Source organism: Lepisosteus oculatus, chromosome 7 (assembly GCF_040954835.1).
Source record: "Lepisosteus oculatus isolate fLepOcu1 chromosome 7, fLepOcu1.hap2, whole genome shotgun sequence".
Lineage (NCBI taxonomy): Eukaryota > Metazoa > Chordata > Actinopteri > Semionotiformes > Lepisosteidae > Lepisosteus > Lepisosteus oculatus.
In genome coordinates this window covers 12,272,917-12,542,094 of record NC_090702.1, presented here as the reverse complement: position 1 = coordinate 12,542,094, position 269,178 = coordinate 12,272,917, and the positions used below count along the sequence as shown (strand labels likewise).

Here is a 269,178-nt window from a genome sequence, read left to right as displayed (position 1 = left end):
ACAGTCAACAGCTAACACGTCAAGCAAAACAGCCACGGAAAAAGCTTTGAATGGCCGAGGTTCATTAAAATGACTCAATGCAGCTCTTCAAATGGGAAGTGAACAGAGTGTGCAGCCCAACCCCCACTCAGTCTCAAATTCACTGTCAGTAAAGAAGGCTCACCCCATGCCCCGTGTTAACACCCCTTACTGTACAGGGATGTTGGACTGCAGCTGCACAAATCACTGACCTTAACAGGAAATCTAATCCCCCCATTACTGGGCATAAACAAGACAGCTATAAACAAGACAGGACTTCTTGGTAACAAGGGTGAACAGTCTGCCATAAAGTCTGCCTAATCTACACTAATTAACACAGTGGTTTAGAATTATGACACATTTACAAATTGTAAAACACAGATATCAAACAATAGACACAGAACGTGACCAAAATTAAAAACAATGTAATCATGATTGTTTTTAATATGGAAAACTCAGAACACTGTCAAAATAAAAACATTAGAAAGTTAGTATCAGGCCTGACCTCCCTGAGTATTAAAACACAATCCTCGCACTGTTGACACACACACCTGATCAGCTTCTGAAAAGGCTGCTGTGGGATGTTCCACTTCTCCTCCTGTGCTGCTAGCTGGCAAAGACTGGCCAGTTAAGGCATCATCTCCAATTGATGATATTAGAAAGTCACTCATATAAATGTTCTATTGGACTAACAGAAGGAGATTTTACTTAGACTTTTTGTAACAGCTGAAAGTTTCAAGATACCTATAAAGGTTACTTCAAATATGCTACTTTATTGAGTGCATTGAAACAATAAGATTGTAATAAGCACATGACAGGATCAGTAAAGACTTAGTTGAATTCAGTTGGAATTAAAAACCAGAAGCACAGGGTTTCCAAAGTAAGACAAGGAAAGTCTGTCATTTTAAATGCCTTTATGCCTTTTGCATAATACGGAAAAGATACAGGGGGAATATTTGAATTTGTTTACCTAGTGTTAACATAAACCCACCCATTAACAGTACTGTTTTAGTTTAGTTCTAATTATTGTTTACATAACTTTCCATCAGTAAACTCACACTCACTGTCACATTTTAATGGATGAGTAACACATTCGCAATTTTCCAGTCCATGGGTATTACCCTGTCTTGACCAGCTGTTGTAAGTGTTGTGTCAATGGCCCATGAAAAGAATCGCTTGTTTCCTTGAGTGCAATTGGTAGAATAATATCAGGCCCTGGAGATTTGTTCATCTTAAGTGTTTCTAGTACCCAAAACACTTCAGCCCCACCTATTGTAAGACTATTGAATATAGAATTTTTCTCCTTCTGCTGCCTCGGTTACATTACTGATTTCTTCACTGACGAACACATAAAAGAAATACTTATTACATCAGCCATTTCCCTTTCATTACTAAACAATTCTCATTATTATCCTGGATATGTTTTACTTTATTTGCTGTTGTTTTGTTGTTGCAATTCTGAATTCCTTTCTGTCTCTCACTTGGCTTTATTTATATCCTTTATACCCCTGCTTGCAATTCATTATATATATATATTTTTTTTTAAAGGCACTAAAGTTTTCCTGAATAATTTCCTGAAACCATCTTGTACTACACAATATTTAACAACCAATATGAATATATTTATTTTTGCAATTACCAGAGCAATGGCTGATTACCTGGAATGTTCACATATTTTCTGAATTTTGTCCTGAATAAATCCTACGCTGACAGCCCCACCAGTGCCTGGTGACATTCTGTGCCCTACTTTCTCTGTAGTAAATGGCTTGTACCTTCTGCTTCACTTGTCAGCAGCAAACGTGCAGCGGAAGAGGCAACAAGGGAGTCTGTTTTATTGGAAGCTGAATAATTCAAAACAAAAAATGGACTGAAGTAGGAGCCATGAAACTCAACTTGTGTTCTTAGATCCTTAATTAATTTTAAAGATGATGCAGCTTTGTGGTTTACCTGTCAATACGTTTCAGGATGTTGTATGTTCTCCCCGTGTTTGTATGGGTTTCCTCCCACACTCCAAAGACATACTTTTTTTTCTAACATCACTTTATTAACCCTGTACAATGTGTTGCATTAGGAATGATCTTTTCACATACCCCAGCTTGCTCTCCATGAGACACACAGACAGGGAGAGAGCCTGGGGTCAGAGCACAGGGTCAGCCACTGTACAGCACCCCTGGAGCAGTTGGGGTTAAGGGCCTTGCTCAGGAGCCCAACAGAGTAGGACTCTTCCAGCTGCAGGATTTGAACCAGCAACCTTCTAGCCATAGGTGCAGATCCTAAGCCACAGAGCCAGGTTAAACTGCTTGAGAGAAAACCGACCCTGGTGCGAGTGTGTGCATGTCAGTGTCTGTCCTACGATGGACTGGCACCCCATCCAGGTGTTTCCTGTTTTGTGTAGCGGAGCTGGCTGTAGCACTGTGATGTCACCGCCCTCCCTGCGCATAACAGGGGACTCAGCCACCTGGGCTGGGGGAGGTCTACTTTAGCTCAGCCGGCTGGTTCTCTGTTGCGTGACGCCAGAGCCCCGGATTCGCGCCCAGGTAGTAAGGGACAAACCGGCAAGGTGGAGCGACGAGGGCACGGGCACGAGCCCGCGCAGAACCACGACGGTCACATTTGCACCAGATGCTTGATGGGATATTCTCTGGCTCCCCTGTTACCCTGAACTGGATGAAGCATTTAGAAAGTGGATGGAAGGATAGAACACAGGAATAAAATCCCTTGCATAAATGATTCAAAACTAAAGTGATTCAGAGCCTTTAACAAGTCATTGATGTATGAAACACTTTTAAAACCTGACCTAAGATGAAGTCATTTTAATTATTTGAAAAAAGAGTCATTTCTAAACAGAAATCATTAGAGTCCAGACACGCTGGACTCTGGACGCACAAATAGAAACATCTTTATTCTCAGTTGTGACCAGTACGTCTATTCTATCATACTCAAGTGGTCATTTGCAAGGTAAAGTCACAAACAGATAATTCAAAATCTCACTCAAATTTAGAGCCTGTGTTATTCGACACCCATCTTGATAATGTTAGTCTTTTTCTTGTATTTTTGAAAACATTGCTTTGGATTATCATGAATGTGTATTTCTAACATTTTATTTAAAATTTATTTCGTAACGACAGCTTGCAATGATATATTTTGCAGTTGGAGAGCTATCAAATTTCACTTACTTCCTCCTATGCAGCGTGGCCCTGTACAGCGTGAGTTTAACTTCTGTCTTCAGATGGGGTGGAATCTTATTCACGCACAGCAGGGAGCAGATTGTACCTGATGATGGGATTAGTGCCTGTCCTCTGGATGGATATAAGCTGGAAGGAAACAAGTAGAAACCTTTTCCTTTTTCCATTTCAGATGATGGCACTCTTTTTTATGGGGTTCTGAAAACAGAGTCTGCAGATGTGTACTTTCAACTGGGTTACTTAACAGCAAGGCCCCTTAGACAGGATACTCAAGTAAGAACAAGGCCTGTTAATACCCAATGCATTCTTACAACACTTGACAAAACACAACTCCTCCCCCACCTTATAAATGACCCCCACCAGGCCTGACCCCTACAGACAATCCTTAATCTCCACAGGCTCCCATCCAATTCTATCTGCAAGTTAATACTACTGATCTAAGATAAGAAGAAGAGACTTGATACACTGGAGGGAACTTTTAACTGCAGGGAAACAAAGACTTCTGCTACTCAGCAATTACAGTATTTTTATTGTATACACACATGATTTGGGATCACACGTTATGTCTCTCATGAACCCACAAATTGGGAAAGATTCCCGTAGACTGACATTTAATCAACTCACCTACCCATCTTTTGATGAAGCCATTCATCTCTTGACACACAACTACAACCCCAGAGCCACTTACAGGAGGTTCAAGCTGACTGGATGAATGACACATCCCTCAATGACATCATCTCACGGTGCGACAGGGAGCGCTACAGGAGGTCATTCTTGCCTTCTGCCATAAGACTGTACAACGCATCCACCTTGCGTCTTGGCAGAGGCAACATCGACAGTGACTTGTTTCTGGACTAAACGCATCTACACATCTACTGCTACATCTGTTCTCTTTCTTTTTCTTTTTCCCGTTTACAACCATTTTTTTGTGCAATATATGCCAGGGACCTGTGCAATACATTTATATTTATATCTATGTTACATCTATATTTATATTCATATGTGTGATACGATTTTCTGTGTACTGTTCTGTTCTAGTTTGTTCTGTGTGTCCAGACTGAGAGTAACTCTTGTATTGTATTGTATGTATTGTACTATTATTATAGAATTTGTTACACTGTGGCTGTGTTGTGTGTGTTAAGCTGCTGTTGCACTGCAATTTCCCTCAAGGGATCAATAAAGAATCTATCTTTAGCCCGCAAGCACCTGGGAAATCGCAGGGGTCACTGTTTCACCTAGTGTGGAGAGCAGGCTGATCCCACTCTGGATTACATGACCCACCACCAAACTCATCATGTCTGAATTACAGCACTTAACCTTCCAGTTTAACTACTCCAGAGCTGCTAGTTAATTTCTAACATTTCTACACAGAACCTGCTAGTATAAACTGCTGGTAAAACAATTATTTGCTAAATATAATACTGATATGTTTTATACATATTGTAACACACACCTGAAGAAGTACCCACAGCCAAAGTGTTGTGCCTCTTTTCTTTTCCATTCTACGTGTAATGCTTGTTTCTTTGCAGCCTACACATGCTACAGTACATACTCAACCTTCTTGTAACATTAGCCTGTTTCCAGAATATATTTGTTCATTTAAGTGTTATTTTTTTTAAAAGGGCATCAACTGAAGTTGAAGTGTTTAATTACAGTGTTGCACAAATGGCAGTAGCCTCACTACAGGAAAAAAAAACAATAAGATGTACAGTATATGCACTGATCTGTTCACAAAGAAAAAAAAAGATTGGACAGCATGCTGTTATCCACGTTATGTACAACTAAATTGAAACATTGAAAAATCAGTGTTGAGCACAAGTGGAAATGAGACAGTTTCAAAATTTCACGTAGCCAGACAAGACCAAGAAACTAGGTGCAAGCCTACAGCTGACTTTCTCACTGTGAAGCACCCAAACCATTCTCACCTGCACACATTCGTGTGTGGGATCTGATCAGCATCCCTACCAAGCAGGCGATTGATTTTTGCTATCATATGCACCAGTTTGAGTGCAGATATAACAGGAAAGGTATTAAATGAGAAATAAAATAAATTAAAGTTAGTATTGAGGCATGGACCCCGACCAAAACACAACGAAAACGCTTAACCATAAAAAAATAAAAATAATGTGCGAATTATGTGACGATTGGTGTAACGATTACGCGTCCAGTGAATGAACTTATTTGGTAACAGCCCGAGCAGTGCAATGTTTCTGGTGTTTTTTTAACGTTACATTGGTATATACGGTCTCTATGAGCAGAAAGACGACAAAAACTCACCTTTTAGAGAGATATTCTTGATTTCTGTCAGCTTGTATAAAGTCAAACGTTGCACACATGCACACAAGTACAGTGCAGTACTGTATGTTCTCCTTTCTCTGCTCTTTCTGTCCTACCCAGATCAGTTTCGTAAGAGCTCCGTTTGAATTTCGTGTTCAGCTCCTTATTGGGAAAACGCACTCCATGCTTGAAAGAAAAAGTCAGTTACAGACCAAAAGTATTCTCGATTCAGTTTGAAAAATAATTCAATCGCTGCATATTAACTAACATCGGGTGCGTTTGTCTCCAGATAAATGGCTACAGTACTTTGTAACGTTTCTAAAAACAATAGGCGAAAACTTCAAAGGAATTCACAGCGCAATAATTTGTAAATGAAGCAAACTTTTAAATGATCGATTTAAATAATTTCATTTTTTGATAACTCGATTTCCACTTTAACCCTCCTGAGCTGCTTTCTATCAATAATATGCAAGCGAATAATACAATTTCCTTTAAACCTAACACCTGCTATTAAATATTACCGAATGCTAAAATAAACATGTGAATACAGTATTGTACGACGCTAATGACGATGTGTATAATGTATATGTGCTGTGTGAACGGTAATGTAGATCAAGGAGGTATGAAACAAGGTTTCTTGTCTTCTTTGTAGAAACTGTAGGACGAGATTCACTAATTAAAGAGCTAAATATATTCAACATCTCTGGTGCGGGGCTCTTCCTAATACTGTACTTGCAGAATTCTGAAAAGAAAATGATAATCCTTTTAGAGGTGCCGAGAGATTTTATGGCAAAGCACTGAACTCAAAGTTTACAATGATATGGTTTTTTGGTACTTGTGTGAGACCAGAGTTCTGTAGAATATTTGCATAGATGTGTTAATAATTTGTTCAGGAGTGTTAAGATATGCTATTCACAACAACAGGAAGATATTTTAGAATCACACACATCGCACACATTTAGTATTTTCAGCTTATGTTTATAAATCTGAACTGTAATAATATTTTTGATGTTCAGTGCAGCCAGTTTTTCATCCAAGTGATGTTTTAGGAAATCTCCAAATGGCTGCATATGACTGCTTTCTTCCCTTATGGAACTCCAGAGGAAAGGATAATTTAGATTATTCAAACCAAGACAACATTCTTCTGAGAGGAAGCCATCAAAACTGGAGGGAACATGCAAATTCCTCACAGACAAGTACCTGAAAACAGATCGGAACCTAGGACCCATTAATGCACCAGTTCTGACCACTGTAATAACGCTAATAACATCCTTGCCACCTCTACATAAAGGCATATAAAATATGGCAGGAGAGAAGTGTTTTTTAGACCTAATAACATCTGACCTTCATGGACATGATTACAACATTACTGGATACTGTTAATATCCACAAAAAGGGAAAGTACCTTGTTCTTTACAACTGGCTTTTCATAATAGACATCTTAAAAGATAATGTTTCTTTTTCTTTGTAATTGCTGTTGAAAAAAGTATTAAAACGTGAAAGAATCAATTTTATTATTCTTAAAACCATTAGAATTTATGAAAAAAATGGAAAAAATTAGAATAAAAGTTTGAAAACAAATGATAAATTATAAAATTAATTTTTTATTTATCCGTATAGCAGGTATTTATGCATGTAAAGTATTTTAAATACTAGAACATAGGTGGCGTAATCCTGCCTTGAGTGTACATCTTCAGTCTCGGAAGGAGTACTTGATTGAATACAAGGATGCAAAGGAATCGGCTAAGTTAAGATAATTCCCCAAATCATTGAGAATAATCTAATCAATAGTTCAGGAGGGTAGCTGCATCAGCATGCGTAGGCTGCAAAGGAACAAGTAATAGGTTTATTCCATGCTGAAAAAAAGAAAGAACACAACGTTTCGGCCGTGAAGCCTTCTTCAAGCCTTTTTTCAGCATGGAATAAACCTATTACTTGTTCCTTTGTAATCTAAACAATTCTTGATACCTGTTCTCCACCAATCAATCGATTGGTGAAGCCTAACAGCCCCACCTGCCTTATCCCGGCTTTGCAACACTTCTTTGCAGTTTTTTTTACAATGCCAGTAAACAATATCTGGTGTCACATTTCTCTCCTCCACACTTGCCACTACTACACTGCTTCCCAGCATGTCTCTTTTTACTGGCTCTGGACAACCTAAATCTAGTTTTTATCCTATATGTAACTTGCCTTTTTTGTGAAAATTTTAGAACACGATGTTGCAATACAATTTAACAATCACATCATTACAAACAGTCTTTTTGAACCCTTCTAATCTTGTTTCATACAGTTACACAGCACAGAAATTGTCTTTAGTGAAGTTATTAACAATTTTCTTTAGCAGATTCCAGTTCTCTATCCTATTTCTCCTTGACACTGTTAATCATGCCATTTCACTCTTGTAACGAACAGTTCTTTCCTGACCCTCTGCGGACGACACAATGCAGAATCGTGAGGAAACACTAGGAAAAAAATCATGCAGGAATACAGGGATTAAAAACGGGGGGGGGGGGGCGTGTCCAAAGTGCGCTGGTGCACGGGGGAGGTGTGGCCGAGGCAAACAATCCAAAAGTAATCCAGAGAGGGAATACAAAAACACAAGAATAAGTCCATAGCCAGGCGATCCATCCAACAAGGAATTAAAAACATGAACCGGCGGACAGGGAACGGGACCAGGCGCTTCCCGGTCCCGGACTCGCACGATACGGAAATCAGATTCAGAGCCCAGATGAACGTCAGCGCCTGGCTTTTAAGGTGGACTGGGAACACGGGTCAGGTGCACAGAATTAAATTCAAAGTGAAAGAGCCAGAGCGTCCTTAAGAAGGAGGGACTACAATCGTGACAACTCTCCTGTCATGAGACTGGATTTGGAGGTCACTTCACTCTTAAATGGTTCAATTCCTATCTGACTCATTGCTGACACTTGATTTCTCTTGGGTGTTTTACAGTAGTTCCCAAGTAGGATTGTTAAGTCTGTTGAACAAACTCAATATGTTCAGAATTAGGCAGCTAGAATCCAGACCAGGTTGCCTGCAAGTGATCACATTACGCCTGTCTTGGGTTCCTTGCACTGGCTTCCTATCAGGTTTTGAGTCAACATCAATATCCTAATGGTCACCAATAAGGCTTTACATGGCTTGGCAACTCATTACATAATTTTGGCATCCAACTCGTCTTCTACATGTGCCTCAAGCTCATTTATTTTCTATGGGTGACAGGGCCTTCTCCTACGATGCCCCAAAGCTCTGGAATTATATCCCCAAGGATATCAGATAGTCACCTACCCTGAGTGTATTTGAATCAAATCAAAACCTTTCTTTTCAAGGATTTTTCTTAAGTTCGTTGTGTGTGCTTTTTTGTCTAACATCTGCTGCCCTTCTAAATACTACTACTACTACTACTACTACTAATACTACTACTACTACTACTACTACTAATAATAATAATAATATAATGATTATTATTATTGTTCTTATTATTATTAGAATAATTTACTCTGGTGAACAATGGAGAGACCTCTTCTTTCAGGACACGACGCAGAATGGTGAATTAAAATGGGATAAGGCTCCCTCCTAGTGGTAGATTGTATGATGACACCTGAAATCTGAAATAAACAGGGAATTACTCTTAAAGTTGATTATCTGTTAATAAATGGAGCAACGTCAATAAAAAAATGTTTTAACATAGTGTAACACCAAGTGTTATGATGCTTCTAATTTAATTGATAATGGCCAGATAGTAAAACATTATACGTAGTGGGCAGTCTCATTTATTATACAGTACATGTACAGTCTAATGCAGTATTTTGCCTCTGGGAATGAGTTAAGTCTTATTTTAGCCTCACTTCTTAAAGTAACAAAAGTTAAATGCTAAATTAGTTAAATATTTTTGTTTCTTCAGTATTTTCTAGATAATGTAGTTCAGAGTAAATCTCCAGGTTATGAACTTATGCCTGTGCTCTTCTTTTGTCTTATATTTGTTTCTTAGAATTCACAGGGAATCATATTTTGTGCTGCTATGCTTTGGCAAAGTGTACATCAAGCTTTTCAAGTACATTTCCTTTCAGCTCTTCTATCACACAGTTAAGGAGGAGGATAGGACTGGTTCTCTGATTTAATCTCATTTTATATTCATTTCATTTTCTAACGTCTGTATGAACCACAAAGTGAATCACAAAAATACAATAAAAGTCAGCATTTCTTTTATCTTTTTGTTTAGCCAACGTGACTAGAGTATTTCAGGGCAACTGAAACTATTTCTGAAATTCAGTCTGAGAAGGAGAATGAGTGAAAGTTCATATGAAAAATATTAATCTTCTCAAAAGAATATAAATTTTTTTTTTTTATATTTTTAAGAAGTATTTCACCCTTCTTAACATCACAGCCCTAAATAGAGTATTCTGGAACTCTTCTGAGCAGTAGTGAGAGGTCTTCTGGATTTTACTCCATCCAAGTTCTTCAATACTTTGCTGAACCACTTTTGTTTGCTAAAAGAAACACTTTAAACTTTGTTAGCAGATTTTGCATGGACAATACTTTTAGCAGACCTATAGATGTGGAGAACTGTATCCCTCCCGGATCAGGATTGCCCACTGGTGCTTTAGGCTTTGAGTTGATTTAAATATAATTAGAATAGTAGAGATTCAATGCAGCAGTGTGGTTATTACACAGAAACCAATCTTAAATTAAACCTTAAAACTAATTAAAACTTAATTAAAACTTAAATTCCAGTGCTTTGATAGACTACAGTATTAACAAATTCAAGTTATTTTCCCCTCTACACAAAGGTTTAAATAACAATATTACAAGAAAACTACAAGGGGCTCTGAAGGTTTAGTTCCCAAGTCAACTTTCTACTCACTTTCTTTGTCATGGTGAGTGCACTACATGTAAGCTAAGGGAAATGAGAATAATGCCTACTAAGTCTGTATTTGATTAGCCAAACGAGAGTTAGAGAATGAGGCATTTTGCCAGGCAGCTGAACTGTGGGCGTAATAATTTGTTGTTTCTACAACATATGAGATGCAATTCCAGAGCAAGACTGGATATGAATGAAACCTGCACATTTTCAGGTTAATCATTTAAAATTTAAAAGTAGTTTTTTTATATATTGTATGTGCGTCAGGCCACCATGTTGTTTTTTTAAGCAGAACCCCAATATTTATGGCTTATGTTTCACTGTTTATCCGTCTATTATGAAGCTGCTGTCCATACCTTTGAACAAAAGTTTAAAAAAGAAGCAGAAGAAGAAAAGAAAACTATTTTCTATATTGCCTATTGGCTATAGGCAAAGTTTGGAAGTGAAAAACGCCTTGCAACCCCAATTGGCTTTCCCATTTTGACAGTCTAATTAACCCAACCCATGATACCATGGCCTCTTCTTACTGCATTTCAGTGTTCATTTTTTGTGCAGTGGTGTGGTGAACTCTCAGAATACAGAAAATCAGTTTTGTTTACTGCAGCTGTTTTAAAGAAATCTTACATGTCTTTTACCACACAAAACTTCACTTGGAGTGACTTATGACTTACAAACCTCCTCCAAACCTGTTAGATTTCACAACGCGCTGGTACTACCGCAGCACGACAGTTGCAGAATACTTTCTTCTTGCTTTTATAGTTAACTTGTCATAGCTGTGGTCACAAATATCATCGTTTCAGCACCATCGTCAAAAATGCCCCGGAATGTGGCCATCTTGTTGTTGTCTTCTTGGATCGCTGACTTGCACAGTGAAATTTCATGTAGACTGTTAACCCTACTTACTGCAACTCAGTCCCAGGGTGCAGGTGATCGTTCTGGCTTGTATGCGCCCAGTGAGAACTACCTGGCTCACTGAGGTTGCGTATGCTTAGAGTGTGAAAAATAAACCCATCGAAGGTATTCCGGATATAAATGGCATTACTTGTCGTAGATCAATAAAAATGCATATTTAAAATGAAGTTTTCGGCGTTAACAGTGTAAGCTATCGAGTGCACTATCATTTGGTCCATGTTTTACCAAAAAAGATCCATGTGCACGCCGTTTTAGATATCACGGGTTTCGGTTAAATTGTATTCATGGAGAAGTTTAAATTTAGAGCTGTTTTTTTTCTTCTACAGCAAAAAAAAAATATTCTGTAGTATTTTTTATTACTTTGTAATTTCCTTTTACGTGTCCGTACTGCTCTTAAAGTTGGCTTGTGGAAATCGGCTCCACTCCATTATTTAGAAGTTACCATTGCAACCCAGAATGAGGGGCGTGACCCAAGAAAGCACTAGTTTTCATCTCAGCTGTTTCCGTTCCCATTTTTTCTCCAGCAGGACGGAGGCTGAAAACATTAGAAATGCTTTCCGCTAGTTTAAGAGACTGCAAGGTAAGCAGCTCTGAAAATAACGCACTCTTTCAATTATATATTTATTATATTAGTAATATCCTTGTGAAATCACTATTTGATTCTCCCACCTGTTTTTTTCTAATCGAAATTAGATAAAAGTGCGCACGACTTTGTTAATCGAGAGCCGATATAAAGGTGAACACGATTTTTTTTGTTCTTTCACTAATGTACGATAGCTATAAAGTCTCTACGAAGTAACGTTTTGCTCTTTTTAATGTAACATCTTTGTTATCGATTCACGTTTTCGTATTACTTAAGTGTTTAGATGCCAGGGGTCAAAAGTCAGTAAGGCTCCAAACAACAACCTGACTTTTGCCATACTCCAACTGATACTTCAGGTCAGAGTTCACCCACTGCTATTAATCACATCCAATTAATCGACAGCACGTTTGGACTTTTATACTCTTTACGTTTTACATTAAACTGGTGAACCTTGTGACAACTTGGGAATTTGTTTTCGAAAATGTGATTTATTACATCTTCATACATCCAGGCTAGCACGCTGATGAGATATACTACAATTTGAATTGTAGGGAGGTCTTTAAAAAGTCCTTAAAACAAGCCAGAATAAATTGTTCTTGTAACAAATCAGAGGCCAAGTGAGTTCTAGAACAAGAGTCATGCAGCGAGCCATTTTTTTTTACAAAGAGAACATTTTTATTGGTGTAATCTCACTTTTCTTGCTGTGTAAACAAAGGTGAATCTACATCCTGTGATAATGAAATGAAACATTAACTTGTTCTTTTTAGGCATGGCAGTCTGAGGGTCTTCCTCTTTCCACTACCAGCAATGAAGCCTGTAAATTCTATGATGCCACACTTTCACAGGTACAGCACCAAAGTGTAGTTAAAACATTTCTTTTGCAGTAGCCTGGATTTAGGTGATGAAAATACTTTGCATATCCTTCAATGTTATTTATGTGCAGCACAAATGTAATTGTTTAGATTGTCATTTTATATTCGGCATGTTGTATGAACTCTGTGTGACACTGCTCACTGTTTTCTCCAATTTGTACATTCAGAGCAGCCAGATTCTCAGTTTTGGTGAACACACTGAAATAAGAATTGCAGGCCTCTTTTTGGGCATTTTTGGTGTCTGATCATTTAAACTCTTCCTCAGTTGCACACGGCTAATGAGCCAGGTTCATGAAACGGGCTGTGGTGGGTTACTTTAGCATAACTTTGTTTTGATTTCTAACCCTCAGTATGTGGGATGGCGCAATGACCAGACTCTCGGAGGAATAGAAGGATGCCTTTCAAAGATACATGCAGCTGACCCAAACTTTGGTATGTAGGGCAATGGGCAATTGATGAAGTTTTTTTTTTAACTTTCAGCTTGACAATAAGCTAGAATTTACAGAACATACAGGGTTTAAGGTTTAGCCTTATTGAGTTTAAAAGACCTTTCTGACCTACAGTGATCCCTTGGTCAGAGGTGTGCTTGAAATATCAAGATGATCAAAGGTTGTATATATTTGAAGAAGGCTGTATTTCTTTTATTGCAGTATTAAAATCCTTACCTCCAATAGTAGTCATTGGGATTCCTTTCCCAGGGCCAATTACTCTTTGCTTTTTGTGGAAAGTGGGTTTTTATGGGATGTTTTGGTGTTTTATGGGAGGCCAGATGCAACAGGAATGAGAGAAGAGAATCCCCTGAGTCTGAGAGCTGAAGCAAGTGGACGAGTGAAGCACGTCTGGGATAATAGCATAATGAAACCCGTTGAGGCTGAGTAAGGGCCTGTGTGTAGCTGGAGAAGTAATGAAATGATGTGACTTCACTAGCTTAAGTGTAAAAAAAAAATTCTGCTCTTAAGAGAGTTGTTACCTCGATACTTTTGGCTTGGGGGTCTCTTTAAGTGGAGTTTCTTTCTCCCTGCCACACAGTGATGGGTCATGTGATTGGAACCGGCCTGGAGCTGATTGGCACTGGACGGTCAGTCCTGCTGGATGAAAAACTGGCGAGTGCTGTCAGGAAGATGGTGGAGCTTTCAAAGTCCCAGCCCCTCACAGAAAGGGAACGGCTTCATGTGTCTGCAGTGGAAATGTTTTCAAAAGGGTCAGTAAGGGTTTATCTAATGCTCAAGTACTCGTTATTAATGTTATAAGGAAATTTGTGTGGCTTTTCTCTGGGTGCTCTGCTAGGTTAGTTGGCCTCTGGGAAGATTGGCCCTGGTGTGAGTTTGTGGGTGTGTCTGTCTGTGCCCTGAGATGGACTGGCATCCTGTCCAGGGTGTCCATGGCGCTGTTGCTTGCCAAAACAGGCTCTGGCTCCCCTCCTACCCTGTATTGGATGGAGCAGTTAGAAAATAGATGGATGGATAAATTACAAAAAATATTAATCTTCACACATTTAAAAAAAAAATTAGGTGGGTAGCTGCATCAGCATGCATAGGCTGCAAAAGAACAAGTAATAGGTTTATTCCATAATGAAATGAGAAGAGAGAAAACACAACGTTTCGGCCGTGGAGCCTTCTTCAGGTGTTTCTACCCACCTGAACTACTTCAACCTACATCTGCTACGACCCACTATGCCTTCCTCCAAATCTTTTTCTAGATCTCTTCGGCATTCCTTCTCTTCCTCCCTGGGTCACTTGCCCCAGTCTCTTACTAAACCAGCATTCCGTCTCTTCACAGCGATCTGCTCTAGACCAGGCTTTCTAACCACCTTCTATCCCTTTACAGATGTCTCGACATAATATCATTCCTAAAGGATTTCGCCTGAAATTTAATACTTTTTCTTTTGACTCTGATACCACCCAGAGTAACACTCAGAAACAATTAAAATTGTATTCTTTAAAAGCAGATCTTTTTTATTGACTCCTGTAAAGGCATTGAAAACCGTTCTTGGGCAAACCTTTTAAAAGAAAACCCATGAAATCGTATGCACAGACAAATGCAAGGTCATGTCCTTGTGACATGATCATGTTACGTGATTATGATATGAGAGAGATAAGCTAGGGAGATTAAAGAACACTTTATACTGCAAAAAGTGTTACAAATAGTGTTGTCAGCATTGCAGTTCAGCTCGATGGAAGTTGGAGATTAGTTTCAGAAAACTGGACTACTAACAAAGACGGAGATTGTTTCTGCTGATTTGTTTTTAAATTTAATTATAAAAAGGCCGTCAGACTGCAAAGCAATTTTTCCAGTCCTGATTGAATCTGAATCTTTCATTAATGGGTTATGGATTTCCTGGTCGTACTAAAAGAAAGGCATTCTTCAGAAATACATGCCTCAAATATGTTAAGGGGACTTTGGTGGGAAACCAGAATTGAATATTACTATAGGTAAATCTTATATGATTGATTACTGATGCCATTACTTTTCAGATTTTTTAATTTAAATGTTTTTAGTTTTTTTTTTTAAATGCAGGCTGGAATCAGGGTTTTAGCTGTTGCATAGAAAATAGGAGGTTAAATATTAGTGTGAAAAACTTCAGTTGTCTAAGAATGTAGACAACTTAAGTTGAAGAAGTTAGATCACATACATTTCAGGCTTTTACTGATAAGAGTAGAACAGGTTAAAGCACAGTTATATCACACATACTGTAAGTGCAGTTAAGGAAATGAATGCGAAACGTTTCAGTTTGTCTTTGAAAAAAAGTTGGAATGGAACAATGAGACATTTGACTTAGAACTTGCATACATAAAATATTATAACTTTTCAAGTGGTCAGGAAAGGGGTATTTTCTAATTAAATGGAAAATAAATCAGTTAAAAACATCCTGTACCTAAAAACCTTTATTGTTCTTGTTTCACACTTCTAACTTTGACTGATAAAACCCTAGAAAATACCATACGTCAAAGACGTCAACAGTGAGCAGAATTTTGGAATGTACACAAAGCTTGTGAATTACAACATAAAGTTATTCTCTTACTAATAATTAAAAACAGCCTATGAGTGCTTATGTTCCTTGTGTGCTGTTATAATCAAAAAGTGATGAAAAAGTAAAGAAGCCTGGTAAGATTGTGAAGTGGGAGGAAACAGTGAGAAGATTGAATAAAACTAGGCTCACCTTCTAATTGAAGGCAAGTTGTCTGGGAAATGGGTCCCCAAGTGGCTTGCACAATAGAGGTGATGTTTTAGAGTGCACTTATTTTTGTTTTCATTTATGTAAATCCCAATCCCACAGGGGAAAGCAACACAGAAGAAGTTACAGAACAGAATAGACACGTCTACCCAAGATACACTCAGAAACACAGAGTGAAACATTCTTAGACAAGAAATCTCTACTGAGCTACTGTATGTCCAAGGCTTTGAGTGTAGCAGAGCCCTCTCTAAGTGCTGTTAGTCTTGAAATTTCTCGTTGAAGTGCAGGTAATGTCATAAACCAGTAGTGATGGTAATTGTCCAAGCAGAGCCCACAATTGGCCAAGTGCTGCTGGATTTGACTTGAACTGGCTATGGTACACTGGTGTGATGTGCTCCACTGATACCTGTGGCTTTCCAGGCATGATGAGGTTTGTAGTGCAGACATTTGTTGATTCAATACTGCATGGGATTTGAAGTGGCAATTCCATAGAGTTTCTTTTTAAAAATCGTGGAAAAAAATCAAGCTTCCATTAACTACTGACAATTTTACTAATTTAAGTCAATAGTAATATTACCATACATATTTAGTTCTGAAAATAGTTCTGGTTCAAGAACCATGGTTAGAAAACAGTATTGCTTTCTTGTCTGAAAATATTTTTTTAAACAATTTTATATTGACTTTTTGAAGTCCTAAAGGTCCTTTTGAAAAATGTTTCCTGATGTTAAATTAAATTTCACAATACACAGCTGCTGGTGTTCCTTACCAGAACTTGATCATGTAACATCCTGTAAGCGCAGCACAGAGCTGTACTCTTGGGGCTTCAGAGGAATTATCAAAAAAACAATTCTGGTCTTTTTAACAACACAAAGTAAAAAAAAAAACATTGCAGGATTTGAAAAAAAGCACATACGTTTTTTAAAAAATATTAAATTCCTCAGAGATGCAGTGTTGAAAAAAATAAAATAATAAAGCATGTGGATTCTGTATTTTAAATGCTTTGGATTTAATCATTTTGATTAATTATTTATTAATGATTGACCATGATCCACTGAAGTGGATTTGACAGTTGCATAAACATTAGTGATTAGCTGATTGGGTACAGGTTATTTAGTCAACACTAAAAAAGAAAATATTAAAGAAATACAAAAAAGAACCAATTATTTCTGCTTAACAAGAAAAATATCATCCATATATTGGAGGCTAGACTAAATCAGATCACTGTCATTTAGGGCTACAACAATGAATATTTTGATAATCAATTATTCAGGCAAAACGATTCAACAATACAACTTCAGACACTGTGGTGCCTCCGGGGGAAAGGTTTATGTAACTGAGAAAAGTACTCACACCTTCACACTTCTCTTCTTTAATTTTCGTGGAGTTTTTCTCCATTTCCCCAGTTCATTCATCTTCCAAGGCAGTCCACAACCCGTTCTGTCAATCCTTTTTCAGTCCAATTTCCAAAGTCCGTAAAGTATCACAAATCAACTTCGTATCCAAATCACATACGGTAAACCAAAATCCTTTATTTCTTCCGTTAATCTGTTATCCTTCAATCTGTACCAACACCAGCCTAATTCCACTATCTCCTCCAAAACAGATTCACCTACTGGCTTCCGCGCTGGTTCACTGTTTCCAGGGCATATATATTTTGTTTCCTGATGAGACACACCTGTGTCTCGTTGTTTTTCGGAATAAGCCCTTTCCATCTGCGGGTCAGCTGGTTTCTCTTGGCGGCCATCTTGCTCAGGTCTAAGTCAAGTATATTGAGCAGATCGTTCCTGAAATACCTGTCCTGGATGACCCTTCCCCTTGTCATCTTACAACACATACACACCTCAACTTTTTGTTGTACCCGCTTCATTCTGACAAACTACTCTGACCGTTCCAACTATGGGTAGCTCATCCTGAGGGGGTGGCGCAGTTTGTCAGAACACCGCTCATGCCACCGAACGCAATGCATTTACTCAAGCATGCACGTTGTACTGCCATGGAATGCTAAATCCACCTTGCATATTCTGCCTGTTACGGTTTTATCTTTTGTTTTAAGAAAATGTTCAAACACATTGCTTCTTTTTGCACTTTCTGCTTATATACACTTTCCGCTAATACCTTCTGCTAATAATAGGCTGGCACTGTGCTGGGGATGAGCCTTGACCCCATTGAGGTGGTGGCTGAGAGGAGAATGCTGACCAAGCTCACAGCCATCATGAACAACACCTCTCATCCGCTTCATGGGACTGTTACTGGGCAGCGGAGCACATTTAGCAATAGACTGCTCCAGCTACGGTGTTCAAGGGAACGTTTCCGCAGGTCTTTCCTCCCGGCGGCTGTCAGGGTGTATAACGCTGCCCTAGGTTAGGACTGTTAGCCCTTCATTTGCTCCTCTATAGACAGCATGTTTACTCCATTGTACTTTTTGGACAATCAGTCTGTATAAACCTATGCACATTTTGCACATATTTTATTGTTTTTACAGTGACTGTGATCAGCACATTTTGCACACATCTATGTATTTATTTATTTTTATTTATCTTGTTTGTCTTTTGTTTTATAACTATTCTGATGTCTGTTTTGCTTGTCTTGGGCTGGACTGCTGTAACACATCAATTTCCCTACGGGATTAATAAAGTATTATCTATCTATTGCTTTTTCATCTTCAACCTGTTCTATTGTGACGGCGCTATAGCAGCATTGTTGCCCTCTTCAGGTTAAGTCATTAACTCGCTGGAGGTTGGAGGCCGGTTTGAAAATATAAACGAAAAATCGACAACCGAAATATTTCTCGACCATTTTTTATTGTCTACAATATCGAATAATCTTTTCAGCCCTACTGTCATTTTCTGCCTGGCAATTTCTAACCCAACGAGATTATTGCCACAGTACGTCAATGACAGGCCATGATCTTGGCAAACATGAGTAACAATGTCTTGCCAAGATCGACACATAGTCATGCTCTGTCTTCGTGATCATGTTGGCCTTGACAGTTCCACTGCATCAGAAACATCAGGTCACAACACCCCACACATCAGCAGTTCAACTGAGGGGAGGAATCTAAACAGTCCTCATTTGCAGATCAGGTGACTCATCTTCAGTGTTCACTGGCATGGTGGTCACAGGTTAGTGGCTTGTGACTTTCCCAATAGACCCCCTGTGGGTCAACTCTTTGAAAAAACTTAATGACAAAAATTAATCAGCATAAGATATTTACCCATTATGTTAGTGCACCTACTACAAAAAATAACATTTTCATGGTGAGAATTGTAATTTAACTGTTACTGGAATGTTTTGCACAAAGTGATGCATTTCTTTAGATCAATTCAGTATAAATCATCTCACATAGTTAATTACAACAAAATAACATTGCACAGTTCTATTTTCTGGTAAGACAAAAATGTTTTTCTTTACACCTCGGTAGCTTAGGTCCACATCTGTTTCAGAAAGAATACGAGATGCTCGTGCAAGCCAGGCAGTTTTGCAGGTTATATATTTTTTAATACTTTCTACATTTGACTGTTAGGGGGAATTGCAATGCACTGCGAATGCTTGTTAACTAGAAGTTGTGTCTCAGCTCTTTCCCTAAAGCCTGTCTCTTCTGGGAGGAGATACTTATGGATCATCCTACGGATATGCTGGCGCTCAAGTTTGGCCACGACACCTACTTCTACATGGGCCACCAGGCTCAGATGAGAGACTCTGTGGCCCGAGTTCTTCCACATTGGAAGCCTCACATGCCGCACTACAGGTAGAGTCAGAGTGAGTACTGTTTCACAGGAGAGTCCTGTGTGGCACAGGACCGAAGAGAAAACAAAATTGTCCTTTAGAGCTTTTCATTTTGAGAAATATAATGTTCTTTATCATTTATTATAAGGCATCCTACAGAGCTGCAGAGGAAAATAAAAGGCCATACAGATCCTGTGTATACTGTCCTCCAATTTCATACCACTTAGATAAAAACATCAGCTGAAGGGCTTAGCACAATACTGTAGATGGAGAAATTGAGCTGAAGATGTCTGAAAAGGAACTTCTGCAACTCTAATTGACTCCAGCAAAATATACTGTACCAAGAGCCTGATAAGTAATAAAAGTGGCTGTTGTGTCCCAGAATTACAGTTCAGACCTCTCCCTGGTGTATTTGGTAAAATCATGTTTTGGGATCACTTTAAATATGATAGCATTTTGTCACTGATACCACAGCCTTTATTCTGTCTTCTGCAGTCCTAATTGTGTTAGGACCATATGGTGTGCTGTGCTGATATTTGTACTGGAGTTATTGTACTAGGAAAATCATTATAACGTGACCTTTTTCTCTCTTAATAAACACATCTGCTCACTAAACCAGTAGCTCCTATCATCTGGATTTTCCATTTTGTTTTTGACTTGTGATGTGCCTTGTGTGTTCTGTGTGGTTCTGTCTTGTTTAATTTGCATGCTAACAACCTAAGTACAAACCTCTATTATAGATACACTGGAGAAGCCATCTAAAATATATACACAGTTATATGAGTTCTTAAAACTATTTAAATCCTATAAATACAGTTTCCCAAAATGCTTTAATTCTAAACTGAAGGCTTTTGTTCCATTGGATTTCCTAGTCATTCAGCAATAGTAAAACAAAAAATATGGGATACCAGGATAGTATATACTCTACTAGAGAAATCATCTACCGTGAAACCCCCAGAATATGCTGTTTTCTGTCTCCGGTCTAGAGCATGTTTCTAATTTATAGTTTAGCCTAACAGTTTTAAAAGTGGACCGGTATGATGTGACTTAAATATTCTGTCTTCCAGACAAGCCAAACGGATTAACAAAATACATTTTCAATGTTAGCTGTTTAATAATATAAATTTAGTTAAATTAAGTAATATAAATTTCATTTGTAGATTTATTTGGAATGCTTGAGCAGCTGTATTTTATGGGCAGAATATTGGTGACTGACTTTGCTCTAAAACCTTTTTGTGTTTTATTAGTGATGTCTGTGTATAAGGCAGGTATGGATATATTACATGAGATAATGACATGTAAGTGTATATTGAAAGACATACCTTAAATATGCCACAAATTAAAAAAAATGTGTTCTGTATTTAATTAGGTGTATTTTTTCCTTTTATCAGCTATCTAAAAGGCATTTATTCTTTTGGACTGATGGAAACAAAACGTTACGACGAGGCAGAAAAGGTTGCAAAAGAGGTACTGTAATTTAAAAAAAAATGTATTCCTCTATATAAAGTTCAGATAATCTTTTGCACCTACCCTGCACCATGAGAAAGTCATGCTTAAGAGCAACACTGTTAAGTTGTGAATACTATGGTTCTAAGGGAAACAAAACTGTGGTATTTGGCAAGCAAGGACTTATGTCTTTATTATCCTTACTGTAAAATAGCAAGTTTTATTGAGTTGTAAGCTTTTCCCCCCTTTTTTATGTAGGGGCAAAGCAGGCAGATGTGTAAGAAAGCTCATTTCAGTGTAAAGAACGTCATCTTTATTTCAGTTTTGTAGCTGAAGCATTTTAAATACCTTTGAATAATAGCAAGGTTTTTTTTGTTGTCTTTAAAGTGGATTATGTGGGAAATGGAAAGTACTTTATTCAAATTAATTTCTGTTTACTAAAACCTATTCCATATGTTTTACTATTTATACCATAGATTATTCAGTTATCCCATAGTTACACTAAATAATAAAAAATCCAAACCCATCAATTTCAGTAGTAATCACTGAAATAAAATGATTGCATTATGATTGATTTGAATTTGGAAGTAATTGTAGTGGCACCAATTGTACCAAAATTTAAAAAGGAACACAGTTTACAGTGTGAAGAGAGGTATGTAATGGATAAAAGCACTCTACAGAGAGAAGGTAAACCTGCTTGAAAAGACTCCTCCTATTACCTCAGGGCCTGGCTCTGAATCCGGGGGACGGCTGGGCTGTGCACACTGTTGCCCACGTCCATGAGATGAAAGCTGAGGTGCAGAAAGGGCTGAAGTTCATGGAGCAACGAGAGAACTACTGGAAGGTGAAACATGAATAATATTTCCAAGTATGCCTTTGCAACTGTCAGTAGGTCAGACTGGGCTGCTTATACCCTCAGAAATGTGTGAATGTTCTGTTAATCAAACTTCATGGTTGTGTATAGATAATATAGTATATGCAATTGTATTAGTAGTAGTAAAAGCAGTGGTAGTAGTAATCCTTGCAGATATCTTGTCCCTTAACCTCCTATCACAATGCTAACAATGTACAGTAACCAAGAAATGGGCTGCAGTACATGTTGACAGGGAAGTTGTTTCATTTAAATTAAAATTCTTTATTCGAGAATAATGTAGTTTAAAGGGCTTGTTTTATATATAATTTCTGTATAACAAAGTTACGTTTACACATAAAGAGTAATGTAATAAAACGCAAATACGTATGCAAATATTTCTTCTGAATCAAACAAAAATAACTTAATTTTATTACAAAGTTAAAGGGGAATTGTAACACTATTTTTATATCTCGCGGTTAGAAGGAATCGGCATTGATGAGAGCATTTAAAACCACAACAAAACTAAAATGTACACAGTAACTTGTAAAACCTCCAATTTACATCACAAAATAGATTAAATTCACAGGTATGCGCAGCGCCATATTCTGGGATTCAGAATGAGGTAACAAAACTAACGGTGATGTGAAGCGGCTTTATTACTTTGTAAACTAACAGGCTTGTGAATTCAGGACAGTTCTGCCTACAAATAGTACTTGTTAACATGCAGATCACATTGGAACATTTCTACTTTGAAATGTCTGCTGCACATTTTGTACTTATTCGCTCATACTGTATGTCACATTATATTAGTCTAACAGTGACTAGTGAACAGGAAGGGCTGTATCACATCACTCTTACTCTCATCTGTGGTGAGACCAGTGGTTTGTGACAACAATGGCGACCGTTCAATAGATCCACAAAGTTCACAATTTTGTGTCTAATTTGACACTTGTACATTTTTTCTATGTTGTCAATGAATTTATTTTGTTACAGAGATTTGATAACCGGTGAAGAATTTGGTACTGACATTCCCTATTAATATACGAGTTTGTGCTTTTTTAAAGTGTTTACATCTGATGTTCAAAAGGTGTGCAAGCATTCCTTAGATGTTCTGCACAAAACAGAAGTACTTAAACTGTTGATGGCATCTGTTAATATTCTTGCTGAAAACCCATTTTTATTCCCTTCAGGAATGTGATATGCTTGCTTGTCATAATTACTGGCACTGGGCCTTGTATTTCATTGAAAAGGTAAGATTTCCTGGATTTCTGGACTTCTTTCCAGCTTAACAATGTACATTACTTTGAAGACTAGCAGTATGGAAGTACACAGAAATAAAGGTTGGAGTTGCAAATTTGGATCTACAGCAGGGTATGTTACTGAAGTGGCGTCTCGAACCGAAGATGGTCCATTGCCTTGCTCACTAGCCTCCTCCATCACATCCTGTCTCTCCAGGCATCTACATCAATTTCTGCCTTGTCAGCATCTTCTTTCACTGAGTCAAGCCATCTTATTCTAGGTCTTCCTCATGGTCTCTTTCCCTCAATATTCTCTTCTACTACTTCTGTTATTAGGTCTTGATCTCTTCTCATTAAATGGCCATACCACCCTAGTCTTCTTCCTTTGACAGTAGCAACAATATCAGGGTCCTTATAAAGCTCTCTTAATTCTGTTTTTCCTTCTTCTCCATTCTCCATTTTCTTCAATGGTCTTAAAAATCTGTCTTAAGACACTGTTTTCAAAACTCATGAGTTTACTCTCCATTTTTTAGATCAGGGTCCAAAGCTCTGCACCAAACACTACTACTGGGTGGATTATTGTCTTGTATATCTTTTTTTGTTGTTGTTTGTGACAGCAGTTTTGACTTAATCATTTTCCCCATAGCAAATCTCAATCTATTTCCAGCCTGAATCCTTGCTGGAATTTCTTCCTCTTTACTATTTTCCTCTTGAACCACTCCTCCCAAATAGTTAGAAAATTAAGAAAGAAAGAGCCATAAGGAAAGTTGCAGAAATGGAAACAAGAATTAAGTCAGGCAGAAAGATCAATATTTTAGCCTATGCAGATCATGTAGTGCTCATAAGTCAAAGCAAAGAGGAATTGAGAGACATGACAAGGGTTTTAGTGAAGGAGGCCAAAGGAGTGGGTCTAGAGATCAATATTGATCAAACTAAATACCTCCCTGTAAGTAGATGAGGAAATACAGCAGGATAACATATATACATAATAACATATAGATCTTTTTCATGGAAAGAATGTTTACCATCAAGCATTGCTGTGTATGTCTAGCAATTTATATCTAATTGTTTGATCCAACGGTCAAGTTTTCTGTTCTCACAAGCTACAGAACATTTTTATATAACTAAAATTCTAAGTATATTCTTAAGAACTTGGGAGTATAGATTTTTGTAGTATCTGTTATAATAAACACAATATGACCAATACTACATATCTCGCTACTATACAGATCAAGGCATGTTGTGTTATTGTGCAAAGCTGAACTATCTTTAGATTTATGAATGGGGTGTATCAAATTCAGTATTGCTCAGTGTCACATGAGATAACCTGTGGTATCTCAAAACAAAGGCAACACAATAAACACTATACTGTACCTCATATCAGGGTAGAGCCAAACGTAAAATTGTTTTTTTTGTTAATCTATTGTGTTGCCCTGGTAAGTTTGATGAGCTATAGTTGCAGTTATCATTAATAAAATACTTAGGCAGAATGTTTTAAATTAAGAATCAATCAAACTATTTCAAACTTTCAAAACAAAAATACTAAGGTTAACGCTTTCCACGCATGTAATAATATATTGGTATTTGTTCAAACTGAGTGCTGTCCATAATAGAGGAGCAATTAGCAGGCAAATATGTACTTTGATTCAGCTACTGTATATTAGCACTAATGCACTACCATTAGAACCCCAGCCTTGGAAATGGGAAGGTCTGAATCATAATGTCCATACATAGAATTTAATTCTGTACTGCAGAAAAGAAACTGTCTTTACCAACCCACTCAGGATATCCAACAGCACAGTTTCTTAATCTGTACCAAATTATTTTTATGTTTTATTACCTGACGATGGCTCAGCAATTAAAGATGAAGTCACCTTTGTTTCATTGCCATATTCAGTTAATGTTTATCTTCTTATGCAGGGAGAATATGAAGATGCTCTGACAATATATGATAACCATGTAAGTTTTCTACAGCTGTACTTTATTTTTGTCACTGAGAGAGAACAAAAGGGCATGGTGGAAAAGTTCTAAGAGAACCTCCATTGTGCCAGATGGATGCAATTTATTAATTAACATTCACAAATTAAAGCAGCATTCAAAAGAGATGCGGACCGCTTAAGGTTTTTGAAAACACAAATGTTGTGCTGTGATCTGATTTTAACTGTGTATACAATATATTGCAATTTTTCTTCATATCACATTTATTTTAAATACTATTTCCACATTCTCTGGTGGTCCCTGTCTTTTTTTGGATGCCAAGGTGTTATGTTAAGTGTGATTTTGCTGTATGATTTCTAATGGAGGTTTCCATTCAAACTCTGCATGAAATACAATGAAATCTTGTCAGCACTGTTTGTTATTCTGAAAAGTACCTAGCAATTACTAGAGAATGCACACGGATGTTCAAGAAATGAAAGATTGTTTTATCATATTTACAGAGATTCCTGGGAACAGTGAATCTAGTATATATGTCCTGTCTGCATCAGCTGTCTTTCAGAATGGTACACTATGCAATATAGAGTGATTGATGTGAAATATCTTTTCAAATTATTTTAAACCAAAAAGAGTGCACAATCTTTTACATTATTCTTCAACCTTTAAAATGTAGCTTATTTCTAATAAATGTTACAAATTGTAAGTCCTTTAACCTGCACCTATGATAAAGGACATTTAAAACTGTTTTGCCATTACCAGGAGTGAAATCACTTTAATACAGTGGTAGCAAAAGTAAGCCAAGGTAACTCTAATAAAGTGATGTAAATGCTCTCTTGCTACAGATTGCTCGGCGATGCTTGTCTTCGGGAGCAATGCTTGATACAGTGGACTCATGTTCAATGCTTTACAGGCTCCAAATGGAGGGTAATAGTTTGGAACCTTTTCTTGTGTGAAATGAATTGGATGTGGGAGCTGCATTTGACCTAAAATTTTTCCCGAGTTGGGGAGAGTAACACAATACAACATCAAGCACTTCTACACACGGCCACTACTTAATTAGGCTAAAAGTAACCACAGGCAGAATAGTTGTGCTAGTTGATATTCTGAATTTTAGAAGGGAGATTTCCTCTGTCTCTATCAGGAGTGGAGTTTGTAGAAAGTGGTTCTGAAATGTAAAAGAGCACAGTAGTATCAGATACAGCCAGAGCAAGCTGCATGTTGTTCTGTGTCTTTTTCGATATGACCTGTTTTTTTTTCAATAGATATCAATAGTCAATAAATACAGTTGGCCCATATTCGCAAAACTTTTACATCATGTGAAGACAAGCACCCTAAAAAGCAGGAAGAAACTCCTTAAATTACAAAAGTAAAAATAAGCATTTAAATTAAGCAACCTATATATATATATTGAATAATTCAACATCTTTGTATTATTTCCTCCCCCCATAAAACAAGTAAGTAGTAGGTTAATATGGCATTAAACATAGTGGGTGGGAGTGTTTTCCTGTTATCCTTTCTTTTGTTTTTGTAATGAAAACTAATAAAAAATGAAAGTATGTTTTACTGTGAATGTGCTAAGTTCTAGAAATAGAGTACATTCTCAATATGTACAAGAAGCTATTCCACAGATAATTCTTTGTGTTAAACGAATTTAGTAATTTTCTTTAATATTATTCTGTGACTTTTCCACCCCATATGAATTTGGAACAAATTACAAAACGTCTTCGCCTACAGAAAGTATGTTAAAACAGCCCCTTGGGCATTCAGTATCTACTGCATTTATATTGTTCTAAATCTGCTCTAGAGAGGCTCAGAAAAGTCACAGGACTTGTGTTTCTAGGTGTGATGGTGGGAGACAGGTGGAAGGAACTTCTGAACATCACCAGGCCTCATAGCGAGGATCACGTGCTGCAGTTCAATGACCTCCACTTCCTCATGACGTCTCTGGGAGCTAAAGATGAGTCGACAACTCGTCGTCTGGTGGAATCCTTACGGGAACTTGCAAAGTAAGCATTTTTCTGTATCGATATGTCTACATTTATACCTGTATATGTACACTACGCATATGTGACATTATGCAAAGGAGTGCACCCCAAAATCTAAACCTTGCTCGTACTGTATCTTGGTAGTGGTGTACAGTGTGCAGTCACAGCATGTTTTTTTTTCATTTTTGTCTATCTGCTTATGAAAACTTATGAAAAGACTTATGAAAGTCTGTTTATGTATTCTGAACTTTACAGTAAAAGAGAGAAGAATTTTCTAGTTAACTGGTTATTAACCTTGTCACTGTTCTCATCGCAAAGTCAAACTCTTGAGGTATTATGACAAGAGCAATCGTAATACATTTGGATTATTTTAATATTGAAAAGTGTAAGGTTTCAGAATAAACCCTGCACCTTAAGATACATTTTTCAGTGGGTCTCCTCTTGATATCAAATGATGGAACAAATTTATGACTCCAGCCATGATGACCTTTGTTACCATTTGAAAAATAAAGTGCTTGTAATATGAGCAAGATTCCACATAAGACAATTCTCATAACATAAGTAAGAAACATTACTGTAATATTTTTCAATTTGTATGAATTTGTATGCCCTGAAGAAATGCACTGGATGGCCTAAAGTTAACTTTTCAAAAGTCAAAATGTATGTACTCTGTAATGATTGCATTCACATTTTGTGGAAACAGTGTTTTGTAGTGATCTAAAAAAGTGGTTTCTGTCCTGCAAATAGTCTGCATCATCCATCATTTCAATGAAGCCTCTCTGAATAGCTCCCTGAACGTCAGCCTTCATTAAACGCCTGACAGTAACAGTAATATGTTATGACATAAAGAGGCTTCAGATATCACATCGCATTGGGAAAATGGTTTAAATGGATTGTTAAACAGGTTTTATGCATTTTTAGTCCTTCATTGTTTAATGTTAATTTAAATGAACTCTATGCAAAATGATTTAGATTTAGATTATAAATTCCTTTTATAAATTACTGGAATACAATTTGCCCTGGACTGAAATTAATTACTGGCAGCTGGTATAAAAATGGGAGAATAGAATTATAATTATGGAATACTCAACAAGTTTAGCAAAGAAACTGTCTAACTTACTATAATTATTTTTAAAAATTCAGAAAGCATTCAATTTATAGTTGCATTTTGTGTGGATGGTTTAAACTTCATATAGTTGCTTTCTGGGATTTGGCTTTTTGAATGAAATGTAATTGTTGGACAGGGCTGAGCCTTGAATGAGCAAAATCAAAACATAACTGTGAAGAAAAATAAATATCTCTTGGTGATATTAAACACAGTTTTTGAAAAAACACAATGACATTGCTGTTCTTCTTAAATAGGCGAAGAGCAAACTGAGGATAATCACCCACCAGACCCACAGTACTAGTTCAGTCATTGATGCATTTGTGGTCACGCTTTCCTCTTCTGTCTAGATCTCCTGGAGAAAACTACCAGCACCAGATGGCTCAGGACATGGGTCTGCCCATGTGTGAGGCTCTCGTTGAGTTTGACAAAGGAAACTATAGCCGAGCAGTGGAGCTATTGCTTCCTATTCGATACTCCTTTGACAAGATAGGAGGAAGTGATGCGCAGGTAATTCAATAAAAAATAAAATGTCAGGATTTTCTTGCATGCGCTGCAGGCAGACCTCATGTTTGAACTCACTCTGTGTACCTTTCAGTATACAGAGTGAAAAAGAGTTACTGCAGGGTTTATACACCTGCCATCTTTGCTCACAGCAGTAACACTTGAACAGCAGGTAGAACTGCAGGTGAACTAGACCTCGCAGTAGTTTTTATGCTGGAATCTTTTGCATATATTAAATAATGTTAATGCAATGAAATAGCATTTCGACTAGGTTGGCAGAAATGACTAATGAGGTGTTTAATATGCAAATAGTATTCGGTAAAGATAATTTCACTGAATGTGTTTTAATATTGGTGATTATAAAAAGCAGACTGTAGGGAGGGCAGTCTGGGACTGGAATTGGAAAGGAGAGAGAGATGATATGATGTGCAGACTAACAAAGAGAAGCAACAGGAAGAGAATGCATGGTTGTGCGTCCTAGAATAGCTATCCAGCGGTGATTTTCAATCTTGATCATTTTTAACATTTATATGAAGTTTCTTTTGCCAAAGTTTTTAATTAGTTTTTGCATGCTGCGGTTCGTTTTAGCCATGTTTTTGAATACTTCAAAGTCGCATCTAAAATTATATCTACAGTATATAGAATTATTTACATTCAAGGAGCTGATAAGCATGGACATCATTTTGTGTTTTTTTCTTTCTTTAAAACATTTTTATTTGCTACTGGGCATTAACCTCTCCAGCTGCCTTTGACACGTGACATCACACAGACCAGGAGGATCACTCCTGTGGAATGAACCTTATACTTCACCTTTTTCTTCCACCATCTCTGATAAATTACTAGACACACGTCTTATCTATGAGAGTAACTGGGCCCCTCTGACACTGACTCAGAGCTCAATCCACATTCCGTCAGTGAGGTGGCACTGCATAGTTTGTTAACTATATGAATTTCTTAAGTCTCACAATTTTACTGGACAACAATACATTACAGATCATTCTCCAGCCAGCTGCTGGCCACAATTTATTGCATCATTAATTTTCAAAATAGAAATAAGGTAAGTACAAGAGAGTACTGTCTTTCATAATACATTAGTACAGCCCAATTGTTCTCAGAATTTCTGAAATTGGCCAATACATAAACCACAATGATAACAATTCAGCATTCGGGACTCTTCAGTAGCTGCCTGTGTCAGGTGAAGTAGGAAAGCTTTGAGGTGTATGTCCATGTCTCTGTGTATAGATGCAGCTCAGGTTATAAATTTCAATTTTAGGTATACTGCTAGAAAAGTATATCATAAAACCACTTCACCCTGACATCTAGTTATCTTGGAATATAAACAGAATATATTATCTTGGTGACTGACCTGACTCCTTTCAATATTTAGGGATGCTCGCATTCTCTACCAGTTCTGCAAACCCATTTTTAATTTGTGAAAAAGTCCATTCAGCATGTTCTGAGAGAGCAATATATGAGAGAACTCTGTAAAAAGACAAACATGCTTATTAATACCTCACCGAGGTTGCTGAATGGTTCTCACTTAACAACAACTCTTTTTTGTAGCGAGATGTCTTCTGTCAACTGCTAATTCATGCAACAATGAAATCGGAGAATAAAAGGCATCAGAAACTCGCCAGGTCAGTGCAAAACCATTTACATTATATGACATTTAAATTTAAAAAAATGTTTTAAAATATTTGCAAATATGATTTGAACAAATGCATATTTTGAACACTGTATTGCTATAGTTTGATTTATGATGAATATATCCAGAAGAACAAAAAAAAACACTTCGAAACACCCTATGTCAGAATGCATTGAGCACTTTAAACCACGAATTAATACTCAATAAAAAAAGTGACTCTGTCTTTTCAGTCTGGCATATGCGGGGTTACTTAATAGTGAGATTGAACTACCATTCGCAGTATATAGAAAAGACAGTTCTAACTTGTGACTTTGATTGATGTGCTAGCTCAGAAAGCTGTTTTGTATAAATAAACTATTCAATTAAAACAGCAAATTCCTAGTGTATTATTTTGGTGCAATCCTGGAAATTCATTACAGAGGAAAGGATTAGTCTTTATTAAATCATGTCTCAACAACGTTCTGTTATGTAAACTGCCGATACTGTATTACTAATGTATTACTAAACTCCTCACAAAATTATTCAGATAGGCAACCAGAATAACTGATTTCCCAAAAATAGTTATCACACAGTATATATTCTGTCCCAACGTAATGCAACGTAATTGCATACTGTATAAATGTTTTCAGTCTTTAACAGGGTGAGCTCTTTATTATTAAAAGCAGTCACCACAATCGCACGAAAGCAAGTCCCTTTCTATGGCAGATATTTGGTTTTAGCAAGTCATTGTGATACAGCACATCAAGACCCAGAGTTGTCCCTTCATCATAAAAAGTGTTGCATGCCATTGGTCTTTAATTTGGGCTTTAAGTAGTAATGGGGGTGATATCTTTTCATTTTTAGGTGCCTGCTCATGGAACGAGATGCTTCAAGGCCTAACTCCCCTCTAACAGACAGACTGATTAAGAAAGCCATGACTGTGCATAATTTAGATTAACTTGACTGAAAAGGCTACTTAATGTTTTGTAACTGTAAGACCAATTATATCAAATCCAGCGACCCTGTCAGCAGGTTAAAAGTTCATACTACATCAGTAGTATAGTGTCGCTAATCATGCTGAATACTTTAAACTGTACAGGATAATTTTCCAGTATTAAATTTGTTTAACCAGCTTTTCAATTTATTTTTTTACCTAACCATCCTTTATACCAAATCATTAAATTGTGATGTTTTATTCATAATAAAAATGCTAAATAACATGTTTGAATAGAAGTGTTTTAGCATTGAGTGTATCATACCACTGAATAACTGCACAAGAATGTTTAAGTGACAAGCAGAAGGCTAAAAATTCTCCTCGGGGACTTATAGCACAGATTTGGCAGCAAATGTCCTGTCAATCAAAGAAAGAAACAGCACTTTCTTTTCAGGAATATCTGTTCTCAGAAAAAGAGGAAAAAACATCAGTGAACTTTAAAAATATGTATAAAGTTAATACATTTCTGTACAATATAACAAACCACCAGAGATGGTAATTGGTTTATAATATGTGGTAGCAACAACAGTGCACAAGCAAACATTAGAGCATTACAATAGACAATATTAATCAACATAAACCAAGAATAGGTATGACTAAGATGCAAATCACATAGAAATCATGTAACAGCACTTCAGAGCAGGTGAATTGCTAATTCCTAATGTGCACATTCAATGCAACATCTTTTGGTATTTAATTTAGCTGAACATTTAAAGAGAAATAACTTAGCAGTAACTGTCCCAGTGATAAAAATGTCCAGTTTAGTAACATGTTGTTCCCTTATGGAGCCATCACTGATTGTGCTTACAAAACGGAACCGATCTCGTCCTGAATTTGGGATATTAGGATCTGTGAGAGAACAATTCCTGCAATCTGAAGACAAAAAAAATCAAGAAACGGACAACAACATTGCAGGCAGCTAGTAAATCCAGACTGGAATGTGCTGACATTTAAACTGCGCAGTGTGCATTAAATTTTAACTTTCTCATCAGTTTCATTTGTGCTGCAGGATGGATTGCTGTATGTAGTGTATTGAACCACTGAATGGATGTGTAACTAATGTGAAAAAAAATATATAGTGCAAAAATACAAAAATAAAACACTTGCTTTGGAATTATCCGAATTATAGTGCTTATTCAAGGTTTTACAAATACATAAAATAAGTATTGTAAGAGGACCTAAGAAATCTTGTTTAAACTCATGAAAGAACATCTGCAGATTAGGCTCACTGACTTTAAAGAGATGGTGATAAATAAAAAAATTAGTGGATAAATCCACTGCTCTCCATGTGGATCTGAAGATCTGGAGGAGAATCAATGAGCAATCAAAAAAGCAGTATGAGAATGAGAAAGTAACAGTATTTGAAAACAAGCATTCATGGCAAAAAGCCTTCGAAGATGACCAAGATGAGAAATCTCAAATCACCGCTACAGAACATTGTTCTCAATGTAACAAATTAATGTAGCAAATGAATTAGAGCTGGACCATATCAGTAAGACGTGGAATGTAATAAGTCGTCGTACCTGTGGAAGAGCCAGGCCCATTGCCAGAGCTCCAACCAGGAGAAGATGGGATTCTATCCACACAACAGCTCTGTCTGCACATCCTGCTGGGTAGATAGACTTGGAAGCTTCTGGGAAGTTTTGACTTTGTACTCCAAATCCACACATTGTGTTAATGACAGCCTAGAGGCAAGGAATTCAGAACAGTTGAAATGGAGAGAAAGTCATGTTTCAAGACCCCATTTGGTTCAGTATGAACATGTGACAGTATCCAGAAGTGTAGAAGATACTGATTTCAGACATCTAAACAATTCATAAATAACTAGTGTTGTAGATTTTAAGAGAATACATGCACATATCCAAAAATGTGTCCTTCTGTTTTAAATATGTTTATCCATCCACCCATTTTCTAACCGCTTCCTCTAGTTCAGGGTCACAGGGGAGCCGGAGCCTAGCTTGGCAACCCAACAAATGCCAGTCAATCACAGGGCAGACATAAACATACAAGCACAGATACCAAATTTTCCTAGAAGCCAATTAACCTACCCTTATGTGTTTGGGCTGTAGGAGGAAACCAGAGCCCTCAGGGAAACCCATGTGACCATGAGGGGAAGATACACCCTCTATACAGATAGCACCCCAGGTCTAGACTCCAAATCAGGGGTAGCAATGCTACCCACTGCACCACCCAATATATTCCTCATAGTATAATAACTGGCTAAATACAGCTAAATGTATACAATTATAAATAACATAGGAAACATTGTAAATTTTTATTACTTTCACTTGAACCTTGTTAACAGTCAACCAGGTAAAATTAATAATAATAATAATAATAATAATAATACTAATAATAATAATAAAGTGCCTTTACAGGTAATGGGGACTCCCCTCCACCACCACCAATGTGCAGCCCCACCTAGATGATGCAACAGCAGCCATAGTGTGCCAGAACGCTCACCACACATCAGCTATCAGTGGGGAGGAGAGCAGAGTAATGAAGCCAGTTCATAGATGGGGATTATTAGGAGGCCATGATTGGTAAAGGCCAATGTGAAATTTGGCCAGGACGCTGGGGTTACACCCTGACTCTTTTTGAGAAATGCCATAGGATTTTTAATGACCACAGAGAGTCAGGACCTCGGTTTTACATCTTATCTGAAGGACGGTGCCTGTTTACAGTATAGTGTACCCGTCACTATACTGAGGCATTAGGACCCAAATGGACCGCGGGGTGAGCGCCCCCTGCTGGCCCCACTAATACCTCTTCCAGCAGCAACCTTAGTTTTTCCTAGGAGGTCTCCCATCCAGGTACTGACCAGGCTCACAGCAAATTAAATTAATCTTCTAGTGCATCCAGACCCTTGAAAAAAGCTAGAGTATCAGCTTGAAGGTATGGCTAACAATCGGCTGACTAACTTGTTCCAGACTCCCTCAGCTGTGTGTATAAAGGCAGTGTCTTCTCTTATCAGTCTCCGGTCTCCAGTTTTCCCTTAGGTTGCACTTGTATCCCTTGGTTTATGTTTCAGTGTTGTGTATAATTTAATAATTGGTCTCTTTATCTTAAAGTCTGAAATAATTTTGAAATGTGTTGTGAAATTGATCCAGTTTAATATTTAAATGAAATTACACATTTATTTGAAATAAATGTTTACTATACACTACGTTCAGTTTGATGTCGGAGTACTATTATTTTAATATTGTAAATACACAATGATATCTATTAATTTAATTTTAATTATTTTAGTTTTAATGTAAGTAATTCTAGTAGTCTAAAGAACTATGTTGCATTGTGTTACTTTTGAGTGCCTTGCTTACTGAATATGCAGAAATCTGAGAAAATAACTTTAGTATGTCACAACACACTGAAAGCATTAGTTACAAAAATAAATTACCCCTTTTCATATTTCTTGACATTGCTTTCATGTTTGCTGACAGCAGAGATTCACAAAGCACTCCTAGAGTGAAACGTCCTAGATTATATTGTACAATGTGAATTATAAACTTGTCATCTTCTAGCAAGAATTATACATATTTCTCAACAAACTGGGGTAATAGTAGTAATATTCTAAAGGAGAAATGCCTAAAAGGAAAGACTGTTTCAGTACATTCAATTATTTTATCACTTCATAAAAAAGATTAGAGTGATTTACTGTGCTACAGTAATGAAAATACATTTCTTCGGGATACAAAACTTGGCTTCATCAACTGCAGTGCAGTAACAGCCCATCAACAGCAGATAGCAGCAACTGCTAAGTCCAAGTCTACTTTTGATCTCAGACATTGAATCAGTTGATGGAAAACTCTACAAAGCCATGGCGCTGAAGATCCTCAGATGTGCAGTTGCTAAACAGAACTGCCAGATCATCCTTGAAGTCAGTCAGCCATGTTAGAGAACATAATGAAAATGAATTGGATTACAGTGTATGTCAATCCGATCGTGAAGAGGAGAGGATTTGGACTGACAATCTGACATCTGACGATGCTTTGTTCAGAGGCAGCCCTGAATCTTTTTTATGACAGACTCGACTCCCTCTTATTTTTCTGCAGCTACCCGTCTCCGTGAAGCTAACCCAACTGGTACGCCCTGTGCTTGCAGAGGATTTTCATCCTTTGGCCGGGTCTAGGAGTGAGCGAGAATAGGGTGTCCTGTTGAGCCTTACTTCTCCGGGCACGGGGGTGCAGCAGGAGTATGGAACCCCACACCGCTCTCTGCTGGGGTTCTCCTGGGTGCAGTTAAAGTACACGTTCCGTGACCAGTCCGTGTAGTTGTTCCAGCCGCAGCACCTAAACTAATGAGACGGGAACAGTGTTTAACAGGGAGATGCATGAAACCTGCCTGACATTCACGTTGCTAAGTTCACAGCATCATGGTTATCCCACATCTTGCCTTTACTGGCAACGATACAACAATGGATTCTTAAAAAATGAGCTGAGAGACCATTATCTTCAACCTTTTCACCTGGTATGTCCTCTGGGGCTACTTAAGCACATGGAAATGTCAGTGAGACCGTAAGAAATCAGTTGGTTTGGCATCATGTATTTTAGTCCCATATGTACTTCTGTTCTTTAAAAAGAAAATTGTGATTCATTCCACACGAGGAAAATAAATGCTCATCCAAATTAAATTTGGCATGTTTGTGTGAAGACCAAGATCATACCTGCTTGAAAATGTCATGATAAGTTGCATTCTGTTTGTGTTCTAAAGTCACATTGTTATAACACAAGTTAAAGGGAAAATGAGTAGCTTCCTTGCCACCTATCGCAATAGAATGTGGGGATGACAATTCTTGACAGGTTGTTTATTTCAGGATTTTTTTTTTCCAAAACTCCTTTCATTTAGTCTTAGGAATAAATATAGTTACTTCCTGAAATGTCTTTTCATTTAATCCTTCAATAAATTATGAAAACTTCCTGTTTTTTTTTCAGTCATCTAAACTCTACAGTACAACGTACTCTGGATCAAATTGCCAAACCAAGGTTATATGATCATGTTATGTGGAAGGAGGTTGCTTTACAACCCCGAAACGAAGAGATCCACATTATCCAACTATCATCATTATGCTATACATTTACGTTCAAGGTATACAGTACATTACATGGCTGTTCACTGAAGGGTGAATTTATCTATTTGTCAGTGTGACAATTTGAGTTTTCCATTCAGACAGTCCAGTTCTTTAACTACCGTGAAATGCTATTATCAAGATCTAAGGACAGTATCAGTAACTGTTCTTACAGCAAGCTTATGTACCTTCAATTGTGAGGCAGCAATGCTTACCACTGCGTCACATTTCAGCGTGATACTCTCATATATCCTTGTAAATTTGAAGGTACAGTATATTTTCAAAGCAAGTAGATATAATAGATCATGATAGACTCTGTGTTGTCTGAAACAGATGAAAAAACAATAGATTACTGTTTGTAAAGACACTGCATTACCTCTTTCTGTATGTAGTCAACCAGGTTCTGTAGGTCAATGTCATCTCTGTAGTGCACTATAGCCTTTTTCACAAATTTCCCAAGAGCATCCCGGGCCTGGGTTTGCAAAAATGGCATTTAAAAACTCAGATCCAAAAAAGCATTCTAGCTCCCCCCATCCCTACAAAAAAGAGCATTAGGTGTAGCATTGTGGGCACAGAGTCAAATCTAGACTGCCATGGAACAGACTTCAGTTTCTCACTTTCCAGTGTACTTCACACATACTGTGAACAGTGCAATAATAAATGCTTGGATATGGTAATTAATACAGGTTTCCTAGTGATCTGCTGTTTCCTCATACACTGCAACATTTCAGCCTGTACCTTTGAGAGTCATTAGCAAAAAGTTAATAAAGAGGATCTAGTGAAAAGAAACAGTTGATTAGGAATGGCCTAATTCAACTTTTGAAGTGAAAAGACTGTTAAATGATTTAGTGAAAAGATGTGAAGGAAGAAGGCAGCAAGACTTTAACTGCCTTTTTTGTCAGACGCTTGCGGCATAACTACCTGATCAGAGTAGAAAAATCCCAGCACAGCAATCGCCAGTTGAGTCAGAAAAACCAGAGTTAAACTCAGGGAGAACTGTGAAGATAAATAATCTGTTCATTACATACAATTGTAAATGTACAGGGAGTTGAATTATACTTGTATTCAAAAGTCATGCACAAGATTAAAAAGCACTGCTGTGTCACTGCTTGAAAAACAACGGGATCAGTTTTTACTTCCTGCTGTGCTTTTCTCACATTTTTGTTTTGCCTTGAAACATTAGTACAACCCATACCGTACCATCACATTCTTAGGCCTGAAGCAGAAGAATATGAAGTGAAACACACATACGGATTTTATTTCCACCTTTTCCAAGTCATTGAATTAAAATCCTAACATTTTTTTTATTTATAGCAACTTACAACAACAGTGGGTTTAGAGTACAAGTTCTTGATATATAGCCTAAACCAGTGTAATTTCAAAGATTTATGATAAAACAAAGTTAGGAAATACTGGCAATATTTTATTAATATTTGCAGAAAAGTACCAAAACCTGGCAATACAACAGCATTGTGAATTCATATTTTTTGCCAGTAAGCAACAAGGCTGATTAATGTTCTTCATAGTAAGTATGGCAAGAAAAATTGAAACAAAGGGCTGACGTTAGGCACTCACAGTTTTCAGGAGTTTAATGTTCTCTCGCAAAGCTCCAATACATCCACAGAACGTGATGAAAAACATAACTACTCCCACCACAATCAGAATGACAGCGGGGTCAATCAGAAATGTGTCTCGAACGGTGTCTGGGAAATGGACACAATGAAACACTGCTGAGAAAGGAGCTTGTTCTTAAACAGACCCCTTTGACAAAATTGACTTTTTTTTGTACGGGCTTAGGCATCTGAGCTCTCTTGGAATCAGCTCCTTAGAGGTCACATTAAAGATAACATCAGAAGCAATGCTTTGAAAATGTAAAAATTAAGTCTTTAACGGAGCCCCAGTGACTACTCATACGCCGGAGGTCTGATTTTCTAAAGCTGCTTAGGGCTATATTTTAGAGAAAGGCAATCACAATTCAAAATTAAATTAAATTTGTCAAATAAATCAGGTCTAACTAGTATAAATTGGGAAACAAACTTACTGTATATACAGTATAGATTATTGTAAAAGAAAGGTATTATGAAATACAGTAAAATATGGCCTTTCACTCAAACTAGATTAATTCATTAGTAAACATTTCATATTTTAACCCGAACACATGTAAAAACTAAAGGAATACACATGACTTCAGTGGCTGAACAAGTGAAAGTTGAAAAAGCTACAAAGCTTCTGATGTGTTTCTTCTTTTTACTTTTCAGAATGGAATTAACCTTTACTAATTGCTTTGTAGCCAATATGCTGATGAACTCAAACTATTTCAGTTACTGGTTGATCTACATTCACATTTTATATATATCAGTTGTTATATCAGTCCCCAAAAACCATGCTTAATAAAATCGAAATAGTTTACGAGAACACTCACCTGTCGCTTTCTGAACTTTAGCGTACACTCCAATAGCAACTATTACTAAGGAAAATACCTGAAAAATAAAACCATACCCCATTGTCTTACACTTCTTTCTCTCGTTTCCATGACATGCACAACACTCATGAAAATAATGATTTTTTGCATGTGTAAGTTTCTATCTGTACGAGTGTTCGCATTCAATCTCTTTTTTGATACTACACTGTATGCATGGATTTTACAAGTAAAGATTAAACTTAGATGTTCGCCAGAAAGATTCAATGGTTGTATTGTAATGATGTTTTTCATTCAGACCATATGTGAAATATCATATATCACATCTGACACTTTTCATAGCAGGGGCCTGCCATGTAGTGTCACGCAGCTTCCCATTCTACAATGGAGGAATGCATCAATATTTCTTGAAACGTTCCACCATTACTTAGAGGTCACAGCAAGCCCAGGATCTTCACTTCCCACTGATAGGAAATTGGACAGATGCTTCATTTCTATTCATGGAGTTCCTCTATTTTTAGGAGCTGTGTGGTGTTCTGTTGCATTTCAGAAAGACTATAACTAACATGTGTTGCTGATGGAAGACATAAGAAAGAGCTAGAGCTGTTTCCCTTTTAAGAAAGGCAGCCTCTTTAAAATGTTCAGGTGGGTAGTTGCGTCAGCATGCGTAGGCTGCAAAGGAAATGTGACCTTATAGATATGTTGTGATATGTAGATAAATTGGATCTATGTGTTGTCCTAGTAAAAAAACACACTCTTTGCAGTACAACATGGTATATGCTGGTACTCCTCAATAACATGAAAAAGTGTAACTCTCACGATTGATCTCTTATTTATAATATCTTCTACTGTATTTTTTGTACCTCACAAGCATTTGAAGGTATTGAAAGGGATATAATAGCTGTTGTGAAGGATAGAGTAAATAACTGCAATCATCTCTACAGAAGAAGAGGGATTATATGCACTGATGTCCTGATGCTTAGTAAAACATTCACTGCCCTGTCCCAACTGATCGTGTCAGCCTAAAACCTCGACTGAGTCACCCAGGACAGAACAAAAGGCGAATGGAATTATGCTGAATGAACAAATTCACTGCCTGCTTGAAATGAACAAAACAGAAATGTTGCAGTCATATTCTGTTAAGAGAATCAATTTAGATAACATGGGTCATACAAAGTGCAGCTTAACCTTTTAGATATTTAAAGACATGTTTAAAGGACGATTGTAGTCTATAGAAGTACAGTATATGGGCAGAGCCCTGCGTATGAAAATAATCAGTACTGACAGAGATAATTCATCTGTGAGAAGATAGGCTCAAAAACAAACATCTCTGATAACGTAACCTTGTGCATTATTGAGGACGTGAGGCAGGTAGCCAAACTGAAATACTGAAATACTTTCAGTACTCAACTGAAATACTGAAGATAAAGTGTGCTGCAAAATATATAGTGCAAACTCAGCAATCCTACAGACTAGCACAGAGCTGTTAACAGCATATTTCACCACATATGTTTGACATACATTTGATGTGCAAATTACAGAATAAGGAAAGTGATTTTGATTCCAGCACGCCTTTCTTTTCAATGGTCTCATATTCCTTTTTCCCTGTGAAAGCTATCATGCTTTTGGAGAGTTCAGCTGATAGCTGAAAAGGACAGGAGGCTTTCAGTGTTTGGCTGGGGACTCTTACTAGCCAGCTTCTGTAACAATTGTTTTTTTCTGTAATACTTTTCACACATGAGAAACATTTATGAGGTTGTCTTATAACAATGTGATCTGCATTGTGTTTTAATGGTCTACAGCAGAGACTTCCAAATCTGGTCCTTGGAGTACTGAATCCGACAGGTTTTCCATGTCTCCCTAAACCATAAACAAAGCTTAACTTGAGAGAACAGTTCATTTTTTTCCATTAAAATTTAACTCGACAAGTTATCCTTAGTCCACAGCCTTCAGTTGTTGATAATTTTAAGTGGCAGAAAACCTGCTGGATTCCTGTTAGCTGCTGCTTTGTAGCTTCAGTTGATTTTTTGGGCACAGAAGAGGACACAGTATGCAACTGAACCCTTGTTGTTTTGATGGTTTCTTTTATGAGTCAGGTGACACTTTTAGATCAATGGGTGCCAAAATCGCTTTTTGTTAAGAAAGTGTATTTATAGAGGTTCGTATGTATGATACTACTAAATGCAATATGTATACTGGGATTCTGGGTAGTTTGTTTTTGAACCTCAAACGATTGTTTGATAGGACAGGACTAGAATCCAGTGTGATTATCAGATACAAAGTACATTAAAAAAACTGTGGTATAAAAAGCACATTTAAAGGCACTGATAATATGATATGCATAGAAAATAAATGTTATTCAATTGTCCCTTTGAGAATCCTTACATTTCCCACTTTGGTAGTAGGAATGGCAGTTTTCATGCTGAGTAACAAAGCAGTTTTAATTGAAGCAATTTTAAAACCTATTGATTGTGCTTTCTATAAAATCAATTAAAAGAGAAAGTGGCATGTGATAGTCAAGGATATAGCTAAACAACACATTTAAAATATCATTTTTTTCTAAACTGAATACAATACAACTACTTATGGCTTCACATGAAAAGCACACATATGATTACCAAAAAGACAAAGTTTCTTCCTGTATTATTTCACGTTTTAAAAAATGGGCATTTCACTTGCTTTATTTTTCTGATAGTTTTCTTCCTAAACATGATTAGCAAGCACACAAAGCTTTCAGATATAAGTTACACTTACCCAGAATAAAAAGCTGAAGAAAAAGAGGAAATACCTTATCCAAGGGTTGATGAAGGAAAACGTTTCAGCACGATTCAGACTGAGTTTCCCGTCCATTTCCTTGGAAGCTAAAGAAAAATAAGCAGTAATAATTAATTTAAACAAAATTACAGGCCTGTAAACAGTTTCAGCTAAAACTGCAGGGGGGTAGGAGCTGTTTCATCTGTGTGTCATGCAAGTATGCACCAGAACTATCTCACACGCACTGGCTCGAGTTACAGAGAAAATATCTCTGGCTTCATTGCAGCTGAATGGGTCTAGCAGCTCAACAGTATAATTTCCCTCACGCTGAAAACTCATTCTCAGTTAAGGTAATGAAGTTATCCTACACCATATGCAGGCTAAGTTTTTGGTCACATCATGAAGCAGTGGTGATCTGATTTTTTACCTTCTCAATTCATTTTCCGTGTTGGTAACCTCATATACCTGTGAGAAATTGCTTTAAAAAGTAATAGTTCACAAGCAGCTAAAGATGAATGTATAACATGACAGAAGTATTCATTAAGTATACAAATAACCTGTTGAGTCTTAATAAACACCTAAATTAATTATTAGTGGGTTTCATTTCCTACTTGATTAACAACTCTTGTTTAAAGTATTGTTAATCTATTTTAGGTTTTAATGAAGGATTGCTGTTTAACAATTACTGAAAATTTCACTCTCTGTCAATGTGAGCCAGCCATAACTATGCTAATGTGTTGACATGCTCTTAAGTGTCAGTTTTCATAATAGTACACTGATCATCAGGTGAAAAATGCTCAAAACACTGTTTCATGTACTAGTCAACAATGTAGCCTGCTTCCCTATTTCAGGCAACAATGTCTTAATTAGCTTGCTAAGAAAAATGATTACCCACGCTGCATTTTTTATAGTTAAAGGAATAAACCTGTCTCTGTACTGCTACTGTAAACGCACTGAGGACTTACGAGAAAATATATTGCTGAATTATATTAATGTGACAAGCAGCAACAATGGCCACAGCTATATGGCAGACTGTGATAAACCCTTTAGAAAACACGTTAAAAGTTACTTTAAAAAAGGAATTTGAAGCCCCAAATGTATTTTATACAGATTCTGACAGCCTGTAACTTAATTTGCTTGAAAATTGAGTTTAGTTGATTAGAAAAGCAAATGGCTACATAGTTCTTTAGTATTTAGTATTTGGCATTTATGGAATGTAGTTTTAAATTCCTTGTTTGAATTTATTGTTGATAGTTGCAGAGTCTATCACAGAAATGGGCTAGTAATTCAATCTGAGTATGTACAAAAATGCACTTTATTTGGAATAATATACTGTTTGTATGTTCAAGGGGAAATTGACGGACAAATGGAAGACAGTATAAATGGATTGATGTAATTTTTACAATCCTCTGAGTGTTCATGATGGGATACTAGCCTGTCCTAACAGTTAGGATGCAGCGACTTAAGAATGTGCTGGGCTACAGGTAATTGCTTTCCAGGAAGGGTAATAACTCATTGTAAAACAATGTTTGCTCTTGGTGAAGAAAGGAGTTAGAGGAAGATTTATAGAACAGTCAGTTCTGAATAAATAATAATCAGACAAAGTACAAAAGTACAAAACCTACCTTTAAGCATTTTTTATAAATCAGAACCAGAACTTTTACTTATTTTTCTTTTCCTATTATGTACTTCATCATTATTTTTAAGGGGATGAATAGACTTTAAATTTGGCCTTTCATTAAAAATGTGAATGACGTACTGTAGATCACCAGATTGAATAACTGATTTTTTTATTATAACTAAGAATACCAAGAAACAGTGTGACTCGACTCCAAGATGGAGGTCATCCCGCTGTTAACGTTTCTCTTGTGTTTCTTCCATTTCTCAATGGAAGAGCAGTAGGAGTAAAGACCCAGCATTATTCGGATATAATAGATTAGAAATGCAATCCTGGTGTCATAACCATGTTTGTTTTACAATTGGGGTTGAAAATACTGTTACAGATGTTCTTAGGAGGCCTATATCAGGGGTCACCTAGGACCTAGAGGGTATAATGTCTTTTGGTTTCTCAATTAATTATTTAATTAGCTGCATGATTGTGATATATCTAGTCGGGCACTGAGATGATTTACAGAATATGAAACTGTATCTTTAATGAAGTGAATATTACACGTCATTAACTAAACTAGCTTTAAAAAAATCCTATATATGTCTAATTTAGATAATAATTTGGTTAATTGTTTAATTGGCCTTGATGGTTTTGTCACAAACAAGACACACAAATCAAGGGAAGAATCTGTGGCCGTCTGCCAGGTGACCTCAAGGAAGAAAAGCCAGATACCTACAGCTGAACATTGACAGTGGTGATCCACTGGATGAGGAAGGATTACTAAAAAAATGTCCTGTATGTGAGCCAAATGGCCACCTGAATTAAAACAAGTGGTCTGTTGAATAGCTGCCAGGAGAAGCAGGAATGAGTGGTGTGCGGGCCAGCCAGATGACCATGAAGTCATGGTTTTAGCTGGCTGGATAACAGCAGGGAGTGTAGATGGATCACGAACAAAGCACATGGAGTGAAAGCCCTAGAAGGTCATTGTTTGATGCATAGATTTCCTTTGTCAGATGCTGTGAAGTTGATACTGTGTATACCACTTAATAGCATAAATTATTTAATACATGTTACACTTGTACTTTAATAAAACACACTATAATGATGCATTGCTAAATAATTATCTATTAGCATTACACATTGATTTGTTTTGAGGTGCTGTTCCACGTACAGTCTGTTGAAGTATGTTAAAAAGTGTTGCATTAATGTTTCATTGTATTGATGCAAGATTCGTGTTATTGGCACTAAATAGATGCTTTACTGTATTGATGTATTGATGTGGCACTGCATTCGTGATGTGCTACAGTATGTTTACAGTGATATTATTGTAAAATGATATTATACTGACAAGGTTGCTTGAAGTGGTTCTGATCTTGTCTTGACTTGATTGTTTTTATGACTGTGTTGTGATAAGTGCTAAAGAGACCTTGCATTGATTTTGCACTGCAAGACCTTTGATGAGGTGCTGTATTGCATTGATATTGTGCAGCGCTGACTCTGCATTATTTGGTACGGCTGATTTTATGTCATGCTGAGAGCTAGCAGGAACAATGCCAGGTAGAATGCCAGTTGTTGTTGATGCAGAGGTCAAACCAAGAGCATCAGAGTAGTAGCAATAGAAAGGCTGTGGTCAGTGGGAAGGTGTGTGAAGCTCCTGGACTACGAAGGCGTAAAGGTTCCAAACCAAAGAACTATACTGTAAATATACATTTCCAGCAACCTTATTTACTGTATCTCTTTCAGTAAATGCCCAGCCATCTACATTGGGGAAACAGGAAGGAGACTCGAAGACCGCTTCAGAGAACACGTCAGGGCTGTGAAGATTAAAGATCTCTCCAAGCCCATGGTTTCTCATTTCACCTCTGACAGCCATGACCACCCTAATCTCTCCGTCTGTGTTCTCAAAGACGGTTTTCAGAACTCATACATCAGAAAGACTACAGAAACCAAAATTATCCTGCAGCTAGGATTCCCCCTTCTCTTAACGACAGACTACTTTTCTTCTAAATTTTCTCCATTCATTGGAAGTTTCATTTCACACCTCTCTACACCTATTCTGTCTTCACACCTCTTGATCGGCCTCTCTTTCTGTCCCCTGCTCCCGCCTCTCACTCCTCCCCTCTCCCAGCCTTTGTTCTCCCACTACATTACCTTTGCTTACTGCCATGTCTTTCTCACACCTGAAGAAGGCTCCACAGCCGAAATGTTGTGTTTTCTTTCTTCTTTTTTTCAGCATGGAATAAACCTATTACTTGTTCCTATACTGTAAATATACTGTTGCAGCTGATTTGTTAATTACAGAAAACACGTGCCTAGAGGGAATGGGGCTCATGACACAGATGCGAGGACATGAGCAAAAGTAGAGGTGAGAATATCTTACATACTAATACATCGCCAGGAAAGACAACAGAAAGAATGCTGCCTTACAGAGTCTGTTCTATAAGATAAAATCCTCTGCCAATTCTGCACTCCTGGTGTGTAGATATGAAGGCCAAGTTGCATACATCAAGCAGTGGGGGCTAACAAGCTAGGATCTTTGTCTGACAAAATGATTGATAAGTCATTTTATCCCACAAGGAGATGATATTTGGAATCTAGGGCTGAACGTTTGACAGACAGGATACCAGAGACAGAGGAGGTAACAGATGAGTGTTGAATCTATAGGATTTATAAGGCTGAAGCCACTGTGGGTACAATGCCTGAGAACACAAACTGAATTGGTACAGAAAAGGGAATGACAGAAATCCATTGTGCTTTGCTGTAAGACATAAAGCAAATATGAAAGGAAAAAACAGGTCTGGGAAAGGGGGAGAAGTCTTAACCTGGAATGTAAAGGTTTAAAATCTCATCCGGAGGATGACATCTCCTACAGTCATATGTTTTGACCCACAAGAACAAAGCTGACTGGTCCCTGTCAAGACTTTAAAGTCAGAGCCACAGAGGTATAGTCAAATTCAATATTTTGACTTTCATTATTTTGGTTTTAAACTCAGTGATCCTGAAATGAGGAGGACCTTGGGGAGCTGGTCCCTGCTACAAATCAGGTTGAGAAACTTTATCCTACAGTACACTATTCCTGATCACTATACTGGGGGGCTAGAAATTCTGATCCAGAGGGAAGAGTGCCACCTACTGGTTCACCAGCACCAACCCAGTTTTCCTGGGTGGTCTCTGATCCCGGTCCTCATCAGATCCAGCCTTTCTTCACTCCCGAGACTGAAGATCCAGCTACAAGGCGGCACTTTTGCTGTGAAAAGACAAAGACAGGAAGATCCTTCTTGTCTCTCTCCTCCATGGAGAAGTGGAAAGAAAATAGGAAAAAAAAATTAAAGGGTGGCACGGCGGCACGGTGATTAGTATTGCTGCCTTGCAGCTCTGGGACCCTGGGTTTAACCCTGGGGCGCTATCTCTGTGGAGTTTGTATGTTCTCCCCATGTTCTCGTGGGATTTACCGGGTGGTCTAGTTTCCTCTCACAGTCCAAAGACATACTGGAATATAAACCCTGGTATGAGTCTGGTATGAAGCTGGTATGGTTTGTGTCTGTGTATGCCCTGCGGTGGACTGCTGTCCAGGAAGCACCCTGCCTTGTGCTTTGTGCTCGCTGTGATAGCATGAATACAAAGCAAGTTCTGAAGTTTGTTGCACTCCTGTCATCTTGATGACAACCATTTCCAGTCTGTTTTGAAGTTCCTGTAAAAATATTCTAAAAACATTCTGTGCACCCATTCGTAGTACCAATTTAATCCCAGCCTGATTTAATTTCTACTCACCTTTAGTCATTTTTAACATCAAAATATGTCTTTGTGATCAGTATCTACAATAATTCAATTATTTTGGTTTGTCAGTTGTAACCAGCTGATTGCACTGATTTATCTGATCTTTTTAAATAACAAAGAAAAAGGTTGACAGATGCATTGGAACCACTGGTTCATAATGTGAGCAGTTTTGATCTAGTGTGTATTTCATGAGCTGACAGGCCAACTTTAAAGCATAATTTCAACCTTTCAGAGAAGCAAGCCTGGAGGAAATGAGAAACAAATACAGTATTAATCCATTTGAAATGGATTTATTATATCACAAACATTAATATATGTTACATATTAAAAATGTATTAGTAGAGACAGACAAAATTAGCTGCAAAAAAAAGTAAATTAAAGTTTTGGAAATGTTAGTACTTTAATGGATCAAAAAAGAAAAAACATAATAAGAAGAAAAGTATAATCTCTCTGGTGTTGTCAGCTCACCGAAACTAAAACTACCTTCTTGTTCTCATACAAAATATCTATTAATGGGTCTCTGAAGGATGTGTGAATCATCAGATTAGTGTAATGGTTTTCCTACATGCTTGTATTACAGATTACACATATTCAGGGACATAACCCTGGTGCAGTACTGTTCTATCTCAGCACTGGGAGTTTGCAAAACATACTTCATACAAAACACCTTGTCACAAAGGACCAAGGGACTGGAGACTTGAAAATAAATAGCACTCAGATATATAGCTACCTAATACATATAATTACTATTTCATTCATTACTGTATTGCAACATTCTGATGTTATGGTGCATGCTCCATGTGGTATCCCTGTCATACACGTGTCCATTTATCACATGGGACAGCTATGAGTTAGAAGGTCAAGTAGTGGAGTACTACTGTGATTTGTGCTTTCATGAAGACCACCAATCCAATCATACTGTCTTTTCACTGACAAAGCTCTTTATTAGCACTGATACTCACTCCTGTCCATGGGAGGCTGCATACTGAAAGGTTTTATACTGTAGGTAACTAACAAGGCTCAAAGAGTAAAGACATGGGAAGAGTGACCATTGGTCAGGGGTCACCCAGAGTCCAGGGTGAAATGAAAACTAGAAGACACAATTCACCAGAAGTGAATATCATTTCATTTTGGGATCACCAAATTTACATTTAAAAAAAAATGATTTCTGTAATTAGTGCTACTGTTGGCAAGCACTGCATAACAATACACTACAGAAAAGAACAGCCCTGAGAAATGTCAACAATAAAAGGCATTAGTGAGCAACAATATCACACAATAAAAAATAAAACTGGATTTAAGTTAAACCTGGAGTAAAAAGGAGGCAGAAGAGGTTGACAAGAAAACCTGTGAAAAACAGCAAATACATTTTTGATAAAAAGACTCATTTGCTGTTAGCCTGCAGGTATGACTGATGCTGGAAGTGTCCATGAATTGACCCTCCAGCTTCCAGCTAGATAGCAATACGTCTGCAGAATGGTAAAGGGAAGCTGAACAAATCATTGATAATCTCTGAGGAAGGAAAGACAACTGAATCAAATCAAATTTCAAAAATACTAAATCTAGTATTGCTCTGGAATCTTTCCAAAACAGAGCAACCTGGTACACTCTATGGCTTAAGAGAATGTCTTATTCCAACAAATTAAAAGAAATGGATCTTTTTAGAACAGAGAGAACTATGAAGAGACCTTATACAGTGTAGTGCTTGAAAAGCTTGAAAAGCTGTAAGCAAATTTCAGGGGACAACTGTAAAACCTGAATAATAAGTGAAACTAAAGCTTAACTTGATTTTGGAACCTCTCTTTTTTATGAGTACACTTAGCACATGCAAATATATATACTGTAGTGCAATTCATTTGATTGATTCTATTGATATATATGTTGCAATAAAAAGAATGCTGTAAGCTGTAATATAATTTGTTATTCATTGGAAAAGTATCTTTGATCCAACTGTGAATAGATTCATATTGGAATTCCAATAGATTAGTTTTGTAGATTTGTTTTTCTTTTGGTGGTCATAACTGCAGCTCTACTCACATACTGTACTAATGAACGATGAGTTCAGGAGAATCTGGTATTTCATTTCTGCTCCCCATTGGAGGCTGAGCAGGTACAAGGTTTCCCGTGGTAAAGAACATTCATTTCTGCCCATTCCTACTGTGTCAACAAAGAAGAGTGCTGTTGAAAATTGTAAACTGCTTCTGTGGACAGTCAAACAGGAGATTTCAAAGAAGCACTTGACAAAGAAACTTAGTGAACTAAAGACTTTCCCCTCTATTTTGCAATTGTAGAGGCAAGGCATATTAATGCACTAAGAATTAAGTGTTATTAAAGTTTTATAATAATCTTTCTGTTGCCTTGCCAAAGCAGCTTGGGCCTCGGTGCAAGCCATAGAAATACAGCTGAAAGGGGCCCAGAAACATCTTCCAGGTTTGGATAACAGTCAAGGATGTTGAAAGCTATGTTCATTCTGAAACACCCTAATGGTATATGGTACAGCCTGTCTCCACTGAGTCTGCTATTGCCCTTCTGCTTAAGACAGTGGGTCAGAGGTCACTGTCCATCACCCAAAGGACGATCACCCAATGAGGGACCTGAAAGATGGATACCAGGAATATACCTGATAATATCCTAATCAATCAACTGTGATTTCCTCCTTTAGTAATACCCAAGTATACAGTAATACCCAAATCATTTTGTTGGTTCAATCACTGACTTGCATTTCTTCTCCAACTAAATTGGTGATCTGACTTTACCGAGCGCAAGCAGTCCGAGTCAGAACACATCATCTTTTCCAACATGCCAGGCTAAGAGAGTAAGCAAAGAACACAATTCTTTACTGATATGAAAAAAGTCGTGTTTCACAAACCAATTGTTATTTTCACCGTCAAAGAAATTAAGGCAGTTGGATTCCTTTTTCAACATTCTGAATACCCAGGCAAATTCAGTAAAAGCTACAGCCATGATGAACTGAGTTTCTCCCACTTATCTTACTTGGCTGCCAGACCCAAACAGTTTTTTTAAATCGGTGTTCACTATGACGCTAACTTCCTTGGAGAGCTATCCCTAACAATGTTAGGCAAAACTCCACTCTTTCTGCACTGGGACACTCCAAGCACAGAGCAGGTGGTTGAAGAAACCAGAGAGCTTCCTCTGTCTTCAGTGGGAAGTTCAAACTGAAGAAACTTTTGGCTCATGGATCTTTGAGTATAAAATTGATTTTTTCAAATTATATTACTCAAGAGTTGAACTATTATTCCAAACACGTTTGACAGTTTAGTTCGTGATAGTAAATGCATATTTACTTTTATGTGAGAATATAAATGTGATTGACCATATGAGACTGATTATCGATAGGTCGACAACACATTACAGATTATATTTTAACTCTGCTAATGTTAACTCTTATCTTTGTAATCCCTGAGTTAGAGATCAACCTTTTGTATCGCAACAGATTGATTCACAAATATATTTTGTAACTCTTGTTCATTTATTATGCATGCTTTGCTACTGTATCAATAAATTGTATATTCTAAATTTAGATTCCATGATTGAGACTACAAATTATCTTTGATTCTTACACTCTCAATGTACTATTTCAATTGATAATTTTTACAGTAAATTAAAAACTCTTGCATCACTACACAATTAAATAAAACATCCAATTTTTGGGGCATGATATCTAAAACCACAGCACAACATGGTATGTTATATTGAGGTTGCATTGTAACAAAGACACAGATGGAAACTAAGTGTGATATGCATTTAAGACTAAGAACAAAAGGGTTGTGGGAATAATCCCAGCCACACTGTTGAAGTGGTCACTCTAACGTCCTGCAAGAAGTGACAGGATAAGATTCATCTACCAGAAACCACATGAGCTAGACAGGTTGAATATCCTCTTTCAGTTTGTAATCTTTTGTATATTCTTAAGACAACCTAGGGGAAATTTATTTGGTCTATTTATGGTTTAACAGATTATAAATAACATGCATAACAGGTATCAAACATGTAAGTGCTGGTTATTTAAGAAAACACAAGTAAAAAACCAAGGTATGAAAAGCTAAGTACTTAAACTGTACAGTTTATTTCATACTGTTTATATTTTTACTTTGCTGCAAAGAAATAATCTTGTTTTCTTCAAATAAATGCACATTTACCATGTACAGTATAATGTAACCAAGTTAAATATCAGAACATGGATACAGAAATAAATTAATATAGATAACTTTAAATGTTTAATCTGAGCAGTTTCTAATCTTTGTGACACATTTATTCTAAGTCTTTTCTGAAAACTCTCTTTTAGGATGAGTTTTCTACCCATCTAACACTACTTAAATATGGAAGTTCAAGCTGGTTTAATGCAATAAACTGCCATGGATAATCTCACTGGATTGATACACAACATGGTACTATATGTCCTCAGAATTAGAGATGTCTAAATATGGTACTTGAATTGTGAAACAAATAAGGGGAATATGAAAGTACTGCCACTCTCCTGGAATTGTCCCCTATAGCTAATCATTGGATTCCCCTTTGAAGTAGTCATTGATCCTTGAGGTTTACCATGAAGTATTCATTGGCTCAGGGGTAGGAGACCTTGAGGTAATCATTGGTCAGGGTAAAGGCAGGCAACAAAGTTTTTTTTAAGGGTAACAATACTACTTTAAATGAGGGAAAATATTTTAATTCCTTGTAATACAATGTATCACATGAATTGCAACTACTTTCCATTTGTATTACAGTGACACCTGATGTTTTTAAATGAATTATGTGTCCAGTTTGTATACAGTATAATATTAAACAAGTTCTTGCTGAATGTTATATGTAGCACTGTCAAGAAAGATCTAGGTGTAGGCCACTAAAACGTAGAGCACCCCTATATATACTGTAGGAGCTGTCCCACAACAGGCATTCTCAACACAAAGAGTGTAGTTTGATTGCATAAACTAGGTTTGTGGTTTACTGAAGAGATTAATCAATTTATCACAGCACTTCTAAAATCTAGTTCAGATTTTCTTATTATTTAAATAGAGTTATTTAAAATTGCATCCTGAAACAAAAAAGAACTCTCCAACTTCATTTGGCCAGCAGCCATATCACCCTGCAACTCACAACTGGCAACCCACAGAAGCTCAGCAGGTATGAGCCTGGTCAGTACCTGGATGGGAGACCTCCTAGGAAAAACTAAGGTTGCTGCTGGAAGAGGTGTTAGTGGGACCAGCAGGGGGCTCTCACCCTGCGGTCCATGTGGCTTCTTATGCCCTAGTATAGTGACGGGGACACTATACCGTAAACAGACGTCGTCCTTCGGATGAGACGTAAAACTGAGGTCCTGACTCTGTGGTCATTAAAAATCCCAGGGCGTTTCTCGAAAAGAGTAGGGGTGTAACCCCGGCGTCCTGGCCAAATTTCCCATTGGCCCTTACAAATCATGGCCTCCTAATAATCAACATCTATGAATTAGCTTAATCACTCTGCTCTCCTCCCCACTGATAGCTGATGTGTGGTGAGCGTTCTGGTGCACTATGGCTGCTGTCGCATCATCCAGGTGGATGCGGCAGATTGGTGGTAATGGAGGGGAGTCCCCATTACCTGTAAAGTGCTTTGAGTGGAGTGTCCAGAAAAGCGCTATATAAGTGTAAGCAATTATTATTATTATTCATTTAATCATTAGGTTGCCAGGTTCTGTTTCGTCAATGTCCACAGGCCAAAGTTTACATTAAATGAAAAGTGTGCACTGGTCATTGACTAACACTGACTATACTGTAGTATTTTTAACACACAGGTCAATGTTAAATGAATTAAGATGCTTAAGGAAGAGAAAAAAGGCTATCACACAGATGTAAATTTTTCTTACACAAAAACCCTAACACTCTCGGTATACTTTTCTCATTTCACAAATACAGTAAACTATGTATTCACAATGTAAGCAGTTATCTTGTGAAACAAGCCAATGGGCAATTAATTGAATGGCAAAACATAACTTCTTGCAGTAGTTTAGTTACAGGAAAATATAAAAATGGTGAAATCCAGTTCAGAACGGCTCCTGCAATCATTTGTGTGGCACAAAGGGTCAGGAAAGACTGATTACAGCTGACCTGTAATAGGCCTGGTAAAGGTCTCTAATCACTGTAAAAAGGCACAATTGGTGAATATTAGTTTAGCAATTAGTGTGGGCTCAGAAGACACTTTCTAATATAGATGTGTTAAGTACTGTATATAAAGGACCTCAAAGTGTTCGTTGGTGGCTGGGATTAGAATAGTAAACCGAGAGTGTATTTTACTGCTCTTTATTAATCAAGACTCCTGCGCCGTACTCCATGTCCTCTGGAGTTTTGTGTGCCCAGGTCCCTTGAGACACCTCATATAAATTGGGGCCTATGTTTGTTTCAGGAAATGCTCTAGAAAAAAAGAAGTGCTGAGTTTTCCAAGCCCTGTTCTTGAAGTACCAATCCAGGCCAGATTAAGAAGGGGTTGCAGTTATAGCAACCCTGTCACTAGAGCCTACAAGATGCCCTGTAATCTTTGTAAATAACTATAGCAGGTGTTATCTAATTCATTAGATCTGTGGTAAAGGCTATTCCTGCACATTTTCATACAGATGTAACTATGTTTGTTTAGTCCTTAAAGCAGGGGTGGGGAACCTTTTTTCTGATAAGGGCCATTTGGATATTTATAACAATTCGCGGGCCATACAAAATTATCAGTTTAAAAAATAGCCTGCTATATATGGTCAAACATTTAATTTACCCCTAATGTGATGGCTGGAGCTGCTTCGCTTTGGTGAGGTGTGTGATGTTAGCTGGTATTGATGATGTTGCTATCCAACGTTCGTATCATCGACTCTTGAGGTCTTTTCTGTGTACTGTAATTTCCTTAATCTTTATCTGAGATTCAGTTTTTGCAAGGATTGTTGATCGTGGACGTGTGGATAAAGGTTGGATTGGAGTTATCATGTTTGTCCCGTCATGTACTCGTATGTGTCCTGTCTATCCCATAATGGACGTTCCTTGCTTGTCCCTCAAAATTTACGTTATTATTATGATTCACTTAATATAAATTTATGTTGCTATGAAAAAAGCTCCTAGATTTATTGAATTTTGAGTCCCACCTGCGTAGGCCAAAAACATTATCACAATAAAAATTTTCAAATCAGTCGATATCAATAATTATCACGTTAAATGTCAAATCATTATTTCTTTCAAGTTTAAAGGCAGATTTTTTCTCCTTAGTGAAAGCTGAAAAAACCAGACAGTTAACTGGTAAATTAAACAACTTTTTTTATTTTAAGAACACAACAAACACTTGCCAAACAGCAGAAACATTAAACAAATCTGTTAGCTGCCCGGTCTGCAACACGCACGTGCACTCGCGCAGTATTTTGTGCGCATGCGCATATCACGCGCAAAGCATAAACATATATATCGAAAATTTATCGAACTTTTGTTAAAATTATATCGAGGAAAATTATATAGCGATAATTATCGTTATCGAATTATCACCTAGCTCTACGCCTGCGGTTGCCTGGGCAGGGCCAGACCAAATGATTTCGCAGGCCTTATACGGCCTTCGGGGCGGACGTTCCCCACCCCTGCCTTAAAGGGTGTGCACGGTGCTAGGCAATGTTTGGAACTATTGAGTACTATCTTTCTGTTATCATGATTTTGTGCCCTGGTTAAGGGATCAGACTGTCCATCAAATGTCTTCTGGTTTTTGAACCCTCTAACTAATTATCTGCTTTTTCCTGTTTAACTATACAAATCTGGGTGTTTGTTTCAGGAATAACGACTTTAATGCAGTTCATTTCAAATGTAATAGACCTCTATTTCAGCTTAATGATGGAATTCCAAACAACTTAACTGGAAATTGGTAATCGGCTGTTGACTTAAAGAAACAGGTAGGAATGATGAACAGTATAGAACTTGAACTTGAACTTTATTGCCATATGTAACCGGTACTGGTACAATGGAATTCTTACTTACAGAAAGATTCTCAATTGTAAAACAAGTGAAAAAAAACAAAACAAAGTGCAAACAGTGCATCAAGACAATGTACAAACAATAGACAATGTGCAAGTAAACATGCAGACAGTTTGAATGTAAACAATACAGACGTGTAAACAATGACTGGAGACGTACAATAAATAAATAACAATGAGGTAGATGGTGATGGTTTAGGTGTGGTCCGAGGGGGATGGCTAAATGTGTTCGCCAGTCTCACTGCTTGTGGATAGAAGCTATTGAAGAATCTAGTGGTAAGTGTCCGTATGCTCTTATATCTCTTGCCTGAGGGCAGTGGGGTGAAGAGCTCATGCCCGGGGTGGTGACTGTCCTCTGTGATGGCCAGAATTCTACCACGGCAGCGGTCCTCATAGAGCTGTTTAATCTCGGTGAGACCGCAGCCGATGATCTTCTGGGCCATATTGACCATTCTCTGCAGTGCCTTTCTTTCTCCCGAAGAGGTGTTGCCATACCACACGGTGATCCCGTTAGTGAGGACGCTCTCGATAGTGCAGCGGTAGAAGTTCACCAACACATGTATTGGCATCCCCCATCGCTTGAGGCACCTCAAGAAAAAGGCGCTGCTGAGCCTTCTTCATGATAGAGTCAGTGTTCACAGTCCAGGTTAGATCTTTAGAGATGTGAATTCCCAAAAACCTAAAGCTGGTGACTGTTTCCACTTCCGTTCCATCAATACTGAGTGGGCTGTGAGTGTGTGGCCTGTGTCTCCGAAAGTCCACTATTAGCTCTTTCGTTTTCTTTATGTTCAAGTCCAGGTTATTGCTATGACACCACCTAAGCAGCTGTACAACTTCATCCCTGTAAGTGGACTCGTCATCATCACTGATCAGTCCTATTATAGTGGTGTCATCGGCAAACTTGATGATGTGGTTGTTGCTGTGTCTTGCTGTGCAGTCGTGAGTAAATAGGGAGTACAACCTTGGACTCAGACAGCAGCCTTGTGGGGTTCCAGTGCTCAGGGTGAGTGGTGTTGATGTTTTATTGCCTATCCGCACCACCTGTGGTCTCTCGATAAGAAAGTCCAGCAGCCAGTTGCAGACAGAGTTGCACAGACCTAATCCCCTGAGCTTTGTCACCAGTTGACTGGGTATGATGGAATTCAATGCTGAACTGTAGTCCACAAACAGCATTCTCACATACGAGTTCTTAGTGTCCAGGTGTTCCAAGGCTGTATGCAGAGCCAGGGAGACAGCATCATCCACTGATCTGTTGTTCTGGTAGGCGAACTGCAGGGGGTCCAGGGACTCTGTGATGGAGGAGTTGATGTGTGACAACACCAGCTTCTCCAGGCATTTCATCACCACAGATGTTAATGCTACTGGGCGGTAATCATTCAGGCATGTCACTTTTGTCTTTTTGGGTGTTGGAACAATAATGTTTTTTTTAAAGCAGGTGGGGACCATGGACTGTGACAGGGAGGAGTTAAAGATGTCTGTAAACACTGTGGTCAGCTGGGCTGCACATGTCCTCAGGACGCGAGGTGGTATCCCATCAGGCCCTGCAGCCTTACAGATTTTCACCCTGCTCAGAGTCTTCAGCACGTCCTGCTCAAAGAGAGTTTCAGAACAAACTCGCCCTGCACACTTGGGGTCTTCTCAGCAGTGCCCGTGTTCAGAGCATCAAAGCGGGCATAGAAGTGGTTCAGCTCGTCAGGCAGGGATGCGTTGTTCGTGGAAATCTCCTGGCTGCAGCCCTTGTAGCCTGTGATTGACTGTAATCCCTGCCACAGCCTCCGGGTGTCAGCGCACTGTGTTTCAAGCCGCACTCTGTAGCTCCGTTTGGCGCGTTATGGCTTCTTCTAATGCATACCGTGATTTCTTGTACAGCTCTTTGTCCCCCGATTTGAACGCGGTGGATCTATCTTTTATTTTATTGCGAATGTGGTGGTTGAACCACGGTTTCTGATTGGGAAATGACCTAATTTTCATTTCTGGTACACAAACGTCAGTGCAGTATTTAATATAGCTGGTGACCGCGTCCGTATACTCATTTAAATCTGTGTCAGGAGCTCTGAATGCGTCCCAGTCTTTACTATCAATAGACTCATTGATTGAACTGAATCAGGTGAATTAAACAACAATCTTACATGGGAGTTCTGAAAACTGGCAACAGGACTGATTTCCAACTTTCCAGAGACTAACTTAAAATCCTAAAATGCAGTTCAGTTAATAAATTTGGTTAAGAAAGATTTGGACTTAAGCAGCTGACACAATCTAGGGATCTAGGGTTAGAGCTAAACTCTACACCAGAGCCCAGCCACTTGTCAGAGGATACTATACCTTAAGTAGTTTGAACCATCTGAGGCAGGCGTGGTTGTTGCTCACAGTAATATACTGTACAGCCTCTCTGGTTTGATCACGTTTCCATGGCAATCAGCACTGACTGACAAGTGAGTAGAGGTGTGGTCAGCTGCCACGGCAACGCTCAGCAGCGCTCCAGTGAAAGCAAGCCTGACAGGGGTATCCAGGACCTCTGCCAGAAAACATTGCGCTAAAGCTGAAGAAAAAAAAAACGTAGTACATTCTTAACGACTATAGCACCAGTTCACATCATGCCTTCTGTGGTATTTCCCTTCAGGTACTTGCTTTGTTTGTACGGGGCAAGAAATCTAGAAAAAATAAATACATTCTTGAAATCAACACAATTTGCTATTCAACTGCTCAGATACAAGCAACCTGAATTTGTTAAAGAAATATGAGCTCCCCCCCCATGACAACTTGGCAGTTTTTTTTGGCATACAGTATGTAACAGTTTAGTGTCAACGCGTGAAACACATGAAAACCATCCACACAGAGCATCAGCATTTTCCTTGAGACATTATTAAATACCTGTCATTAAAGTCCAGAAATGGAGAGAAAATTATACTCAACTCAAAGTGGGCGATGGAGTCATGATAAGAGAATTCTGCTTTTGTATTTCTGTGAAGACATGTCACTCGCCAATAGGTATGAATTAACAACATTAAAATTCAGATACCACCCTCATCTTCCACTATTTTAGTTTGTACGCATGAGTGATCCATGAGGCAGCAGAGTGCCAAAGTGGTTAGCATTACAGCCTCGCAGTACTGGGGCCCTGGTTTCAGTTCCAGGGTGCTATTTCTTCTGGAGCCAGTACGTCCTTCCCGGGCTCTTACAGGCTTCCTCGGGATGCTCCGATTTCCACCAACAGTCCCAAAAAACCCTACGGCCCTGAAGTGGAAGAAATATTTAGAAAATGGATAGAAAAACTGGAAAACAAAGAAAACAGTATGCTCTGTAGGTTCAGTTCACTTTATTTTGGTTTGTTTTACTAATACAAAATTATCTGTACAAAGGCTAATGTAGGTATTTTTGCATAGAAGGAACAGTTGTGTGGAACATATCCTGAATGGAATGGCACATTCATTCCTATGAACTAACATATATTAAGGTTTCAAATCTGTCTAAACCATGAGTAATAAGCTTGGTACAAAAATATTCCTGTATGTTACTTCCAATGGTACAAATACTATGAAAACTGAATTTTCTTAGACCTTTTTTAGGTCTTTTATTTTTTTACACAACAAGAAAAAAATTTCTCCAGTTTCTGCACTCTTGCTAAAAAAAAGTGATCATGCCAGGGCTATAGGGCTGTAAAGAAGCTGGTGTTGCTCTTTTGCTGTGCTCCCTTTGAGAGTAAGCCCAGGCTCAGAGTCGAAATAACCTTTACAAATCAAACCAGTTATGTATGATTAAGTACAACCTTACTAAAACAGAATTCCACAATAGTAACAAAGAAATTTATATATTAACCTCTAAAAAAATAATTTGGAAGGCAATAGATTTGTACTAAGTTTTGTTTATGACACTTTCCTTTAAAATTAGACGAACTGCACTGTTTCAGATATCTGGAGTGCTTTTCAATTACAATGACATTGTAAGGTAAGTGAAATAATACTGTTGCCAAGCACCGACTTAAACAGAGTACATGAAAATGTAGACTGTACATGGCAACACTTAGGATGTGGGACCAACTTTTATTAAAGGCTTAATATAAACTTTAAAAAAATGTAGCAGGTGGCAATAATTCTTCATTCCTTGTGCTTATTCACAACCTCACAAAGAAAATTATATGATGGGTATTCTTCTTTGTGGCTGTGTATACATACAATAATTAAATGAAGTAACTTGAGCGCAACGATTTTTTGAACAGTCTATAAAACTTTCTTTAGTATAATACTTAAATACTATATCTAGTTAATCACAACATTGATAAAATACTCAATTTTTACATTTCTGAATTGTAAGAATAAATGAATAAAAAATACAAAAACAAAAAATGTTTTAATTCCTTTATTGTCTTTGGTGGTTACATAAAACTTAACTGAGATCAGTCTTTTCATTACGGGTATGAAGCAATGTTGGTTGCCAACACAGATTTAAGAGTTTTCTAATTTTGAAGACTTTCATTAAAATGTCATATTTCTGAAACAGCACTCACTAGTCCTGGAAAACAGAAAACCTTCTGCTTCCAAGTCACATTTACATTGCAAGTCATTGTTAATGACTGTGTACACCCAGCAAGAAAAGACTGATCTGATTTGATATTTCTAGTCCAATGAACTCAAAGCTACAGTGTAAAAATTTTACAACAGGATTTCATGGGATTTGCATTACATATGGCTGGTTACCCCAGCACAGCTGCGTTTCATGTTTATTTCAAAAGGTTGCTGATATGTAAGGAGTGACATTCCTATGTGTACAGTATATCTATTGAGTTTGCATGTGTCTTACTATATAATACAATATTAGATCGGTTTACAATTTACACAATGGGTACAAAATTGGGGGAAAAATCCCCTTTGCATTTTTCTCTTTTCTGTTACAAGTACCAGAAGCAGTTTATTGTTCTCATTTGGCTCTACCAGCTCCACAGATCTCAAATTCTCGTATTTCCAAAAATGACCATCATTTAAAACATTGTGCTTTTTAAGAAAGGAGGGATACCAGCTTCTTGTAACCATCATTTTCCACAATGAGGTATTCCTCATTAATTCATTTTTTTCTGGATTTCCAAGGAAATATCACAAAATATGCTAAACTTGTCTAGCCATTTGCTTTCAAACAGAGAGACATTAAGCAGTAAAACACATAAAAAGAAAAACTGAAGTAAAAAATAGAAGAGCTGTGTTAAAAGTAACAGATTGCTTGATTTTTCCCTGTTCTGGTGTACATTTACATAAAATTCGCCCATAATTAGATGTTACATTTTGGTTTAACAACAGGCATAGGCTATTGGTAGAAAACTTTCAAGGTAACGAGAGAAAACAACTTGTCCTACAAGAAATACAAGTTAGATCTGAAGAATAAAGAACATTGTAAATAAAACGCACTCCTTGTAAAAAATAAAACTTAAAAAGCAAAGAACTGTAACAGAGCTTTTTTTAAATTCCTTTCCTAACTGAAATAATTGTTGAAATACTGTATACAATATTTTGACATTAAAATAGTATGAAGAAAATTGTTTTAGCAGTTTTGATTATCAGCTGGTATTATTATTTTAAGAAGTCATATATATATATCTTGATGGCAGTTAAGGCTGCTTTTGACCATTTATGAACATGTAAAAATGGGTCTTAATCAGCCACTCCAGGCATAGCAATTTTAAACTTCGAATATAAAAATATTAGCAGTTCATTTATTCAAAAGAAAATGACAAGTTAGACTGCATGTTCATGTATGGACAAATACAATTATATATACATTTACACAATAATTGTTGTCTTCAATTCAAGCTCTTTATGCAGAATTATAAGATACTTAATGTCTCTTTAATCCCAACAGCTCGGACATGTTTGAATAAAATTTCACTCGCCACTTCATGTGCCACAGAAATCCTGCTCAAGTGAGGGAAAGCACGTTTTCATTTTTGAAAACTGAATTTCTTTAGCAACTGTGCATAGGTGATCATCATGAACCTAACTTTGAGAACTGACAGTAAAGTCATTCCAAACTGAAATATTAACGTCAGATCTGTGCTTTATCGCTTAGTAAAGGATGTTTAATTACCAAAAAAGCAGCTGCCACAGTGTAAAAAATACAATATCTGCTCTAAATGTGGCATCTCCTGGGAACCGACTGTGAGAGATGGAGTAACACTGTAAATAAAACCTTGTCTTTTAGCAACAGCTGTGCATCACTTTGGAAGTTTACTTAATTCATCCTTATATTATATGTGATGCAATCTGTGTGATATGTGAAGTGTGTTCTACAGAACAAATGGCAAATTTTTCTGACAGAAATACTGTATAATGCATTAGGATTCAAACTCCACTAAGGTGGCTGTGAAATGGTCAGTCCCTTACCACAAAGTACAAAAGTGAATTTATCAGCATTTTTTGTAAATCATTGTTTTCCAATCCACTAACATCTTTCAGGCCTTCCAGCAAGATCTCCCACACTAGAGTAAAGCATGTACAGCAGTGTCCTAAATAAGTGATGAACTAAACACTTTACTTTATATTATATTGCCTTTCTTTGAACAACATAGTCACAGACTTGCCAAGTAGCAGCGAAACTTGCTCAGTGTCAAAGTTCTTCAATACATCATCCAAAGCAGTTTTTACTGGTGCCATAATTTATTCTGCGTTCACAGGATGAAATTAAGAACAAAGTCACTTCTGGTCCCAGTTTCCCAGTTCTTGAAGTAAACAACCAGCCAATTTTTCAATCACTATCTTTTAACACATGCAAACAACAGGCTGAACAATTACTGATTGAACTCCCTGTCCTTGAAGAAATAACTTTCCCCTCCACCGCTGCAGAAAGACACCTCCTCTTCCTACCCTGCAAGTTCTAACGGTAGGCACAGTACAAGGACAGAACAATTAAGGTGCTTGCAGAATCATGATGACTTTTTTGCAACCCGTATCGTTTCTCCTCATCATATGTTTCTTATCACTGTTCCTTCGTTATTAAACAATAAGAATACCACTCCTCCCCACCCCCCTCTGTGACTGAATCAGAAAAGGGTTTTAAAATTCAAGCAGCATTCAAACTAGAGGTATATATTCAAGTTTTCTAGCAGGAATGTCTGTGGAAATGCACACTGTAATAAGCTCTGTGGCATTTCTGTTTGATGCAGAAAGAATGACCTGGACCTGAAATAAAACAAAATTGCTGAAGTATGTAATATAAACCACTGCTGGCTTTACAACACAAATGATGAGTCTTGCTGGACCTGAGATTCAACTCTTCTTTCCCCACTTGAAGAAAATGACTTCTGAGGTGGCTTGACTGCAAACTGAAATCTTTCCATGTATACTTAATGATTTATGATTGAAGACGACAATTTAAGTAATTCATCTTAAGGTTCAGCTATTCTGGTAAAAACTCATAGCAAATGTCCTAATAATCACACAAGATGGACAGAATATTCCTACTAAAATTTGTAATAGTAAAGCACCAACTAAAACCTTCAGTTCACAACTTATTTTAAAGGGATAAAGGTAATTGGATGCATACAACACATAGTTTGATTTTTAATATAAATCCATAGCCTGGTGGATAATTCCTTTTATGAAGAGGGAATGTGCATTTTGCAGTGGGCACACTGGAAAAGGAAGTAATTAATAAACTACAGTCTCAGTGTCAAGTCACACTCTTTCAGTAGAATGTTAAGTGACCATAAAAGTGAACACTTCTCAGCAAGGCTAAAAGCAGTTCAGGGTGTACATTTCCAAAACTGTTTTTCACATTGAGAGTTCTAATTTTGACCTACAATATTGTTTTCAGTACATTCAACCCCTCTGCCAATCATTAAAATACCCCCAAAACAAACACTGGTGTGTTGAATTTGAGTATTAAAGAAATAATTAAAAATTTGAGGATTGTATCCAAAATGACTTCTTTTTAAAATACAAAGTTATCCATTGAGTAGAAAAAAACTAGCATGCTAAATTTTAGCCTTCAGTTGTTCACCCAGGATAAGAATATCACCAACACAAAAGTCCAAAGACCTTTTTAGATTTTTAGTGGTGTTTTTTTCTGTAGAGTCCCTTTACTTTTGATTTGCATTTTTAAGAAGTGTATTAGTAAAGCAATCCATTCCTTTTTTTCCTTTCTTAACACTGTTAGTCAGGCAAAAGAAAAATAACAGCCACAAAAATGAAACAGGAAAAGATAGCCATGTAGAGTTCATTGTCAATAGTCCATGCCCTCTTTCTTTCAGACCCTATTTCAGTTCAGCTCTTTGGCAAATAAACTGTAAATGCAAATACAAAACAGTAGAAATTGACCTGTAATCTGTATAATAATGGGGACATTTGGTGCCTGGCAAGAGGTGTAGGAAGAGAAGCTGGGCTATGCTTGGTTGTCCTCTGGACCTTGTGACAACAAGGATACTCTGTGCGCAGGTGTGCTAGGCATCATACTTTTTACCAGTTCTATGGATCTGCTGGAACAAAGTCATGGAGAAGGCCATGCCAAGAATCTGAAAAATAATAAAGGTATTGTTAACCACATGATGTGTTAGAAAATGGAGAAAGACAGGACTACCCAATGCTCCAGAGAACACTACCTCATTTGTGAAACATGGCCAGGCCAGGTCATGCAGTACTACCAATGGTATTGACTGTAGAAAGGTTGGCAAAGCAATTCAAATGATATACAAATATTTTGTTGAGCTCAGTGGATCACAGGCTTCATGCACTTGCCACAAAGAGATACTCAACTTTGCCTAATACATTCGCTGGGTACTGTATGCACATAGAAAGATTGACTAAAGAAGTTTTGTTTGCAACTCTCACAATGCTTAGAACATGTTCATTGCACATACACATGGGGGTCATGCACTACAGAAAGCAGGATGTTTGTGAAGCTCAGGTTTATCCCTTAACCTCTTCCACTGTTTGGAAGTATAACATGACAAAACAGCTTTAGTAAAAAATGAAAACTGTAAGTTTTTGAAAGTCAAAACAATGTTACAACCTTTTGGGAAGGAAAAAGCCCTTTGCCATTAAATTTCCCTCAGGAAATACCCTGAAACTTCCCATCAGGGGTTTTTAATCCAGGACATGTTAGATCATACAAAAGACACAAGACATATTGATGATATGGTATTCTCGCCATAGCAGTAGATTAATAAAATAAGTTCAAACATATCTCTGCTACACATAATTTCACATAACAGCTTTTCCCATAGCAGATCAGGAGAGGGAACAGTAACTATTTCCCCTTTTCTGGCTCAGGTGTAGTCTTTTATGGGACTATCAATTATAAAACAATTCTTAACTGCAAGTTCCATATGGGAATCACAGTGAAAAAAAATTATTTTAATTATACCCAAATCAAAGAAAAGAGATAACTTTCACTTTTTGTCTTTGCATTTGTGTGTACATACAGTATAGAGGGAAGAGAACTACAGGGGTAAAAGTTTGCTTTAAAGCTTTTTTAGCAGGCTTCAGATATCTTACCAGCACATCAGTTCGTGATCTAAGTTTTATATTTGCATAAGATGCCTTATCAGCACCTTTGTTTAGCATTCACATTAAACAGACCAATGTCTCAATTAAAAGATAAAACTAACACTTAACTTTCAGCCATGGGTGAGTGTCTTTGTCTTTGTTAACCAAGAGCACGCTGTCATTATCTAATTCCTCGCGCATTTACCTGTACTACTAAGATGCACATCCCAATAGTGCCCAAAAGATGTTTGTTATCATCCAGCCATTCTTCCACCTTCTCATAGCAGCCCTGTGAGGAAAAAGCAAACAAGGCTTAGTGCTCAACAATGGAAAAGACGGAATGCAAATAAGCAGAACAATTTATATAAAGAATAAAATATTATTTCTTTTGCAGGTGCTTTGTAACTGTGTTATTTTGTTTTTACAACCTTAAGCACAACTGCTTGTCAGCTGAGGTGATTTATGATATAGTCATCAGTTATACTGTATATGTAATAATACATTGCAGAGATTATACAACAACCTTCTGTTTAACAAAAGACCACAACAGCTTAGATAAAGAATGTATCACTGCATAACTTCTGATGTTATCATTGTCCTTGGTGGAGGTTATACATGGGAATATGAAACAAAATTTTCTATGTAACTGTGTTTCGCAGACAGCAAACACAAACAGGCTTTTCTTCATGTGCTCCCAGTGCCACCGAGGAAGATTCCCCACAGGAAAGCGAAAACGATAAAGATGTGGGGACCCCCTCTCCCTGAGACATAGAAACATTTAAAAAAAAAGTTTTACGAAAACTCAGTACAGAGTTAGCATACTCAGGGTTCTTAGTTTATTTCAAAATAAAATGTGTTTTGATATAAACTATTGTATTACAACACAAGTTTGGATTTTGGAATAATTCCTATAAAAATGATAATTGTGGGTAATTAAGAATAATTTCCATCTCCTGGAGACTCTAAAAGTCTGCCTGATAAAACATGGGGGCAATACAATACAAACCAAAATTCAAAACAACGTAAACAATAGCAGAATGTTTTAATAAAATAAAATAATAATTTCTAAATAATAGAAAAACATCATACGTGGCACCAATCTGTCAGTATTTAATCCCCAGTGTCAGAACTAATGAAAAACGTTTTTTGCAGGTTTAATTGATTTCAGAGAGTAGATACCTGTGATAGACAGGCCTAAAGGCAAGGTGTCTGGTGTCAGTCTACAAAGCTGCTTCTCAATATCCAACTCAAGTGTTTAATAACTGTGTGATTATTAAGGACTGATGCAGTGATCTCAAATCACATGAGGCAAATAAAGAAAAAAATATACACAAGCAAGTGCCAGGTCAATAAATGCATACACCAGAATGACAGGCAGACAACCATTACAGTCAAAAAGAAATGGAAACGTGCTGGGAGTGCCAGAACTTGTGTTAAGATTTATTTTGTTAATCTTTCCTGTACAGCTATTTTGATTTTCACTTGCCAAAGCGTTTTGATCTTTTTCGGATTTCTGTCTGTTGGTATCTGTCTGTCTGTAAGAACAGTTAGTGTGTTAGGCTCCCTCAGCCTTGTTTAGTGTAACCGTGAATCTATCAGCAACTACAAAATTGAAGGCACCAGGCAGTTTCTTACCATCCCATTTTCACAATCCCAAATCAAGGCCAGATGAGGGCACATTACAACACTAACCATCCTAAGTGGCAATACTCTACAAGAATCAAGGACTGCAGTGCAGATGTTTACCCGTTGCCAGAACATGTTGGTGGAGTTGCGCCCACAGTCTTGGTAGTGTTCCTGACAGCAGCGGTCTGGCACCATCGGGGCCTGCAGAGCTTCATGCCAGTCAGTGTAGCTTGTCACTCCACAGCATTTCCACTGCAGACACAGTATTGTACAATGGCTTACAATTTATAGGTAGTTTTCCACATAGCTTATGTACAGCATATACAGCATCTAATTATTAGAAGAGAATGTCTCTATTCTCTCTCTAGTTTGAATATTATAAGGCACATGTTTTTCAGCCCTGTTTTGGGAAACATCCTGTACAATTAATACATTGATTGTAACATTGATTTTGCAATGCAAAGCCTATAGAGCTTTTATGAAGATTTATTTTAGATTTTGTTGTGTTGTTTTCATTGCAATGAACAGATTTGTTGCTGATAGTTAATCATAAAGATTCTGGACCACAACAGAGTCTAGGCTTTGTGAACAGATGTTCAAGGTTGATAATTTAACAATTAAATAAGATCTGCTGGAGTAATAGTCGGTAAGGGCAAAATAAATTATAAAAAGCTGCACTTTTTAATACTACAGCACAGCTTTTTAAAATTACATGCAAAGGATGTATTAGAGTTGTTGATGATGATGTATTAGAGCTGATGATTGATGTATTACCCTGCCAAATATATATACTAACTGCACTTGCATGATTTCAGTATTATGTAATGATAAAGGTATTCTACCAAATATGCATACACAGACTACATAGCTTATAATGTGAATAATGGTGAAATTCTTCTAGCTAAAGATCTTGATCTCCAGCAAATCTCAAGTAGCATACAGTATACCATACAGATACACAGTGAAACAAGCAAGCACTTGCGACATCTCAAGAACGAGATTTTCAGGATCAAGCTATCTATACCGTATGCTCTACTGCTGAAACACCAACATATTATATTATTATATTATTTTATATTCATGACATGAAGCTACTTATATTTTCCAAAATACCTCTGCCTGAATGATGTTCCATGCATTTTTCAAACCAACGTTGTTTTCTGTGTTGTACAGAGAAAGTCCCTCTTTTAAGTCCTTCTTTGCGTTCTCACTCACCTGTAATATAGGAAACAATGCCAGATAATTAAACCACTGTTTTGTGAAATACACACATTTTATAGCCAACTTTACAAGAGAAATCTTTTGACTTCAATTCTGCTTCTTTTAAAGAAAGAAAGTGGTTTTCCTAGCTCATATCCTTAAATGAAAGTTCCACTTTTCCTTTTCTTTATTTGAAACAGTTTAAAATCAAAGCAAAATCAAAAAGTCACAAATGCTATGAACACTTTGATGCTTTATGTATAAATAATACCAACTTAAATGTAGGTTAATATAAATGGCCTTAGAAACTTTTATGCTTATTTGTAATGAAATTACATAAAAAATAAAAGAGATCTACTGATCGCATTAGAACTCCAGTGGCTCCCCTCTTCACAAGAGGCCAACAGAATAATCAGTAAAGTATTTAAGCAGAAGCTCTAATGAGATATACTCATACAGATTAACAGTTCAATGATCATTGCCCTGAGGTTCTAATTGTTCAAGAGAATCAAAGACTCCTAGTTAGTAGACACTGACACTGGCTGCCACTCTGTTGGCACTTTCAGCAGATTCAAAGCATTTTCAAAATAAATGTACAGAACAATTACAAAGCAGAAATTTAAAAGCAGACAATTCTCACAAATCAATTCATAAACATGCATGATACTGCAACGAATGTGCATCTTTTATTTTAATCGAAAGAAAGAAGCTCAAGACGTACAGTAAACATGTAAACATGTTTGGGCAAGTTTCCACTATTGACAGGGAAAAAGTAAACAGCATTTCAAAGCATACATTATTATTACAAGATACTTGTATATATATTTAAGAAAGGCGAGGTGAAATGGACAGAGACACACTCATGGTTGAGCTGCCAGCCCCATCTCACAATGCTGGCACCCAGTTTTACAGCAGCATGGACTGGAGTAACAAGGGTGAAACAACTCATTCAAGGGTACAAGCAGGTGATCTGAACCACTATTTTACCATGTCAAACTGGAACTTCTGTTGGGACCCATGAGCAGTTTCAAACAGAGGGCAGATAAGGCCTAGATTCACTCTTCTCAAGGACAGGTAATGAATTGGAATGTTCAATTCTGTTCCCTTTCCTCGCTGGGAACAGATGACAATGCGGGCAACAGTTTACACGAGTTTTGACTTCATTATAATTAAGTTGCATTTATTTAGCACTTTTCATCCCAAAGGATCCTCTTTACATATATGTAAGCACTACAGACAAATGGGAAATCACTTCACCATTTGTATCAAGTAGGAGCATTTACTGTAGGTAGGCCAGACTGTGCAATCCACAATGATATCTAGCCAGAACCCCATGGCTAAAATTCCTGGTTTTACAAATAGTGCCTTGGTGTCTTTTAATGATTCAGAAGTCAGGACATTGGTTTAATTTTCCAACTAAAAAATAGCACCTCTTGAGGCACTGTGTACTACGTCACACTGTATGGGATTTACACTACTGAGTGTCACCACCTACAGGCCAACCAACACCATTTAGAGCAGCAACATATTTTTCCTTAGAGCTCTACCATCCTTGTATTGATTAAGGCCCAGCCTTGCTTAGGTCTCAGCTTCAGTCTGCATTATTTATGTTCCCCTTGAATTTCATGATGTGTAGCAGTGAGAAATCTCTCTGAGGTAAATGTGACTTTAAAACTGGGGGGGGGGGGGATGAAGACAAAAGCAGCAAAGTTCTATTCGCAAAAGATACAAAACAAAGACTTCACCTAACATATCAATAGAGAACAAGAAGATGCTGGTCATCTTACTTTTAAAAAAACTCCATAGAGTCAAATTATGAATCACTTCTTTCACCACAGTGTTTGGAGATGTTTAAAGTTACCTGGAAAGTGCCATGGGTATTTCAGGGTGTAAAGCCACTAGTGTTTCATCTTCTGCACTTTAATATAAAATATGGGAGCTGTCTGAACTCCTGACATTAAAATCCAGACCGAAACAGAGCAGCCTAAGGCAATAGTTTCAAAATCAGTGTCTGTGCAAACTACATGTATGCTAGCAGTCAATGTTGCCAGAATGAGGTTGTGAGCCACAAGATTAAATGAAGATATTCTCTCTCTATTCTAAAGCCTTTGTACTTAACTGTAAATTTAGTTTAAAAAACAACCATCATTCTAAATGTTATAAAATATTGATAACTAAAACCTTTTTAACTTTTCAACGTTTATTTACTATATCTAAAATTTAAAAAAAATATTTTTATCATAAAAATGACCTCTGTCATGCATTGATATCAGAACATATCAGAACATGGCAATGGTTAATACCGCTTGTATTTCACTGTAATTATAAGATAACCTTTTGTTGGCGATGGCAGTCCCAACATTGTGGAATCGTTAATATGTTTTAAACTTGTTTTATATGATTTTCATGAAAAACTTCTTTCTAAACAAACTGGATATTCTGTATGTATGAAATGCTTAAGATAAATATTGAAGTTGAAAATACATAGACTGTGACATTGATGTCAATTACTAAAGCTCATTAAAAGGTTCTGTCAGTGCACGTCACGATAAAGTTGTTTTTTCACAAAGAAATAATGTACACGCGAAAAATGTGAGTTAATTTGTTAAAGAAGGATATGCAAAGCTCAGAAAATTAGCACAAAAAGACAAATGTTTCTTGAACAACTCTACCACATTAAACATCATAATGTTTTAATGTTTACAAAATGCTTAAATTACAGTTCTAAAAATGTGTATCCAAGTTTGCATTGAAGCAGGGTTATAAATAAATGCTTCAGAGCAGGTAGTAACATGAACTATGAAAACAAAATAAGCACCATGTCTATCCAAAAATTTTCTACATGCAATATATAGAATTATATTGATAAATAGTTATATTTATTAATAGAAAGGAATTAATAGGTTGTTTGTGCCTGAACATATTCGAATGACAAAATAGTAAAAAAAGAAAAGGCCATCTCAGCTTGAGAAAAACAAGTTATCTAATAGTTATGAAAACTATAACATTTACAATTTTCCAGCAAAATGATCTGTACATTTTTCTCCCCAAATGAAAAGAGTACCAACAGTGCATGATTTAAACTTTGTAACTCAAAACATAAAAGGATTTTGCCTTGAGGACCAACGCATTGTATTATACTGTATCTGAGAAAACAGTAAGTATACCTTACTGGCAACAAATCCTCATGATTCTTGATTGGCAGTCAAATAGAATGAATAAGAATAAGAAGAGATCACTTTTTGTCACCTTTGAGCATCACACCTTGCTAAAAATGCAATTCCCACAAGAAACAGAACAAAATCCAAACTAGAAAAAGATGTGCGCTTCACTTACACCTGAAGTCTATGTTAGATACATTTCTTCATATATTCATAATAAATGTATTTAATGTGTAAAACATGTGCTGAATGATGCAATAACTTTTGATATTTTTACTTTAGCCATAAGTGAAGTAAGGCACCCTGCTGTGCCCCAGCCTTAACAATTACAGAGTGGCTTGAGGACACAGAACTCAAGGGAGCAGAACTGTCACATACAGCAAGAAATCGCATGAATCTCAAAAGTGCAATGTTCATTTCATCACGACAGGATGCAGTGTGACTGGAATACAACATCTTGAGCAAAGGAGAAAGTCAGTTACCCTCTTTATCTGACTGGTGTAACCCTAGTAAAGTGGATCACTTGCCCTACTGGTGCAATGTAGCATGGCACAAGCCTGGTGCTGATGTCATGGGTAACCCACTTCCATACGTAATAATAATAATAATAATAATAATAATAATAATAATAATAATAATAGCTTACACTTATATAGTGCTTTTCTGGACACTCCACTCAAAGACTTAATCCCTGCAGAACCTTCTGGTCCATTAAGGCAGTGAACAGCGTACTGTTGGATAGGTGCAGTAATGAGGAAAGCGAACCATGAACCATGAGGTGTGACAATGGCTAACAAACAGCATTTTCACAACGGTGTCACACATTGGAAGATGTCACTTCTACTTAATATTCTAACTAAGGGTGCTGTTTATAATAACATGTCCTGCTTGTATGTTTTTTGGAATGTTAAAAAAGTTTTAACATCAAGTATATTCAATAAGTATTATCATTTCATAACTTTAAGCTTACAATGAAAAAATACTTTGGGAACTACCATATGAACAATATTTAGTATAAAATCCTTTTAAATTTAATTGGAATGTGTATAAAACAAAAGATCTTGGTAATGCACAACGAATTACCACAACAAATACATTGAAAAGTAATTTACTTGTTACTTTCTGATCAATCTATGATGTAATCATAACTGGTTATAAAATCAGTAACTTATAAGACATTTGCATCAAATGCACAGTGCTCAGTACAACAGAAATTCGAGGTCAAGTCACATGGGCGATTTAGGTGATGATGTCCATACATTTGCTTTTTACACTTTAAATCTCTTTCATATTCCTTTCATACATCCAAAAGATGCACATGCTCCTGCCTTCACAATACATTGCCTGTCCTTGCTCATATCTGTTGCTCAGGACGAGGTCTGAACAAAGAAGATTCCCAACCATAAGAGCATCAGATGGTCTGAAATCAAGCCTGACAGCCATGTTCTTTCATCTCCAATGCCACAACAGGGTTTAAGTTTTGATTGAGGGTTTTGATTTTGTGACTGGAGTTTACAGTGCTGTTATGATAATTAATGTGAGCAATATTTACTTCCCTGAATAGTGCTCTTGGGAAATCAGACTGAAAGATATCTGAGGAGCCTGCCTCCATGGACAAGAACCTGTCATATTTCCCGAAATACTGCCAAGTGACAAACAAAGTATAAGTGAAATTAAACTGTATTGTCTTTGAACAAACCAAGATGCACTGTAGCTATTCCAATGTGAAATAGGAACACCTGGATTTATAGGATTGTAACAAATTAGATAATAATATGCTTTTATTTTGTTCTGTAATTGCAAAAGCATACTGGAAATAAGGCCACAGTGTTAAAGATAGATCATCTAATCACCTCTTTGGATTTACCATCTGTTATCGTAAGATGGCCAACTACTACACAACAGAACACAAAGTACAAGTTTATCTGAAATTGGTAGTTTATACTACACAATAATAACGGAATATTAGATGATTTTGATGAAGCCATGATTTTCAGCTTGTTTAAGAGCCCTGCTAGGGTAAGCAATATAAAGGTTTCACTCTGTTCTGAAATTTAGCCCTTGAAATATTTAATGGTCATACATTTTTTATGAAGGACATAGCCAGCTACTGCAACTATTAATGTTTCATTTCATTTAATGGTATGTACAAATCAATATTACTTGTGCCTTCATTAATAAATGACATGTAATTTTAAGATCGAATAACAACAAAAATGAACATTCATCCTCATACACTTAGAAAAGACTGAGAAATCACAGATGCTTTACATGAAGAGCCTAGCTCTTTAATACTTTGTGTCTTAAAAATGGAATAAACATCATGGCAACTAAATAATTTAAAATAACTGCTTGCATTTGTATAGTGTCTTTCATTCTAAAAGATCCCAAGGCATTTCACCTATAGAATGGGAGCTAATTTGTCCACCCCTGAACCACAAGAGTTCACAGCACTTGAATACATGCAGATCAGGTGAGAAGTTTCTTAACCAACTGAAGGGTGAAATTCTGAGAGGCCAGACTGTGTACATCTCCATTGGATTTTGCAGATTTAGCCAGAACACTTAATGCCATTTTTTCATGTTCCATTATTTCAGGCACAAAATAAACATTATCTTGATATGGAAGTACAGATGGAAATATGTTTATGTTATTTTTACATAAATGCACATGTGTAAAAGATGCTTTTGAGACTGTAAAAATAATGTTCATTTAAACCCATCTGATAGAATTTTTAACACCAATGGCATTATTTGAACACCATGAGAAAATACAAAGCTTGAAACTATATATTATTTTCGCAATCAAAATTACAATTGTATTCAGTTGTCACTGACACAAGCTAGAATGCGACAAGAAAAGGCTATTGGTTTTTTAGAAATTCAAAATAGTAAATTAAGGAAAGTCTCAAGGATGCAAAATGCACTCAGGAGATGGGTTTTAATAAACAGATCACATGGGAGCCCAGTTTGGAAGCAAGAAATAAAGAAAGTTCAAAACCCCAGTGTGAGAAAAACTGCATTCTACAAACTTGGATGTAGATTTTAAAATGTCCAAATGAGAAATCTTAACTTAAGCATTCATTATACTGTGACAAACACCAAGCATAAAATGGAGTATATAAACACAGCTGTTTGTTTCGTTATTTGTGTAATTATTTTGTCACACGGGGCCTGATAAAAATGGTTTTGTAAGCAGCTGCTATTTATTCCACAAGCCAACATATACTATGGGGAAATTGGGTACACTCCAGTATTCATTTCAATATAACAGAACATGATATTGGTACAGATAACCACAATAACCTAAGATTAGTTTCAACATTGGTATTACATATACTGAGGCCAAATGCATTCTTTTACATGGGTTTTTTTACATTTCAAATGACACAAGAAAAATCGCAAATTGCTTGTGGTTATTTTTCAATTTAGTGCCTGTCTAATAGTGACAACAAACTTAAAAAAGCAGAACAGCAAAAAGCAAAGGTAATTGCAAGTTTTTAATGGATAATGCTGCACAAATGTCTTAGACATCTTAGTCACAATTTACATTTTAATAATTGCATGATATGAACATTGGCAATTGACTTTAAGCCTTTACTACTGTAGTGTTATCTATTCAAATAACTATGTTCCTAATATGGACTTAATAGGTGTTTGACAAATGGTCAAACAATAAATTACTGTTATCTATTTAATATAAAACTAATATAATAAAAATATAATTTAGTGTATTACTATAAACAGTTTTACATGTTTAACCTTTAAAAACCAAGACTGTGTGTACAGAAACCAACTGAAGTGGCCTCCTATAAACAAATAATAGAAAATACATGGTACTGTTTGGACTTCCTGGGAATTGTATTTCATAACTGAGTGGTCATAATTTCATAACTGAAATACTAAACATGATTTAACCATAAAACATAACACTTTTAAAATATTTTAAAGACATTTTCTAAATATCACACAAAAAATGAAAAGGCACAAATTGTTTTAGATGTATTGTCTATGTCCTAAAGTGCAATGAAATGGGCTTAAATGTCAAAATGTTTATTTATTAAATGAAAACAGTCAAAAATATAGTTTAGCTTTCAAATTTCTGCGCTGCTTCTAAACTGAGCTCTTTGTAATTTTTTATTTGACAATGTACAAGGTCAGGTAATCATGTAACTATACAGTAGTTAACCAAATAATTAAATAATTAATAGTGTAATTGATTTATTAATATTTTGTAACAGTTTGGGTGAAAGGAAAGGTTTTACTTACATTGATCAGAACCTTCAAAAATCACATTTCAAGGTAAACTACAAAAGTGCAGCTAATGTGAAGTGTTGTAGCAGCTAATCCATTATATTTAACAATGAAATCTAACTGACTCATTGGTGTTCTTATTAGTTGTTCCTCTACTTTCTGAAACAAAAACACCCAGATATATCCAGATTGAAGCATTATCTGAAAACAAAATGTTTAAGATTTCAGAAGGTGCCATTCTGAATAAAGATGGAAAAAGAGTAAAGCAATCTATCAATATTTTTGTACAGCAGCAAACTTCATTTTTAAGCCCAAATATAAAGTATATACTGGATATATTTTACCAACAGCATATAGCACTATAGTAATAGCCACACACATAACAGAAGTACTCAGACAATGATCTTTATGACAACTGTAATTGCCAGCTGCACAATGTTAGCAAAAAAGATTCATTTCAGTCATTTATTTAACATTATAGCATTCTGACTTTGTACTCTTGGGCTAAAGATACTTGCAGTCACATTTATTCCTAGGCTCTCATGACTGTCGATAATCTTGGGGGCTTTGTTTACCCCTCTGAATTAAAAATATTGCTTATTCTAAAGTAACCCCTTGTGTTGAGAAGCCAGGGGTGAAGGGAAAGGTCATGGGAAACCTAGAAGCTGCCTGAATGCTGTGTAAGAAGCAAAGAGAGCAGGAGAAGCCTGCAAACAATTATGTTTTGCCAATTGGCCTGATTGAGCTCAATTGTGTAGGCTTGCCTCACATTTCAAGGGCATGTCAGTGACCTTAAGAAAATCAAAAATCTGATTCTTAATTAATTTACAAGGAAGATAAGTTAAAACCTTAACCACAGCTTGACATTCCTCGGATGTGAGATACTTAGGTCTTGGAGTATGAAATTTTTCCAATTCTGAACCTTTCTAAAGGGAAGAACAAGTTGGATTGTGATACTGTAGAATTCTGTGGGTTCGATTTACTATTCTGTGAAGATGACCCACAACAAACTTAAAATTCAGTTAAATTAATGAAAAAAAAGCAAAAATTTTACCATTTGTCACTATCCTTTTATTTAATTACTATACTGACCAACAAAATAAATTAATCACTTATAACTGCAACACACGTTATAATCAGAAACATCAAATCTTTTTGTAGAAGGTACAGTACATTCACATTTTAATGATCAGACATTTGTCAACAGAGGATCTGGAAGCAGCAGAATCTAATTTCTTGCGGGAGTCTGGCCTATTCCTTTCAAACAGCCTGGACAAGCACATATAAAGTAGTACCTGTTTACTGGCCTCTGAACTGTCACATGTTATCTCACACATTTTGGGTGTTACATTCTGATCTTGTAAAATGTTGTTGACACACAAGCAGCACAAGCATGTGGACTGTTCTGCTAGATTGTTATCATAGAAAGGACGGCATGTGAGGTTAAAGGATCTACTCAATGAAGTCAGGATGAGCATCATGACTCTTGCGCCCCCCATTGATCTTGATAAGGTTATGTGACTCTTGACTGTGGCCTGTGTCTGGCTTTAACTTCCTGTCAAACTGTTGAGAACAACATGGCTCTGTTCTATGACAAATCCATGATTAGAGCCCAGGGGTTCCTGGGTTCTTTTGACTGGGGGATTCTCAGGTTGCCAATCAAACCCAGCCTACATGTCTTCAAGTCTATGGAATGCGGAAGCATACTGAGGCAACCCAAAAAATGCACGAGTACCTGGGGAAATCCCACGTGACCATAAGGAGAAATCAACTGTAAACTACACACAGCAGAGTCACCTGTCCATTTTGCCGCAGATTGAAAGCAATGATTACACTCTGAACAGAACATGATTTAAAAGTTGCCTGTGGTGTGGCATAAACACGTTTTCTTTCTATCTCCAAGGCTTCATCAGCAGTTCTGCATTTTTGCAGGGTCTTAATTCTTCTGCTTACATTGAAAACCAGTTTCAAAACGTCCATTTTGTGCAGGAAATATTAGAAATGTACAAAAACATTTCTAACATCACAAAACAGACTTTAAAAGGGTAAAAGATGCACCAAAGAAGTTCATCATGTCCATGTTCTTAGTTACATAATATTTAATTGAACAGCATAATCTAAGAAAATTAAAAACTTAATAAAGTTTGATGAATTAAGAATTTGCGCATATTCCAGGTGCTTCAATGCAGGAGAAGTGACATAAATATTCTTACCTTGTCCATATAAACGAAGAACAAAATCAGCAATATCAGCTCTGCCAGGAGGATGATCAGCAAAACAATGAAAAACTGAAAGAAAACAAAAACAGACACTCTCAGGCTTTACTAATACATCGTTTGCTTTCATTGAATTTTCAATATTTATATATCTTTAACAAACAATAAAGTAGCCTAGAACAATGTTTAATATAAATGTAAACTATTATGTGGTAGTACTGCAAATTTCAATAAAGAAATGTCTGTGATTAATGATACACCTTTTGACAACTGCACACAGTTCTCCTTTCTATAATGGATTATAGAATCCATTATTCCGTGGGCGGAGCGGTGGCTCTGTGGCTAAGGATCTGCGCCTGTGACTGGAAGGATGCCGGTTCAAATCCCACGGCCGGCAGAGGAATCCTACTCCGTTGGGCCCCTGAGCAAGGCCCTTAACCCTAACTGCTCCAGGGGCGCCGTACAATGGCAGACCCTGCGCTCTGACCCCAAGCTTCTCTCCCTGTCTCTGTGTCTGTGTCTCCATGGAGAAAAGCTGGGGTATGCGAAAAGACGCATTCCTAATGCAAGAAATTGTATAGGGCTAATAAAGAAACATTATCATTATTATCATTATCATGGATTATGTAGTCTGAAATACAGCAAATCTGCAGCAGATGTAATTTTTTTTTAACACCTGTACACCTAATTCTGAATTAATACACCTGATAAAACATCATAATTTACACATGTATATTTCTACCACAACTGATGAATAATTTGCTTGCATTCTTAATCAATGCTTTTGTTAGCACTACTCAGTGATACTCTATCCTAAGGACATTTACATTAGAAAATTCAAATTCATTTGAAATTGAATTGAACTATACAATATAAATATATACTCTATTTTGTATGTACTCTATAAAGAACCTGCACTTACAAAACTGTTTGAAACTGACTAACGACAATTTTTTTTATCACAAATTCAAACAGAAAGCTTGCTCAAAACTTTTTGGAGATACAATTTTCTTTATTTCTTATTCTAACTGCATTTTAAAACAAAAGTATCTAGGTATATACAGCAGATACTATATATGAAACGCATGAGCACAAAATGAAGCTGGTACTGTATGTGCTTTATCTATTCAAAGATGCGTAGCTTCATTTTTGTTTTCATTTCCACCTTGGTTTTTATGATGATTTAACTTCTGTGTCCAACTTACTAAAACAAGACCTGTTATCACTCTCTGGGTAATCTAAAAGAAGCCAACTTACACTCAAAAGGAGGCACTTGTTTTCCTTTATGGCACCCAGGCATCCCAAAAACCCGGTCACCATGACGATGGAGCCAATGGCGATGACCAGATTGGCGGCGGAAAGCGAGGGAAAAGAGGGCGAGAAGGTGGCGAAACTGCCCTGTGACACTGACAGCCATATTCCTACTCCCAGCAGCCCACAGCCACACAGCTACAGAGAGGCAGGAAGAAAAAACATTATCAATTTTTAAAGGAGACAATATTTTGTCACACGGTTTTTGCAATATGGATGGGTTTCCCAGGCCTGAAAGCTGTTAATTTGTTTAATGTACTTTGACAAACGAAAAGAAATATTTGAAATTGGACTTACAGTACTGGGCTGATACCAAAGCAAGGTAAAGTGGAGCCAAAAACAGTCCCTCTAGGTGGTGCACTTCTCCTAAAGTTACTGTCCCCCCAGCACAAGTAATTTGAAACACACACATTTTCAACCCATATGATTTTACATTAAAGTCTGTGTGTGAATGATCGGTAAATGAAAATGTTCCATTGATACACTTTCCTCATCCATCATGAAGATGTGTAGCCAGACAGTTCAATCTTTTCAACAGGATTGTTGCTTGAATGCTAAAGAGTTAGTGAAAAATTAAGAGGGACATTATGACATTTCCTCTCCACCTAATGGACTGAGATATCAGACGAAACCTTGTGAATACGAAATCATAGTGAAGGAGTGAGCAGAAGGAACGGAAATCATTCATAAACCATTCTTTCATTCAAACATTTTAATGTCTGTAATGCACAGTTCACAGCTAGAATTGAAATTGAAATATAATATTCATACACATTTAAAAACTTCAAAACTTAAACTATATGTCTATACCCATCCAATTTCAAACACATTTGAAACTCAATACTCATGTCTTTCATGTATGTCTGAATGGTTGAATGACTACTTACTGTATACTGTACATCACCAAACCTGTTGGTTAATTGCCCTAATGAAACCACCTTCAATTACATTACAAATGGTTCCCTTAAAACTTCCCACTCACAAATCTTAAAATGTATTTTATTAACATAATAAAATAAATATACCAGGTGTCTTTTTTAATCTTTTTTTAAGTGGTTCCTTGCTGGACCTTCATAATGTGAAAAAAAGATTTATGACTTGGAGGTTAATTATATGCCATTAGGACGCAGCACATTTAAATCCGTGAAGTTTTTAAATAGGACGCTCGGAGGCAGATCCAAAGAACAAACTTGCTCCTGAACTCAAGAGCTGAGAAATCTTATTGAAGTCCTCTCCCTGGGAATTTACTAGCATAGTAGGAATTTATTAGAAATTTACACATATTTAATCTCGGGAAACAGTTTACTGTATCTTAAGGGTTCCCTTTTCTTACAAATAATAATTGTCGGGATATTGAACTGGATGCATTCAATGCAGTACTTTTCCCTGTGTCTATTGGGTTTTATTTGTGTAACTAAATTACTCCATCAGAGTTGGGAACCATAAACCTACAATATACATTCCCACAACAAAAACAATGTCATAAAATCTCAAGGGATGGATATTTTTGAGACCACTTGGATTGAATAAGGAAATCACATAACCTTTGAATGAACATTTTCTTTAAATTCCCTCAGTGACTCCCAGACACACAGAACATATAATGTAAATAAAGACCAGACTGACTCCACAGAGAGTTATAGATTCTTAATCTTTTAATAAACCTTCATGACCTTATAAGAACTTTTACTTTATATAGAGCCTTTTTAAATTGGCAACATTTTGACCTCAAGTTGATCTATAATGTCATCATATATTTTACAAAAACAGAAACCTCAATCTAATGCCAATAGTTTTGTCAAGAAGGTGAATCATTAAGAAAAATAATCTACTGTATGCTAAAAAAAACAGACAGCACTGACTTTAAAAACAAAATGCAAGACAATTCTTTGCGTGCAACAAATTTAGCTTCTGATACTAGAGTTATTTTTGACTTTGTCTCAGATGAGCCTCAGTGGTCTCAAAAAATAGAATAAAAACAAGCAGCTACTGAGATCCAAGAGCCTTGCTGGAACATGTAAGTCAGCTTCTTTTTTAAAGTGATGGTTTAAAATGAGGTCACAAAGCTTCATTATTCGTGGATTTTATTTAAATGAGCAAACAAATCTCACTATTACTAATTAGCTTTGGAACTGCTAGCATTTAAAAAAGTGGTTAATTCTCTGAAAACTCTGGTTTTATTATCTAATAAATGAAAGAAATGTTGTGGATAAAGATGTATTCCACTTCAAATAATCTGCTGGTGGCTTTGGGGTTCTAAAGTAAGCATAATTGATGGGTAGTTAAAGCACATGAGACTGCAGGGATAGTACTTAATGAAAAATATGTTAATTTACTTTAAAGACCATTGTTTGGTGTTTTTTTTATTTTCTAACGTGCAGATACCAGAACATCCAAAACATAGATTGACTGGCAACCTCATTTCTATTCCCTGACCTAAATTTTAATTTAATGCTAAGGCCAAGAAGAAGGATAACACTCTTATTAAAGCCTGTTAATGCTTAGTCTATGAGCTGGTTCTTTGTTTGCCTACCTTAAGTGATTATGAAGTCACCCCCATCTGCCTGATCTGTACATGCATTATGCCTATAAGCTTATTGCCCAAATGTCAAACGTGCTGAGAAATCCAGCCTTTCAAATCCTAACAACGCCAAAATCATGGCTCACGATTGGTCATGTGTTATCATAAAGCTGATCCTCACAAAACCGCTTGATCTTCTTAAGCTATTTTAATCACAGCTTCCAATAGCTAAAGAATACATATATACATGTCTTTTTAAAAGGAGGCAGAACAGAATTTAGACACTTAAGTAATGCTAGCATTGTCAGACATGCAGTAATCCTTGCATTTAATACTTTTTATAACTAAAGCAGTATTGCTTCATTTCAAATCTTTTCCTTGTGTCTCGGAGCAAGGTTTATTTTTCCTGCATCACTACCTTGTCATGAACAATTAACACTGTTATGGGTCGGATTAGGAGTGATCTCTAGCTTAGGCCCAACTCTCACAATTCTTCTTCAAGACTTCAAGATGATTTTTTTAATGATTGGTGAATTTGTGGAAATTCACCAGCCTCGTTGTCAAAGAAGAATTCTGAGGATCCACAAACAAGCTTTATGCGATTATCATTGTGGTTAACCACTTTAGTCAACACTTTTGATCCAGTGCAAGTGACACAAGCTATTTAGAAATTGATAGATGGTTTTTTTAAACAAATTTAACAGGGGGAAAGGTTAGGGATTCTGAAATATTGCTAATTTCAGGGCAATTAAATGACACCAAACATCTCTTAGTTTTAACTAAGCAATCAAGGTCAGTTTAACAGACATTTGGAGTAGCCTGAAGTACCCTATGTTAAGTGGTTGCTAAGGGTCTTCATCACTGACATTTGTGTTTTATCGTCCTGCTTTTCTCTTACAGCTACAATACTGTGCTCAGTGACACAAAACCAACCACTGCCGAAGAGCAATTTAATCTTTTTGCAACTCAAAGACAGTATGTGGTTCCTGAATGCTTGGCAACAGCTTAACCTTTTTTTGGACTTTATCTGAGGTTTCTCTCAGAAGCCTCCTAGCAGCCACCCATAAAGATGATTTTCATCAAGCTGTCCCCTTTATTACAAAGGACTGTCTGAGAGCCCTGCAGGATTTAAAACAAGATTGGAATCCGTGTGATCTGCTGACCTCTAACAAGCTTCCAGGCGTTCTCAATTTATTAGCTTGACAATGCTGATTTGAAAATATCTGTGCAAATTTAAAATAGACCATAATGTCAAAAAACTCCAAAATCTTTCCTCTCTTTGCACATACAGTGCCTTCTGTGCAAGTATCTTCATCTAACGATAAGACCATATGCTCACTCTACCTCCTCTCTTTTCAGACTTCAATAAAAGTAATTCTTTAAAATTCAATAAAATGATCATTCTCAGTGGACTGGCAGGATATCAGAAGTGTTGTCTCCCAGAGGACAAATGAAATGAGTATAATTACTATTTGTTTTGCTATTACCCGCAAGCAACATATATCCAAGAACACTCTTCACAAATGCGTTATTCATGTAAACTATAAAATAATATGAGCCTCTGGTAGGACTGTGGTTTCAAAAGGATTGTATTTCATTGATTCTTCCAAAACATAGCAGCGTAACAAAGAGAAAAGCTTTGCAACAATTACCATTATACTTAAAATAGTCACATTTACCAGGCCCTGGTCACTAAGTCTAATCTTGCCAATACAGAAACTACATGAGAGAGGCAACACTCTCTTGTACCTCATAACAACTTTCTCTTGTACTTTAGCTAACACTGCATGTTAGGAACCCAGGTCTTGGCTTTCTTTTTCTCAAAATAATTAATGTAAATAACTAAAACTGCCAGTCCACTGAGAATAATCACTTATTCTAAAGAATAATCACTACAATTTTAAGAATTACTTTTATTGAAGCCGTCCTTCGGATGAGACGTAAAATCGTGGTCTTGACTCTCTGTGGTCATTAAAAATCCCAGGTCGTTTATCGAAAAGAGTAGAGGTGTAACCCTGGTGTCCTGGCCAAATTTCCCATTGGCCCTTACCAATCATGGCCTCCTAATAATCCCCATCTATGAATTGGCTTCATTACACTGCTGTCTTCCCCACTGATAGCTGATGTGTGATGAGTGTTCTGGTGCACTATGGCTGCCGTCACATCATCCAGGTGGATGCTGCACATTGGAGGTGGTGGAGGGGAGTCCCCATTACCTGTAAAGCGCTTTGAGTGGAGTATCCAGAAAAGCGCTATATAAATGTAAGCAATTATTCTTATTATAATTATAAAAGAAACGGTCTGGAAAATTGTTTAGTCAAATTTATGTATCTGTGAAAATGGGTATAAACCAAATAGTCTTCAATTAACAACAATAATTATTAATTTTCAAATTAATCAATTTAGCAATTGCTCAAACTGCTAGTCATTTATATATACACAATCAAAACTTCAAGCTACCACAATAATTACTATGTATCCAGTTGCAAAGAACTATACCAAAACATAGTTCAAATATGCATAACTTATAAATCCACTACAGTAACCCAATTGGTCAATTTCATGCAGCTGTAAATGAATATACATTATTATAAGTGTTGGTGTTAATTATTATTTATTAAGTATTATTTTAAGATGGTCATGAAGGCACTAAAGGGTAAAACCAGGTTTATCTTTCATCTGCGGCAGTTTAACAGAAATACTATGAAAAAAGACTTGAGCAAAAGAACAGAGTTTTAAGTATCATCTCAACTGACTCAGAAAAATAGGGCATTTTGTATTACATATTTGTACATTGATATTAAATGTTGATAGATCAATCTGTTTAGGTCATAATGTCTGTATACAGCCTTTGGCTAATATAATGCAATCACTCAAACAGGTTACTCTAAATAACAGGAATTATATTCACTGAAATCATGTGTTAATTTTGCTACCTCTTTTATTTCCATAGACACTATATTACATTGATTTTAAAGGCATACTTTAGTATCAAAGAAAGAACAGTAAAACCATACCGCAAAAGGTTAAAAAGTCAAAAACAAACTCAGTCAAAAACAAAAACAGGCTGTTTCTTCACTCTAGTTTTCCTGTAGATCCTTGTGAAAAATATACAGTACTGTAGATTCCCCATTATTTACCTCTCATTAGTCTTAGTAAAGTGAATCATATACTTGTATCATCCCATCTTATTGCATTATAAATGTCTCCTGGAAAAGATCTGAGGTTATTGTGTGAAATGAACTCTAACTTGGTTAAACAATACTTTTTTATAATTAAAAAGGTGCCATTCTGCATCTTTCCAGTATCACACATTGGATAAGAACAGCTATTTGCCTCTTACACTGTGCATTAAGCGTTTTAATCAATTCTCATTTTCCCTCATTGTTTCCTAATTGACTGGAATAAAAAGTTCTAGCATATATTGGTTCCTGTTAATTTATTTATGTATTTAAATAGGTTTCAAGTGTTTGTGACCTGGCTTATCCTTCAGGGTTCATTAATAGAATGTGCTTTTACTTTCATGTTTTAAACTTTTATGTATGGCTTTATTATTGATACTGTAAAAAGCTAATACTAAACCCAAGAGAAATGTTGTATCTACAAATGGAAGTTCAGGAAGGAGAGCTGTCAGATTGTGTTATATAATGTTGTATTTTCTTTTGGTCTGATTTTCTTTATCTAGAAAGAAACATTTATCCAGAAGGGCAATGGACAGCATTTCTGTTTCTGTTACGTCAATGGCAAGATTTATGTACTGATTGAATAAAGGATTGGTTTTTAGGTTTAAAGGAGGTTTTAGGTTTAACTGTTTTGCAGAGATATTGCTGTTTCACATGTTTTGCACAGTGCAAGGTTAGAAGAGGCCGCCTTTAATAATAATGTTAAAATAATAATTATAATAGTTCCAATAGTACTAGGACTCTTAGATTTTACTGTACAGTGTATGTGCACAATTTGACCACTATGAATGACTATCAAAGATGGTCTTAAATGCAAAACCACTATCTTTCAGCTTCGTCAGTATGAGTGCATGTTGTGTCTCTGGGTTGAATAATGTTGAACATTGTTTGCTACTGCAATTCTATGCAGTAGTCTTTAAATCCTGAAAAGCACTGATTCATGTGGATTTTCATTCTTTTACAACATTCCTCCTTCAGATGAGACATTAATCGGAGGTCTTGAATACCTGGGCACTAAACATCCCAGGGCACTGCTAACAAAAGTAATGGTGTCCTAACCATGTTCAACTCTGGGCTGCACAATTTGGCACATGTTCAATGTTCAATGGGTGAAGTCATTTCTCACTTCTCAGCTGATCTGCTGTGTAACACTGATGGAGTTTGTCACTTAGGCAGGCGCTGTACCTAAGTGGTTAAAGTGGGTCCTTATATGGTGCAAATGCAATCAATCATTATTTTATTACAGCTGACAATTTAAATGCTTCGGCATTATTTGGGAGCAAGTGGTGCATAAATGAAATCAATTCAAAATTATTAATTATTAAGTTAGAATAAATCTTGAGCTGTTATCATGACTAGCATTCTAGGTTTTTCAACATCACCTGAGATCATGCTGGGTAACCCAGCAAAGACCCACGTGCCTCATTTTCCTTTAGAAATACAATATATAGCTTGTCGGATACAAGCAACACACAGCATGGATAAAGCTTGCTGTATCCCTGAGGGGATTTACTTCTTTTAGAACATTTTTTCTAAATCCTAATTTATTGATCTTTCTAAAAAATAAATATACCCAGTGAAATTCTAGACTAAAGAAAGCTTTTGTGAGGATTTTCCTTTTGTCAAATCATAAACTATTTGAAAAAAACTCTTTTAAAGTAGAAATCTTTAAGACCACATCAAAATAATTTTATCTGTAGCTAGTAAGTGGCAACTGACAAAGAAAGTAAAAACAAACAAGTTTTAAATGATAAATGATGCATGCCTCAAATTAACAAATAAAAAGCAATCTGATACACAGATTCTTTCACTTCTTAACAGTGTAATAATGCTAGAGGTAACTTTATCAGTATAAGACTAACCATAATTAGAAACATGAATCTTGAGATTGGGAGGACTGCTCCAACCACAGAATTCCATTCTCATACTGTGACATTCTATCATATGAAGACATTATGAAATCACAGCTTCAATGTGAGGCAAGTTTTTTTTTCTTTTTCAAGAGAGGAAAGGAAAACCTGGAAACCACATAAACAAAATTATAAGTGACTGGAAATAAGCACAAGGTACTAGCTACAGTTCACTGTAAAGGATTAAAGGCTAATTGGATTTTTTTATTAACCAAACCTTTGAACACAAAGCCACTGATGGTTATTTAAAGATTTGTTCTGAAATGTCTACTTGGTTTTAAAAGGCATGCATGGTCATATCTCATTAAAAATGTAATTGTATTTGAAAGTCATGGTGTTAATGTCAGTGTCAACTGTTGATGTGGAAAAAAAAGTGAAAATTGCTCTACAACTTAAAAATGTAAACCTTTTTTATAAAACAAAAATATATATATTAAATGTCAGCTGAAAACCAGTTAAGCACAAAAAATGTAAAATACTCCACAGATTGTAGATATAAACATACACCTATTTTAGTATAAACTTTGTAAAAATCTTAACCGTTCAATTAACATACACCAGCTTAGCACTGAAGTTTCTTTTATTTCTTTCAAAGACACATCCAGGTTCTTTCCTAATGGATTTAGGCTTCAGATTCATTCTGCTGCACTGATACTTGCAGAAATCAATATTAATAATTCAGTAGTACTTGGGAATATTAAAAATGCTCTTTCGTATGGAAAAAACATCGGAAAACCACTGCCCACTGGATACAAAACTGTATTTTATATTGCATTCATGAAAATAAATAACTTGCATTTTACTATTTTATATATTGTGAATTTAAAAACAATCTTATAAATTGCAACAAATTCACAAAAATATCATTGGGAAAGTTACATTTTTTGTAGCAGGTGCCCTGATATTTTACTTGACCAGTATGATGTAAGTAAACTCATTATGCTGCTTAACATTTTATCATCAACAGGGCTGATGAACAGGTGGATTGGCCACTGTTGGAACTTATGCAAGCTGTACATCTGTGATGGTGCTTTGCACCAGGTTGCAGATGCTGTCTTGTAGAATTTTGTCCCATTTATCTAATAGAGCCTGAACAAGGATGTGTGAAACAATCTGTTCACTGGTCTTTGAGCCCTTGATGCCACATGTCATCCCAGCTTTTCCCATAAATGCTCAGTAAGACTCTAATGAATCAATAAACATACTGTAGCTATTATATTTGCATCTTTTCAAAACATCACTTGCTGTCTCAGCACTTGATCAACGTGGGTTTGTACAAGCGGATGTCTATAAACCTCCTGGCCAGACAATCACATTTGGACCTCCCAGTCAGTTGGTTTATTGTACAGAATCAGTTTTGCCACATGTGCTGATGTCCATCAGGGCACTACATGCAAAAGATGACTTGGATCCACTGTTGGCACTGTCTACCTGAAGTGTTGTTTAAACATACCAATGACTCATCTATCTTGATATGACTTCTATCTTGATCTGCAGTGTCATATATCCAAGAGTGTTCTTGGATATATGTTGCTTGCGGGTAATAGCAAAACAAATAGTAACTATACTCATTTCATTCCTTACTGTGTTTTTCTTTTTTTTACCAGGCTTGACATTCATATTTAGTCATAAAACTAAATTCATTTTCTTCAAATGTGCATAAATACCCAGATACGTCTTTACATGTTCCGTACAGATATATACACTAATCAGTCTGACTCTTCTTCAGCGTTAAGCTGGGGGATGACAGCTCAGCCCACAGGAAGAGGTAGTCAGAAACCCTGGAGAACAGATGAAGAGAAATTTCACCAGCGCAAGGCTTTCAAGCAGAAAGGTTACAGCAGTCATTTTTATATTTATATACAGTATATCTAACTTGTATAGTGGTCATCAAATTTAATCATCTGAAGCGGTAAACTTCTGCGGTCCTGAGCAGCTTGCACTCTTTTAAAAAGAACAACAAGAACTCTGCTCTACAGGAAACCTGTTAGTACTTTGCAGACCTGCAAAGTGACTTTGTATTGAAAAGTTCTTGTTTTTATTGATTTAAGACAAGATTAGTACAAGAGTTCAGCTTACTAAAACTGGCTCACTTTTTGAGCTGATAGTCCTTTCCAAAACAAGGTTATTCTTCAAAGCCATGGAACCTGTTTGACCACAAACTTCCCACTGCAAGGCCCAATCACTCCACCACAATTCAAAAGACGTCTTAAAAGCAGACTGAAAAGATAGTGCACTTTTTAGCTTTCATATATAATTTATTATGTACATTTTAGATTTTTAGAGCTCTGACCGAAAAACATAAGACACACATGATTAATTCTTCTATTTTGTGCATCTGAGGCAGACCAACAGGATTTTTTAATCAGCAGGGAAGCCGCGGGCATTTCAATTATTTATTAAAAGCAGGGAGAGGAAAATTAACATTGAATAGCAACTGGAATTTAGACATATATCCGCTCTCCTAACACAGCATCTGTCAAAGGCGCAGTCAAAGAGATTTCAAAGGCAAAAGTAACAAATGTACTCACAAATTGTTGCACAATATCCAAGTACCTGTGGACCAGCTGTTCACAATCAGTGAAACTGGGCTTTTGTTTTTAACGAGAACATAAAACTGTTTTTTTTATATTTTAAATATACTTCATATTTTAAATACCTCTTTTCAATTCAAAAGTATGATTACAACTTCTTAGAGTGACTTATAATTTACATATTTATCACATGTAAGAGTATTGTCCAAGATAGAGGGTGTCTTGTGTATCTGCACCTTTATACAGTATATATCAAGAAGTATAGTATTAAATTGCAAAGATTTAAAAATGTAACATGTGCTGTACACCTTAAAAACTTAAGCTTCTATGTTACAAGCCAAACAGCCTGACTGGAACATTATGGTGCTGTTATGCATCTCAATTAGAAGAAAGATGCAAATGTCCAGCATTGTTTCTCAAGTCACCTACCACCCTCAAAACCAACACCTGCTGGGAGAACTCATTGTATCAGATCCAATTTTACTGCCCAGGAAACTCAACAATGAGTGAGTGCCAGAGCTGTGTGGAAAAGGAAATAAAGCTTGCTTATTAAACCACCCAAGAGCACAGTGTCCTCCAAGTGACTGAGTTAAATTTCCCAGAGGTTCTGGGAAATTGACACATTTGGTCATAAACAGCTTAATTGCTTTGGAAGGGTGTCTGAAGATTAGGGGAGAATAAGAACTGACAAAGAATACAGCATTTGTCAGCACTGTCATGCACTGAGAAAATAGTAGCATGGGGTTTGAACTCACTCTGTACATGACGAATGTGTAATGACAGCTAGATGAAATCCCAGTGCAGATTTAAAGTTATAAGGAACAGAAATCAGGGATAGCAGCAATTCACTAGGAGATGTTAAAGCTGTAACGTACAACAGAAGATCTTTTTTTACATGATCCTACTGTACATTACAATAACAACCTACAGACTTATTAATCTGAGCTTTGGGTTACATTAAAGCAAAAGTTGCACCTTATGCTGTACAAACAAAGAAATTAAACCATTGAAATTAAGCATCTCTTTAAAAAACGTTTATATAACTTCTCAAATGCAACAACTTAATGGCCGTCAACTGTTTTTTGTCTTTGTGGCAGACAAAAATACAAATTGCAAGTGCAGCTGTGGCACATCTAAGCTTACTGCGGCTCCACATCTGCTGGAGATCTGTGTCAGCCTCTGTTGTCTGAGTGGTCCCATATCCACAGGAGAATTGCAAATATTTTTGCAAAATGCAATTCTATCTATCATCTATTCTAGATGTACTTAATTTTGTAGGTTTATTGACTCCATGTTAGGAACATTCTATAATTATTCGGTATACCAAATGCATTTTTTTCCTTATTCGATTATTCTTAGATTATTAGGCTCCTTATTAGGCTTTTCTTAGATTATTTTTTTCTATTACAGTACTAAAGAATCCAAAAAGTGTTTACAAGATAAAAAAAAGACCTACGGGATTAATATCTAGGACTAAAAGGTTTTCCTCCTGTAAACAATTTGCAGTCTTTTGCTAGTTTTCAAGCCTTACTGTACAATTTTTGAAAAATCAATGTCTTCATAAATTGGATTTAATCATTTTGATTTAGACTTTTTTATGAAGTAACTGCACATTTTGCTTACTCAATACTCACTGCCCTTTATAATTTAACTCTTCTGTTATTTTTGTAGCAGACATCTCACATTTTCAATTTAGGCATTTCACACCACACAGTTTTAGTTTCTCTCACAGTGAACACACTAGCAATCATCTCTTCTCTTGTTTCAGGTGTGCCAATACTTCTCTGAATGTCTTCCATTTACAGTACTCACAGAAAGTGTAATTTTGGGTCATCTAGTTACTCTTTCTTTCCCTTTTCTTTCCACTCCCAAGCCAACTTCCAGCGCCCCAGAGGAGCCCTTTTCTTTCCTGCATTCCTGTGCTCTCAGGTCCAAATGGGAGCTCAATGCATGGTTGACCAGACACCGGATGCTGAGAGGGGACCAGAGGATGGACATTAGCATGACCTGTCCTCACCAGATGTCTCCTCCAGTTTGGTCCAAAGGGTGCCTGGGTATCATCTTCCACTGGGGAGATGTTTCCCAGGAGACTGAGTTGACAGTGAACACCTGGCCTGGTCTTGAGATGAGACTCCACATAAAGGGTGTACGCCTTGAATCAACCAGTTCCTGGGCCTCCTGACTGGACCACCATACTGGAGTTCCCTGTCCGGCCATTGTAGGACCCCTCCACTCAAGGAAGCCTTTGAACATTGTACAGCTGTAGATTTCGGAGGCTCCTCCCTGTCTAGCACGTCAGTCTGTTAGTCTGCAGGCATGCACCTCAGGCTGTCCACTGCCTGTCCGCTGGACTATGTGACCCCCTTTCCGCAGAATCCTGGCCACCCTCCGATGTCGCGAGAGTGACACCCTGAATGCTCAGGTTGCCTGACTTCTATCGGCAAATCCCGGAGGACAGTTTCACTGAAACCCTGCCAGTCTTTCTCTTACCTGCTTGGGAGGCAGTGGGCCGGCATCTCTCTAGACCACCGGGTCCTTTCCCCTCTTTTTTTCTTGTGCACCGACCAGGGCTGTCTAGCTCTGCTGGCCAGTAATCACTATTTCTTTTATACTCCAGAAAGTTCATTTTTCTTCCCCGTCCTGTCATTCCTGTCAGTCTGTCAATCTGCCTTTTATGTTTTCACCTTACCTCTGTACCAGAATGCTTGATCCCCGACAAGTCAGGTCTCTTCGGCGGTTTCCACCACTCTCTGCCCCGTGTGACTGGGTTCATTCCAAACTCACCCTAGGCAGGATACTACTTCATTACGTCATGTTACTTTTCACATAACAGCTAACATTTTATCTTTACAAACTAAGATTGCCTGTATATGGAACAATTAAAGTGGGCTCCTGTAAACAGGATCACATGATATTAAAATGCTCAGACATTTGCACTTAATGGGATACCACACTTTTCGGAAGACAATGCGGAGGGCAGTGATTAAATTATACTTTACATTAGTTATTTTTCTTGCAACTTCTTATTCATGCATATTAATTCACTCAGTAAATGCAGAAAGAAACAGGAGGGTCAACTGTGTCCAAGTATCCCTATTTTTCAACAAAATTATTGTGTATATAATAGGGACTCTAAGATGAAACAATATGTAGTTTTGCAACAAGTTAATAAGCGATATTTTAATGTTTTTGAGAAAAGCACTATTAATAATAATAATTGCTTACACTTTTATAGCACTTTTTAGTGTTCTGGCTGCCGTCGCATCATCCAGGTGGATGCTGCACATTGGTGGTGGTGGTGGTGGAGGGGAGTCCCCATTACCTGTAAAGCAGTTTGCGTGGAGTGTTGAGAAAAGTGCTTTACAGGTAATGGGGACTCCCCTCCACCACCACCACCACCACCAATGTGCAGCACTTTTCTCAACACTCCACTCAAAGTGCTTTACAGGTAATGGGGACTCCCCTCCACCACCACCACCACCACCTGGATGATGCGACGGTAGCCAGAACACTCACCACACATCAGCTATCAGTGGAGAGGAGAGCAGAGTAATGTAGCAAATTCATAGAGGGGGATTATTAGGAGGCCATGATTGTTAAGGGCCAATTGGAAATTTGGCCAGGACACCGGGGTTACACCCCTACTCTTTTCAAGAAGCACCCTGGGATTTTTAATGACCACAGAGAGTCAGGACCTCGGTTTTACGTCTCATCCGAAGGACGGCCCCTGTTTACAGTATAGTGTCCCCGTCACTATACTGGGGCATTAGGACCCACATGGACCGCAGGGTGAGCGCCCCCTGCTGGCCCCACTAACACCTCTTCCAGCAGCAACCTTAGTTTTTCCCAGGAGGTCTCCCATCCAGGTACTGACCAGGCTCACACCTGCTTAGCTTCAGTGGGTTGCCAGTTGTGAGTTGCAGGGTGATATGGCTGCTGGCATATCACCCTGCCAGCAATTTACAACTGATAGAAGTCAAATAGTCACAATGGATTCTTCATTAAACATTTACATCTTTAATTAATCATTAGATCAACACTCCATTGCTTTGTAGATCAAGGCACTAGAACTAGACCTAAGATTCTCCGGAGAACATGGGAAAATAATTTCTCACTTCAATCTGTCCACACAGCATGTTGCTTGAAATTAGGTTTCATGATCATTCATCTTGTAGTACATCCTCATCTTGTCCACTGAAAACCTGCTCTGGGAGCCAACAGTGTCCCAAACATATCCCATCTCCTCTTAATAAGATACTGGGTTGTCAAAGACTGACATCATTTTGAATGCTGTAAGAACGCTGCAGTATCTTGGGGAGTAATGCATCAGTAACCTGCCAAATGTCTGGTAAAACATTTAACCAAATGTCTCCCTAGGTTGGACCATGATGAGCAAATGATGACATTTTTGACAGCATTCCCAGTGCATACATTTGGCAAAGGCTGGTTTGTCAATGTACTCAATCTTAACTAGCAGTGGTGACAAAATGAAAAGTTGAGGCTACACAGTCAGCAGCAAACATCAATGTGTCAAGTTCAGTTACTGTTCTGATATACGTTTACTTATTATGGTTTATTAAGTCTTATCTAGTTCCAACATAATGTCTATTTTGTGCGGCTTGTCATTTTTTGTGTTTTCTTTTAATTTAGGTGAAGAACTTAAGATCTTATATCTTTCACTACAATTAAAAGTAATGTAGACATACATTATGTATAAATTTTACAAATCTTATTAACAACATTTTACATTGACTTATTGGAATATCTTTAAAGTACAGCATTTGATTTATTTCATTCACAAAAAGGAAATACACTTGTTATAACACTGTTTGCAATCCACTTGGTTATTTTGTCTGTCATTCAGCAACAGTCTCTTTCTTTTCTTATCCATTAAGATCCTTTCTTCTCCCTTTTCAGTAAATAATTTACCATTCCTCTTTCAATGCAGCTATGGGCTTTGATAAACACTGCTAGATGCAATTATATGCCATTGAAAACAGCATTACAGCCTCAGACTGCTGCTACAAGATAATCAAGCATAATCTGCTATGCCCTCTGTTCTGGAGGCCTGTAGCCTTATATGAAACACTGAATTTTCAGTCTGTTACTTCCCTTATTTTTTAACACATCTTGGAAGCTATACACAGCTATATGGATTTCCAAATAAGAAATTAAGTCATGAAACAGCACTTAGCTCAATGGCAAAAACACAGATTCACACAGTACAGAAAAGATAGGTTATTGGCCATATACTATTCATTTTTTAGGTGTATTCTCTGCAATACAGAAGCTAACAATAACCTGGTATAGATGTTAGACTAGAAGCTTCAGACAGATTTAAAAGATTTTTTTCTTATTCAACAAGATTGCAACAGTATGGGTACTTTAAAGGGGATAATAATTAAACTTTTATCCCATCGAGCATGGAAAGCAATTCTCTGTGACAGATAAGGGCCAAATCTTTTTAAAAATGTTATCATAAAAATCACATAAAATCTCAGACAGTAAAAAAAAACATTTCAAACATTTAAGTTTTAGACTTAGATTTGGCTGAAAGCATCAGTCAAATGCTCTTTTACAGTTTGAGCTAAGCAATGCATTCTCTTACATAAGATACTCAGTCCTTCTCAACACGTATGTCCTAGAATTTAAAACAAAGCAAGAGACTTTACAACTAAGTCATAGGTTTTATGCATGAAGTATATTTCAATAAGAAATCACCACTGCATTGTACAATACATACTGTATTTATTACCAAATAGTTATTACTAAAGGACTTACTTTAAGTATCTGGACTTACTTAACCAAATAAGCTGTAATATAATAAACAAATCTACATGGGGAAGATTTTACAATAAAATCTTGAGAACAATCAGAAGAAAGATCTAATACTCAAGAACAGAAAAATCAATGAACGTGTAGGCATTTATTACATCATTCACAGTAAAAAAAAATAATGACATTCAAATACAATGAAAGAGTTAAAACTAAAATAGGACTTTTGGTATTTTATGAATACCTGCAGGTAAAATGGTGCTTTGAATACAAAGCTTATGAATTTATAAACCATATTTCTAACAGACCTATTTCTCACTTTGATCCCTATTTATTTTAATAAAAAATACACCTGCCAGATACTGTACTTATTTAGACTTAAAATATATTTTTTACAATGAAGCACAGCCTTGACAAACATAAATGCAGATGTGCACAGGTCAATTAGCTTCGTAGATATTGGAGATTTTCAGACTCTCCGAAGAGCTGGCTTCTTGTCATGGCTATGAATCAGTTTAATAAAACCTTGGTCTGCAGAAATCCCTTATCATGGTTAATCTATCAGATTCAGTCTTCACTTTTCTCACCTGAAACCCATTAAATGTTAGGGTCTACGGTGATGCTTTAGTGTCTTTTTAAAAGTGCTGTGGAAATACCAAACAACATCAACAACAAACACAAATTCTATGTTAAATTGAAGCCAGTTCCCTAGAGTATATTGAAAATGACAGTCAGTTTTTTTATTATTTTTCTGGGGCAAAACAATCATTGTTATGGGGTCCAAAAAAAAATCAGCAATCATTTCCTTTAGGCTAGAAGTCAATTAATCAATAGAGATTGAGTTCACTTTATGACAGCCGCATAGAAACCCTTTTCAATTACACTCTCTTTAGCTACCTCTACAGTACAGTTAAAACCGAAAAGATTTGTGTTTTTTAAAGTGAGTCTACATTTGAAACTGTTTTTTGTATGTAAAATGAACAGAGTTCAGGGATAGGACTGACCAGGGATCAAGATCCTCAACTTTGGAAAAAAAAACCAAGACTTCCTGCAAGGGTCACATGCAGGCCTTGCGATGGTCCTCACATTAAATAGCATGCAGAACCTGTCTTAAGTCCAGAACAGAGCTTCAGTGCTCATTTTTCCCCAGTGACACTGCACTAATGTAGGGTTGAAAAATTCTCCCCTCTTTCCTAATATCTACAGGAATCATGTTTATCTATCTACTGTATAAAGCTTCTGTACCTCTCATCAACAGACAGAAGCAGGAAGTCAGTGCTGGTGATGAGGCAAGGTAGAAGACTTTCAAACAGCCCACAAGACGTGCTCCAACTAGGGCTTTCTTCAGGGAAAAACCCTTTCTCGGTTACATCAAGATTAACCCGACAACAAATTAATACAATTAACTGTACAGCCACAAGTCCATTAATATGGAGCATTCCAGCAGCATTATTTCCAAAATATAACCTGGGACTTCAGCCTTCACAAGTAGGTGACCTTTAACTATAGTGCTTTGCCACTCCACTCTGAGCTATTTTTTTCTAATTCTCTTTTCAAATACATTTTGCTTAGTCACCCACATTTCTTAAAAGATTGCAACCTAGGTGGGTGCTTATTTTTTAACCTGAAGTTTAGAAAACTATACCTCCCTGTTAGGAATTCAGATTGCACATTCAGAATGGGGTAATTGCATACAGCTTAAAAATACAATCTTATCAGTGGTGCCAACAACAAGCTAATAGAAAATCAATAAGAACTTGAAGGCAGAGACCTGCATAAGAAGCTCATTTCATTTCACTGCGGCAGGTGCATTGGTCAGGTCATCCATGGAAATGGTCAGGACTACTGATAGGGCTTTCAGAATCAAGTTACGAAGACTTGTGTCACGTGTTGCAATGGAATAAGTCCATGACATGAGAAACTACAAAGTGAAAGTATTACATTGTGGAATCAAAAAATCACCTTTTTTTTTTACAAATAATTATATAACTGAAACCACTTTGCAAAATACAGTATACTGCTTAGTGGATGACAATCAAATACTGTAAAGGAACAAGTGAATTAACAAGTGAATTAAATTAAGTCACTGACATTAGAACGTTTAAGGATTTAATACTGTTGTCTTGCAGACATCAAATAGGCTAGTGCTCAACAGAAATATGCAGTCAAGATCATGGTTTAGGAAACGTTAAAAAAGGTATTTTCATGTGCAGACCAAGTATGTTTAGGTCATTAAAAAGAACAGGCATTAAAAAGAACAGGAACAGGTTTGTTTCTCAAAAAGTGACAATTTAATAATAAAAAACAAACATTCTAGGAGATTAATATTCTATTTTTGAAGTTTTTTAATTCAAAATGTGCAGCAGAAAAAAAGAAGATCCATCCCTGAAAGTTATAACTCCCGGGAATTTAAAGGAAGCCCATAAGAACTTCCAGAAAAGGAGTGTGCACTAGGCCATCTGTGATGCAAAAAATGTAAAACTAGTGTTAAGTTACAGTCACAGGGTGTGAAAAACATAACACAATCTAACTCATGGTAACATGTGCCATCACATTACAATCAGAAGAACGGGAAAACTCTGATGGGCTGCCACTCAGTCAACGTTATTTGCCTTCTAAAGCTGTCATACTGTACAGCAATGGATCTTCCCCTGGCCCATATAACACAGTAAGGTCAAATAAAGTCCAGCCAGAAACTCAGCTGATGAACACACTATATATAGACTAGCATTAGATGGGGTCCGGGTACTTCATTCAACTGCAGCAGAACCTGGACATTAGAACTTCTGTTCAACAACTCTTGAAGAAATACTGTAATGTTATTGCTGCCCTGGGAATTATGGGAAGTTCCAGACTACTTGATGTAATTATCCACAAAGATACCAAAAGCATGTAAAATTACCAAAGGTGGGAAAATACATAAAAAAGTTAAAGTTTTTGCAGTTTCTTCACAACAAAATCATGAATAAATAATAAAATAAAAAGTGCACTAGTTATGGAACTCTTTTATCCAAATAGCCTTTAAAGGGAGAAGATCATATTTGATAAATGTAAGAGCTCATTTAAACAATTCCCTAGTTTCTACCTAATTTTTCAGTGCTTTTGAGATTCTGGTTTTGCTTGTGAAATCGGAGATCACGTACCAAGCACAGAGACAGAACCTTGTATGTTTAATTTTGTGGGTTATAGCATGCTCCTGCCTGCTGAATCTCAGTTATCTGTGCAATTTTCAGCACATCTGAACTATAAGGTAATAAATAAGATTATATTACAATGGACAATATACCAAACAGCGGAAATACAAGGTCTAATAAAAATAAATAATAATAATAGTAATAATCAAATCATCATCAACGGAAAAAGAGAAACTTAAATTATATTTCTATTCATTGTAGAGAATGCATTTCTTTTTATGTTAACCAATCTTTTAGACATTAATTTATTCCTAAATCTTTAAATACACATAATCCTAGCTGGCTCTATGGCATAAATCTCTTAAATGCTCTGCTTTATCTGTACAACAGCTTGTCTAATGCAGATGACTATATTCCTCCCCTTATGGTATCTCTGCTAGCCACCAAGACTCTGAGGACAGGTGCATTCTGGATGGTAGCTACTGTACATTCCATTCCTCCACTGACATGTCGGCACTTATTTCTGCATCCTTTTATGTCCACAAATGAGAACAAAATAAAACAAATGAAATGCAGTTGGATAGAGACAATTTGTTTTATCAATACTGTTAGTACAATCTGAATGATTTTTCCTTCGTTGAATGATTAAACAGCATTATTTTGAGTCATCAAGAAATACCTTATATTAACTCTGTAACACAAATGAACAGTTTTAATTAGGATGAGCAGGCTTGGGAAAGAAAACATCATCACCAGTGAGTGAGATGGGCCACACTCAGTAGTAGATGGGCAGCTCTCTCAGTAGTGACACTAGAAAGTATTTGTGAAGACAGATACACATTCTGTAATGCAGTTCCCTAGTGTTAAAATTAACACCACATTTGAAAAACAAATCTGAAACCAAGTCTTTAATGGTGTAAATTTGGAATTTGGTGCAAAGTGGTGATGAGTGCAATTACTGAGCCCATCTTTAAATGCGCAAGCCTTGCAAACCTGTAAAGAACTTTCTGCTGACAGACAAATGTTTTCATGAGCTCCGTAAAAAAGGAAAACCTGCATTACATACTCTGGAGATGAAAATACAGATAAAAAACAGATAGTGAAGCATTATGGAATACTGTTTAACAGTGTAAATAACATTTAAGTTTTCCTTGGAAATGGAGAGGCTGACCATGTTAATTTGTCTTCTTTGTATTCCGTAAGCTTAGAACTACTTCAGAATGTTTTGCAGTCTGAACACAGTGGAATGAGCTGGAATTCCCTATTGTAAAACCACTAGTCTTCTCTAATCACAATCAATAAAGAAGTGACAGTTAGTCTTAGGGCAAATGTCAGTTTAACAACAAAGGCACAGTCACACTAGACGTGAAGGACTTAAGTGAGCAATTAAAAATATTAAAACTGTTGATTAAACAGAGTAAAACACACAGCAACTGAAGCCACTGATGAGAATAAAATGCAAAAACTTGGAAATGAAGGCACTATGTGTAAATATTTGTGCTTGTATTGCAACGGACCAATTGCAAATTTACTTTCTTTGAATAAAAAGATTCTGCCTATTAATTAATCTTTCAGCTAGCTTGAAGTATTTGTTTATTCAGTGATACTGAAGCCTACTTAATGAAGGGAATCTCTGAAATAAACTATGCTCAAGCTTATATCTTGAGCTGAATATGTTAACTAGCCAATTGCATTCCCTGAAGTGGTCTAGGTACCACAAAGGAACTAGAAGTAATTTTGGTTAACTAGCTAAAATAGGTTTTTAAATTGTTAATTAAATAATTCACTTCAAATTCACCCACTTTCTCAGATTGTATCTAGAGTACACGTATGAATAACATAAGCTAAATGCTTAAAACCACTTTTAAGATATATTTTTAAATTCCGTATGGCCTATTAATATCTAGAAGCAAACACACTCGCATCCAATAGGCAAATGTCAAAAGTAAACGACCACATTAAAATAAGAACATAAGACTTTTTGCAATCAAGAGGAGGTCATTCTATTAAACCAATGGGGCTTGTTTGGTTTTTAGTAGCTGGTTGATCTGAGTAACTCATCCAGGCTTTTCTTGAAAGAACAAAGGTGTTGGCTTGGGCAATAGGGCTGGGTACTTATAAGTAATGCATCCTGTTCTCCATCTTAAATGCACTTCTCCTCAGTTTTCACTTGGTTCGCATTTCTTGGTTAATTCTTGTTAATTGAGACATCCTGGCCCTCCAAGACCAGACCTGGATACCCCTGGAATATGACATTGCTTTGAACTGAGTAATATCCTTTTATGTGTTTCCAGATCAGTGGCCTAAATGGAATACATTTTTTTATACTGTGTTGACAAAAACTGAGCACAATATTCTCAACAAGGTCTTGCTATTGCACTGTATTTTTAACATCCCTACCTTCTACATCCCTACTTTTATGATACAGCTACTGTATGTGTCATAAATGTTTGCCTTTTTACTACTTCCCTACATTATCTTTAAGATGAAAATTATGTCAATAAACACCTGAGACTTTTTTAACAGGGAATTTACTTAAGATCAGTGTTTTCTGTTTTTTGTTATTAGTTTATATTTTTCTACCCGTATCAAACAGGATGAACTGTTCTATATTAAATGTAATCTTCCAGCTGTTTTGTACAGTTTTGAAGTCTTAATCTTTTTGAAATTCCATTGGAGATCTTAAAATCATTGTTTACTAAACCGATCATCAATTAACTTGACTAGTTTGCTATACAAGTATCTAGATAATTGATAAAACTCAGGAAGAGTGGTTAGCCTAATAAATATCCCAAGGGTTATTCTACTAATTACATTACCCCAATCCAAGCATTCACCTTTGTCTGTACTCTTTTTATTCCAGCCATTAACATGTTCATGGTAGAGACAACTATTCAATTGGATCTAACAAGACAGTAATAGGGAACCAAGCCAAGCATGAGGCATTAAAAATAACAGTTCAGATTCATTACCCCCTTTTAGATAATATTTTTTTTTCTTTCAAAGGGACCAACAAGTTTCAATCAGAATAATGAGAAAATGTCCTTCAAATAAGTCTTGTTTTTTTTTCACTTCTGGTATGTCATAAAGCTGATAACTTATCATTTTAATTAATTTTTATATAATTTAATTTTATGTTTTAAGTACTGTTTTCCCAAAGAAATATATTTTAATATAATTCATAAATTTAAAATACATGGACATATTATTTTTGTAGTCTTCACAAATTGAAAAGAAAGCCTTACAAGTGTAAAATAAATCGTCAGCTAATTTATGTAGAGAACTTTAATATATTTCTTTCTAGATTTTAAGAGACTGTAACATGGGTAGAAAACAGTTACAATGGCTCAAATGAAATAAGCAAAAAAAAAGACTTTAGTTTAAAGGAATGAATTTTAGGTCTGCAAAATTTTAAGCATTGTTGTCCATGTAACTTTTCCATTTCAGTGACGCATCATCCATAATGTTTAATGTCAGTTTAAATTACATAGGATAAAAAAGTAAAAGACATTAAAAAGTAGTCAGGTTCTATCTGTTTCAAAGCTATTGAAACTGTCACAGTCGCAAAGCCCAAGAATCTTCCAAGCATTTTGCAAGACAAATCTCTGAGCTAAATCCACCTTAGAAAGCAGTGAATCTCTATAGGTTTTACCAGTGCAAATATCTTAACTAATGAATTAACAATTAATTCTGAAGCACCTGTCATTCTAATGGTACAGACCAGGTTAAGCAAATGTAGCTAAAGCATCTAATCTAACCATATTACAGTACTGGGGGATTTTAAGCAAGTTAAAGTATTAATTTCAAATAATTATTTAAATAATTAAATAATAATTATTTTAACCCTTAAAAATTGGTCAAGTTTTTAGTCAAATTCTGACATAGAAAAATGACTGACAACTGAGCACATACATTCAATGCACTGATTTCGCATTGGGAGTAGACAATTTGACTTCAGTAAAAGAGTTCAAATCAGTAGTTAAATACAAACATACAAAGATAACTACTACTATAAAGGTCTACCTTTCTCTCCAGGGAAGAACCATGGCCCTTAATACATATGGTAGTGACACAGACAGTTCCAGTAAAGGCATCTCTTTACATGTGATTTCACATGTGCAGGTTATTACACAGACATTTTGGGTACTTCTTATCTCAATCCATTACAAGCCCACCCCAAATGCCAAACTCGCCCTTTACAGCATTGCTAAAATACAGTGCCATGTATATTGAATGAATGAATTGCAAGCCATCTCAGGCATCTAGATGCAGTTGTCAGGGATGCAAAATCAGTTCTGGGAGGTCTTCTGGGAATATGGCACTTCATAAAGAAACCAGCAATTTCAAAGTAATGTACAAAGTCTTCTAGGGAGATCTTAATATATTTCATATTAATATATTAATATATTTCAGTTAACTTATATAACTTATTTAATTGAGTTAACTTCAACATCATATATATATATAAAATGGTTGAGAAGGAAAATAACCATCCCAGATCCTCTTTGAGAAATGAACAACAATTATACCTCTTTGGAAATAATTATCTCAAGAATCAAAGTGAAACTTAAATATTCTTCAATGGCCACAAGTAACCACTAATTATCTGAAAGCCAGCAAAATGGGAAATGTTGAAACTAAAATATGTAAAAACAGAAAATGTCAGAAGAGGTGTAATATTAACATTACATTCTTAAGGACATCAAGGTCTGTACAATGGTATTTTATTTTTTTGTTGTGTATTTTATTTTTTTTGTTTTCATTATCACTTAGCACAAGTGGGCAGAACTACTGTACTGCATCAACTCAGAGGAATATCTAATCTTTCCCTTTTTCACCTTGTATTTATTACCAAATAAAAGAGATAATTAAAATAAGAGTTAATAAATCATTTACTATCCAGTAGACATGGTTCTTTATTACAAGTAATTCGATCATTTTCGACTATGCATTTCTTTTAGCAATATTTACCAAACACAGATTCTCAGACATTGCCCGGGTAACCAGTGGTTCTCATCAGGGTCCAACTGCAGCTGCTGAGGAACAAAGCACTGCATTTCACCTTTCCTAGCTCCTCTTGTTGGTGACAGGCTGACCTATTTGTCCAGGAAGACAACTGGAAAATAGACAGCATGCCAGACTATAAACACTTCTAAATTTGACAACTTAGGTAGTTTGATCATTTGGCCCTATAAGGATTCACATCGACATAATACTGGGCATTACACAAAGCCTGAAATGATGTTTAAGTGGACAAACAGGCAAGTACTAAGGTCCTGATAGACCTTATGTACCAGCATCCTTTTGTTTCTTACAAAATGCTGAATCCAGTCAAATTAATGGGACTTTAATAGCTTAATTGAAACATCAGAAGCTTAGAACAAGACATGCAGAAAAAATAAAACCTTAGAAAGTCAAGATGCATGTTTGCTTTTTTCCTCTTTAGAGAACATAATTTAAACTAGAATAAAAAGGAGCATTTTCTTGGTTAACCGCAAGTTCTTAATGTACAACTGTAAGAAAACAAATAATTTTAAAAGAAATGCTACAGCATGCATGACCTGTTTGACCCCTTACATTTATAAAACGATTTTATAAATCATTATGTCCTTGTAGCTCTTCATAACAACTATTGTGAATGCTCCTCTCATTCACAGGCACTGTAACACAGTTCTAGGCAAACTGATAGATAGATACTTTATTGATCCCGTGAGGGAAATTGCAGAATAGGAAATAGAATACGTTTTAAATCTGCAACTTTCTTCAGATTAAATTCCATTTAAAGTATCTGACTTGAAATATGCCACTATACACAAATCTATCTATCTCACCACTGCTTTATATCAGCTGCCAAGCACACAAAATTGAATAAGCATATACCGTACTGTGTATCTTAAACATTACAGATAAATCTGCCTAAAGCATCAGAAAAAAATGTGGACTCCATAAAGACGTTGGCCTGAAAGAAATGAAAAGCCATAAAAGCAATACCAGAAGAAGAAAAGGGAGGCCAGTTTGAAGTATTTTGTTAACACAAATTAAAATTCATACTATTTATAAATTCTTATATTGTGATCTGAGCTGTTGAACATTTACCACTTTTCAACAAAACTGTAACTACAAACCCATGAAAACCACATTTTTATTTTAACAAAAAGATGTTTAAAGAAATCTAAAGGGCACAATAATTACCTCTTAGATCTGCTTTCAGATGGACAAATCACATGCAAATGTTTGGGCTTCACTGCTGGAAAATCTCAAAAAACCATTGCCAAGATCTTATACTGATTCAGCTCTAATGTTATTCCAATTACATGACCCTTATTTAGTCTTCTAAACAAGTCTGATGCTATGATTTACCTGGCACTACCATCATTGATTTTTAAGGATGTTTTTTTAAATAGATACAAGGAAACTCTTAAACTGAGTGGCAATTCCCCAGAAAAGAAAAATATATGAATCTAACAGATTAAGATAAATATGCAACCTGTAATCTAATGGTTCCTCCTTCTAGAAGAACAACTTCTGTGAATAACTGCAACCAATATGTACAACAATCAAACTTCAATGTTGTTGGAAAAGTAATGTCATAGAAGATATTCAAAACTCAGAATCCCAAGTCTTACACAGAATTCAAGTACTTTTACATTTTGAGCATCTGCACAAATTTCATGTCATCCTGCATACAGTATATACACTACAATAAGTTATGTTCTTGAAGCACAGCAAAGATGCCATAAACATAGCCCTTGTGCTCTGCTGACCTGTAATAATCTACTTTTAAAATTTAGTAAAAGGTTAATCTGTCAAATAAATCTTTAACCCAGAAGCATTTGTAAATTATTTCCAATGTACTGTACATTCTCAGTGTTATTTTAAGCTAGGACCCTTTAATTAACTAGAATTACTGCCAAAGAAAAATAAAAGAAGGGGACAAAATATAGCCATTTAGCTGTTTAAAAACTTTAAATGCATTTAAGCTTCTATTTCAGGAGGCATTGATCCTGTAATTAACACTATTCTGGGGCTGCTCTTTGATCTAAGGTTGAGGAAAGCTTCTCAGCTTTACCTGTTACCTTAGCTGAGAATTTTTATCCTGGCTCAGCATTGCTGAGCATGAGCTTGCCTCCCAAGTCCTGTGCAGTTCTATTATAAGAAATTGGACTCCTTGCGATTGACTCTCTGCTCTGTCTCATCCATCAAAGTGCCACACAGGGCCTGACAGTGGCATATCGCTTCCAGGTGTCAGGAGGCAGAATTCTGTGCTATATTTGAAGACTGACAACAGTCTTCATCACAGCCCTTCTCATGCCACCCTTTCAATTGGCACATGCTTTTCACAAACCTCCCTCACACCACCTGTGAGCCACCTTATGTGTCACATTGCAAAGCCCCTACCCAGTGGGATTACTCTGAGCAGAAATAATCGCGCCGCTGAAACCTGTCTTTGAAACTCAATTCGAGGCATGAGCACGTTTCATATTTTGTACCAAAGTGCATTTTTCACACATTACATCACTTTCAATCACGGCTCAGCCAACTCAGGATCGCGGTGGCCTGGAGCCTGGCCACTGGGAAGCAGTGGGTGCTAGGCGGGATACACTCTGGTTTGGATGCCAGTCCATCGCAGGGCACACACAGACATACACAGAAACATGCCCACTCTCACACCAGGGCCAGGTTTTACTGAACTAACCTACCAGCATGTGTTTGGACTGCAGGAGGAAACTAGAGCACCCAGTCTAAACCCATGTGAACACTGGGAGAACATACAAACTCCACAGAGGTAGCACCCCAAGATTTGAACCCAGAGCCCCAGCGGTGCTAACCACCAGGCCACCCATTTTTTTACAAAGACAATAGATATTTGAATAAGAAAAGATAAAAGAATAAGAAAATATTCTGTTTTTTGGAACTAGTCACTTAATTCCTCAGTTTTTTCCCATCTCCACAATACATTTGTCTTTCCACAACAAGCAGTTTTTTAGTGAAGAGTCCCCTTGTGAAATGTATCCAGCAAAAAAGACTGCCGTAACACAATTCACATTTCCAATAACATTTTTTACCTGCTGTCACTTTTACCATCGTGCTTTTGTACCTTTCCAACAAATGAATGCAAGTTATCTCTGATAAATGTTTTTGTAATATTGAAGAACATTTTACAAAGTATTTAACATAGGCTGCATAAACCTTTTTTTCTTTTTCAGAAATGAACAGTTCAGTCAGATGATTTGCATGCATCATAAACAGAACTGATTAATTTAATTGTAACATAATCTCTTGTCCACCTTGTACAGCCATTGTATAACAAGTTTGCAAACAAACATTGGTGACAGTGGAAATAATGTTTTAATTGAGTGCAAAATTAAACATACTGTATACAGTAAGGCTTTCAACACGGGATGCTTGGAGCTTTCCTGTTCTAGATATTTTAAAAGTATAAAAATGTAAAGAACCTACAGCCTGTTTTACATCTATGCATATCAGAATCTGATTATGATGGTATTAAGAATATCTTTTAACGTCATGGAAAGAGTTAAATATATTCATTTAGGTATCCCTTCAACAGATTTCATTGAGAACTAAAAATGGTGCTTTAATACGACAGTATATTAAAAAAGACGATAGAAACATTGTGCATCAATAGTAACCATACACTTACATATCCCAAGATAGTATGGTCAGTATGAAAACCAACTACTATACCCCCAACTTGTCACACCCTACAATTTATTCATTTTCCTATACATTACTGAGTGCAGTTTTCTGTTCTTAAAATGTGCCTTAATAACTAAAAATAAAAACTTTCTTGAATAAACTTTGGCTTACACTGACTTTAACAAGAATGTCCCTCAAGCATCTCAAGGTGCCCTTATGCTGAGATAATGAAATCACAGTCATAATGAGACAGAGAAATCTTTTTTATGGGCCTAATTCATATATATACTGTATATAACTTTAAAAAGGGGAGAATGACTGTAGAAGGGTTTCAAAGAAAGTTCCTTGCATACTACACAATTGCATTTGTCCAGAGATCTCCCTGGATGCTTTAGAACAAAGGGAGAGGAAAACTCTCACATTCAACAGTAATAAATCCACTATTAACAAAAGAGAACACAAACCAGCATGTTCTCAAGTATTCACAATCCTCAAAGGCATGGAGAAAGTAAACCCAGAAGCCCTCTTCAGACTAGTGAAACATGAATAAGAAGACACAAGTGAGATCTACATTGAAGTGCATTTAAAATGTAGAACAGGGGCTCTCCAATACCCTTCTTCTTAAATGGTTTACTTTCATCAGTATTGTGGAGGTACAAAACAAGCTACTGTACCAATCCATGTTGTTGAAGTTGATGCTCTAGCTTCTTTTGAGAAATGACTGGATGAGATCCTTGAATCTATTAGCTACTATTAACGAAGCTACAGCAGATGAGCTTAACGACCTCCTCTCATTTGATTCATAATACCTTATGATTTTTTTTTATTCTTTTGTTCAACACGACACAGGGCAGGAATTCCTGATGTCAGCTACAACCTTGTCTCATTGGAGGACTTTTACATAAGTCAAGGCTCTAGCGCCAACTAAATAAATGAATTAAAAAAAAACAACAACAAGCTCTAGGAATATAAAACACCACTATCTTTTGAGTGTACAATAGCCCAAGACCTTAAAAAAATTTAAAGCAAACAGCACCTGATTTCTGGCTTTATAAAACCTTGAAAACATTAAACACATTATGTAATAATATCATTATATACACTCCTAAGTATGTCTGACATATTTTTGAAGTGACATTTTTGAAAGGGGAAGCTTTGTGCAGTGAATGCATCAATGAGCTGAACTTTCATGAAATGCTGTATATTTGATTTGGCAGGGCTTAGTGGGAGTGTTATTTCCACAATGAAATAAGACTGTATGCATCTTCATATTAATTTTGTTCACTGGGCAACCCAATTTGTTGATCCATGCAGTAATTTTAATTAAAAATTGAAATTGAACAGGGAATAGATCAGTCAGTAAAGCATCTTCTTTTTATTATAAATAAATTAACTTTTCTGTTCTAAGAACTCCACACAATGCAACTCAATTACAAGAGCAAAAGCATTTGTATTTGTCCCTGTCAATACTGTAAAAAGCAGCATTACAAAGTCATACATTTACTGCAAATCATATAATTCTTCAGGGGAATTACCACATTCTTGCCACATTTATTTTTGCCACAGATTCTTTCATTCACTGATATGCAAATATTGATTGAATGACATAGCTACTGCTTTTCATGTTTAAATAGTATGCAAGTATGTGATATTTTTATGTTATTCCTTTGTGTTAATGTAAACCCAATTTCTGTTTAATTCTAAGTCTTACTATTGGTTTCATGAAGGTTGATGCTGTGAAGAGGTCTGTGAAAAAGATTTTTTGGCAGGTTTGAAAAGCTATGAAGAACAAACGGGGAGAGAAATTGTAGCAGTGAATCGGCTTTGCAGCTTTCTCCTACAATAAATAAGAAGCTCAGAGGAATGCCAACAAAACCATAATGCTGAAATAAAGAACAGTATATGCTGTTCTAAATTCTTTGAGTTGACATTGACACCATCCATTTGATGAACACTTTAAAACCATTTCAAATGTAGGCCACAAAATAAAATATCTGACACGAAATTTAGCATAGTTAGGGACTATCCTCTCACCACTTTATTTTTTTTCATGTAAAGCAGCAATTTGGAAGATATTGTATGCCTATATCATTTGAGTACTCTGTGTAGTGAGATGGGGAAAGGAAAACTAATAATTAGATCATCTTGTACTTAGTGAGTGTGTGTGAGAGAGAGGTAGTAATTGTTTTTCAATATTAGGCAGAGAAAGTGGAATGTCTTGTTAAGTTATTAGATTATTAGATTTAATTTACACCTGCTGCATTTTTCACCTGATAAATTAAATTGGTCTTAAAGATTAAAACAGATAAACGTTTAATAGACCTTACTGCTCTAATCAAATGACCTAAGTGGAAATATTTGGACATTACATGAAAAAGCAGTTAAATGCCTTAATGTTTTTTATCTCGACAATATTGGACACAGTAACATAACTCTTAAGTGTTACTAAACTGAGCTGATGCAATGACTTGGTCTTCATTATTGTATTTTCATTTTTTTCTCTATTTTTGATTCAGGACATCTATGTTTAAAACAGAGTTACTTTTGGAATATTGAAACCTGAGAGGGGAAAGGGTCTTCATTTGCACAACTAACAATGTGCTGCTCTTCAGCTAATTTCAATTAGCACATTTAAGCTACACCATCCCAAGTGAACAGCAACGTCATACTGCATCTACTTCTGGCACCAAGCTTCACTGTTCACATCAATGATATTAACAGTACTTACAGCAAAGTTATTTATTTTTAGAGTGCCAAGGAACAAAGCTGCTAGAGCCCTATTCCCATAGTTTGGATTATTTTTCTTCTGCCTGCCATTATTTGGTAAAGCCAATGTAATGAATGTACCCAATGTAATGAAAACTCTGACCACATTATTGGATATTTTGGTTCCCTGAAAATTAACACTGTAGAGGTCTGAATATTTATGGACCATGTAATACCATGACAATGATCAAATTCTGTTCCTGAGTTGATTGGTTACATTGGCTGCCATCTTGGATATGACAACAAACAAAAACTGTGATGCTGAATTAATTGAAACCTGGTATATTTAAAGTAGTAGTTCAGGGGTAGTTCACACACCAGAAGAAGGTTCCATGGCCGAAACGTTGTGTTTTCTTTCTTCTTTATTCAGCATGGAATAAACCTATTACTTGTTCCTTTGCAGCCTACGCATGCTGACGCAGCTACCCACCTGAACTACTACACCCTACACTTGCTGCGACCCACTATGCCTTCCTCCAAATCTTTTTCTAGATCTCTTCTTCCTTTAGATAACTTTTCTTCCTCCCTGGGCCACTTGCCTGCTTCTCTCACTTAACCATATTTAAAGTAGGCTGAGCCTCCAGTCAGGCTTCATCATGGGTAGATGTGATCTTAAAAAAAAAAACTCCCAACACACTAATCAAACTGAATATCTCTATATTGTATATTGCTTAGTGATACAGTGTGCAACGCTTATGAGTTCATGTGGCTCCAGCGCTCAATTGGATCTACACTGAACATAGAAATGAATCCGATATGTTTTCATCACATAGTCGTGGCACCTCTAAGCATGTTTTTTCAGGAGTTCCTCAAAATTTCAGAAGTTGCTTTCTTGAAAACCAATGAAAGTACAGATTTAAAACTTGGTACATAATGTTAGCTCATGTCCAAGTCCATTTAGATTTATTTAATACTATAATGGTGGTGGAGCAGATAGAAGGGTTGAGTTGCTTTGCCTAGAGGGTGACTGTAGACAGTGTGATAATTACTACAGAACACAAACCGCCCCATATACCCTGGTGAAAAATTACCTCTTCCGTGACCTCTAACATTCCTAAAGTCTATGTGCAAAATCTTTTTATAGCTCCTTACAGAGTGTACATAGGATCATGGCTATTCTCTAATAACCAGGAAGATCATTTTTGCTGTGAAAAGACGTGTCAGATGAGTCAGCTATTAATTACACTTAATAAATATAAATTATTAGTTTTGTATGTATCATCCATGACCTTCAATCAAATCATGTCCCTAAGAACCTCCTAATCACAACAGCTAGGACTAAATCCCTCAAGATGAGGATCATCTATCATTAGGTTACCATTAGAAAACTTTGAAACACAATGGTATTTTCTACTGATGCAGTGCTAAATATCTGTTTATGAGATCTCTTTACTTTGAAAGGTTTCCAAATCTACGAAAAATAAAAAGTGTCAAGGATGACAGCTTATATCAGTCAAAAAGAGATCATTAGATATAATTTAGCCCACATCGCCCCATTCCAGATAAAGTATTTTAATCATAAGTTAGGACAGACATTTAAGATTTAACATTTAGGTTTAGAATACACAAATTATTTTTGCCAATTAAAACAATTTTTAAAGTCACAGTGTTTGACTAAATTTGGACACTGAGATTTGCACCCCACTGTCAGTAATCAGCCCTTTTTACTAAAAGTGTTTTTTCTTTTCCCAGTGCAATACTGTTGGGAGTTATTGCTAATTTAAATGTACTTTGCTGAGCACCTGGTTTAATATGCTGTGTGAAGCCCACTTCACACATGTAGAATGACATCTTCCTAAGGTTTTTTTGCCTGCTTTTCAGATCCCAACACTCACCTCCTCCGAGTAATGGAAGTAATTCTCTTTTTTAATAGCAGATTAATGCCAGAATTTCATATAGATTGATTTTTTTCTGACTGCCCCAGCATAGTCATTATTACCTTACTTTCTGGCACTGGCTTCTTTACTTACAAATACGCTTTGTTTGATTTTTATAAACGTATTAAGGGGCTGATGTATTTCCTAATCTATTCATTCTTTGTTCAGAATAATATATACGTTTCAAGTGAATTAAACCGAAATGAAGCAGTTTTTCATCCCACCGATATTCACATGAATAATACAATTTAAAAATAAGGAATAAAATGTTAAAAAATTGACAACGCAATCAAGAGATAAAAAATGACTAAAGACTAAAAACTGCCATCTTTTTTTTTCCTGTTTGAGCTCTCTGAAATATCCCTAAAGCAAAATCTAATCCTTCTGGCCTACCTCTGTCACACAGCTCTCTCTTTGTGTTGTCAGTCTGATTAGTCACGGCCAAATGACTTCAGAGCTAACAGTATGTGTTAGCACAATATTTTTGAAAAAATATTAATAACATTATGTTCTGCCCTTTAAAATTAGTATCAGTTCAGTTTAGTATACTAATGTGGCATGTCCATACACAGAAACCTATTTTGTTCTGCTACAGTACATACAAATACCACAAAAACCTTGGTTTGATGTCTTTATTACTAAAGATTTCCCACTCACTCTCTTTATTTGGCAAAACCACATTAAACATGAGGGAGGAGATCTCTCTACCAGTGTTACATGACTTGCTGAATATTACTGTCACAATGTTACAGTGCTTTACCAATTACCTTGCATTTTTTAATACTCATATGTTCTGCTCAAAGCTTCATCCATCATATGTTAGGGTGTTTGAATAGCAAAGACGATGAACTAAAAATAAATATGGAAATCTTACACCTCTGGGCATGAGTATTTACTTAGTTTAAATTCTAATTAATGCAATTTGAAAATTGTTTGCCTTGTGTACACTGTACTCTCTGAACCGAACATTAAAGTTATAAATAATACATTATCTGCACCTTCAGAGGTTACATAATTTAAAACACGGAGGCTGCGAGAACATTAGTATAAACCTCATAACAGGCGAACACACCCTGGAGCGATGCATTTCATTTTACCCTGATACTGGATGCTAGCAGGTATCAAGGAAAAAAACGATTTACAGACACGACAGAGAAAGATGTATGCCACCCCCAGTTTCAATACATCTTGGGTACTCCTTTTCTCTTCAGCAAAAAGCATCTCCAAAAGCAGCAAAGGTATTATGAATGAGATGTTATAGATGGACAGATGGCTCAGTTTCAGGTAAAACCAATCTTGGTTGACATTTATCCTGCATTCTCACTTCATCTGAGGGATGACACAGCATTGTGGAGTGAAGCTAGACAGGCAGCAACATCAGCAGCAGCAATGGAAAAAGAAGAGGAGAGGTCATAATCAGATCATGCATATTTTTAAGTATTGGCAGGTAAGACAAGACTGTATATGACATTTTTGTACTACGTCTTAAAGGAAGGTTTCTGCTCAGTCTGATATCTTTTCTATTCGGGACATCAACACTCTTGAGGAAGATCTAACACTGAGGAAGAGACATCAGCACAGGCTTTTGGCCTCCTGCTTTACATCATCTTTACATCATTTTTGTACATCATGAAATACAAAAAACAGTTTAGCACTGCTGCCCCTTGCCAGAGCTTGCAGTTCTCCACAAGACAAAGAAGCCCCGCTGTTCTGTTTTCTAGTATCACAGTGTGAAGCGGATGGCAGGATGATGTGCGTATTGTGTGTGGTCTTCCTAAGGCTCATCTGATTTTGTAGCAATAAGCTAGGTTCAATTTTAATTCACAAATACAATTAATTGACAAAACAGGATCTATAAATATCAGGCTATTCCAAACAGTATTTAGAAAAAAAAACCAGCAAATCGAATTCAGAAAATAATTACTGGCCACTATTTTTTTTTAAGCTATTTCTTTTTCAGCAGAAGTAATGCATATTCACTCTAGGGGCTGAGCGGAAATCCAAGGGAGCCCACTGAAAACTATGCAATTCACTGTAAGCCATCCAACTGGGAAGTCTATTTATGGTTAAGAATGGAGCGACTAATTAAAGCAAAGCCAACGGGTCATTCGTCACTCCTCACATGCCCAGCTGCGACTATAGACCTCCAGTTTGAAGTTACCAAGTTAAGAAGGCCAAGAAAGATTTCGAGGACTTTGCAAGCATTCCACATATACTTAAAGTAATTCTTGGAATATGAGGGCTTACAGCCGTGAGTGTAAATGTGCTTTTGAGACAAGGAGAGGAGGCAGATGTGGAAATTTGGCACCTGTTTCTAGAAACACATCTTGAGTCACATTTGTCATCACCATGAAGGAAATGAGGCACTTTGCTGACTTTAAGAGTTTGGATTTCCTCTTTGATACATGTGAGAAGACGCTTTCCTTGAGCAGATTAGCTTTTAACAAGCAACCAAAAACTACAGAAGATTTGATAGAGAAATGCTTGAGACCACTCCCAACGCAAGACGTGTGGCAGATGAAAAGCTTACTCCATTTCAGTCTTTTTCATCAAACTTAACTGACCTCAAGAAAAAAAATCTCTTGCACACAAACACTTACAATTCCATGTTAACACTACAATATAAAACTGTATTCTAAATATTTTATGTTTCTATATAAAACCTTTCATTATTGATACAAAATAAGAAAAATGTTCTTTAAAATGCACATGATATTCTGCATGACTTCTAGGCCCTCATTTCCCCTCAGACACTAATACTGCAGTCCACTACTAATAGAACTGACAAAGCTGTTCCCTGATGAATCTAACAATCCAAAGGTCAGGTTCTTTTCTCCCTCGAGCTCTTAAGGATACTACAGGAAATGCAGTAACTGTTGCACATGTGCAAAATAACGGCAACAAAAAACACAAAACTATAGACCCTCCAAAGCACTTAAATGGAAAGGGAAACTACTGGTACTATAGTCAATTTCCACTCCCAAAACATTCAAATTTTAAAATAGGAACATTTACATGGTATATTCTCAGGAACACAGATGTACTTTACGAGATGTATAATTATTTTTAAGGACATGCAGGACTTTTAAAGAACAAAAGATGCTAATGTATTAATTGGACATAATTCTTATATATATATATGTTTTTACTAAAGTATTAACCAAACTCAAATTGAAACACTGTGGATAACTTTGGGATTTCATGTTTTAAAATTTCAGACATCTTTTGTTAAACATGTTCTTGATAAACATCACAAAACACATTATTACTTTCTAAGGTTTATGCAACTGAATTGGGAAACCGTTTGAGGTCTGTAAGATTTGCATAATTTAAAACCTATTGGCATTAACAAAAAAAGAAATCAGAAGCAAAAAGAGGCAGAAGAGGAAGGCATTAATTTCATCAGTGATGATGCTACGGCTTCTTTACTGTATACAGTAGCTCTACATGATTTGCCAGTCAGTTTGTAGCACGTATCTTTATATGACATCTTCAAGATCATATATTCTGAGACAAGACAACAGTAATGTATATTGTTTCACCATGCTTCTGTACATCTGCCTTCTCTAGGTAAGGTCATCAAGAACTCTGCCATGTGTTCTGTCTTTTCTCCCATATACAACTTCTGCATCGTCTGCATTCTCTGGATTCTTCTGCTTATCTACTGGCCTTTCCATTGGATACATCCTACCGCTAATTCCTTCTACCTTGTTTTAATTCATTTAATTCCCTAAGCTCATGTGCTACTAACCAGGTGTTGTACTCACTTCACTCTTTCTCTTCACAATCACACTCCTGGTAGAACAAGCTGGTTGCAAGCATCAGAAAAGACCAGCTCTGATGACCTTTTGTTGGCTTATCAGAAGTTGTCTTTGACTGCACGCATGATTCCTATACCCTGCCTGCTTTGATGCCTACATTTCTGCCCTGCAATATTCGACATTTAATACAGAATTTTACAATTGTCTTTCTGTAAATTTATATTCTACGATTGATATTATCTTGCTTTCTACCCACCTCATTGACTACCCTGTGGCATATATTGTACTATACTTAATTTCTTCCATTGCTGAGTTATAATGGGTTCCTCAATTAGTTATTATGCACTGGGGTATAATGCATGATCATTAGATAATTATATAATGCTTTATTATACTGCTTTGGATATTACACTATGCAACTTAGTTATTATCTGCAAAAATTCTGAATCTTGAAAAATACTAGCTGTGATTATGGAAGAAAACAAGGTCATTTAAATAACTAATATTTTATAATGGAATTTCTATACTTATTCAAATTGTCTAAGTTAATGTTCTGGAATTTGATCTACTGTATGTTGCAAAATATGTCATCTTTAAAACGGACCTAAAAATCTTTTATTGATTTTTTACTGCATTAATAGTTGGTAGTTATCTTAAATACTAAAAATCAAAGTGTTAAATTCAGAGAAAGACCTTCTATTGAAGGGACTGTTGTATTTGAGACCTCTGTTCTCAAGGATTTAAGTCATGGCACTGTACAATTTATGGAGTGTGACAAAAGCTATAGGACTTTTGTGTTGCACAGTTAGGCTTTCATCGTTAAGATGGTGAGCCACATAAACGTTAACCATCTTAGTCTTGAGATGATTCACAACATTCAATCAATACATCAATGCAGACGCAAAATATAAGAAACGCTCAGAAATCGATCCATCCAATTTCTAAGCGTTTTTTAACAAGCAATTCAGGCTCCGCGCCACTGTGTCTCCTACTACATTCAGAAATCATAAACTAAAATAATAATTGACAATAATAATACCTGGAAAACAATTAATATGTTAATCGAAATAAATAATCAATTAGGTCACTCACATAAAATGTGTCTTCTGGAGGTCTCAATGTGTTTGTAAATTTCAACAGGTTCCCTTTGGCACCATCTTTAAAATCAATCCATCCAGTAGTAGTCTCAATAGACCAAGAGGTCTTTAAATAGCGTCCTTTTGGTTTAAGCTTAGCATATGGCATTAGTCTTTATGTGTATTAATATGCATTCTTCTAACATAGATTTGAAATTTGCAAATGCTTCTTTGAAGGCCTTGACTACATTGTCATCGAAGAGCCCATGGCACGGTAAGAGAAGGGCTGTTAATCCAGGTGTCCTGGGTTTGTTCAAAGTGGCCAGTTCTCATTAATTCAATTGGTTCAGTATGTTTTTCATTTCTTCTTCTGAACGTTTGTGCAAGTGGGTCTTCTTGCACATGATGGCTGCTGCTTTGTCAGTCATGTTGGTGCTGCCGTACAAGGGTGGATGAAGTGGGTTCTCTCCTGTATGTAAAGCACTTTGGCATCCATTTTGTAAGTTTTGTGCCAGAGTACACTTTGTATGAGTCTTAGGTAAAAGATTTGGTTAGACTCCATCATCCCGTTTATAGATGAATCAGTATAAAATTCAGTTTACTCCTTTAATCAGACCAAAAAACACTTTTATTCCACAAAGTCTATCCTAATCCAAAAAAACAAGGAGCGATAAAAACAGCCCTGGCCTTATCCAGTATTAAAATTGAAAGAGTCCATTACATCTTCACTTCTATTACAGTGTTTGGTTCAGCCTGCGCCCAACTTTAAAGCAACAAGATAACACTGTAATCTCACTGGGCTCAATGTCAGGATGCTACAAATGGTTAGAAAAAACAACCGATTCTTTCTAGTGAAATAAAAAAAATATTAAATGTCTTTTTAAAGCGTGTTTTGAAAAACATGCTATGTCTTCAATTCGATGACAAAAAGATAAAAACCCCACCAACAAATACAATTTTCCACATTTAGTTTCAGGAAATAAGTAAAGCTGTTCTGCTGCAGATTTTTCTCTCCGGCTTCATACCCATAGTGATTAGTGGCAAGCTATGAAAACAATGGGGGGAAAGCAAAACGGGCATCTGCTTCAGTTCCTCCTACACAATAAGGGAACTTGCCATATGGATAAAAGTAAAGGAGTGGATGAAAGGAAAGGTGTCGGGCCAGCATTGGGTGATCGGCGAACGCAGGATACGTGGCCCTGAGAAGAAGCGTGTGGGGGATTTACAACATGTGCATCTCCGTCATCGGCAGAGGCCTGCTGTGCCAGCACACCTGTGCATACTGGGCCCAGTGTGGGCGTGAGGCTGTGGCTCTGTGGCGAGAAATGAGCTCTGAGCAGGGGGGGGGGGATCTGACGCCAAACAGGTCTGCAGGGGCCGATTTTCACGCCCATCACCTGATGCTCTCAGACACCTTCCAAACTGCATCACGCCTTATCCTCCAAAAGTAACTCCTCAGAAAAAAGTTCAAGTTAAGAAACAGGAGATGTTTATTCCTTGTTGAAGAGTAGAAAATATTTTTTTCTGCCATGCAGCCTTCTTCATCACACTCTTGACGATGCGGACATGTAGCACAACTGAACTGTTGTTCTCTTTTTTATCTTTTCAGCACGGCACTAAACTATTAGTATTAGTGTTTCCTTGGATCTCAACACAGTGGCGCCCAAAAACTCCTTCTCTGCTCTTACTTCTGCGGAATAAAAATGAACCTTTTATTCAGCTTACTGCTGCTCTTATCAGAAATGGCCTTTTTAAACTGTAAACAAGTTTTAAGAAGTTTTTGAATTGATGACTTTACGCATCACCAACCCTGAGAACAAGAAAATCTCATGTTCAGCAGCATTAAAGAATGGGATTCACAATTGCATCCCTACAACAATAAAAAAACTTAAAATATTGCAGAAGAGGAAGTCTACCCATGTCATTTATATTCTACTATAAAAAACATTTTTACTGTGCATTACAGCTCTGTTTTAATCTAACTTTACTAATGTCCATTTTTATATTTTAAATTAAACTGGTTTTATTGATAGACAGGCACCAAAGTAATAGTTCTTAACTAATAGTCTGCAGTTTTACTGTATGCTCTGTCATAGAAAATGACCTTCTTGTGTCTTCCAGTGACATTTACTACTACATGTGTATATTAGATCACACTCTTTCATTTACTGGATCTATTACACCACTGTTCCATGCAGAATGTGAGAGCAAAACATGCCCATCACTGCAGCACTGCTGTTTAACAAATACTCTATATCAGTCAAAACACCGCCACTGAAACATAAAACAAAAGAGGTAATTTACATACTGCTAAGTGTAAAGGCAAAATTTTCAGTTTCTGAATTTTTGAATCCGTAAGGGTTACATAACAAATGCCGTTGATCAAATTTTCATATTACATTTCCATTTAAAATGTGCCGGCACGTAATGCCTAAAGTGAAATGTAATCCCTTAAGCTTTAGATGAAACTAAAATGTTTCATCATTTTAAATATGACAAAATGGCTCTGTAAACCACTAGCAGTAAAAGGCTTCTGTTTCTTAAAAGGCTGGATACATTGTTGACACCCTCCAAGTTGGTGAGGTCCTTCCCCCTTGGTTCTTCAGTTCTAAGAATCCTTTTTTTCAGTACAAACATGTATTCCTAATAAAAGAAAAACTACACAGTGTTTTTTTTACGCCCCCTTGGTGCACACAACAGGGAAATAAAAATCCTTTAAAAAAGAGTGAAATCTGTCTTGTAACAATCAAGGGCAAATGAAACAATGAAACAACAGCAAATGCTGAGCAGAGTGCCTGGAGGAAAGACAATGGCGCAAAGGAGAAAAACGATTACAACTTTGAGTGAATGGTCCATGGTGGGGCAAGCGGTAACAATGTCTGTTGTCCTCCTTTCAGCTCCCATGGTTTAGTGAAAGGGACTGGTTGATGGTTATCTTCAAGCTGCAGTTCTCCCAGGGGGTCAGGGGTTATCAAGTAGTACTAAAGAAGGATTCTACACCAAAGGATGCACAAAGTTGCCAGGTTCTGGGGCTTCAAGGGCAATCAACCAAAAAATACAACTATAGAGGCCATCATGGAGAAGCACAAAAAAGAAAACGTCTTTCAAAATGAGTCTGATCCTATCATAAATGGCAAGAACTTCTCTTTCTCTGGTGCCTTTTTGTCTTTGTTTAGCTTTTTAGTTTTCCTTGGCATAAAATATAAGGTACTCCAAAGAGAACAACTAGGCATCATCTACACCAGAACATACCATATTCAGAAACATATGCCATTCTCAAGGGTGAGGTTCAGGAGGAATGTCTGACTTACTCCTGTGAAATACAAAAATCAGGATCCAAATCTCTTCTGAGGAAAAAGCAGAGCCAGAGCTCTGCATTACAGTACATAGGATGCACTAGAATGAAGGAAGGGTAACAGTGTAATTAAAAAAGGCTTAATTCTTCACTGTCAGAACTATTAATAAGGAGACAGAAGTCTGTGACATAAAGCCTATTATCATAACAATTTTTACAAGATCTTCATATCTACAAAATATTTTATTCTGAAAATAAATTTTATCTTCCATAGTCCATTAAGAAAATTAATTCAAGTGAGGCTTGACAAAACATTTGCTAAAAGCATGTTTTTTCCCCTTACTGGATGTTCTTCATGCCAGTGAAGCACTGCTAATTGAACATAAGCTTCTCAAAGGAAAAAAGTTTCTTCACGTCTTTGTTCATCTGCAAGCCCAACAATAAAAGCCGTGGATTTATCAACTTTTCTGACAAAATGCAAATCCTGTGAACGCCACCAGGGCATTGCTGTCATGATGAGCAGCAGTAAACCCCAGTGCTAATGGGAGCTCGTGAGCTTATGAGGATTGGTGAACCCTGAAGGTTTGCACTTCTTCATTCTTTGTAATGATTCAGTTTGTTCAAAACAGACAATTACTGTACCAACCAGGTTGAAAAAGGAAAATAATTGTTCACAGAATTTACTGCCAAAGCACATTGTATGAATAACGAAACAAACATTTCCTGTCCACTCTCACACTAATTTTATGCTCGTGAGGAATTTGTGCCACTCTTATTTCAATTAAACTTTTGATTCTTAGATGCTCTAGTAAAGACTTTAACTGTATAGTGCTGAAAAAACGGCAGAGTATTTTTGCAGTAGAAAAAAGAAGGTAATCTTTTATATCTCTGGAGGCTGTGAGCATGTGCAACAGCCCACTCTTGAATAAATTGGTCTCTTGTATAGTCAAGCCTTAAGTAAATAAACAACAAGTGTTCTTACTATGCAAATAGCTGGCCTTGTGAATGACTGTACTTGTTTACACAGCATGGCAGTTCTATTATTTATGCTACAAGAAACACTCAGCTTCATATCTTACATTTGGACAAGGGATGAGTTACAGGCAGATCTTGTTTTCCTTCAGCACAACACATATTGTACTGCCTGCTGCCTGATAAATCTTCAGATCTTGATTATGAGGATGTAAAAAAAGGTCTGTCCACCCACTAACACAAATAAAGCCAAGATGTACTGCTGTGGATGCACAGATCATGAGGTCTGTTTTATTTTTTGGCATAATGTAAGCCTCATCTTGTTATTGGCGTATTTCGGGTTCTGATGGTGCAAGGATAAATGAAGCATGACAGTTACTGATGCCCAAGAAACCCAGCCTTGGTCAACAGATGCCATCCACAAAGGTGGTATTTGATAACAGGTACTTACTCAATCCAACCTGAACAGAAAAGCTTTTTGTTTTATTTTTCCTACTGAAACAAAGTGGTTAAATAAACTGCAATGCTGAAACAGTTTAGCACTAACACTAATGAGCAAAAAGGAGATGTTCAGAGCTCTCCAGGGTGATAGCAGAAAAAGGGCAGTTATGAGTTTTAAAAGTATGTGTAGGCAGCCTGCAATTCCTGTCAGATCCCTTACAACAAAAGAATTCCCATTTCATTTTGACAATTTTAAACCAGAAACATACATTGCTTGAAATTGTCGGTATAATTCTTTGCCATTTCTCTAGGTTTTTAAGGTTTTTGCTAACTTATTTTAAGTGTTATGGTTCAAGAGAGCGAATGGTGTTGACTCTGCTCGGGCAGGGATGTCCCATTGCTGAAACTCAAGCACTCCGAGGGCTTGGCATGAAACGGGATAATCTCTTCAACCAACGTGTGTGCGCATAATGCTGAAGGTTAGCCTGACAGAAAACAATAGGTCAAGTTCAGATCAAAGAAAGAGATTCTGCCTTGTCAGGACATAGGAGTATGCGGAAATGAAGACTGGTGTCTTGAAATACAAGAACATTAGTAATACACAGGATCACAAGATTATTTTACAAGGAGTCACTGAAATCTCTATTTGCCAGAATGGTCACTTGTGTGACTAAGATGCTACTACGCAATAGTAGCAGAGCCATCATAGCATTTCTGCTTTGCTTGGATTTTTTCAGCTCTTTACTCTGAATTGCAAAAGCAGCAGTAAAATACCAGAAGAAGATAATTCATTGTTACAGGCTTTATCGTTTGTGTCACCCTTTATCAGTGTGATCCAAAAGGGGCCTGAAGTAAAAGCCACCCCACTGACTGACAATCTGTCTAATTTGGCTAACACAAGAATAAGAGACAAAACGCAAAGTAGCCAAAACTGCCAGGAACAGTATAACACATGGTAATTAAGACATTTCTAACTTGCATATCTTCTAAATGTAAATAAACAATTATAAATTCAACATTCAGGGAAATACATATTCAATGTAACCACAGTGCACATTGATGACAGCACAAACAAGATGCAATCTTGAAAGTAAGCAGATCACTGCCAATAATCAATTAACAGTGACTTCTTTAGTTCATCTGTGATGCTGACTGTCAACCTGAGGTTTATTCATAACACTTCCATTTACACAGAGCTTTTTGCTATCTTTCCGCTTTGGTGCTTGAGAATGGATAAATTTAATGTGAAAATGCCCCATCCAAAAATGAATCTACCGCTTTCACCTTCTGTTCAAATCTCAAGCTGCAGCTTGATTCATCACAAGAATGAAATCAAGCTTGCAAACCACCTACAGTGTTATAAAATGATAACTTTTGAGTGTTATCTGTTTAGGTAAATGTGTTGTGATATTCACTTTTGTATATTTGAAGTGACAGAATTGTGAAACGGTTCCAAAATAATTCTCGACCTTTTTCTAAAATAAATCATTAACAAAGCCACACCTTTGGAAAATGAGCATTCCGACATCGTGGGCCGTCCCTTGTTTCCAAAACACTTATGTTCCCCTGGTACAAATATTAATCTTTTGCATGGGCATCTGTGTCAGGCTTGATGTCTTAATGCCAGCATCCCTCTTTTGATTTACCGGATTTTATGTTAAAGTGGTGTATTGTAAGGCAGTTTTGTATTTTTCAAAGCCTGACAAAAAAATATCACATAGCTTGATTATTTATGGGAGTGGTCTTGATTGTCATTTAAATGTACGTTGTAATTTTATCATCACAGATGCACCATTTAAATTCTGTATGTCGGTACATTTTTTGTTTTGATATCCCAGTACTAAAATCTACAGTATATACCACATGCACACTGTATTGCCTCATCCATGGTAGACTGTATTTTCCTGCTGTTCATTAATCCACAGTAAAATACCACAACTGTTTAATGGAACACAGAGATCTTCTGGTGTATTCATTAAGAGCAGCACTGGTCTGTTTGTCAGCTTGGTGGGTACATTAAAGTTTCACTGTTCCAATGAGTCCTTAACCACCGCACAACCATCCTCCCACAGTCCCAAAGCCTCCACTGTGTGCAAAGGAGGACAAATCATAAAATGGATTAAAATGTTTTGCATTTCTGCTTCAAAAAACACTTTAACCATAACACAGCTCCCATTAAACTTGTTATAAGCACATTTTTCTACCATCACAGAGAGCCTGTAAGTAATTTATGGCACACTACATCTGGACCATAACCTATATAACTACAGTACAGTACCATACCAGTGGTAACCTGCTAACTCAAAATAAAAAGGAATATTCTGTATTCCTTTTTATTAAAGGTGAGTTTCACTACTCACCTTTAATCCTGCATGGAACATGGCACAAATAGCATGTTTCAGGGATCAGTGTGACAAGGGGTTTCTTTTCATGTAACTATAAATTCTTAAACAATACCACAGTATCTGTTCCAGTGAATCAAAATAAGCTTCCTGACCTTCATGTCTTTTATTTCTATCCTTACAAACCAGAGATTTTTGGAATATGCAGTACTGAAACATTAGAACTGACTAATCAGCAGCATAAATTCTGAAGGGTATGTATAGGTGCATTTTTTCCTTTGGTATATCTCAGTTATTTATGTGGATAATATCATGGTCACTACAGAACACCGTCTAATGTCAGCCTGGCATTCAGCAGCTTAGATGGACAAAATAGCCAACAGATATCTGAAGATTTCCAAACTGGCTTTTTACTTTCAAGGAAAAAGCTTGCAGCATATAGTATAACCATGCAATCTCTACTAGAACAGTTTATAAATGGTCTTTACTTTTAATATCAAGCCTAATTAGTAATCATCCAATCAAAACTTGTTAGGCTGTCTGATAGTCTAACATTATAAGAGGTTATACATCCAAAGCATGAAATCCTAAAGAAAGTGTTGACAACATAAGGATGGTGAAAAAAATGAATGCTAATGAGTGCAAACGTGTGTTCCATGCAAAAGTAGCATACAGGTCAGCCAGTTAAAACATAGCAACAAAACGGTCAATGAGAGAATTAATATGCTCTGGGCTAGACAGGAAGCACTTGAGATCAACACACACCTGGATGGACCATTTGTGCACAATAACACAATGTGCACCAGATCAGTTTAGTACTTGAATTTGTGATGCCTCATCATATATTTCCAAATGAATAAATGATTCTGCAGATGAAACTCATTGAATAAACCTAACTTAACCCATTTTATCATCCCAATTGCATACTGCTGGTAGGGGGGAATTGCTTTTGATAAACACCTTTGAAAACGAATCTCGTTCTTCTAGGATTTTGTTGTATATAGTAAGCCCCACTGCCTAAGATTATTCTAAAATAAAATCCATTTTAACTACAGAAATACAACAGTATATTCATCTTTGACAGGTATTAGTTACTTGTTTAAATTAGAGATAATTGACAGTACTGACAGTCTTTGCTGTTACCTAGGCCTAAATATACAGTATATGTCAAGAAGAACCACCCAACAGGGGAATTAATACACAGACATGCTGTGGTAGTCCTTACTTTCAAAGTGATCATGACACATTACAAGTACTGGATTTGTTTTAATTTGTTTTAATACAAAAGGCTGGTTTATGAACTCAAATGTTTCCCTGCTGGAGTTTTGATATACAGTACAGTTTTTTCTCCATATTAAAATCCCTCTCCCCAGTAATCACTAACACAGCACTTTTTGATCATGATCATGGTATAAAATGATTCTGTAGTTACAGTATTTCCATAGTCAGTCAGCATTAGCTTGAGTCAGTATGTTCTGAGGTACACCTGTCTGAAGGCTGCAGTTATGATGCACATTGGCAGTGTGCCTTTATATGGGTGTTTGGCAAAGACAGTTACTGCACAATAAATAGTCTGTCTGAACTCCAAGGTGTGTTTTAATTTTATTATAGTTTACATGAAGTTAAATTACCCTTCATGTAGGTCGATAAACATACATTGACAAAAGTACAAAAAATACAGAATCTTGTTTCTGTTATGTCAGCATAGTAATGTTATGCTAATACAATGAAAAAAACTGAGATTCAATCTCTGCATATAAATCTGAATTTCATTAATATAATATTGGTTTAAATGATAAACTTCTAACGATCTAATTGTGTAAAACAACAAAACTGTCATATTAAAGTGAAAGTACATTGTGAAAATAACCATAATTACCTTTGTAACTAACTTTATGTGCTAAAACAATTACCATGTAATATGTTGCAATAATTTACAGTAAAAACAAATTAATGGAATAAACCATATACGTACATCTTGGCATTTTGAGCCCTCAAATAATTTATTTGCGATTTCTTAAGTATAAGAAATTACTAATCAAGAACCATCCTGTTACAAATAATAGTTCTTCTTAATACATATTTTGCATACAGTACTTACTGTATGAGACTGATGACACATTTAAGGGTCAGGCTGTTCCTTTATATTGATATCCGTTAACACAGTTAGTCTGGGTAAAGGATACATTGCCAATCGGCATGACAGCCTTGTGGTAACTTACAATAATTGTGGTATTACGTTCACCTTTCGGTGGACCTTCTATATCTGGTTACCACTGTGTTCCCACCAGATCCATGGGCAGCTGTCTGTGGTTATTTTTGGAGCACAGTTTCATAAAATGCAATTAGGACATAATTAGTAAACCTGGGATAAAACTGAAGGAAAAAGTGCTAATTCATACAGTTTTCGAGGCTATAAGAAACTAAATAATGCTAGGTACACTTGCTACTCTGCCTCAGTAGGACACCATTTTTGCATTACAATAATATTTACATTCAAATGTATTTCATTTGTATTATACATGTAAAAAATACAGTATGGAAGGCCAAGGCCCAATATTCACACACAGAGAGCTCATAGTGTTTTTATTAAGTACATTTGAAAAACCTCACAACCGTGCAAAATCTACCTTCAGTTATCTATACAATTATTTAGTGCTCTTTTAATTGAGTAAGTCTAGCCATTTGGTAGAAATATAGAGTTTATAATCCATAGCAAATTGACTTGCAATAAACCTAAACCCAACTCAGAAAAAACATCTGATATTACTTCAATTGAGCAGGGAACTCACCAGTTCCCCTGCAGTAATTTCCAATATGTTTTATTGTGGCAGTAAATTCTCTTGCTCACTCACCTTCAATGAAATTAACCACCCAAAATGGGATAAGTTATTCTGTTTGTGTGGGTGTGTATATGTATGCACATTTTGGATTGCCCCCTGTAAATTCTAAGAGAATGTGAGTGACATTGTAAATTAAACACAATTTTCAGAAGACTAATTCCTCAATAAGGAATGAACTGTATCAGGGGCTGACAGTATGAGAGCCAACAGAAGCAATTTGTTAACTTTAGTCAATATAATCACAATACCTAATTTACATCTTAATCTTCATATATAAAAACAAAACTTTTTATAAAACACAATTATTTCAAATATTTAGTCAAGAGAAAAATATTGAAATCTCTTTTAAAAGTGTGCAAAATCACTAATTACACATTCAATTAACTAAATATTACTGCATAGAATCAAGGCAAGAAAGACAAAAAGGTACATTTTATTACACAATTCTGCTAAATTGAGCCATCAGTTTGCCATTCAATGGACCAAGTTCTGATCTACAGTAAGTGGATTTAAACTTGTAGGGGATTTCGATATTTGGTGATATTTGTGATTTTACATGTTCTCATTCATAAATATGGTCACACTTTAGACCTAATCATTACTGGTGATATAGTAGTATATCACAGCTCCTCAGACTTACAATCCAGGCACTTCTGACCACTTGACAGTGCAGTCCGACTTACCTTTCTCACAAGATCAAAAGTATCTGTCACTTTCTGGAATGCAAAGAAAGTATGTCCTCTAGCGATCTCTAGGACATACTTCTATAAGTATTTTGTCACTGTCAGCAAGCAAGCCTTCTTTTAAAAGACCTATATGAAGATTTTACTAATATTGCTCTCAATACTACAAATTCTCTATCTCTATCTTAAAACTTGAATGATCTCAAACACCAGGCGATTTCCTCGGTTCACTATAAATTCCGAAAGCACACAGAGTGTTTCTGTTTGTTCACATTGAGACTTAGAAATACCATTTATATAGCTACAATAAGACCCCAAGGTCAGCTTCTGCTGCTTACTACTCTAATAGTACTTAAAGTGACTGTAAACATCCTCAGTGTCTCTGCAGGACAGTAAACCAACTTCTAAACCTGATTGGGACTTCTTTCACTCCCTCTGTCAAGTTATGTAACGGGTTCCTTGATTTTGTTCAGAATAAATTCAACACAGTGTTTTCAGACTCATTTTCTCATCCTTAACTCTGAGTCATTTAAAGCTGAAAATAAATTTTGCCAACTGTAGGACAACTATACATTAAATATTATATAATAACAAACTAATAATTTAGCTGAAAACCTATATATATTTGTAGACCTACTTGTAGAACAATAGTTAAAAAACATTCATGAAACAAAACAGTCTGATTTACAAACATACAGTTCTAATTCTTGATAATTCTTCCTTACAATTATCTAACACAATAAGACTGCACTGTTGGTTTTTCTTAAAAAAAACATGGCATTCTGAAGTTAAAATATGAAGTATCATGAAGTATCATGAAGCGTCATGATACAAAGTACAAAATACCAGCTGTCAGGAACTGTACCTTTCAAGACAAAAATGACACAAAGCACACTAAGTAGAGGGTAACAAAATGTATTCAAGACCCAATTCACAGACACTAGAAGGTCACTAAACCTGTTTTGGACTGTGTGAAAGAAAGCTGTACTGAAGCACTGTGTGGTAAATCTTTCAGAGACAAAGGAAATCTGAATAGGTCCAGGTTCCTCAAACAAGACATAAAGCACATTTCAGGAATTAACCATGAATAGCTGAAATCTATAATAAAACACAAGCAAAATCAAGATTGCCAATACATTTGCCATGAATAAAAACCTTAAATTAACTGTTAAGTTTTGTTTAAAATGTTTAAAAAAGGTCTGCTTTTTATATTGGAGTTTAAGTATCCTAGTCAGCCTGAAGGCAGTGAAGATAGAACTTGGAACAGTTACTTGTCTGCCTGGGCTTTGAGCAGTCTGTGTTCCTGGGGCTGCAGACAGAGCAGGGAAAGACATTTCTTGTGTTCAAGATCACCATGGCATGAACACTCTAATGTGAGGTGAGCATGCACTGAATGGCACATTTCCCAGCAAGACTATTAATGACAAACACAAAAGAGCAAAGACATGAACAGTTATATCTAAAGTTAGAGCATTATAATCTTAGTAGCTACCGCATTTGTCACCAAGCAGTACCACCCATTAACTAAAAGAAAAGGCCTCTGTTACTGCTTGTAATTCTGTGCTCTTAAGCACATAGAGGTTATTACGTAGGTACCTATAAGCCAGAAGAACAACTTCACGAAAAGCACTGGGCTGATTGTGTTTTCAAAAACAAAGAAATGTGATTGTCACACCTGGTTAATCTTGGACTTCAAACATGCCAGTTGCCAAGAACAATTATTTCACTCTATCAGTCTCAGTAAACAAACTTTAGTTGTATTCTTCATACAACTGTACAATACATTTTATATTATTTCATATGTCATAAAACAACCTGAAATAGTGATTTAAAGCCTGTCAAATTTAAAAAGCTGTCTTCATAACTAATTTTCTTTTATTTTAAGGTAATTAGTCTTCTTGTTTAAAATGTTGAACTGGTTTACTCTTGTAAAACCACAGGATCAAAAACAAAATAATCGTTGTGTGATGTTTTTTCACGTCTTAAAGATTGTTTTCTAGTTGACCATACAATTAGCATTCCTCAGTGAAGCTACAGAGCTGCAACTAATATGTTGATAGGTAGTAAGAACACAACAAAAGCGACTGGAACGTATTCTCTGTTGCATCTCAATACATGTATTTTCAATGCTCCTCATTATATGATGCTGCTTTAATGTGCTAGTCAATGTTTAATAGATTGACATTTTCATAATGTTACGTATGTGGATACCCTACAAGTTTTGTAAAAGCAAGTCACAGTGCAGAAGATCATTCTGTGGTGAATGGCCATGTCTGATATAAACCTGCAGGGAATTTGGACAGAAAGAGCTACCCTTCTATCAGTGTCCAGCTGCACCATTTCAATTGATTTTTTTACCACATGCCACTTTCAACTCTCTCTCATTTTCAATAAAGGTTTAATGTTGTTTGTCAGCTTTAGTCCTGACAGCTGTGAACAGAATCAAAAAGTGTTTACTTATTAATGAACGTCTCCGTGCAACAAGCAAATTGAGATGCAAAAAAGGGTGTACGCAAAAGAGACCATAGCTTTCTGTTATTACACTACTACAGAGTGTCATTATCAGAGGGCACATAAATGCAAATATTGGAGAAAAACGTTTTGCTCTTTAATTGAGGGGTTTCTGAGTACAAATAAGTGAAATTGTGAACCTACTATGAGTTCATAATTGGCCTCAGTTTTATTTTCTAAGCATGATTCCATTTGTTAAATATTAGAAGGATTTACAGTTTGATTAATTCAATAAATGGCACAAGTTATTTATTTTCAACATCCAGCTGAAGAGTCACTCTCCATTTTTATATTCACTATCATTTTATATACTACAATTATGTACTTTGTTTTGTCCTTAACAAAAAGTTTTTGTAGGTATTTAAAGCTGAAAAACTGGGATCTACCAATCGCATTTTACAATTATTTATAAAATTAGGTTGTCACAAAAGGTACATTTTTGGGATGCATTTCCATGTAGTTGAGCCTGACACGCTGACATTTATGTTTTATGAATGTGACCCTGAAATACCTTTGCAATAGTGTGGAGGGGCTGAAAATACTTTTATAATGATCATAAGAATCTGTTAGAAAAATGCCACAGTATTTTCAGAGAGCTAAGAGTATTCAGGGGCAACTGAGTATGAAAACATCACATATTCATGTAAACACAGTTTCTTGCTAAGAGAAGTGTTTGTTCATAAAGAGAGAATTTATGCAAGCATGTCCAAAAACGATGTATATATCTTTACATTATAATTTTTCTATGATTTCGTATTTATTTCCACAAACAGAACCACATACATTTCCACTCACTTCTCACCACTCTGATACATCTTATATATAGAGAGATGCTTTATACTTGCAAGTAGAAATTAAATTAAAAATGTTAGTTTTTATGAGATACTGAACAAAAGCAGATAAAACCTAATCACAAAATTATAATTACTGTATATAGACATTAGGGCTCACGGTCTGTTTTTTTTGTCCCGAAGTACTTCATTTAGGATTAAGAAGTGGAGGCTGATAAATAAAAAGCAATATACAAATAAATTCATACAACAATGCACTACAAATGTTTGAAGGCTAAATGTAATTTCATAAATCATCCTTCTTTGATTCTGCTTATGTCTTGACCTATGTCTGCTTATGCCTAAACATGACCTGAAAAAGAGCTTTCAGCTCTGGAACAGCAGTTGACATTAGCACAGTCCTCAGGTTAATTTTCATAGGTAAAATGGTCAAATTCAATCAGTTGTCCATTAGGAAAATAAATTTTCTTGGACGATTCTATTACTTCGGAAGCAAAAGCACATTTACTCACAAATTTATCATTCTCATGGGAAGAGTGGTTTTGTTGTGGAGTGAGCAGTTTACAGTGAGGGTATAAACACCCCAGTCTTCCTCAAGTTAAAGGGATACAGTTCTACTGCTTTGGTGTGGGGGGGATTCAGGTAAAGATTGGAGTCTGATATATTTAATTCAGAACATCAGAAATGTTAATGATTCCAGACAGTTACAGCACTGCAACACATTATTTTCACCTGCAGATTATAGGGAGGAAAATAGGAAATGCAAGAAATACCAGAAAAGATCTCAATACAATTTGTATTTAGAACGCTGCATTAATTTCAGTCTAACCCCTCTGACTAATAATTAATCAATAGATAGGCTTCTCCAAAGACACAGAAAGCCTTACATAAAAGTCATGCAGAAACTTTTACTGAATGTGTAACCGGGAACTTTACATTGAGCTGATTGGAAATAGTGCGTCTGCATTGATTTAAAAGTAATTTGTTTTTAAGGGTCTGTGAAATTGCTGAGTGCTGCAAGCTACCAGATATTTTAACAATACACATTAACTCACTGGTTAATGCAAAATCAGAGTGTGTGAGCAGTAATGTCTAATGTGATCTGGAGACTGTTTTACATCACTCCAGGCTTCAACACCACAGCCATAGCTGTGAAAGGACTACAAAAGAATGCCATTGTTTTTGCATTTGACAGTCCCCTCAGTCCTCCAAACTTACTTTTTACACCTTAATTAAATACACATGTACACACCACCCCTCTCTCTAAAAGGTGTCTTTGTTATATATTGTAGGACAGATTTCTACATGTATTATAACTGTTTTAATTTGTTTACAGCATTTATATACTGCACCACTCTTCAAGATCTCAACAGTTAATACTCAGTTACTATATATTCAGTATGAACAGAGAGGATTTTTAATTGCAGAAAGGAAAACATTATGAAATATGGATTACATTCCAAATTGACTTAATCCCAAAATAAACACTTCCCTAGAAAAAGTAAAAGCAAGGAAGCACAGCGAATACGCATCAACAGATGGTAAAATGTATGTACTCACATTTCAATCCATATTAGTGTTACAAAATATCATGTTGCCACCAGCATGCTGGAGCTTTCTGAAATATAACTTCTTGCATATTACACAGATTTCATATTAACATAAGGTTTGGAAACTGTACACAATCAGAACAGAACATGCATTACAATGCCCTTTGCACTCAGAACAAAGCCTTGTGTTAATAGTTAGAGGACTGAAGCTTGAGGCATTACATGCATGGATGGGGTGATTATTGCTGCTGACCAGTTTTATGTTGACAGGGCTCCATGCTTTGTCTGCATTCCGTCATTCAGCAACTACAACACTATCTGAAGTGACAGAGACAATGGTGCTCCAAGAAAAAGCAAAATAAGACACTGCATTGCAAAGGGATGGCTCCTTGGCTCCGTGTCCTACAAAACACCTCCTATCTGATTTTGTGCTAAGCCGAAAGGTGCTGCAAAAAGCACCACCTCACACAAATCCCTATTAGGGCAGACAGCAGAAGTGGAAGGTGCCAGGTCAGTGAATAAAGATAGCCCTCATTCCGTGCGCCTCGAGTCACTTTAGGGACTTGCGGTTTTGTCCTCATTACAGGGTCTGCATGCCATTAAACAAAACTGGCGTTAAAATGCATGAGGGGTTTTCGTAAAACTAGATACAGGATGTTCCTTCTTGACCAAACTAAGATTGCTTCAACTTTTCCTTCTACCCTGCCTGACTGCACATGTGAAACGGAGGAAGCGATAAAAATCCTCACACTAAAACCGATATCGTACAGATTTAAGACTCGGTGAGATCAAACCATTCCAAATTTAGATCTAGAGTTTCGGTTTAGCCCTGATTACAGGGCTAGGCTACATTGACCTTAATTTAACAAGCCTGTTGCCTGTTACCTGACTGAGAGTAATAAAGTTAGGGATGATTCCCTTTTGAGTGTCCCCTTAGCCCTTTTTTGTACTGGGATAATTTAGAGGTTGTTAAAAGCACACAGTAGTGGGAAGCACAAACCATCTCATTTCATGTGACTGTGATCTGCAAAGAAATAGACTTATGTACTGCTAAGACATACTATGGAAAATTAAAAAGATACCTGCATTCTAAGGGAACAAATGTAAAAATTAGGCAAATTTCTGCAGATAAAAAACAGTGCCCAATACCGACAATTAGAAAATACAGTTCTCTTGGATATGGGTAAATGAATTCAATGATATTTTGTCAGATGCGGAGCCAAAACCTATGTTGGTCAGGCATTATCATATTATGAGGGCTTCTAAGAGATTCCACAGAAAACCCCAAGCCTGAAAACCACTATTCCCAAATAAACAGCTGCCTTTGAGGTTCTGCATACTTTACAAATTCTGTGAAGTGATTTTCTGAAGTGTGTTATTTTTCAAAAGGAATAAACAAGATCCACTGTATTTCAGCATGTGGTAAATAAAAATCTGGACTTCTTATTACTTAAGGCACAATTAAATACATTTAATTTAAACTGCAGACTATACATTTACTTATTCTGGGATTATCAAATGACATAAAAGAAAAGACCCCAGTAAGCTAAAACTTTTTTTTAAAAAATATTCTTTGATTATTAATACTCTTCTCAATTAGTTGATATCCTGTAAGTTTTTAAGTTCTCTCCCTAGTAAGGCTGAGTACAGCAGGGACAGGGGCATGAAAATTCACTGTAGCTTTTCTTGGCCTGAATTTGTAATAGCCTGGCAAGTAAAACTGGACGTAGGCAAGTCCCACTGAGGTGGTGTGAACAGTGTGCTATCAGAGGAAGTCTGCTGTGTTTTGGTCACTTCTTAATGCAAATGATTATTTTATGTAATCATTTGGAATGTATCCAGCATTTCATTTTGTTTTGTGCATATTAAGATGTGACACACAGTAGAATAATAAAATATCAAGGAAATAAAGCAAAGACTTAAGAGTCCTGTAATGCTGGCAATGTATGTTAAAAAGAAACAACACTTAAATACAAAAGCATTCCAAACTACAAAAGGAGTAATTTTCTTTTATGCCATTTTCTTGGCAAATTTAAAAACACAAAATCTCAAAGCAGATGATTAAATCAACTGTGCATCCAAATGGTGCTAAAATTAAACAATTTAACCTTAAGCAAGCACAGGAATACATTAGGAATACGTGAAAAAACAGGATTCCATTCCCTTCTCAGTGAAACCATGTTTCCAGAAAAGTGACTTGGTCAATTGTCTTCGAAGCATAAAATGAAATTTTGATCTACAAAGTAAATACATTTACAAAAAATCTGGCTGGAAAATTTGTCGTGCATGCAGTATTGTACGTGGTATGGTATCTTACGGTGGCAGAACATTCCAGCAAACTGGTGCTTGGAACTGCACACTAGCAACTCCACAGAACAGAGGGTAGAATTCTAAAGCCCAGCAGACCCAATGCAGAGAATCTGGTACCTGACACCAGGAGGAAACTACAACAGTTAATTTTATCCGATTACCCACACAGATATAACTTCCAGGGACCATGTAACAATAGACAACAAGTGACATTTCATTAACAGGCACGTTTTGGCTGAAACATTAGATCCAGCATTGTGGCTTTCAATTTGCCATTCCCTGTTACACTGCCCTATGCTGTTACACAGTACATTAGATGAATTGAGAACTACTGTCAATCCTGACTACACAATTAAATACTATAAGCTGCCCTAACCCTCAGCTCAGACTCCATTAATCCCTGTAAGAAAGAAAAGCCAGATGGCCAGGAACAACTGCTAAAAGAAATGGATGAGCACAAAGAAATACCTCAAGTTCCTAGCAGTTTTTACCTTATGTTTCGAGTTACTTGTGTGAGTCTGGTGGGGTCTGTTGACCGGATGTGCAGACCACGGAGAGAGAGAATAGACACTGCACCTGGTGTAAGGTGTAAATTTACGCATATGTTCCTCAATCAGACAGTGTCAAGACTGAACTTCTATAAATGAGTAACCTTGCCATTCCTGGAATGCCACTGTTCAAAATCCATCAGTGCCTGCAAGAACACTCCATGCTCCTTACACATACTTGTCACCATCGCCGTATGGCAATTTCCTACTTTAAAGTATGTTATACTTAAGCTTAATCCTTTGGTATGCCATTTGATCAAATATCTTAAATATTAACTTAGCATACTTTGCCTACAACCACTGTAAATTAAAACTCTATCAAATGTGATTATAGCTGCCAGCTTGCTTTAAACCATTTAGTGAACATTAACCATGAAGAACTCAATTTCAACTAGCAAAAACTTTCCCAACATGAAGCTGACAACTGGTATTCCGAGTTGTGCCAATCACATTAAAAGGCTAGGCTCTATCTTAGGACCTGAAGCACATCTGCCTTCCTCATTTAGATGTAAAAAAAATATTTTTTTTCTTATGAGCCAGTCTATTTCTGCACATGAGTAAAGGTATTTCTGCTTCTATGCTGGGGTGATCAGTGGATGTCTTTCTCAATTCACAGGACTGAAGGAAAATATCTTAGACCCATTTACATTGAAATCACTGCATACATTATCAAGATTTCAGGACAGATTGTCCATAGAAAATGAGCCCACAAATCCCTTTAACTCCTGCAAATTGGAGACGGATGAGCAAAAGTGATCTATTGCTTCCATTTTCCTCCCCATTAATATGAAGTAATTTTTATTAGAATATGGAAGAGAACTGACAAATTAATGTACTTGTGTTGACAAATAGCTTCAGAGCAACAGCAGCATCATGAATCTGAGTACAGCAATGCACTCTAGGAAGAAGAGTGCCTTAAACTTGCAGGAGATTCAGACATGCAACATGAAACCTTGAGAGTCAGGATTATATGTGCAGCCTAATACATCAGAGCACGGTCAGACAGTGATCCCTGAAGCACTGTGACTTGACAGGATGTATTTGAGGACTACAGATGTCTGAAGTGGTCAGAAATAAGTCTATGATATTATTTTAGTTCCCAGATGAAGATGTTATATGGAGTGGTCCTGAAAATTATAAAAAATGAAAAATTCCAGCACACTACAGTATGCAAAGCTCACATTTTAATAGAATGGTGAAAAATACCAACCTTGAAGACTGTTTTACTTGTGTATTGCCACAGTCATCCAAACATTTCAATGTACAATTCAAGTTTAAAAAACAGCTCCTGTACCTACAACCAGAAACTTTTTACCTTCTAAGAAACTGTCAAATGTTTGACCATGCCCTGTTTACCTCTGAGAATGACTAATTCCCAGATTCCCATCTTTAAGTAAAATTATACAAAGATACAAATCTGCTCATTCTTACTCTCTGAACGAAGGGTTTTTTAAAGAAGCACTAGTCCATGTTCCCATGTTAGTCTATTTTGTTTTATACCTTAGCATTGCCTTCTAATGAGGAACTTTTAAAGCAATAAGAGAAAACAGAGCTTCTCTGGGAATTACGCTGGAAGCCTGTTCAATAAAGAGTGAGAGCACCCTGGAGAATTGACGACAAAAGAAAACAGCCACAGCAAATAAGGATGTACTGTATTTACTTACCCAGAAGATGAGGTTGAAGAGGAACATCATGTATTTCAAACAGCAGAGACAGCCCCTTGCCATGTTGCACTTCTTGAATTCTAAAAGGAACACAAAGGATAGATCCAGGTAAAAGACAACATATTTGCTGCCTTTGGGCGCACTGTATTTATTGGTCTTTGCACCAGCAGCTCCTCCAGCATGGCTCTGCGCACGCGAGCCGGTGGAGCCGTAGAAAGCGCCGGCTGTAAAACCACGTCCCCCAAACTCCCTGCCCGAGGTGGATGCTCTTCCAAAGTCCGAGTCCCTGCTGTCCACAGAAGGACTGCGCCGAATCGAAGAATCCTCGCTACTTGACTTCTCCATGGTTTTGAGATGTTGCGGAGGTTTTGGCTTCACTCTCTACCATGTCTCAGTATTAAAGACGGACAAAAACACACCTCCGAGGTTCTCTGTAGTTGTTTTTGTGTGTGCGGGGGGGCGGGAAAAAAGCTTCATCAATCTGGCCAACCACAAGCTGAAATGCAGAAACACATCCGAAGGCTCTTTAGAGATCTTTCTGCATTGTTAGCTGTTTTAATGCTTCACAAATGACAGTGCAGAGACATTCTGTGTAAAGCATTACCAAGCAGCCTGGCAGAATTTTCTGTTATTTTTTTCTGTAAATAACTTTCAAGATTCCATTTTTGCTTTGCAAGAATAAACTGTCCCCAGAGGTTCTGAAGCTCAGCTGTTTAAGTTATCCATCCTCGAGAAGTTTAACGGTGCTTTCTGGGACAGGAGAGTTTCCAAGGCTGTTAACTTTATCTTGCTCTCTCTCAGTTCTTTTTCTGTCACATGCATCGGCTCTGCTTCCCCTGCTACCTCAGTCTCTCATTCTGCAATCAGCTGTTAAGACTCCACTCTCTTCATGCTTTCAATTGCTGTGCTGCTGATGTGCTATTATCGGCAGCAGCATCTACCAGGCATTCCCTAATGCAACTCTCTAGTAATAGAGCGCTGCCTTTTTTCTCTCCCTCATTCCTCCTTCTCACAGTCTCCTCCCTGCTGTCAGGGGGCCAGCCAACCAGACAGCTGGCACTGTTGAAAAGCTCCACCTCCAGTGATACAATGTCTTTAATAGGTGTATCATCAGTCTGTTTTGACTATACAAGTTCAGTGCTTCCATCTGTCCTTTCTGGACGTCAGGATGTCTGTGAGGGGATCAATGAAATAAAAAATCATGCAAGAGGAAGATGAGCACAGCTGATTGAAACAGCTCACTACATTAATATATTCATAATGTATGTAGCTGCTAGCTACTGGTTAAAAAAGCAGCTCTTCTGGTTTTAGTCACTGGAGCTGTAAGGCTGGCTTATCAGTTGCTATAAAACTACTTTTCAGTCTTAATTGATATTCAAGGAGTGGATTAGTTGAATTAGGAGGACTGCTATAATCTCAGCTTGTTCAGCCACACACAGATATATGGAACTATTTCTAACTATGAATTATCTGCTACATACAAAAAGAAACATTGGTCATTACCCACTTATTTTGTGTTATTAAAAATGATTAGAAAAATACATATGAATATTCCTGGCCACTATACTTAAATGTGTGGCATGCATACAGTATAAACAATGTCTGCAACTGTAGTAGACTTTTAGTACAATTTCAAGCATGAACACAAAATACTGGAGAGAGAAAAAATAATGAACACTTTACTTTACTTGTCAATTATTATTTTGTTTTTAGGACAGCAGACCAAAAATGTATGACAGTCTCTTATTTGGATATTTGATATTTGGACAACATTTTTAAAACATTTTCCTGCTTATTTTCATAACAAAATCTGTCTGCAGTATGAAGTTTCATACTCCTCTGTCTGTCTATTGGTACTTCTAGGAAAGCATTAAGTATTGTTAGCATTTCCAAAATTATTTGTGCAAGATTATTCTTTTTAACTGAGGGGTGTTTAACAAAGTTGTATTCAAATGTTTACTTTTATCAATATGACTCTTAAAAGACAAAATACTTCAAAATATTAAATAGAAAATATTTTACTTCTTGCAATATCATAATGCCACTTCTTAAAATTTGGATTTTCCTTGAGGAACAGTCAGATTACAATTACCTCTTTAAGATCTATCCTTATGACACTGCTCCCAAATAAAGTCATGGTCAATGAGTAACATGAGTAACATCATTCTGTCTACTGTTCTAGCTACCTGCTTTCACTCCAAATCTATGTCATTGCTCAGGAGCACTGGCAGCAGTCAAAATCACAACCTAAAGACCTACAGTTCACAAAAATAAATCACTCTCAGATGAGGAAATCTATTACATTTATTTACAGCAAATGATAAACCATATGCTTGGAAAAATGCAAATGTTCAATGTTTGAAAAATTAATAGGTGGTCCACTGAGGGTTGTAATGACAGGATATTTTACACATACACCAAGCCACATATTCCATTGATATACTGTATTTGGATACCTACTGCATTATACTTTCACTTTCAAGTGAAAAATTAAGAAAATAAGGAAAGTCAACACACAAAAGAATTAGGGGAACTGATAACGACATTTTCTGTAGAGTCCCAAAGCTGAGCTGAGTGGTACTGAAAGCTAAGCAATCCACAGACAGATGGGAGAGAGTTGAATGATCTTAGGTAAGGTTAATCCACTTTAATACCCTATTTACACTTTTTACATTAATCCATTTTTCTTGTGTTTCAAAGGCAACACTGATCTAGCTTGCCGTGACAGCCTGGAGCCAGCTGCATACCCTGTGCTGAAATCTTGTGTTTTAGTAGGCAGTTCATAAAGAAGAAATATCAGTTGTATTTATTTAGCAAGTCTGTAAATCTGTAGTATAAGAATAGAATTATTCTGATAATCAGCTCTCCCTTTGCAAGCAAAACAAAATATTCACTTTTGAATGCACATTTGGGAGGGGTTAAAATTTCTAAGTCATATGTAAAAAGCACCATCAGAAACCACTGCTGGAGCACCTGTTTGGGAAAATCAAGAATAGTGTTGTCATTACATTCTTGAGTCTACAGAGAACTTTTAAATCCCAAATGAAGGTCAAATGCTTTTTGGATACATTTTGCAGTTGCTGCTGTGGTTGACAGCTAGCATCTTGGAGAAAACGACAATATCACTCTCATTCAGGCAGGGGAAGATCTGTACCATCGGCATAATTTCGGGAATGGCTGCAAACAGTTAAAAGGAACAATGACAAAAAAAATACAAGAGTATATTTTACACAATATCTCTACAGCACAAATCTGTTAAATGTCTGACGGGGTATTGGAGCCAAAGTTTTAATGTGAAACAGGAACTGATTAAGGAAAATAAATGGACACCTTTACAGCATTTGAAAAGTCAGTAAGGGAATTCATTAATATTCATTCATCAGCACAACAGAAATATTGCACTGTACGTGCTTATTTAAATTCTTCAAGCAACCTGTCCCTTGCAGATTTCTGTATTTTTCTCAATCTGTGGCTGTCACTATACAAGCAACAAAATGTGTGCAAAAATAATCTGGGGTTTGGTAAATCCCAATTTTTCATATGTCTGTAAATTTTCTAAAAATCTGACAACAGCACAAAATTTGATTAAATTTCAGCAACTGTTACAGTCTACCAGCAAAGCATCTATCATGTATAAGAAGAAAATGTTGACTGCAGTAAACTGCGGTTGTGTTATTAGTGTGCTGAATATGGACTATAAATTGTTGCTGTTGAAATGTTCTCTGGCATTTCATTTTGTGTTAGGCTCAAAAGTTTCTGGACCACCCTCCTACTCTCTTTGATTAAAGCATGCTTAAGCAGGCGATAGTGTGAATAATTCAGCCCAGTCTCTTGGAGAATGCTAGGCAGAACACACTTGTTCTTCAATGTCCTTTGATGTGCTGTGTTTGGTCCCCAAACTCCTAACTCAATACTCTGTCAACGCTTGCTATTTGTAGTAAACATGCATTAATTAGTGCTCCACAGGGTCATTACAGAAGCGCTATTGATTACTAAATGAGTGAGCTGAGTGGAAATGACCTGTGTTTCGGATAAACATTATTCAATACGCACCCTCAAATGATCTAGAGGTGAGAGCCCTTCAATGTATTAGACCATGAAATCACTGAGGACAACCAAGAGAGACTATCTGAAACAGACTACAGCCTCTTCGACAAATTAAAGCTATGTACCGTACCCAGGTTTTCTTTGTTTTCTTACAATATTGTCAAATCACATGTTTAAAACAATTCACTATAAAGAAACTGGAAAAATGAAAATTTTAATTTGCTAAATGTCTGAAACGTAAGGATACTGAGGCCACAAGTGGAAAACTATGTGACACGCCCAGTAAAAACTACTGAAAGCTACTAGTCTTATAGCTTAACGTTCACTGGTATATCCCCTATATCCCCTGCTTTTGCATATACTGCATATGTACAGTATTGCAAAAATTAGAATAGGGTCCAACATTTTTCCACATTCAATGCAAGATATAAATTAGTGTAGTTTGCTGGATCAGTACTCTGTTCACCAAGACAAATAGAGACTATGACAAAATTTCATACCTACATGCAGCATGTCATATGAATAAGTGGCCTTAAGTCTCTGGTGAAGAGTCAAAGCCACCATTCACAACAAGGGGAAACGTTATATCTAGGCTTTTAAAAAACCTTTTTACAATCTTACCTGCATATTAAAATGTTGCTAAACAAGGCTAAGAAAAAAAACAGTAGTGTTCCATTACAAGATTTGCCACATGTTTAAACTTAGGCTGAAGCTTGAACTTTCAAGGTACTTACTAAGAAGTGGTTTAATAGAAGAAAAAAGCTGATTTCTCCTATAGATACTTTTTTTTAACTTTGATATCCTAAAAATAGAGTGACACTGTGCCACAGCAATTTGTTTTGCTGCCTCGCAGTGCTGGGGCCCTGGGTTCAATTCTGGACTAGGAGTGCTACAGTATCTGCGTGGAATGTGTATGTTCTCCCTGTGTTCATGTGGTTTTCCTCTGAGTGCTCCAGTTTCCTCAGACTTCAAAGACATTCATTGTAATTTAATTGGGTTCTAGGAAAACTAGCCTTTTGTGAGAGTGTTCGTCTGTGTGTATGCCCTACAATGGACTGGTGTCCCTTAAGGGCTGTATCCTGCCTTGCGTCCATTGATTGCCGGGAAGAGGGTCCAGCAATCCTGTGACCCTAACACAAATTAAATATGCCATTCCTACAGTTATTTTACAAATAATATGTTATACACAGAGAAATCACAAAGAAGAATTAAAATAAACTGCACCTTTTAAAGGATATGATGGTTAGGTCAAGATCCTTTTCAAAATTTCTACTTAAAGGGAAATGGCAGAGTGAAGTAAGGTTTCCATCAATACAGAATTTCAGAAGGGCAGCAAATGAGAGTAAGTTATGTACTCCATCCTGCTCACTTTTAATGCTATAAGTTAACTGACATAGCACATTTACAAAGAAACTACACTGTAAGCTTTTTTTAACACTCAACATGATACTTTTATACATTACACTCAAGATCTGTCTTCTTTAAAAGTGCCCAGAAATTCAATGAATGCGGTTTTATATTATATTAATTTAACCTGTGGTATTACTCTTGTAATTTTACAGTATGTATTTTAGAAAATATTTTGTTAACTGTAATAATTTGGTACTGTAGATGGTATCTTATTATTATCCACATTGGATAAAACAACCCCACTTTAAGTTGTCAAGGACAAAGCTATACACAACAACTGTAAAACCTACAGCAAGAACAAGATAAAAAGTCAGAAAATTTATATCAAGAAGCCCAGAAAGATAGAATGTACAAAGACTTAACAATCGACCTCTAACAAGCCTATGAACTGGGGAGAATTAAAGTGACACAGCATTGATTAAAGAAAATGGGTTCTTCTTGAAAGTGTTAAACAAGAGCTTGGATTAATTTAAGAAACTGAGAGGAATCTTCAGTCACTGCCAGAAGGCCAATTTTTCTGGCCATCATTTTCCTGAAACCCTTGGGCATGCAGCACGACACATCTGGCTTGGTAAACCTGTCTCCCAGCCAACAGCAAAATCCTTCTGGGTTCTGGGAGAAACAACATTTAGTGCTAATCTGACTTGACCTTTTCTTAGGGTAACTGGTCCTTTTTTATAGTATATTTTCCAACTGCAGGATTGATTCAACAGACCTTACAAGCACAACTGTTTGTAAAAGTTTTTTTTTTCTGCTCTTGTTGTTCCCTAGTGATAGACTTGAAGGAAATGCAGGAACATATGGTGCCACTTTTTTCGCAGCTATTTTATTTCACAGCAATATACTGCAAATATACATATTTCATCAGGACCATTCACTGTATACTTCACCCAAAACAAGTTAAGCATTCAAATCATTTTTGAACTTCAGCCACCACAAAAATAAACCAGAAACAAATTGCTAAGTTGTAACTTTAATAAATCAATCTGTCATGAATACATTCAAATTTGGATTCAAGAATTCAAGAAGTCTCAAAACCTGAAACAAGTTGAATGTGGGCGGATTGCAAATTTGAGACTATAAGGTAATGCACCCATCCATTTTCTAATTACCTGATCCAATTCAGAGTCCTAGGGGAGCCAGAGCCTATCCCGGCAAGCAACAGGCATAAGGTTGGGTACATCCTGATTTGGGAAACCTGTCCATTGCAGGGCACACACTGACTCAGACTTATATTTACACAATAGACAAATGTTCCCAGAATCCAATTAACAGTATGTCTTAGGACTGTGGGATGAAACCAGATCACCCAGAGGAAACCCACACGAACAAAGGGAGAACATACAAATTCCATGCAGACAGCAGGAAAAGTCCGGAACTGAACCAAACCAAGTATCGTAGCAATGTGAGGCAGCAATGCTAACGACTGCACCACTGTTAGGCAATGTTATGTTTTATAAATACAGCACTGTGACCCAGTTGCCTGAATTTTCTTTATATTGGTTTTGACAGGAGAAAAACTAAACAGCCTGACAGCATTGTCCTTTAATAGCTAGGAAGGCTTCAAGCAGCATTATTGACAGCCCAGAACAAAGGCAAAGACAAGGCCTGAATTCAACTACACCTTGAGGGACCCCCATTAAACCTCAGTAAATTGTGAGAAATACGATGAAACAAATTTCAGTGTGAAAAAGTTCATATACCAAAAACGCAATCTTATAGTACAGTTCATGGCAAAACCTAGAACAACAATTTGCAATAACTATTTTCTTGGCAAGATGGCATCAAGATGGAACAAACATCTAATCTCAGTGATCATCACTAATGTCTCTTAACTTAGCAAGTATAACAGAGTAGAGGGTGAACTTTAATCTATTCAGATTCAAAGAGGAAAAGGCCCACACAAGGCTAACCACTGGGAAGGAACTGCCAAGATGATCTTTTTACTGTGGGAAAACTTTACTGTGCCTCAATAGTAGGAATTTTAGGGCACACACTTTCACCTAGAGAATGGACATAGAAAGATTTTACTTCTTAAGGAATGTATATAATGTGCTCCTTTCTCCATTTCAGGTTAAAAGCCAGAGCAAGCACCAATATTGGGAATGTTCTTGTTGTAGGTAGTTAATAAAACTTTTTGTTAATTAGGTATTCAAGACTATTAGTATGTGTGATGTGTAGCTGTGCTCTGCTGTAATTCATTTACAGTTGCTAGCAAGCTCAGGCACAGAGGCATTCCATAGACATTGGTGAACACCACTATACCAAAAGACTGGGTTTCCAGTCACTGGAGAAGTCTACACAGCCTGAAATCCTAGGGGTTATGGCACTTCTGTAACATGCTCGGATCCATTGAGCCCTGTTCTACATACTATTACAAATGGGAGGTTACGAGAATGGTGAAAATCATGAATTCACCGAGCAGTTTAGTCAATGATTGAAATAAATATTCATAGCCCCCACCTTGTAAGTGATTTATCCAGAATATACAGGAGCAGTTAGTATAATTAGAGGCACATGGATTCTTTATTCTCTGGCACAGAACTGGTGAAAAGAGTAATAATCCAGGCACGCTTGGTTAAACAAATGTTTATTAACAATGACAAGACACAAACTACACTACACACAACAAAACATACAACACACAAGTTACTCTATGTATACAGTATTTAAAGATAAGGTGTTTGAGGCCTAACATTCTAATCACACAGAAAACCCCCAGACCTCTACTAAGTATGAAACTCTTAAATAATCCCTACAGAGGCTGAATAAAAGATGAGTTGCCTTTCTAAATGAATGCAACACAACCTGCAGTTAAATCTCTCTCTTCACCCCGGATGCCACAAAGTAAATGGGAGGCTGTCTCCCTATTCTAAAAATGCACCCTAAGCAGGAGAGATGTCTCTAAACAAGATATATTTTACCCTGGAAACCCATGCAAGGTTCTAGCAAGGTTCAAATACTTAGCTCCAGTCAGGTTTTGTTTGGATGATCATGAAGTATGGGCTCTCGCCTGTCACAAGGTACAGGTTCCAACTCCTCTCTTGTAGTCTGACCTTCTTTCTCTCCTTTCCTGCTTCTCCCTTTTTGTCCTCTCAAGGCTCTGTGTTCTGAATGTGATCTTATATGGTCTGTTTCTGTACTGCTCTTGACAATCATTAACCCTCAACTGACTGGGCATACAATTGGTTTTGATCAGGGAAACCCTCTACATCTCAGCAAACATTCCCTCTGCTTTGAAGCTTGAAGAGTTTACTCTTCAAACTTTATCTTAACTCTATGAGACACTTCCTACGTACTGTACCTAAAGCTGTTAGAAACACTTTGAAGTCATGGATTATGCTGATATTACAATCATATTACAGGATAAACCTAAAGGTCAAATTTCAGTGCTAATACAGTAATTAAAGCATCCTTTGATTATAAAAGGCCTCAGCTTTCATTTTTACGCTGACGATACTCAAATATACATCCATACCAAACCCGACACTGACGTGGCTGTCTCTATCCTATCTAATTGCATCTCTGACATAAAAATTTGGATGACTCAAAACTTCCTTCATCTTAACTGTGACAAGACTGAAGTCATGCTTATTGGTACCCCCCATCAACTTCGTAAAGCCAGTCCTGTAACCCTGTCTGTAGATGGCTCTGTACTTGAGCTTCAATCAAAATTGAAAAACCTTGGGGTTATATTCGATTCTGGCTTAACATTCGACCCACATGTACAGCATACTGTCAAAACATCTTTTTTTCACCTTAGAAATATCGCAAGACTACGCCCTATGCTATCATTAACTGTGGCTGAAAAGCTGATCAACATATTTGTATTCTCTCGAATTGACTACTGCAATGCTCTGCTCCCTGGTGTATCTAAATCTACTCTGAACAAGCTGCAGTATGTCCAAAATTCAGCAGCCAGAATCCTGACCAGGTCTAGTACAAGTGTTCACATTACTCCTATCCTGGAGTCCTTGCACTGGCTTCCGGTCAAATTCCGCGTAGACTTTAAAATCCTCATGCTCACCTACAAGGCTTTACATGGCTTGGCACCTCAATACCTGTCTGAACTTTTATCGCCCTACTCCCCACCTCGCAACCTCCGCTCTTCAAATTCTGCCCTCCTTACTGTCCCCCAAGCCCGTCTACATTGTATGGGCGACAGGGCCTTCTCCTGCTATGCCCCCAAGCTCTGGAACTCTTTACCCAAGGATATTAGAGAGTCACCTTCTCTAAACTCCTTCAAATCCAGACTCAAAACTTTCTTCTTCAGTAAAGCCTTTACTTAACTGGTTCCATTCTTCACCCCTCTGCTCTTCTTAATACCATCTTCCACGGTCTCCTCTATTGTTATTGTTGTATTGTTGTAATTATAATTGTGTCCTGTCTTGTGAAATTTTCTTATTTATTGTTGTAGTCTTCTTATTTATTGTTATTGTCATCCTGTAAAGCGCTTTGAGAAGCCACCTTTAAAGGCGCTATATAAAATAAAGTTTATTATTATTATTATTATTATAAAAAACATACATCAGACAGGAATAACACCATATTCCTTCAGAGTATGAAAGGTAATGTTATGAGAAGCGTTTTTACTATTAAGGGATTTCATCTCTTGCAGTTTGTGCACAATATCTGTAAACAAATGAGTACAGTTCTAAAAGTACAAATGGACCCTTTTATTATAAAACCGCTTCTCTCAAATACAAATAATGCCTAAATAAGCTTTAACACTCTTTTTTTCCAACATTCTTCCAATGGTAGACTAATTCCTAAAAATAAATGTGCTGTCAGTAAAGCCTAAAAAGGTGTTAAATCACCGGTACTCTTAGCTAATGAATTTATTCTCCAACTTCAATTTTATTACCTTAATAAATGGTATGTATAAGTTCTTCGAACCTGCCTAGTTACTTTTGGCAAGGTGGTATGCAGACAAGGACAAATGGTGCTCTGTGATTGGTTGTGTTTTTGTAATGGGATTTATAATTAAACAATGAATAATGCTCTTCATAAATAAAAAATGGTGTATAAGTTGATTATTATTGGCCATCCATCCATCTATTTTCTAACAGCTCCATTTAATTGCTTAGGCCTATACCAGCCAGCAATGGACGCAAGGCAGAATATATACTGGACAAGATGACAGACCACTGCAGCTATATTGGACATGACAACTCAAAATGTACTAATATGTCATACAGTACAGTGCAACAGCTCTACGTTTATTAACATACAGTGTCTTATGTGTTACAAAATATTATTCCATCCGTTTTTTATGTGCGTTATCCAGAACAGGGTCAAGAAGGAGCCAGAGCCTGCCACAGAAAGCAATGGGAACAGAACGGGGTACACCGTGGATGGGACTCCAAAACATTACAGGGAAACACACAATTACCCTAACAGTATGTCTTTGGACTGTGGGAGGCAACTGGAGCACCCGGCGAAAACCCATACAAACACAGTGAGAACGGAAAGACTCCTCACACCAATTAGTCTTCACAATCACAAGAGAAGCCAGAGCCAGCATTAAAGGGAGATGGATTAGAAGCAACTGACATCATTAACAATGCTGGAAAAGCACTTTTAATAAAAAATAAATTAAATATTTTTAGTTTAGTGTAATATATGGCATTAGGAATAAGTAATAGGTTTATTCCTTGCTGAAAAGAGAAGAAAGGAATCAACATTTCGGCTGTGGAGCCTTCTCCGGGTATATGGCATTATACATACTGTTACAACTAAATCAACTGAGAAAGTGACCACCTCCACAGAATCTGGAACACAACAAAATTCAATGCATTAAATTAAGCTCTTTTTGAGTAATCTTTCACTACATTCCCTATATATATGTATATATTCTTGGCTAAATGGTAAAGTAATAACTGAATAATTAATGCTCAGGCTTATTTTATGTTTTCCAAAAAGACAAGGAATCCTAAAGTCATAAGTAAAGACTATTTCAAGGCACAGAGGTATGTGATTATATCAGCATTCCAGTTCCCTTGAAGTATTATTCTAGTGGCGCCAAACTGGCAATCTGACACATACTAAAATCTCCCCCCAGTGCTTCACAGAAACAGGTTACAGGACACTACAGGAATAACAGATAGAAATATAGCTTCCATTGGCCTGTGAGGCCTAGGGAAAGGAGAGGAGAGAGTCAGACACAGGACAATTTATTTGTGGAATAACTAAGCTTCTTGTTACTTACACTCTCATGCAATTCACACTGGATACAAGTGCAGATATAATAGTTGATGTATTTGCATCTTAGATGTATTTGGATTAAAAGGTCAAGTTCCCAATAACAGTCATCTCAGTCTAATATTAAGTTCTTAGGAGACAGCTGGTATTCTGTCTAGAGCTCCTGGGAAAAACTAAGGTTGATGCTGGAAGAGGTGTTAGTGAGGCCAGCAGGGGGCGCTCATCCTGCAGTCTATGTGGGTCCTAATGCCCCATTATAGTGACCAGGACAATATACTGTAAAAAGGCGCCATCCTTCGTATAAGACATAAAATCAGGGTCCGGACTCTCTGTGGTCATTAAAAATCCCAGGGCATTCCTCGAAAAGATTAGGGGTGTAACCCAGGCGTCCTGGCCAAATTTCCCATTGGCCCTTACCAATCATGGCCTCCTAGTAATTCCCATCTATGAATTGGCTTCATTACTCTGCTCTCCTCCCCACTAATAGCTGATGTGTGGTGAGTGTTCTGGTGCACTATGGCTGCTGTCGCATCATCCAGGTGGATGCTGCATTGGTGGTGGTGGAGGGGAGTCCCCGTTACCTGTAAAGCACTTTGAGTGGAGTGTAAGCAATTAATTTATTATCATTATTATTATTAGAGAAAAGGTTCTGTGGAAAAGTAAATGGCTATAGATGCTGTACAAAAGTATGAGCTGCAAAGTTTACCAAAAGAAGACACATAAAAAAATCACACAACACAGTAACTGCACAGGTGTTGTGGTGGCCACATCAGAATAAGTGTTTTCAAATGTCTGCAGCTACTTTTTAATTTACATTAATGTTTTTTTTAAATAAGAGAAGCGTGCAGCGGATGCATTTTCCATCTATTTTACATCTTTGATTTATTGCTATTGCAACATCGGTACACACTTTGTGTTGCAGTTTGCTGGGGCATTAAAATTATACTTATACTATAAGAGAAAATAAAAAAGACATAGTACAAATGTACAACTGACTACAAAGAAACTAGAAATGCTTAAGAAAAAAATAAGAATTAAGATTTAAATTAAGAATTTTGGAACAATACATTGGCAAAGAATTTATCAAATGTATATTTTGCAGTCTTTATAGTGCTATTGATCATTGCTATATTTGTTTATCTGCTATTTGATAAATATAAGCAACTCAAAATTAGTACATTTTAACTTTGATTTTAATGGAATCGAGATGTATGCTTTTACTGCAGTAGTTGTTAAATTAGATTATAATTCATTTTGCAGTTTTAAATGTTTTTAATGAAGTTGTAGTGTGAATTTTGATTTCCTACACCTACTGTATATCCTATCATTACAAGATTGCTGCTTCAGGCATGTGGTTAAGTATTTGAATGACAACAATTTTATAAATTGAATACTTATAAAACTATTTTCTCCTATTTCCCAATCCTAGTACTTATAGCATTTCTTCTAATGAATTTCTCTGAAGACAAATAAGAATACACTTCTTTGTTGATTTCTTTGTTGATAAGGTAACCTCATTTGTCTCCTTAAGTAACTTTCTCATTGCCAAGGCTCACTTGCTTGATTCACACTGTTTTAAGCTCAGCCAGTTTCTTTGTATCAATTTTGTATGAGACAAATGAGTATCCAACAGAATTACAGTTTTATTACAAAGCTCTATCTCATCTCTCCACATTTGAGAGGTGCATTTTAATTGCACTTTTCAAAAAACAAGCCAATTAATTGATTCTCAATATCATTACAAATTGTGGGGAGAACAAAGCACTGAGTACAATCACATTTTTTAAAGTTTGATAACCACCTTTAAAATGCATCTTAATATCAAAATGTAAAATGAAGAAAGCTCAAATCTGGTTTATTAAAAAATACCTTTGCTCAAATGCTGCTGGTTTTACTTTCATTTTACTTTTTAAAATTTCCTTCTAATCACTGCTGTGTTCTGCTCTTGCAAGACCTTACAGTACTTAGTTTAAAGCTGATTTTTTTCATATGAAGGTTAGCAAGGTCCCCCCGACCCCCACAACACTTGTTTCTATTTATGTCCTCTGGTTGGAGTTTCACTGTTGATTCTAAGGGAATTTATGGGAAACACATAGTGAAAGACTGAGGATTCTGAATACTTGAATCAGATTCCCTCCCTGTCTTCTCTAAATATAAAAAATAGTTATTTTGACCTGTAATAATAGTTAAATCCTTTGAGTATGGGAATATGCTACATTCTAAATGAGTTCTTACTAGTTTATTATGTCAAAATTGTACATTATCCCTTCATTTAAATTCAGATAACTACATATCCTAACTGTATTATGCCGCTGCTAAAGCTGGATCTGTAGTAGTGATTTGTGGGTTGAAGGATGAGCCCTTGAGCTGAAACAGGTAAGTTGGTGAGCTGCAGGTGAGCATAGCAAACAGGCAAAGCACAGTCAGGAATCGTTTTCAGCTCAGAACTGGAAGGTAAGAGTGAATATCCAAAAGTTGCAGTCCAACAAACAAGCAATTCAGGAATGTAGCCAAGGATGATACAAGTCAAGAGTCCAGAACAAAACTCAGACAAAGCCATGGATCACAGCAGAGGCTCAGAGCAAAACTCTATAACAGAGCACAGAGCAGTGCTTTGTCAGAGCTTAAATAGTTTTTCATCACCAGGAGGCAGGGGATGACATAATCACTCACAGGTGAAGCAAGCTTCCTGTCTAATTGTGTTTCTGTGGCAGCTGGTCTGATTGACAGCTGTAAGAGGTGTGACTGGCTGCTGCAGAAGCAATCCCACAAGGACAGGCATGACATAAACTTTATTTGCCTTCTTCTTAGTACTATCTACACTGTCTAAAAGAAATTTGTGAACAAACACTTATGCATGTTTCAAATTAATATTAGAACCAATGTCTTTAAAATATCTCATCATATTTACTGTGTTGGAACATTCAGCAATTATCTATATTAAATGTCAACAAACAGATTTTAGCAAGTGTTTTTTAGAATTTTATTTATATCTTCTTGGACATCTTTTGGGGTTTTTGCAGCTTATAAAGAGGTTACAAATCTTCCTGATTTGGTATCATCAGTGAACTTGACCAGTTTACTCACTTTATGAGATCACTGACAAATTCGGAAGTGTCCTAATACAGAAACCTGCTGTACTCCACTAATAACATCACCCCAATTGGAGTATTCAGTGCTTATCTGTATTCCAGTTTCTGTCAATAAACCAGTTCTCAATCCAAATAAGTACATTTCTTTAAAATTAATACAGCCAGAAATTTAAGAAAAAATATCTCTTATGAGGAACCTGAACAAAGGTCTTCTAAAAATCTAGATACCATAATACAGTACATGATGTTCATATCAAGTAATGCTTTGCTTTTTTATGACCTGTCTTTTATATATCCAACCTGACTAACCTCTAGAATCCCGCTCCCATAAAGATGATCCTCTAGTTATCTACAGTATATCTAATTATGTCCACCCTTACATGTAATAGAAGCATTTGGTACAGTATATAATTAATTTAGTTCTTTCACCATTTTTACAGAAGAGAGCTATGTTAATTTTCCAATCAATGGGTATTTCTAATGTTTTGAGTGACTGCTGAAAGAGTTTTGCTAATGGCCTATGAATTGAAATCTAATAACATTAAAAACAACTAATGTGCATTTAATTAGCTCCTTTTCATCCCAAAAGAACCCAGCAGACAGAAGAAAACTAACAGTCCCTGTGGATTGGTGCATCTTAAGTGCACTTCTGCCTTTGGTAGCTAATACCTTTATCTCTAACTTTGTCTTTTTTCAACCTTTTTTCATGTTTGTTATTTCTTCCTTGATAAACTCCAGAGTGAACTACTAATTTATTAGTTCAGGTGGGTAGCTGCGTCAGCATGCGTAGGCTGCAAAGAAACAAGTAATAGGTTTATTCCATGCTGAAAAAAAGAAGGCGACACTTCAGGTGTCTTCTTCTGTAGTCATTTCTTCAGGTGACACCTGAAGAAGGCTCCACGGCCGAAATGTTGTGTTTTCATTCTTCTTTTTTTTTAATAAACCTATTACTTGTACTAATTTATTATTCTGCTACTTATTTTAAATGTTTCCCATTTTAGGTTAATTTACCCTTTAATGTATGCTGTTGCAATACTGAAACACATATTTAAGAATTTAAAATGCTAAGGCATGTGCCTTTCAGAACGTCATAATTTCAAGTAACAAAACAACTTGAAGAGTGAAGGAAAATATCTGCACATTATGCTTGTAGAAATACATGCAACAATGCTGTACAATTTATACATATAAAATAAAAATCACAAGCCTTGTATGAATTTTCATCAATTACTGAATGCACATCTGGATATTTATGCCAACACAACTTTAGTTGAAGTTCAATTAAGGGTGTCTGTCGATTTGGAAGCTGCTGTATAACTTGCAATTTCTAACTCTTACCATAGTACTGTCTACATGTGTTTGAAAGTATATGCCATGTGTACTTCTTTCAGAAATCTCAAGCAAAGTAAACGATGTACATAAGTATGTCAAAAGATTTCATTAATCCAATCATAAATTGGCACAGAAGTCAGACGTTCTGTTGCTGGCTCAAGATGTCACAGCATGTACTGTACATGTACTGTAGACGATCCCATATTTCAGCTCAAGTGTCTGAAGCTGCAAGGAAAGAGAATTTGGATAGCTCCTAAGGTAAATCAAATCTACTGGTATGAAAACCTGAGGTTGCAGTCAGGGCAGCAGAATATATAGACATTAATAAGTAATTGAGGTATACTTGATGAGTTGCGCATGACAAGCATAAAAGTCTTGTCTTTGAGATTCCAACTTTTCCATCCTGTTTAGACCTCAAATAAAGCATTTCTTCTTTGTGATTGGTAAAGCATTTCTTAGATAAGAAGAAAAAAACATTTGTGTTTTTCATGACTTACTAAGTGGCATGAAGTACTTGAAACACGATAGATTTATTTATTCTAGGATTCTAATCAATCCTTTTTGACCTTTCACAGTGTTCATGGAGGACCTCAATCTTTGAATTTCAGAAGGGATACACTTTGAAACAAAAATGACTAATTCAACAGCAGAGCATCACTGTGAGAGGTGAGTAAAATATTGTTTGAAAGAATAACTCCAAGAGGTCCTACACCAGCTACTTGATTTATTATCACATCCACCTGTCCTTAAACTGCCACATATCCTTTATCATTCTCTGAGATGCTTCTCAAAAAGGGTTCTATGCCATAGATAGAATGACAAGCTAGTTGTCAATGTCTAAGACTCCTAGACACCGGCTGTCCTAGAAAAGAACTGACACTTTTTTGTGTCAAGCACAACAACCCTCAAGCCTATACATAAGTGGGGATCTACAGCAGTGTGTGAGCTCAAAAGGAATAGAGTTGAATTAACCTACACTCATTCCCTCAGGTTTATTTTCTCATGTCAGCCAATTCAACACAACAGGGTATTGACAATTATGTATTGTTTCATGAAGACAAATACTATCTGCTTACAGTTGACTGTTTTGCATATAATACTTGAAGCACAACTGAGTGGAAGTAATAAGCACCACAGAGTGACAGCAATCCAAGTGCAAACAGCAGGTACAATGGATGTGTCCAGCAATAGCACAGGACAAGAGTGACAAATTTACACCTCCAACTGCCAGAATTCATGAGATACAGTAGGGTCAAGAAAATAAGCCTATTTTTTGGGAGGGTACTGCAGTACAAAACCCAACAAAACCCAACAAGAGTCCACAAGATGAAGAAAAACAGTCCACAGTTTCACATTAAACTTTATTACCACATTAATTGGTATTTTGCTTGATATAGTAGCACCAGTAGAATAAGCCACATTGCTACCTGAAAGAGACATACTGTAGCTGATAAAATGGCAGTGTTCCAATGGTTACTGTGTTTACTATTTATAGATAGTCAAATCCCTGATATATATCAAAGTGTCTTCAGACTGTTATCATCAATATCTGAAGCAACACAAACTTGCATCTTTTTTGCAGTTCACATCTTCTATTATATGACGTTCTTACTGCAAGAAAGACAAACCACTCCTAGTAAAAATAGCTCCTACTATTGATCTGAACTGCAGATATTTTTACATTTTCACATTCTACTTCAGTAACTGAAGACCACTGCAAGAAGTACTAATCTGCTAAAAGATATTGTATCTGCTACATGTTTAAATGCAAGGTTTATGAATATAAAACTGCATAAGACAATTTTTAATAAAAAATGACAGTTGTCAGTTCAGAGTGGATACTAAAAACACTAGCCAACTGGTGCAACTTTAAAAGATTTTTTTTTTTACTGGACAGGACAATATTTCAAGGACGTAACAGGAGGACTTATGTCTGAATTCAGCTTTCTAAATTCTGTCATAACTATTATACAAATACGCTTAACTTCATTCTATACAGGTTATGATATCAGTGAATTTCGGTAGCATATGGTATGGAAGCAGCCTATACTGTACAGGCTCATTTGTACTCATTCGTATGTGACAACAGAAGATCAATGAAATAACTCATAGTAGAAAGTATATTGATGAATGTTCACATAATTCGTATGTTTCTCACTGTTTCATGGTACTGCCTATGCCTGTTTCTGAACTGCCTAGGGGTCTTCCTTAGGAAGCAGATTTCTAAATAACCATTACAGGTGTGTTTTTTTGTGTGACACCATTCCAATCAGGCATTTATATTTTTATTATTATATGTGAGAGATGTCACAGCAGTATCTACCTTATACTTAGTTTGGCAACCCGAACATGCCGAGATAACAGATGGTCTTTTGTTTGCAGTGCTGTAAACAGTGCTTTGCAGTGCACATGTATCCTGAATAAATACGAAGGAAAACAACACATTGCAGCCACACACTTGTGACCACAAGAGTCAAATGCCCCCGCAGCGGCTTACAAATAGGCAGCAACCTAGAGGTCTGATGAAAACACTTTTATAACAAACAATGACCAGCACTGAAATCCATGCCAACAAAGATACATTCTGTGTTCTTACAGCGTCCCTGGCTTCCTGGCTGTAGTCATACAGTTGTTACTGAAGACATAATACACTCCTCAAAGCCAGTGATGACAGAGTCCCAGGTATAGACCTTGGACAAAATTCATAAAAAATAATAGTTCAAGTGGATAATGAATGAGAAGCCTATACTTAACATCAAAGTAAAAATGAATAATATTAACCTAGTGGACAGCACACCCATTTGCTGGAAACATCTAAACATACTTTTTCTTAAGGTGAATTTAATAATGCATCAGTTTAAGTACAGTATACAGGTACCACAGCTTTATAGTTTTGTACGATGTTACTTAACCATACCCTTGTATAGCTCCAAAAGAGAATTGAGAGGTGTTCATAAATTTTCTAGCTTGGTTAGCTTTCATATCCCACAATAAACAATGGGGTATGGAGAATCATACAGAACAAGTAGGTTAGGATTCAGAGCATATATTTATTACAGGGACATGTTAGTATGAAGTAAACCTTTCAACACTGTTGTGCAATAGGATGTCATGTGTTATTTTATAACACATTATACAATTTAGAATAATTATAGAGCTAAATTGTATAATGGGAGGCAATTAGTTCTCTTATCAGAGAAAAAACATCTAATGTTATATCAGTGGTTGGTGGTAAACCTGCTATTAAGGCATTTCTGACAAATATGTTAAAGCCAGCTGCTCCAGTTTATCATAGCCTCCTGTTTTTTTTATTGACAAGGCTGCTGCAGTGCTTTGTGTGTGGTGAACATACTAAAAAGCACAAAGGAATTCAGAAGTCGTTAAAGACTGAAGAAGTGTTTTGCTTTTTTTCTAAGCTACAGTATTTAACATTTCCACTCAGCTGGAATTATAAAGATTACCGAGTCAAAGTGCACAGGTGCAGACCTCTGTGAACATCATACAGATTGTTTCACATTTCAGATATCAGAAACAAAACAGTAGCCCCAGATATGTGCCTTGGCATGCAGAGGATGATAAATCCTGGGTGGCTGCAAAATCCCTGGGTCCCTGAACGATAGCAATATCCATTACCAATCAGTTTCTGTCCTCTGGAAAATAGAAGCCGACTGTTGGCTCATGCCACAGCTTCAGAAGAAACCTGTGCATCAAAGGCGCTGTACCCTTACTGCCGGCTGCTGCAGTGATCTGTATCATGCTACAGGCAAATTTGTTCTAAAACTTTCACTGTGGATATGAACTCATTTACTTTCGTCAATAAACAACTACTGTCAAGAATATTTCTACATACTACCTACACCTACTACTACCTACAAAACTACCTTACGAACTACATTTTAGCAATCCAGTCACTCTGGGCATCATGTTCCCAGCCTGTAGTTGTTACAGCAGTTCAGGTAGGTACAGTAGCTGTGTCAGCATGTGTAGGCTGCAAAGGAACAAGTGAAGGTTTATTCCTTGCTGAAAAGAGGAGAACCAAAGCGCAACGTTTCAGCTAAGGCTCCACAGCTGAAACATTGTGTTTCTTGTTCCTCTGTAGCTGTTAAGACATCAGCCCTCTTGTTCTATATTGGCCAGCAGAGCTGCTGAACCATGGAATCTTTCTTCCTTCGTCCTTAGCATTAAATATGCTATGAACAACTCCTTTTTTAAACAATTTTGTTAAAAACTGCATTTGTATGTTATTTTTACTGTCATGAGAGGCATCGGGAGTCTTGCTCCAATGGCCACTGAAACCAGACATCCCAAACAGTTTGCCATGACTGGATATCATTTTTTTTTCTCTCTCTTATTTTTTTGTGCTTTATTCCTGTATTATGATACAGTACCTTTCTCCTTGGCACTCACTTTCCTGACTGCTGACAGATGTGCTGGTGATTCCACACACTGAAGCTGTGCTCACTAGTTCAGCTCTAAGAGCCCCTTCTATCCAATTTGATATAAACTGTATACCTATCAAGTTTGGTGTTTTGTTTTAAGAAACCTATGGCAAAAGGCATTATTCCTGACTGCTAGGGAACCTTTCTATCTTTGAAGGCTTTGTAAGATCAAATACATTTTAAGGGAGAAATTTATTTTTAAAAATTTGTTTTATTCACTCAATCATGCCATTTTAGACCAAAGTAAAATCTCCCCAACATAATAAGGAAGTTTCAATAATCTTCAGACGTAGATTTACAATGTAGAGCCACTTGGCATTTTTTACCGTTTCAACGGTACAAGAATAAAATGGAAACTATGAATAAAAAAAATATGAATAAAGTTAGAGTTATCGAACATTTCTCACATGTGTAAACCAAAGTCACAAATCATAAAATGTTTAAACTGGATGAAGCTGTAGCCATGTAGGTCTGGCTCTTTGCCTCAAGAAAGCTTTTGAATGGGAAATCTATTCTTAAATTAATTTTAATGAACAGCTGCTGTTTTCTTCTTTCTCTTCAGAAATAAATTGTACTTTAACACAAAATTCTGAATCTTTCTTGGTTTATGCAATTTTACTATTGGGTTGCTACCAAATACAATGTTAAATATATACATAAGGCACTCCAAAAGCTTTTTCACAATGAAATATCTATTTAAATCTTCATTTTCTTTTACATGCAAACAAGCCAGCAATATCATCCTTACGTATATCTTAATAATACAGCATTAACAAAAAAGTAACACCAAGGACTACAAAATCTCTTAGACAAGACTACAATTTCTTGATTATACACAAATAAACCAAACAAGCACAGTTTATAAGCAGCCATAAATAAGTTCTCTATGCAATCGGAAATAGAAAATAATGTACTATATTAGATTAGGTACAGTGTAGCCATCAATTAATTAATCCTTAATTATTTCCTGGCTGAATGATTGCAGCTTTAAGTCATGATCCAGGTCACTGAGCACTGCGTGTGCCTTATGGCTGTTAATATGGTTGTTGCTGGCTGGCTTCATGAAAAGAAAAGTCCTGACTGAAGCTCCTCCAGCTAGTCTGTCTTGTTTGTGCAATTAGAATTGCTAATAAACAGAGAGATCAAGCCATTCAAGATACAGCATTAGCCTGGAATTGTGAAGTCTGAATGCTCAATGCAAAACCTTCGTAAGGTGGTAAGATATAAGCAGCATCATGAATGCAAGGGAAAGCTGTACAGAGAATGGATAGGTACTGTATGAGATACTCAAACCTAAACAAGGGTCACTATCTTTTGTCCGGCTGAGGACTCCCACTGTATAGGGAGCTATCACTTTCAAGGCTTGTAGTCTTTTTAATTGTACTCTGCTGCCCTGTCATTGCTGTCTTAACAGACAGCTGTCACATTTTGTAAGCCCCAGTCTCAAGAATGTGATGAATGCTGCTCTTTCCTCTAGCAAAACAAAAGCCCTCTACATCTCAGTCTCTAGACATTTCCCTAATCACAACGAAAACTTACACCTGGAACTTCGAATTGCGACTCGGTCAAATAGGCTATGGGTTTCATTTTTAAAATACATAGGTTTTCAACATAAAACATCTCACAGGTGAAAAAACTTTAGATTATAACTAAAGCATTTTCAGAATTTAGTAATAGTCCCCTTTAATTGCATACAAAAATAAAAACAAAATTAAAAAGACTGAAAATCTATGTTTTAATTTGCATTGTTTAAAATATGCTAATATGAAACCCACAGCAGAATGCTGCCGGATTCCAACTGTAACAATACCACTAAGCTTCTATATAAGCCTTTTATACTGTATGTAATTCACAGAAACGTAAAAGATGTTAGAGATATCTACCAGTTTCAGAAGGTAGAGAGTTAGGATGCTAGTCAGCACTGCTTGAGGCTCTTGGAACCCAAGGATTTTGCATTACAAATGCAGAGATAATTTGTGGTTTAATATCAAAGGTTTTAGGGGGCAGTGCCATATCATTTTATGGCTTGTGCAACTCATCAATCATTTACCCACTCATTTTCAGTTACTTAAAAACCTGCCTTGCCTCCTGTACAGTTTTGCCACCTGTTTTGATTCATATATTCTACATTTCAAATAACCCACAATTTTTTCATGCAGCTGCACTGCATTTGATACAAAGAGCAGTTTGCATACATTAAATATGAAAATGAAATAGCCTGAGAGTTTATATAAATTTTAAATGAACTGATTAGAATTAACTGTAATAATTTTGTAGCTTCAATTAACATCAATATATATTTAACCACAGTCATGAGAATTGTCCATCCAGCACTACTGGAGTTTTTTATTCTGCTATACTTTTTGTAATTTTGACTGTAATACAAAAGGCTTAATTGTTTCTTATACACATAATTACACTGCACCACTATCCAATTTTAAATGCAATACATGGGTAGTTAGCATTTTATTGAAATTAAATAAAGTGCAGAGTATATTTATTAAAATACCAAGCAATGAAACTGAAGCATGGTGTCACTATTAATTTTCACTTTATTCACTTCCACCCAAAATGTCACAGTTTAACCAGTGTAATATTTGAGCTAATCTTTCATTAATAATTCTATCAGCAGACAAGGTTTTAACTTAATAAGGAATTAAATATAATTACAAATAATGGAATGAATGAAGGTTTTTGTATTCTTTTAGATCTTATGGGCTTCTGAAGAATAAGATTTGAACATGTTATTCTGCATGTTTAATGTTGTTAATACTTATCATCCTTCTCTTGTGCAAAAAGCCATATTTAATTTAACAGGTGATAGAATCATTAGCCTCAGAAGGTAAGGTAATTTTAAAAAGTATGCAAATGGATAAGACTTTTGACTTTTTTAAGAGTTTAACTGAGTCAGATCTTATTTACATAAAAAAGTCCTAGCCTCATCTTATGACCAACATCTGATAGAATGATTTCGGGTGGAAAGTTATATTATTTTTATCATCCTGATTTTAAAAATGTAGAAACCAAGTTACAAATTTGGGGTAACAAATTATGTTTAAAAATAACCACCCATTCATTATCTAAAAAACACTAATCCTCGTAAGACATTATTCTGATGAGGGTGACTGGCCACAGCCCAACCCAGAAGCATAGGGACAGAGCTGAGACTAGGATCACATGGCAGCTCTCCCAATCTGATGTGATGTCAGTCCATAGCTAGCATGTCTTCAAAATGTGGGAGGCAACTGAAGCACCCAGAGTAAACCCACACAAACTGTAGACAGAGATCGCACCAACCCCGAATCAATCTCCCGACCCAAGATGTAGCAGCACAAACTACCACACCTCTGTGTCACCCTACTATACGCCTCATGAGCTATTCTGTCCATTTTTCCAGTCCAAAAATAACCATCTCCTGTTTCTGAAATTGATACTGCCTGGAAGAAATCTACATTTTCTATGTATGTTTCACTGTGCTGTTTTCTAAAAGTCACTGTCTTATGCTTATAAGTATTTTCACTAGTCTCCATAATAGTAGAACAAATCCATCTAATATTATATTATATGCCAACAATTAAGCTGCTGCTTATAAATGCTTTATTTAGGAGTAATAGGCATTTAACATGGAACTAAATAAATTAATAATTTAAAACTGGATAATATTTTAGAATGCAGTAAGAAGTGAATCTTTCTATTAATATGTTTTACTAATTTTAATTCACACAGATAAATAAAACATTTATAAGAAACACCTTTATCACGGCTTAGTTAATAGTTTTATCCAAAGTTATTTTCAACCGAACACTTTACTGAACCTATGTGAGTGAAAGTCCTTGCTCAAGGGTAAATCCAACCAGGTATTCAGGTTTTCGAGCCATAGCTTTCTATTTACAATTCTACAGGCCTAACCAGTACTCCATTCTGCTGCCTCAAAGTGTTAGTGAGTATTTTAATTACTACATAATTTTAATGGTTTATTACCCAATGCCTTTGCTGTGGGTGACTTTCAAGGACTACAGTTTTGAAAACAATGTAGTCAGTTTTTTACAAATGGAGTTAATTCATCCAGAACAGATAACAGAGCACGTAGTCCACACAACACAGGGCAGCATCCCAACAGTGAAAACTGCTTTATTGTGTTTAACCGAAGTGTTTCTCAAGAGGCATAATGCTTATTAGCCAATACAAGTAACTGTACATTCAAGGCAATTAATATATATTTGCAGAAATCTAGGTATAGTATCTGTTGGCATTGCGCTGTTTACTGAGGACATGCAGGTGAAAATACACACTGAGAGATTTATTTTTAAAGAGACCTTTTAAGTTTTGCATCTCTAGAAACACGCTCATCAAAAAGTATTGAAATACGGAAAAACGAAAAAAATATTTATAGTTAATGGCGTTACATGTCAGGAATTCCAGCAAGGTACTACTGCCTGCAAACTACTTCTGGCACAAGATGCAAAAGACAACGTTAGCAACGACAGAAAAGTTAAAACTCAAATGTCAGCTGTCATGAGGTAACAAAGTTCAATGTAAGATCCACAAATGCTTCGAAGCACTGTCTAGACAAAACATGTCCAAACTATTTGCACTTGTGTGCCAGATTTTGAGCATACCACTCACTGTAAATAATACCTGTACTTTTTAATGGACTGCCATATAAAGGAATGATAGAGGGACTGATTTTTGTAACAGTACCAGCAAAGTGCAAACACCAAGTCTTTATAATCACCATTGTTTTAAAGCAGAGGCAAATGCTGTTTACGGTGTGGGCAGAACTGGCATTGATCTCTGAGACCTATTCAAATATTAATACTGGCTTGATCTATAAAAGAGATGGTTAAAAGCAAAATGAACCCTTCATAACCTTATTTTACCTTCTCTTGACCATCTGTATTTCCATTGCTTTTCAAGAGGAAACATTCCACTATTCCAATCGTTATAGTTGGAAACTCCTGAGTAATACTTATACTAAGCAAATCACTTATCCAGGTCATTTTACATGTACCATATTGTTACCTGATTACCAGGCCTACCTGTATTGTATGTCTACTGGAGAACTGTTCTACAAGCTGATGCAGGTCAAGGTTCTTAATTGAGATGCAATACATTCCTTAAAAAGCGCTTCATGCAATGAACATTTAAAATGAAAACTCAAAAAAGCACAGCCCATATGACTCTGTAAGCATTGTTCTAGAAACAGTGATACAAAGAGGCAGAAACACGAAATGAGCAGCCTTTAATGTTTCGGAAGAGACACCTCTACTGGGAAAAATGAAGTAGAAGAGTACTGTGAAATTATCAGTCAGCTGCTCAATTATTCGCTTTTTTAGTGCACAGAAGGAGGTTTGAAGGTCTGAGAAGCAACAAATTGCAGAATGAAAGAAGAGTGCAGGGAAGGACAGCGATGACTTGAGGCAAGGTAGTAAAATTAAAATGAATGAGAACCGATTAATATGCTTGTGCACACACAAAAAAAAATGCAGATATGAAATTAAACATGGTGGGACTACCACACAGGCCCTTTGTTCTTCTTCAGTGTTCCTTTTAAAGTCTGGAAATGTTTTGGACTGAAATTTGACCTTACTCAACCCGACGCTGAACTAGCAACACAGTTTCCTGTAAGAATTGCAAGTTGAGTATCAAACTAAGAAAGGCTGAATTGCAAAAGTAAGAAACAAGGAATATATCACTCAGGAGTACTGTATTTATTAATGTTTTATCGAGCAGTTTCATTTTAGCGCACTAAAGAAAAACAAATAAGGTAACATTTAATATTTTTACTGAGAAAATTGTGTTATGCTTGCCACAGATCTACAAATCCATTTACATTTGAACTATGGGTTTGTGAGAATAACAGTGGCCTAAATGTTATCAGACAGTTTTTTCTTTCCTTTTCACATTTAAAACAGTCATTAAAGTACTGCTTAAGACATGTAGTGAATGTCTAAAAACACAGTCCTGAGCTAGGGTTAGTTTCTTTTTAACTTAGACATTTATAGTTTATATGGCAAATTCTTAAATGACCAGAACAGCATTAGAGAGCTGAGAAAAGCAGTTTGTAAGCCCATATCTTAAACATAAAAATGGTTTTGTAATCAGCCTTACTGAATCATAAAATGAATTTAAAAATGATGATCTTCTCAAATGGCTAAAGACCACCTTGGGGATTACTAAATGCACAAAACTGGTGTCAAATCTTCTGCAGCTTGGAGGTAATCATGGATTTTCCACAACTGTCGTTTGTTTCAAAAAGAAAAATGATATTTAGAAACTAATTCATGTGAGGATAATTGAAAGAGTTTAATTAAACATGGCTAAACATAGGCACAAAGTATACAGGAGCAAGGAATGGAAGTTATCCAAGCATCACTTCTATCTAAGTAACCTAAGTAAGAAACCAATGAATCTAAGCAGCATTTACAGTTGTCAATCTCCTTTATAGCCTTTCTCAGAATTAAATAAACTTTGGAAGAAGAAGTGCAGAACGTTAATGGGTTTTAGGTAAGCAGGCCTTGCTGAGGACAATAAAAAGTTATTGTTTCATACTTTCATCTTTACATAATCTCAGCTGATTAAAAGATTCTACCTTTTCTAAATTTCCTTTTTCTGTAATAAATGTGCATGTAGCAGACTTGATGTGCTGAATAACTTTGATTAAAAACATCAACTTTTACAGGTGCTCATATAAATGTACAGGTTTAAAAAATAAATTAGAGCACAGTGCTTACTAAATGGATAGTCTCTGTGTGAAAAGATCTTACTATTCAGTTTATGTAAATGTAATACAGAACTGTAAAAACATTAAGTATTATTATAGTATCTTTTAAAGGATAATCGATTTTTACTGTTTACATTTCACTCAGTGCATCCTAAACTTAATATTGTATTTGACTGAGAAAATCTTAATGTTATTGTTTTCATGTAATGCAACGTCACAGAAAATTCCAATGAAGCATTTCCCTAAATGTATATTGGATTGGAAAGGAAAATGCTTTAACAATACAATATTCTCTAAATGAACCTCAATGAAGGCAACCTCAATTTAATGGAGTCTACACAATTGCATTTTAAGAAAGAAGTAAGCTTTTCTCTTCCCTTGCTTTATAAACATGCAATCATTACATTTTCTGTACCGCAAATCCATTCAAATACTGGGATGTTAACCTTGATGACCCTGAAGCTTATAATAAAATTCATTTTTGCACCATGAAAACTACTTAGTCAACATTCAAGTCAAATGTGTGCTGTCAGAGGACATAATGTACACTGACATGATGGTTAATGAATGCATAGTGACTCCCCCATAATGTGATGGGTTAAGAAACATTACCTCTAATGTTTATGAAGTACTAAAATCCATTACATAGAAGCTAAAGATTTTTAATCCTCCTTAATATTTCCTTTAAGACTGCCTCATGACTGGCCCAGTTGAGCATACTAAAGTACATCCATAATTCAGTTTTTAATTTAGTATTTTGTTAATTCTGCAAATTTTACAAACTTACTTTTTCATTCACTTTTTACAAATTAATGATTTTATTTTTTTTTAAGTTAAAAAGTTTTAAAAAGCACAATATTATTCCTTCATGACCACTAGAATGTGCATTCCGGTTAATCACAAGTGCGCACCATCCATTTTTTCACCACAGGGCCGCAGTGGAGCCGGAGCCTATCCCAGCAAGCAGCAAGTGTAAGGCCGGATACACCCTGGACAGGACGCCAGTCCATGGCAGCAAATGTTCTCCATAATAATTACAAGGATTTATTTTTAATTAGAACCAAATTTAAACATGTGATTAAAAGTTTGATAAAAGCTAATAAATCCCCTATATTTTGTAGACGTATACAGTACAGTACTGTATGTGTGCACCAATTCCAACAAACTAAAATAGCCCTTCCCTTCCAGGCACATTATACAGTATTTCATCAGCTTCACATCCAGGACTGACAGTTGTGATTTATTTTAAAGGAATATATTCTTTTAGAGAAGGAACATCTTAACACTGTCCTACAGCAGAAATCATCATCTACTTAACGGTAAGAAATGTAGTAAATTAAATACATTTTTCTTAATACTAATTATTAAGGTAAAATTCAAACAGTTAAAAGCCTGATTAAAACACAGCAGTACTGTATGTTTTACTTTCCTGGTAAAATCTGTATGTAACATTAAAAACATGTACTGTAGGTGGATAGGGAGATAAACACAAACGCAAACAACAATGAAACAATTAAAATCTACAGTATTAAATTTAATAAAGATGTCTTGTGATAAATATACCCTCTGAAAGAGCCTCTAATGTAATCTCTTTTCTTAGGAAAAATCAATAATGATAATAGTTTAACTTTTAATGAGCTAATCCTATTTGCTTCATATATGTTTTACATTGCCATTCCCTGGTATTTTCAATCTGCCCACAAGACAGCTGCTACTTTACAAAGCCACCAGCATTCCTATGAATAAAAACATTGCAATATGATAGTTCAACTATGAAGCAAGTTTCCAATCTGCATAATTTAGCATTCACTCATTTCATAAACTGTAAATCCAGCGAACGGATATATCCAGGGCGGCATTAAGAATATCACAGGCCCCGGGGCTATAGATTTGTAGGGGGCCCCTCCCCCCAACAAACATCACTTTCAACCAACAAACACAACTGGGTCCTACATGTCATTACATTCAAAGTTCAAATCTTGTTCAAAACCTTGTACAAAAACAGAATTTAAAACAAGTTAGAATCAAAACTAAAGAGTAATTTATTCTCAAGGTTACAAAGCATTTGGCCCAATTGGGAAGCATGCACTCTGAAATGGGCACAGCAGCACATCATTTGCTTGTGCAGTCACAATTATTAGGCTACTGCAGGCATTGCTTGAATGGTTTTGTGGTGTTCTGACAGCAGTCTCTGAACAGTCCATTTCTGAGGCCTGTTCCTCTTACATGAGAGACGTGAGGAATCGAGACGCAACTTGGTACTCTTCATAAATCTAATCCAATCAAAGACTAACCGGTGCACCGCCGGGCATTCTGGGTGAATGAACGAACGCACCCATATGTGTAACAAAGAGCATAGCACATAGCCCATGAATGCAAAATGCAACATGAAGAAAAAAAAACTATGTGAGAACCATCTATGGAAAAACAGATGGCTACAGACTAATGAACAAAGGCAATGCTAACCAACACACCATCGAACGAAATTATAGCAAGCACAATTAAGTTAGAAAACTTTACAGAGGTCAAACAGAGATGCCATGGCTGGCATGGAAATAATAACATGATGTAAACAGGCTTAATTTAGTCTAATATTCAAGTTAGTTTTAATATATTTTGAGTTGGCGTGCGATGTTTGGTGTATATCACAAAGCGAATACGGCAAGGCTTGGCATTGAATATGATAACTCCAGAATCAGAACTGTCCAAGTGTGCTTTTTTAAATGACATTTGTTTTCCATGCTAAACTGATTAACTTTGGCAAGCTGGTATGCGAGTAGGTCACTCGATGTCACACCACAACTGGCGGGATTTTTTACTCCAACATCAAGAGTTTGACAGCAACTTAGCCAATTATATCACATCGACCTCCCCATTTTATGTGTTTCATTTTCTCATTTGTTAGAAACGCTATGACAATCATCACACCATCAATTTGTCTTTTAATTGACTAGGTCAGAGAGGAATCCCTCTTTGACTGGTGAGGCAGGCTCACCCATACCTACACCTCTGAAATGGAGTACTGAGATTGCCCCCCCAATAGCGCTGGCACTGATGTGATAACCAGAACACGCATTCATGTAATAGAGTGACTTTGAAGAATGATGTATCATAACAATGAGCCTATCAATGCATGCATTTTTTTTTGCAAAATAGAGGTGGGCAGGGAAATGACCCAACGGAGTATTTGATTGAGAGATATTAAGTACTGGTACTTAGCGATACATGGATAAATTGCGGTAATCTACTGTCGTCTCCAAATTATACCCCAAATGCCCCAGTGCCCCCCCCGGGGGCCCCGGCCTTTAGCCCCCATAAGCCCATGCATTAATACATCACTGGATATATTTGGACTAGAGGTCATATGACTGATCCTCCATCTTTCCTGATTTAAAGGCAAGGGAACAGATTCCAGCACAGAGAGTGAGTTGTTTAGGTTGTTCCACACAGCAGCCATGCATGTCATTATTTCCTTGAAGAACCACATCAGTTAAGAATACATTTACATTGAAGGTTTCCTTGTGGAAATATGAAGTTGAAACATGGAAAAAAAAAGTTAGAAATCAAAGATTACACAGCGTGTGGCACGATCTGTTAACTTACAGGTTTCACAGAATGGACATTCTTGAGAAAACAAAACTCTTTCTTTCAGTCTGAAGACTAAATTCACTTACCAGCACCACTGTGCATTTTAAACTAATCTCTGGACACCTGTCTTGGCTACCTGCATGAAATTAGGGTTCTTTATTTGTGGTATCTAGAATGACATTCAGAGAACTAGAACTGAAGTCTCTTCATATTTTTTTGTATGTCAAGCTCTGCATTTTTATATAACATTATAAGGATTTTGTGATGTGATAAACATGAATAGCTATGTTCTATTGAAAGCAAATGTTTACTTTTTTTTCTTTCATGTCCACTCATGTATCAACATGAATGATAATCTCTTAACTGAGAAAGTATTTTTAATAAGTGTATCTCACAATGTGCGCAATTGTACAAAGGCTTTTTGCCTAGAAAATGTCAGTGCAGTGATCATTTGGATGTCAGTGTACATTTGCAAGGTATGCTGCTACTGCAGATGAACTCAGTTCAACTGAAGCTCCTTCAGTATACTGCCATATGTCTTTTATGAAACCTTTACATACATATGGTGGAAAAATTTTGCATTTAGAATTTTATTCGATACTAAAATGATGTTTGAATTATTTCATGCCAAACTTTTGTTATGCTGTGGAGGATTTGTTTCTAGTTAAATCTTCAGAAGAAAACAGTTTGATGTTCAGGGTATAATAAAAAATAAAATAAAACGTGAATTTTAAATGCATTCCATAAAAAATAACATCAGATATAAATTTCTGTTTGTTTATATTAAAACAATGGTATCAGACAACTGGGTGAACTAATAGAAAGTATAAATCCAAAATGAGGAATTATTTGCTTTAAATTTGGTATAGTGCAAGAAATGAAGGGGATTAATAGTTCAAGAGGGCTTCTCTTTATTTTCTGAAAACAGATATTTCACTATGTACTGTATGCCCTAGGAATAGTGAATAGTGCTCATAGTATTCATAGGAATAGTGGTCTACACTTAACACCTACATAATCCGTCAATTTTCTCTTTTGACAACTCAAAGGGGTCATCAAGATATTACATCTGCAAGAGAGATGTACTGTACAGAAATTACAGTCAAAAACCGAACCCAAGGTAAAAAAAAAAAAGAACTAGGCAATTAAGTATTTACACCTAAATGTCATGGGTATTAGGGAAAACATTTAAGTGATAGAAGCTACTACATTAGCAAGTCATTATGATGTAATTGGAATCACATAACATGGTTAACAGAGTAATGGTGAAAAAAAGTGTATAAAAATCATCCCAGAGAGACAGAATATATGGAAAGAGATGGAGGTGTAGTGCTATGAATCAAAAAGAATTGAGGTACAGGAACTTAGATGAATTAATGGTCTCAAAGTCTACAGCACATGGGTTAGACTAATTAAACATTCAAAGGGCACAGTGTGAGCAGCATCCAATAACTACCAGCAAAGATCAATTATAATGTAGTCTTTGCAAAATTCACGTAGAATTGTACAGTATTTGCAAAGGAAATGTTACATCAGGGAAGATGTTAATTTTCTTTACAAAGACTGGGAAAAACCATCAGAGACATCAGCATCAGAAGCATGAAATGGTGGACATGGACAACAATTGTTTCTTATTCGGTTTTGTAAAGCACCTACTGTATAGAGAGAATACCTTTATCTACTTTTTCAGAGAATGAAGATACAGTAAGGAACACAGGATGAGAAAACCATTAGGGAACTGTGATCGTGATATGGTATGATTTGAAGCAGATTTTGAAACTGTACAGAGAGTTACAAAAGATTGCAGAGTGTGTAGGAATGAGAGACAGCTAAGGACAAGTAAAATGGAACATGATAGATATGGAATGAAAGATATTTTGCTTAAAGCAAAGACAAAAATAGAGTAAGTAAATCCAAGACTTGAAAGTGGTAGCCAGAGGGTTTAATAAATCAAGCACAAAGAAAGCACTTGAAAAATGATTAAAAATGATTAAAATAGATCAAAATCCATCCAGCACAGTAGATTGCTAAAATAGCCAAAAAAGGTACAGGAAAGGTAGAAACTCAAACTCATTTCAATGGACATTAAAAGATTTTTTAGCATTACAAAAGTAAAGGTTGAAGTAGTCTCTCATATAAGAATGAGAAGCTTTGGGAATTAACAAATACATTATATTAATGTTTCTTTCATGTATTTAGCAAGGAGAAAATCAATAACATTCCACAGGCTAAGCAAAGACAAATATCTACATGGTATAATACAAAGAGTACTCTCAGACAGAAGTCATAAGTGTTACTGGTAATAGAAACACTAAAGACAAATAACCAGTTCCCTATGGTACTCTTCCTATTTTGATTAAAGAAACAAAACACCTAACCACTTCATCAAATTAGGGAGGAGCCGTAGCTTTGATATGAATAATATTAATATTATTATTATTATTAATAATAATAATAATAATAATAATAATAATAATAATAATAATAAATAGCAAGTTGCATTTATATACTATTCATCCCAAAAGATAATGAAGCACTTTCTTATTATTTATTAAGTACTTCTTATTATGATGACCCACTTATTTGATTATAAAGCATCTTGCAGCACCACTAAACAGCATTCTTTATTCTGAAATTAATTATATCTAGTTAATCTAATATACTTAGTGGAGAGCCACAGTATTTTTATGACCTCGCTCTTCACTTTTATAGATTTTATACTTTTATTTGATCTAGATCTCAGTTTAGTACACTAGTCAGATTAACAGATAAGAGAGGAAAATTATCCGACACCATAGAAGCTGTGAAGGAAACTTACATAGAATTAGCAAATTCAGACAAAGTGGTATGTATATGTACAGTTTATTCACGTAAGCTGTAAATTTCCTGATCTTTTCTCCATAAAAAAGTGGTGACAGGTTACTCCATCTTCCAGTCCTAAATCTGGTTCAGGGGGACAACAAGGTCTGTTTGTTGTTCATTCTGTTGGAGCTCTTAAAACACTGATGGTAAGTGATCGCTTTAACTTATCTGTTTGCTCATTTACCTATTTCTGCATTTAGTCTTTGGTTTCCAAAGCTGTGTTCCAAAGCACACCTTTTAGAACTTTAAGGTGCCTCTCTTCAATTTATGATAACTGGCTGCCCTAATTCTGATTACATAGTACTTTACATACAGTATGATCATTTTATGATGAGCAGATACAGGTGGGAACGAAAATGTATAAGCTCCCACAATGAGCACCCCCTCCCGTTCTCCAGTAGTCCAATTAAATACATTTCAGGAAATAAGACTTGAATGAGATTAATTCTGAAACTCATAAATCAGTACAGGATTAATAGCAATTACAAACCCAACCTTTTAAGAGTTGAAAGCAAATAAAAAATGTGCTTCTAATGGAAAAGTGAAATAAATTAGACTATTGTTAAAGACTTGTTGAGAAACACTTTACTACATAATGTGATAACGCATTTGAAGACTTAAAAAAAGGCTGTAACTGGTTCCACTAAAAATTCAATTTACAGGTCTGAATACTTAGCAATCATCATATTTCAATCTTCTCCCATGATTTTATTGACATCAACTGTACAGTATGTACAGTATCAACTGTACATACTTCTTACTCATAGAAGTATTCAGTTTTAGTATCCAGGTTTTGAATACAGCATTAAATTTTAAAAATATGCATGTATCATTTTGCAATTTCACAAAATGGGACACCATGGGAAGGGTATGAATATTTTTAAGGCACTGCAGATAATTGCTTAGGCTGTGAAATCATCACACATAGCTCAAGTTCTGTGTTAACTAATTTGCAAGTCAACGAAGGTCAATAAACCAAAGAAATGAGAAACAGGCAAAAAAAATTATACCAACTGAATGTCTATTAAAAACGTCTTAACATTATGTTTCATGTTTGAAATATTCAATTAAAACTGTTTCATAAAATAAAAACACTACTGATGTTACAATTCCTAAGCACTTTATTTTTAATACATTTAATTCAGTTCTACACTTCTGGGCAAATTAAACAAATTGAAAGTTGTTGAAAGTCAAAATGAAAAGCAAACTTTGCTAATGAAAACACGAAGCTGAAAAAAATAATCAGAACCATAAAACACATAACTGGGTATACCAAAATCAACAATTTGGAATATAGAGAAGATGAAAGAAACCGAGTCAAGACCAGGTCGGCCAAGAAAAACATCAGCAGCTGAAAGAAAAATTATCAGATTTGTAAAGGAAAACCCTAAAACAACTGTCAGGGAAATTACTAACAACCAGAGTGTTGGGTTAAAGGTATCCAAATCCACATTTCACAGATGACTGAGAAGAATCACAGAGGCTACACTGAAAAGATGTAAACCTATTATAAGCACTGAGACCACAGAACCAAAACTCAAGATTAATATTTGTGCAGAAGGACAAGGATGAGCCAAAAGGGTTTTAGAACAAAGTTACATGGACAGATGAGACCACAATAAACCACCAATGTGGAGGTAAGGTTAAAGTATGGAGAAAAAAGGAACTGTAGATTCTTGCATGACCGATCTCTGGAACTGGCTCACTCACCTTTATTGTTGATGCAACTCATAACGGTAGGATGAGAATCATTTTTTAATGGATTAACATCTGAATGCATTTCAACAGACAGTGGTAGATTCCAGTGCTGCATGATCACTTGTGATACTGCAGATACTTCATAGTTCCATAACTCCACTGGGAGGAAAACTATTGGACATACAGGAATGAGAACTAGAAAGGGCATCACCTACACATCATACACCCAACAGATATACAGTATCTATATGTTTATCTGGTATACTGGAGGAAGTAATGTACAAAGATCTATCAGTCCAAACCAGCCACAAGACAATAATAATAATAATAATAATAATAATAATAATAATAATAATAATAATAATAATAATTGCTTACACTTATATAGTGCTTTTCTGGACACCCCACTCAAAGCGCTTTAACATTTAACAACCAAGCGATTGGTAATGCATAAAGTCTTATCTATGTACACCATTAAAAACAGGATACAAAACTGGTTCGTTGAATTTTAATGCTACAAACTATTTGCTTGAAACAGGAAAGCCTTTTTGTGGAGGCAATATGGTAGCTTGTCTCGATTTGTGTGCTGTTCACTGAAGAGTTTACTACAACACAAGCAGCAGGATGCTTGGGAATACAGCCCCTGGTTTTTGTGAATGACAACAGGACAGCTTGAGCATATTGTTCTATGTTGAGAGTTGTACATCTACCAATACAATAAAATACCAGGTCAGAAAGCTGAGACTTCAACACATATTCAGGAACGAAATCTTATTTCGTGACCTGTTCAGTGAACCCTTATCTCACAATACAATGATATTACAAATTAGGCAGAGAATTCAAATACCATCATTTTTTACTATGCTGTGGAAAGACGGATTCATCCAAAAGTGATAGAGAAGTCCTTTTTATATGGAGAATAATATTATATATTATATATAATCTTTTTATATGGAGTTTCAATATATGTTCTCTATCCATAATAATGGAATCCCCCACCAAATGGTGTACTGTGTGAACAAAAAGAACACAGTTCTTCAGAATATTTACTTCTCACCCCATCCCACTCTTTTTGCAGGATGACCTTCATTTCAGATTGTGATGAGGGCAATGGTGTGTGTTACTGAATGAATGAATGAGCAGGTTAGATGCAACTCTCTTATGATCCTTAAGTCAACCATTCATTTCCTGGCACTGAAAGAGACTATTTAACAGGGGGTTCTAGTATTCTAGTCCTTGAGTATGCCTATAAAGTCATTTTTTACAGACCCAAATTTCCTGTCAATACACCTTTTACAGTGATTTATCCATATATACTTATCCAACCATCCTTGAAAATGAATTTTTGGGGTCCAATTTTTAACAGGCCAATAAAATGTATTCAAGCACAACCACAACCCCTCCCTGAATGGTGTCCTACCTTATACTCAGACAAATATCAAAACCAGGAGCAAGCAGTCTCACTGTGGAAAAGTTTCTAAACAAGTTCTTTTTTGTAAAAGCTGGGGAATCATTGTTTAATAAAAGTAGTTGTAAAAAATGACGGATTTTACTCTGAAGAAAAAAAGAAAAAAGAGCATTTTTATCTAAAAAGACTAATCTCTGGGCATTTCTAACTTCGTAGCAGTTCTTACCTCATCCTGCAGGCATTGCATACATTGTGGAGAATGAGTCACGTTAAAAATCTTTTACTGTGGGATTAAGCACAACTAATTAATACATCTGTAGGGGAATTTGATTATAAAATTGAAACCAATAAACTGAAATTCACAATATTCATATAAGAACTTTGTAATAGATACTCTATTTTATTTTCTTTCTGAGAAAATAATCTTACAGTTTAATTTCGTAAAGAAATAGGGCTGATATACATTAAACAATAACATCAAAGAGTGAATCTTGTTTTTTTTCTATGCAAGGTACATAATGGTAATAAATTCACAATGTCTATATCCTTGTGTCTAACTCCACTCTAAGGCTACTGCTGACATAGACTACTTTAAATTTATTCTTGCTGAATAATACCCTGCTACATTCTATGAAAGCAGCAATGGGATCCGAGAACTGCTCCGGGAACATGAGTTTCACAATATAACTTCTTCAATAATTTGGCAAACATTACTTTCAGTACTGAATACTTTCCCTGTGAACATTTTTAAAGCAACTGCACAAACTAATCAAACTGATAATATAAAAAAAGACAATGTTCACTAGAGACTGTACTTTTATGAGGAAAATGAAATTAAGGCATGTGCAAAGCTAATCTAGATGAAGCTGCAGGTTTTGTGAACTTCTGAACTTAAAAAGTTAAATATACAACTGGGTTTCTCTTTTACATTGTATATCCATGAAAAGCACATATTTGATCTTACTATTAGCAAGTTTAAAAATGTTTGATTTCAGTTTCAAAAGATACAGTTCATATTCAAATATACTGAAGCACATTAACAGGAAAACACAATTTTAATACATACTTACCAATCAAAAGCAAAAAAGGAGATTGTACAAAACTGTAACAATGTGTATAGTATGTTTTGGCTATAACCATCTCTCTGGAAGAGACCAGAGCCTTCTCATGAGCAATAAATGAGGTATGGTGTAAAGTTCTCAGCACACCTCTCTTAAACTATCTGAGCCACCCAGTCCTTTATTAAAGTATATGATATGCAAATCCATGATATACCTTCTTACTCTGTCACCTGCTTCTGCCTGGGAGCCAAAAAAAACCTTCAGTGATCCCCATCTACACTTCACAAGAAAGCAGAAAAGTTTGGCTGCTCCTACAGCATGCAGTGACAGCAGACAATACAGTCCAGAATGGAAGCAATGCTTGCTTCAAAGCTTAACTCTCTCAGCTACAATATTGCATTAAATGCACTGAAATCTAATTCCAGATAAAAACACTTTGGCGTATGTAATCATTCAGAGCTGAGCTGCAGAATACAAACACTAGGACAACTATCACGGGATATGGAAAACGGGAAAACATTTACATAGTGGAATTTAATACATTTTGTAGGATCTGCTGAATGGTCTGTAGGTATGTGAAATCCAAAGACAAACTAAGTGTGGCTGCTTATGAATACATGTTTATTACTAAAACACAGAAAACAGTGCAGTAAACTGAATTAATGATATCTGAAATAGTTTCACTGATAGAAAAATGGCATTACTTTCTGACTACTTCCTACTGTAAATTAACAAAATACTACCCTTATATAACCCTGTTTCTCTAGGTATAAAATTAAAATGTACTTTTTATGAATTAGGTTGGTATTGTTTGGGTTTTAATTTTAACTTTTATACTCAAGAAAGAAAATCTGCTGTGTCAGCTAATTCTCCACATGATAAAAACAAAAACCTTGTGAAAACAACTTATTAAAATTTGCCAGTTAATTTACACTGCAGAAAGTAATTCTTGATAGCACAAATATGTATAAAATCTCTCTTTTTTGCTTTCAATATGTGGATTAGATAAGGTATATACTTTAACAAACATTAATTGTTACTTCAAAGTGTAGCAATGACTTCAAATGACTGCAGACTTTAAAGCAATATAATGTTAAAACTGTGCAAGAGACTGAATAGAGCTATGCAAGGGATTGCAAGTAACATGTAGAACAATTCTTCTGCTGTTGCAAAATTCTCCAGGTTTCAAGGAGGTGATGTCATTTCTACAACATGTCCATTGCACTGGGCTCTGTTACATACTGTATACAGCACAGGCTAGTTGGATTCTGGAAACTGTACTGATGACAGGTCCATCAGAGTGTAAATGCTTCAAAATTAGTAGGCCTAAAAGCATTTGATTATGGCTCTTGAAATGCCTCATCCTAACATTTAAGGTACTATGATAGCATGTTATTGAAAGTAGTGGCTTGAAAATTGTATTTGAAGGGTGTTCCACAGATGTTAAGTGTAATGCTCTTATCACAAATAAGCACTCCACTGCCCATCTTACATCTTCTCTCTTTCTTCTTTCTTTCACATTGAGATCCAGCACATTGAAAGATTTACAGATTAAACACTTGGGAAAAACAATTGGTTAGATTTATGTACTAATGGGTTTATAATTACTTTTATAATTATTGCCAAAGAAAGGAGCATCCCTTTCAAAACAGTTACCATATGGCCTTTTGTTTGAACAATGCAGAATAACAATGCTATGCAAGATTATTTTACCAGTCTGTAAAGAAACAAAATCAAGTGCATTAGAAGATGGCATAGACGATACTACTGTACAGCAAAAATGGATGTAAAAGCATTAAAGTTGGTAAGGGAGGGGTCAGAATCACTTCAATACAAATAAAATCTATACCAACAGTACTTATGTACAAGTTTTTGCTGTCCTTACAAAGGTATAACCCCAGGTGTGCCAGTGCCATATATGCAAACACAATGACATCTAAAACAGCCCCTTACATTCATTCACAATATTTCCACTTAGCAAATCTGCAATTCATGATCTACTGATGTAAGTTAGGGAATCAATAGACAATTCCGAAGACCCATGAAAAGTCACACGGGGCCATCCATCCATCCATATATATAAAAAGTGAACATAGGGAATAAATATGCAAGTAGTTTATCATAAAAATTACAGAAGGCATGTGAAGACAGCACTAGTGTACGTCTGTCTCTAAAGCTATCCTGGAGCCGGCACCATCCTTCTTTGGTATTCTTTGCAGGCTTCTGTTTTCAATTACTGCTGACCTCCTGATACCCTATCACTCCCTGCCTCACATTCTTGTGGTCAAGAGGCCGGGTCTCCTAGCAGGCTTTCCGATATTTTAGTGACCTGCTCTGTCAATAATACTGAATAATCAGGCAGCTGAAGAGCATCTGGTGCTGAACCCTCCCCCTCCTACAATAAAAAATGTCCAGAACAGGCCGCAAGGAACAGATGAAGATGCTCAACACTGCCGAAGCCTTGACCGGCTCATCTACATCCCTGCTGTAGTAATCTGGAAGGACACCCAGGAGACGTGGCCTTGTGTTACAGTTTACAGACAGCATTAACTGCAGATTTGCCCATGTTATAGCACAGGACCTGCAATATTCCGTTCATCATGTTTCGATGTGGAGGTCATAGTGAAAAGTGCTGAAAGGTTTAGGGGGGGATTTTTTTTTCTCCGTTTAAAAAAAACAAAACCAAAATAAGTGTTGTTGCTTAAATTATGAACACTTTGAAAATGGCACTCAAACTGAATCAACAAAGACAAATTGTAATTACGAGTAAATTTAACACTTCAGAAAAATGTTACCAGATGCAATAAAGAAGTTAGGTACCAATTATGTGATCAGATTGATTTATATTTGTAGCAATTAGTACTACATTTCCTAAATTATGTTTACACTGGGGATACAGTATATATAATTATCAAATGAAAGTCTCAATTTATTACTTTTACCTGACAAGCTTTTCCACATCCATTATAGTAATTTTGCAGGAAATAAAGGAAATTATCTCACCTTCTGTTAATAAGTGAAGAGGGACTTTGTATGTACCACTGTTAGAAGCGAATGAGCTGTTCAGCCTGGAAAACAGAAATGAACGAATGTATTAAAGAAGTTCAATTCTTAAATAGTAATCCAGCATAAATTAGAACAAACCTAAATATTAAATCGTAGTCAAAACTTGTGGAACAACAGAAACTACCCCAGCATATAAAATAATCACTACTGCATCACATCAGAGGATATTGTGGCCGAATACAGAAGCTAAACATGTAACGTCCCCAGTTTTATAATCATTCAGAAGCCATTCATATAAATCAGAGGTCCCTTAACCTCTTAAAAAACAATTTCAGTATTCACATAAAAGTGTTAAAAAAAGAAATTATTCTTCCTCTATTTTCATCATTACCATTTTCCAGTAGATACGTTTTAGTTTTTGTTAATGATTTTGCAATAAAAAGACACAAGGACTTATAGTTCAACTCCACCACCAAGTTAGAAAATGATTAATGAGACGCACTGAAACAAGAATTACAAAAGGCTTCTGCAAGCATTATCTTAATAGCTCAATCTTTTAAGGCACGGGCATAGTTTCAGAGATTTATGATATTAAAACTAATATCTGTGTTTAATATCTATTTCATAATGAAGAATACTATCATTTTCTTTTCATTAAAGATGAACAAGAACATAACAAGGGACTGTATTAAAAGGGTTTTCTTTCACCCATCCTTCCATTTCTCAGAAAATTATTATTATTTATAGCTCTAATTGGTGTTCTTTCTTGATTTGGAGTAATGTTAAAGGTTTCCAAAGAAAAAGCAGAGATAATTGAATCTAAATTGACCATTCAAAATCTTCCCAGTTTTTTCTTCCAATATATTTTTTTTCAATCAGGTCCCTGTCCTCTTCATGGCAGCAGAGACAGCTTAGTCCTTCTGAAAGCAATTTCTGAAGGTACAGTAATTTCAGTCAATGATACAAAAAAGTAGAATGTCCCTAGGTTCTGAAATAAGCAAATATCTTATTAGGTTGAACTTAGGTTCATAAACTCAATAATCTTCTTAATCTTTACTCTCATTTTGGCACTTCCATTTAATTTAAACAAAGTTACACATTTTTAAATCTTAAGTGGGATACTAAAAGCACGTATTCGATACTACTTTGTATTCCATGACAAGTGCTTGGAAGCTAATTTGACAAAAATCTTAAACAGAAGTTGTTTTTAGTTTATAGAAGTGAACTCCTTGCGGGTTCACTATGTTTATTTCTTTGACATAACAAAAAGATTCATAAACAACCTTCAGAAATACATTTTTTGCAAAAAATTGAATTCTATCTGGACATGTTCAAAACCTGTTGAAGAAATGTTTCTATGATATTCTTGCAGCGTCAGATTTAACGATTTTCTTTGTTTATTGAAGAGAGTTAATAACATACAGATCTTCTAGCGCACTTAAAAGTGCTGACATCCATCTAAAGATGTTACTATATAAACCCATTCAATCACTCCTGAAGCATATACTATAAACAGGCCTGACTTAATTTGGTCTAAGACACAATTATTCAGACACTGTATTATTTTAACTGTCTGGAACACTGCAGGCACAAGTGCTTCTATTGAGTTGATGACAGCAGGTCATTTACATTATAAAATATAGATCTGAAAGATAATGGACGAATTTGTAATTTATAACAGGGATCAAGTTTAAGGAAAGGGATCTTTGCTATACATGGTCATATTGATTAAAAGAGAATTGCTCATTGCAGCAGAGTCTTTTCAAGGCAAACTCTTGGGCTGTAAAAAAAACAGGGTAAATGACCTTCAAGTGACTACTGGGGTGAACCAAGCTCCCTCATCTGAACAGAAATATGGTGAAAAGAAGCCTTAGCTGAAAATGAAGCCTTTTCATTTTAATAACAAAATACAGGTGCTGAAAACCCAAGCATGAGCTTGTATCAGGCGTCTTAACCTGGTCTCATTACACACTTAAGATTTGCTGAAGGACTGCAGCTGCCTCTGTTGCATACTGTGTCCAGCTGTGGCTCTGACACAAAACACTTAGGCCTGGAATGAATGAAGTAAAGAGCCTTTATTGGAAACATTTTTTAAAATATACCTTACATGTTTAATTTTTTAAAATACACTCAAATTGAAATTGATCATTCTAACCTACAGTACTATATTATAAGATGCTGAAAAGGGAAGAAAGAAAACACGTTTCAGCCGTGGAGCCTTTTTCAGGTGTCGACATCTGTAAAGGAATAAAAGGTGGTTAGAAAGCCTGGTCTTGGAACAGATCGCTGCAAAGAGACGGAATGCAGGTTAGTAAGAGAGGGGGGCAAGTGGCCCAGGGAAGAAGAGAAGGAGCGACGAAGAGATCTAGAAAAAGATTTGGAGGAAGGAATAGTGGGTCGCAGCAGATGTAAGTTGAAGTAGTTCAGGTGGGCAGAAACACCTGAAGAAGGCTCCATGGCTGAAACATTGTGTTTTCTTTCTTCTCTTTTCAGCATGGAATAAACCTATTACTTGTTCCTTTGTAGCCTACACATGCTGATGCAGCTAACCACCCGAACTATATCACAACAGATGTGAAAGCCTGAATTTAATGGTTTAACTGCTTAATAAAGTTTAATGCTATAAACACAAAAATAAGGAATTATTTTTTGCTCCTTTCTCAACCAATCATCGGAATCATAATTGAGCCTTTATGGAGGGTCAGCTCCAGAAAAAGACAGAGGGAAAAAATCAATGTCTTCCCTTTTGACCTGCATGAAGGCTGTAATTGCCTTTTCACCTTGGTAGACCCCATGAATAGAGTCATGGAGAACAAAAAAAAAAATCAAACAAATGTGAGTTGTTCTCTCCCTCTGGTGGGGAAAGTGGACGGACAGCTGTCCCCATTTGTCATTCCCTTCCTCTATTATTGACAGCACACATATCTTTCTGCACATCAGCTTTTATAGTATTTCACTGCTACTGGCGCCCATCTCCTCTCCGGCAGGATCTCAGGGACCAAGGAGCAAATGAAAGGCATGTTTGCCTCCTAATCTATCTTTATTACTGTAATTCCAGACCTCAGAACACAAATCCTCAACAGCTGCATTCACCCACATTTTCTTCCAAAATGCAGTAGGCTGCCTGTGTCCCCTTAAAGACGAAGCTAAGTGCATTACAGCATGTCAAAAATATGCTTGACTACAGAGAGGCAGTGCACTTTCACGCCAGAAGACACTTAATATTGGTGGTCCATCTACATTTAAAAATTTATTTTTGACAGATTAGGGTAATTTGTGGATAAAACGTAAAAACAACAGTTTTAATCTGAAGTGATAAATTCAGACAAATAAAAAGAGGAAATAATACAATTCTCCTCTTGATCAAGAGGAAATAATAAAATGAATGCGGAACAAAGAATTTAAATGAGGTCTAGGTCAGTTTCATTTCTTGCAGGCATCAGGAGGACAATGAACATAAGAAGAGCATGACTATACCAGTACAAGAACCTATCTTAAATACAGAAATACAATTAAAAAAAAAAACTTTATTCTGAATGTGACTGAATTCATTTAACGTAAGACCAACTTGGTAACAATGCTGAGACTTTTGATTGTTTAGTGTTTTGTCAAGGTGAAGACCACTAAAATGATCTTGAACAATGAGTCAAGTTCATTAACATTTCCAGAAAAGTTAGCAATGAACACATTCTGCATTGTAACAGCAATGTGTTTTACTGCAAGCTAAAACACAACAGTATTCCTTTTAGAAATGTGAGAAACAATTAAGAAGCAGGCATCAACTGAAGCATACTGACACAGACAAGTAACACTTCATAAAAATACCCACTGGCCTACTGAAATTTTTATTTTTGGCTTGACATTACCAGCAGTATATTCTCTCAGTGCACATCAAGCAGAAACAAAACAAAAATGGGTCATCCAATAAATGATTACTGTTCTCTGCTTTCTCTTAACTTATAGGAGTTAGTGTGCTTAAATGGCATTTTACATATTTTACAAACCAAAAATTAAAATAAACTGTTTCCTTCTTGAATCTGTACAGTATATGTGCCAAGTCCCAAAACATGCTTCCAGTAGGTGTTGCACAAAATCCATTTAAGGCAATTATTCCAGTTAAAACGTTTTAAATTTGAAGCTGAGTCAAGGAAATAAGGTAGGAACAGCAACTGTATATTTCAATTGTAATTACATTTTGAATACAATCTCTCTCTTGGTTCCTTAGAGTTTCACAGTTCCACTATATCTTATCCATTTACTGGCGTTACAAGTTGTAAATCAATCTTCCTTAATCCACCCAGGTTTCTTATTAAAATTGGTGGAGAGATCTATTATTGGTGAAAGTAGCAGGAAGGGTTTTGGCAACATGGTAGTGTGGTAGTGCCATGGTTGTACCTCACCAAAGATTCACCAAACATTTTGTGTGATCATGTTGAAATCCTAAAGAATGATGGACTGTACACTAAAAATTAAAAAAGGAGTAGACGTACTGTAGGTAGCGATAGGCAAAGAAATGTTATCTTATGATCGTTAATTCACAGACCATAAATGACCAATTGCAATATTTTCTTTCTATCATACAGCCACGAAAACTTAAAACCTGTAAAAAGCCATGGAAGACAAGGAAAAAAAACTTACAGTATACTGACAACCTCAAGCAGAACCGAGGCCCAACAAAACAAAAACAATATGCCTAACTGCTGTGCCGTTAATATTACCTGTGCTTCCTCCTATTGTCCCTATCAAACTCTTAATATCACTACAGAAAATCAATGCTTTTTTGTCACATCATTATTTATTTGTGTTCACTGCAATGGTTTATTAATTTACTCTGAAAATGACTTCTGTCTGTTGTTTTACAGATTTCAGATTACATTTAGCTGAAATGCTATGGCTGCTCCCTATTTTATAAAACTCTTTTAGAATTGCCTAGAAGGATTTCTCAGAAGCAGGTAACACAATGAGAATATGAAAAACAACAGTTTGAAAAAAAAATATGTGCATTATGAATGAAAATGCAATTGGCAATTAAGATGTTTTTAATTGTAGGGCAGTTCAATACAAGTAAATAACACTCTACCTCAAACTGAGAAGAACTCAATCAGCAAGAGGGGGAGCCAGAGCCTATCCCATAAGAAATGGGCACAAGTCAGGGTACACCCTGGACAGGATGCTAGTCCATCACAAGGCAAGCAGACAAAAACAGACGTGCACACGCACAGCAGTGCATGTTTTTGGACTGTGCGAGGAAGAAAGTGGGGAAGCATGCAAACTTCATGCAGATAACACCCCAAGTCCAGAATTGAACCAGGACCCCAGAACCGTGTGGCAGCAATGCTAACCACTGTGCCACCATGCCACCCTACTGGCACATATACAAATCAATCATTAAGAATGTAAGAAAGACCTACAATGCCCACTTATGCCCAATACCAATATCTTGTCTCTATTATATATGATAAAAACACTTTATTGGGCATATACAAATTCTTGTATTGTAGGAATTGGTCTTTTTTCGCTACCCCAACTTGCTCTCCATGAGACACAGTCAGGGAGAGAAGCTTGGGGTCAGAGCGCAGGGTCAGCCATTGTACGGCGCCCCTGGAGCAGTTGGGTTTAAGGGCCTTGCTCAGGGGCCCAACGGAGTAGGATTACTCTGCCGGCCACAGGAGTTGAACCGGCAAACCTTCTAGCCACAGGTGCAGATCTTTAGCCACAGAGCCACTGCAGATAATATAGGCAGATATCAAATGCCTACAAGCCCATAAAGTTTCATTAACTGAATGCAATGAAGGGTCATATACTGTAAATAAACCAAGTTCTCTTTCCAAAAATGATGGTAGCATACTAAAATGGAAAAAAATATATGTATATTTTTAATTAAGTGTACTGAATGTATAGCAATAACAAAAACAAAAGATTACTCCACTTGGAACTTTAAACTTCATTTGCAAACCATTACATTAAGGCAGTGTGGGGACTTCTGAAGGGTGAAAAGGTCTGAGGTGTCATCATACATTATCTATGTCGTCAGCAGAAACTTTGCAGTTTATTACATCGTCTGTTCCACAGTTCCTCACTGTTTCACATGTGGATTCATGTGATCATTCAACAGCTCTCCCTTCACAGATTGGTCAACAGCATATAAAGAGGAGATGGATTTCTGATCTGGAATTTCAGGCATTAAGAAAGCTGTCAGTCAAAAAGAGAAAAAAAGATCAACTCAGCTGCTCAAGCACATCTTTCTGCAGATCTGTGTTACTACATATTAATAGCCATTACTATAACTTCCTTGAATCTCATTGTGTGTGACAGTGACAGTATAGGGGTTTCTAGCACACTAATCACATGCAACCAATAAATTGAAACAAACTAAACCTGGTTAGACTGAAACCACAGGTTAAGTCAAGAATTAATATTTTTTAGATCAGTAATACATAGGCTGAAAAGGGATTTTTAAATGTGTGTTTAAAAATATTAAGCTACTTTTGAAGGAAAGAAATTATACACATCAATAGTTCTCTCCATACAAAGAGGCTGAAAATCCCAAATATTCCTTTCCATATCTAACCCACTTTTATTTCAAGCTATTAAGAATCAAACAGGCAAAAAAACCAAAATGTGTTTCTGATTTATTTAATATGTTGCTAATCGTGACATTATACAACCCAATAAAATGCTATTCTTATGTATTAACATCTTATCTCTTCTTGGATTGTTTAACAAAGGAAAGACACAAAACTGTTTTTAGAATTATGTCAAAGTCTTTTTACCACTTAACCCTCTCAAGTTAAACTATTTGTTACATCTAATTAAGACAAAAAGGCAACTACTTTAGTTAGTTTGAGCTGCAAGGGAATACAGGTTTGTTCTATGCCTTTTCTATTTAAAAAGTTTACTTTTGTAATGTAAAAAAAAAAAGTTTTACATTATTTTCTGCTTTTTCCTAATTAACCCTAACCCTTAAAGTGCAGCACAAGCTGTACAAAATCCCTGAAAACAGAAAAAACTAATTTCTATTCCATTTTATTGGAAAGAACAAAGCATGCACATTATTAAAACATATCGCAACAACTTTTTAAATTGCTCAGGAATGTCTTCTTTATTCGGACTACTATATTGAGATATTTCTTACATCCTTAACATAACATAATTCAAGATCACCATAACATGGAAAGGAGATATTGTTGCATTAAATAATTCAATTATAATAATGTTCAATGTGTTATGACTATATATACAGTATGTGGTGGTACAGCTCTGGGAGTATTTTCAAAAAACTTCATATATATTTAGATCTGTTAAAACCACACTGTTTGATCACTAAATTACAGTCATCAACACTGTCATATCTTAAAATGACAATGCTGCCGACAAAGCAATGTAAAGCATCCTTACCACCTGATCCTGCAAATATGCTGGAGGGGAGAGTCATGGTCAGGAGATGACTGAACACTTATCAAGTGACCCACTCATTGAGAGTTACAGGTCCCAACTTCCTGTAATGGTTTTTGGCAGGCAACCAATGTAAAGACGATGAATGTGTTCATCCATGTTTGACCAACAAATGAGAACTCAGCTAGCACGTCTTTTCTTTAGGAGGAATTTCCTTTGTGATTCGTCATGCAAATGCTGACATCTGCTAACACCATTCAGATAAGATTTTTTTTTGTCCCTGCATGTTAGTTATACTCATTACAGATTTGCTGGGGTATTCAAGAAAATATGTCGGGACGTGTACAGCTGTGAAGCCCCACATCGAGTGAAATTTAACGCTCAAATTAAATACAGACATGGGCTCTCATTGTGTAGCTGCAGCAAGTGTGGAATAGTTGCAGGATGAACTGTCACCACTGATAACCCTGAATAATCTTCCTCAGCATTGGTAAGGCATGACATCACAGTCATGCAGGGGTTCGGGATGAATAAAGAATTCAGTGATGCTTCAGTACTTGAACTACCACAGACACAGTGCAATAACATGGGAGGGAATTGCAGCATGAATCCCAAATGCCATTTCTGCTGACATATAGTGTTTTTATCCTTCATGCTAATTTGTTAGAAATTCTGAGTTATTCTCTAAGGTACAAGGCATCGGCTAGAATGGATTTCTGAAGTGTAAAAACCCTGTGGTTTTCCCAGGATTTTAAATTTAACTAAAAAAACAAGTTAAAAGATAACTGAAGAAACATTGTAAACAAAAAATCATCAGGGGTTAAAACAAAAATTAACTCAAATGGAAAGTTAGCTTTCTCTATGTGTTTTGTGTTTTTACTGCAAGGACATGTGGAAGAACTATTGTCTTGTTTTAGAATAGGTTTAAGCAGCTGTACAGTAGCACAATGATGTAGTACAGTTTATAACTGGTGAAATGAAGCAGAGTGAAAAAGAATGAAAAGGGAAACTCAACAATGCATTTAAAGTTAATAATCCAAGAAGACTCTGGGACAGTATGAAGAAAACCAGGAATATCCTCAGTCAGGAAACCAATAGTAACTAATAATGAGCTTCAGTTTTCAAATGAACTAAATTTGTTTTTACCAGGAATGACAAAACATACACCTCTGATGATTGTTATTGCATTCTAAAGGCAAATTTACTTAACAGTTCTTATAGGGTTATAATTAATGAAGATAAAGTCATGAATGCTTTTTAGAGCACAAATCTTTATAAGCCAACTGGTCTTGATAATAAAATATTGTAACGCTTACGGCCGACAGGCACTGTGTAAGAGCCGGCTTACCAGAGCGGTGACGTCGCCGCCCTTCCCTGTGATAGCAGGACTACAGCTACTGGGCTGTAGAAAGATCTCTCTTTAGCTCACCGAGCTGGGTCCCTGTTGAGTGACGCGGGAGTCCCGGGTTCGAGCCCCTGATGGTGGGGGACCGACCTAATGCGGCAAGGGCGCCCGCCTGAGCCCCCGTTGCGTTACATTGGTGTCAGAGCGGGGTGGGATAGCCCTTCAACAGGGACGGCGAGTTAAGCGGGGGAGAGTGTAACGCTTATGGCCGACAGGTACTGTGTAAGAGCCGGCTTACCAGAGCGGTGACATCGCCCCCCTTCCCTGTAATAGCAGGACCACAGCCCCTGGGCTGTAGAGAGATCTCTCTTTAGCTCACCGGGGTGGGTCCCTATTGAGTGACGCGGGAATCCCGGGTTCGATCCCCCGACGGTGGGGGGCCGACCTAATGCGGCAAGGGCGCCCGCCTGAACCCCTGTTGCGTTACAATATATTGCTCCAGTGGCAACAAATTTTCCAGATGTCTGTAGCCATGCATACTATTCCTATGGAATGGAAAACCTCCTATATTATACCCCTCCCTAAGAAGACCTGTCCAAATGCCACAGTGGTTTCAGGCCAGTTGCTCTTACAGTATGTCAGTTTTGACTAAATCATTGCAGAGGATTGCAGAGGATTTTGGTTCAGAGTCTCACACAGTAAATGGTAAACTGGACAAACAGATGCTTTGAAGCACACTAAGGTACTTTTAGGGCAATTTTTCCATGACTTTTAATGATCCAATGGGACATTTTATTATCAAAAATGATTCAATTGCAGATCAATCCATATAGGATATTTTGGTACAATACATTCCTAACAAGAAAATTGCAGCAGGTTAAAGCTTCTTCTGAGGGAGAAATTACCTGTGGTGAACCCCTGGGGTGTTTGAGTTCTCCACTGGTCTTCATTTCACATTATATACAAATGATTCTGCTGTTAGTAGTCCAAACCAATTTAATTCAAATGTTCTGATTAGTCCACCTCTGTTGTCTGATGAATGATAATGATGACCCTAACCCATATCAGAACAGTGCAAATAGTTGGGTTGCATGGTGACCAGAATACCTTGATTTTAAATAATGGAAAACTATAAGAATGTGTCTTTGGTCTTGAACATGATAAATAAGATATTGTCTTTTGTCTTGAACATGTTAAATATCCTTCCCCAGACATATTTCATAATGACTCTTATAAGCAAGTCACATCCTATAAACATCTGGGAATATACATACTGTAGATGCTAATCTGTCCTGGAGGGCACATGTTGACTTTATTTGTCATGAACTTTAGCAGCAAATTTACTTTCTTCACAGGTTATGGGGTTTGTGGTGTCATTAGTCACTTCCTGTCCATGTTTTTCATTTCTGTGTTACAAAGTGTCATGCAGTATGGAAGAACTGTTTGGTACAAACAAAAGCGTAGAAGTGGTACATAGTAACTATGTAATGGTTAATGTCTTCTATGTTATATTTATTTTTAATGTAATGTACCGTTTGTATGGTTTTTTTAAGTCTCTCTTTGTGTAAAACAAAGATGCAAAACAAATTTCTGAAAAATCAGACAATAACCTACTGTACCTTTACCTTATTTCAAGGCATCTGCTGTGGAAACTAAAATCTACAGCCTGTCTCTCCTGTTTCTGGCAGTCTCTTATTAAAACTATGGACACACTTTCAACTGAGCAGATGACATTAACTGACATTCGGACTGCCAGATACTCTAAGAAGTTGGTTCAGCCCAGGTCAACAGGGCAAGAAGTCTACTCTAAGAAAAAGGAAGCTGAGAAAGAAAGATGAGTTTCTCAACAGCACATATTGCACTTTATTAATTTGGCTAGAAATAGTACTGTATAAACTAATCCTGGAGTCCCACCAGATGGCACAGCATTAATAAGGGGCCAAATAAAACAGTTTATTTGCTGCAGAATTAACAGCATCATTCTGGCTTTGGAATCAGTCTCCAGATTGTAATGCATTTGTAGAGTCTCGCTCTGCTAAAATCAGTCCCACTGAAACAAGCTGAAACTCTGTAGTGTCTCTCCATGATGCCGATGGCTAGACTACAGTATGATGCTCAGCTCTTTTTGCTTTGTGCTTGGTGTCATTTTGCTGACAAATGTCTGCACCAGGAATGCAGACTGTAATGTGACATGGATCTGTACATAGACAAGGGTCATCCCCTGACAGCTGGACCAACACTCACCACACCTGACCATCTCAGATTCTCTCTAAAGGAGAAACATACACAAATTCATTTGGTAACAAAGAATGTAAACAATGTTTCCATCCTACAGGCTGATCCCCTACTGGGGCCCTCTATTCTGACCACCTAATCTGCGTAACCTTCTTGTTCGCAGCTCCCTTGATCGCCCTCAACAATCATGAGGCACTTTCCCAGAGCTTGCTGCATCACCTGCAAGTACATATCTAACACCAAACTCATTCAAGGCCCCTCAGGACAATTTTGGATCACTCAGGCGACCTCCTGTACCTCCAACAACCTCATTTACTGTATCTCTTGCAGGAAATGCCCAGCTATCTATGTTGGGGAAACCAGGAGGAGACTAGGAGACAGAGAATATGTTAGGGCTGTGAAGATTAAATATTTCTCCAAGCCCATAGTTTCTCATTTCACCTCAGACGGCCATGATCACACTGATCTCTCCGTCTGCATTCTCAAAGTAGGGTTTCTTAACTCCCATAGCAGAAAGACATCAGAAACAAAAAGTATCCTGAAACTTGGTTCATACCTTCCTTCTCTCAATGACAGACTTGTTTTTGTGTAATGTTCTCTATTCACATGCAGGTTTCGACTTCAACCCTCTCTTCACCTCTCCCCACTTCGCACCACCTGAGTTGCCTCTCTCCTGCTCCCACCTCCTCCACTCTCCCAGCTTTTGTTCTCCTATGCTATTTAATCTTTGCTTTCTGCCCTGTCTCTCTCACACCTGAAGAAGGCTCCACAGCTGAAACGTATTTTCTTTCTTCTCTTTTCAGCATTGAATAAACTTATTACTTGTTCCTTTGCAGCCTATGCATGCTGATGGAGCTTTACACCCGAATCATTTTTCTTCAGTGCTTTTATGTTATTGATCGTTTTGCAGCTTTTCAACAATTGGTTGTCACATACAAAAAATGTTTTTAATTGAAATGTTTAAACTTCGATATTGCTTATTGCTTTCTTTCCAGGAGGATGAAGAACTTCTCTATTTAAAGTGGCAACCATTCCCCAACCACCCTTACATTAAAGCACAGTGTAATCCCAACCTCTTTTGAGCCCTAATTTGGCAGGAGGTTTTTTTACTGAACACATGCTTTCTGGAAATATTTGTAAAGTTTTCAAGACATTCAAATTTTAGACTGTGAAAACAAACAACATATGTCTTTTGATGAATACGCCAGTGTTTTATTACAATATTTTCAGTAAAGCCTGTGTAAATGCGAGTCAAGCTATTATTTTAAAAATATTAATAGTTAATTCCTTACACTTATATAGCATTTTTCTGGACACTCCACTCAAAGCGCTTTACATAAAATAGAGACTGCTATCCACCACCACGAATGTGCAGAACCCACCTAGATGATGCGACAGTAACAGACTGACGAAGCCAATTCAGAGATGTGGATTATCAGGAGGCCATGACTGGTAAAGGCCAAGGGGAAACCTGCCGGGGACACTGGAAATAACACTTCTACGCTCAGGGAAATGCCCTGAGATTTTTAATGATCATGGGGGGTCAGGTCCTCAGTTTTACGTCTCATCCAAAGGACAGTGTCTTTTTTTACAGTACAATGTCCCCATTACTATACTGGGGCATTAGGACCCACACAGACTGCAGTGTGAGCACCTCCTACAGGTTTCACTGACACCTGTTCCAGCTTTCCCAGGAGGTCTCCCATCCAGGTACTAGCCAGGCACACACCGGCTTAGCCAGTCTTGAGTTACAGGGGGATATACTGTAGCTCCTGGCAAAAAGGGTGGTAAGATGGGCTACATATTTTGTACTTTTGGATATCACTTATATGCCAGTGTAGATCATGTTCATATTTATGATCTGCTGTATATAACAGTGTTAATCAGCTGTTAACCTTTTGGAGGGGGATATGACTGGAGCAAAAGTTGCTAAAGAACGCAGCAGAATATTCATATAAATGCATAAATCCACTGGTATATAGAGGGGATATATACAATCTGAAGTCTACACCTTTGAATGCATCTGTGAGAGACGCTAAGCACCAGAAGATTGCTTAAGAATGCACTACCCATCCAGCAAAAGAGCAGAGAGCATACAAGTACATACTGGTGGCAAAGCTGTTGAATTCAGCAACCCAAGCCAGTGAATCCAGCCATTTGATTGTAATGTAAGATTTCCTCTGCCTCATTTTGTCTTGTTTTGTATATTACCTATGCCCCAACCAAAGCTATTTTCTTCACAGTTTGGTTTCCTTTTACATTCAAGGCAAAGCCAAAGTGCAAAGGGCTTTTTCAGAGAAGACCGTTCTACAAAATACTTTGGAGATATATTTTAGAAATATAAATCTTTTTCCCTGACTGGAAAGCTTCTGTAAAACAGTACTGGAAGAGAGGCTTAAGCTGAACCCTGAACATGCATATCTCTTTTTATGTCTATATATTTCATGTTTTTGTGCCGACAACGTGCTGACACATTAAAACTTGCTTATTTTTGATTTGATGACTGTATTAACAAGAGGATTTTGAACCACAGTGTTAAGCAGTATTAGGCAGAGGTGCTTCCTCAGTTATTTGGTCACCTAAGTCATGCCCTGGGGATTAAATGCCTTCAAGGGGTGCCAGGCTGAATTGAATACTGGGTGCTTTTCTACAGACTGGCTAAAGGGCAGACATTCCAGTTAATGTAGCAGGTAACGGAGCCGCTGGTGGTTTTGATTTTCATCTTTCAGTCTCAATATGGGAGACTGCAACCTCAAGGGGCTTATAGCTAAATTTTTAATGTTGTGTATCAGACCTCCTTTTTAATGACAGCCATAACTCAAACTTGAGCATTCTGGCCTTTTCTAGGCAACGTTTCATAATATTTAGATGCTATCTACTGGGGCAGCACATTGCTGAACCCAGAGTGACCGGTAGTCATGCAGGGATTTGCATCTGTCACCGTAAGTGTCGATGAGTCAGGCGCCTTCCAGACAGACTGGCTCTCAGCCACTGTTTGTCCTTTAGGTGTCCTAGTGACCAAAATGTCTACTTCAAATGAGCAAGATTTTTACAGTAGAGCAGCCTGAACTGAAAAGAAACAATTAGCATGTTGCAAATTAATAACATATTTTAGGACTGGGAAAATACAGCAAGTAAACTGAGTAAAAGTCAAAGCTTTTCTTTTTTCCCAGGGTTCTCTTTTGCATACACAAAATACAAGTAGTTAAAAAAAATAAAATAGATCAAGCTGCAACGTCACATTATTCAAAAGTATGTTAGACCGTTTTTAAACATATAATAGTAAACATATAACATAGAAGACTGAAATTATACCCTTTATCTCTGCAAGCAATAAAAATAGAAACAAAATCAAGAAATGCATAGCCAAACATTTTTAATATCATGCGGTATGTACATGCTGGGTCTTCTCAATAATATTTAACTTTACATAAGCCAGTAATTCATATCTTTCTTAATTTTGTGCAATATTAAATTTCTTTAAATGGTCTCTTCAAGGATTTCTATGACTTCCTCAAGCACTAAAGAAGAGTAGATTGGCTGTTGACATCAGGCTTGAAGGAGCAGGTTTGAAAAGCGTCAGTGGGAGTTATGGCTCCCGATAGCACAAACACTCAAAATAATCCTTTGTTTATTCTTCACTCAACTAGGAAATATCTGTATGGTTCAAACATATAAATAGCTACAGAAGAACACAGACCCGCCTATATAATAAAGACAACTTGAGCAATTGTTGGTGAAGCCAAGGTCATTTGGTATATGATGTACAGTATGCCAACACTTTATATACAGCTACACCTGAAGCACTCAAAATAAAAACAAGAAACAACAAAAAAATGGGAGTTCAAAGTTAAAGTACAGAATTAGCATATCAAAATTATACTTCTCCAGGTTAAGCAGCTGAAGCATGAGGATGACGATGGAGTAAAATATAGTGCACTCAGATATCTATGACATTCATCTCAGACCCTGGCCATTGTGCTACCTTTCTGAATGGACTTTTATAAAGCCTTTTCAGGCAGATGTGAAAAGTGACCACTCGAACAGTCTATCTGAGCTTCTTCTTCTTTCCATTTCTTTGGCATGATCTCGCCCAGGCTGCTGTGCTTCTATTTTAAGCTGCTTTCTTGTATAAAATTATGGCTGATTTCCTGACAGGAAACCTGAAGGTAACAAAAGCACAAAATCGCAAGGTGCGACTAAAACCTGCAGCTATGGCATAGCACAGATCATTGAAAAGATTTGTTTTCTTGTGCTCCTCCTAAGAAATACAATAACATCAATTTGATAAGAAAATGCTACATATTCTATATTTATAAAGATAAAACTTTAAAAAATGTATGATTTTAAATTTTGTTATTGTTCTTGCTCTTTAGGTAACAATGCCTGTACAGCCTGGACAAAGCATCTGCAATACCTACAATGACTTTTATCCCTTATCAAACAGGTTCAGTTCTAGCTCAGCATACTAGCTTGTCTGCACATATCCTAAGTGGCACATTTTTTAACACAGATCCAAGACATTTAATCTAAGGAATCCATCTTTCAAAAAGGGTTGTGTGACAAGCTCGATCTTTAAAACTGAACACCAACACAGACTACATGAATTTTTACAAGGAGATTAGAAGGGCCATATCTGACATCTGTGATGGATTTTGAGGCAACAAGATATGAACTTATTTTAAATCGAGGGGAAAAAAAAAGCTAAGGTTTATGGTTGCCGTCTCAGTTTCAAAGAAGACATTAAACGTAATTTAAGCTAAATCACACAATAAACTTCATACTCAAAATAAAATCTTTGATATAGTGCACTATTGCCACAGAGAAGGAATGAAGTTTACTGAAGAGGTTATCACCGAGGCCCTTTGCACAAAACATATGTTACTCAGAGGTCCTGTTCACAGCATTTCCCACAATGGCACATCTACAAAAAATAATGTATTTTCTTTGCTGTTAAATATATTTACCCTGCATTGCATAAAAACACTAGCCTATTAAGCCTCTCATTAAACTATTTTTATAACACTCCAATACTCCATGAAAAAAATGCCAAAAAAGGTTTTACCCGATAATACACTTTAAAAACACAAACTTGCACATGACAAAATATGCAGAGTAGTAACTGTTTTACAGTGTCTTATTTTGTGGCCCACATCCCTATTCACTTTCTGTTCTCTTCTAAATGTTAACCACTGATTATTGAACCAATTACCAACAGTAATTTCCCCTAGTTTTCATAATTGTACATAAAAATTGTAATAGGGGTTATGACTGCTTTCTGTTAATTATGCTGCTGTAAAATTGAGTGATTCTCACTGAGTAACACCTGTATCACAATTTCAACTGACAAACATTGCTACTGCTATTAATAATACAACAGAAAAAACTATTTTGTTCACAAATAAAAAGTTTGCCAACTAAATCAACAACTACTTCATTAGCTACCCTCCCGATCTGAAATTGCCCACTGCGATTTTATGCCTTGGCTCACTGCAACAGCCTCTGTCCCCGCACAGAAAGTACAGGAAGTGCAGACAGGCTCCTTTGACCCACCCACTCACTGAGCCATTCAAGCACTGAACACCCGTGACATCTGCATCCCACAAATGAACCAGTGCTTGGAGTAAGCTCCTTCTTTGAGCTACTCAGGAGCCCTCCTAAATTCTCTTTAAAAAACAATTTGCCTCTGGTTTAATTTTGCCATATGCAACAGAACTGCTTTGTAAATTAAATTTCCCATTTTTCATTACATTGCACAAGTGGATGAGGGAAAAAATGGAAATGATGAGTCACGTATCAAAAGACCAAATGTTTCCAGAGACCAGTTTTTGGTTGTCCCCTGAGAAATATATGAGATGAGATGGCAGCTGAGGTTCACATTTCCCAGTGGTTTATGTTTCCGTGCATTTGGACATTTTCAAAATCTCTGCAAGATAGAGTCTTCAGGCCTTGGGGCCCAAGATCAGCCCCAGGGGAAGCTGTCAGCTCCTAGAAGGTTTCATTAAAGCCTGTGGGTTACATGAAATGTGCGTTCATCACTGGAACACTGAGATCAAGTGAGTATCTGTATATAGTAGAAGGATTAGGTCAGGGACATACAGTCCTTGTCCTGAAAAGCTAGTACAGTATCTGTGCAAGGGCTTAGGTTTCTTTAAAGCACCAGCACCTACAAAGCTGGGAGAAATTGTGAAATCAAACCAATTAAGAATAGGCCCTCCAGGACCTTGATTGGACAGCCCTGTGCTAAGGGTTCCCCATCACCCAAGTTCCCTACTCGAACATTAGCAGGCACCACTGTGACAGTTCTGTTGGGAGTTTTGACTGCAAATCACACACAAACTCCTATTATGTCAATATGATGAAGAACAAATGAGCTACCAAACAGAAGTGAAGGGGAGCGAAGAGCTATTCTGATTAAGTGATGCAGGAGGCTTGCAGCTGATGAAATAATGAAAGCATCTACTGAGACATGGAACAGTGGGATCCCAAAGATTTCTGCTGTTTTCCAGCACAGACAGACTGCAAGAGTGGCCAAGTGCATTGAAATTGTATGGAACAATACTAAAACCTATGAACATTTTAAGTACCACATTCTATAAACTTAATGAGTCGTCCTCATCGGCAAAACATTGTATTGAGCCGTCTATGACGTTTTACTGCCTTGGTTGACTTCATGCTGAAAGAATAAATGACTCCTGCCACTGAAAAAAATAAGCCTCAAAACTACACACAACTTAGAATGCATTACATTAAGTGTCATGAAATATTATTTTTGCGAACATGTTTTTACTAGCTTGATATTTTAAAAAATGGAAGGCATCAAATTATTTCTGCCAGAAAACAAATAAAATGTTACATTGCAAATCTACATTTAAAAAGTATCATGTCTGGCACATTACAGCACTGATGGTACAACCAAATTATAAGCTTCTGGACAACATAAACCTTTATTTAGTGAAATCAACACATTAATTTGAAAAGTAAGTTAAAAGGTCTTTGTAGGAAACATGCAGACCCACCTGAGACATTTCACTGAGTAGGCTTCCATCACACTTGCAAACATACATATTTACATTTGTAACAAGAAAATAATTAAATAAGTGTGCCACGAACATTTGAGAAAAATACACTGACTGGTAGTTAAAGGATTGTCTAGTTCTTACATCACTGTGCACTGAAAGTCTTTGGAAATCTGTGACTCGATGTTTGCCAGTTACAGAAGCTTGTCTTAAACAGATGAAAAATAATTCAGCTGTTTAATATCATTCCAGAGGGAGAATATGCTTGAGTGTGCACAGACTACATCATATTCTATGTAGGTATTACGCATTTTAAAATCATCAAAATAAATCTCCTAAAATGTTTGCTACTAACAGCGCAAGTGAAAAATTACTGGACAAACTTGACTTTTAATAGTATGCAACTATTCCATGGCACTTCTAACTTTTTATATTGTGTGCATAAAATGTGCATTGTCTTTGGCTATTTTAATGTTTTTTATAACAAATACAATCCAGGTAAACAGTTATTAACACATAGCCAAGTAAAACTCATTTTAAGTGCAACTTGGAGGTATACATAATAATTTAAAGAATACAGAAGAATATTTGAATTCACTATAACACGGAGCAAATTAGCACATTTGGGGAAAAACTGAACACCAAAACAAAATATCACAGAAAAAAATATTCATAAGTGATAGTAATACTAACAGATGCAGGAGAACTGAGAAATACTTCTCTAGCTCCCCTGTTGATTGCAATGTGATACATCCTGCCATTTGGTGACTGTTTTTACAATCCATGGAGGAGAGCAACTAATATTGTAATTACACAAAGTTCTCCCTTAGTGTATCCAAGAATCAGGACTGAGACACACAGTGGGGCTCACGTTATTCCCCACTGCTGCTAAATTTACTCTTCCTCGCATCCCAACACGTCACATTGAGATTCTGTTACATTTCTCACTAAGGAGAAATACATATCTGAATGCCAATCACGTCTCCCAGGTCTGCATTTAATCCACCCACCATAACCCCACAACCCTTATCGAAGTCTGTCAAGGTCATCAGAGGACAACTAAAAAACTAAAGAGACCCCTCCTAAAAATGTAAATGTAAATATGCAAGTATTCAAACTAACAGAGTTTTTAACCAAGTGTTTAAGTGTTCGTTTATTATCTACATGGCACAGGTTTGGTTTGAAATTTGATTAAACTGTGTCACCTTCCTCTCATTTGACACTTGTCAAAAGGGAAATGGGGGCTCATGACATTTTTCTTAAAAGCACTAGTTGTTTGACTGGTTTTTACACACGTTCTAGGTGCTACAAATAATGATAGCATCCGTGTTACTCACAAGAGGATTTTCATGGTCAACATCAGTTTTTTGATTGACCTTTGCCAGGTCACACATCAAACAGAAATTTAAATTAAAAACCAGCGAGCATTTCTGAACAGAGCAGATTGAGAAGCCCCTGGCGAATTCTTCAGGCAAAATCTGAGGTGGTTAGTAAACAAAATGCCCCTTTCCTGGTTAAGATATCCAAAATCAGTTGTACTCACATCAGCCCATATAAGATGCCTGTCAACTCTCAAACCATAGATGCAAATATTTCCTCAAATTGTGGGCTAAAGGTTATTTAAATCTGCTATGATACCCCATGTAATGTCTTGAGCTCTGATGAGTTCACTCATGAGGTATTAAAAAATCCAGAAATGAAAATGAAACAAATTCTCTCTACCTCTAAAAAAGAACACTAAACAGCTGAGAAGAGGTAGAATTCAATATAAAACAATTTTATGAATGCTGCTTTATTCAGCACTAGCTGTAGAGTCTGCTGCCACCTAGTGAAAGCGCCGAAACGTCATCTCAGCTGCAAGAATTGATCTGTTTCTAATTTATCAGCAAACTGATATTTTTGTTGTGACCTGAGGCAGAGGTCAAGCACATATGCTCCATATGCCAATAATAAATGACCTTTCAAAAACACTTCATTTCACAAGATAAAAAATTTACAGTAACATTTTCAATCATCACTTTTTAATGTTATAAAATATTCCCATGATACTAATTTTAGTTTTCATTCCGCTGCTTTTTGTTCTTTCCTTACTCAGAGAATGATAATACACTCTAGCTCCAAGGCATAAGAAAATGTCACCTTTCACCTTAATAAATTTATAACTTAATGAACTTCTCTCATGTCATTTTACCAAAATGTTGATTTAATTCTGCAACACACTCTTAAGCCATTCTTATTCATACTGCTATTTGATTCTAGTCTACTTCCAATTGTATTTGCCTGACTAGAAGTGATTAATTCCTTGTGTTTCCATGTGCTAAAGTTACAATGTTTTTTGTTAATTTTACAATAAGGCTTCTTTAACTAAATGAATGAATAAATTTTATACGAAACACTGTATAATCAGAGATGTATAATGAGTGAGCATGAACTATCTTTGACTTCTCTTACAAACAAAAGAGTAATTTGTGTGCATGAGAAACAATAAGCAGCATCATACTCTATACTACCTTTTGGGCAACAAGCAGAAAAAAAGGATGATTTTTATCGAGACAATGAAGTCTTTTGTTAATTTATACAGTAGGATTTTAAACATGTAAAAAATTTTTAAAAAGGTTAAACTTTTCAAGGGTAACTGAAATAAGAGAATACATATGCCATGATACAGGATTCACTACCTCTTTAGCTGAGGCACAGAAAACTAAGTATAAAACTTAGCTGGACTATCCTCTGAATAAAACTCACTGTATGTGTATATAGAGTACACTGCCCACTAGATGGAGCTACTGTCTTAATGATTGAACAAAAAGTATCAACTGTGGTAAAACACACAACTTGCCAAGTACAGCCTTCCCTCCAATTAAAAGTACAAAGAAAGTTCACTTTTCAGTGAAGGAGCTTCTGCTCTACCCTGATCTCAGACAGTCCTTAGGATTTGTTCTTGGTGTGAGTCAGGTCACAAACTCAATTAGCACAAGTGCACTGCTGGGGAATGGACTGTACAGTAGGTGCACAGAAACACAGTTCAAGTCTTATCCTAATTAAAATACTGGGCAAGTCCATAAATTAAAACACAGATTAAAAATAAAAGCTTGCAGCACACCACTTCATTCTTGATGGATTAAAAAAACACCACAGCACAGAAAAAATGGTACAGGACATGAGCACGCTGTCTCGGCTGTCTCTGATTATCCTAACAAGTCAAATGTCTAATTATAACGACAATAATAAAAAAGCTTTTTTTAATAAAGCTTTTAGCTTTATGCACTCACGATGATGGCAGTTATCAAGACAGGCCTTGGACCACCACCTCTTCATATGAACTTAAGTATAGATTTGAATACAGTTTCCAGTTCTGCGATCACACTAATTAGCCCTACCTGAACTGTGTTCAGGTCTTTAGTTTGGATGATTAGAGTGACGTCATTAAGATCTTCCGAAGAAAGCATCAAGCATATTATTGTAGGCACAGAAGACCACTGGTGCTAGAGCATACTGTGACTTGTGATTTACCAGTTAAATTATATCTATCAGACTGAAATAAACATTTCTGCGTGTTTTTTTGTCTCCCTTTAAAAGTTTGATTTTGATAAGGAAAGTCATATTTCACAAAATCAGATGCAAGATGTGTAAGGGAGAAAGAAACGAATTCCACTTTTCTGAAAGATACCGAGTATAAGAAAAAACATTTTTTTTAAAGAAATGGGCATTTATTTTCATTCATCATACTACAGTGATCATTTCCCAAGAAACAAAAAGAAGATATCCATATTGCAAATTCAGTTTAACATTTATTGTTTGACATTTTAATTCAAGACTTGCTACTTTACAAAAAATAAATACTCTTATTACTATATCTTATATTTAGAGGTAACAATAAATACATCTGCAAAGCTTTTCAGTAATTGCTTGAATATCATTCTACAACCTAGAAATAAGAATTGTTTCCTGCCATGAGCCTATCATTATGCCAAGATGCTTAGATTGTGTTTTAACTACTGCACCATTGAAACTTTGAGTAAGGTCCTGGAAACGAATTCAAAAAAGGCTGAGCTGCACAAACATCACAATTCAATGCTGGCTTGATGAGGAAGGCTGCATGTTAAAAAGTCAAAGAAATGTTAATAGCATGGCAGAATCCATCGCAACCTCATATTATACTCGGAAAGAGGCTTCTTTCTGGTGTAAAAGCCAGAAAACGACTCCCACGACTAAGAAAGCAGTGGTGCAGCATATGCCCAGTCAGCAAATGGCAACACTTCCTACTGCTGTTTTTCTTTTGGTGGAAGTTGAACAAAATCTTCCACAACTGACAAAGAAAAACATATCCTATCCAACACAGACAGCAAATAATCCAAAAATGAATTATGTATGTTGCTAAATGCAGAACCAAGATTACTTACAGCAAGACCAACCTTGGGAAAGCAGTTTTTTTTAATTGCTTGTCCTTTTTAAATTTTAAAATACATTTGGCAATGCCAGTAAATGCAACTATGCTCACTGTTACAACCACCACACTATCCCTGAACCAGTGACAACATACAGTACATGCACCCCCCAAAGGTTGCATTTTCAAGACACCTGTTTTTTTTTCCAAACTGCATATACTGTAAGGTCTTATCCTATAAAAGAGCACTAAACAGACTTTGCAAGGACATGACATGCCCCAGGGGTCAGTGGTGTATAGTAAGACCAGAACTATGCAGTCAGCCTCACCCTAACACCAGGATTCTCAACCAGCTCTGTGCCACCTCCTGGGAGCTGCTGCCCATGATTAAAAACAGCACTGCTCGAGTCTGAGGGGGCAATTCTCTGTGCTGTGTGAGAACTGGCCTTCATGACACCACAGACATGTACTACACAAACCAAAGATTTGAAACAATAGTTGCAAATCATGGCTTTTAAATCAAAAATATTTATCTACATGAAGGCAAACATTAAAAAATAGATGAAAAACTAGTAAAGTTTAAGCTGGGTTTGATTCAACATGCACATAATAAATGCATTAGTAATATCCAACAAACACCCAAAGAAGGTTATCAAGCTCCATTTATAAACATCCATTTAGGCAGAAACTGAACAGTTATTACAATGTTCTGTTAAATGACTTCAGGATATCTCCTGGGAATGTCCATTTTGCACACATGATAAAGAATGACTTTATCATGATAAAGGATGACTTGTGAAGCCTGAAAAAGCTTTTTTAATACAAAAGGAAATTCAAATATCTTAAATCTCAAAAACAGTTTTGTGCACGACACAGTAGAAAACAAGTTGAACAGAAAGCTTCAGAAAATGGAGAAGAAGGAAGAATAGAATACAGACATGACTTCCATGGTTTGCATGGCCAAACTTTCAGTATGTAGCAGAGGTGAGCAATCCTGCTCTTTTAGGGCCAGCGAGTCTCTTCACATAAACAGCACCCAAAGAGCTGGGAGAAGTTATTAAATTGCTCACATTAAGCCAATAAAGAGCTGACTGAGGTTGTTTGGAGAGGAGTTGATAAATGACCAGGCTTATATGGTGAACCTATGAGTTCTTTTGTGGATTGTGGGGTAAAAATAGAAGCATGGCTATACTCATACATCTTCATTATTCTCATCTGAGAATGCTCTGATAATAATGTCAACAAAACAGTTTACACCATTTTGGATGATGAAATGACAATCCATTAAATCAAAAATGAATGTGTTCAATCAGCCTTGTACAATTGAATTGTTTCAATTGGAAAACTAGAAGGACATTCATACACATTACAAAACTAAAAAAAAAAACACTACAGCATAAATTATATTAGCAATAGTCAAAACATTGTCAGCAAAGATCTTTATAGTGTAGAAACTACAGATCTCCAAAAGTGTTTGTAAAGGTACTTCAAATTAGCCAGGGTCAGTCTTCACTCAGCACAAGGAAAATATATAAGTAAAATTAGGACACGCATAACCCAATATAAAATTTAGCTAAACTGCTGAAAACAGCTGAAGGATGTTTTGATTGAAAATGCATTAACGCTTTTATTAAAAACATCTCTGTACATGACATCAAGCACAGACGCTGCTGCCACAATGTTAAAAAACAAAAAACTGTCAGAGCTCCAAGCACAGAAACTGCCAGTTAACCCAAGTTCAGTGCAGTTACTTTACAGACAACACCACAAAACTTTATTCTTTTTTGCTGTCTGTTCCAGATAATGTACTAAATTTTAGTTTTGAAAGCATAAAATAAAGTGAACAAGGAGGCAAAGCTTCTCATACCATATGGCTGAAAGGAAGGCTAGTGATCACGTTTTTTTTTAAATACTGATTAACTCCACTGTTGGCACTCAGATAAGTACAGTATATAGAGTAGACAGTTACTGTACTGAATAAATCTCTTTTGCCGAAGAAAGTACCACACAAACAAGAAAAGAACAATAGGACAAAGAGCATAAAATGATAAAATGTATAAATAAAAAAGAAAAGCTGCAATTTGTATTTATTATTGTAAATTATTTTTATTCTATATAGTTAGCAAGGCTTCAGTCAACTCTCAGACCTTACCAACAAAGGTAATGCAGAAGAAACAGCAAACATACAGTAACACAGCCTAAGAAGATGACTACTCAGCAAAAACTGTAACATGACTGCAGAACATGAGCTATGATTTCAGAAGCATACATTTGGCCCTTCTGAATGTTTTTGGATCTGAAAGAGCTGCAGCTCTTTTACATCAGTACAACTTTTCCTTGTATATTTTAACTTTTTTTTTATTCACTGAAGGATTCAGAATAGCATACAGGTCCATATAACTAACGTTTCATATATTTTATATGCCTATACAAAGAATTCCCACAGGAAGAAGTCCACTGTAGCCTACACCTATTCATATTTTTCTTTGTATCTAAAATGAATTTCAACTTACTATACTGAGAATATCCAAATATACAATTGCATATGCAAACTCCCAATGAATAAATGAGCAGTATATGGGGTGCATGCTTGCTTTTTGCGATAACTCAGTGATTGACTTTTCTCCTGCGATCTTGGAAGCGTGTTGGAAATCACTCTGTGATTGTTTTAGGACTGACTGTCTCTAAAGAATTGCAGAATGTGGAAATTGTAAGAAGTGCTTAGGAAGTTCAATCTACTACAGCATTTTGGCAAAGGGTAAACCAAGGGCACAAATACTCTGGGGGGACTAGATATCCAGCACAAAGATAACCTTGCATCAAATGTTTTTAGTGTAAAAGACAAAATAAATACATTTAATTATGTTCTTTTTCCTTTTTTTCCCCCTTATATTTCCATGGATTGTTATCTTGCTTCTATTAAAATTAGAAAGACTTTAAAGATTGCATAATTCAGCATGGCAATCACCCAAAAGTATGAAATAAAAAAGTAACATCCATTTACACACGTTTATTGCATGTGTCATGAAATCAGAATGAAGGAAAATGTAAAATATCTAAATTAATGTCGTTTACCCTTTTACAAGTGTAGACAACTATTTTTGCTTCTTAAGATTTAGTTCACAATTCCACAGTACACTGCTTATTAACAGTACTGTGTAATGTTTAATTTCTGCAACAATATTTTCTCACGGCTTGAGGGGGGTCTTTCTCTGTTGTGGTCACAGAGATATTTATGGTACAGAACCTCTGTTGTGCATTTGCAGGGCACATTCTTAAAATTATCTTCTAAATAAACACGAGGCTGTTTTCTTACTGTATGTAACCACCCACTTCCCTTCAACTGCATAACTGTCCTTATTATTCTTCTTTATTAAATCTAGAAAATTTATTGACTCCGAAGAAGAATGATAATTACTCACAGTAACAGTGTACAGGATGTAGCTAATGCCTGTTTAATAAAACACATCTGTAAATATATCTAGTAAACTCGTCGAGAATTTGTATAAAACAATACCATTTCAAAATGTCTTTACCGGACTTTTGCTTGTTTTTGTGGGGAGTCTGGTATTTCTGATATTACAAACAAAATTCCCCTTTAGCAGATTTTGTAAGTTAAACCAAAGGTTTGTTATAATTACAATATTTGTATAGTCACTATTATGAAAACCATGGAGCACCAACAAAAGTCTTTGAATCACTGTGAAAGGAAACAGACATTAGTGAGATTAATGGTGAGGGTGAAATGATGCACCTTGATCCTCAGTGCTCTGAAATGGTCCCTGAATTAGCCAAACATTCTTCCATTTGTTTTGGTGATGTAAATGACAGGATGCTTTAAACAACAAACACAGTAAATGAAATCACTGGACAAGCATCATGCAGCTGGTGCTCATCTTGAAATGTACTCTCATTTACAAAGCATTTCTCTGCACTCCCCTATTAAGTTCAATAGATGATAAGAAACAGGCTGGCTCACTGGCAGCAACGGTCCAGTGGAGAAACCTTTCTGGATCAAATAGTTTATAATAATAATAGATTATTAAATTACATATCAACTGAATTATATTTAAGAGCTATAGTTCTTAAGTAATTCTTAAGTAATCTCTTGTTTTAACAATATGATCAAAATTCCAATAGGCAACCAATCCTAAAATGCATATTTAGCAAACTTTTTATTTATTTCACTACTAAAACGGAAAGATAAATTGCCTGTTGGGCAGAGATGTGTAGTGGATCCATCTTGAAGTAACAGACTTACAGGCCTTCAGAAACATTGGCTTCAACAAATCTTTCCTCATCTTTTTGTACAAATGTACTTTTGAGCCACCACATGTATACCACTCACTTAATGTTTCTGGTGGATCAGAGAACATTAATTCTGTTTTTTTTCCTGACAAATATCTGTGGATGAAAATACTGACTACTACTTTTATGGAACTGAAATATCAATTAATGCATATTTCAGGAGCACTTAATACAAGAGTGTGGGTACATCCTGTACATCCTTTTTAAATATTTCTAAAGAAATATGAATGTAAACATTGTCAAGTCCTCAATCATATTCATCTTCACAATACAGAGACAGCTTCTAAGTAAGCACAATTTGTAACAGTTCTCGAGATGCTGTGTGGGGCACCCTCAATTCAGATGGATAAATATAATATTCAGCTTCCCAAATTCTATTACTACAAACTATAAAACTACAAAACCACAAAACCTGCTGCTACAGTATATTCCCTATCAGCCACCCTTTCTAAAAATTAAAAAGATTTTGTTTACGATCTGCAGATAATGGTTGAAGTGCTTTTGAAACTTTTCAGTGAGCATTCAGGGTTTTTTTTTTTAATTTATAAAATACACCCTGGACAAGACAGCTGCCTTGCACCAGTTGCTTACCAGGCTAGACTTGAACTCCCATTCAACCTTCACTGAATAAGCAGATTAGAAAATGAATGAATTGATTAATAAACTAGATCAAAAAAGACTGTATACAGTATACCACTTCAGGTTGTGTGCTACTATGATTCAGTCACATTTCAACATCCAGAAGGTAAAAATTAGTTACTAAAAACAATTTCCTCTCTCCCAGTACTACAGCTTTTTAAACTCTTCTTACCTAAAATATAAGTACCTTATTTTGTCTGTATAATATTTAATATTTTAGACACGAGTAATATTGAAGATGGAGAGACCAGACATTCAAGTGTACCCACCACACAACTATCAATACCACAAAGATGACTAAGGATTTTTATTGGGGTTTATTTACACGTTAAAGTTAAATTAGCAAAATATGTTTTTTCCCCCCACAGAAATGAGGCTTGAAAAAGGCTCTGTTCTATTCCAGTTTCAGAACAGATAACTCACAGTCACAATCTTATTATTGTAATCTTATAATTTGAATTGTATAATCTTATAAACTATATAAATAAGCTCAAACACTTTTAAAATAACGTGTTTCACAGTTTAACTTAATGCAAAAGAGGTTTACTGTAATTAACAAACAGGTGGCATATATTTTTAATAGTTAAACATGGCTCAGCAATAAATGTAAAACCAGCTTACACTTATATACAGTAGCTGTATCTTATGATGCACATGCAACACAGGCTCATTTAAGTAGTATGTAATAATTATGAAATGCATAAAGGTGAAATCCAATGAGGATTTCGGAAACAAGCAGAAACACTATGATTTGGGAACAACACGAGGCTGAAGTAATATAGCAATACTTCACACTCATACATTTATTCAGGATAAGAATGACAAAGCTGTTTTTAACAAGGAGAGTAATTCTGTGTTTTGGGTTATTTTGGGTCAAGGTTGAGCCTTCCTTCTCAGTGAAGCAGGGAGGTTTGTGCTTCAACTCAACAAACAACAGAGACTGGTGGCATTGCCATATAGTATGAGAACACAACCATCCAGAACAGGTTTTTTTTTTAAAAAAAAACAATTGGATCTCTTACAGTACCACAAATTGATGCGATCTATATAAAGCATTTCTGAAATAAAGCCATAAGATTGTAACCACCCCAGACACAAATCATTCTCAACTCTATTATTTGGCAGGCAGTACCACAGCATCAAAACCATCAGGCTCAGAAACATCTTTTATTCCCAAGCGGTACAATATGTGCCTTGAATAGCGAATGGCTAACTGCAAGACGACTTCTCGTCACTACCATCGACTGTTGAATATGGCATGTTTGCACTACATACTGCATATTTTTCTAATATTGTACAGTATATTGTACAGTATATATTGTATGTTGTACTGTGTACCTGAAGGTCCTGTCTTTGCAGTACTCACCTACCTCTTTCACTTATGGCTGTATTCACCTACTGTACAAATACACTGACAGAACAAGCACAATTAACAATTTCAATGTACTTGTTACAAATAGCAAAACTTTGAACTTGAACTCATAGCATTATTATGCAATGACGTAAGAAGTTCTAAACTTGTATTTGGTTTTGTGTTTGATTTTTGTTTTGCACTGGATTTGCCCTTTAAGCACTTTTGGATTTAAAGAATGCAGTCTCAAGCCTGGATAATCTTACATTTGTAAAATTCAAAGAAAAGGCAGAGACTGGTAAAGTTTGCAATTCCTGTCAAAATATCTTCATTTTTCAATATCAATTTTTCAAATGAATTCACATTTTCTCATCGCTTCTGGGTGGCAACAATGGCAAATTCTTTATTAATAACCTAATCTTTCCAGATCTGCAGAATCACTTTATTCCTTTTCTTCCCCACTTACAGTATTCCCAGACAAATCACCCCTGCAGGGGCTTTCTAATGTAGACAAATTGACTAGATGTAGCAGAGATATTTACTCATAATGTTGAAGTTCATTGCTTATTGCCTACCAGGCAGAGGTCACTAGAGCACTATTAAGTAAAACAGCAGCAATTTCTAGCTATCTCCACCAATGACATGGTGACCTCACATGCTTAGGCTTAAAAACAACCCAAATTAACCCACAAAAAAGTTCATTGATGACACTGCAGTTGATTGTTCTTCAGTTATAGTACTGGCATAGGCTTGGATAAAATCATCTAACAAAATTTGGAGTTTAAAGTTAATTAATTTTATACTTGCTTTGTTATTCTAAAATAGACATTTATGCAGGACAAAATGATACTTATTTCCTTCTGCTGCAAATCCAGACATCCTACAGGAAGTACAGTACACCAAATTGAACTAGTTTTGCCTTTTTGTTTGGTTTGAAATAATTAAGATTGTGACTTTTCCCTTTTTCTTACTTTGCTTGGACAAAAGCTAAGAACAAGATTTGCAATAATGGAAAACAATTCAACTAAACCTGGTCTAAATGCTGTAATTTCACATATGGAATATACAGTATGAAGCAAACCTTTCCCTAAATACATTGACACAGTAAATGCAAAGTTATTTACAGGTATTGTATTCTTTTTGAGGGCGGCACAGTCAGCACTGCTGTCTAGCAATGCTGGGGCCCTGGGATCAATTCCAGGCCTGATGGGTTACCTGAATGGAGTTTGTTCATATATGTGCATGCTCTCCCCATGATCATATGGGTTTCCTTCGGATGCTCCAGGTTCCTCTTACAGTCAAGACATAATGTACTGGCGGGTTAATTGGCTTCTGGGAAAACTGGCCCAGTGTGAGTGTGTACTGTATGTCTGTGGCTATATCTGTGCGTGCCTTGCAATGGATTGACACACTATCCAGGGAGTATCCTGCCTTGCGTCCGTTGCTTGCTGATATTTTGGCTCACCCGTAATCCGGAACTGGATGAAGTGGTTAGAAGATGGATGGATAAATGGTATTTATTTTTACATTGTTTCTGCATTGTACCTCTGAAATAAGCCTGCATAACAGCTTTTAAGTTTCATGACAGAATCTAATATTGAGTGGATTATCTTGTAAACATCTATGCTGATTCTTTTGTGCTCAATTATACTGTATACTGCCATATAAAGAAAATAAAGATTTGAATACTGCTACTATTTACAAAGGTTTGATATCTCAATCTTGTATTTGCACATCATCACTAGTTGTATACTGTATATTACAACTTAATATTCAAGGAATATGCATATAGTCAATTTACAGATCTTACGATCCTTGTAACACATTAACTCACTTCTCATCAGGTATTTACCTACAGACTACAACATACAGTACGAATAAATAAATGAATAAATAAATAATTAAACAATTCTTTCTATATGCACTGCATAAGGAAACTCTACACCCCCTTTCACAATTTTCATCCTTTGTTAACATATAGCCTGGAATTAAAATGCATACAACTTCAAAGTGAAATTTAGAACAATAATCTTATGACACTTATGCGAGATCAATTTTAAACCATTATTCAGTGTGAAAAAATGAACATTGGATAATGAACACGGAAATCCCTGATTGAAATTATTGTACATGTTTATTGGTTCTGACAACAAAACTAATATACATTATATGAACTATTTTTGATCCATGAAGCTTTAAAGTACCTTGTCCCCTATTAATTCTTATGAGATTTTCTTAAAACTATTAAAAATAAATATTATGAACATTAGCCCAGAACACTAATCTAATGAAGAATCTACAATGATTGAAACAAAATCAAATTTTAGTGGCCCACTAGCAAAGTTTACACAAATCAAAAAGAAGAAGCTACATTTTAGAAGAGGCAGTACTTAGACAATAAAAATGTGACCTCTTACCTGCTCTCAGATCTCAAATCAGAGTAGCTGAAGATCAGGGGATCAGTCCTAAGGCAGAATGAAACACAGGGTGATTACAGAAGTAGCTTTTCTTAATTAATAAAGGCTATGAGCTGTTTCATGGACAAACTGTCGTTTCTGGCAAACTAGCAGAAATGCAGCAACATGGCATATAAACAAATAGTTGAGGTTCAAAAAGAAAGCAACAAGGTCTGAGACAGAAAAGTACTAAAATACAGCAGAGAAAAGTCCAAGAGTATGCGAGTTTGATCTTGGATTTCAATGAAGACAAAAACAAAAGTAACATTCCTCGATGTGGTAAACCACATACTGTACTACTTTACATACAGCAACTTAAAGAAAAGTTGGTAACAATTGAGAATGTTTAAAAGATGTTGAAATATGCCTCATGGCTGCCATATTGATGTACACAACATACAGTGCCTTGCGAAAGTATTCGGCCCCCTTGAACTTTTCAACCTTTTGCCACATTTCAGGCTTCAAACATAAAGATATAAATTTTTTATTTTATGTGAAGAATCACCAACAAGTGGGACACAATTGTGAAGTGGAACGAAATCTATTGGATTTTTGAAACTTTTTTAACTAATAAAAAAATGAAAAGTGGGGCATGCAAAATTATTCGGCCCCTTTACTTTCAGTGCAGCAAACTCACTCCAGAAGTTCAGCGAGGATCTCTGAATGATCCAATGTTGTCCTAAATGACTGATGGTGATAAATAGAATCCACCTTTGTGTAATCAAGTCTCTGTATAAATGCTCTGTGATAGTCTCAAGGTTCTGTTGAAAGCGCAGAGAGCATCATGAAGACCAAGGAACACACCAGGCAGGTCCGTAATACTGTTGTGGAGAAGTTTAAAGCCGGATTTGGATACAAAAAGATTTCCCAAGCTTCAAACATCCCAAGGAGCACTGTGTAAGCGATCATCTTGAAATGGAAGGAGTATCAGACCACTGCAAATCTACCAAGACCTGGCCGTCCCTCTAAACTTTCAGCTCAGACAAGGAGAAGACTGATCAGAGATGCAGCCAAGAGGCCCATGATCACTCTGGATGAACTGCAGAGAACTACAGCTGAGGTGGGAGAGTCTGTCCATAGGACAACAATCAGTCTTACACTGCACAAATCTGGCCTTTATGGAAGAGTGGCAAGAAGAAAGCCATTTCTCAAAGATATCCATAAAAAGTCTCGTCTAAAGTTTGCCACAAGCCACCTGGGAGACACCCCAAACATGTGGAAGAAGGTGCTCTGGTCAGATGAAACCAAAATCGAACTTTTTGGCCACAATGCAAAACGATATGTTTGGCGTAAAAGCAACACAGGTCATCACCCTCAACACACCATCCCCACTGTCAAACATGGTGGTGGCAGCATCATGGTTTGGGCCTGCTTTTCTTCAGCAGGGACAGGGAAGATGGTTAAAATTAAGGGGAAGATGGATGCAGCCAAATACAGGACCATTCTGGATGAAAACCTGTTGGAGTCTGCAAAAGACCTGAAACTGGGACGGAGATTTATCTTCCAACAAGACAATGATCCCAAACATACAGCAAAATCTACAAAGGAATGGTTCACAAATAAACGTATCCAGGTGTTTGAATGGCCAAGTCAAAGTCCAGACCTGAATCCAATCGAGAATCTGTGGAAAGAGCTGAAAACTGCTGTTCACAAACGCTCTCCATCCAACCTCACTGAGCTCGAGCTGTTTTGCAAGGAAGAATGGGCAAGAATTTCAGTCTCTCGATGTGCAAAACTGATAGAGACATACCCCCAAGCGACTTGCAGCTGTAATCGCAGCAAAAGGTGGCTCTACAAAGTATTAACGCAAGGGGGCCGAATAATTTTGCACGCCCCACTTTTCATTTTTTTATTAGTTAAAAAAGTTTCAAAAATCCAATAGATTTCGTTCCACTTCACAATTGTGTCCCACTTGTTGGTGATTCTTCACATAAAATAAAAAATTTATATCTTTATGTTTGAAGCCTGAAATGTGGCAAAAGGTTGAAAAGTTCAAGGGGGCCGAATACTTTCGCAAGGCACTGTATTAACACAAAAAAAGTCCAAATTCTGCTGTTATATTACCATCTTTCCAAAATGGGCAGTGTTTTTTATTCTCCTCAGCATCTATGACATCTCATAAGAGTGAAAGATCAAGCTACCTTGCTTTCAGCTTGATCAATAATTTATTTCCAACAAACATAGTTGAACAACCTATTAGGGTTATGCTGAAGCAATGTCTTCCATTTTTTAATTAAGGGTGGAGGATGAATATAACATTTAACCTTTCTGTATTTTTCGTGTCATAAATATATCTTATTTTTTCAGAAGCCTTTTGATATTTCCTCATATATATGATATTTCCAAATAAATCACAAGCAGTAGGCATAGGCCCAAGGTATAGCATGTGTTCGGATTGAGAACTGGATAATGGATAGATAAACTGAGTAGAGATAAGTGATAATTACCACAGGAATCTGAATAAGGACCAATGCTTTCCCAATTTATGTCAATAAACTAGATCCTGGTACTCTTAGTAAACAAGTGAGGTTGACAGATGGTACCAAAATAGGAGAACTGGCAAACAGGGCAGAAATTGAGGCAGATTCAAGACTGGACCAACCCAGTCAAGTTATGTTTATGTAGATAAGGGAACAGCATTAGATGCAGGTAGCAAGAATAAACTATGTATTTAAAAGAGACTAATAATGTGAGGATATATGGTTTATGTAGAATTAAAATCAAGTGGTATTATGTTAAATACACACTTTATAAAAAAAATTGGAACTAGAGTCCGTCCAAAGAAGAGCAACTACATATATTTCTAGGCTTAGGTTCAGGTTTTTTGTCATATGTAGCCAAGTTCAATGAAATGCATGCTCGCATTTTTTCCTCACATGTCAAATGACATAACAGATAACATAAAGAGGACAATGTTGACATATATAATGACATAACAAATGACATCACATTCATGGAGATAGGAAAATGGAAATAGCTGCAGCATTCAGATAGGGGTGGTCTGAAAAGTAGTGGCAAATATTTTGAGTTCAGTGCAAAAACAGAGAGATGTAAGTGGGCATAGGAGGACTTCAGGAGCCATATGGCTGTAGAGTGAATCTACAGATCAGGCCTTTTCAACTCCTAAGTCTTCTGCCAGAAGGAAGAAGAGAGGAAAGTGCATTCCCAGGGTGGGTTTGATCTTTGATTACATTTACAGTATGTACAGTATATTCTGTGCTGTTCTGAGGCGGTGTATGATAAAGATCGTCTGGATGGAAGGGAGTTATCTACCACTGATGACCTCAGCTGTCTCCACCACCTTCTGTAGTTTTTCATTGTCATGAGCTTAGTAATTGTCATAAACTGTGATGCATCCAATGAGAATGCTTTCTTTAGTTTTTCTGTAGAAATTCATATTTGTGAAAACATACTATACCAAATATCTCCCGAGTCACCTGAGGAAATAGAAGCACTGGTGTGCTCTCATGATTACTTCGTCTATGTGATTTGACCAGGTCATATATATGGTGATGTGAATGCCCAGGACTTTGAAGCTGCTGACCATCTCCACAGCTGCACCATTGATACAGACAGGGGCATGGCTTTCTCCCTGCTTTCAGAAGTCAACAACCAGCTCCTTAATTTTGCTGATGTTGAGGGAGAGGTTGCTGTCCTGGCACTACACCACCAGGTCCTTAACCTCTTTCCTGTACTCTGTTTCATCATTATTTGTGATCAGACCTACAATGGTGGTGTCATCAGCAAATTTAAAGATGGAGTTGGAGCTATGTCACACAATCACGGGTGAACAGAGAGCAGAGCAGGGGACTGAGCACACAGCCCTGGGGGGCTCCTGTGTTGAGGATCAGCGTGGAGGAGATGCTGTTGCCTATTCTCATAGACCCAGTTACAGAGAGAAGTAAGAAGACCCAGGTATGAGAGCTTAGTGACTAACTTGGATGGGATCATAGTATTAAATGCTAAACTACAAACTATGAATACTAATCTGGCGCAGGTGCTTATATTGTCTAGATGAGCCAAAGTGCAATGGAGATGGCATCAGCTATGGACCTATTATTTCTGTACGCAAACTGAAGTGGATCAAGATTGTCTGTGAAGCCTGAGTTAGTGTGCCATTACTAACCTCTAAAAGCACTTGAATATGACGGATGTGCTACTGGGCGATAACCACTTAGACACATTAACTTTTTTTTCTTGTGTACTGGAATAATGGTGGTCCTCTTACAGCAGGTAGGACTGCTTAAATAGTGAGAGGTTAAATATATCTGTGAAGACCCCAGCCAGGTGGTCTGCGCAGGTCTTGAGAACACAGCCAGGTAACTGTCTGGGCCGGCTGTTTTGCAAGTGTTAAAATGTTTAAAGGTTCATCTCAAGTTGGCCACAGTGACAGAGAGCACAGAGCCAGCAGGGGCTTAAGGGACTTGCACAGGTGATTTTGTGTTCGCATGTTCAAAAGGTGTTAGTAACTGTGATTCCACTTGGTTTCACTTTAAAATTCATGATGGCCCGGAATCCTTGCCACATATGCCAAGCATCTGAGGTGTTAAGACTGCAGTTCTAGCTTGCTCATACTATACTTGCTCAAGTTTTTTTGTATAGTCACCAGATTTAAAAGCCCAGGATCGGTTTCTGAATGAATTAATTTTGGTTTCTGCTTGGGGAAAACGTGGATTATTTTCATAGGTACACAGGCAACAACATACAGTATTTCATGATAAATTCTGCAATGAGTGTTTTGTTCTCATTCAGGCTGGATGATGCGTCTTTGAACAAGGTCCAGTGCACAGACTCAAAGCAGTCTTCTGTCTCCCTGGACCAACATTGTATCATTTTCACTACTGGTTTCTCACGCAAAGATGCAAGGGATGTCTTAATGAGTTAGTTCCCCCACCCCTCACAATGCTTCCTTAACATTCAAAGGGCTCATTCATTTTACTGAACACAAGACATCCAGGGATCAGGGACTTTGACACCTGTGTGTGTCACAGTAGAGCATGCCCCCTTGTCACAAGTGCCAGACAGTTGCAGGCTGAGTATTTAGTGGTTTTCTCTTCCTTTACCACTGCCTGAAACCATAAATGGCTTACAAACTTCAATTTACACACTGAGGAGCTGACACTCTACTAGATATTTTTGGACATTTGGTTTCTTTTTTGATGTTTAACCAAATGTGCACCAATACTACCAAACCATTCATGCATGTGTTTTTAATGAAAGGGAAGAGAAAGAAGAAAATCATTTCCAGTGGCAAAAAAGTCAGAGGGACAGCAATGTTTGCATGAAGTACAATAAATCCAAAGCTACAGCAGAAAGGTCCACACTTGCTCTCTGTTGTAATGAACTAAAGGTGGTAGCCTGAAAACAGACTTTGCCATTACACAGATGACTGGATGCTAAAAAAACTTACTTTTTAGGAATTATTTGACAGGGCTGTTTAGTGTTCACAAATACAAATACATACTACCTTCACTAGGCAGGAGTATTCCGAGATGGATTAAATACTCTGAAAACCACAAGTGCCAGGATTTTTTCAAATAGCAAGTTTATTAACATTAATGATAAAATAATAAAAGTAAGTAATCTGGAGTGATGTGGCATTTTGTTTCATACTGATTTTTTTTCCTTTCAAGCGCAGAGTCAGCCTGTAATTATTTTCCTCTCTGTTGTGGTGAAACCACAGGCAGTAGAATATAGATTCAACATGGTAACATACTTAAATCTTTTTCCATATGATGTTCCCCATACCCAGCATTTTGTCACAGTGCCCTTATGATCTTCAGTAACAACAACAGGCCACTTTCTAAAGATTTAACAAAATATTAGCAGGCAGAGCATCACACAGGGCCAACCAACTGCTATAATGGCAACCCACTGAAGTTAAGCAGGTGTGAGCCTGGTCAGTACCTGGATGGGAGACATTCGGGGAAAAACTAAGGTTGTTGCTGGAAGAGGTGTTAGTGGGGCCAGCAGGGGGTGCTCACCCTGTGGTCTATGTGGGTCCTAATGCCCCAGTATAGCGACGGGGACACTTTACTGTAAACAGGCGCTGTCCTTCAGATGAGATGTAAAACCAAGGTCCCGACTCTCTGTGGTCATTAAAAATCCCGGGGTGTTTCTTGAAAAGAGTAGGGGTGTAACCCCGGCGTCCTGGCCGAATTTCCCATTGGCCCTTACCAATCATGGCCTCCTAATAATCCCCATCTATGAACTGGCTTCATTACTCTGCTCTCCTCCCGACCGATAGCTGATGTGTGGTGAGCGTTCTTGAACACTATGGCTGCCGTCACATCATCCAGGTGGTTGCTGCACATTGGTGGTGGTGGAGAGGAGTCCCCATTACCTTTAAAGCGCTTTGAGTGGAGTGTCCAGAAAAGCGCTATATAAGTGTAAGCAATTATTATTTTTATTATTAGTATAATATATTATGGAATTTTGTTTACTCCTATTTATATTATTTTTTCAGAATGTATTTCTTCCATTTATAAAAAGCTAGGGCTAATTTAAAAGGACATTGCTACAGTACATCACTTACTGAAAGTTACGTGAAACTATATAACTGTGGCAAAATATTATCTTTGCCTCATATGACAATATTTCTGAAGTAGTGGCAGAACAACATTTTTTAGAAAGAAAAGAAACAGCAACTAGAATAGTTTGATAATTCTACTCATCGCCGGAGAAAGGCACTATATAACCTTGCCCAGTGCTGCATAATCTAGTAATCACTACACTTTACCCTGAGATATTTCAAATTCAAAAGCCTCTAGAACCACAAGACTAGAGCTTGGCAGGAGATGAAAGTGGAAGTATTGAAGCATTACAGCAAGGGTTGACAAAAATTGTAGACCCTGTAAATCTTGCAAGCAATCAGTCAAATGTTTGTTTTTACACAATCAAGACAAAAGAAAGAATCATTATAAATCCCCTTACAAAAATACACAAACCTTCCCTACCCATGTCACTGTTCAAAAGGTTCAGGACAAGAAACGATATGCAGTAGATCAATTAAATTAGTCTGTGCCCCTTATTGGTTTCATCAAAGTAATTTAGATGAGAGTAAAGACACAGATAAGGAAAGGAAAACTTCAGGAGGCTCTAGCCACCCTCAGTCATTGCCTCCAGGCTTTTCTCATCTGCAAATCTCATACCACAAAAATGAGCCTTCAGACTAGTAGAAAAATAGTACTCATTAGTGGTCAGGTTTTGACTGGACGATTGGGGATTACCACATTTAACATTTAGGAGTACGGGCCTGAGTCACACATGCATTGTCACGAAGTAGCTGAATGCTACTTTGGCCAGCACCCACCTCCTTTTCTGCTTGACAAAGCTCCTCAGCTTTTCTCACCAAATTTCCTCTAATGCTGCCCACAAAGAGATAATCTTTGGAACCAAAGAGACAATTCTGTTTATTTAGGGTCTTTCAGTGCAGCACATACATTCAGCTTGTTCCAGTTGCAGTTCAGAGTCTACAGTCAAGCTGCCAAAGCTTCAGAGAGCGTCTCACCTGTGTGCAGCAACCTTTTAAGTCAAATCATCATAGATGGTGATTGGTCATGACATCAACATGTATAGTGGCCTCCCTATATGGCAGGTTCCTCATTGGTAGATGCCTCTGTCCCCGTCAGTGAATTTCTGATGAGTGACCTTTAGCATGGGTTGTAGTGCAGATGTGTCTCCCCCCTGGGGTTGCACACAAAAAAGGCGTTGATATGGAGAGTGGAGGTGTCATAATGAGCCGAATTTATGATGGCCTGGTTTGTATCAGCAAACCAGCCCCTCCTGCTTATCAGACTGCAATCTCGGCAGCATTCCCAAAGAGCTGGCCCAAAAGAGTTAAGCAGCCAGGGTCATTTTCCGTTCAAGGCAAGAGAAATATTATTATTTATACTCTTTCTGAACACTTAATTCTAAGCATAATAAGAGCCTGGCTTCTACACTGATAATGGGAATAAGCTGAATTTTAGTGAGATGCTTGTTATAGTCAAACTGTAGAAATGTCCCTACCACAATGCAAAATGACCTTCTCCTGTTTATGAAAACAACAGAAAAATAAAATAACCTTTGAACCCCAAGAAAAATTCCAATAACTCCCTAAGAGGATTTTAATAATGGACAGAAAGCTTGTGGCTTATTAAAAATTAATTTACTGTTAAAAGATGGTGGATATAATTAATTAAGAAATACAGGGCTATGCGTATTTACAAACTTTTCTAGCTATAAATACTTACTTCACCGTACAAGATAAGGACAAATATTCCTGCTTCGGACCTCCATTCATCAAACAATCCTTGTGTTTATGACTCATTTTCACTATATGGCTGAAGATCAATTGGACACCAATGCACTTCTGAATTTCAATTATTTTTTTCAATGTCACACCTTCTATAAAAATACAACATTAACTGACAATTTCTCTGCAAAACTGTTATTATTAATAATAAAAGTTCTCCTCAACAAGGACATCTCCATTAAAACAAAGAAAAATATTTAAAATATATGCCTGCATTCAATTAACATGAAGATGTCCAATAATGTACAGCACTGAAAAAGGTGATTAGCACTAAAAGGTGCAATAAAGCCAGGACCGGCCAACTGGATCTGTTTCTTCTGCTTTGAGTGAACATGATTAGAGTTACAAGTTCACAAGAAAAAACGTTAGCCTTTTCTCTTGCTTAAATGGTAAATATGATACAACAACATACAGTATATCTAAGTGCCTTTACTCAAAATCTAAAGTCTTTAAATAACTGAAGCAATCTGATCATTAAAAATTTAGGTTTGGCTACTTTGAATCCGAGACTGCTGACTTCTGCAAGGAATGGCATATATTTGCACTACAGGTTCTAAATAAAAAATTGTGGACAAAAGATTTAATGGGTCATTCAACAAGGCCCAAATGGTCTCATTAAAACAGTAGGACCATTTCTTATAGAAGAAGCGGTATTCTTTTCATTCCTCATATAAAAAGTATTTTTTTTTTATTTTCAGTTGAACCCCCTGAGTTTTACACCATTATTTATAATGACATTACTGGCAAAGTACCACATATTTTATATGTGGTGAGATTTGAGTTACTAGACAGTCACACCTGTAAAACTCTACCTGCTCATTATATCAAAATGCCTTTTCGGCAGCTTCAGCAGTCATCTGCACGGCTCATTGAGTTGTATGGTTTTGGAAAATAAGTATCCAGTCCATGTGTCTTAAATTATTTAGAAATGTTAACTGCCATTCGACATCCCAAATGAGTCAGTTTTGCTGTTGCATATAATTCTGGACCACATGTTGTAAGGGTCACACCAGCAGAGAATCATAATATCACACGGGCTTTACAGCAGCTCTTGTTAATTATTCCCTGAAAGAAGGAAATATCGCTTAAATTGATTTGATGAATTAAGAAAAATTGAAGTTACTACTGGGCATATTTTGTAACAGAGTTCAAAGATGGAAAAATGTACAGAGTTCCAGGCACAGCTAAAAGTGATATTGGAAAATCCAGAAAAGCATATTTGCGATAAAACAATGCCAAATATTTTTGCAGTTCTATAATGATAAAAGCAGAACTTAACAATTAAGTCAAAACTAACAGGTGATTAACCATGCTAAAGACAGTAAACTAAATTAATGTTTCACACATAGATTTTACAAAAGAAGATATCAATAACATTTCCTATGCTGTAGAATGAGCTCTTTCACTATTTTAGTATTAAGGACATTGAGAAACTCCAGGGGGTAGAAAAGCCTAAATCTAATAAATATCAGGGGCCTGAAGGCATTTCCCCAGCTGGACTCAAGGAAATGAGTAATGTTCTAAATTGCATGTGGGGGTAAGTGCTCTGTGATGGACTGGCATCCTGTCCAGGGTGTAGTGTTGCCTTGTGCCCTATTGCTCCAGGATATGCTCTGTTTTACCAGAAGTCACAGATGACAATAGGATGATTGGGATGTTATTCATGGACTCATAAGGTACCACAAACAGCAGAAATGTAAAATTAAACACACAAATTAACAGTCTTACATCTGGTACTGGTAACATTATAGAAACAACAGTGATGACTCAACTAAAAGATTTATAAAAAAATGAATGGAAGATCTTGCTTGACTTGATTAGTATTAATTGAAAAGTAACAAAGACAGCTCAAGATCTAAAGCATAAAAAGTACAGACTGAGAACCAAATAACACACTCAATGCTAATTTATAGGATATACCTCTAATTAGTTAGAGTTAGATAATACTTTATGATCCTGTAGGGAAATTGATGTGTTACAGCAGTCCAGCCCAAGACAAGCAAAAACAGACATCAGAATAGTTATAAAACAAAAGACAACAAAATAAATAAAAATAATTAAATACAAAGGTGTGTGCAAAATGTGATGATCATAGTCACTGTAAAAACAATAAAATATGTGCAAAATGTGCATAGGTTTATACAGACTGATTGTCCAAAAAGTACAATGGAGCAAACATGCTGTCCATAGACGAGCAAATGAAGGGCTAACAGTCCTAGCCTAGGGCAGCGTTATACACCCTGACAGCCGCCAGGAGGAAAGACCTGTGGAAATGTTCCCTTGAACACCATAGCTGGAGCATTCTGTTGCTAAAAGTGCTCCGCTGCCCAGTAACAGTCCCATGAAGCGGATGAGAGGTGTTGTTCATGATGGCTGTGAACTTGGTCAGCATTCTCCTCTCAGCCACCACCTCCATGGGGTCAAGGCTCATCCCCAACACAGTGCCAGCCTTCTTGATAAGTTTATTGAGCCTATTTGCATCTTTTGTCATGATGCTGCTGCCCCAGCACACTACAGCATAGAAGATGGCCGCCGCCACCACCACTGATTCATAAAAAATGTGTAGCAGTGTTCCACACACACCAAAGAACCTGAGTTTCCTAAGAAAATAGAGTTGGCTCTGACCTTTCTTGTACAGGGCGTCCGTGTTACCAGACCACTTCAGCTTATCATCCAGGTGTACCCCTAAGTACTTGTAGGAATGTACGCCCTCTATGTCCTCACCCTGGATGGAAACAGGGTTCAGCGGAGACTTATTCCTCTGAAAGTCCATGACAATTTCTTTGGTCTTGCTGGTGTTAAGCTGGAGATGGTTAAGATGACACCCCTCCACAAAGTTGGTAATCAATAATTAGGTAGATGTAAGCAAAGATATACTGCAAGAATCGATGATATGCCTGTTGCTGTTCCTTATCTATATAAAATATTTAAATTATGGGAGTGGCTAACTGAGGGAATTTAGAAAAAAAGATTTAATAACAAAGATTGGAAAGACACTCAGCAAATTTAACACTGATAGGCACACACACTATATGTAATAATTAAGTACGAAAATGCATACGGTATACACACTGCATCAGTGATTCTGAGCTGAAGAAAGCTAAGCATGAATAGAACCTGAGTGTAGTATAATGATTTTCAATAAACCTAAGGGATACCAAATTAGAAACAGGGACACAGTTAAATGTTTAACAGCATATACAGTATGACAGAATTAAGCAGTACCACTGCACAAAATAAAGGATGACACGTCTGGGATTACATCGCGAGAAAGTATGCCATAACTGCTTGTTTGCTTTTGATCCAGGAGAGCAAGATATACAAAGAAACAAATGAGAAAAGAACATAATAAAATGATACATAAAAAAACAGGAAACTCAGTATAGTTAACATCATTGCTGCAACACAAACTGGACAAAAAACTTAATCACTGCAGTGCCAAAGAAGATACATTTTAGCAATGTCCTACCCTGCCACCCCTGTTCTGCAGGTAAGTATAACCCACACAGGAAGTAACATACTGTAACTTGTAAGTGTGGAGACACTCCAACCCAGAATGGTGAACATTTTAGAAAAAAATACCATTCAAGTATTACTTTTCAAGGAATACTAATTCCACTCACTCTAATCCTCTATATTTCTATTTATCAGATTTTTCAACATTTCAAAAATCTAAAAAAAACAGGTAATGTAAATAATAACCGTAAAGAAAAAATCATCATAGCTTGGTCCTGTATTTGCTTATTTACATTTTACTTAGAATCTATCTAATCATTTTAGTGATACTACCTTGATTATGTGCAGTTTTTGATCTATGAAGTCTGCACAAATGTAAATCTATATCTGTAGATCAGGAAAATTTTCACATAAATCAAATTATTAGTTCAGCTAAATCACTGGGAGCTCAGCTGCAGTGAACAGCAGCTTTGCACTGGGGTCGAAAGAAATACAGGGATCCACTGGGACTGGGAAGCCCTACTTTTAGCAATGTCAGCTTCAAGAGCATCCAATTAGGACACACATGTTGCGGTTTGAATTCAGTCAAAACAATTGAAATTAAAGTATATTTTAAAATTGAAGGTCAAAATATTATTGCCTATCTTTTTAAATATTCCTCTCGGAAGCACACAGTTTTATAAAACAGTTGAAGACTCAAGCTACTGTGCTGTCATGTCAATGGGTGAAGGGTCAAAAATGTCTAAATCACCTTGCTGAGCAGACAGACAAGGATATTATGACAGATGTCAGGGAAATTCTAAGGTGTACTCTATGAAGATAATTTGTATAATGTATGACCAGGGATATTTAACTACAACTCCACTTGAACTGGCTCACTCTTCTTTATTTATGATGGAAACAATGGCAGCAGATTGGATCATTATGTTTACAGAAATATTCTACTTGTAGAACATACATTTCTTTCTTACTGGGCATTGCCTCACCATGCAGCATGACAAACAGCTAAAACATATGTACACTGCAAACTGGAGATCATCAGAAGAAAAAAAAACAAGTTAATCTTTAGATGTAAATCCAATCTTATGTAGTTTTTCTAACTATAAAACATAAAAGAACAAGAGGTGAGTGGTGTAGTCTAACACATTCACAAATGTAGCTCTGTCTGCATGCATAGGCTGCAAAAGAACAGATACAGGTTGATTCCTTGCCCAATATTTACATTGGTGAGACAGGAAGGAGACTGGGGAACTGATTCAGGGAACATGTCAGGGCTGTGAGGATCAAAGCTCTCCAAGCCCATAGTTTCTCACCTCCCACGGCTATGATCATCACGATCTCTCCATCTGCGTTCACAAAGAGGGGTTTCAGAACTTCCTAAGGCAGAAAGACATCCAAAACCAAAATTATCCTGAAACTAGGATCACACCTTCCCCCTTATCTTAACAACAGACTTGCTTCCTTCTAATCCTCTCTATTCATGCAGGATTCATACTGTACCTCTCTTGACTTTGCACCTCCTGAGTGTCAATACTGCTTCTCTCCTGCTCCCGCCTCCTCTCCAGTCTTGTGTTTTATTCTCCTATGCTTTTTCTACTGCTTGTTTTCCTCTCTCCCTCACACATGAAGAAGGCTCCACAGCCAAAACATTGTTTCTTATCAGCATGAAATAAACTGTTGCCTGTTCCTTTGCAGCCTACACATGCTGATGCAACCACCTATAGTGGATCCGTAATTATTTGGACAGTGACACAATTTTTGTTGTTTTGGCTCTGTACTGAAGCACAATGGGTTTGAAATGAAACAATGACCATGAGGTTAAAGTGCAGAATGGCAGCTTCAATTTGGTCGCTTAAAATGGGACAACTATGTATAAAAATGGGCTGTTGATTCCTACATGGATTACCTAATATAGACGTAAATACCCTGAAATTAAAGAATCCACTCTTATGATAATGCATCAGATATGTCTGGGAAACACAAAGCCCAGCAAAAAAGAAGTGAAATCCAATACTTTATTGTGGTGAACATTCATGAAATGTGGTTGGTAAAAAGGCACCAGAATGCCGTATTGATGCCAGATCATTTTTCAGGATTTGCACAGGACTATACTACTTCTTCTCTTCTTCTTCATATCACTGGGATATACATTCTATCAAAATTTAGGGAAGAATGTCAGTTGTCAAAACATTGTCAGATACAAGGTGGTCAGCAAGACATAAGGATTCTAGAATGAAAGGACATATGCAGATAAAGAAAGCTCACGAAACAATGGCCCACCTTCAGAAAGCAGACATGTCCATAAGGTTTAGCAGTCAAAAAGATCACATAGAAACAGAAACTCTAACTGATTTGTGAGATGCAGACGTAATTTAACTGGTGGTCATTTCTTCAAACCCTTTCTAATGAAGCATGTACTGTACACTTCACAGTTGTCCAGATTTGAAAACAAAATCTAAAGCGCTAGGAGACAACAACTGCTTTATAGGATGTCTAGGTCACTTTGCAGTGCATCTTCAAGACAGATTTCATACTGAGACTTTCTTACAAATTGTGGATAAGCCTTGGAGCATACATTAAGTTCTTTCTGAGAGGAAATGATTCTCTTTACTGGATTTGGAAACAAGAAGACTGCTTTGAAACATTTTGCCTCATTACACACCTGTGAAATTCAAACTTCCAAATATTGCCACAGCTTTGTATATTTAACTTTCCTTGACTTGCAAAAAAAAAAACCCCGGGAAATGGTCATTCTCTTGTAATGCGACTCATGAAGAATGAAAGGAGGGCCACCATAGGCCTGAATCATCTCAATTGCCTGACTATCATGTCTACAGAATGTGAGTTTGGAGAAAACTGTTCTATAGTTTCCAAGGCAGAGATCAAGCAAGAGAAGATATTGAAGTGGGGAGTCAGTTTTTATAGCTTATTATTTATATCGTACTGCACCTAACTGTAATAGAGTACCAACAAAATGTAAATTACCACTGTAAAATGTTTTTTTAATTTTGTTATGGGATCTGATATTTTAATCCTTGGGGTTCAGATCACACAGATGCTATTGATCTTTTGTTAGGTCAGGAACATATATAAAACACTTTAACTTTTATCTCCACCAGTCTCAATGTTGTAAAAAAAACAACGTTTGGTAATCCAGTTGCACTAACACTGCACATACTGTACCTGAATGACATACTACAGTATTGTCTTGCTTATATACTTTACCAGGTATGAAGCAAGTGCACTGGGTGAGAAAAGGGGCTTCTTGGGCTCTTTTGACCTAGGAACAAATATATCCATATCAAGCCTTGAGTACTGTACTTATCATTTCATGTTCACAAACACAAATGGCTTCACCATAAATTAAAAATAACATTTCTGACTGGTCCAATATTTTTGGAGGGCACTGTAAGTACCATATGATTGTGATGAGAATTTCTGGTCTTTAGTCAACACCACACCACATGTTAGAAAGATTTAGGATTCTCCCCCAAATATAATTTTAGCTTTCCTATCCTATTCCTTTTTGTTTAATACAAAATGATCTCATGTGTACTGTATCTAATAATAAAATGTTTTAAAGCAATAATTCCAAATGCTTTTCTTAATTAACAGATACAGGTTTAACATATGATTATTCTTTCAATTTATAACAAATGCTTAAAAACACTGACTTCCCGTTCAGTAGTCTTCAGTTTAGGGCACAACACATATGGGTAAGTGAAATTATGTTTTTATTTACTTCATTAAGATGAAAGATGGTAAAGCAACTTACTCTGAAAGGGAGTTAGTAATAAAGAAAAGGTCAAGAAAAGTTAAGACTGAGCTGAATTTTTTCCAAGATGCTCTGACTGTGCAGTCCAAGATCCACTGCTTACATGCAAAACTAGTTCAAGTTGGTGGGAGTCAAGTGTAATTATTTGTTTTGACCTTCAAAGTGTATACATCATATGTTAGTATAACTTTTTAATGCACTAATTTGCATTATTAGCCAGCTTGCATTTTTATTTTTTTCAAAATCTACTGCGTTATAGGAAATCCATAGCAGTATTCTAGAATATTTAAATGTTAATTTTTTGTTTTTCCAACACAAATGACAAGCTACAATGAAATTATGCTGTGCAGAACCTAAGCTTCTAAAGCTGTGCATAGTTTAATTCAGTGACCATCTAGTAAAACAAATTTTAAATTTACTACTTAATGTGGTTTATTTTCCCCTCTTACAAACTAATGATTTACTCTTTGTTTATCCAGCTGAATGAGAGCTTGGACAGGAATGATCCTAACTGGAAGGTAACCACATCTGGCACACAGAATACAAGGGATTTATCAATCACACAGGATCTCAAACATAAGCAAGGAAGAATTATAAATAGCTTTTTAAAGCTCTCCATTTCATCATCGTCATCATTCCATACTCTGGGAATTTTCATTAATGAGTGAAAAACAATTTTGTGAGAGTGTGTTGTTTTCAAAGGTGTAAATGGCTTGCAAACACAGAAAAATGTGGTATTATATTATATATATTTATATTACTCTGAATGACCAATTTGTACTGCGGTGTGCAAAAAGGTAGTAAAATAAATAAAGCATTTCTTTGGACTGGTAACAATCACATTCCTGATTAATACTCTGTGTTAATCTTGTTAACAGCTGGGATACCACATCCGATTTTTCATGCTCAGGATGGTAAGAAACAAAAATTGGTTCTACTTAATATGAAAGGAATTTTTCATTTTTACTTTATGTACTGTAGAATTTTAAGATCTACACTTCAGATAACTACAGATAAATCCTGTTGATTTTCGTGGCAATGATCTTATAATAACGTGTTCCAGGAAATAGCTCTTAGTTTAGCATTCAACTACCTGTCAGGATTATCCAGAAAGTTCCTACTTCACAAGAGATTCTCCTCAGTTTGCTATTTCTAGGGGCACTCATCAGGGATGCCTTGTTTTTGGAACCTCACCACAGTTTATTTTTCAGCCTACTTCATCAGTGATACAGTATGTGGAGCTTGTTATTTATATAATCTGATGTGTCTATTTATTCAATTATGATTCTTCCAAATTAAAACAAAGGGTGTTTTACTTACAGATGGAATGTTGATTGTGAGTATTGACACCAATAGCTTTTTCTGTATTATTAATGCTGCTCATTATATGTAGATATTTGCCCCATCCCTAAGGCCTCTGCTCACCATTTTGGATGATTTGGGTGCTCCATCAATGTATAAAATGAACTGGTTCTGAATTACTGCCATGGAAGTTTGCAAAGGAGAAAGCGTGCATAACTCTGTGTAGTTCGGGTGGGTAGCTGCGTCAGCATGCGTAGGCTGCAAAGGAACAAGTAATAGGTTTATTCCATGCTGAAAAAAAGAACAAAAGAAAACACAACATTACACCTGAAGAAGGCTCCACGGCCAAAACGTTGTGTTCTCTTTCTTCTTTTTTTCAGCATGGAATAAACCTATTACTTGTTCCTAACTCTGTGTAGCTGCTCAGGTGTACAAGATTAAAGAATAAATCTCATTACAAGACTCTTTTCATGCCATTATATTAAACAACTTTAATAAGATTTCTAAAAAGTTAGATGCTGATCTGAATAGAGTCATTTTTCCAATTCTCTTTAAGCAAGGAGCTTTACCAAGTTTGCACAATGGAAAAGTAAATGTATTTCTCTTTTTTGTTTCATTATTTGATTTCCTTATCTGGGGCATTGAGATATCTTGTATCTTAGAATATTGAAATTCATATGGAGGAGAACAGACCACATATTAAATTCTCAAACTTTTGATTTCTTTCTGCTCCTTGGTGCTGTGTTTATTGTCTTTTTTAACACTGATAGTTCTGTATCTTACATGATTAATTACAGAACTTGTGAAAGTTTTAAACTAAAATATCTATTAGGTACTGCAGATTGTATTGTGGCCAAAAAACTATGCACATTGAGATTTGGTGTTTAGCAGAAAGATTAATGAAATCACTAAAGACATGTTATGTGCCATCACCCTTTTTCCATAAAAGGGAAACTCTTATGGGAATACATCTACTTAATTCTCCTTTCTCTTTTTTCAAATTGGACTAAGAAAGAGATTTACTTTAAAACAGATATTTTTCATGACAATGATCTTAGCCTCTTCCAAGACTTGCAAAGATGAAAGATGAGCTTCCTGTCTCATCTTCCCTTTTATACATCCATCTCTGTTTTGCCAACATGTGTCTACTGCACTCCCAGGGTGAAAAATTTGTCTACACAACTAATGCATAATCTGTTTGAACTCGGACTAAAAACAAAAGGAATTGGCTTCAGGAAAAAATCTTTACCCAGTATAAGCCAAAATAGAATCTTCAATTTTGTATATGAAGCTTTTTCCTGGGATAATATAATTTATGTCTTTATCTTGGGGACCTTTCCACATGCACTGAACTAGAATTAGCATGATCACTGGAAAAATAACACTGGAAAACAGCTTTCACCTCGAGAGTGTACCTTCATGTACATGAATGCATTAATTTATTACCTATTTCATATTTCAGATAATCAGTCACCTGCTTGCAAACTAATGACAGGGATTAATTTCCTCCTAATTAACCATTTTTCTTATATTCTTAGTTTTGAGATACAATGCTGATTGTCCTAAAACAGTGACATCAGTCATAGTTTACACCTATCAAATAAGATTTGCCATTTTATCTGTTCTTTGGAACAAAATATTGTCATAATTTTAAACTCAAGGGATTCGTTTCACTAGTGTGCAAGCCTTTCATACTCTAGAATATTAAATATTTAGCTTCCCAAATATGCAAATATGAAACAAAAATACATTGTTGCGAGAAACTAGCAACAGATGGATTTCAGAATTTAAACTGCGTGTTAAGAAGATTTTTTATTATAACTGTGATGTTGGAAGTTGCCTTGGGCTTGTTACAATATTTTACATTGCTTAACAATTGGTATTTTGGAACATGAACATTCTTCTTACATAATAGTGAACTACTACAGCTTATACATACAAGATGGTAAAATGCTGTCTAGTATTATGTTAACAAATATGCCAAACAAATTCGTCTGACTGGAAACCATTGGGTTGGGCGTATTAAAATCATTCAGCATAAGATCAAACTTTCTATGAACCATTTTACAGCCAAGGAGGCTTCAACCAAATCTTGGCAAATACCAGTGAGAAAACACAACAGCAATTCAGAACACACTTTCTAATGCAGCAAGTAGTGCTTTGATCTGGAGAATCATCAAAGCTCCAGTAGGCATTAAATGTATTAAAATCATAAATGACATGTGGATTTATGCGGCTACTTCTTAAATGTTGCAGACACCACCGCTATCTAATGTACAGTGGCATTATTATTGCTGGAAAACCTTTACCTAATGGAAGGCATGTGGACTGTAAAATCCACAGCTGAACCAGTGTAAAGGGATCTGTTAAAGTGTCAGATTGTTCAAACAATTATTCTTTGAGGGAGTCAAACTTTCAAGGGTATTAAAAAGTTCCAATTGTCTCACCATGACTATAACAACCACATTTACTTTACAGGTCATTGGATAAGCCTCCCAGGTGAAAAGGTTCATGTCTGAAAATCATCAAGACAAGGCTGGCTTGATAATTTTTCCCCATTTGAAATCGGTCACAGAAAGATAATATTAACATATGGAAAAGCAGATTACAAGATCCTTTAAATGATCTAATTCAAAAGTAAAAATCAAGATTGTTTGCGAAAGTGAAAAGGATATGCTAATACCTCAACATAAGTGAAACTTAAGTTATATTGTCACCCTGGAGAAAACGTGGTTTCAGCTACTATGAATTTCAAAATGGAAATGACAAACAGGACAAAAATGCAATACAGTGCTTCTAGTGAACTGCATTTACAGTGAATTGCATTCAGAAAATACATTTATTCTGCATGTAATTCATTGCCTTCGAGTGGAAGCACATACTATCTGCATTTTAGGACCCAATTCAAAAGTTTTCACTGCCTTGTTATCATCCATTTTTATCTGTTTATATATAAAATAAAGACAGTCAACACCTATGTTGCTGAGGTACTACCACAGAGAAATGTCAAAAGTGCAGGCACATGTACAGCATCTCAAAAGCTTAATATATTTCTACAGGAAATATATATGGACCCATAGCTGAATTCCAGAAACTGTCAACCTGCAAACATTTCAGCATTTCAGTTCATGCTAATTATGGGGCTTTTTGCACTAAAAGCAGAAAATACATTTCATCTTGATTAGATAGCCTTTGTTTCAAAGATTGTGATCGACCTGACTGGCAAAAATGATAATGAATAGAGACAATGCAAACAGATTACGTTAAATAATGAATTGTCTCAAAGATATCAATAGGATTCTTTTAGGCAAAGAATGGGAAATCGCTTATTAAATGTATAAAATGAATATTTTCACTAAAGAAGAAACCGACAACAATACCTCAGGCAGCACCACAGGGGCGGAGTGGTGGCACTATGGCTAAGGATCTGCGCCTCCGGCTGGAAGGTTGCTGGTTCAAATCCCGCAGTTGGCAGAGAAATCCTACTAAGTTGGGCCCCTGAGCAAGGCCCTTAACCCCAGCTGCTCCAGGGGCGCCGTATAAATGGCTGACCCTGCGCCCTGACCCCAAGCTTCTCTCCCTCTGTGTGTGCGTGTGCACGTGCCTGTGTGTCTCATGGAGAGCAAGCTGAGGTACACAAAAAGACAAATTCCTAATGCAAGAAATTGTATACAGTATGGCCAAAAAAGTGATCTTATCTTATCAGGCTGAGCAAAGAAAGTGCTATATTAAATAGTATAGAAGAGGCCAAAGTGTTCTAAGAGCACTTAAAAAACAGCCCCATGGACTAATAGTATTTAATAGTATTTTACCAATTGTACTCACAAAAATAAGAGATGTTATTCACAGACCATGAGAACTTCAAAACTCAGACAATTCAGACAGAGTGGAAAATTACTAACGGAGTATCCATCCATAAAAGGGTGACAAAGCCAAACCATTCAGTTTTGAATAAATCTTACTTCCATTACATATAGGGTAAGAATAATAATAAGAACTAAACAAGAAGATAATCTGCATATGTACATATCCATGGCAATAAGGTTATTAAAAAAAAACTAATGTCTTGCCCAAACAGCAACACTGAACTGGACAAAAGCCATAGACAAAAAAGACAAGGTTAGTCTTCCAGGACTGACTGTTGGCTCAAGGCCACACAGCAATCCAACCTCCTGGGTGCTAACAGGCTTGCACTGCTGTCAGTGAGGGACACCCATCCATGCTGAATGTCCACTACGAGGCTATGGAGCCTGTGACAAATTAAAATACAAGTAGCTCGAAAGTGAGCTGGTTGAAAAAGTCTGCCTTCACATGACTCAACATCTCAACCTGCATTGCATACCCACAACAAATTATTTTAAAATAAATCTTTCGGACCAGTAGATGGTATTCTTCCCTCTGGACCAGTTTCAATACACTGTACTACAGGAGGTGCTGTCCTTCAGATGATGCATTAAACCGAGGTCTCAAGTTCTTAGTAATTAAATACCTCTTGGCAGCTTTTGAAAGAGTAAAGGTGTTAACCCCAGTATCCTGCCTAAATTCCCCTCACTGGAATTGAAAACTAACAGTGATAACAGAGGAACTCCAATAATGGACAATCTGGCCTTACTAAAGTTCCCCATTATTTCAACTGCTAAAGTAATTTCTCACGAAATTTCCTCCTAATGTGTTGCTTAGTGGGATTGCAAACTAATAATTGCTGGAAGGCCGGTATTTCTGCAGGATTTCTTTCCAACTCAGCTTTTAATGAGCAAAGCCATCTGATTACCGACTTGACAGATTTCCCCAGTTTTTCAGATGCTGGTGCTGCAAAAGTGACCTTGTTACCTGCAGAAGAACACTGACACTCCAGAACCAAGATTCCAGACCCCTGTGCTAGAAAAATGTAAGGAATTGTGATTATAAATGGCCTAAAATATAAATCAAGCACAATACATCATGATAAATGCGTGACAAACAATGCTAATACTGCCCACCTAAATAATCAAGCTTGTAATTGGCAGGAACAAAAACAGTCCTTTGTCCTGCTGAAGGACATGCTCAGCTGTCCTTTTTATGCATATTAATCTAGTTCAGGAAAACCCCATATTACAGAGCGTGGAGTAATTTTCTTTCACAGAGACCACAATCATCATGTAGATTAGTCATTTCAACAAATCATTATCAAGGTTCATTAGAAGACATCAAATGAAAAGTGCAAAGAGCACCAAGCATATAAATTACATCTACAACAGGATAAAACTGATACTTGTATGAATTATATTTCTTTTATGCCTCTTTGAAAGAAGATTATATTTTTAACTTCACTCACCAGTGTATCAGTTTTACAATAGATATTTCTTTAAATGCATTGAAATCCACTATATTCAAATTATTACAATAACAAAATGCATCTTCTTTAAAACAATACAAATTCTAAGGCCTAAAAGAACACATTCTTAAGTGTTATACTACAGTACACATATATTACTTTTCCCTGAATGCATTTAAAATCACTTCCAGGATTACATACAGTACACACACTTCACTGTGTAAAGTTTTACAAATCTGTAAGCTGAGAAAAGAGTTTTTATAACCCCAAGAAAACATTAAGACGTGATAAAAACATGACATGAAAAAATGATGAAGACTTCTAATTATTCACTAGTCTACTTGTCATAGTCATAAACATGGTAACCATGGGAGAAAATAAAAATAAAAAAGTTCTACACTCATTACAATATGTGGCTTGTATTCCATTTGCAAAATACAGGCTCCAGATTTTGTCAAAAAAATACTTTAACAAGCAGATTACATCGTTATATCCTAAGTGTCTCATCCAATAAATGCCTCAGCTAAGCCTGACTGATTATTTCTGCTACTCAGGGGCTGCTGCATTTTAAAACCTGACAACACCATTCACTGATTTGCTTAAGGCTGCCAGAGTTGGTTAAGGTGGAATTGGAATGCCACAGTATCCTCAAACCAGAATATACCAGCAATCCCCGTTGCTCATTAGGCTGTTAGGACACTGAATGATGAGCTATGTCTGTGGCTGGTATTAAATCTATATTTGCTTTTTCCACTCTAGGACAGTGTGGGAAAAAAGGATGGTTTGACAAAGCAGGCTTTGAAAGATTTCCCTGTCTGTTTGACTAGCAGGGGAAAAACTGTCTAAACATCCAGAGAGGTCGTCAGCATTTTGTATGCTTGCGTTCTCATCTGTAGTTCATTACCTTTTATAAGACAGCATGCCAAACAGGAAAAAAACTAACTATAGTAGTCCAGTGCATTGACATTTACAAAATCCTTCATTATTATTAACACTACTAGTGGGCATTTGACTAAAGTAATAAGAGTAAGTATTGTACCTTGGTCTAGGGTTCAATGCCAGTTCCCCACGCAGGATTTACAGTAAATCCATAACATTCTACATACAAGAACACACCTCTATCCTTATTCCACACCGCTGACATCAATTAAGACATCTTATTGGTATACTGGTTTTATAGCACTCGAATTTATGGATTAGTACTCCAAACCAATATGCTCTTTCAACATTTAGTGAATATGGCAAAACACATAACTTACAAAGACTGCAGCTCAGTATAACAGAATATAAAATGGCTGAAGATATGAACCACTATTCATGTTATTATTACTAGCTGTTTCTGCATAACTTTAGCAATCAGAACACAATTGCTCCTATTACCTTTTAAAAAGATGGAAAGTACAAAATTACATCCAGTGCTGCGGAAAGCAGATGGCTTTTTTACATAGGCCTTTTTTTTCCACACAGGTAACAGACAGTGAACAGGCACTGGTGGTCCAGGCTCAAGACAATCACAAGCACAGGCAACTCCAAGCTCAGCCGCCTAATTACAAACAGATTTCAGTAAAACATTAATGCCTGTTGTATTCTCCCAGTGACCCAAGAAAATAAGAGACAAGGCACTGGAGAGCTGAAGTTCATTTCTGTCAGGGTATATTTGCTATACAGGCTATTATAGCAGGAATACACAATTTTAAATAAATGCAGTAACCAGTGCTAATGATATACAAAGAAGCGATTGCATTCTCTGATAAAATAGTCTGCATTGTGAATCGGAGAATAAAAGAAGGAATTAACAGGTTATTAGATCATGTATCCTCAAGGCCATGTTACATTTTCCAGTCCCCAGTAATCTACAAGTATGTTAACCTTTGGCAATCAGTGTGTTTTGGATGTGCTATTCAGTTGTGTTTTGAGACATGAAGGTTACACAGGCCTCTGTGGTACTTACTCAGCTGAACCTTGATTGTTTAAAGATTTTACTTTCAATTATTAAAGCAATAACATTTTAAAATACATTAAATTTAACTCACCGTTTCTTAATATGACCTTTACACAACTGGCAGATATTGATAGTGTTCTTGTCAAAATAACCAGACATTACCTTAGAGTGCTCTGAATCCTTACCCATTGTGAAATGCTTAACATCACAATCATCAGATATTTCAAAGCATGAGTCAAAGCATATACAATGAAATGTGTCATACTTAAAGGATGAAAAAGCAATTGTAGGGCTTTGAATTCTGAAATTATTCTGAAGTCTTTGAATTTGTAAATAATTTAAAATTAGTTTTACTGAAAAAATTCAAGTAATCAATTATTTAGTTATTGCTTTAATTCTTATATGACTTGCTTAAGATTTGAATGTTAAAAAAGAGGATGAGAAACTCTGCAACAGTTCTAATTACAGTATAGTGTGATTGAAACAGTTTATTGACATAACCCCCTTTGAAGTATTGCAATTTCAGCCAATCATACCACAGCAAGTGCTCAAAATCCAGACCAATCCAACTGCCTTTTCTGAAAAATGTCACTGCAGTTGCTACATCTCTTAAAATAAAAATATAATTTAATAAACAACACTTTAAAGTGGCTCACACTGAAAACTTGTCATTCTTACAGTATAACTGGTTTGTATTTTCAAACTTTCATAGCCGTGGATGGGAACTTTTCATCAATGTGCAAGAAAAGTGTTTTTTCCTCATCTGTGGTAGTCTTCACATTATCACTAACACTAGCCCCTGCCAAAGCTTTAATACACAAACTATCAAGTTAATATAAATTAAATCCTTCTTAACTTCCTGCTGAGAATAACCAATCATAACACTTTGATCTTGTAAGTGCTTCTCCAACATTTCCAAAAGTACTTAATTTTTAATTCCTATCTGGTGTCCTGCCTTCTGTACATTCGTTCCTGGTGTATCTGGCTTTCAATTTGTAGCAATTATGTCATGGAAAATCACTATCTGTTGCAAGAGTGTGTATTAATAGTTGGCTGAGGAAAATCTGTTTCAAAGGTTATACCACTTTTTTTAGTCTTCGTATAATGTGTGTCAAAAACTGAGACACAGAAAAAACTGGCATAGAGGGAAGGGAGCACAGCATGTATTCAACTGCATTATTTCACTGTGCTTCAAGCACTCTTGGTCTACTTTGGCCACTTTTCAGTTGGGCATTTCTTCTGTTAATCAGTATCATGCTTCAGAGCACAATCAGTAGGACTAAATTAATATTTTCTCTACAGCATGTTTAATTGTGAAACTGATTGTATCACTGAATAGATCAAGTTTCTGTATTTGTCTTCATCTCTTGATTGAAAAACCATTTTGTTGCAACTTATAACCTTCTGAACCCCATGTTTAAGGGGCAGGGTCTTGGAAAATGTAAAGTGCTTCTTTATCTGGACACTACAATTTAAACCTTCAGTGTAAATGGCTGTGTTAGACCTTGATTGCACATAAATAATGTCGCGCTGCTACAATAAACATACTAATTTAATTTGCTAGTATCAACCTTTACAGGTCACATGTTCCAGAAAATGTCTTTTACGTGTGGAGTGTTGTCTTTTCCCGCTGACTAATCAGGAAATTCACAGACTGGTTATGACTCACTGTTAAATTGAGAAAAGCATGAAGCAGGGGTCTGGGTGGGAGGCTCTATTAAATGTGTACTCCCTAGCTTGTCATTGCAGACAATTTGTTCTCGCTTTACTTATACAGATAAATACATTACATTTATTTTAATTAAATTTTATTTTTTTAAATTTTAATTGAAAATATTTTTACTTCACATAATACTTCTAGTTACCTTCAAGCAATCTACCAATCAGCAGGCTGAAAGCATTTTCTTTGCAGATACAAATGTTGAGTTTGCTTAAAATTGAAATAAATAAAAGTGTGGTAAAATGAAAGATCAATCATGGCTAACTGGGATACGCTTGAGTGACTAACTGTTGCATCAATACTATATAAGCTCATTACTGAGAGGGTTGATTAGGCACAGGTGATAAAGTGATTAAATCACTTGAATTTGAAGCGTTTTGAAAATTTAAAAAGAAAAAGCAATTTGCCTCACTTGTCAAGACAGCAACTCATTTCTGTCATCGGTATATGTAGGAAGCTGGATTAGAACTAAAGTGGACTCACCAGCAGTGGAGCCAAGTCCTCTTTAACAATGAACAATTAATCAAAGTTTTGCATAGACCACCCCAATTGTGTGTGTGGTGCGGACATGCAAAATGAGACGCAAGTGTGTTGGTGTGGGAAGGAGTGTAGTCACTACAAAGCTCCATTTGCAGTGATTGATGGCAAGCTGACTGCACCTCGATCAAGACCTGCACTTGCTACCTTTTCTGTGGACTAATCCCCATGTGACAATACAGGACAACACAAGGCTACTCAAGTAACAACTCATTTCTTGTAAAATGAGGAGGAGAATGATGCTGTGGATAATAAGGGCACCTCAGTCGCACATCAGACACAATGTTTAGTGAATAATTACTGCACTATATCAGATGATGGAATGTTAACCATAATTACTTCCTTACTTTTTGAAATACATGTTGCTCATCTGGTACAGCTTTTTCTGCAAGCTATTTTAGAAGAATGTGGGTAGCATGCTGATCTGTTCATTTGAATAGTAAAACAACATCTACCGTGTTAAATGTGATGCATTACAAAAAAACAATATAAAACAGTAGTAATGCTGGCCAAATACTGTTCTTGGCTAGGGTCAATACCAAAGGTTCTCACAGAGAGGTCGACCAATATTAACCAGCCAGTTGATATCTTTCAAACTCTAGATTAAAATGCTGATTTTTAACCTGCCCCTGGGGTGGCTAATTCATATTGCCTGACACCAAGGACGATAACATTTTCATCCAGGATCAATACATTTTGCCCATCTGACAAGAACTTTTTAAAATATAATTATGAATGCCAAACAACAGAATATTGCTTCTCAAAGAAAACTGCCTACCTAAAGAATTTAATTAGCAATAAATAATTAATTTGTCTATAAACTGCATAAACATTTAAGGAAATGATACTATTCCCAAGGTATACACTTTAATTCAATGTTCCTTTTACCACTGATATTGCTATTGATCACAAAGTCATATATTGCATTGTACAGAACAATATGAGTAGTTGTGTAGGGTAGTAAGAGTTAAACACGTTCTACAGTAGCTCAACAAAATAACCATCCCGGGATTTTTTTAAATGTAGGTACAGAAAAAAAAATGAAGACCATCAAAACAACTACCAATTCTGACTTCTTTTGTCCATGGAAAGTTTTGTGTTTGTATTTCACCTTTTTTATGTAGCCATTCTAGTATAATATTGTTCATTGCTGAATAACAGCAAAACCGTGTAATGCTGATTTGTGAATTTTGGGGGACAGAGATGGGGCAAGCAGATTTTTAAGAGGGGTAAGCGTATACTGTGTATCAATTCATTGAGAATATCTTGCCCCTTCTTTTTAGAAATTTTACACCCTTGTACAATTCATCTAAAAATAGTGCATCAGTGGAAAGCAGCCATCCAGAAAGTTACTTATCCAGAGCCTATTCCTGAAGCAAAGGGCACAAGTGTCCCCCCACTGGATTTGACTGCAGAACGGAAATTTGGAACAGCCAATCAGATCTAACAAAAGGGAAATTCAGGAAAGCCAATCAGATCTTAAGATGTGGGGGGATACCAATGAGCACAGCTAGGCCATGCAAGCGTGCATCTCCCTTCACCCCAGCATAAATCAGACTGCTGAAAATGGAGAAAATTATGAGGCAAGCTTGAAAAGGAAACTAATCCGGACTGTCTGTCTATTTAACCTGGGAAATGAAGGAGGGATAACTAACTCTCGAGATACAATTAAGAAATTAAATGTCTGTAAAACTTCTAAGCAGCTCAGGATTTCAACAGCAGATGCTTTCCTGAAAAAAAGGCACTTGTGCAAGCTATTTATATGGCTGTGCCTAATTATTGTGTAAACTAACTGTTTGATAATGCTTATCGATTTCATGCAAAATGTAAAGGTTAAGAGTGGTGTTAGTGGTGGGTGGTGAATAGTGAGGAAAAAGGAGTCAAGGAGTCACGTTCACATAGATGCATCTGGTCTGCTCAGTTATTTTCAGTCCTTCTATTGTCAGTAAGCCAATCAAATGACATTATAAAGCCTCATAAGCAGCATTACATATATTTTTTCTAATTAAGTGTTTTAGAACATTAGCATTGTTTTAGTTATACATTTTATTTATTAAATGTTGAGGTTGATAATTCTACCATTTTTATTTTATACAATTACTCTTTTTTATAAACAAAGTGCAGTTACACTGTTTTTATTCTTTAAATGCTATTGTTTCACCTTTAGGTGACTGAGAACTGTCTCTTAGATTTTGGATGACATTTGTACACTTGGAAGAGTAAACACTTCTAACTTCAAAAGAGAGAGGATGCTAACTGAGGTCTGGGGGTCCCTTAAGCAGAAACAATTGTCAAGTTTACCTTAGTATACCTAGGGAAGTTGTGGATTAATGATTGGCAAGGATCAGTACTGACACACACAGTATAAGATCACAGAAAGAAGGAGGAAGAAAGAGAGGCAACAAGGAGAAGAGAGGAGTCCAGAGGAGTTGAGACTTGAAGCTTGAGCCAGGTGAGAGCCCCTACTTCCTGATCATCCAAATCAAACCAGATGGACCTACAGTACCAGTCAAAGGTTTGAGTACACCTCCTTGAATCCAGGTTATTCATGTTTATATGTGCTTCAAACTGTATACACTTCTCTATAAACACTTATTTAATTATGTGATATCTGTACTTATAATTTTAAGTGAACTGCGTTGAAAGTGTTAATTTATCATTTTCAATAAAATGAACACCCAAAGCAAGCAGACTTCAGTCTGAAACCCAGCTTAGTTAGAAGTCAGAAATGTGTACAACATGGTGTTAGAACACTAAAAGAAGCTTGAAATTGTCTTTGTTAGATGTTCTCATAGTTAAATAGCATGTTACCTCATTAGGAACACGTCAGGCATTTTAAATCATTTTCTTGAAAGCAAAGGTCTCGCGGTGGATGTTGCAATGGGTCCATTCATTTCTGTAGCAACCTCTCTGATTTGTGAAACAACACCGCTGTGTCGGCTTGTCATTGCTCTAGCACCGTCTGTACAAACTCCAATGTATTTTTTCCAGTTGATGCCATTCTCTTCGATAAATTCATCCAGAAGCTGAAATATGTGCTCTCCTGTAGTTAATGTTGGTAGCGGCTTACAGAACAGAAAGTCCTCATGGGACGTACCCTCAAACTCCTATCTAATGTAAAAGAGCAAATTGGCCAAATCAAAAGAATCGTCTAATCACTGTTAAAGCATCTGCTCATCTTAACAGTACATCTGTGCACCTGCCCATGATGCCTCCCTGCCTGACGAGCTCAACACCTTCTATGCTCGGTTTGAAGCCAACAACACAGAACCATCAGAACTGCACCCTCCGCAGCTGACCAGCTGCTCTCACTGTCTGCAGATGAGGGGAAGAGATCTCTGCTAAAAGTGAACACACGCAAGGCTGCAGGAGCCGACGGCATACCCAGTCCTCGGAGCCTGCGCCAATCAACTGGCGGGTGTATTCACAGACATTTTCAACATGTCTCTGGCCCAAGCCATAGTCCCCACCAACTTCAAGACAACCACCATCATCCCAATACCAAGAAAACCACAGTGACATGTCTTAATGACTACCGACCGGTGGTACTAACACCTGTCATCATGAAGTGCTTCGAGAGGCTGGTCATGAAGCACATTAAGGACACCATTCCAAACACACTGGACCCATACCAGTTTGCCTACCGGTCCAACAGATCCACGGATGACACAATCTCCACTGCCATACACACTGCCCTATCCCATCTGGACAAAAAGAACACATACGCAAGACTACTATTCATCGACTTCAGCTCAGCTTTTAACACTATCATCCCAGAGAAACTAGTCAAGAAACTCAGTGCACTGGGTCTCAACACCACCCTCTGCAACTGGATTCAGGACTTTCTGACAGGCAGACCTCAGGGTGTCAGGCTTGAAAACCACACCTCCGGCACACTAACTCTGAACACTGGGGTCCCCCAGGGGTGTGTGCTTAGTCCATTGCTCTACTCCCTCTATACCCACGACTGTAAGGCCAAACACAACACCAACTCCATAATCAAGTTTGCCGATGACACCACAGTTGTAGGTCTGATCACAGACAATGATGAGAGGGCCTACAGGGAGGAGGTCAATTTCCTTACAATGTGGTGTGATGACAACAACCTCACCCTTAACATCAGCAAAACCAAGGAGCTGATCATTGATTTTGGGAAACTGCAAACCGGACATGCCCCTGTCCACATCAACGGGAAGTGGAAAGGGTCAGTAACTTCAAATTCCTTGGCATCCACATCACCGAGGACCTCACATGGTCTCTCAACACCACCTGTCTGATCAAGAAAGCGCAACAGCACCTGTACTTCCTAAGACGGTTGAAGAAGGCTAAGATATGCCCCCAGATCCTCACTAACTTTTACAGATGCACTACAGAAAGCACACTGACAGGCTGCATCACAGTGTGGTATGGCAACTGCAGTACTGCTGACTGCAAAGCCCTACAGTGGGTGGTGAAAACTGCCCAGTCCATCACTGAGGATGCCCTCCCATCTATACAGGACATTTATGATAGACGGTGCTTGAGGAAAGCTCTAAGTATCATCAAAGACCCCACACACCCCAGCTACAGACTGAATGATCCGCTACCATCTGGAAAACAGCACTGGAGCATTCGGGTCCGGACTACCAGACTCAGAAACAGTTTTTACCCCCGCACTATCAAACTATTAAACTCCAAGCCTCTCTCACTCTCACCTCACCTCTCACCTATGATCTGAACCTCACAGTACCTTCTTTCTTACCAAAAACCCAAACACACATTGAAAATCTACCTCTACCATACATGTCAAAAGCTCACTCCCCATAATTTCTATCCCTTTATTTCATTCTATTGATGCATTTTTTTTCACATAACCTGTTACCTTTTTGTTGTTTTGCACATTGCCTCTTGTTCTTTGCACACTGCCTGTTGTCTCTGTCTTTCTTTTGTTATACAATTGTATTGTATTCTTTGTACTACTTATGTCCGAGAGCTAACTAAATAGCTTTTCGTTAAACCATATACCTGTATATGAGAATAATGACAAACTCGAACTTGAACTTAACACGCTCTATCAGCGAACTTTTGATCTCATCCGCCATATCAATAATTCTACGAGTGGCTGTGTCTTTCAGGGGGAAGCTGATCGAGCTGTTTAGCAGTTTTTTCTCCACACATAATACGTGTCAGCTCTTTTCCCAGCAGTAAATAAGGTTTTTCTAAAATATTGTTGGGCTTACCTGCTACAGCAATCCTCAAGCTTGCATTTTTCCCCATTTCCGTTTCAGGAGTCCGTCTCAGAAGTTAAAAGAAGTTTTTATTTCATGCGCATGGAAGTGAAACACAGAGACACTCGATGTATTTTTCTCAAATTCACCTAGAACAGTTCTTAAATATTTTTCTGTTATCTACCACGCTTTCCTGTGTTCACACGATTGCCAGCGTTCGTAGCACACATTTCTATGCTTTCCTGTGCTTACAAGATTGGCGGTGTTCCAAAATCACGCATATTCTCCTACCTCCCTATTTGCTGGATACAGTTGGTCACTTAAGTTCGTAGCACGCATTCCTATAGCATGGTATAGAATTACATAGTAGCTCAAATATTAGCATGCGGTTTGCGGTATATCGTAGTACATACTGCGTATTCGACACGTGTTAAAATAGAAACTATGAAAACCTGTCCCGATTTTTCAGTGTACATAACAAAGTTCCAGGGTCATATGGTGTACCACCTGGCGGCGCTCCACGTACCACTCATGGTACATGTACCATAGTTTGAGAACCACTGTCTTAACAGTGTAAAATGCTCACCAGGTTTTTAGAACTGACTGTTAACCTAAATTGTTAAATGAAACAAACATCTAAAGTGTGAACAACAAGGCAATATTAGATACTTTATCTAGGGAAACTCTGCTGTGTCTGTAGTTTTGGTTTTGCAATTGCATCATACCAGGAAAACCTTAATCTTTTCCTTCCATTTAAAAAAAATCTGGAATCCCAGATTTGTATAGTTTAATGTGTGTATAATCTTTTCTTATAGACGTCTAAATTTATTTTCAGTTACATTTTCTCATTGCAGTACATCTCTTATTTAAGAGTTATGTATTTAGTACATCTGAAGACAACTTTAAAATCATCACTTACCAAGCTACTTTACTCTTGAAAATATGTTAAAAATACAAGCAACATCACAATTTGGTGGGCTTATTGTGTAGTGGGCTTATTGTGGTACAGTAAGCTCAGAACGCTTTTGCATCTTGGACACGATGGCATCTATAGTTAACAAGTTGTGCAGAAGGCCAATATAATTATTGACTGTTATCCCTAAATCTGAACTTCTTCAATAAGGACATTGATTTAGACTGTCAGATTTAAGTACGACAGAACTATGTCATCTTTCACTCCCATGGTAACTATCCTTAACAAATCAATGACTTGTGCAGATTAATATTTTATTTTTATCATGCATGTTAGGAATCTGTTTCTCTTACAGACATCCCAGTTGTTTTAACTATTTTTTACTGCAAGCATTATTTAAATCTTCTGACTTGTTTTCTTATCTTACGCACATATGTTTATTTGTTAATAGATTCACATTGTGATGAATGTTTTATGTTTGTCTTTTTCCCTGCCTGAAAAGACACTTTGCCATCTGGGACAATAAAGGAAGTAAGTAATGGTTGATGAAATGCTGGTAACTAACAGAGATGACACTTATAACCTAGACCTACTCACTGAACAATTTCAGAATCACAATTGCCTCAAGGACATTTCATTTACAAGGAATCTACATTTAGCAAAATATTTTTTTACATCATACACACACACAACTAACAGACATCATTAAGTCAGTGCACATACAGTATAATGAGGAATTCTGGTTGAGCAAAAATATAGCCCTAGGAGAGAAGCTGCTCACATACTGGGTGGTTCTGGTTTTAATAGACTATAATGTCTTCCTGAGGGACATTTATGAAGCAGGTGGTAAACTGGGTGAGAGGGGTCATCAGCAATCTCTCCTTCCAGCTTCTTTGCTCTGAAATGTACAGATCATCAATGGAGGACAGATGACAGCCAATGACCCTCTCCACAAAACACTTCTGTTTGCCTTTGCAGTGGGCAGATGTGTTGCCAAACCAAACGGTTATAGAGGCAGCAAGAATGTTTTCAATAATGACTCTGTAAAGCTATTAGAAGTGGTTGAGAGACACCACAGTTTTTCAGATGGTGTAAAAACAACATTCTCTCCGATTCCTTCTTAGTGATGCAAGTCATGTGCATATCCCATTTAAGGACATTAGAGATCATAATTCCCAAAAGCTTAAATGACACCACCACACTCACAACTACAGAGAATGCTTAGAATATAAAAAAATATTTAAACTTGTGAAACAATTATGTTTACTGGCATAGTTTAAATTAGATCTCCTTGCTATTTGCACAGTACAATTTTCATACTTTAAAAAAAAACCCTCCCATATCACACACTAACCAACATAAAATTGTTTCCTCTAGAGATTTGTGTATTCCACATGTGCTATCTGGCTTATCCATTAAAATGAAGGACATACAACATGTTATCATTTCATTAAAGGGCTACAGGGAAACAGTACAAGCTCTACTTACCTCCATCTGTATACCCCCATTACCAACCAGATACAAAGTTACAAGAAGTGAAATTATCCTTTCAATACTTAATTTAAGACAATGCTGCAATGCCAAAACACTTAACATTGTACTGACCTGGAAGACTTAATGTAACAAAGAGAAACGACTTGAGTGCCAGCGTGGGGATATTTAACACGTGTAAAAAAAACACAGACACAGAGCACAGAATTAATCACACAACCATGTGTTCTGTTTCTGCCTGAATTGCATACTGATGTGATAATGAGAAAGTGAGCAAAAGACCCGTATTCGTGTCTTGGCTTGAAAAACATTCCTCCAGCTGAAAGTGAATGATACTAACAGACTGCTTAGGCCCCTGTGTGCAGCCTTCCAGCAGCCAGAGCAAGAAGAGGTGAAAGCAGAGCCCACTGTAAATCCATCACCTCAATGCTTATTTTCTACATCTACAGTTAGTCTATTATTCCTGTTCAAACAGCATAATGGAAATGGCCAGCTCTTCTCTGCACCAGGGGCTCCAAGCATAGCAGTCAGCACCAGTTAGTGTAAAGGTTGACGGGAGACAGGTGGGCTAAAAATATCTGGGAAAATCCATTCTCAAGACAACCTACCCAGTAACACAGTAGCAAATTTGTCTCTGATCAGTGACGATTCTTTGTGCCAAATGTTTTAAAAGCAAATGCCATTTTACAAAGCTGTACGTTGAGGGCATTAAAAACCTATTTCATTACTGCCAAAGAGAAGAAACCATGACTGGAGCCATAGGACATTCAGCACACATGTATGGTTCCGACAGTACTTTTATTGTCCACTAAATGGCACATCAGAGACACAAAAGTAATTCAGTGTTTTCATTTCAGTGCCAGTTCCCAAGGCCTGTGTGACAGCAGTATTGAGGAAACCTGCTTGTAACAGAATTGGTACCCAGACACTAGCAGGCATTCAGTGATGCTGGTAAATGCCATGTGGTACAGGTGGTGTCTGTGACAGGCTAAAAGTGACCTGAAGACAGAGAAGTTCACCTGCACTTATTTGTTGACTCCCATGTTGGGTCGAGAGGAGATGCGAAAAACATGCAACTGGCAATTACAAATTTGGGTAGGGATCACAAAACAAATGTCAAATTCTAAATAAAAGTGTCTAAATAAAGGAAATACAAATGAAAACTTAGATGGCTCATATCCTTCTTAAAGAGACAAATTTATCCCAAAAATAACCTTATAATTATCCTAAAAAGAAACCATTTAAAAAAGGTTTCTTGCCCATGAGTGGTTTATGACCCTGCTAATCTCCTAAATGAATCCACAGAAATTCAGCCTCCCCCTGTGATAATACCTCCAGCAATAATCAATACCAGGAATTCCCAGTCCTTAAAGTGAAAAAATTAGCTACTTAAACAATAAGTTCTTCACAAAATACTGTGCTTGATTTATCCACCCCCTGTGACAGCAGGGTTTAAAGTAGCATGATATATGACCACTTGCTTCACTTCACAATTTCCTGTTGATAGTCATTGCTATTTTTTAACAAATACCCATTTTAACAAGTTGAAAAATACTATTACTCGAAATAAGAAAGGTTTTTAAATTGCTATCTGGCATGTCCTGACATTGTTTAGTATTTCATCACATACCAAAGTCTCTAGACTGAAAACTGGTGTGTTGTATGTAGCTTTCAGCACCTGCTGCAGACAGTGCTATTGCACCCCTGAGCAAGACAATTTACCTCAGTTGCTCGGGTCCACCCAGCTGTATAAATAGGAATGTACCGTATACTGCTGGGGTTAACCCCTGCAATAAACCGGAGTCCCATCCAGGAGGAAGGTATGCTGTCTAATCGCTTCACACCTAGAGACACCTAGAGACCAGCGTAAGCTTTGGCCTGATGAGCTGTTGTGTGTGGCTCAAATGGAATTACCTCACTAACATGAAACAAACTATTTGACATTTTAAAGGCTTACTATTACTTAATGAACAGTGTACTAATCAAGACTTCCTCAAGTTAAAAGAATAGCAATAGGGATAATATGGTAATACAAATGTAAAATGTGAAGTTCATTTTGTATGTAGTGAGACAGAAGCCTAAAAATAAGGTGAGAGAAAGAGAAGAAAATCACGGCCTAAGGTTTTAGAATGTGTGGTTGCACATCAATTACAGGCTCACATGATAACTTATGACGTTGAGCCATTTCAGTCCGGCTTTTGCTCAAATCACAGCACTGAGACTGCTCGTAAGGGTTGTGAATGATTTACTTAGTGTATGTTCCGTGATCTTAGTGCTGATACAGTAAAAATTCCAATCTGGTTTCCACCCAGGCCACAACACTGAAACTGCATTAACAAGAGTCGTAAATGAGACTTCTAAATCAGTGCTGCCTTTGACACGGTTGACCGCTCTGTTTTGTTACACAGGCTTGAGTTTGAGGTTGGCTTATGTGGAACCCCCCTTAAGTGGTTTACCTCATATTTAACTAATCGTTTTCATTATGTTCAAATATCTAATAATTGTACTGCTTCGTCAATGTCACCAGTTCAATTTGGGGTACCACAGGGACATGCTGCCGTTAGGTAGGATCATATGAAAACATAAGATTAACTTTCATTCATATGCTCAAATGAAAGACTCAAATATACATTTCGCTTACACCTAACGACAACCCGTCTATTATCACTTTAGTTAATTGCATTAATGAAGTAAAGACTTGGATGTGTGAAAACTTTTTGTTACTAAACTCTGATAAAACTGAGGTTCTGTTGTTTGGAGGCAACAATACTGATAGGACTACTATAACTTCAGCACTTAACTCAGAGGATTTAAACATTTGTCTCAAATGTAATCTACACATAATCTAAGCATCATATTAGACACAAGCCTCTCATTTAACTCTCATGTTAAAACAGTATCGAAAACATGCTTCCTACAGTTAAGAAATATTACTAAACTAAGGCAGTTTCTCTCCACTCAAGAAACAGAGGAATTAATACATGTCCTACGATCAGGGAACCCTCATCACTCTTTCAACACCTTTCAGCAAATTCAGAATGCAGCATCTAGAATTGTTACTAGGAGCACAAAGTACGACCATATAACCCTTATACCCAGCTCTCTTCATTGGGTCAGGTACAGGGCAGACTTCAAAATCCTTCTACTTATAAGGCTCTCAGAGGACAGGCACTTGTCTATCTAATGGAACTTATGAATGTAAACAATTCAAGTCACCCGCTTAGATCACAGAATGCAGTTCTTCTTTATATTCCATGCATTAATAAAAAAAACAGTTGGCAGTAAAGCCTTTAGTTACAGGGCCCCTAGCTTATGGATCAGTCTACCACCCCATATTTGGGATGCCAAGTCAATCTCAGTATTCAAAACCAGACTGGAAACCTATTACTTCAGCCTAGCCCACTCACACCTTACATCATAGCCTGCTGCAATCATGGCTGCTGGTGCTGCTGTACATGCCATTGTGTGTCTCTGTGTTGGCCCACCAGGTAGATACAGTACATCTGTTCTGAAACAAACTATCCTATTCGCCTCCCCACACGTCCGGGTAGCGCCCGGGCTGGGCACCATCTGAGTTGGATGCTACATCACTGCCATGGATCCAAGAGGGACATCGTGGATGTAGCTATCATTTAGGAGGATTTTGCTGGTCTACAGAGATCTGCATGGAGTACTGACATACAGAAGACATGATGGATGGATTAATACCCTTATTCATTTATTCCTTTTTTTAATTGTATAATGTTAGCATGCCCAAAGGGTTTGGGCATCCAGTTGACCTTGGACCCCCTAGAGGTTTTTTTTCTCCTTATTAAGGAGTTTTTGATTCCTCTCCTCCGTTGTCTTCTGGTCTTTTCTGTCCTGTATTCACAACATGTAGTCACTTGCTTTGTAAAGTGCCTGGGGGCAACCTTGTTGTGAAAGGCGCTATAAAAAAATTAATTGAATGAATACGGTATATCAATTAGCATTGCTCAATCACTTGCAACATTTTTTTGTCTGTCAATGGTACTGTATTTAACTGGTTCTGCTGCTTTCTGACTGGCAGGCAGCATTCTGTCTTCCTTGGTCCTGATAAATCTCTCGTGGCCCCAGTCAACCCCAATGTGCCACAGGGTTTAGTCTTGGGCCCTTTTTTAATTATTTATATGCTTCCTCTCTGTCAAACTATATGCAAACATGGTCTTCAGTTTCATTGTGATGCTAATAACACTAGGATTTACATTAAAACATCTTCCCCCTCTGGTCTCCCCTCTCTGTCACTTATCTCTGGTTTTGTGTGACATCAGGGTATTTAATGTCAACCAGAGTCTGAAGTTAAATAGTGGCAAAAAAGAAATTATTGTTGGGTAGCAAATCTCAGCCAGAAAAGCTCAAGGGCTTCCGGGTAATGATGGATGGTTTCCCCATTCACATATCAGCCATAGCCAGGAATCTGGGAGTCACATTTGATTCTCTCCTGTCTTTTGAGCCTTGTGTGAAAAATCTGTATTGCCCAAGTAACACAATCCCATATCCCATGCTAAGTGCCTGATTCACGTATTTTCAACAGCAAGGCATGATTTTTCCTACTCTTTACTCTATGGGTTCCCTAACTCTCTTCTCGCCCATATCTCTGCAGCTAGGTTACTAATCCACACCACACCTTGGCAGCATATCACTCCTAGGCCTGAATCTCTACATTGGTTGCCTTTAATGTCACATATTTAATATAAGATATTGTTAATGACTTTCAAGGCTCTAAACAGTCTGGCTCCATCACACATCTTTGAAGTGCTCTGTGTTTATATCCCCCTCCTGTAGGCTCCTCTCAGTTGAGGCTGGTGCTCTGCTCACGGAGTAATAAATCATGGACCTTTACTGACTTTTTACTAGGGCTAAATCAGTGCCTTTTCTGTCGCTGCTACAGCGTTAATGAATGACCTTCCTCAGACTCTTCTGAGAGACAAATTCTTTAACTCTCTTCAAATCTAAACTTAAAACGTTTTACCAAGGTCTATGCCTAATTGCCATACATTCTATCTATATAAAAATGCGTGCTCTTGTTTTTCTTGTACTTTTTCTTGTCTTTTTCTGTATCACTATTTACAGCTTCCTTGAGTTTGGAAAGGCACTTTCATTTATAAAGTTTATGATAACTTGCCCTTGCTTTACCCAAAAAACTCAACAATGCAATTTTTAAAGCTGTTTGTGAGAAGTGGCAAATTCAATTAATGTTTTATCTATAATGAGGAGTGTTTAAACTTAGCCCACAGAACTTATATATCCTTCCGTGCTTATATATGCAGATAGATAAAAGTCTGATGTAGCACGGTATTATGTCAGAGAAATTAGTGTACTTAATAAACAGATTCTCATGACAAGTACACTGCCAAATAACTATGCCTACCCATCACAATTAATTAAAAAAATTCTGACCACCTACAACAAACTGCTTATAGCATCATTACATTTTATGTTTAAAAGCTAGACTTTCCTAAATGTCCCTAAATGTACTGTATGCTGCAGGCCAGCCTAGCTTCACACCCAGAAAGGAAGTTGTGGTGATATCTCCAGAAAACACAGGAAAAACCCTGAACAGACACTCAGTCCCCATCCTATTTGTACGGACTGATTGGTACAGACAGTGTCTCTCTCCTTTCAAACAAAGGGGTAAAATCAATACGTTATGATAGCACATAGCCCAACTATTGTTGCAGAGCAGCATGATACTGGTTTGTGTATTGTCCTCAGTACCCTGTGAAAGGGAACGTTCATGAAGCAGCAGATAGAGGGCTGTGGATTGATGAACTGAGCCTGCACTGGAAGGTCAGCGCTCAATTTAACTCTGAAGGTCAACAGCTGTTCACCATTGAAATTTCTTTGGATTTCCTTCTGTGTAAATGTTTTTGGTAATATAACAAAATCCATCAAATAAACTAAGAGAACATCAGAACCAGTTTTTTTAAAAAAAACAAAACTGTTTTTTTAAACATTAAGATGTAATGCTCCATGGTTAACCCATGTTTTACCTGACAATCTAAAACCAATTTCTCAATTTCTCTTTCCACGTTTAAGTATTTTACTTTTTTAGCTATGGGGATTAACATTAAGCATAAAAATGTTAAGAGCTATGCAGACTTGAAAAGCAATTACAAATATGGTACATACTGTTTTAAGGCTGTATTCATCCTTATTCATCAAGGCAAGAAACTGTAATCATAATTGTGTAATTTAACATCCCTTTCAATAATTATGTGTTCGTGATTTGCTGAACCGTTGAAGATCTTGAAATGGCCGAGAAGATCCTGAACAGGTGAACGTGACTAAGCTTGAGAGATGGTTATTTTTGGGGACAGGAGACAGCAGGTCTCACCTCAATGATCAAGGATGAGCATGATCTTAAAACTACCAGAAAATGTTGTAGAAATGCACTGGGACCTAGTTATGGAGCTTAGGTAAGAGTCTAGGATATTAGTTCAGATAAGGGGGGTCGTGCTTAAGTGACTATTTTCCCTCTGAGAGTCAGGGTAAGTGACCACCTCCTAGAAGCTTAGCACAGGAGTAAAAGAAAAGTTATCTTTCGGCCATTTTTTTGGCTGCCCAAAGGCCTCAAAGTGCCTGTCAACACAGACAGGCAAGGGAGAGGGCGGGTTGTGCAAAGGTGAAGACAAAAATCTTCACGCTTATCCGCCATGAGCTGTGCATTTAAAATAACTCAATTGGCAAGAACATAATTAATGGCTCAGTTATATGTTTTTTAAAAGAAAATACAATACTAGAAATTTAATTTCTAGTATTGTTTAATATAATTAGATATATAAATTTAAATAAATCTCCATTTAAAAGGGAAACTCTTTCCATATATTAGTTGCCACTAGAACTTTTTTTAACATCCTCAAATAAGGATTTTGCTATTAATTACTTAGAAATGACTGAAAACCCAAGTTAGCAGAGTCTCACCCCTCACCCCCATCAATCAAGGACAGACTGTCATACAAGATAAGCTACTCCCTAAACATCTGGCTAAGACCAGTCACATGTGGAACCTGGCCATGAGGTCCTGACTACATTGAAGTCAGTCAAGATCCAGATCTTCCTGCACTGTTCAATCCATTGTATGAGCACAGTTCTGCAGCTAAGTTAAACAATCCGAGATTTGCTTAGAAACATCGATGAAGATTAAGGTTGAATATTGTGAAAATAACAGTAATTACCTCATTAATCATTTATCCTTTTTCAGAGCATGATAAAATTAATCTCAAACCAGCTTTAACTGTCCTGCAACAAAATGCACCAGAGAACAGTACTGCCTGTTTAAAATAGAATATTGCCCAAACTATTTAGCTTTATAAAGATGAAGTCATCATAAAAAAAAAACCCAGAGGTTTCACTTGTAATTGTAAAGTGCATGACTTGAATACAGTCTGCTTAAGATTTGGCAGTACTGCAAATGTTTTTTAAACAACGGTGTATAAATATAAATAACCAAAATCTTAAATCAGAGAACAATCATCACAGTTCAGTTTTAGTCCAGATCCAAAAAGTCAAGGATGTGACTCATTCTGAAAGAACAGGACTAAAAGCGAACCACTTTGTGTCATCATCTACTAATTTCCACGGTCAATGTTGCAATTTGTTTTATTTTTCTAGTGATTGTCTGCATCATTAAAAAATGAAGAGCCGTGAATCTCTGGCACATTGTCCTGTGACAGTACAGTAGCTTCTGCTCAGCTGTTGCATCTCAAAGTGATTGAGGCATTTGAGCTTCAATTCTTTACATTCCTCCGTGCTCTGCTTTAGCTTGGGAAAGGCCCCACAAATTCCTTTAACAGTGACATCCGTGCTACTTTATTTTGCTTCTCCATTGCCAAGTAATATTCAAAACATTTACTTTTCAGCAAATGTCACTTCTTACACAGACAGCTGAGTGCCTATAAATGGACACTAATGCTTGAAGTCCGCTCACATTGTATTCTTATTTTGTTTGCCTTGCTTCGTTTATAACAGTTACAAATCTAATTGCTTGAGGTTTATGTAATGACATGACTGGAATTTTCAGGTGCTTTGGTATTAAGACATGAGGTGGATGGAGTTGTACGCTCACATTTATTTAATATTGTGTTTTAAGTAGCTCTGTAGAAATGTTTAATTACAAAAACACTGGCTTAAGTTGTTTACAGAAATATACTTTTAAACAATTTTTTTTTTTAGAAAATCGGTAAAGAATATACTGTAGACTATTGCAGAAATGCAGTGTCTCCGCTTCAATGGCTTATTTTGTTTAACACTTCTCAGCTCTGGCCCTGAGATGTATTAAGATTTTTTGCTGTAATCCAGTTCTTAATCAAGCGCTAATTGATTTTAGTTTTGTGCTGGAGTTTTTAACTGGCATAACCTTGTACCAAATGTACAAAGGCATTTCAAAACTGCACTCACTGAGTTGCCTGAAATGGAACCAACTGGACATCTGCAGAAGGAAAAAAGCTCATTATGGGAGTGTCTGATACATACCCACCAGTTCAACATAAATTGTTCACCTATAAAGACATTTTTAATTATGATACAGAAGGTGAGAAGAGGCTCCTTGAAAACGTATTCTTGAACCGCGGCACTTTTGAAACATGACTGAGTGCAAAAATAATTTTAACGTTAAGTCTAAACAAGAAAATACTGTGCTGTATGTCAATACATTTTATCAATCAGCACAGTAGATTTAGACCTCAGCTGGAATGAAAACCATCAGAAAGTTGTTTCCGCCATACCGCGGTTGGGCACAACTGATTTAAAGCCCCATCACTTCATTAAAATGAAAGAAGCTACTATTCTCTTAAACGCACCGATCTTTGTTCTTTACCAAGATTCGATCAAAATAAAAACCAGAAAGAAAGAACAGGAAAACGATAGTGATTACTTCAGTCCCATGCGTTTTTCTTCGCGAAATCTCCAAATTTAAAAACTAATTTTTGAAAACGTACGCTACTTACAAATATTTACAGTACAACAGCAGTAAGTTTATAAACACCGTTATGGAAACAATGTCGCATCGCGCGATGTTATAAATGCTACATGTGTTCAAAACACTGCTGTGGTAAGCCGTAAACTGTGTTATTGTTAATAACACCTTGGCTAACCATTCCAGACTATAGGTTTTCGGTAGTTTTAATTTATCCATGAACAGAAGCCGAAAGGTTTAAAGAGATCAAACGCAAGCCTCAACTGCGACTCACTGAAACAGGACTACTGCTAACTTTTGTACAGAACATTACAAAAATAATAGTATAATACGCTATCAATAGTATTCGTGTATAATATTATTTCCAGTAAAAACACTTAAAAGCGAGAACGTACCTTTTAAAGTGTGCACACGCTATTCCCAACCAAGGCCAGAACTAAGCTTCTCAACTTCTGAGCCAACTTCTGCAGCTGAGCCGCTCGACCAAGAATCTCCTTCAGTTTACCTCGGCCTCTAAAGAGTTTCACTTTACTGATTGCTTTGTTAGTTACGTATTTCCGAAAGGCACACGCTTCCTAGGAAACACACAAATCTAGTACTTCTGTACTTTAGAGCCCGTTATAGTTACCACTACTTGTTGAATAAACTCATCCCACAGATTTTTTCTTTCCACTGGAAGCGGAAATGAAGTACCATAAGAAAAGACATACTGACTCCTAGGGGCGTTACAGTCCTGTTTTTCATAGCTGTCGTGACAATTAATGTTTCAAACTGATTTTAGGACATCAAAATAAGTACACATCAGCGCCTAAGGGTATTAAGATTTATTGTTTGTTATACCTGAATAGCACTAATATAGTATAATATATGATAATTAAAATATAAAGGCCGTTTTGATGTCTTTCAGTTTCATTCGGGTGTCACTATTCCATAGGAGGTACTGTGCAGTATTTATGTGGTCCAGCAACAACAAAATGTCTCGAACCTGCCTTTCACAACTCAGGAATAAAGACCAATACCAATGCAACTTTAGAATTATGTAGCTATTCTCTTGATTTGAAATTCATATGATTCACATACCCTGTACAATGGCTAACATCTTCAGACGTCTATCTTTTCTTCCAAGGCTGGGCTTACAAAATAAAATATATAAAATAAGGTCTGTTAAAAAAAATATGTAAATAAATAGTATGGAATAGTATTTTCGTGATGAAAGGAGAATATTACATTGTAAAACGAATATTTAAGAAGCTGGTCTTTTGCAACTATTTCTGTACAAATGGACGTGCAGAGCTAGTGCCTTGATATCCTAGTCTGTCCCCAGTCAAAGTACTGTTTGTCTTCTGCCTCCAGACTGGACTGGTTATTACCGTTTTTAGGTACAGTAAACATAGGCTTGAAAGTTCAATTCAAATTGCCTGTTTATGGTGAAGAATATCGTTTAAATAATCTTAATAGCTAAACATGGCTAAGTATGCATTTAACCTTTCATTTTTACTTCGTAATAACAGTATATTGTATTTCTAAATTCAATTTGATTTACTAATTGACTAACAGGAAATTCATTCGTCACAAGGTTTTTTGCCTTTTGAAAAAGTTTTTTGAAGATAATAAGCAAAACAAAAATGAGTAGAAATTTCATTCTCAGCTTTAAAATAGATTCAAACTCTGTCACATTTAGCAAACTGTCATATTGCTACAGTTCAAAAGATCTAAAAGGAAAGGAATAATTTAATTTATAATGGAAAAGAAAGTTAATACCTTGGTGCATGAATGGATTTTTCTCATTCTTTATTTAATATACCCTACAATTGTGCATTTAAAATAAGTGCCTACATTCACCTACAAGATATTAAATCCATACTTTTACATAAATTAAACAAGTTAGCCTGTAATCAGGATTTGCATAATGTCTAATTCAATGGTGACAGAACTGTTTTTGATTAATTTAATTTGCTTTTGATTAATGTCTTTTAAAATGCTGGACAGAGTGAGAACCTGTGACTGTACTATATTGTAGTGTCAAAGAGGGTTTAAGTGAAGAATGTTTAATGGTAAATCACCTCCATAAATTGTCCAGTGAAAGATTTTTTTCCTCTTAATTTAAATGAAAAAAGTTTCTAGATCTCTGAAGGAAATGGCTTAAAAAGACATTAATGTGCTACCAGGGAATAAATTAGATCTGGCTCATGAGTGATATTATAATGGAAACTGTTATCTTCACCTGCATTTTTAAAATGAATGTCATTTATTTTAAAATAGAATTTTACAATTACACTCCTGGGAAAAGGTATCATTACACAACACCTGTAATAATTTTGCACAAAGAGCAGTGGCTCTTCTAAGCCACATTCAAGTACAGTAGTTTTTCATTATCTTTTTGGAAAAGAAGCATTTCATTGTGACAGTGAGCCAGCAGGCATGTGTTTGCATTTTTAATGTTTTGTAATAACAGGGTATAACAGCAACTGTAAAACAAACATCTTACTCGATAGCTAGGAAAATAGCTGAACTGACTATACACGTTAAATGGAGTGGAAAATGATTTTCTGAAATACAAACGAAAGCCATTTCTTCCTGAATTTTAACAGGCTTCAGTACAGTTCATTATTCTTAAAATCATCAAGCTGGAAACCCATCTGGACATACCGCTTGTTGCACTTTTACATCTGACTGGTTAATTAATAAAGGAGTTTTCGGCAGATAAAAAGGACAAGCACACTGATGTTTTTTGTCTCCTCTAATGAGTGTCAAGAGTTAATGTTTGGCCTTAGGAAGGGTAATACTGGAACTCTGAGAACAAAAAATCTGTTCTTTATAGAATACCATACACAGACAAATTAAAGGAACTGAATCTCTTTAGTTAGAGCTGGGAAGACTACAAGAATACTTAATATGAGTATTCAACAACTGTTAAGGGTTTTAGAAAGATCCAGAGTTCACCTCATAAAACATAGAAAAAATATGTTTAGTGTTTTAAAATTAATCATTTTTGATAGTTTAGAAATGATTAATTTAATATGAGCAAAGGAAGAAATTCAGTACTGTATCTGTGCAAAGTGAACATTAAGCAAACCAAATGGATAGACTATTGGCAGTTTAAATATGTGTTAAGTTGTTGTTTCAGCCTTTTTTTTTAGTAATTATAACCCTTGCTTTTTAAAAATTTAAATCTTTGACTTGCAGTGAACTAGTTTGTCTTTTACACACACCACCTTTATGAATTACTGCAGGATCCACATGTGCATGACACTGTGAAAGATTGGTCTGCAAATAAGCCACAGCTGTAACACATAGAACAATGCATTTTGTTATAGTTATATAATTTTCCCAACAGGATATGTTCCATTAAAAAAACTTAACTAAACATTTTGCATTAAAAAAACAAATGAACAACTTTAGGTTTCCTTCTTGTGAAAAATGTAAAAAAAGTAAACAATCCAAATATAAATACAATTAAAGATATTTAAATGTTTTTAAGCAGTCTTAGTAGCCTCAGGAGTTATCAGTAGAAAATGTATTTTAAAAAGTAGTTAATTCTTTTGAAGAAAAAAAAGTTTTTTTAATGTATATATTCTGAACATAAAATATTATAGTTAATAACTGCAACAAAGTTATGAAGATAATTATTTTTTTACAATAGGTGCACTGACATTGAATTCAAATGTAAATCCATTGATCAACATTTATGATCAGAAGGACGGATCAACATGGGGTATACTGTGACCATTGAAAACTGTAAAGCTACATCTGTATTTGATCACCTACAAACACAGTCTTACTTAATTTTGAGGAGAACAATTTAACTCCAGGACCGTAAGAATCACTAGATGATTCTGTCTTCTTAGAGAGCATGGACAAGAATTTGTTTTTTAATGGTCTTAAGTGACCTGTAAATCCAACACCTCATCTTAGCATAGCACATGAGTTTTCAACAGGGCTCAAGTCTGGTGACTTGGGCAACCACAGCATAACAGTCAAATTCTTACAGAGTAAAATCGAAAACGAAATGACACTGAATTTAGGAAGTAAAATAAGAGACATATCTTTACAGAAGGAATTATGGATATTGGCAACATGATTCCTAGTTGTGGTGTTTATGCCTTTTCTGAAGGCTTCAAGAAACAATTGGACAGAATTTTTTATTCACTTCCCTACTGACCTACCATATGAGGAAGACAGGGTGAATGGCCTTCTCTTCTTAGGAACATTCGTCAGGTAAAAACCTCTGTGAGGGTTTGTTTAAAATTTGCGTTTGAGGTTGTCTATATCCCTAAATTCAGATAAGGTTGCCATTTTAGCTCTTACTGTATTGAGCCAAGAGCAATCACAGAGTCAGAATGGGTACAGACAGCCCAGTAATTTAGCACAAGTTCCAGCAGGGATAATCAAGGCCCAGATAAACGATACACACCCTGTAACATAGAGCAGGGATATGGTTTTGAGAAAGATTGGAAATTAAGAGATTTACTCAAAAAGAGAATCAATCCTCAGTGAAGCTCAGGGGTGTGATTTGTGGAGAGCAGGTTTTTGTCTACCCTATAGTGGGCAGGAAAAACTTAGCTAAAATATAGGAAGGATTCCAAAGTTTTCTTTTTTGCTTTGGTTGTGTCTCAATGATACAACAATGTGGAAGTAAAACTGGTTAAATGGTAATACTTTTGCTGAAACAGACTGGTTTATATTATCACAAGATGGCTATCTGACAGAATATTATTTCATGAACAAGAATGGTACTTTATACAGTGTCCTCAGTAAGTATTGAGACAGTGAAGTCAAAACTGCTATTTTTGCTTTATAATCAAGTGCTTTTGAATTTAGATAAAAAGATGAATGTGAAGCAAAAGTACAGAATGTCACTTTTATTTGTGGGTATTTCTGTGCTTGCATGTTGTATCATTTTAGAATAATAACACACTTTGTATCAGGTGAGCATAAATATTGGGACAATAGGCTACGGGGTGTTCTTATTAGTCAGGTGTGTCCCCTTACATTGTTTGTGCAAACATGAAAGTGTTGTGAATGTGTTGTGTTAGCTTTAGCCTTTGCTTATCCCTTTGGTGTCTGCTATTGAGGTCCTACATGAAGACTAGACTGTCTATGAAAGAAAAGCAAACATTTTGGATGGTGAAAAATTCAGTCAGAACCATAGTACAGAAACTGGGCATAGCAAAATCAACAATTTGCTAATCTTGAACAAGAAAGAAACCACTGGTGTACTTAGCAATCGGAAATGACCAGGCCAGCCAAGAAAACTAACTGCAGTTGATGACAGAATAATTACCAGAGCTGTGAAGAAAAACTCTAAAACAACTGTCTCTGAAATCACCAGCAACATCCACAGTGCAAGGGTGAAGGTATCACATTCTACTGTTTGCAGAATTAGCAGAATTATTAAGGCTACTCTGCAAGATATAAACCTCTCACAAGCACCAAAAATGGAAAAGGCAGATTATAATTTGCTAAAAAAGTACATGAGCCAGTTGAGTTGTAGAACGAAGTGTTATAGACAGATGAGACAAGGATAAACTTCTACCAAAATGATGGCAAGGTGAAACTGTGGAGAAAGGAACGAACTGCTGCTTCATCTGGGAAACAGGGTTGAGGCTATGTCATAGCTTGGGCATGCATGGCCACCACTGAAACTGGCTCACTCATCCTTATTGGTAATATAAGTAATAAGCAGAATGACTTTTGAAGTGTACAGAAATAGCTTTTGAGCCTATGTACAAGAAAATGCCTAAAGACTCACTGGCTGGCTCTTAATCATGCTGCAGGACAATGAAATAAAACACACTGGAAATGCAACAAAGGAGTTCATCAGGGAAAATAGTGGAAAGTCTTAGACTGGCCAAGTCAATTCCCTGAGTTAAATCCAATCAAGCATGCATTTCACTTGCTGAAAAAGAGACTGAAGTCAGAAGCTCCCACAAAAAAAGCAACTGCAAAAGGCTGCAGCAAAACCATGAACACACCAAGAATGTGATGGTGTCAATGGGTCACAGGCTTGATGCAGTTAGTGTGTGCAAAGAATTTGCAACCAAATACTAAGTTTTATAGTTCTTGAATTTACTTTAAGTTAATTTGCCCCGATACTTATCATCACATAACATGTGCGGATGGAACTCAAAAAGTGGTATTACTCTAAAACTTTAAAGCATACAGTATATATGCCCAGAAATATCCAGAAATAAAAGATGATATTTTGTATTTTTTGCCTCATATTCGTCTTTTCATCTCAAAACCAAATTGTTTGAGTATACATCAAAAGTAACACATTTCAACAAAGCTTCTGCAGCCTAATCCCACCCTTGCTATTTAGCTCTTATAATTTGTACTCCTACTGTACTAAAGCGTTTTTGATATAATCTGTAATTGTTAATAATTTCTGTATTTACACCCATTCATTTAAACAACAAATATAACGTTTTTAAATATTTTTTTGCTATACACACATCTAATTCAATTTTTTATGCTCCTTAAAAACAGTGCCCCAATACTTTCTGAGGTCACTACGTTACTCAACATTTACAGTAGGTGAGCCCAAAACTCTTCAAATTGTTGATAACCCATGTCTGAGAGGGAAAGGCTAATTTACAGTATGACACAACCAAACACACTACTGTATATACTGTATCAAAACTAGTAACCGTGCACTCATCCCTTGGCCTTATAGCCAGGCTGCCATTTCTCAGCCAAGCAGGTTAAATCCACAGACTGCTTGTGTAATAAAATAGTTATTTAAATGTCAATAATCTCCTTTTCATTAACTTCAAGTTAAAGTTCAAGTTAGATGTACGTACTGTACATCTAAACAGGCTAATTATTTTATAGCACAGTGTACATTGCATGGATACAGTAAATACTGTATATATTCACTCATATATTTACTGTACTCTCCTTATGAAACTCAATGGTAAAAACTGCAAAAAACAACAAACCCTAATAGGCAATAGAGGACATAGACCTGTTTTCTGTGTACCTGCATGTCTTTTCTATAATCGTTAGGGATAATTAAAAGCATGTTTGTATCTTTAAATTTCTTATTCTGACTACGTTGCATGATACAGTATTCTACTACTGTCTCCTTGAGGCTTTCCAGGCTTTTAATCAGTTTATCTTTAGACATTGTGTCTTGGCCCAGCCAGCATTTGATTACGCAACAGCAGGGGTGTCCACCCCTATTCACGGAGGGATGATGTGTCTGCAAGTTTTCAAGGTCTCTTCAAAGCAGTAGCACCTGAAGAGCTGGTAGACACTGCTCAATTTGCCCAGTGACCACCTGGGCCAGTAACCTGCTGCTTGACCCCATCAGGAGCTGAGCTGGAATGAAAACCTGCAGACATCAGCCTTCCAAGGCCAAGACTGAACATCCCTGCCTTACAGCACATGTAAAATGCAAAGTGAAAGTTAATGTTAAGTGGATTTTTAGTATTTTTAATATGTTAAAAAGCAGAATTCACTAGACTAACAAACATACCACGAGATATATATAAAGGCTTTCTTCGGGTTAGAGAGCAGCTAAAAGTAACTTTAAAGGAGCTTGAAGAATGAATGTGTCTGCGAATAAGTGAGAGTGATGCTGCAAGTGTCTATAGGTGTCTTTAGGAACTGTTTCCTGTATATGAAACAATCTGGATAACAATTTCTTTAAAAGTTTAACATCACTTTTGTTAGGAGGACTCTTTCTGTAAGATGGAATAAATTTGCACTGCCAAATATAAGCTTTAGTAGCATCTGTCTTTATTCTGATGGATTCTTTCTGCCTTCCCTCCTCTTTAAAAATTCTGAAGATGCTATTTTCTGCTTGTATAAGTCACATGTCACTGACCAACATTCTGACACTTTGCAGTCCAATCTGGTATTTACCATAGTTGCCTAGTGCCTTCGGATAAAGTCCAAAGTTAGTAGTCTCTGCTTGTTGGTTAGGTCTTCAAAAAATATGGCAAGTAATATACAGTACATTTTTCAAGGACAGATTTTCCTATCACACTTTTGCCTTACCTTAATAAGCTATGTTTATTCAGTAGATAGACAGCTGAGGTACCCTCCAAGTCCATTCATTCATTCTTTTTCTAAAACCCTTCATCCAGTACAAGTTCGTCGGTGAGCTGAAGCCTAAGCTGGCAAGCAACAGGCACAAGGCAGGATACACCTTGGACGCCAGTCCATGGCAGGGCACACACGGACACAAACATGCAAACACTCACACCAGGGCCAATTTTACAGAAGACAATTATTCTACAAGTGTGTCTTTGGACTGTGGGAGGAAACGTGAGCACCTAGAGGAAGCCTACGCAAACATGAGGAGAACATAAAAACAGCATGCAGATAGCATCCCATTTCCAGATTTGACCCCAGAGCCACAATGCTAACCACAGTGCCCCCCCCCCCGACACACACACACCAAGTCCTTTCCCTTACATTCACCCTGACATGGCTAATCTCTAACACAAGTGGTGAGTGTGAGAGGGAACAAACTAATGGATTTACATTATTGTTGTTGCTGTTAACATTATTTGTGAAGCATTCAAGTAGAAAAATAGAATGATTATTTGTAAGCAATTTAAAATGGAATGACGGTATGTGTAGGAATCAAGATTAAATATAAATTTACGGTAATTCAATTCAAGAGTGTAGCAGATCAGCAGTCCAAAAGGGTGTAATTCCAGGCAGCTTGCCACTAGAGGTCACTAAAATACTTATAAGCAGTCATAGTGAGGGGTTGTGTATGTGTCTGTGTGTGCCCTGCGATGGACTGGCGTCCAGTCCAGGGTGTATCCTGCCTTATGCCTGTTGCTTGCTGGGTTAAGTTCCAGCTTCCCCATGACACTGTATTAGAAAATGCAGTTATAAATTACATGGATAGACACAGTGCGGAATAATGTAATTATTAGGTGATTGCCAAAGGTGTAGGAATGCAAATTCTCACAGGGGTGGAATTAGATTTCGGTTTGCTATAAAAAGGGCATGCACACTGGAAATGGGTGTGTTTTTGTTTGTTATTTACAGCTTAAAAAGACAGAAAAATAAAGCCTTTTAGACTTACATGAGTTGAGAGCTCTGAGTTGGAGTATGCAAACCAAAAGGACTGACATGGAGTTAGGGTCGGTCACAAAGAATGTATTAATTTGCATGATAAAATATAATAAGCAATAGGACAGCTGTAACAGCACAATAAGTATTCATCCCCTTCCAACTACTATACTGTATGTTCTCGAAATATAATTGGGATATTGTTGGCTCACTTTAAAAAATTGTATCCATCTGTCACTTTATAAAGCGGGTCTATATGTAACAGATGCAAATTCATTGTAAATCCTTTATGTACATTATAACAAAATTTAAGTGAACATTTTAGTAATACTACAAACATGTGATAAAAGGTTGTGTGGTCAAACCAGTTAAAAGTGGAACATTTCTGTCCAAGTATTACATCTGGCTCCTTCCCAACATAGTGCATCACCCAGTCAACACAATCCTTGCTGTCAAGCATGGTGGTCTTAGAATTATGTTATGGGGCTGCTTCTCATTAGCAGAGACTAGAAAGCTTGTCAAGATTGAAAGAAAAACGAATGGAGCAAAATATAGGCTAGTCTTAGAGAAAAACCTGCTTCAGTCTGATAAAGACTTAAATCTGGGATGTAAATTCAGTTTTCAGCAGACCAATCATCCAAAGGTTAAAGCCAAACTATGCCGGAGTGGCTTAAGAATGAGAAACTGAATGTCTTTGAGTGTTCCAGTTAAATTACTGACTTATATCTGATAGAAAATCTGAGGCAAGACTTGAACAATACGGTTGATCGATAATCCCCAACCACCTTGAAAGACCTTGAAAAAGCGTGGAAAAGGGTCCAAAGAGGCTTGCAGCTGTAATTGCTTCCAAAAGCAACTTCTTTCACCCACAAAAATGTTTAGTCTGAGCATTCAGGTGTTGACTAAAATATTCGAATTAAAAAGTATATATACATCAGTTGTAATAAAATGGGACAGCATTAGAAGGAGTGAATACTTTTGCAAGGTGCTGTATAAAGCAGAAGTAGATCACTGAACCTGTCAGAACAGGTAAGGAGATGTAGTGATAGATGGTGCAGTCCTGATGTTCATATTAGCCTGTTCCACAACTAGTATGCAAAGGAGGAGAAGGAGCAGGCACAGAAGATTTAAGAGCAAGGGGAACGCATTACTAATGTGCCAAAAACAAAGTGTTCGAGAGGAAAATATGGAAAAATGATAAATAATTTTTCTTGGTATGTTTCCAGCAGCAAGATTAAGATGCAGTAAATTAGCATTAAAATATAAGCATGTACAGGAAGATTACTTTATCTCCATACAACTAAAACTGTTTATAAAGTGAGACCAGAGGCAGCAAGGAGAGGAACAGTAAATCAAAACAAGTACCTTATCCTGGGAATGAGCAAGAATGGGAATCCAGAGGAGACTGGAAGAAAAAGTAATCATGTACAGCTTCAGCCACTCAGATTGTGTGTTAAAACTCATTACCACGTCAAAATGACATCGCCATACCAAGGTACACTGCCCAGAGAATCTTCACTGGCCAAAGAAGATCAATATAATTGCTTTTATATAGAGCTTTTCTGGACACTCCTCTCAAAGCGCTTTACAGGTAATGGGGACTCCCCACCACCAGCACCAATTTTCAGCATCCACCTGGATGATGCGACGGCAGCCATAGTGCGCCAGAACGCTCACCACACATCAGCTACCAGTGGGGAGGAGAGCAGAGTAATGAAGCCAATTCCTAGATGGGGATTATTAGGAGGCCATGATTGGTAAGGGCCAATGGGAAATTTGGCCAGGATGCCGGGGTTACACCCCTACTCTTTTTGAGAAATGCCTTGGGATTTTTAATGACCACAGAGAGTCAGGACCTCGGTTTTACATCTCATCTGAAGGACAGCGCCTGTTTACAGTATAATGTCCCCGTCACTATACTGGGGCATTAGGACCCACATGGAACACAGGGTGAGCACCCCTTGCTGGCCCCACTTACACCTCTTCCAGCAGTAACCTTAGTTTTTCCCAGGAGGTCTCCTATCCAGGTACTGACCAGGAATAGGTGACGTTTGTGGTGCATTAGATGTTAATGAAAATACTAGCTTAATTATAGCTTTAATCTGTTGTTGTAATTCTTAAAATCTACTTAATACGGAATATTAATACAGATTCATGTAACTAAAGGGAAATTTTGATAGCTGAAAATAAAAACAGGTTTCTGGACTTCAGTAATTACATTAATTTATCAATTTAAATATAATGTATTTATATAGCTGGTAGTGTATCTACATTTAATTCTTTAACTGTCTTTTACTGTAATTTGGTTATTTTGGAACTGTTTTGACATGCTGGTTTTAACTCTCATTTTGCTGTGGTGATGCTGATGTGATAATTAAAAGCTTGTCCAAACATTTTATCAAACCAAATGATGAATTTCTGCCTGTGAGCTAGAAGGTTCTAGGTTCAGTTTCTGGTCAATGCAGCAGTTACACTTTTAACAAATAAAGTTTATTTCTATAATATTTTAATATAATAAATAATACATATTTAACATGTTTATATATTTTAATTTATTCATCACAATATGTATATATAAATATAAAAATAATATTAATAATACTGTACACAAATGAACATGAATGAGCAAAGATGTGAATACTGGCAATGGTAGAAGTAAACAACAATTCTACCACACCAGACCAACAATCTCTAGTTGTTTAATGCCACAAAAGTGTATTAAAAAGATGATAAACAACAAACATTTAACATTAGTGACATTATTAAACATTTGCATCTCCCTTGAATCAGCCTGCCTTCATTCCCCCCTTCCCCAAGTTTAAGGTAGTTTTAACTTTTGTGTGAACAGTAGAATAAATTGGTCTCCAATATCTTACTGTAACCAAAGCCATTGCAGTTTTAGAATTAAAAAGTGAACATAGCAAACAATTTAATTTTCTTTAAAAAAGGCTTTAACTATTATGTCACAATACTCCTTATCTGTGAGATTATTTTGTAAAACTGAAGAAGTAATCAGTTTCGTTTTGTATTCTTTTTAAATATGTGATTCAAAGAATGTTTAAAGTTTTAACCTGTCTTTCGAGCTAAGTATTTAAAACTGTAACGAACAATTCTTTCCGGACCCTATGCGGACGACACAATCCAACGAAGTGGGGGAACACTGGGGAAACGTCATGCAGGAATACGGGGCTGAAGACAGGGGGCGTGTCCAAGGTGCGCTGGTGCACGGGGGAGGTGTGGCCGAGGCGAACAATCCAAAAGAGTAGTCCTTAGGGTATCCAAAAACACATGAGTAAGTCCAAAACCAGGAGATCCATCAAAACAAGGGAATTAAAACCACGAAGGCCGGGTCGGAACCGGCAGACAAGGAACAGGAACAAGGGTTATAACCTTAACGGGACCAGGCGATATAGAAATCAGATGCAGAGCCCGGATGAGCGTCAGCGCCTGGTTTTTAAGGTGGGCTGGGAATAGGGAGCAGGTGCATAGAATAAAGTCTCACGTGAACGGGCTGGAGCACCCTTAAGGAAGGGGAACTATAATCGTGACAAAAACTTATTACATTAAAAGTTGTTGTACTGTTCCTGCATTCTTGTACTATTTTATGCAAAGCAAATTCATAAGTCAGCAAGATGTGACCTTCCCTACTCGTATGACGATTTTGGATGGAAATATTGAAGATGCATAGGCAGTGTGCAGACCTCAGAAAAACATAAGAAAAGAATTGTGCTGTTACTGTAGCTCATCCTTTGTGAATGATCGTAATTGTTTTTATAGAAGGTTTGACACTGGATTTTAGAGATAAATGTAATGGGATAATTGAGGGGATACCCATCAGATCATCTGCTATAAATTCAGCTGACAGAGACAGAGGTTGTTTCTTTTCCAGACTAAACCACATACTGTAAGGCACCTACCCCAGATGGTTTGCAGGGAAAGGTGCTAAAGGTATGTGCTAATCAGTTCAGGGGAGTTCTAATTCAGTTATTTTAGGCACTGCTTGATTGTATTGTATTGATTATGTGTAAAGTTTCAACTATTGTACTTGTCCCTAAAAAAACCCAAGCCGAAGCACTAGTGACTTCTGACTAGTGGCTACAGTATACAGTATTATTATATAATGAATGCTATATTATAACTTTATGTCACTCTTTGATCTTTCAATTAAAAATATTGACAGTCCCTGATTTGTATTTTAAATCTGAAGTAATATGAGGATTACTATGAGAATTATGAGAATGTTGAAGCAAATACTTAAAACATTATTAAGCTTAATTCTTTTGGAAATATTGTAGGTTCTGCAGTAATTACTGACCAAATAAAAATCACAAATCTCTGAAATGTTAGAAATTGTTGATGTGAAAGCTGCACTGATTAAACTGTGAATGTAAAGCTTTGAAATGAAATATTAGAAATGCGTGATAGGCCTTGATATTACAAAGGATTTGGGCAGACTGTTATTGAAATGAGTGTCTTCGTACAGTATGTCAGGTTCTATCTATATACTGTATACACAGCAGCTGCTTTGTAATGTATACTAAAAAGGTAACACACATGAATGTAAATAAGAGGTTTATTATAATAAATGTGTTAATCATGAGAAAATGTAAAAAACCTTAAAAGTTGAAAGTCTGGTTTGGTAAAAGTTTGTTTTTTGTTAGTTTACTGTGTGTTAATTGCACTTTACAGAACTTTTCATTGTATTGTTTAAATATCGGCCCTGGAAAAACATTTTTCAAACAGCATCTTTGTTCGGCTAGGATTTGCAGATTAAATTAATGCAATGATCAAAAGTGATGTTCACATTGAAAAAGAAGACGTTATATCTTAGGGGGTTATTGGACAACTTCTTCTTCTTCAGGTTAAATGTAAAGAAAGATTCAGTGATTCTTTACCTGACCATCATGTTTCCAGTATTTGCTCTTAAATACTATTGTATAGACCTATTAGTATTTAAAACAAATCTACACTTAAAATATAATAGATAATATGTATAATATACATTTGTATTAATTTTATATATCACAGTATATTTAAATATTAAAGTACTGGGGTGAGGATAGATGTTTACCATTGGAATTCTGGTATTTTCTGTGTATTTTTGTCAATAGTAAAATGAAATATTTTTGCAATATCTTAATGTAACCACAAGAGTTGGTGTTTTAGGCTTAAAAATAAAATAAACAGAATTATTGTATCTTTAAAATAACATACAACAATCAGAATGATTCGTTTTTCTTATAATTTAAAGAAAGGTTTAATCCAATACTCACACATGATACATACAGTAATTATAATCTATTTTGAGTTTGTGGCATTCTGGTGGCAGTATGGTCATATTTATCTATTTCATATAAATACCTGCTTACCAGAAATTCTTTCAGCAGTAACTTATTGTGAAAAAAGGGCTAAGCATTCTAAAAATGCAATTAGGTCTTAGGTATTTCTGTATTTAAAAAAAAATCACAAATAGAAGTCTTTTAAACATCATTGGTTTCAAAGATAACAAAATTTCAGGAGCATCAATAAAGAAATGTCAAGTCCACACATGGAACCTCCAATTTTAATGGTTTATTTTATGAAATATACAGATACAATATGAGATAATACAGAAATAGTCTGGTTTTCTAATTTGGTGACAAAGAAAAAAATATACAAGTAAAACAGCCTGCAGTGGCAAACTGACTCAGAGAAGCTTACAAAGGCCCATAGACTTTCAATCTAACACAACTGTAATAAACTGATCATTTAAAACAGAACAAATAGATTGTAACCTTTTCTCACCGTAAACATTTACATTGTTTATTCAGATTTCGGTGAGTTTCGTGGGCCCAGAAGGTGGGGGGGGGGGGGGGGGGGGGCAGATTAAGTGAAAGGATGATTAGATTAGCAAGTCTCTTTGAAACTCTGTAATAATTTCTGAAGTTCAGGGCAAAAACTCCCGATATTTTTTATAATTCAAAGATAAAATATTATACAGTGCCTTGCGAAAGTATTCGGCCCCCTTGAACTTTTCAACCTTTTGCCACATTTCAGGCTTCAAACATAAAGATATACATTTTTTATTTTATGTGAAGAATCACCAACAAGTGGGACACAATTGTGAAGTGGAACGAAACCTATTGGATTTTTGAAACTTTTTTAACTAATAAAAAAATGAAAAGTGGGGCGTGCAAAATTATTCGTCCCCCTTGCGTTAATACTTCGTAGAGCCACCTTTTGCTGCGATTACAGCTGCAAGTCGCTTGGGGTATGTCTCTATCAGTTTTGCACATCGAGAGACTGAAATTCTTGCCCATTCTTCCTTGCAAAACAGCTCGAGCTCAGTGAGGTTGGATGGAGAGCGTTTGTGAACAGCAGTTTTCAGCTCTTTCCACAGATTCTCGATTGGATTCAGGTCTGGACTTTGACTTGGCCATTCAAACACCTGGATACGTTTATTTGTGAACCATTCCTTTGTAGATTTTGCTGTATGTTTGGGATCATTGTCTTGTTGGAAGATAAATCTCCGTCCCAGTTTCAGGTCTTTTGCAGACTCCAACAGGTTTTCATCCAGAATGGTCCTGTATTTGGCTGCATCCATCTTCCCTGTCCCTGCTGAAGAAAAGCAGGCCCAAACCATGATGCTGCCACCACCATGTTTGACAGTGGGGATGGTGTGTTGAGGGTGATGAGCTGTGTTGCTTTTACGCCAAACATATCGTTTTGCATTGTGGCCAAAAAGTTCGATTTTGGTTTCATCTGACCAGAGCACCTTCTTCCACATGTTTGGGGTGTCTCCCAGGTGGCTTGTGGCAAACTTTAGACGAGACTTTTTATGGATATCTTTGAGAAATGGCTTTCTTCTTGCCACTCTTCCATAAAGGCCAGATTTGTGCAGTGTAAGACTGATTGTTGTCCTATGGACAGACTCTCCCACCTCAGCTGTAGTTCTCTGCAGTTCATCCAGAGTGATCATGGGCCTCTTGGCTGCATCTCTGATCAGTCTTCTCCTTGTCTGAGCTGAAAGTTTAGAGGGACGGCCAGGTCTTGGTAGATTTGCAGTGGTCTGATACTCCTTCCATTTCAAGATGATCGCTTGCACAGTGCTCCTTGGGATGTTTGAAGCTTGGGAAATCTTTTTGTATCCAAATCCGGCTTTAAACTTCTCCACAACAGTATTACGGACCTGCCTGGTGTGTTCCTTGGTCTTCATGATGCTCTCTACGCTTTCAACAGAACCTTGAGACTATCACAGAGCAGGTGCATTTATACAGAGACTTGATTACACACAGGTGGATTCTATTTATCACCATCAGTCATTTAGGACAACATTGGATCATTCAGAGATCCTCACTGAACTTCTGGAGTGAGTTTGCTGCACTGAAAGTAAAGGGGCCGAATAATTTTGCACGCCCCACTTTTCATTTTTTTATTAGTTAAAAAAGTTTCAAAAATCCAATAGATTTCGTTCCACTTCACAATTGTGTCCCACTTGTTGGTGATTCTTCACATAAAATAAAAAATTTATATCTTTATGTTTGAAGCCTGAAATGTGGCAAAAGGTTGAAAAGTTCAAGGGGGCCGAATACTTTCGCAAGGCACTGTATGTATTTTTTAGCTGGCAATTTTTATCATTAGTCACCCACTCTGTATACTTAATAACTACGCCTACGATTCAGCCAATGGATCATTAGAATGGTTTATGGGTCAATTTACATGATAAAGTCACCTCTAATGACATTTTGAGTGTGTGTGTGTGGGGGGGGATTTACATGTTTCATGCTTATATCTGTTCATCCATTGCTACTTTTAGTGAAAAAGAGGATACTGTATATACAATATGTGCCATATAGGACAGGGGAAAGAGTGGAAAGGCAGCTGCTGGAAGAGGTGATGGATTAGTAGGTTCTGGAGTAGAATAGCCAAATAAAAGACCCAGTACAGATGCCCCTGGGCTTCCTTCAGATATACTAAGTGTGAATAGTGTCTTGCAAAGTGTATTTGCCTCTTTCCAATAATGTCCACTTTTGTTGAATTCAAATTAATGTAAGGATTTTAAAATAAAAAGAATCATAAAAAAAATTAATGATAGTAAAAACAGTAATGCCCAAGATCAAGTTTATGTGTCTTGAACACAGCTCTTGGCTTTCCTGAGGGCTAGAAGGTGATCAAAGTCTCCTGCGTTGGGTTGAGCCCATTGGGTTAAGGTCAGGCAGTAGCTAAGCTGTGTGGGAACCAGAACTTTCTCTTCATCTTCTTAAGCTCCACCTCTTTGGTCTCCTGGTTAGGACTGAGTGTGTGTGGCCTGACATAGACACTCCTTCTCCTTGAGACCTGGAAGCTTCTCTCTTCCTCTCTTTTTCTCTCTTCCTCCTCTCTTTCTGCCTCCTTTGCCTCTAGGCTTGGAGTACAGAAAGTATAAATGGCTTCTTCCCCGCACTTGCTCTTTTTCTTGAGACTCAGAAGTGGTATCCTTTCTTCCTTTCTCTGCCTCTTGTCTGGGAGTGTGTGTGGCTTGACCGCACCACTGACTGCTATCCCTGTGACCAGGAGGCACATGCCTTCCTCTTCCATTTTCTTCTTGCTTCCTCCTCTGCCTCCAGGCTTGGAGTGTGAGTGTGACTTGTCAGGTGCTGAAACAGTGCTTACTGGAGACACTGTGTTTCCTGCCAGCTGCCACCAGGGGGACTTGGAACTAGACAACTCTGCAACCCAGAGGACACCGCTCCTTCATTCGACCGGGAAGCCAGATTCTTCCATGAAAGGCGTCTGACTCCTCTCCCTCTTGTTTCTTCTCATCTTCCATCTCCTCCTTTCCTTTTCTTTTTCCTCTGTTCTTTTTCAGGACAAGAACAGGACATAAAACACTGTTTGACTCTGAAAAAGGAGGCAAAAGAAGACCTGTCAACCAGACAGAACTTTGCCACCATCCTGTTAAGATGGTAACAGGATGGATGAGACTCCTGAGGCTAACAGTGAAGGAGATATTTTGTATGGATCAGAGTGGGTCTGGAGGCTACATGGATCTGTCCCTACCAATGGAGTCATGTTACAGAAACTGATAATTTTCCTGGGTCATGATCATGTGATCATGTGACTGATCTCTCAGCCCCAGGACATGAGGGATGATATGGGGATCTGGACTAGGAAACTTGCATAGTCCTCCTGAGAGAGGATCCAGAAGGCTTCAACGGATACCACTACCCTCCAGCACAGTTCACCATTGGAGACCACAGATAGCCAGAGTTCTACAGGAAGTGCAGATCCTCTGGCCATAATTAGGACAAATACACCCCAGAAAGACATCACAACTGTGGAGCTGAGGGACATAGAGCAAAGGAGGGCACTGTCCCCAAAAGGTGTAATGGATATGGCTTTGTGGGGCACCTGCTGATGAACTGTAAAGGTGAGTAGGCCTTCCTATGCCCAGATAATAAAGGAAAGGAAGCAGGAACCCGAGCCAAAGCAAGGGGATACGAGAGAAATGAGCAGACAGGCTCTCGCCCCTCCACTAGGCACCAGGAAAGAAGCAAAGCCCACCACTACTCCACTACCCTAAGCAGTCGAAAGAAGAGGGGAAAAAGAGGAGGAAAAGCTCTGGAACTCCCCCTGCAAACAAGGAAAAAGAAGGGAGAAAAGAGCTCCAGAGTGGATCTGGCATCAGAGGGGGAAAAAAAGAAACCCCTCTTTGAACCCCCTTTCATCTCCTGGAAGCAGAGGTAGGAGCACCATCCTCCAGTGCTCTCAGCCGACTGGAGACCACTCTATAAGGGAGCCTGAACAGTGAAAGGGCTTATAGACTCATAGTTGATGAACATTACTTCATCTAGCAGCACAGAATCTGGACACCCTGGGCATCAATCAGATACTTATTTAATCAATGAGGATTCAATGGCCCATACTACCTCTAAAGGGTTTCACATATTGTACCTTCTTTGGATATTTACCTCCCTGCACATTAAGGCCTTTCTGATCACCATTTGTCATGCCATTAAC

At 36.7% G+C, this 269,178-nt stretch overlaps 3 protein-coding genes across 10 annotated transcripts; 1 reads left to right on the top strand and 2 right to left on the bottom strand.

Annotated features, from left to right (window-relative positions):
• The first annotated feature begins 11,752 nt into the window (after positions 1–11,752).
• On the top strand, positions 11,753–32,404 carry ttc38 (tetratricopeptide repeat domain 38). Of its 2 annotated transcripts, XM_006633785.3 has the most exons (14): positions 11,753–11,830; positions 12,601–12,678; positions 13,056–13,137; positions 13,735–13,906; positions 19,455–19,628; positions 20,998–21,073; positions 21,777–21,896; positions 23,096–23,155; positions 25,064–25,102; positions 25,921–26,002; positions 26,919–27,084; positions 28,519–28,678; positions 30,236–30,309; positions 31,161–32,404. In XM_006633785.3, exons 1-14 carry the CDS (start codon positions 11,801–11,803, stop codon positions 31,252–31,254), a joined length of 1,407 nt encoding a protein of 468 aa, XP_006633848.2. In that variant the 5' UTR covers positions 11,753–11,800; the 3' UTR covers positions 31,255–32,404. The 2 variants fall into 2 exon arrangements, with proteins under 2 accessions (XP_006633848.2, XP_015208710.2); XM_015353224.2 differs by lacking the exon at positions 19,455–19,628.
• On the bottom strand, positions 25,998–41,802 carry tspan33b (tetraspanin 33b). 2 transcript variants are annotated; one of them, XM_069192162.1, is made up of 8 exons: positions 41,529–41,802; positions 38,778–38,835; positions 37,931–38,058; positions 37,277–37,351; positions 36,732–36,827; positions 35,456–35,584; positions 32,814–32,975; positions 25,998–26,243 (listed from the first exon to the last, which is right to left on the bottom strand). In XM_069192162.1, the coding sequence occupies exons 1-8, from the start codon at positions 41,622–41,624 to the stop codon at positions 26,127–26,129; spliced, it is 861 nt and encodes a 286-aa protein (XP_069048263.1). In that variant the 5' UTR covers positions 41,625–41,802; the 3' UTR covers positions 25,998–26,126. The 2 variants fall into 2 exon arrangements, with proteins under 2 accessions (XP_069048263.1, XP_006633849.2); XM_006633786.3 differs by lacking the exon at positions 25,998–26,243 and adding an exon at positions 31,782–32,163 and having other exon boundaries at positions 41,529–41,799.
• Positions 41,803–59,236: 17,434 nt separating this feature from the next.
• tspan9a (tetraspanin 9a) lies at positions 59,237–250,851 on the bottom strand. 6 transcript variants are annotated; one of them, XM_015353235.2, is made up of 11 exons: positions 250,560–250,851; positions 222,254–222,308; positions 207,238–207,285; positions 176,139–176,203; positions 135,274–135,353; positions 78,076–78,267; positions 76,816–76,890; positions 67,102–67,203; positions 66,109–66,240; positions 64,568–64,651; positions 59,237–63,389 (listed from the first exon to the last, which is right to left on the bottom strand). In XM_015353235.2, exons 5-11 carry the CDS (start codon positions 135,334–135,336, stop codon positions 63,318–63,320), a joined length of 720 nt encoding a protein of 239 aa, XP_015208721.1. In that variant the 5' UTR covers positions 135,337–135,353; positions 176,139–176,203; positions 207,238–207,285; positions 222,254–222,308; positions 250,560–250,851; the 3' UTR covers positions 59,237–63,317. The 6 variants fall into 6 exon arrangements, with proteins under 6 accessions (XP_015208721.1, XP_015208720.1, XP_069048262.1 ...); XM_015353234.2 differs by lacking the exon at positions 222,254–222,308; XM_069192161.1 differs by lacking the exons at positions 176,139–176,203; positions 222,254–222,308.
• Positions 250,852–269,178: the final 18,327 nt, after the last annotated feature.

Bases quoted from the DNA above. Each gene is read 5' to 3' on its own strand.
- ttc38 (XM_006633785.3), top strand. From the start codon at position 11,801: ATGCTTTCCGCTAGTTTAAGAGACTGCAAG. The intron at 19,629-20,997 runs GTAGAGTCAGAG...TCCTTTTATCAG, and splicing joins CCTCACATGCCGCACTACAG to CTATCTAAAAGGCATTTATT. The intron at 23,156-25,063 runs GTAAGATTTCCT...CTTCTTATGCAG, and splicing joins CCTTGTATTTCATTGAAAAG to GGAGAATATGAAGATGCTCT.
- tspan33b (XM_069192162.1), bottom strand. From the start codon at position 41,624: ATGGACGGGAAACTCAGTCTGAATCGTGCTGAAACGTTTTCCTTCATC. The intron at 38,836-41,528 runs GTAAGTGTAACT...TTTATTTTTCAG, and splicing joins TCTTCAGCTTTTTATTCTGG to GTATTTTCCTTAGTAATAGT. The intron at 38,059-38,777 runs GTGAGTGTTCTC...TCCATTTCCCAG, and splicing joins TAAAGTTCAGAAAGCGACAG to ACACCGTTCGAGACACATTT.
- tspan9a (XM_006633744.3), bottom strand. From the start codon at position 135,618: ATGGAGAAGTCAAGTAGCGAGGATTCTTCGATTCGGCGCAGTCCTTCT. The intron at 64,652-66,108 runs GTAAACATCTGC...TTTTCCTCACAG, and splicing joins CCAACATGTTCTGGCAACGG to GGCTGCTATGAGAAGGTGGA. The intron at 63,390-64,567 runs GTAAATGCGCGA...ATTATTTTTCAG, and splicing joins TGTGCATCTTAGTAGTACAG to ATTCTTGGCATGGCCTTCTC.